General features: G+C 39.6%; 28 protein-coding genes across 52 annotated transcripts; 10 read left to right on the top strand and 18 right to left on the bottom strand.

Moving 5' to 3' along the window:
* Positions 1 to 3,029: 3,029 nt before the first annotated feature.
* Positions 3,030 to 6,602, bottom strand: tmem276a (transmembrane protein 276a). The gene is made up of 4 exons (XM_042411617.1): positions 4,883 to 6,602; positions 4,295 to 4,408; positions 4,054 to 4,191; positions 3,030 to 3,893 (listed from the first exon to the last, which is right to left on the bottom strand). Exons 1-4 carry the CDS (start codon positions 5,283 to 5,285, stop codon positions 3,646 to 3,648), a joined length of 903 nt encoding a protein of 300 aa, XP_042267551.1. The 5' UTR covers positions 5,286 to 6,602; the 3' UTR covers positions 3,030 to 3,645.
* A 190-nt stretch (positions 6,603 to 6,792) lies between these two features.
* spi1a (Spi-1 proto-oncogene a) lies at positions 6,793 to 10,073 on the top strand. Of its 2 annotated transcripts, none has more exons than XM_042411619.1 (5): positions 6,793 to 7,014; positions 7,564 to 7,657; positions 7,738 to 7,922; positions 8,962 to 9,094; positions 9,195 to 10,073. In XM_042411619.1, exons 1-5 carry the CDS (start codon positions 6,988 to 6,990, stop codon positions 9,500 to 9,502), a joined length of 747 nt encoding a protein of 248 aa, XP_042267553.1. In that variant the 5' UTR covers positions 6,793 to 6,987; the 3' UTR covers positions 9,503 to 10,073. The 2 variants fall into 2 exon arrangements, with proteins under 2 accessions (XP_042267553.1, XP_042267552.1); XM_042411618.1 differs by having other exon boundaries at positions 8,929 to 9,094.
* Positions 10,074 to 11,829: 1,756 nt separating this feature from the next.
* On the top strand, positions 11,830 to 17,581 carry LOC121897209 (protein regulator of cytokinesis 1-like). 3 transcript variants are annotated; one of them, XM_042411588.1, is made up of 14 exons: positions 11,830 to 11,995; positions 12,962 to 13,094; positions 13,192 to 13,314; positions 13,397 to 13,630; positions 13,720 to 13,890; positions 14,013 to 14,162; positions 14,253 to 14,400; positions 14,506 to 14,642; positions 14,730 to 14,825; positions 15,236 to 15,382; positions 15,475 to 15,585; positions 15,695 to 15,802; positions 16,215 to 16,388; positions 17,051 to 17,581. In XM_042411588.1, the coding sequence occupies exons 1-14, from the start codon at positions 11,985 to 11,987 to the stop codon at positions 17,120 to 17,122; spliced, it is 1,815 nt and encodes a 604-aa protein (XP_042267522.1). In that variant the 5' UTR covers positions 11,830 to 11,984; the 3' UTR covers positions 17,123 to 17,581. The 3 variants fall into 3 exon arrangements, with proteins under 3 accessions (XP_042267522.1, XP_042267523.1, XP_042267521.1); XM_042411589.1 differs by lacking the exon at positions 11,830 to 11,995 and adding an exon at positions 12,068 to 12,171 and having other exon boundaries at positions 16,215 to 16,321; XM_042411587.1 differs by lacking the exon at positions 11,830 to 11,995 and adding an exon at positions 12,068 to 12,171.
* LOC121897221 (ubiquitin-associated protein 1-like) lies at positions 17,332 to 20,218 on the bottom strand. The gene is made up of 5 exons (XM_042411609.1): positions 20,096 to 20,218; positions 18,884 to 19,543; positions 18,600 to 18,770; positions 18,010 to 18,111; positions 17,332 to 17,922 (listed from the first exon to the last, which is right to left on the bottom strand). The coding sequence occupies exons 1-5, from the start codon at positions 20,216 to 20,218 to the stop codon at positions 17,788 to 17,790; spliced, it is 1,191 nt and encodes a 396-aa protein (XP_042267543.1). The 3' UTR covers positions 17,332 to 17,787.
* A 744-nt stretch (positions 20,219 to 20,962) lies between these two features.
* clpxb (caseinolytic mitochondrial matrix peptidase chaperone subunit Xb) lies at positions 20,963 to 31,215 on the bottom strand. Of its 2 annotated transcripts, XM_042411584.1 has the most exons (15): positions 30,859 to 31,215; positions 30,248 to 30,327; positions 28,839 to 28,999; positions 28,597 to 28,711; positions 27,100 to 27,254; positions 26,822 to 26,981; positions 26,479 to 26,520; positions 25,600 to 25,776; positions 25,300 to 25,464; positions 23,827 to 23,915; positions 23,429 to 23,593; positions 23,035 to 23,334; positions 22,738 to 22,830; positions 22,535 to 22,641; positions 20,963 to 22,415 (listed from the first exon to the last, which is right to left on the bottom strand). In XM_042411584.1, exons 2-15 carry the CDS (start codon positions 30,300 to 30,302, stop codon positions 22,325 to 22,327), a joined length of 1,875 nt encoding a protein of 624 aa, XP_042267518.1. In that variant the 5' UTR covers positions 30,303 to 30,327; positions 30,859 to 31,215; the 3' UTR covers positions 20,963 to 22,324. The 2 variants fall into 2 exon arrangements, with proteins under 2 accessions (XP_042267518.1, XP_042267519.1); XM_042411585.1 differs by lacking the exon at positions 26,479 to 26,520.
* Positions 31,216 to 34,227: 3,012 nt separating this feature from the next.
* On the bottom strand, positions 34,228 to 41,323 carry LOC121897207 (olfactomedin-like protein 2A). Of its 4 annotated transcripts, XM_042411580.1 has the most exons (19): positions 41,253 to 41,323; positions 41,071 to 41,139; positions 40,828 to 40,923; positions 40,670 to 40,750; positions 40,333 to 40,425; positions 40,141 to 40,230; positions 39,432 to 39,509; positions 38,883 to 38,972; positions 38,027 to 38,104; positions 37,460 to 37,549; positions 37,184 to 37,276; positions 36,423 to 36,479; positions 36,167 to 36,247; positions 35,989 to 36,078; positions 35,785 to 35,865; positions 35,374 to 35,442; positions 35,152 to 35,277; positions 34,913 to 35,063; positions 34,228 to 34,831 (listed from the first exon to the last, which is right to left on the bottom strand). In XM_042411580.1, exons 1-19 carry the CDS (start codon positions 41,260 to 41,262, stop codon positions 34,363 to 34,365), a joined length of 1,992 nt encoding a protein of 663 aa, XP_042267514.1. In that variant the 5' UTR covers positions 41,263 to 41,323; the 3' UTR covers positions 34,228 to 34,362. The 4 variants fall into 4 exon arrangements, with proteins under 4 accessions (XP_042267514.1, XP_042267515.1, XP_042267516.1 ...); XM_042411581.1 differs by lacking the exon at positions 40,828 to 40,923; XM_042411582.1 differs by lacking the exons at positions 37,460 to 37,549; positions 38,027 to 38,104.
* A 93-nt stretch (positions 41,324 to 41,416) lies between these two features.
* Positions 41,417 to 46,160, bottom strand: LOC121897330 (gliomedin-like). The gene is made up of 8 exons (XM_042411735.1): positions 45,065 to 46,160; positions 43,986 to 44,037; positions 43,863 to 43,880; positions 43,715 to 43,768; positions 43,163 to 43,255; positions 42,351 to 42,470; positions 41,701 to 41,775; positions 41,417 to 41,553 (listed from the first exon to the last, which is right to left on the bottom strand). Exons 1-8 carry the CDS (start codon positions 45,389 to 45,391, stop codon positions 41,417 to 41,419), a joined length of 876 nt encoding a protein of 291 aa, XP_042267669.1. The 5' UTR covers positions 45,392 to 46,160.
* LOC121897215 (aromatase) lies at positions 46,155 to 51,375 on the top strand. 2 transcript variants are annotated; one of them, XM_042411597.1, is made up of 10 exons: positions 46,155 to 46,730; positions 47,698 to 47,720; positions 47,976 to 48,126; positions 48,209 to 48,363; positions 48,481 to 48,657; positions 48,784 to 48,898; positions 48,989 to 49,103; positions 49,200 to 49,362; positions 49,462 to 49,703; positions 49,788 to 51,375. In XM_042411597.1, exons 3-10 carry the CDS (start codon positions 48,032 to 48,034, stop codon positions 50,037 to 50,039), a joined length of 1,314 nt encoding a protein of 437 aa, XP_042267531.1. In that variant the 5' UTR covers positions 46,155 to 46,730; positions 47,698 to 47,720; positions 47,976 to 48,031; the 3' UTR covers positions 50,040 to 51,375. The 2 variants fall into 2 exon arrangements, with proteins under 2 accessions (XP_042267531.1, XP_042267530.1); XM_042411596.1 differs by having other exon boundaries at positions 47,510 to 47,720.
* A 123-nt stretch (positions 51,376 to 51,498) lies between these two features.
* On the bottom strand, positions 51,499 to 63,647 carry ap4e1 (adaptor related protein complex 4 subunit epsilon 1). Its single transcript, XM_042411560.1, has 21 exons — positions 63,335 to 63,647; positions 60,904 to 60,975; positions 60,651 to 60,774; positions 60,341 to 60,414; positions 60,131 to 60,252; positions 59,882 to 60,041; positions 59,582 to 59,748; positions 59,394 to 59,467; positions 59,177 to 59,299; positions 58,973 to 59,082; positions 58,746 to 58,885; positions 58,368 to 58,480; positions 58,140 to 58,258; positions 57,125 to 57,427; positions 56,335 to 56,446; positions 56,113 to 56,251; positions 55,763 to 56,018; positions 54,705 to 55,262; positions 54,422 to 54,612; positions 54,171 to 54,331; positions 51,499 to 52,992 (listed from the first exon to the last, which is right to left on the bottom strand). Exons 1-21 carry the CDS (start codon positions 63,473 to 63,475, stop codon positions 52,832 to 52,834), a joined length of 3,420 nt encoding a protein of 1,139 aa, XP_042267494.1. The 5' UTR covers positions 63,476 to 63,647; the 3' UTR covers positions 51,499 to 52,831.
* Positions 63,648 to 64,363: 716 nt separating this feature from the next.
* Positions 64,364 to 69,637, bottom strand: gnb5a (guanine nucleotide binding protein (G protein), beta 5a). The gene is made up of 11 exons (XM_042411610.1): positions 69,209 to 69,637; positions 68,295 to 68,431; positions 68,115 to 68,156; positions 67,163 to 67,239; positions 66,947 to 67,079; positions 66,513 to 66,656; positions 66,317 to 66,408; positions 65,941 to 65,989; positions 65,729 to 65,825; positions 65,438 to 65,604; positions 64,364 to 65,335 (listed from the first exon to the last, which is right to left on the bottom strand). The coding sequence occupies exons 1-11, from the start codon at positions 69,342 to 69,344 to the stop codon at positions 65,324 to 65,326; spliced, it is 1,086 nt and encodes a 361-aa protein (XP_042267544.1). The 5' UTR covers positions 69,345 to 69,637; the 3' UTR covers positions 64,364 to 65,323.
* Positions 69,638 to 70,767: 1,130 nt separating this feature from the next.
* myo5c (myosin VC) lies at positions 70,768 to 81,691 on the bottom strand. The gene is made up of 40 exons (XM_042411557.1): positions 81,529 to 81,691; positions 81,039 to 81,149; positions 80,749 to 80,920; positions 80,508 to 80,652; positions 79,983 to 80,139; positions 79,622 to 79,765; positions 79,458 to 79,539; positions 79,239 to 79,346; positions 79,049 to 79,155; positions 78,686 to 78,951; positions 78,509 to 78,590; positions 78,271 to 78,411; positions 78,048 to 78,170; positions 77,784 to 77,867; positions 77,468 to 77,599; positions 77,238 to 77,335; positions 77,033 to 77,119; positions 76,828 to 76,939; positions 76,517 to 76,728; positions 76,255 to 76,420; positions 75,998 to 76,144; positions 75,753 to 75,917; positions 75,552 to 75,645; positions 75,403 to 75,466; positions 75,019 to 75,293; positions 74,846 to 74,909; positions 74,672 to 74,755; positions 74,379 to 74,559; positions 74,182 to 74,275; positions 74,008 to 74,071; positions 73,724 to 73,892; positions 73,540 to 73,624; positions 73,359 to 73,457; positions 73,023 to 73,177; positions 72,632 to 72,721; positions 72,361 to 72,511; positions 71,967 to 72,252; positions 71,709 to 71,883; positions 71,536 to 71,616; positions 70,768 to 71,404 (listed from the first exon to the last, which is right to left on the bottom strand). Exons 1-40 carry the CDS (start codon positions 81,553 to 81,555, stop codon positions 71,252 to 71,254), a joined length of 5,232 nt encoding a protein of 1,743 aa, XP_042267491.1. The 5' UTR covers positions 81,556 to 81,691; the 3' UTR covers positions 70,768 to 71,251.
* Positions 81,692 to 82,947: 1,256 nt separating this feature from the next.
* On the bottom strand, positions 82,948 to 99,932 carry LOC121897193 (unconventional myosin-Va-like). Of its 2 annotated transcripts, none has more exons than XM_042411556.1 (40): positions 99,558 to 99,932; positions 99,064 to 99,174; positions 98,313 to 98,484; positions 97,964 to 98,108; positions 97,676 to 97,832; positions 97,449 to 97,592; positions 96,961 to 97,042; positions 96,660 to 96,767; positions 96,430 to 96,536; positions 96,013 to 96,278; positions 95,842 to 95,923; positions 95,611 to 95,751; positions 95,353 to 95,478; positions 94,327 to 94,410; positions 93,897 to 94,019; positions 93,512 to 93,609; positions 93,318 to 93,404; positions 93,092 to 93,200; positions 92,775 to 92,986; positions 92,534 to 92,690; positions 91,443 to 91,682; positions 91,030 to 91,278; positions 90,281 to 90,374; positions 90,063 to 90,196; positions 89,643 to 89,753; positions 88,797 to 88,931; positions 88,642 to 88,698; positions 88,201 to 88,428; positions 88,010 to 88,077; positions 87,849 to 87,923; positions 87,564 to 87,762; positions 87,044 to 87,137; positions 86,806 to 86,949; positions 86,507 to 86,661; positions 86,329 to 86,418; positions 86,087 to 86,237; positions 85,701 to 85,980; positions 84,466 to 84,640; positions 84,295 to 84,375; positions 82,948 to 84,193 (listed from the first exon to the last, which is right to left on the bottom strand). In XM_042411556.1, the coding sequence occupies exons 1-40, from the start codon at positions 99,582 to 99,584 to the stop codon at positions 84,041 to 84,043; spliced, it is 5,451 nt and encodes a 1,816-aa protein (XP_042267490.1). In that variant the 5' UTR covers positions 99,585 to 99,932; the 3' UTR covers positions 82,948 to 84,040. The 2 variants fall into 2 exon arrangements, with proteins under 2 accessions (XP_042267490.1, XP_042267489.1); XM_042411555.1 differs by having other exon boundaries at positions 90,054 to 90,196; positions 99,558 to 99,931.
* Positions 99,933 to 103,144: 3,212 nt separating this feature from the next.
* Positions 103,145 to 105,250, bottom strand: LOC121897231 (cAMP-regulated phosphoprotein 19-like). Its single transcript, XM_042411623.1, has 3 exons — positions 105,054 to 105,250; positions 104,453 to 104,575; positions 103,145 to 104,363 (listed from the first exon to the last, which is right to left on the bottom strand). The coding sequence occupies exons 1-3, from the start codon at positions 105,096 to 105,098 to the stop codon at positions 104,193 to 104,195; spliced, it is 339 nt and encodes a 112-aa protein (XP_042267557.1). The 5' UTR covers positions 105,099 to 105,250; the 3' UTR covers positions 103,145 to 104,192.
* A 1,412-nt stretch (positions 105,251 to 106,662) lies between these two features.
* rsl24d1 (ribosomal L24 domain containing 1) lies at positions 106,663 to 110,808 on the bottom strand. The gene is made up of 6 exons (XM_042411622.1): positions 110,670 to 110,808; positions 107,780 to 107,893; positions 107,621 to 107,693; positions 107,469 to 107,532; positions 107,247 to 107,332; positions 106,663 to 107,045 (listed from the first exon to the last, which is right to left on the bottom strand). The coding sequence occupies exons 1-6, from the start codon at positions 110,748 to 110,750 to the stop codon at positions 106,969 to 106,971; spliced, it is 495 nt and encodes a 164-aa protein (XP_042267556.1). The 5' UTR covers positions 110,751 to 110,808; the 3' UTR covers positions 106,663 to 106,968.
* A 1,035-nt stretch (positions 110,809 to 111,843) lies between these two features.
* LOC121897195 (protogenin B-like) lies at positions 111,844 to 127,318 on the bottom strand. The gene is made up of 19 exons (XM_042411558.1): positions 127,140 to 127,318; positions 126,176 to 126,475; positions 122,980 to 123,124; positions 122,699 to 122,832; positions 122,295 to 122,591; positions 121,872 to 122,031; positions 121,498 to 121,745; positions 120,691 to 120,855; positions 120,118 to 120,423; positions 119,028 to 119,213; positions 117,000 to 117,095; positions 116,690 to 116,876; positions 116,430 to 116,557; positions 116,095 to 116,265; positions 115,714 to 115,896; positions 114,753 to 114,876; positions 114,500 to 114,638; positions 114,243 to 114,350; positions 111,844 to 114,157 (listed from the first exon to the last, which is right to left on the bottom strand). The coding sequence occupies exons 1-19, from the start codon at positions 127,204 to 127,206 to the stop codon at positions 113,750 to 113,752; spliced, it is 3,552 nt and encodes a 1,183-aa protein (XP_042267492.1). The 5' UTR covers positions 127,207 to 127,318; the 3' UTR covers positions 111,844 to 113,749.
* Positions 127,319 to 134,051: 6,733 nt separating this feature from the next.
* On the top strand, positions 134,052 to 143,156 carry ighmbp2 (immunoglobulin mu DNA binding protein 2). Its single transcript, XM_042412405.1, has 16 exons — positions 134,052 to 134,270; positions 134,731 to 134,813; positions 135,328 to 135,497; positions 135,590 to 135,785; positions 135,896 to 135,993; positions 136,183 to 136,346; positions 136,508 to 136,708; positions 136,796 to 136,943; positions 137,033 to 137,207; positions 137,335 to 137,517; positions 137,626 to 137,744; positions 137,878 to 137,972; positions 138,183 to 138,306; positions 138,410 to 139,252; positions 139,334 to 139,533; positions 139,745 to 143,156. The coding sequence occupies exons 2-16, from the start codon at positions 134,737 to 134,739 to the stop codon at positions 139,940 to 139,942; spliced, it is 2,991 nt and encodes a 996-aa protein (XP_042268339.1). The 5' UTR covers positions 134,052 to 134,270; positions 134,731 to 134,736; the 3' UTR covers positions 139,943 to 143,156.
* A 94-nt stretch (positions 143,157 to 143,250) lies between these two features.
* rapsn (receptor-associated protein of the synapse, 43kD) lies at positions 143,251 to 149,325 on the bottom strand. Of its 2 annotated transcripts, XM_042412407.1 has the most exons (9): positions 148,820 to 149,325; positions 148,309 to 148,706; positions 147,157 to 147,495; positions 146,290 to 146,448; positions 145,401 to 145,499; positions 145,107 to 145,229; positions 144,832 to 144,885; positions 144,511 to 144,710; positions 143,251 to 144,287 (listed from the first exon to the last, which is right to left on the bottom strand). In XM_042412407.1, the coding sequence occupies exons 2-9, from the start codon at positions 148,531 to 148,533 to the stop codon at positions 144,215 to 144,217; spliced, it is 1,272 nt and encodes a 423-aa protein (XP_042268341.1). In that variant the 5' UTR covers positions 148,534 to 148,706; positions 148,820 to 149,325; the 3' UTR covers positions 143,251 to 144,214. The 2 variants fall into 2 exon arrangements, with proteins under 2 accessions (XP_042268341.1, XP_042268340.1); XM_042412406.1 differs by having other exon boundaries at positions 148,309 to 149,325.
* A 463-nt stretch (positions 149,326 to 149,788) lies between these two features.
* kbtbd4 (kelch repeat and BTB (POZ) domain containing 4) lies at positions 149,789 to 153,948 on the bottom strand. Of its 2 annotated transcripts, none has more exons than XM_042412954.1 (5): positions 153,855 to 153,948; positions 152,288 to 152,766; positions 152,063 to 152,204; positions 151,362 to 151,468; positions 149,789 to 151,256 (listed from the first exon to the last, which is right to left on the bottom strand). In XM_042412954.1, exons 2-5 carry the CDS (start codon positions 152,747 to 152,749, stop codon positions 150,396 to 150,398), a joined length of 1,572 nt encoding a protein of 523 aa, XP_042268888.1. In that variant the 5' UTR covers positions 152,750 to 152,766; positions 153,855 to 153,948; the 3' UTR covers positions 149,789 to 150,395. The 2 variants fall into 2 exon arrangements, with proteins under 2 accessions (XP_042268888.1, XP_042268889.1); XM_042412955.1 differs by lacking the exon at positions 153,855 to 153,948 and adding an exon at positions 153,011 to 153,076.
* On the top strand, positions 153,260 to 156,547 carry LOC121898066 (protein FAM180A). Of its 5 annotated transcripts, none has more exons than XM_042412957.1 (4): positions 153,260 to 153,477; positions 155,515 to 155,721; positions 155,933 to 156,006; positions 156,127 to 156,547. In XM_042412957.1, exons 2-4 carry the CDS (start codon positions 155,541 to 155,543, stop codon positions 156,472 to 156,474), a joined length of 603 nt encoding a protein of 200 aa, XP_042268891.1. In that variant the 5' UTR covers positions 153,260 to 153,477; positions 155,515 to 155,540; the 3' UTR covers positions 156,475 to 156,547. The 5 variants fall into 5 exon arrangements, with proteins under 5 accessions (XP_042268891.1, XP_042268890.1, XP_042268894.1 ...); XM_042412956.1 differs by having other exon boundaries at positions 153,260 to 153,519; XM_042412960.1 differs by having other exon boundaries at positions 153,270 to 153,519; positions 155,685 to 155,721; positions 156,127 to 156,545.
* Positions 156,548 to 159,175: 2,628 nt separating this feature from the next.
* On the bottom strand, positions 159,176 to 177,485 carry LOC121897002 (DNA-binding protein RFX7). Of its 2 annotated transcripts, XM_042411226.1 has the most exons (10): positions 176,952 to 177,485; positions 173,203 to 173,236; positions 170,834 to 170,919; positions 170,323 to 170,361; positions 170,102 to 170,224; positions 169,855 to 169,971; positions 167,384 to 167,468; positions 167,054 to 167,261; positions 165,588 to 165,883; positions 159,176 to 165,465 (listed from the first exon to the last, which is right to left on the bottom strand). In XM_042411226.1, exons 1-10 carry the CDS (start codon positions 177,077 to 177,079, stop codon positions 162,040 to 162,042), a joined length of 4,542 nt encoding a protein of 1,513 aa, XP_042267160.1. In that variant the 5' UTR covers positions 177,080 to 177,485; the 3' UTR covers positions 159,176 to 162,039. The 2 variants fall into 2 exon arrangements, with proteins under 2 accessions (XP_042267160.1, XP_042267161.1); XM_042411227.1 differs by lacking the exon at positions 170,323 to 170,361.
* Positions 177,486 to 185,980: 8,495 nt separating this feature from the next.
* Positions 185,981 to 198,194, top strand: LOC121897003 (transcription factor 12-like). Its single transcript, XM_042411228.1, has 13 exons — positions 185,981 to 186,187; positions 188,582 to 188,681; positions 190,255 to 190,397; positions 190,496 to 190,619; positions 190,720 to 190,790; positions 191,173 to 191,269; positions 191,380 to 191,453; positions 192,273 to 192,449; positions 193,250 to 193,367; positions 193,503 to 193,659; positions 195,744 to 195,973; positions 197,001 to 197,169; positions 197,463 to 198,194. The coding sequence occupies exons 1-12, from the start codon at positions 186,119 to 186,121 to the stop codon at positions 197,141 to 197,143; spliced, it is 1,503 nt and encodes a 500-aa protein (XP_042267162.1). The 5' UTR covers positions 185,981 to 186,118; the 3' UTR covers positions 197,144 to 197,169; positions 197,463 to 198,194.
* Positions 198,195 to 199,744: 1,550 nt separating this feature from the next.
* On the top strand, positions 199,745 to 210,851 carry LOC121897751 (cingulin-like protein 1). 3 transcript variants are annotated; one of them, XM_042412464.1, is made up of 19 exons: positions 199,745 to 200,037; positions 201,938 to 202,954; positions 203,055 to 203,122; positions 204,293 to 204,395; positions 204,514 to 204,609; positions 204,705 to 204,853; positions 205,287 to 205,428; positions 205,523 to 205,735; positions 205,839 to 206,045; positions 206,175 to 206,279; positions 206,376 to 206,528; positions 206,621 to 206,791; positions 207,106 to 207,258; positions 208,290 to 208,379; positions 209,201 to 209,284; positions 209,575 to 209,699; positions 209,989 to 210,097; positions 210,197 to 210,360; positions 210,462 to 210,851. In XM_042412464.1, the coding sequence occupies exons 2-19, from the start codon at positions 201,968 to 201,970 to the stop codon at positions 210,538 to 210,540; spliced, it is 3,198 nt and encodes a 1,065-aa protein (XP_042268398.1). In that variant the 5' UTR covers positions 199,745 to 200,037; positions 201,938 to 201,967; the 3' UTR covers positions 210,541 to 210,851. The 3 variants fall into 3 exon arrangements, with proteins under 3 accessions (XP_042268398.1, XP_042268396.1, XP_042268397.1); XM_042412462.1 differs by having other exon boundaries at positions 199,746 to 200,037; positions 203,028 to 203,122; positions 210,462 to 210,850; XM_042412463.1 differs by lacking the exon at positions 199,745 to 200,037 and adding an exon at positions 200,054 to 200,147 and having other exon boundaries at positions 203,028 to 203,122.
* Positions 210,852 to 210,996: 145 nt separating this feature from the next.
* Positions 210,997 to 215,366, top strand: LOC121897752 (aquaporin-9-like). Its single transcript, XM_042412465.1, has 6 exons — positions 210,997 to 211,305; positions 211,588 to 211,714; positions 212,737 to 212,874; positions 213,081 to 213,199; positions 213,805 to 214,022; positions 214,430 to 215,366. The coding sequence occupies exons 1-6, from the start codon at positions 211,204 to 211,206 to the stop codon at positions 214,632 to 214,634; spliced, it is 909 nt and encodes a 302-aa protein (XP_042268399.1). The 5' UTR covers positions 210,997 to 211,203; the 3' UTR covers positions 214,635 to 215,366.
* A 4,564-nt stretch (positions 215,367 to 219,930) lies between these two features.
* LOC121898115 (disintegrin and metalloproteinase domain-containing protein 10-like) lies at positions 219,931 to 236,277 on the bottom strand. 2 transcript variants are annotated; one of them, XM_042413048.1, is made up of 16 exons: positions 235,757 to 236,277; positions 232,894 to 233,044; positions 230,499 to 230,617; positions 230,177 to 230,335; positions 229,521 to 229,621; positions 228,148 to 228,297; positions 227,386 to 227,478; positions 227,112 to 227,295; positions 226,251 to 226,414; positions 225,938 to 226,121; positions 225,067 to 225,217; positions 224,771 to 224,954; positions 224,554 to 224,662; positions 224,202 to 224,422; positions 223,979 to 224,105; positions 219,931 to 223,110 (listed from the first exon to the last, which is right to left on the bottom strand). In XM_042413048.1, the coding sequence occupies exons 1-16, from the start codon at positions 235,821 to 235,823 to the stop codon at positions 222,881 to 222,883; spliced, it is 2,394 nt and encodes a 797-aa protein (XP_042268982.1). In that variant the 5' UTR covers positions 235,824 to 236,277; the 3' UTR covers positions 219,931 to 222,880. The 2 variants fall into 2 exon arrangements, with proteins under 2 accessions (XP_042268982.1, XP_042268983.1); XM_042413049.1 differs by lacking the exon at positions 235,757 to 236,277 and adding an exon at positions 235,600 to 235,688.
* A 246-nt stretch (positions 236,278 to 236,523) lies between these two features.
* fan1 (FANCD2 and FANCI associated nuclease 1) lies at positions 236,524 to 241,860 on the bottom strand. Its single transcript, XM_042413046.1, has 13 exons — positions 240,406 to 241,860; positions 240,183 to 240,323; positions 239,742 to 239,943; positions 239,425 to 239,658; positions 239,206 to 239,337; positions 238,998 to 239,106; positions 238,769 to 238,888; positions 238,468 to 238,632; positions 238,222 to 238,384; positions 238,036 to 238,139; positions 237,757 to 237,951; positions 237,441 to 237,569; positions 236,524 to 237,325 (listed from the first exon to the last, which is right to left on the bottom strand). Exons 1-13 carry the CDS (start codon positions 241,568 to 241,570, stop codon positions 237,188 to 237,190), a joined length of 2,997 nt encoding a protein of 998 aa, XP_042268980.1. The 5' UTR covers positions 241,571 to 241,860; the 3' UTR covers positions 236,524 to 237,187.
* A 125-nt stretch (positions 241,861 to 241,985) lies between these two features.
* Positions 241,986 to 252,513, top strand: apba2a (amyloid beta (A4) precursor protein-binding, family A, member 2a). Its single transcript, XM_042413047.1, has 12 exons — positions 241,986 to 242,377; positions 244,731 to 245,979; positions 246,216 to 246,323; positions 246,560 to 246,599; positions 246,705 to 246,850; positions 247,471 to 247,557; positions 247,675 to 247,860; positions 248,040 to 248,219; positions 248,372 to 248,584; positions 249,074 to 249,193; positions 249,363 to 249,503; positions 251,758 to 252,513. The coding sequence occupies exons 2-12, from the start codon at positions 244,762 to 244,764 to the stop codon at positions 251,827 to 251,829; spliced, it is 2,511 nt and encodes an 836-aa protein (XP_042268981.1). The 5' UTR covers positions 241,986 to 242,377; positions 244,731 to 244,761; the 3' UTR covers positions 251,830 to 252,513.
* A 15-nt stretch (positions 252,514 to 252,528) lies between these two features.
* Positions 252,529 to 256,202, bottom strand: duox2 (dual oxidase 2). 4 transcript variants are annotated; one of them, XM_042413045.1, is made up of 9 exons: positions 256,118 to 256,202; positions 255,567 to 255,695; positions 255,089 to 255,268; positions 254,853 to 254,910; positions 254,625 to 254,759; positions 254,157 to 254,364; positions 253,839 to 254,053; positions 253,547 to 253,737; positions 252,529 to 253,149 (listed from the first exon to the last, which is right to left on the bottom strand). In XM_042413045.1, the coding sequence occupies exons 3-9, from the start codon at positions 255,233 to 255,235 to the stop codon at positions 253,138 to 253,140; spliced, it is 966 nt and encodes a 321-aa protein (XP_042268979.1). In that variant the 5' UTR covers positions 255,236 to 255,268; positions 255,567 to 255,695; positions 256,118 to 256,202; the 3' UTR covers positions 252,529 to 253,137. The 4 variants fall into 4 exon arrangements, with proteins under 4 accessions (XP_042268979.1, XP_042268978.1, XP_042268976.1 ...); XM_042413044.1 differs by having other exon boundaries at positions 255,633 to 255,695; XM_042413042.1 differs by having other exon boundaries at positions 256,112 to 256,198.
* duox (dual oxidase) lies at positions 256,186 to 269,399 on the top strand. Of its 3 annotated transcripts, XM_042413040.1 has the most exons (33): positions 256,186 to 256,252; positions 256,362 to 256,445; positions 256,540 to 256,704; positions 257,085 to 257,272; positions 257,442 to 257,643; positions 258,683 to 258,849; positions 259,285 to 259,348; positions 259,760 to 259,856; positions 260,042 to 260,132; positions 260,870 to 260,972; positions 261,080 to 261,252; positions 261,372 to 261,547; positions 261,702 to 261,820; positions 261,945 to 262,082; positions 262,173 to 262,286; positions 262,627 to 262,829; positions 263,149 to 263,334; positions 263,586 to 263,811; positions 264,278 to 264,371; positions 264,467 to 264,642; positions 264,735 to 264,804; positions 264,947 to 264,988; positions 265,511 to 265,689; positions 265,800 to 266,030; positions 266,108 to 266,207; positions 266,299 to 266,348; positions 266,461 to 266,588; positions 266,703 to 266,856; positions 266,983 to 267,215; positions 267,307 to 267,465; positions 267,584 to 267,739; positions 268,554 to 268,682; positions 268,794 to 269,399. In XM_042413040.1, the coding sequence occupies exons 1-33, from the start codon at positions 256,186 to 256,188 to the stop codon at positions 268,914 to 268,916; spliced, it is 4,587 nt and encodes a 1,528-aa protein (XP_042268974.1). In that variant the 3' UTR covers positions 268,917 to 269,399. The 3 variants fall into 3 exon arrangements, with proteins under 3 accessions (XP_042268974.1, XP_042268972.1, XP_042268973.1); XM_042413038.1 differs by lacking the exon at positions 256,186 to 256,252 and having other exon boundaries at positions 256,342 to 256,445; XM_042413039.1 differs by lacking the exons at positions 256,186 to 256,252; positions 256,362 to 256,445; positions 256,540 to 256,704; positions 257,085 to 257,272; positions 257,442 to 257,643 and having other exon boundaries at positions 258,689 to 258,849; positions 259,804 to 259,856.
* Positions 269,400 to 276,495: the final 7,096 nt, after the last annotated feature.

The raw sequence follows: 276,495 nt of genomic DNA, 5'->3' as shown, positions 1-276,495 counted from the left end.
TATGTCTATAAGGCTCTTAATTTTCAGGGGCACCGCACAGGGTTCCAAAGATTTGATTAAAAGATTTGGTTAGAATTTCCACTGTAAGGTAGCAAGGCTCACGAAACCTCCCAGTAAGACCCACCCATCTTACCTAATTTGTCTTTTTTGGCTCAAATCATTAATTCCTCCTATAGACAAATATTTTTTCTGTGAATGGGATTCAAGGTCTGTTGCTTTGAAAGCAGGAAGTCCTGCTGTTAGAAGAATGTATTCTCCTCACAGACATATTTTAAGGACAAACAAAGAAAGGTCAGGAATGCGGACCAGAGTTGACCTGAGAACACACTGATCCCTCTCTGTGCACATGCCTGCCTGGTGTTATTATTAGACAGATGAGTGCTATTTAAATACTACAACTGCTACTAGTCCTATTATTATCACTGCAGTTAATAATAATAATACTACTTCCAGTAACTACTGTACATCTGCCACTGCAACTTTTTTACTTAAGAGTTGCTTTAAGTTAAGACAGAAACTGGTGATTGTTCACACTTTAATAATAATAGAATGACTTTAATCATTGAGAAAACTCCATCTACTGATGAAGATGCAGCAGTTCACATGCATATGTGAGGATAATATGAAGCTTCAGCAGTCTGAGTTTGTCAGATAAAGTGGATATCTTCCACAGTTTCAGTCTTTTTAGTAAAAATGTCCATATTTGTGTCTCGACAGACAGTTTTCCTATTCAGCTGCAGTGGAAGGATTATAACAAAAAGAGGGAATTTGAGACAAACAAGGCAGTAACTTTGAAAGATAATGACTTGACTGACTAATTTAGAAGGCTGAAGCCACTTAGTATCTTCAAATAAACTTTTAAATACATTTTTGCACAGAAGGAGGCTTGTGGATTTTGGCCCCCATCACTTACATTTAAAGTGCATTATGAAGGGATCTTCTAATGCTCAGTATGAACAGGAGGAAGATTACAGCAAGTAAAATATGTGTCAGTGTTCATTTGGACAACTGACTGTTGTTTTAGGACAGAAAAAAGAGTGAACCTGTCCTTTAAATGCTCAAGTACAGAGTGTAGTGACTTTACATGTTTAAAACCTGCTGATGTTGCAAAACAACATAATAGATCATTTTGTCAGAGGTGTAAAGTAAGTACTTTTAATCTGACACTAATCATGTTCAGTTTTGAGGCACTGGCCATCGCTACATCCCTACATTTCAGAGGGAAATATGTACTTTATACTCCACTACATTTATCTGACAGCTGTAAGCTGTTGTCACTTTAAAGAGTGGGCTTTTACGTGAAGTTTTATGTGATGTAACACATGCAGTGAGCTCATAAAATTTGATTTGCTGTTTATAAAGTATTTTATATACAGCCTATAGTTCCAACTAGCGAGGAGTAATTGATGTAATTAAAACATTATAATAAACACACAGACTTGGACACATGGACTTTTCAGTGAAGAAGGAGACATCTTGTGTCCAGCAGTTAAACATCTGAGATGAAATACAGTGCTAGTCAAAAGTTTGGACACTTTCTCATTCAAGGGAATGGGAGAGTGTGTCCAAACTTTTGACTGGTACTGTATTTCATCTCAGATGTTTAACTGCTGGACACAAGATGTCTCCTACTTCACTGAAAAGTCCATTCTCAGTGTTTATGCACTGGAGGTTTCAAGTTCCCATATCACATTTGTGAAAGTTGAATGTTGGACCAGAATTAACTCCAAAGTTTTTCATCCAAAGTTGTGATGTCACAAATCATATTCGTAGGCCCACCCCTTAAAATCAGATTTTCAGTGTGCACAGAGAAACTCTGCACACATCATCAGTGAAGCTCAAACATCCAACGGCAGGAACGAGAAGAAAAACATATTTTGAGTGAAGGAGGACTTTAAGGGGAAAAAATTATGGACTATTGCATGGTGGTATTGATACTTTTCAAGAGTCGGATTACGCTGCCAGGGGGCCCAAAGGAAAAATTGCTATTGAGGGAAAATTACTAACTTTGTTGAGAAATGTGTCCCATGTGAACACAACAAAGATTAAAATAATAAAGAGGCCAAGACAGGATTTTAACAAAGAGCCTCTACATAAGATAATAATACAGCCCTGAGTCAGTCGCCCATTTTGCCCAGTGTGTGATTCAGCTTTGCTCCCACCACTGCAGTATGTACAAGTCATTCATGGGCAGTATTTAATAGCGATTTACTGCTCAGAGTATCATTGTTTCATCATCTTACAGCTTGTCAGAAAGTGCAGATAATTTTACTATAGAATTTATATTCTGAACTATTAATATTTGCAAAACCACAGTCTCCAGTGGCCAATATTGTTTTAACCAACAATCAGGATTTCTTTCTTTGCTGCAGCTGCAAATAATAAGTCTATGAAGACAATAAATATACTTTGAGCCACACAATAGTAAAGAGGAACTGCTTAGAAGTAGGGAAACTTCAGGAAATGAGTGAAGCCAGCATTTGGATTAGATGTCAGACAGATTTAATTTCTCACAGAAGTTGTGGGAAAGTAATTACAGCCCACAGTGGCTGGTATGCATGTTGTCAAAGGAAAAAATATCATCCTTTTAAAATAATCGATCATACTACAAGTGCAAGTCTGTGCTGTTGTCAGAACGTCTGAAGTATGTGATCAGTTTTTGATATATATATATATTTCATTTCTTTTTTTTAATCAATTGTTGTAGTTTAAAGAAAGAGGTTTTATACCACTGCTTCACTTTTTCCCTGTTGTATTTTATCTGGATTGTTTTATTTTTGCCAATTTTGGTCACTGACTCAAGTTTTGGTCTCTGACTTTTGGACATTTAAATGTTCAGAAGTGGTTGTATGAAACAGATGCCTGCAAACAGCTGCTGTTTAGAAACATGCTGTAAAAGTTTTGCCTCCGTTAGCAGACCTCTCTCTCTGCTGAAATACCAGTGAACTCATGTCATCATATAAGAGGAAAGAAGACAGCAAAAAGGTTTAGATTATGTCTGTTAGGCGTGTTACACAGGGGAAATAAAATAGTTTTGCATGGCTGTTTTATTTTTCAAAAATATTTCGATGGGGGTACGACCTCAAGAACAACAAAACATTTCCCTCAAACACAGTTTGGTCTTAATGCTCATATTTTTCCCTTGAATAAACACAAATGCATCTGCATACATACAATTCAAAAAGTACATGTACATATCTTGTTTTGAATGGGTACATAATGATACACAGTTGCCCTTTGAAATGTGACGGTACACATCCAGAGTTTCATCTTCAACACAGATTTCATAGTTGTGCTATTGATCTTCTGCCAGTGTTTCTTTTTCTCGTTTTTTTTTCAAACTAGCATATTTTACAGGAAGAAAATTTAACTATTCTCCTCTTGAAGAGCAAGCAATAACACTGAACAGTTCATTCATAAAGAGGGACAGAAAAAAGCACCAGAGGAACTGAAATCATCTTCAGTCAAACGTCTCCCTCTTTTTCTTTTTCATGTGAGCGAGAGCCAGTGTCCTGTGCTCTCTCCGTGCCAAGCTGTCCGTGTGAAGGCTCTCTCTGCTGAGTCCCTGGGTAAAAACTGTCCTCTGAACAGGGCTCGTCACTGTTTCAGGATGAGACAGGTGTCTGTTAGATGTGCGGCGGCCTGTCACACACAGCCGTTCTCCTGCCTGGGCTTGTGCACCACAGGGGTGTGTGGAGGGTAGAGGGAAGGAGCAAGTGTGCACAGGAAGCCAGCCAGCAACGTAAGGCCCAGTCCACCCCAAGCACAAAACATGGACCAGCCATAACCGTGACTGATGTCATCTGGTATTCCAAACATGTAGCGAGGATAGCGGGACAGTTCAAAGTTGATCCCGGCCACGCATGTGCAAAGGGAGATTATGCAGCATGTCCCTGTCAGAGAGGAAGATAAAAAAAAAAACCAAGTCAGACACGACAGCAACCCAATTTCATCTCCTCTGATGCATCATTACACCACTCTCTCATTAACAAAGACCTTACTGCCCCTGTGTGGTGACTTAGGGTAGTGGTCTTTACGTAAAGTAGCTCTCACCTCCCATGAGGAAGAGCAGTCCAGCGACATACTGCATCAGATCATGCTCCTTACAGCATCCCAGCACCCCAATGATCCAGCCGAAAAGGATGATGGATATGGCCATGCCTATGAAGCTGACCGTCATCCTCTGGAGGTCTGCAAAGCGCATAAGGAGAGGTGGCAGTGTTTTTGTTGGGGTCATGCCAAGTTTCACCACATGAATTCATAAGATTATGAAAATGCGTTTTGGGGAACTCACGGAGCGCGTGCCACTCGTCCTGCCTTATTGTCTTCGTCAGATTGATTGGCAGATTTCTTGGGAGCACCGCTGATGAGTAGTAGTATTTTATTGGTGTGCAGCGCGGAACCAATCCTGTGGATGTAAACAACACAAAAGGAGGATGTCACATAAAGCATTGCAATCAGATAAAGTGGATATCACAAGGCTCTCTGCTGCCACCCCTCCCCAAAAAAAGAAGCACCCAACCCCCCTCCAACACCACCCACCCATCCATCCACCCACACCATTGTAGAGTATTGTACGCATATGGAGGCTTCTGTTACTACAGCTTGCCCTTTTGTGCTGGAAAATACATCACGTCGATTGCATCGTAACAGTACTCCTTGTTATACTGCGTAGGCCTTGAAGGTCTGTGCGCAGCATCAGCACCTTAGCGCATTCGTGCACAAAGTGTTTACGGATGGCGCCTCACACACACACACACACACACATACACACACACACACACACACACAACAAAACACACACACACACACACATCACAAATGTCCAAAACAAACACATTGAGAAATAGTAGATATGTAAATATGTTTCCCAAAAACCAACCTTTAAAGATCAAATCCTCTGTCTCCAAGTCAAACCCCCCTCGGTGGCACTTTCTCCACAGTCCCGTGATGGTGGAGTTGAAATGCCGACTGCAGAGGGACTCCATGGCCGGGGCAGGAGGCAAGAAGTGCCGCTTAGCCCGCAGCAGCATCTCGCCGCTGACACTGGAGCCTCTTCTCTCCACATTTTTCTCCTTTGGCAACATGCGAAGTGGAAGGTTGTTGTTGGAGATGTAAATGTAGCCGGGGTCGTTTCTTTTGTTTGAATAATTCTTGCAGCGTTCCCGGTGCCTCCTCGCATCAGTCTCGTACCAGTTGTCAGTGCTGATGGCCACTGCAATCAGTCCCAAAGCGCAAAATGCCAAAAAGAGACCCGCCACGGTTAAAGTCCTCATAGCAGCCATGTTCCATGCGTTTCTCGCCTCGCTGCCGTGATAATTCCACGGGACAGCAGGAATCCGCTCCTGGCTGCTGCTGCTGCTGCTGTCAGTGTCTGAGGCGGGGAGGAAATTCAGCAATACATGGAAATCTGAGATGCAGAGGTATCCCCAAAGCCCTCATTTCTTTGATTTGTCAAGCATCGCCGAAAAGAGACAAATTCCGGGGCAGAGGATAAATAAATTTGGGCCCTGGATGAGCTATATTTTGGTTGTCTTCTCTCGCCTCTGAACTCACTCTAGCCTAGATACTGGTCAATCCAATATTTCTTTCCAGTAGATGGAGACAGAGCAAATATTTGAAAGCCCCCATGCCTGCACTCATAGCAGATCATGATCTGCAGGGATAGATTGTTACCAAAGTTTGACAAACTCATACTATAGAGGAAGTATCCACTCTCAGGTGTGTTGTTTTTAACCATCCACTGTATCACATGAGCTGCTGTTGACTAAAGTGTTCAGTTATGAAACACCGTTAGACAGATCATATCAAACTGAACAAAAGGCCTCATTTTCTCTGTCTGGCATACAGGAAACAGTTTCATCACATCCAACAGATTGTCGGTGGTAACTTTCCATCCCAGTGAGGCCACACAGATCAAGAAATACGTGAGCAGTCGGTAAAAATGACAAAAAAAAAGTGAGTCAAGTGTCAAGCAAGGATTCAGGATGAAAGTATGTCAGTGGATATAGGTAGATCTGGGTCTTTTTGGGGGGAAAATATAACAAAACCAAACAAGTTACAGAGACATAGACTGTCCATTTCAGTCATGTTTTCACTGGTTTCATTCTCATGGTCAGTGCTTCCTCAATTTAAACCATAATGCCACACTAAAAGAGGAACAAGCCAGATTCCAAACTTCACTTTTGGTTTCGGCATCTTTGTTCAATCACTCTTGAAAATTCCTATGAACAAAACTAACTGGGGATTTATTTTGACTGAAACGTGATAGGAAGAAATGAGTGAATCACATTTTTTTGCTGCACTGCTAGGGCAGTTTGATTTTTCGATTTAATCACTGAGAGTTAAATTAAAGAACAGTATCATTTGAGTTTAGTTTCATCTTGTGTTAGGAACATGTGCAGGATTACGGTTAGTGTTACTGTGAGGTCACATCACAGCAGCACTAAAACAGGAGGAGGGGGGAGAATAGAAGGGCACAGCATTGAATATGTGTGATAATAGGTGATGTCTATGTTAAATGTGTGACTTTTCCACAAATATGCAAATATGGATACTAATAAAACAGATTTTTTCGTATGGTTTGGCACAGATACACCTGCTGTTATTACTTTTTTTTCTGGGCCATAATAAGAATATTATGAATAATTATGAATGTTATGTAATTACATATAACCTACTGTCAAAACAGAAGCCTCATATCGTGAATTTCTTAACAATCATACCTCTTTTGACATACAGGAAATGCATATGTCAATATGATTGGTTCAAATATGACACTCGGCCTTCAGGAACTAGCTGATGGTATGAATTTGACAAGATTAATGTAGACTGTAGGGTCCGGCTTATTTCTCACTTTCAGTTCCTAATTTTTGGTGAAGTCAGAGCTCAGCGACATTGCGTGTGTGTCTCAGTGAAGAAACAAGAAGAGGTTTATCATTCATCACCAGCTTCAAGAACCAGAGATTCTCATGCTGCCTTGTTTACATGATGGACGGATATGTCATATCATCTGTAAGTGCAACTGCTTTACTGTATCATATTTGAGTTTCAGTCTTTAGTCGTCATAGTTTTATGACAGTAAATGGATTATTACTGTTTATGATGTGTGATTCTATAGCTGTTTCTATTTTTGAATTTGATATATTACAGTTATGTTTAAATGTCATTGTAGAGAGCAAGGTGAGCCTTTTATATTTACTGAAGACTTACTTTCAGAGTTCTGTGTGTTTAATAAGGACGTGTGTATTTGACTTCTCTGTGGAAACTGGAAAATTGAACCTTAACATAAAGTACATCCATCTTTATGTATTGACCTAGTCTGTTTGGTAACTTTATTAATTTACTTTGCTATTATGTTCTATTAAAAGCAATACAAATAAAGTTTTAAAAGTATTTCTAGCATAACAGTTGAATTCACTTATGTGTCACTCTACGTGAAAAGTACCCTAACTTCTGTTGTGATTTAGCTCTATATAAATAAAAGTGACTTAATTTTGGACACATAAAGTGACACAAAATGTATTTTCTCAATGACAAAAATCTAATATTTCCCCTCCAAAGGCTTCAGAGGAAATGATTCCAAATGAGTCAGAGAATTATCGGCCACCGGCAGAGCTGTACCCCTACCTCACTAATGTGGGGGAGATTTATGAAGGTGAGATGACTTGATTTAACCGTTAATAAACTCATGGCCACAGTACATGGCTGGGTGCCTTAACCTCCGTCGCTTCTCAGACCATAGATGGGCCTTCCACTCGGAGCGCGTCCAGCCGGCTGACTTTGAGAATTCTCCAGTAAATCACCTCACAGAGCTGCAGTCTGTGTCTCCTCAACAACTGATACAACCCTACCGCTTCAGCAGTGAGTCCCTGCCCCTCCACCTGGATCCACCACTCGCACCTCTCTCAGTGTCGCCACAAGTGAGTTCATGTTTGAAAATGTATGATGGTGCTACAACAAAAAGACAAAATCTTTACTTATGTGATCTGAAAAACTGATATGTACCCATATTGACAGAAATGTTGAGTATGATTATGTACATTACAAACCCAAAACCATCATCGTACAGCAAGAAACAAGGTCAGTTTTGAATGTGATCTTATTGAGCATGCAACAGTGTTGTTTTGCACTGATGAAAGACCATTGTGTATTACTACATTACTGTGATTCACATATTTGCTCATTGTATTTCCCCTGAGTCAAAAGACATTTACACACTGCAGTCAAGTGTTTATAAGCATGAAAGGACTAATACAAGAAAAACTAAGGTTTTGTTATTTTTTAAATTTATTTTTAGGTAAAATTGGTACTGATTTGACACTGGCAAATATGCATTATCAATTCATTTGTTGATTATTTTCTTGATTTCAATGCACATTACAATTTTAACAACACTGAAATTAACACTCATAGATATTCAGTTTACTAACAGAAGATTGAGATGACAAAGAAAATCAGCAAACTAAGCTTGAACTAGAGAATTTTGGGCATTTTTGCTTAAAAAAATTACAAATTATTAATTTTTTTTTTTTTTACAAACTATATTATATTTATTGACTAATCAGTGAATCAGCTAATGTTAATATATATACAAACTCCAGAGCTGAATACTGTATAAAATAGAAGGAGGAATGTTAAATGATATGATAAAGTCATGGCTAAAAAAGTCTAAAAACAAAATGCAATTTCAGCTACACAAATACACTCCGTGATGTGGAGAGTTGGGGATATTTTCACTGAAATGTCATCTACACCACGTGGTCTTGCTGAGCATTGAATTCTATTTTAGCAGAGTTAACTTCCTCTTTTAAGACAATGAGAGTGTTTAAACAAAAATGTCAAGCGATGAATAATAACAAACAGGAAAGTTGTATCTTTATCGCTTCTTTGTCTTAACTTGACCTACAACAAGCTTTTCTCTTAAAGATTCCATATTACACCTCATCCCTGTGCTACCAGTACCCACCCTCTGCCTCGCCGCCCCATTACTACTCAGAAGGGGAACAAAGAGGAATCAGTCCCCCGCTCGAGGTATCAGAAGGGGAGGATGAATTTGAAGACCAAAGCCACCCCTCCTTAAGGAAAGACACTAGTATGTATTTCCAACTCCAAGTTTCTGCTGACATTAAATTCTAATGTACTGAAAGTCAAAGACAAAATTGCATGACTCAGTCTCATATTTTCCAATCTAGACAACAAGAAGAAAATCCGCTTGTACCAGTTCCTCTTGGACTTGCTACGAAATGGTGACATGAGCGACAGCATCTGGTGGGTCGACCAGGAAAAGGGCATCTTCCAGTTTTCAACAAAACACAAAGAAGCTCTGGCAAACCGCTGGGGTCTTCAGAAAGGAAACCGGAAAAAAATGACCTACCAAAAAATGGCTCGGGCTTTGAGGAACTATGGTAAAACCGGAGAGATTAAAAAAGTAAAGAAGAAGCTAACCTACCAGTTCAGTGAGGAAGTTCTGAGGAACCTCTATTCACGTCAGTATCACTGATGAGTAAACAAAGGCTGTCTCTTTTTACACTGAAAATCACTAAACTCGTCAAGATTGTGTTTTGCTTGTAGATTTGCAATTTCATTTAGTTTTTTTCCACCAAGTTTTCTTACTTATTTATTTGCTCTGCCAGTGTGCCTCCTCTGTGGCATTTATTAACTTCCATATAAACGGCTTCATTTCAGACTTAAGTTTGTGTCTCTATACAAGGATGATTTAAGATCAGTGACACAAAAATTCAAATGTTATTATGTAACATTTTTGCATTGAATATGTGTAAATTAAATAAATATTATGTTTTAGTCATTTTGTCAAATTACTTCAATGAACTGAATCTATTTTGAAACCAGCACATTATGGCTGGACAATATATCGATAATATATTGATACTGTGATATGAGACTAAATATCGTCTTAGATTTTGGATTCATAATATCGTGATATGGCGTAAGTGTTTTCTTTTCCTGGTTTTGAAGGCTGCATTATATTAAAGTGATGTGAACTGACCAGACTGTTTTAGCTTTTCTATTATTTTCATTTACCCACTTAGTCATTATATCTACATTTCTGATCATCATTTATCAAAAATCTCATTGTGTAAATATTTTGTGAAAGCACCAGCAGTCATCCCTACAACATTGTCGCAATATCAGTATCAAGGTATTAGGTCAAAAATATTGTGATATTTGATTTTGTCCATATCACCCAGGCCTACAGCACATAGAGCATATTTAAGAACATGACTTCTTTCTAGCTCTGCACAGTACAAAAAAATAAGTTTTAAACCTTGTTTAAATAGCTTTACAAAAGGATATTCTTTGTCAGTCCGTACAACAAAATGCCCGGGAGGCCTGCAGGATCCACCACACAAAGCCTACACACAGGCCAAATTCAAGCATACTGTTCACACAAATGGGAGAAAAACAGGTGCAGAGAGTGGGTGATGCGATTTGTCATATATGCAAAAAACATCATGTGAACAACAGTTTAGTAGGAAGCTGAAAAATCAGGTCATAGTAGGCAAAAGATAGATAGACTACTTACAGTTCATAAATACCTGCAAAAAGTGGTGGAAGAAGTATTCAAATCCTTTACATAAGTAAAAGTACCAATACAGCAATGTAAAAATCCTCAATTACAAGTAAAAATCCTCAAGTAAAAGTACAAGTATTGGCAGAAAACTGTAGTCAAAGTATTGCAGTAAAAGTAGTGTTTCATCCCTCTGACTGATATATTATTATATATGACATCATTAGATTATTAATACTGAAGCATCAGTGTGTAACGGCATGTTACTGTTGTAGCTGCTGGAGGTGGAGCTAGTTTAAACTACTTTAGATACAGTTGGCCAGTTTAGTCCAGTGGTTCCCAACCTAAAAGTCGAGCCACTCCAAAGGGTCATCAGATAAATCTGAGGGGTTGTGAGATGATTAATGGGACAGAAAAGAAGAAAAAACAAATCTGTTTTCAGTTTTTCTGTAGCCTTTTTCATTTTTGGTGAAATATTGGATCATTTGAACATTTATTGAAATGAAAGCATGTGAGAAGTTTAGAGGGAAAAATCACTATTTGGTGGATCTGTTAACAACTCATAGACATCTGAAATGTGAGCCCGACTACACACTACTTTATGTAAGACGTCAAAAGCCAAAAAGTTTGGAAACCACTGGTTTCATCTTTAAGAATGTTTTGTATTTTAAAAGCTTGTTATATTATCCATTGTGTCAAATCTTCATCTGAAAAGTAACTAAAGCTGTTAAATAAATGTAGTTGAGTAAAAGTACAATATTTCCCTCTGAAATGTAGTAAAGTGGAAGTATAAAGTAGCATCAAATGGAAATACTCATGAAGTACATGTACATCAAAATTGTACTTAAATACAGTACTTGAATAAATGTACTTAGTTACTTTCCAGCCTACATATATACATCATTATGTGATAAATGTCTATAGTATTTGTATAACAATATAGTATACCCTCATATTATAGTTGATCCTGTAAATGGTTTTGGTATTGACATGCGCATGCGTTACACCCTTATGATAAAGTTAAACGAGCTGAGCAATGTATTCAATTAAATTACCTCACAGAAAGGCAGAAGGCCGCTACACATCATACTAACGCCTGTGGTGGTTTATCTAAATTGTGAAGAATAATTCTGCGGTATTAATTTTCACGTTATTTTCCATTAGGGTTTGCGGCCTGGGTGTTTCTTACAGGATGGGTGTTGCGGGGCTTTTAGTTGCCTAGACAGAGCACCGCCCTCCCATAACCGTTTCCTTTGACGTCACTGCATTCAGCCAATCACAGCCCAAATATTGTTTAGGTGCAAATTTCAAACCTGGTGAAGTCGACAACGAACGGGCAGCTGATAACTGTAGACTCTCCAGTATTAATAGTGCTTTTTTTATGTCTAAAGTCAGCTTTCACGTTAAGAAATATTGTTTTTAAATACACATTTTAGTGATCTACGGTGGCAACATGAGAGCGAGGTTAGTACCTTTTAATTTTGAATTAATTGCATTGTTAATTATTAAACCGTAACACTTCTGTTGGCAAACTGGTTATAAAGCTAACGTAAGTTAGCTCTACCGTGACGCACACAGCTTGTGCCACGCTTTGGGACGGAGTGACCGCTTACTTATGTTGCGATGAGTGATTCTGAATGGTATTGTTGCTTTCTTTTAATATCATGCTACTCGTGTGTTGTTATTGTTTAAGCTAACATTACAACTAATCCCACAGTAAATTACAGCGTCGAAAGCTAGCTAATGTTAGCTTGCTTACCATATCAATGGGTTGAGGCATTTGACGATAGCTCTGAGCTACCAGCAGCACTGGTTTCTGAATTTAAAATCCTCACGAATGGTGAAACTTGTTTGACTGGTATCGGGTGTTAATATATAGGTTCACAAATTTTCAAGTCTGTTTTAAAACAACAGTCATATGAACACCGAAAGAGGTTTTCCTCGCTGTATTCATTACTCCTGTTCAAACTGGTCATTAAAAATCCGCTCCATTGATCTGAAGCTTAAATGAGGCGTCAGCAGTCTGAATTAGTCATATCAAGTGGATATCTGCCAAATTCCCTCTTTGTGTCTCCCTGTTGAGCTGCAGAGGGAGTACAGTAACAAAAAGAGGGACTTTCGACTGTAATGTTGAAAGATATCTACTTGATTTGACTCATTTGGACGGCTGAGTTTCCAATAAACTTTTAAATACATTTTTGTACAGAAGGAGGCTTGTGGATTTTGGCCCCCATCACTTACACTGAAAGTTCATTATGAAGGGATCGTCTAATGGCCAATATGAACAAGAGGAATGACTTTGGCAAGAGAAACCTATTTCAATGTTAATTTGGGCACCTAACTGTTGTTTTAAGACAGGCTTGAAAAATTGTGAATCCATCCTTTGAGTCTCCAGACCACTGACAGACTCAAATGCTTTTTGTCTTTCAGTGAAGTCCATGCAGCAGAGTCTGTTGCCTACCTCAACAGAGCACTGGTCAGGTTGCAGGATATTTGGGAGGAAATAGGGATACCAGAGGAGCAGCGTGTGCAGAGAACCAATGACGTTCACAAACACATCAAAGTGAGTCCCACATCAACCGCTGAAGAAAGTCTCATGCTGATTGTTGACTTTACAGAGCTAACTAACTTATACATTTTTGATTTCCCTTGCACTGCAGGGTTTGCTGGATCTAATGATTGCTGAGGAGGAGGAGCTCAAAAAGAGATTAATGAAAAACATAGAATCCTGTCGGGAGGAACTTAATAAATTGTGCAGTGAACTTCAGCTGCCCCCCTTTGAGGTACAGTCACATTCAGGAAATATATACTTGCTTTCTCATCCCCATCTAGACAATCTGCCTAATTTTCTGGATTTTTCTGAAGGAGGAAGAAGGCTGTACCATGTTGCAGTTGGAGAAGAACAGCCGCACCCGTCTTCAGGTGATGAGGGAGCACAAGAAGCAAAGAATGGAAGAGCTTAAGGGCCTCACTGCCAAAGACAATGAGCTGTGTGATATTTTGTGCACCACCCCTTTTTGCATTGACCATGAGTCCATCCCATCACTGAAGGAACTAGAGACATATCGTGCCTACCTGGATGATCTGACCAAAGAGAAGGTGTTACTGACTTTCTTTCTATTTTTTAACAACCTACTGAGTTTTCTTAACCTGGATTGTAACGTGTATGGTTGTAACTGTCTTTTCAGGAGCGCCGTCATGATGAATTTGTGAGCATGAAGAAGGAAATCATCTCATGCATGGATGAGCTGGAGCGGCACGCAGAGACCAGTTTTGAAACAGATGTGATGTGTGAGGATGAGGAGGAGTTTTGTCTGTCAAATGACAACATTGCTGCACTTAAACTACTCCTCAGTCAGGTGATTTTTGTGTGATAGTTGCATCTAGTTTTTTGTTTAACCAAGGCTATGATGTAACAGCCCATAACATTGCGTATGATATCCTATTGTTATACATGTATGTCTTTTATGCCTTATTCCAGTTGCAAGAACGCAAGGCTGAGAATGAGCTCCTTTGCTCAGCACTCCGCACTAAGATCCAGGAGCTGTGGGAAAGACTTCAAATTCCCCAAGAGGAGAGGGAAGCACTCTCTGAGCATATGGAAAAGTCAAAGAAGAAAAACATTGCAGCAGTAAGAAATCTATAAGTTAATCTTTGACATTGCAAATAGTCATTTCAGTCATAAAAAATTGTAATAATATTGTGTTTTCTGTCCTTCCAGCTCCAGGCTGAAGTCGAGCGTTTAGAGGTGCTGAAAATGCAGAGCATGAAGAGTTTCATTGAGGCCATCAGAGCTGAGATTGCCCTTTTATGGGAGAGATGCTTCTACAGCCAGGAACAAAAGCAAGCTTTTGTGCCATACAATGATGGTGAAAAGCTTTTTTTTTTTCCTTACAAAACCTTGTTTACGCTGAATATATGCGGTAGATTATCACAGAGTTAGTGTTTGTCTCAATGCATGTTTCTTTCCACAGACGATTTCACCGAAGAGCTTCTCGACCGGCACGAGGCCGAGGTCAAGACTCTGAAGAAGTATTTCGAGGACCACAAAGAGCTGTTTCAGGGAGTCACAAAATGGCAGGAGAACTGGACCTTGTACTTGGAGCTTGACGTGAGTACTTAACTTCTGAATTTAGTGGGAAAGCATTGAAAACAAACCTTTTTTTGGTGTGGTAACTGTATGTACTTTGCATCTCAGAGAAAAGCTAATGACCCTATGAGGTTCAACAACAGAGGTGGGAACCTTCTGAAAGAAGAGAAGCAGAGATGTGACCTACAGAAAAGTTTGCCTAAGGTAAGGAAATGTTTTAAAGTACATTTTATTGACATGTTCTGTCTGCTCAGTAAACGTATAAACAGGATTGGTATCGTCGACAGTCATTAGCTTCTAAGAGAAGTTGTTAGTGGGGATTAAAAAAAACCTGTCAAATTAAATCAGTTGGCAAGAAAGCAAATGAGGTCAAGCTAACCATATGTGACGAGAGTGGAAACAGTTGAGGTTGTTGGCGCATTACCAATTTGGGCCAACAGATGGGGATATTCAAACATTCAGTTAATGAGCCATGTTTATTTGATTGTTGTGCACCAAATTTTGACAAAGGAAATTTAAAAATGGGACTTCTATGTAATGACTGACAGTTTATCTCAGTGCTAAATCTTTCCACACAAAACAAGGTCAAATTATTTTTCCTGTTTTGTTTTCAGCTGGAAAAGAGTCTGAAGGCTGAAATTGATGAATGGGAGCAGGAGCACGGCAAGGAGTTCCTGGTGAATGGGCAGAAATTTCTGGAGTATGTGAAGGAGCAGTGGGATCACCACCACACTGAAAAGGAGAAGGAGAAACTGGAGAGGGTATGCAAATACTTTCTTTAAAAACTAATTCCTCAAATTTCCCTTTTCTCAACAGTTTCAAAATGATTATATTCTTTTGTTGTTTGAAATAGCAACTGAAGAAAAGCAAACAGACTCAGGAGGACATGTTGTATGGAACCGCAGTGAGGACACCGTCCAAAAGGCGGATAGCCGGGACTCCCACAACTGGCAAAGTCAGAAGGGTGAGGTCCTGTAGCAGCTGAGTCAGATTTATCACATTTGCGTGTGTAGTGGTCTGTGGGCAAGTGTAATGAAAAGTTGACTCACCATTTTTTTCCTCTCAACACGCAGCTCAATGGCACCTCGACCTTCTCCACTCCTACCAGCTTCCTTAGCTCAGGCATCGGTGGAACCATGTGCCAGACCTCGATGGCGAAACCTCCTCTGTCTGCCAGCAAGGTATGATCACTGTGATCCTTGTGACTCATGTCATCAACAGAATCCATATTGTGGATTAGCACTCTATTTTAGGTAGGTAGGGTGCAACATTTTAGTTATATATGGATACACTCATGAATTCATTTTTTTTTTTTTCAGTAGATCATTTGGTTATATTTCCTTCCCCACCCTAATACTGGTCAACAGCTGCAGTTGAACACTTTGACTGTAATATAATAAACAACTATTTCCTGTATTCTACTTTTAGATGCGCTTAAATTAGCAGTTATGTCAAATATCATGGTCACCATTTTTACAGATGTTTTTACTGGAGATATAAGTATTCTATATATAGTCCTATAGTCTGAAATAAAGTAAAAAATGAAAGACAAACAAAAAAACACATTAACATTGTAGTTGGTCTTGTTTTTAGAGTCTTGGCCTGCGAACCCCTGGACATGGAAAAACTCCCCGTGCACTTGATCGGAACAAGGAAAACATCTCCCATCTTAATAGAAATACTCCGAGTGGCACACTAAGGTCTCAGGATACTCAAGATCACACCTTCACCTTTAACTCTATTGCTGGTTCCTATTCGGAATTTGCGGTAAATGCTGTTTTACATCTGTTTAGTCCTTAACTGCAAAAAGTCCAAACTAATAAAGGAAAGTAATCAGTTTTCCTGGATTACACCAGTAGAAGGTACCATCAAGAGCAACAATCCTCCCCTTCAGTATGTAGTATTATATAGTTCACACTGTAAATTTGAAGCTCACCATTTGGCATCACTGTTTTGGTGAATACCTGTTTGACCTGAACTTATTAGCCCTTTTTTTTAGTCTTTTTCCTTTTTTTTTTTTTTTTTTTTTTTTCTAAATCCAAAGAATGATTTTCCTTTTTTTTTGAAAATGTTTGCATCAAGACAGAGACACAGACACAATTGCATGATTATATAACTTAAGAGTTTTGATACAAGGATAAACCAATTGAAAGACAAAAAGGATTGCCAGCATGATGACAAAATTTATTAAAAATCTCATGTTTGATGTTTTGATGGTCATACAGTAACAATTTAGATAAAATTAGACAAGCCAAAAACACAATAACTCTGAGCCAGTTTCCACCAAATTAATTAAAGAAATATCTTTCCAAAATGAATATATAACATTTCATATTGCTATGACACATGTTAACATGTTTGTATATTTGACATTTTAACACTGTTATTATGAATACATATTGACAGTTAAGTTTGCTGTTTTCTCACAGAGAGAGCTCTCGAAGGCGTCTAAATCCAATGGGAAGTCGGGACTGCTGAACTCCACCGTCACTCAACACTGATGGATCAAAAGGAGCAGCTTCAGTGCCAGGAGTCGCCCAGCTCGGTGGTAGTTTGGTGTTAGTTAAAGTGGACAAGAGGGAACTTGAACTTCTTTATAAAAAATGTAAATATTTTACACCATGTGAACATTTTGAGACTCAAGTGATCCTGTTTTCATTAGAGTTTATTTCAATGTCAACTGCTGGGGCAATTTTCTCTTCTGTATATATTTTTGTGGTAAGTTAATGATGTTTGTGGCTTTAGGCGGTTGTGGCTTTTTATTTGACATTTTTCTTATGGGGATACAGCCTTTTTAAGTGAAACTTATCTATAATTCACTACTTGAGAGTTAGTACTGTAGCAGTTAGCCCATGAATCGATTGATCCAGCTGGAATGACAGCTAAATTTGCTCTTCAAAAACTTCTGCTGCTCCTGCTTTTTTAAAAGTCAACCTGTAAATAAACTTTTTAAAAGAACATTCATCCTCACTAAGTGTAATTCTTACTCTGTGTCATTTTAACTATACTGAAACGTTTTCATTACAGCCTCTGTGGTTGAGTTGCACAGATGTTAACAGCACAGTTGGAAGGCAGTATCTGTTTAGTATCTTTAGTACATTTTCCACACATACCATAGAAAATAATCCTTTCTCCATGTGAACTAGAAATGAGAACATGTTCGGCTTTAAGCCATGCGTGTCATGAGTTCTTCAAGAGCCCTCTCACGATGATTTTCATGAACGAGCAGCACTTCTTTGATGGCATTTTGTTGGAAGCCCATCTCATTAAACTGAGCGAGGAGACGCAGGAACTCGGCAGCCTGAAACAAAATTTCAATGTTAAACATCCAGTTAAGATAGGGCACGGCTTTCTGTATCCACTGACAAGTAAAAGGAGCTGGGATCACCTTGCTCTCACAGTTCTGAAACATCTCCAAGGCCTCCTCTACTTGTGCTTCATCATAACCCAGCTCACACAGACGGTCACTGGCAACTAGGTATTTTAGGATCTGTTGATAAAAGAACAAGTAGTTTTGGTAATGATACATTTGGCCTTGATGAAGCAGATTAACATGAGTCGAATGCATTTCTATGTACACCATGTAGTCTTGACACCTTTCAAGTAAACTGATACAGAGTTTAAATTAGTTTATTTGGGGTTAAATGTCGGTGCTTTTCAGATCACTATTAAGCTGTCCCAAAGGATATGTAAGACTTTGGGTTTACAGGTTGTGAGCTCACAAACATACAAGTGAAGGATTTGTGGTTTTTGCTCTGCAATTTGAGCAACTACTTACCTTGTGGAAAGCAAATATAACAAAATGTGAGTCTAAACATTTTTGAAGGCAGGTTTGATGAAGTGTAGGCTTTCATTTTACAGTTAGCTGTCAAGCCTGCTCTTAAGGCAAATCATAAGCATTTGATTTACACATTATCAGGGTTTGTTGACCATTAAAAGGTGATTAACACACAGCTTATGAAGCAAAATAGGACATACCTTCTCTGGGCTGTGATAGCCTGTCTTCTGCAGTGCCAGAATAGCTGTGCGTAAAGGGTAACCCTTCTCAGTGATGGTTTCAAGTAGCTCCCTCTCTTCTTGGCTGAGCGCTGACAACAGCTCTGCTGCTGAGTCAAAGAAAACCCCACGAGAGCCACCTGTCCTCAGGGCCTGATGACAACACAGGAGCAGACAAGCGTGGTGAGTTATGAGAAGGAAGGAAGTAGAGAAGAAATAAAGGTATGATAAATATTCTTCTCAGATACACTGACAGAAAAACAAACCTTCTGCCTGCGGTTTTTGACAACAGGCCCTGCAGAGGAGGGTCGTTGCTGCTGCAGCCTGGATGGAGACGGACCAGCAGGAGGTGCGTTTAGGGAGAACTTTCTGCCCACAGAGCCCAGTGGACGCTGCCTCTTCTTGCAGTTCTTCTGCCCAGGAGGGAGCGGGCTGCCCTGCTGTGACCTATGCTGCTCCAGTGCACGCAGCGGCTGTCTGAAGTCTTGGAGAGATGTTAAGCTGCCTCTGTGGCCTCTGAGGGTCTGAGGTGAGTCCGGCTTACAGTGGTGAATGGAGGGGCCCCAGTGCATGTCTTTGACTCTGGAGACTCTGTCTCTGGGTGCAGCGCTCCGGGGCCGCTCTCTTATCTTGATGAGGTGACGTGTATCTTCAGTGGAGGAGCCTTCATTATCCTCATTGTACCCATCTTCATCCTCTGAGTCAGATATGAGGAACTTGACGGTGCGATGGTGCAGCCAGCGGGTGTCTGCAGAGTTCAGACTGTGACTGCGGGGCCGAGGGCTGACCCACGGGTCACTGCCCCTGCGACTGACCCTGTGGGTCACCTGAGGGCTGCTGAACATCATCCAGTAGGGGGGACAGGATGGGGCCTGGCAGACAGGCTGCTGCCTAGTTACAATCCACTTCTCCAGGTTGAATCCGTACTGCAGGAGAAAGAAAGACTTTAAGCCTCCATAACAGTTTGATTTGTCATAGTTGAAAAAGCACAGGACACTAAAACAGCTCAATTTAAGTCAGCCATCAGTCATTTTATCATTTCCACTTGTGTTTCCCATAAAAAAGGCATATGAAGATAATATCAATAAATAAATGTTTATCACAAATATAAAGACAATAGCAGTGACCTGTAGTCAGATTCATATAACCTGCTCAGATGCAGCTCCAAAACACTTTTCAGCAGGAAGACAATACAGTTTTACAGAAACATTGAAATGCATCTTGATAATCAATCAAATCTGATGTAGCTGCCTTCCAGGAATTGTATTGGGAAGAATGAAATTGGGCCCATTGGACCCCAGTACTCTAAACAATTGATTTTTCTAACAATTTAACTGGAGCATGAATATGAGAGGAAAAATAATTAGGTGTTACTGAACAGGAATTGCATAAGAGAGAGCATGTGAGCTCTCTCAAATCACTGCTACTGAAAGACATTTCAAAACAGGAATATGTGTCTGTTAACTCGGAAATGTGACCTCAGTTTCTTGCAGTATCCGATGGCAGTCTGGTATAGTGAGGTCTGGACCGGTCACCAGCTGGACTTCCTCCCTCAGTGGACCCAGTGGGGTCTGAAATGGGACATCTTCCAGAGCGTTCATCGCACCAAATATGCACTGAAAACGCACCTGCATCAGAAGAACCACAAAGAGTTCCTGAGGTTATAGATACAGAACCAGAACGTCATCACAATTTTATCAGCACTCACCTCTGTCAGGTTGTTTTTCTCTCAGGTCCTCAGCGCTCTGAAGCAGGTATGAGGAGTAAATGACGAACACATAGACATCATCGTGTGTGATAAACCTCTTCATCACTAAGCCTCTGACATCATCTGAGGAGTTGTTTACAATAACACCTCAGACACCTGCTATAATCCCAAAGCTACAGTACAGACAATGGAGTATTTAAATACGTATATAAATACCTACTAGAATCATACATAAGAAGTTAAAAAAAAAAACCTTTATACATGTACATATAACAACATAAATGTCTAATTATTTTATGTTTTACTATGAATACATTAACAATGTAAAATGTATAATTATTTTTCCTCAGTATCTTACAATTTTTTAGTTGACTGGAGCTGTATCGTCTATGTTCAAAGCCACATTTCAGGCTGTGTGACTTAGTAATTTCAACGTGGATCAGAAGGAGGATTAGAGAAATGCTGAGGTATTGGGAAACAAAGAACGGCATGATACTTTCCAGAGATTAGCTGATTACATAAAGGTACAGTGTACTACAACACTGTGATGTCTGTTGCATTCACGTGTTGTTATTCGACATTGTTTTAGTCAACATCTTAAAAAGGTCTGCAGACAAGTAAAAAAAAAACCTTAAAGTTCTGTACAGAGATATACATTTTATTTATATATTTTTAACAATCACAGTAAATTTAAAGATTCACAAACATAGGGGGGTTTACAGGTTCTGTAACAGACCTCTGAAAATAGAGAAAAGCAGTTTTGAAAGTGTACTGAAAGAAAAGGAAACTTAAAGCAAAGGGAGAACAGATCTAGTTTTAATCTCATTTTATAGCACAAACAGCTTTTTTTTTTTTTCTTAAGAGTACAGCAGCGTGGTTCAGTCAGAGAGCATTTAGGTAGAGGCTTGATTACAGATGTGTGTATTGAGGTACCATTTAGTAAAAGGATATTACATCACTAAAGGTGTGTTTCCGATGCTGGAGAGCACACACACACACACACACACAGAAAATAAAAATGTGCTATTCTGAGGGATGTTTAACGAAGCAGGCTTTGAGTGGCAGCCAGCTAACTGTGAAGAAGATTATCTGTCTGATAATTATTTGAGTCTGGACACTGGAGCTTTAATATCAGGTTTTAGGAATACGATTCAGCATTTCAAGGGCTAGCTAATAAAACATAAAACCTCATTAAACACTTTGAAGTTCCCTGGGTAACCTGCTTATCCTCCTTTGTGAGACAGACCCCTGATCCAGTCCTGTGACAGAGAGGTCTGCAGGTAAACACATATACATTCCCTATAGAGTGGGCTAGAGGAGGAAGCAAAACACTGAAAAATAACCATTCTGGCTGTTAAAAAAGACCATTATTTTTCTCTGTTTTAGTGTGCTGGTGCGTTACACTTCACAATGTGTTCTCCTAATTAAAGGTCATGTCATACAAACTGCTTACAAGTGCTACCTAAGCAGTGTAGCTTAACATTTACAGTGCTTATGGAATATCATGCCCTTATGATATAAGGCAATACTTGACATGGTAACATCACATCTACACTTTCTCAGCGCCCCATGTTTTCAAGTGTACAGTATGATCCCATAATTTCCATTTGCTTCCCTTGCCGTTACATCCCATCACCACAAAAAGAGAAAACAAATAAACTAGCTACAAATCTGTTCATGAATAAAATTGCATTATCTTTATATAGATAAAATGTTAACAATCCCCAGAGATTGAAATATTTCATAAAGGTCCACCCTGCGAGTGCACCGCTAGAGAATTAACATCTGATGCACGGGACCCAACATTGTTACACTCTCTTAACTTGTTCATTATGAAAACACTCCTCGGTGAGAACCAGCAGCCTTCATTATATCTGTTACATGTCCACAGCTTGTTTGTCAGGGGCTATAAGAAAACCCAGAATTGGTATCAAAAGGTTCATAGTAATCAAATGATTTCAGACAGCACTGTCTTCAGGTGAAATGAGTGTCATGTGGTTCAGTTGTTTGCAGCATCCGCCTGTCGAGGCCAGTTCTCCTCTTCAATGCCGGAGTCGTATTCCTCCTCTGCCGACTCCTTGGCCGGAGCTCTGAAATTCAAATGGAAACTGCTGTTCAGGTTTCAAACCAAACAACTTTGGAGACTCAGTGTGCTGGGCAAAACAAGAATCTGATCTCTGAAATGTTTAGTGAGAGGAGAGAGACTGACCTGATGTATCTGGGTTGTGATTTTCCTTGGACAACCTCTTTGTTCAACTCGACAGCCATGATGTCGGAGTGCGGCACCTCAAACATTGGCTCTAACAGGAGCTTTTCCTGTGGAGTGAAGAAAAAAAGACCGGTGTTAGATCAACAAAATGGAAAGTTTTTATCACAAATAAAAAGTTTTATACCACTGGCAAATTCACATACCATGATGGATCTGAGCCCACGAGCTCCAGTTTTCCTCTCCAGAGCCATCCTGGCTATGGCCCTCAAGGCATCTTGAGTCACATTGAGTTCACACTGAAACAAAAAACATTTTAAGTTCAGTTCAATTTTTAGAATCCAGTCATTCAGACCTGAAGAGATCTGTAGATATCATTCTAGCAGAGACATCCAGTGCCTGCAGATCTGATTCAAAAACCTACTTAAAAATCAATAAAAAGCACTTTTATTCATTTCCAACATTGTAAAGAAGCCCCCACTGTACAGTATAAGAACCCTTACTTTGTCCATGCTGAACAGAGCCTGGTACTGGGGCACTACAGCGTTGCGTGGTTCAGTCAAGATTCGGACTAGCGTTTCTTCATCCAGGCTGTGCAGAGGAACGACCACAGGAAGACGGCCGACAAACTCCGGGATCATTCCGAACTCGATCAGGTCCCTGGCCTCGACGTGCTTCAGCAGCCTGTCCTTCTCCTCGATCTCTGCCACGGTGTCTGTCTCACCGCTGGTGTTGGCCAGGTCTGCTGCAGCCGCTGCGCGCCGCCCTTTCCCCAGGTTGGAGGGAGTTCCAAAACCCAAATACTGAAGAGGAATGAACCGTGATGATCAAGTTAGAGCTAGGAATGATAAACAGAAATCTTGGCTGATGAGTATGTGTGAGCTGTGTTAAAATTACCTTCTCATTCTTTCTTCTGCTAATGATTCTGTCAAGTCCGTTGAAGGCACCGGATGCAACAAACAGGATGTTTGTTGTGTCTACCTGCACCGTCTCTCCTCTCAGCTTCCTGGAGTTTTTCTCAGGAACATTGACAATTGTGCCCTCCAAGAGTTTAAGCAACCCCTGACAGAGAAAAAGGGAAGAGGTCAACAACAAGGCAAGTGTCAGTCAACCAATACAAGACAAAAGCGAAATAAACAGGAAACTAGTTTACAGTCATAAATGAAATCTGCTGACATGTTTTTAATTCAAGTTCCAGTATAATTCTGACTCATTTTGTGGTTTGGGTTTCACAATGAGTCTTTTGATTGCATAAAAGATTTTTTTATTTAATGTAATAAGGGTTGAATACTGACCTGCTGGACTCCTTCTCCTCCCACATCTCTCAGCTGATGGATGCCAGGCACACTGCCAATCTTATCGACCTCGTCCAGAAACACGATACCTGCACATGGAATACAAGGACAGGGCCACTGAAGTCTTAAGTTTGACTTCTCAACATCACCTGAGACAGTCCCTTTCTCTCATAAACATATACAGTACATGTACACAGTCTTTACTTTGAGTTGACCCTGAATCACGCTGATGTTTACTTTTGTTAATCCGAGTTTGATCCCAATCTAGCTTGTCCAATAAGATCGAGACAGGAACACATTCCACCCACGTAAGTAACGGAAAGTGGAAATGTGATTTAATGTGCAAAATTCAAACAGGGTGTAGCAGGGTAATACAGTAATTTATATATAAGTAAACATTATTTAACCTTTACAAGGGTTAAGTCTTACTGAGTGGTTTTCCACACTTTTTTTCAACAAGATTGTTATGGCAACTGTTTTATTATGTTTGTTATAAATCAGTATTGATTTCAGTAAATCGGTATTGCGTGGCTCTATGGATGACAGAGGCAATCTTGACCTCTTTGGTCCAGACTGAAATATCAGATTGGACGGACTTTGTTCTGACATTCATGGTTTCCAGATGTATCCTCATGCCTTTGGTGATCCCTGAACTTTTCATCTGGCACCATCAAGTCAAACTTTCAATTATAATACTTTTAGTTTATGACCAAATGCCAGTCAAACCGATGACATTCCCATCAGCCTCAGCTGTAATTTGTGTTTGGAGCTACTTAGTAAATGTTAGGCTATGGTAAACATCAGTATGTAAACATTGTCGTCGTGAGCATGTTACAGCGGCATGGTGACGTTAACATTTAGCTCTTAGCACCACTGTGGCCACTAAGTGCAGCCTCACAGAGCTGTTAGCATAGCTGTAGACAACCCTTTAGTAACCTCAGCTACACATAACAGGGTTGGTGATAAAGAGTTGAATTATATTTGACTGTAACCTTCATTTCTCTTCAGTATTTAAATTATAAACATCTCCAGTCAGCTGCTTCCATACAGAGGACAGAGGCCACGTTTGTCACTGTGCCATAATGTTCATACTGACTTCATAAATTAGATTAATGCTTTGCATTTACAGCTCTCCTGTGTCTTCTCTTTCAGCTTTATCTTTTTAATACTTATTACAAAACCAACTTTACATCAGTCTTAATTTTAATCATTATTAATGTGTGTTTGCCGATTTCAGAATTTCCATATAAAATAGAAAAAATATATCTAAAAACCTGCAAGTGCTCCATTCTCCAAAGGCCTATCAGTTGTAATTTGTCCATCTTTGATTGAATATTAATGGTATGGTGAAGGAGAGAACAGAGTGGGTGTTTTGCTTCTTCTGCTTGTTAAGAAAAATGGTTCAAAAAGAACATATGATATGATTTTAACATGGGCATCTACACTGCTTTTAAATGTAGTCCCTCTGCCCACCTTGTTGTGCTTTCTCCACTGAGTAGTTGGCATCTTGCAGCAGTTTGGCAATGACTGACTCAATGTCTTCCCCCACGTATCCAGCTTGAGTTAGTGTGGTGCAATCGCAAATTGCAAAGGGAACATCCAGACATCGTGCCAGTGTCTGCGCCAACAATGTTTTTCCTGTGAAATATTAGAGAAACCATGATCAAATTTCTTTTGGCAATACAGACCCATATTTACAAATAAATAGCGCCTGTTTTAATGAGGGTCTCTGTGCAATATTACAAGTTAGAACAATGCTGATACATCACTTACCTGAGCCAGTTGGACCTAGAAGTATGATGTTGCTCTTCTCCAGTTTGATGTCAGTGTGTGTGGAGTCCAGGACCTCCCCGCCCCTCCTCTCTTGAGGTGCCTGCTGGCTCGTCTGCTGCTGCATGGACGCTCCCAGAGCATTTCCATGAGGGCTGATCCCTGCGATCTGCAGCAGCTCTGCAACAACAAACAAACCTAAGGGTTAGCTTTGGGACTGACTACTTGTATGAATGAAAAATAAGAACTTATCTGAAAGCGACTGAACCCTTTCTATTGCACCACTTGATGTGCTGTGATGTTGTTGACAATTTAAAAACAGGCCATTCATTGATGGTAACAGTTTACATATACAGGCTAAAAATATGTGCCCTAGTCTGTGCCAGTCTGGAGTTACTAAGTGGGGACGGCTGGACTGAAAATAGCAAAAGTACACATGTGAATGTAGGCCACTAGGCAACCTTATCTTATTGTGTTGTCAGTCAAAGATTAACACATGTAATTTTTTGACCTCAGTCTATGTAGCTCATCTGCAGACATGTTCAATGGGAAACTAAACACACGATAACCAGTCACTGCTGTAGCTGAGCTGTAACTCCTCAAAAAACACATACCGTATCACCTGGTGTCAAATTCCCAGAGAGTAAGTGATTAATAAGTAATTGTCATTTAATAAATTAATTATTTAGGTTGAGAAACATAACTCCATTGCTGGAAATTTGTAAAAAAGGCTTAACAAAGCTCTAACTGAAGAGCCACAGAGTCTGTACATTTTGGCATTTGTGCAACTGATGAAAAATAAAAACAAAAAAACGCTGATTTGTTATGACTTTTAAAGTCGCCGCTGATAAAGATCATATGTATGTAGGACTGATCACTTACTTGTGAATCTGTATTCATCCTCTCGTCTTCTCATCTCTAGCTCTACAGGGAGAGGACGAAAGTACTCAAATCAATATTATCATTATCATTACCGTTATCACACTAACAATACAGCCTTGAAAGGAAGTTTACACAAAACTGCGTGAGACAATTATTGAACAAATGCCAAATAATACAGATTAGGATTCAAGACAAGTTAGGATTTAAGACCACAGCTGCAGCCTCTGTTATCACTTATTTGTGTGGGTTTTTTAAGAATATATGGCTCTTGACTCTGCAACCTCTTAAGTTATCTAATGCAAAGTCGAATATTTATAGACACCGATACTGCAGTAATACTGACCACGAGGTGTCAGAGAGGGCTGTTTCTCCACCTCCACCTGCTGTCGACTCCCAGCAGGGATGTTGTTGTAGATGCGCTTGTAGTGATTGTACACTGCAACCGCTAACACCTTTTTTGCATAGGACTGGCCAACAACATACTTGTCGAGGTAAGCATATATCTGAAATACAAAAAAATATATATACTTTATAGTAAGTGTAACAGTATAAAAGTGTAATACAATAATTACTGTTGAATGTGTAATGAAAGTTATTTCAGTTCCTGCTTTAATTTCTCACCTTCTTGGGGGGAGGGGGAGGTTTCTGTGCAAATGCCAGTTTCACAGCCTCCGCAGCAGATTCTGGCTCTTTGTTTAGCCCCTTCTTAGAATCCGTTTCAGACAAAACCACGAAAAAGTGATGGCATTTCTCACATTTGACAAATCGTGTTGATGCTACAAAAGAACAACACACAGCACATTCAGTACTGAAACATTTCACAACCTTGTTTGAAGAGATTCATGACATATTTTATAGCTCAACAACTGATTGAATTTGCAGATTACGTTGACTAAGAAATCAAAAATGAAAGGGGTTGCTCATAAAGCTAAAACCACATAGAGAACTGGCAAAAAATCAACTGATGCAAGTTTCTGTTGTAGTCATTTCTTTTTTTTTTTTTAAGATTATTTTTTTGGCATTTTGCCTTTATTTGAGAGTCAGTGTAGAAAGACTGGAAACAATGGAGGAGAGAGGGGTGTGACATGCAGTGGCCAGGAATCAAACCATGGATGTTGCGGTTATATGGTTTGTGCCTCAACCATTAAGCCACAAGGGCACCTGTTGTAACAATATCTCAGCACATTGTCATGATGAAAAGAGTTTAATTAAAAAGGTGGATAGCGATGTCATGCCACTTAGGGTGTATATTTGTGACTTTTCCTTGAATGGTGAGTGGTTGAGCAGTCACATGAACGGTGACAAGACGAACACCTGGTCAATCACTGGCGCTAACTTTATGTGTCAGTGTAACGAACATTACAAAAACCCAACAGATATCCCTAATCTGATTGTTTGAGAGGAGGTTTCTGACACCATCTATCATCCAAAACAGTGCTCAGTTTGAAGCACACAGCTTAGTAACTCACAGCTGATTGTTGCTAAACACAAGAGAAAATGCAAAGTGTTTCCTTACATATCTTTATTTTGACATTTTATATTTTTTGCCATGAAATTATGTATGACTATTAGATTGAGGTTGTTTGTGATGTACAACTATGACTGCCACGTTTTTACCACAGAATCACAGATTGAACTAAACATTCACCCTTCCCCTGGATCAGTATGCTGTACTTTCCCTCTCTTTCCTTTTTTATTCAGCCAATGCACAAACCATCTCTTTCACTTTCTTCTCCTCCTCCTCAATCCTGTTGCGTGGCATCCAGCTATGACACAACCACATTTCTTCTGCTGGTTATTCGCTGTCTGACATTAAGTTTTCATATTCTGGAGACAGAACCTCCCTCGTAACCTTCTCCTTCTCCCATTTTCTTTTATATTTTATTAGTGTTTGGCAAATAAATTTCCACCTCTATCTGAGCTCACATACTTCTGCCTGCATCAGCCCCATAAGGTGTTGTGCACCAATTCAACTAAAACATCTGTGACAGGTGTGTTTATCTTCCTGTACACTTCCACCTCCTGATTTTAAAATTTCTACAATCACTCTTCACCCAAAATTCATATCAGGTCAGTTGTCTTGGTGACTGTTTGTCCAATATTTTTAAGTTTACTCACATACAAATGTCTCTACATGTGTGCAGGGGTCTCCACATTTAGGGCATCGGAGTTGACTTCCTCCCTTGCCTGATCCGCCAGAGCCGGACAGTCTCTTCCCCTCACTGATGCTTTTCTGTGTAAACATGATTGCGTCAGCACATATCAAATTATATTATTATCATCTCTTCTGTGGACACAAAGGTGTGGGGTATTACAGTAAAAGAGAACTACAAATGAGATTTATCCTCCCAAGAGATTACCTTTCCACCATCACTTCCGCTGTCCTTTGTTGTCCCATCTTTAGAGGCGTAGCAGATAGCAGTCTCTGAAAACGACCTCACCCGTACCCGGGGAGGCAAATGAGTTTCCCGAGACCCCTGACGACTCAGAGAAAACAGCTGAATCCGGGAGCAGGACAATCCTGTAACAACAGCAACATCACTTTTGACTCCTACAAACACTGTAGCTTGTGACCAGATGTTTTAAGTGAATGTTATGTTAGTTAGTTAAGTAATGTTTTTGTTTACCTATACAACAAATATTGTGCTGAATAATAATTACACCAATAACCAAATAGCATTATAGAAAATACTACATACGATCTATGATTGTTCCTATGAAAATTAATCTACAAGTATTCTAATAATCGATTAATGGTTCAACCAAAAATAACAAACGTTATCTGGATCCAGCTTTTGCTGTGTGAGGATTTACTGTTTTACTTTATTATATATAATAAAATATATATGGTGCACAAAGTCTGAATTGGCTGTTCACATGAGAAACATATAAATTAATAAAGCCAGTTACTTGGCGAAAGGCTGGAAGAGGACAAAAAAAAAGCCCTTTATCGAGGTAAACAGTTGCAATGTAATAGTTCTTTTCTGTGAACAGTTCATCAGAGTTTTTGTTTTGTTTTTCTTTTGTTTTTCTTTCCCCACATGGTTCTGTGTATGATTTCTGTATATTCTTTGTATGTATTTGTATATATAACCAGAAGATGCATGTTTTGTTAAATAGCACTGTCTTGTCACATTTCATAAAAAAAATGATTGATCAAGAAGATAATCCACTGTTTAACTGGTAGAGAAATTAATCATTAGTTGTAGCCCTGCACGTAGTCTTCAGGGAATTGTCCTTAATTAGTTTACAACAGATCAGAAGTCTCAAAATAGCACCATAAAGGACTATGGTATTTACAGCTGACCACACCGCATATTATCAACAGGAACAAGCTCATAGACAAAGCCACTATTGTAACACTGTATGTAAATATTAGGCACAGTTTATATTTATCATACTGTGTTTGTCTTTTTATTATTAGCTTTCTGTCCTTTATAACTTTGAGCAGCTCTGAAAGGCTGTTAGATGCAACAACATTAGCTTAGCAGTAGAAACTTAACATTGTGTTTTATATGTGTTATGTCACTATGTGTCATGTACTTTAAAAACTATGTAACAGGTGTGAAACTCTGACATGCAAGCCGATGTAAAAACGTTAGCTTAGTTATAACACTGTTGACTTTTCCACCTGCTGTTGACATTACATGACATGTCACAACAGACAGCGATCTGGGTTAGCTGGAGACCTACTTTAAGGCTGTAGCAAATAGCACAATGTCATGCAGCTTTAGCCAGCTGGCAAGATGTCAACTTTTCCTTTTCTTACCTCTGTGGGCAGTGTTTAGGAACAACCTGGCAGCCGAAGTGCATGGACAGGACATAACTCTTCTTTTTTGGCTCAAAATCCTGTGAACAAAACAAAACAGAAAGTTAATCAGAGAGGGGCGGAGGCGGCTAAATTAGCTAGGGGCTCACAAACAGGAGAGGCCGGTTAAACATTTCATAACTTCCAACGTCACTGTTAGCATTAGCAGAGCAGGTCATTAACTGGTGAAGGTGGTTATCAGTGATGTTTACAACTTTTTTTTAAAAAACAAGTACCATCTTTAAACCGCCTGAAGTGTTTTGATTCTGAGCTAAATACCTCCAGCTATCTAAGCGTGTTAATAACACAATAACGCAAAATAAACAACGTAGCTAGCTAGGTTAGGTAAAGTGTTAGCTACGTAAGCTAGGCCCGAGCCACAGCCACCGAGCGTTTCTGCCAGTGGAAAAGACACAAACAACAGCCCTGACAGGACAGGAGGCTAATGCTAAAGAAGTATTGATTATCATAACAACAAGTAGCAAGCTCACATCGTACCTGCCTACATTAAATCTAATTAACAAAGCTGCAGCAAACGGTTGGACAACATGTACCCTGCTGGTTTTACTCACGGAGGGGGGGAACGATGAAACCAGTCGCGTCTTGACAAACAAAAATCACTTGAAGTCACTGTAGCTATCGTTCTTCTGTTTAAGTTTGACAGGTCAGTGTGTCATATTAACATTACAGTGCCTATCGCAGGAATTTGGCAGCGCTGACTCCTTTAGGCCGATATTTCCCAGGTGGGACACGACCCAAAGTGATGTAACGCCTGCTGTTGTGAAGTAGGTCGGCTAGTACCCGGCTAGCCTTGGCCTTCCCCCTGGGTATAGTAGCTAGTAGAAGTGATTTAACCATGTAAACACTGTTAAGCAATATGGGGGCTGCGCTTGTCCCTATGCAGTTTACATCTATCCAGATATTTTGAGATCTACTAGTTCAGAGGAGGAGCTAGCGGGGATGTTTCTGATGCGTTCAAGTGCTCCTCGTAATGTGCATTTTATGTTGCGTTTGGGTACTCCTCGTAAACGTGTTATGCCACCTTGAATCAGAAAAACGCAGGACTTGAATTTTGAGTTCGCAGAACTAACTATACAGTGTCACAACTCGCGATTCATGAACCATATTCATTGCTCGAGTGTCTCCTGGATTCACATCTGTAATTTACTTAAAGATCTGTTGTAGACATCAGAATCAGGTTTATTGACAAGTAGGAGTTTGCCTCAGTGTTGTGGTGCATAACAGTCAAAAATATACACAAAATTAAGTAAAGAAATGTACAATAAAAATATATGTAAAATATATTCTAAGTGAGAAGAGCTGCTACGGGTTTAAATTTTAAATTGATGAGAATAAGATGAAATGTACAATATATTGACCATGAGTAAACAGTATATGCAGTGTGCAATTAATAATAATAATAATAATAATAATAATAATAATAATAATAAGACAAGTTGTGCTAATGTAACGTGCCATGTTAGATCAAAGATCACAGATGTGCAAATATAAGATTATGGGATTCTACATTAATATAATGTGTAATGTCCATGGGGGGGGTTACAGTCCTTGTCAGTGGGGGTTCTGGGCCTTGTTGATGAGGACAACTGCAAATGGAAAGAAACTGTGGAAACCAGGTTCTCCACACATCTTCCAGCAAAATGCAGCTGAATCAGGTGCTCCTAATTTTGAGGACAGCAGACTTCCAGAGATCAAAAGGGACTGGAGCACACTGATTAATTCACAACCGTTAAAGTAAAGGCTGTGAGTTAATCGGTGTGCTCCAGTTCCCTTTGTTCTCGGGAAGACACTGTTTTTATGGGGTGAGGTTTTGGTCTTGACACGCCTCAGTCTCTTGTTGAAGGGGAACGTTTCAAAAAGTTAATGTGCGGCGTGGGAGGGGTTGGGCATGATCTTACCTGCTCGCCTCAGTGTCCTGGAGGTGTGCAGGTCCTGGAGGGATGGCAGGTTGCAGCCGATCCCCTACTCAGCACATATTTTAGGACATATAAATATCCTCTGCTTGGAATACTAAATTGTGTCTGACATGTTTTTCCCCAAAAGTTTCCACATCACATTTTTTTAAGTTGCATACTGGACCACAATTGCCTTCCAAACTAGTTGCAATCTCACAAATCATGCTCGTAAGCCCACCCATTAAACTTTTCAATAACAAAGAAATTTTCCACTTTCAGTGGAAGAATGTGAAAACAGCCTTATAGTGTCAAACTCTTCTCATGTATCATCCTGAAAGGTGAAGCTCAAACAACCAACCGTAGGAACAAGAAGCAAAACATCTTTTTGAATGGAGGGGGGCTTTAAAATAAAATACCCAGATTCACAGTAGACACCAGTAAGCTATCGAATATCAAACCAACATACAGTAGATACGTCTGCTAAGAATACTAGGCTGTATTCATCATAAACCAATCACTGAGATATTATGATGAAAGACTGAGAGGTCCCAGAACCCCTTTGTAATTAACAATAATAACATACACATAATGCTTTAATGTTAATGAACTCTTGTCCTCTATGTAGTTTAAAAAACAAAAGCAGTGAAGAGTGAGCAGTCAGTTTCTTCTTTCCAGATAACTGCAAATAAGAGTGGAAAAAACAGTACGACTACTACTCGGTATAAATCTAAACTATCTAGAACACGACCTTTGAGTTTATTAGTAGCATTCATAATTCAAAATTGCAATAAAGAGAAACAGAAGCATAATTTTCTTTAGAGCCTAACACACAAACTGTACACTATGTGCTCTTGTTTCTTCTGTAAGCTGTCTGGTTTTCTCTTTAAACCGACCACCTTTCACCTTTGAACGACAGACATCTGACACCTCTGGTTAAAATTCAGCATGCTTCATTTTTCTGATCACTGAAGCTCATTTCTTGTGGGTAGAACTGGATCCACTGAAGATAAGCAAGCTGACTAGTGTGTAAGCAAAAAGAAAGAAACTGTTTAATTTATTTATGAAGGGAAGATGTGACATCCTTCTGGCTGTGTGATCAGAATAACGCTGTGCAGGTAATCCTTGTCCTCTGGATATTAAACCAACTCAAGTGGTTTTTTCCTGTGTCTAGTGATAACTTGTCTGCTGCTTAATCCATTGCAATAATGAACAATAAACTAATCTTGTCAAATCTTAATTATATGTTATTTGCAGCAGAGAAACCAAACTTTCAATGAAGGATGACTGAGGCTGGAACCCCTTTTCATGTCTGCTTTTAAGTGTTAAGAACAACAGAGGCCTCCAAACAAATTGAATGCATTATCTGTCCCCAAAGACCAGACTTCAGCCCTAATGCATGGCCTCTTACCTCATGAGAATACAGTTCTCAGATGTGTGAAAAAGAGGTCTATTGCACCACTTTTGTAATCTCAGGCTTAACCTAGAAGAGGGCCCCTGCTGACCACCACCAGCAACTGCTTTCTGTGTATTTATGTAACGTGTCACCTTCAAGTTTCCATTACAACAGGCCCTCAAGCCAAGATAAGAATGCAGAACCTTCTTTAGTTGTTATCACACTTCACATTCTCTAACAAATAACCAATAATCTACTGGCAGATAGTGAAACTTGGGGCTTTTGTGGCCCTGACACAGTCACCTGCTTAGCCCAGTCAGTAATCCAGCCTTAGGTTTTATGCAGGCAACAGAAACTCCATGAGCTCTCAGTTTGTAGCCTTCAGCTGAGCCCTTTGCCCTTTCTTCTGTGTGTTTCCCTGCATTAAATATCTACAATATCACACAAATGGGATAAATATGAACTATATACATAATAATTATTTTTGTCAACATGACAAATCAATTCAACCAATTAATGTGGCAAATTTAGGCTAATAAATATTATCAAAGCAAATATTTTGTCATATCACACTTCCTGCATTATCGTCTCTGAAAATCAGCAAAAATAAAGTACTTAGTCATCGTGATTTGTCTGATGAGTGACACATTTATTACCAAACATCTGCAAGAAACTTCCTCCTGTGTAGAAATACAGTGACGAAATTCAACTAAACCAACTGACACATAAAACACTCTTTTATTACTAATTTGTTACAAAGTTTGTGATTATGTTTGGGTCTGCTTGAGTTTAACTTTGCAGGTTTTCACACTGCTGTTGTCCCACATGTACAAAAGCTTTTTGTTGGGATAATATGACAACATAGCCAAGATGCCATTAGCTGGCCTTAGATCAAAACTTATATCAAGAGGACTCTCTTTCTTTAAATCGAAGGCATATGTCACTCTTCTGTCTTTGCCATCGGTGATATAAAGCACCCCACATGCTATGAAAGCATTTCCCGCTTTACTTGTGGGGTAGGCAGTGTTAATGACAGACTCCACGGAGAATGTCTCGGGGTTTAGCTTCGCAACCATCGTATTGTCACCTGTGTTTGATGCAAAGATGACCCACAGTCCATTTTCATCCACAGCAAACTTGAAATAAGTCTTTGAGTTGCGGAAAAGATAAGTCAGGTTATTGTATCTGCTGCGTGCCATGATCAGAGTGTTTGTTCTCCTGGTGTTCAGGTTAAATCTGTAAAATAAATTAAAATATCAGGTAAGTTAAAAAGCTGAGTACAGAAGTTTTGGTTAGTCTTATGTTACAGTCACTTACTTTACAAGTCTGTGTGTTCCTGCGTTATGGAAGTAAAAGGACCCCTTGTAAACGACATGGCCGCACCCTTGGTAGAACTTCTTGACATCTATAGTTTTAATGCTTGTGTTTTGAAATGCCGAAATGTTCTTGTGCTCCGTCAAAAGTCGACCTGGGAAAGAAATGTTCATATGTTAAATCCACAACAACTCACAAACCTCTGTGATGGATGGTATACTTGCGGTCGGTGTGTATGTCACCTGAAAAATGCTCGGCCTGCCAGTATCGACCTTCATTCAGCTGGGATGTGTCTGACATCCAGGATCCATAAGTGCTTTGCATTTTGGTGACTTCCTCCGAACATTTTATGCTTTTAATAAAACATTCTAGATAGAATACGTGTTTTAATTAAATATTCAATAGATAAACTGATAGATAGTACATACACATATAATTTCAAGTTTAATTCAAAGTTTTCTCACCGGTTTTTGTCCAGCTGTCATTAGTTGTCACATTCATCTGATTGTCAGTCCAAGGTGGATATGAAGAGTCTAAAATAATAAGATTAAAGCTAATTCACATTTTCTAGTATTAAAAAAATATGATAGTAGTCTACCACTTTTATAAAACCTTTAATTTTCATAATGTGACCGTAATAACAGTCAACATTAGCCTATTACTTGATTTGGACATACAGTAGCCAGTGAATGAGGGTGGATGTTTATTCTGTTTACTGATAAGTGCTGAGCAGTACGCTTTGTTTTTTGTGCAAGGTTGTTATAAATCCGCTGTTAATATATTTTATCGAACCTTGGAATAAAAGAAATCTTAAAATCAGTATATTAAAGATGATGTTACTCAAACCAAATATGGTAGATTTGAAAGTTTCTTACCACTTTTCATGGGTGCGCCAATAACGTTTCTAGTGCTATTAAAGACGTCACTCTTTTGAGTCGATTCTGTAGAAAATGAGTCTGTAGAATCACATAAAACATATAATTTTTACAGATTCTGATGGTGTTTGGTGGAGCATCAGGTACAAGAGACAAATGGATACATTTATATGGTGACATATAATTGAAAACAGTAGTTCCTACCTGTAACTAATGGTATTGGTGCCCCTGTAACAGTCTCTATGATGTTATTATTCAAGGTGTGGCTGTAGTCTGGATGAAATGATGCTGACTCTAAAAAATAAAAAGTAAGGGTTTGATATGTTTTTTATATAAAGTCTGTCAATAAAAAGTGTTTCTGACTCACAGAATGGTTGTTTACCAGACTCTATATTTGTTTTTTCAGTGTCAGCAACATTCAAAGCATCTCTGTCATCATCCGCTGGACGAGGTTTTGGAGACTCTGCAGAAAAGAAAATGAATTCAGCGACAAGAAAAAATTGACACACATTAAATATTGTGAAATCACATTGAAGAGGAACTTGAAGCCTTAAGTTACAAACAGCATTCAATCAAAATAATCAACTACTTTAATATATTGTTGTACACTTCTCTAATTTTAAACTGAAATTTCTCACCAGTTTTGGTCCATCTCTTGTTGTTAGTCACATTTAGATGGGGTGAATGTGAAGAGTCTGAAATAATAACAAGAATAAGAATAATTCACATTTTTCATATGTTAAAGAATCTAATTTTTCGGAGAGTATCCTACCACAATAAAAACCTTTAAAGGAATAGTTGAACATCTCTGGCCGAGAGTTAGATGAGAGGATTGATACAACTCTCATGTCTGCACAGTAAATATGAAGCTGCAGCCTACAGCCAGTTAGCTTAGCTTAACACAAAGACCGGAAATGTGGAGTCAATTATCTCATCTAACTCTCAGCAAGAAAACCAATAAACATTATTCCCAAAAGGTCAAACTATTCCTTTAATATTAACATTAGCCTGTCACCTGATCTGGATTGTGTTTGCAGCCGAGATAACTGGCAAAATAACACCACTAGTAATGTATTTCACTGAATCTTGCAAGAAAAGAAATCTTTAACTCAGCACATTGAGGGTGATGATTCATGATCATGATGGCTGGGTTTTGAGGGAAAAGAAAAACTGCTGAAACTAAATGTGTGGTTTAGACGATACTGACACCAAATACTCTACACATGACAATTTTTTTTACCACTTTTCATGAGTGTACCAATAATGGTTTCGCTGCTAATGAAAGCATCACTGATTTCATCTGCAGAAATTGGGCCTGTAGAGTGAAATGAAACATTATGTATGTTTTAAACTTGTGGTGAGTCGCTTCACAAATAATTCAAAACGCTGTATTTCTTACCTGATAATAATTTTATTGCAGCCTCTGTAACATTCTCTGTGTTGGTTTCATTCAAGGTGTTGTGGCTGTAGTCTTCATGAATTGATGCTGACTCTAGAAAATAAAAATAAAAAAATATATAATCACCTGGCTAGATGCCACTAAATCCTACACACTGCACCTTTAAGAGATGTTATTGTTTTAAAGAAGGTACTAAAATTCTTGCAGAGTACCAAAAATAAGTAACATCAGTAAAAATGTCCATTAAGTTTTTCTGCCGCTCAAATGTTTACTTACCAGTTTCCAAATTTGTGTCGGGAAGTTTCTCAGTGTCAGTAACATTTAAAACATCTCTGGTGTCATGAGCTGGATGTGGTGTTGGTAAAACTATGGAGACAAAGGTGAGATTCAAGTTATTCTAGATATTGAAAAGTGAATTGTTGCAGATGACCAAATGATTAACTGTTGTTTTTATGTTTTCATCTTTCTTCCATATATATCTTCTTTTTCTAGATTCTTGTTTTTATTTTTTATTTCATTATCTTCATGAATGGGTAAACTGTAAATTTAAGTCCTCAAAGTCAGCATGAATTTAAACCTTTTCCCATGTTTTTCTTTTAGTTTATCATTATTGTTAACAATTTCTTTTCTTATTTTAATGTATTATCCTCTGTATTTGTGTTTTGTTGTAATAATTTTCTTGCAAGGACCCCGGGAAGACTAGCAGTCATTAAATTGGCAGCTAATGGGGATCCTAATAAACAATATGACAATAACAATAATTCAAGTAGATAAGTACAGTATGAGGTTAAATTCAAATCTGTGTGTCCAAATATTTCATAAATGAGTCCCAGTGTCTCCTACCTGTTAATATGTTAATTGCCGGATCTGTAACGTTCTCTGTGTTGGTATCATTTGAGGTGTCGTCTTCATGAAATGACTCTGGAAAATAAAACAGAGCTGCTGGGTTTAACATTTTCTTTCATATAATCAAAGTACAGTTTATGTTCTCTACATCCTGCATTCAGCTGAACATTACAGCAGCTGATTTCATCAAGTTTCAACCAGAGAAACGAATCAGTGAAGCCACCGACTGTAATGACTGACGGAGTGAAAACCTGCAAAATCCTCAACAACCACATTGCACATTATTAACAACCACTGACCACTTAAAGATCAGATTTAGGATTTTGTACGAATGCTGAGCTTGGATCATAGCACAAGAAGACTGTACTTCTTTTCACCAGTAATGAAAAGTCTATGCATTTTTATATTAGAGTTACAGTTTATATGGGTCAAATGTTACATGACACATATGTAAAATGGCCTCAGTACAAGAAGAGAAAACTTTTTGGATTTATGTGTTTGTGAAAACCTATCATGACTAAATTCTAATAATAAAATCAAACATTTATACCAACATAATAAGAATGTGTCCTCTTTTATGCATTTTTAATTTCATATCAAAAACGTTTTGCCCTTTGCAAACATAATTGTTATTTCATTTTTATGTCTTAACCCTAATTCTGTGTATTGAAGCACGTCAAGAGTTAATCCCAGTCATGTTTTAACATTCGTTGCTAATATTAACGGTGGAGTGTGAAGAATTTAGTGGCATCTAGTGGAACAGACTTGGCAGGAATGGAATATAATATTCATAAGTAAAATCAGTAAAGATGTCTGTCAATTAGGTTTTTCTGCCGCTCAAATGTTTACTTACCAGTTTCCAAATTTGTGTCTGGAAGTTTCTCAGTGTCAGTAACATTTAAAACATCTCTGGTGTCATGAGCTGGATGTGTTGTTGGTAAAACTATGGAGACAAAGGTGAGATTCAAGTTATTCTAGATATTGAAAAGTGAATTGTTGCAGATGACCAAATGATTAACTGTTGTTTTTATCTTTTCATTTTTCTTCCATATTTATCTTCTTTTTTTAGATTCTTGTTTTTATTTTTTATTTCATTATCTTCATGAATGGGTAAACTGTAAATTTAAGTCCTCAAAGTCAGCATGAATTTAAAACTTTTCCCATGTTTTTCTTTTAGTTTATCATTATTGTTAACAATTTATTTTCTTATTTTAATGTATTATCAATAACACTCTGTATTTGTGTTTTTCGGGAAGACTAGCGGTCATTAAATTGGCAGCTAATGGGGATCCTAATAAAACAATATGACAATAACAATAATTCAAGTAGATAAGTACAGTATGAGGTTAAATTCAAATCTGTGTGTCCAAATATTTCATAAATGAGTCCCAGTGTCTCCTACCTGTTAATATGTTAATCGCCGGATCTGTAACGTTCTCTGTGTTGGTATCATTTGAGGTGTCGTCTTCATGAAATGACTCTGGAAAATAAAACAGAGCTGGGTTTAACATTTTCTTTCATATAATCAAAGTACAGTTTATGTTCTCTACATCCTGCATTCAGCTGAACATTACAGCAGCTGATTTCATCAAGTTTCAACCAGAGAAATGGATCAGTGAAGCCACCGACTGTAATGACTGACGGAGTGAAAACCTGCAAAATCCTTGACAACCACATTGCACATTATTAACAACCACTGACCACTTAAAGATCAGACTTAGGATTTTGTACGAATGCTGAGCTTGGATCAAAGCACAAGGAGATTGTACTTCTTTTCACCAGTTATGAAAAGTCTATGCATTTTTATATTAGTTACAGTTTATATGGGTCAAATGGCCTCAGTACAAGAAGTGTGTTTGTGAAAACCTATCATGACTAAATTCTAATAATAAAATCTAATAATATAATCTCTTTTATGCATTTTTAATTTCATATCAAGAGTTAATCCCAGTCATGTTTTAACATTCGTTGCTAATATTAACGGTGGAGTGTGAAGAATTTAGTGGCATCTAGTGGAACAGACTTGGCAGAAATGGAATATAATATTCATAAGTAACATCAGTAAAGATGTCTGTCAATTAAGTTTTTCTGCCACTCAAATGTTTACTTACCAGTTTCCAAATTTGTGTCTGGAAGTTTCTCAGTGTCAGTAACATTTAAAACATCTCTGGTGTCATGAGCTGGATGTGGTGTCGGTAAAACTATGGAAACAAAGGTGAGATTCAAGTAGATAAGTACAGTATAAAGTTAAACTCAAATCTGTGTGTCCAAACATTTCATAAATGAGTTCCAGTGTCTCCTACCTGTTAATATGTTAATTGATGCCTCTGTAACATTCTCTGTGTTGGTTTCAGTCAAAGTGTCATTGCTGTAGTCTGGAGGAGGTGATACCAACTCTGTCGGAAATAACACAGAATAGGAAATACCATAAATATATACTTAGTCAGGTTGTAGCCAAACAGTCACATTCACATGTATTACACAAGTTTATGAGATTAAATGAAATAAAATCATTAATGAGGTCTGTCAGTGAATTCTGCCACTCAAAATAATTGCTAACCAGATTTCGTATTTGTGTCTAAAAGCTAAAGTAATGATACATGAATTCATGACAGTATATACAATATGACAGTTTCTTACCTCTTTTCATGGGTGTATCAGTAATGTTTCTGCTGCCATTGAAGACATCACTGTTTTGAGTCAGATCTGGAGAAAGTGGAGCTGTAGAATAAAACAAGACATTTATGTAACACTTACAGCTTACTTTTACTTATAATTCAAAACACAAAATGTCCTACCTGTTAATGATTTTATTGGTTTGTCTGTAACATTGTCCATGTTGGTATCATTCAAGATGTTGTGGCTGTAGTCTGGATGAAAGGATACTGAGTCCACTAAATAAAAAGTACATTTTGTGGTTTTAATAATACACTCTAGATCAAATCAGTATTTGAATGAATTATTCGATAGATAGAATATATACTGTATATATAGAAAGAGATCGATATATAGATATAGATATGGATAGATTATTTTCTCACCAGTTGTTGTCCAGCGCTCATTGGTCGTCACATTCATCAGATTGTTGGTCTGAGGTGGATATGAAGAGTCTAAAGTAGTAGATATAAAGCCGATTCACAATTTCTCATAGTTGTGTTTATGTTCATATTTATATTTAACAAAAACTAAATATGGTACACATATATATAAATATGTTTCTTACCACTTTTCATGGACGTATCATTAATATTTCCACTGCTATTAAAAGCGTCACTCTTTTGAGTCAGATCTGTAGAGAATGGGGATCTGGTGAACTCAAAAGCTAAACTAAAGATACATGTGAATATGTCAAAACTGAATCATGTTTTTTTTTTCGTATTATCAAAGTTAGATCTGAAAATAAAGTCTTCCTGTCACTCTAAATGGCGGCTTACCCGATTCTATATTTGTGTCTAAAAGTTTCTTGGAGTACGTAACATTCAAGACGCTTCTGGCATCATCAGCTGGACGAGGTGTTGAAGATTCTGCAGAGAAGAAGATTAATTCAACAACCAGATATATAATACTGAAGATAAACTTGAGGCCATAACATAAACAACATATACAGTAATAAAAATCATGAACTCATGTCATTACTGTAATGAATATCTTAATTCTGAATGATTTCCTACCAGTCTCGTTACTTGACCAGCTGCTGATGTTTCTGGTTTCATTGACGGCCTCTCTGGTCAGGAAAGGAGATGAATCTAAATATGTAAAATCAGAGTAGAAACATATCATGTCATCATGTTCATATTAATCATAATAATTAGAGATTTGATTTAGATTTGATGAACAAACTAAGATCCTTTTATGTTGAAAAAGAGACAATAGTTAACTATTAAAATGATGCTATCGATCAGATATAGTGTCTGTGGTCAAAGTTGATCAGTGTTGGCTGCAGTGAATTGACCACAGTGACCAGTGTATGAGAGAAGGAAACAGTTTATTTTGCCATTTTTTGGCAAAACAATGAATGTTTGGCCCAAACTGAGCACACTGATGGACATCAGAGAAGTAGATTATAGTAAAAGAGTAGTTTAAAAAGGTTATGTGGATGTTTTAACACTTTTTGATACTATAGGACACTATTGGATAATATTAACAGACATTTTTAGCTGACCACAACTGCCGCTCTCTGAGAGGGATTAATTAAACTATGAACTTTTTTAACCATATTACAACATCTAGAATGTTTGATACTAATTTCATGGGAATTTCATGTTATTTTAGTCTTTTTTCTGTCCTTCACCAGTTTTTTCATTCTGGTGAATGTTCGTACCCGTCAACATGTTGGTTTGATGGGTGTGTTCTCTGCTGGTGTTGGTTCTTGTTTTCTCAGGGCACCGAGCAGGACCAGGTGGACCGGGTGGGCCAGGTGGACCCCTTGGACCAGGAGGACCTTGAAATATACATATACAACAACTACAAGTCAAAACTGACCTACTGAACAATACTGCTGATCAATCACATTGGCTTTTTCATCTAATAAAAAAATAAAAAGAGCTGTTTCATTTATGAAATCATACTATTCAATATCATCTCAGAGCTGGAGGCTATCAAGTCTTTAAAATCAAGACAGCTTAGTATGAGTGTGTTTAGCACATTTCATGGAAGTGGAAATTGTGGCCTGATGATGGTGAAACGGTCATGAGATCACCACAAGTTTATCCTCTTGAGAACATGAATACTCACAGCTGATTTCATGGTCACCATTCGTTTTTGAGATAGTACCTACCTTGACCTGATGGTGGCACAAGACAAAAGGTCGGGGGGGGGGGGGGGGGGGGTCACTATATCATGGGTATCCTTGAATATCTACACCAAATTTAGTGGCAATCGGAGCATTATTTGTCAACATTTCTTGCTCTGAAATCTTGGATGGACTGATCAATCGACCAACCATAAACAACCAGATGTGGTGACAAAACCAGCAGACATCACTTCAAACACAGCACGTACAGTGGTGAATTTTAATGATAATGAAACACACAAAAATGGAACACACATTTTGTAACATTAGTTTGTCAGATTGAATCTTGAAGTGAATATTGAATCATCCATATCAGGGTCAAGTACGCTGTCATCACTCACCCTCAATGAAAATGTCATTGCAGGTCTCGCCTTTCAGTCGTAGAGCCCCTGGGTCTCCTTTAGGTCCTGGTTCTCCTTTTTCACCAGGGTGTCCTACACATTGACAGGTGTCATATTAATTTAAACCACTGAGATTAAAATAGAAATAATGAGATAATCATGAGATCATTTTACAACTGTAAACCTGTCAACAGATGATCTTAGATTTTTTTTTAAACATGAACTATTTCCTCTAAATACAGCCAAGTCAATCCATCAAGAGGCACTGAAATGTTCCAGTTACTGAGTTAAAGATAAAAAACATCAAAAAGGTTCAAACTACAGCAACATACAGCAAGATTCAAGCATAATCATTTCAGTAAACAATTTCCAACAATACCACATATTGCTAGTGTGGTGGCTATAGACAAAGTGTCTCTTAGACAACGAGTGGGATGCTCATGTTATGTAACGACTGTTGAACAATGAAAGACTGTTTGAAACTTGTCACTGAAACTTGTCTGAGTGTTTCCTCTGGAGCACATTTCTACACAGGGTATACAGATCTCTCACCTCTTTTTCCTCGTCTGCCCGGTGGTCCTGGTGAACCAGCTCTACCAGGCAAACCTAACATGCAAAAACATTGTGACTGTAAGTAACAAACTGAGCTCTGTTTAAGTAACTGATGTAGTCAATTAAAATGTCTGTTGTTGTTTTTTACCTGGAGGTCCAGGTGGGCCTGGGAAATAAATAAATAAATAATTTCACATAAAGCAAATACAGTATAAGCACCAGTTACCGTCACACGCACAGTGTTGGAACAAGTAATATTAATAAAACTTACCTGTTAAACAAATTCCTCTGGAGCTATTACACAGATCTACAAAGGCTTTAACCTGAAATAAAGAAAAACAGAGAGAAACAGTAGGTGAAGTCAGTGTTGATTGTGAGTACACCTGGACAAACTGTCTGCACAAGTCACGTTTTGGTCTTTCAATCACTTGAAAACAAATATGTTTGCTGTTATTGTGACAAGGAGCACTTGTCTTAGCCAGCAGAGCACATCTAAAGAGAGGAGATGATATATTACTTACATTTTACATATCATTTCTATTATTAGTAATAAATATTAATAATTACAAAGTGACATTAATGAGGGAAATCCATATTTAGAGTTATTGAAATGATCTGAGGCAGTCAAGAGGGTAAAAAAATTTAAAAAGCTTTTAAATATTTCATGGCTACTTAGTCATAGTTAAAAACATTCCTACTTGTTTCAGCCATTTAGGCCTTCATCATTGGCAATCAATACATTACATTAAAGGCTTTTTAAAATTTTTACCCACTTGAGTGCCTCAGATCTTTTCAATAACTCTAAACTAGTAGGATCCCTGAACCGAAGAGCACCAGAGGGATATCTTTCTACACCCAAGCAGCCCTCCATGCATCTCTTTTTTGACTGGAAATCAATATTTGTCAAGCTAACAATGAAAGTATATTTTATGTTAAGTCTACTGGTGAGATACTTCAGTATCACAATATATGCTGTCCTCCCTGTGGCAGCGCCCTCTGAAGGAAGGTCAGTTCCCAGAGGATGGGCGTACAGTCGAGGGAGGAGCAGGTAAACATTCACGCTCCACTGCCAAAAGCATTTATCCAGGAAACACTCAAAAGGAAAGACAGACTGCTTTGCTCTTAATCACTGCAACAGACTCTTTGGATTCTTTGGATCACATCCACATGCTTCTTATCCCAAAGGGGAAAAGAGAGGAACTGTTTCTATTTAAGATGACGGCAGAAATACTGTTCATTCTTCCCCTGTTCTCTCTCATAGGAATCTGTCATTCATAAATCTCATGCTTTATATTCTCACAGTACAGTAAACAGCCTGCAACATTCACACTTTTATTTAAAGAATCTTACAGGGACCATGGAGTATGTCATCAGCATCAGCATATCCTTCTCGTCTTTGTCAAGGCTTTGTTTTGGAGCTCCACTGTGGCTCCTTCTGCTGCGGTCGAGCGCCTTCAGCTGTCCGGCCTCTCCAGGCTCCGTGCGCAGGAATCCTGTCTGCAGCCTGCAGCTCTGTGCCAGCGCCTGCATCTGGGCGTCCAGCCTGACCACTTCCTCCGTCAGCTCCTTGTGTCGAAACAGCAGAAACACCACACCTGCCGAGCTCAGGAGCAGCAGCACACACACCCCTGCCAGCAGCGCTTTCAACGCAAGACAAACTCCGCTCCTCTCCTTCATGTTTCAACACTGTCGCCTGCTCCACCGCTGCAGAGTTGATCTGCGCTCTGAAATTCACAAGCACATACAGCACATATCTGAATACCTGCCAACAGACGACACGTCAGTGGGAAATTACGCTCAAGCTGTCGGAGAGAAATAAACATGTCAACATGCATCTGGGAAACAGCTCAATTCTGTAGGGTTGCTTGATTTAGAAGCAGCAAGTGGACATATTTCCATAATGACACATTCTGCAGACAGTGTGGTGCTTCACATCATTCTGGTGCCTTTTTTCTCTCAATACTGTCACCAGTCCGTCCCACACAAAATTACATGGAAGTGGAACAAATAAGTTGTGAACAAGGGGAACATTCTTTGGATTTATAAAGGAGCTTTCAGAAGCAGTGAGAGCGTGGGGATACGTATGTCAGTGTCAAAATCTCCCTTTTATAAACGGGTTTTCTTTTATCTCAATACACAGCTCCAAACATAGATTCTTTTGCTCCACTTTGCAAGTGACAAGTAACAAGTTTCTTCAATTACAAAAAGTTCTAATTATCCAGTTTAGTTTCTTCTACAATAAGGAAATAAGATTCTTCAGCCAACATGGCATGAAAGCCTCCACACAAACTCCTAAAAAGGCCAATATCTTGATCAAGAGCATACCAGCTATTCATTGAGCTTGAAGGACATTTCATTATAAGCACACAACCTCTGCACGAACTCTATTCTCCCTTTTTAATTTTTCTTCCATGCTTTTCTTACTTTCAGTGATGCACAGTCTAATTGTGTGGGCAGAATTTTTTTTTAATTAAAATGATGAACGATTACAGATTATATTTTCTCACTCCCTTGTTCCTCCTTTTGAGTTGCTGGGTAAATCCCTGCTCTCTTTGACATGGGTCAGTCTGACCCAGCTAATTAATTTCCCCTTGAAAAGCCTCCTCGGTTGAAGAATGGGACAGTGGGGTTTCTTTTTTTTTTTGAACAAAGCTAAATGTGAGGTCAGCCACTCTGGAGAAAAAAATGATACAGACAAAAAGTGATGAAAGACCTTCAGTTTTTGCATTCCTATGAATAAAAACAGTTGTTTTTTTTTTGCTTCTTTTTGAAGCAGCTTTGTGCTTTAGACGTGCACTGTTGTCCAGCCTGTTCAGGGTGTTCTGCTATGTAATGGTACTTGTAAGTGTTCCTAAGCAACTAGTAAAGTAAAGGCTCAACCAAGGATTTAGAAACACTTGAATCACTGTGATTAATTTGGCAGAAGAATGCTGATCATCTTTAAAACCAGAAGAGGAAGCACTGCGGGTCGTCAAACTGCTCTCTAGCTTAACCAGAGGAGTCAAGGACCAGAGAAGTAAGTATCGTTCTTTAATCGTTTCTATATGAAGAATTTAAAATGGCTGCTTTCATGTTTTAAACGCGTTAAACAAATCTAAATAAACATTTTCTACAAATATATTCTACAAATATATTTCTACAAATTATACTATATATATATTATTGGTTAAGATGTTCAGCTTTTATGAGGGGAAAGTATCATATTATAATTTCTTCTGATTGATGAAATAAGTTCATGAAGTCCATCATCTCAGATTTTAGGGTTAGAAGTGATGATATCACAAGATAAACCTCAAGCAAAGCGCACAACTTTGAGGGGTTTTTTTTCAGTTTTGCACCGTTATTTCTAAACTTGAATTCATATTTACCTTAATTACCCTTTTTACTTTTGTTTCAAAACTCTGATTCCATCAATATGCTCATCTTTTCTGATTTTGAACTGATCACACTCATTTCAATCCACTGTGATCCACTTTTTAAAAGATGTTTTTAAAAGATGCTGTAACTCAAAAGTATACAAAGTCAAGGGGGGCAGAATACAGAAATGGTTTGGGTATCTGTCTATAACTGACTATAGATTTGAAATATAATACCTAGCTCATCATAAAGCTTTGCGTGGGTGTGGTTTTATTGTGTTACATCCCAACACTCAAGGACAAGAGCATTACAAGGGATGAAAACGAAGGCTGTCCAGAGATTAAGCTTCTTCTTGTTGTGTTTTGACTAATAGATAAGCTTGTTTTGTCTGTTGGTTAGAGACAGACGTTTTATGAGCATGCATCAAACTCTCTGCAGGCAGAAGACACAGTGAGCCTGCTCAGGCGTGCATGTGTGCGTGTGTACGTATACCTGGCTGGAGTTGTGAAAAAGATGCTGCCGCTGGAGACACTCACCATCTGCCCCATGAAACTTGATACAATGTTTGAAGCTATCATTCTTCTTCTTCTGCTGCTGCTGGCTCTGCTCCTCACCGCCTGGAGCAGAACAAAGCGCTCACACATACCAGGTAAGAGAATTCAGCTGCTGTTCCTTCAAATAACTTGTATAGATTGAGCCTCATGTGCAGGTGACTGTGGGTACAAGTAGATAACAGAGACATATATGTTTTATATGTTTGTGCATCACATTACTGATTAAATGACACAATATTTTACTGATTGAATGTTTTTCCTTAAAGCATCATAGTCAGCTTCAGAGTATTGTCCCTGAAGATGAACTCATGTGTTGCTTTAAGTAGTTTATCATCTTTCCTGTCTGCCAGGTCCTTCCTTCTTGGCAGGACTCGGTCCGATTCTCTCCTACGGCAGGTTCATCTGGATGGGGATAGGAACGGCGAGCAACTACTACAACAACAAATACGGCAGCATGGTTCGCGTCTGGGTTAATGGCGAGGAGACCCTCATTCTCAGCAAGCAAGTCCTTGTGAGATAAAACAGTTCATACAGTCCCACAAATCTGTAATCCGACAAAGTCAGAGCCCGGCTTCTCTTTCAGGTCCTCTTCAGTGTACCATGTTCTGAGGAGCGTCAACTACACAGCCAGATTTGGGAGCAAAAAGGGGCTGGAGTGTATTGGGATGGAAGGGAGGGGTATTATTTTCAACAGTGATGTGCCACTCTGGAAAAAAGTGAGGACATATTTTTCTAAAGGTGAGAAATTCTCCTCCTTTTCTACACATGTTCACATATTAAAGAAAATCAGATTAAAGTCTGGCGATAACTGAAACGCCGCTTCGTGGTAATTGAATTACTGTGGATGTTTCACAGCTCTGACAGGCCCTGGCCTCCAGAGGACAGCGGCAGTCTGCGTGAGCTCCACAACCAAACACCTGGACAGCCTGCAGGAGATGACCGACCCCTCCGGACATGTGGACGTTCTCAATCTGCTGAGAGCCATAGTGGTGGACATCTCCAACAGGTTATTCCTCAGGGTGCCTCTCAATGGTCAGCTGCATGTTCACTATCTGTATATCCTGTACTTAAACTGTGTATTTTCTCCCAGTAAAAAAAAAATATCCCAGTTCTTGTCCTGAAGCCTGTAGCTCCTGACTTTATTTCTTCATAACTCAGAGAAGGACTTGCTGGTGAAAATCCAAAACTACTATGAGACCTGGCAAACAGTTATAATTAAGCCTGATATATTTTTCAAAGTCGGATGGCTGTACAACAAGCATAAAAGAGCAGCGTAAGGTCCTCACACACACAACAGTAACATCTCAACATCTGGCTTGTGATTTCTTCAATCTAATCTTTGTGTTGTTGTTTGCGCCATCAGCCAAGAGCTACAAGATGTAATGGAACACCTTCTTGAAATTAAAAGAAAGAAAATTAATGAATCAGAGAAGCTGGATGACGAACGTGACTTTGCAACGGAGCTGATCTTTTCCCAGGTCCATCTCTTTTAAACGCCTGTGACACAGCATTAATGCACTAATGATATTATATGTTCGCTGCACTCTGATTACCTCCGTTCGCCCGTCTAACAGAACCATGGAGAGCTCTCAGCAGATAACGTCAGGCAGTGCGTGCTGGAGATGGTAATCGCAGGACCTGACACGCTTTCCGTCAGCCTCTTCTTCATGCTGATGCTGCTGAGACAGAGGCCAGATGTAGAGCTGAGAATAGTGGAGGAGATGAACTCTGTCGTGAGTAAGTGCTTCCGTGCTTTGTTAATTTCAGTTTCTCTCCATGGCAACTAAAAATCAAACTATTTGATTGATCTAAGGATGCTCCATTTTTAATTTCCAGGTGAAAAAGGAGCAGAAAATGTTAATTATCAAAGCTTGAAAGTGCTGGAGAGTTTCATCAACGAGTGTCTGAGGTTTCATCCTGTGGTTGATTTCACAATGCGTAAAGCTCTAGAAGATGACAACATCGGAGGCACAAACATTAAAAAAGGCACCAACATCATTCTCAACATCGGTCGTATGCATAAGACTGAATTCTTCCCAAATCCTAAAGAATTTTGCCTGAAGAACTTTGATAAAACAGTAAGTTAACTTAAGGCTGTGCAACAATATGTGGCTCTGACAAAAGAAAAAAAAAAAAACTCCTTTATCTCCTCTGTCTGGCAGGTGCCCAACCGTTTCTTCCAGCCCTTTGGCTGCGGGCCTCGTTCCTGCGTGGGCAGACATATCGCAATGGTGATGATGAAGGCCATCTTGGTCACTCTGCTGTCTCGTTACACCGTGTGCCCTTGCCGAGGCAGCACCCTCAGCAGCATCAAGCAGACCAACAACCTGTCACGGCAGCCAATGAAGGACGATCACAGCCTGGCCATGCGCTTCATCCCTCGAACGACACCACCTCAACACACTCAAATGTGAGACATAACAGCACCGTTACACTGAGGATGAAAACTACAACTGTTTCGCTGAAGACCTGCTACTCCCTGGACAAGATGAAAGTGTGCAAAAAATATAAATCCTAGCACTTAGGGTTATTATATATCAAAAATATTTAGAGCAATTAAATGGTAAATTTGTGGTCAGAAAAGAAATTATGCTTACGTTGACATAACTGACCTTTAACTAATACAGTTGGAGGTTTCAGAGCAGTGCAAGAGTGGATTTCTGACCCATGTGGCGCAGTATGGAAAGCCAGGGAGGACATGGTTAAAGGTTTTGTTTTGCTGTCTTGAGGTCACAAAATATACAAAACAAAAAGACCAGAAATATGTGCATGTCTCAGTGTAGTGACAAACTGTTCGAAACAAACTCTTACATGATTTAGTGGTTCATGTTAAAGATGCCTTGCGGAGTTTCCTTGTAAACAAACAAAAGTTATGTTTATATTGGGTGTTACTCACCAAAACATTATGTGTATCCTTGAGGCCAAACAAACACTTTGAATGCACTTTTCTCCTCATAAAACATTTGTAGCAACAATTTTTTAAGTATTCTAAGTCCTGCCTTGTTTACAATGGTTTGTTAGCTTGCAGTAAACTGTTTATTGGCTGCAGGCATTTGCATGTGTGTCCTCTTGACGGCGTGTACGATGAAAACAGACAAAACAGGGACACACACAGCGCTACTAGAGGTCAGAAACTCCACAGGGTAGTTTTAATTAACCCTGCTAATGAAGACACTACTATCATGTTATATCTCTTACTAAATATTAAGTAACACTATGGTACAGTGAGTAGTGTTAGTAAACATCACGCTGTAATTTCAGCACACACTGGAAGGTATGAAATATTAGCTACATGCACATCTTTTCTTCTTATTTCTAATTGGGCTCTGATAGATGTGAATGGAAATGTGGATTATGCAGAAGGGGGCATCAAATCGGTAAAATGTTACTAATATTTTTGATATTTGCTGTCTTCTTAATGCTTATTCAATACATATTTAAAATATTTTCATGTAGCAAATATTAAATGTAGACCTGTATGAGAGGAAAAGGTAGTATGATGCAAAAGCACATAGTTTAGCCAATCCTTTACAACTCAGCTGCTCTAAACATTTGGCTGCTATTCAGCTTTTTAATCCTTTTTTTGCCCTCCTATTTCTTCATTTTCTTCACCTCCCATGTCCCTTATATATTCTATTTTTCACTCTACATATCTACACTGACATATTGTGTATAGTGTCCGTTCTTTGCAACATCTTTCTGTGATATATATTGTTATATGTTCTGTTTCTGTTGACTAAATAAAAAAAACATGAGAAGAGAAAAACATCAAAAAATTATTCTCTTTATCATCATTATGTTTTCTTTGCTTCTAGTCCAGCACATCTGCTTCATAGCCTCTATTGAATGAATGATCCGTGAGTCAAAATCAAGTTAATTTACATGTGTTGAATTTATTCATAAGTTAGGAGAATGTAGTGACAGGCACTCTATGAAACAATGATTTTTTTTCTCTGTACCACAGGCACAAATCAAACACGCCACCCTGGCATTAGCACATAAGGCGTTGGGTTAAAGTTTAGACACATTGTTAGCGTCACGCTGCACTTCAAATCAGGACACAGGCAAAAAAAAAAAAAAAAAAAAAAAAACCAAACTTTCCCTTCAGGTTCAATTAAATAACAGGCTGAGACAAGTCGGACAAACTGAAGACCAAATCTGGCAACACAGTCAAACAGTACATGAAGCACAATGATTTTTTTTTTTTTGCCTTTAAATGAAACTAATATAAAATATTTTCAGTAAGAATATAAATCCAATAAATATGTTTTTCTTCAATACTGCATTTATACAAAAATATAATAATCAAAAAACACTAAAATCCACCTTTCATCTGACTGACAAACCAGAAACATGAGTGCATAGATAATCATATTACACAGAATGCAGCATCTGCAAAACACGGAGAACTGAATTTAGCACATGAGAAATGGACAATATGGACATTACCTTCACTGTTAGATTCAAGTCAAACTATTCTCATGTAAGATGTTGAGTTAAAGTTGAGCTAATACTAAAACCAAGTCCATAACAGACAGAAGTGTTGTACTCCTGAAAGATACCAGTATTTTCTTCTCTGTGCTTCTCCCAAAACGTCTGATAATGAATCAATCCAATGTCAGAGTTGGTGCTATGTTTTCCATTTCAATCAGTTTTAATGAACTTGAAGATAGAAACAGTTTTAACTGGTGACAGCAATAAAGTGTTTTTAAGATGATAAATGAAAACCTGAGACCAACCTTTATGTCTTTGTCTAAATTAAGCAGGACATAATCTCTCTGTGAAAAAATAACTAGAAATTCATGGTTTTCACCTTATACAGAGAATATCATATGTAATATCCATTCCATTCACAAAAAAATGCTTTAAATTGAAATTTTCAAGTCATTATGGAGCCCTGTCATCATTTTAAGACATTAGTGTTTCTCTGAAACATCAAACACCCACAAGAGTTTAAATACATCATCTTTTGGCCTTGAGGTTTTTACCAGCCATTAAGTATTCTGTCAACTGTTAAAAATCAATCATTTATGGACAAAAAAAAACCCAAATCATGCTGAATAACGTATTGTGGAAGTGAACAACAAATGGTTAACACTGTAATGTAAAGATGAGAACGCACACCATCAGACGCTCTGTGTACCTTCCTCTTCAGTCCGGTGGTTGTGTCGCTTGATGGTGTCAGTGCAGGTGTTGCAGTCGGGGCTCAGTGCTCCTGTAAAGCTCTCTGACAGTGGTAGAGCAGGCAGTCGGGCAGGTCGGGGACTGGAGAGCGCAGCCACACGGCCAGCGTGTCCGCATGCACGCGGCAGTGCATCAGACATGGCTGATCCCGGAGGAGCCGGCAAGCTACAATACCTTCCATCCCTGCAGGGAAAAATTATAAAAGGTTTACTCACCAACACTGTAAGATACAAAGTGAGGATGAAATTAACACATATCAACCTTTTGGTCAAATACTGTATGTTAAATTTAAAATATGCATAAATCATGCTATCAGGTGACCCAAAATACAAGTTGACCAAACAAAAAAAGCTTGAAAGCTCCAGAACAAGCAAACAAAACATACTTTATAAAGAGTTTATGTTCTAAAAGCTTTATTGTTATTTAATAAATTACTTATTTATTAATGCTTACAGACCTGAAATAAGGCATTAATAAGAACAACTTTGGGTTGTTGTGTGGTGGCATAACTTGCTTTTTAGGTTCAATGGATTATTACTGATCTGCAGAGCATTAATAACTGATTTATTAGCATGAATTAAGTAAATTTAGAACTTATTTTCTGGTCTGCATATACAAATTCATTTTTTATACATACATAAACACAAAAAAGACAAAAATGCTTAAATAGAGCAGCTCAAAAACAGCACAATAACAAATGACATTGAGCTTCACTGGATGTCAGCAAACAACTATTTGCTATGTAAAGATATAGCAGAGTAATGGCGACCTGAGCAGTGAATGAAGTCACACTCCCTCTGCGTGTGTTGTTATCCGAGCTTCTCTGTTTTTTGTTTTGGTAGCCACACCGGCCGCACGTGTTAGTGCATGTGCACTAAAATATGTTTGTGAAAATGTTTCTGTTTTGGTCTGAGATGTTGGTGCTATAGTGCGTCATCTAGTGGCTGAATGTCGTGTACAGCAACAGTTTTAAAATATGATTTGTTAGAAAGTGGTGCCAAACAATAAATATAGTTATTGTACACATGTGAAAACCTAATGCATACACTTGTTAAAAACAATAACTTTAAACACAAGGTCCACTTACTAGCCTTTCCTTAAGTTTCAGCTACATCTCACAGTCTTCATCGGTTGATATTAACATTCAGCTGATGAAGACCATGAAAAAGTGGTCCTTGCCTTAAAGTTATATTTCAACTTTTTAACTACTGATTCCAAGGTTGAGACTCAACTTTCAGTCCTAATGTACAAACTAATAAGAGTACTCTTAACACATTACAAAGTAACGTGTTAATGCCAGTACTGGTTATAACATCTCTTTACCATCAAACTAAACACTCAGTGATGGATAACTTATTCACCTATGATCTCCACAACATGAAGCTGAAGTTTCTTCTTCAGCACATTCAGCGTGGCTGTGAGAGGTTCTTGGACATCATTTATGAGTCTCAGGTTCTGCTTCGTATCATGAGAGAAGGCCAGCCACATTGTCCCGTACTCCTCTGTGGACACCGCCAAAGGTCTGCTCCGACACACAAACAGGAAAGATGTGAAACTAACGTAAGCAACAAACAGTATCATGACTCTGTAAAGAAACCAGAAAATATTTCACCTGACAAAGTTGGTTAAAGGCAGTTTGTATGAGAACTGCACTGCCTGAGGTGTCCCGACAGGAACGTGGAAAGACACCGACCCGGCTACTTCAACATGAACGGAAGGCCTCTTCACAGTCAGGGAATACTGACACACCGCTACACTGTGGCTTCTCACCTCCTCCACTGGGCTGTCAGACACACAGGATACCTGAAAAACATTACAAGAAACGGTTCTTTAATATAAAAATCTAATAAGGATTGTATAAGACTTCATTAATGCTTTTCTGCTCAATAATTTACCTCAAGTTCTTCTGAATCAAACTGTAGTAGTATCTGTTGAATGTCAGAGTCAGAGGAGTTGGTCATAAAAACAACTAGCACTAAAGAGTCCTCTTTCTGCACATGACAGGCTGAAAGATCCAGACTTTGGTTGCAGCACAGAGGAGTGATTTCTGAGCAAGACAGCCCAGAGAGCTCTGCAGGAAGATGGGAACTGAGATATGAGTCTTTAGGTCCGTCTGGGTCTTTTAGTGGAGCAGGATCAGCAGCTACCATACCGTTATCCCTGATGAGAGAGGGCTTAGTTCCCTTTATGTTACTGTCTGTTAGTTCCCCTTCTACATCACAGGTGCCATTAGCAGTGGTGAGGCCCTGAGCGAGTTGGGATGTCTGTTTGGGTGAGGAAACGTCCGTTTCAGAGGCGATGTTGGAGTCCAGTAGGTTGTTACACAGCAAGTTATCCACCGTGCTGGGAGACGTGACGAGGGAGTTGGGTATTTGCTCGCTGACACCAGCGGATGAACCCTGACCTTTGGCTTTTCTTCTGAACCTCTGGGGCGTTGGCTCAGACTTTCCCATCTGTGAGAAGGAAAACTTTTAGACATAACTGTCATGTTTACGGTAATACACATTTGTTGTTATTACTGAGTGAATTTCACAATAAAAATTATAAAATGCAACAATATAAACATCAAAATGGCAGAAGATTGATACTGTAGAGCCAGTAGATCCTGCTCTCCCTATATCAGATTCCATCCCTCCCTTGCAATGTTTGAAAAAGATTTGCCAATATAGCCTCAAGACTTGCACAATTTAAATTAGCATCTTTTTTTTCTTTTCTTTTTTTTTTCAATCATGCACTGGGTGAGCCTTCAGGATTTACTCAACAGATTCATGTTTGTCAAACGGCTGCAGCTGCTCCACTGTAAGTGACTTCCACATGCCATAAGAGGGCACTAAAATCTTATGGTTATCTATTTTATTTAATCTCATATTGTCATTATGATATCCCACACTTTTATCACGGGTGGCATCTTCCTCAATATTGTTCAGGCCTTTAGAAGATTTTCTAAGCTCACCAAACACGCAGAGCTTTGGGAACTCAGGCCGACAAACAGCGAAGAAGCCAGCTGCTTTTTCTCTTGCTCTGGCTCAGGGGTTGGTATTGGAGTTTGAGTCTGACTATCTGAGCTGTCAGCCTCCTTCTGCTGGCTGGGTGACTGGACTGGACTGGGAACCTCAACCTGGGCAGTTTCCTCCACAGGTTCCTTATGGGCCAGATAGCCCTCCCTCCCCCACACCCTCTTCACTCCATCCAGATTCAGAGTCGTGGAGCTGAAACACAGATGGCAAATCACCAGAGTGAGCTCAAAACAATACAATGCAACATAATTCTGCAAGCCGAGGCATGCATGTTGCGTCCACATACCCTCCTTTGTGCGAGATGTCGGTGCTATCGCCTGACAGACCGGAGCTTATGGACAGCAGCGTAGGAGACTGTCTGTCGGCTATGCTGCAGGAGGACATGCTAATAGGCAGGGACAGGCTGTAGGGCTCCAGGCTCAACGCTGAGGCAAACAAAACAAATCAAAACAAGGCAGTGCACATGTTGCCAAATTTGCAACGGTCTAAATGTTTTAATGGGCTTTACCTTTTGCCTGGGCTAGTTCCTCTTGCCGTTGATGGGGAGGCTTGTATGGAGCAGCACCGGCCGCCAACGCCTCGGACACAAATCCATCCAGAAATGATAAAGAGGAGTCCACCTGGAAAACAACATAATTACAACTGCAAGTTTACATTTATTATTAAATGGGGTGGGAAAAAGCATTTGGAAAAGCAGTGTTGAGTGTTTAAATTAGATAGAGGTGTAAATAAATACACCTCTATCTCATTTTACACTTTAACTATGATTTGAAACTTTACACCAGTGGAAGCATCTGTGTATCTGTACATTATTCTGGTTGTCAACCCGACACTGCATCTGATACCGAACTGTCCTCTTATCAGACTGTTCCAGACATGCTCAAACAGCTGCTAACGACTGCACCTAAAACGGTACAATTACAGCTGAGTTGATGATCTCTAATATTTTGTTAAGTACTGTCATCAATCTAATCGACTCTGTGCCAGGGAGAGCAAGCGTATGCAGGTTTTTTCCCAACCATTAGATAATGAGCTCTTACTCTGCCCGAGAGGAGGAACTACAAAGTGACATCATCTGCTGTGGTTTCAAGAGCTGAATCATTTTACAGTAATTATGGTATTTTATGCCAAATGCCGAGATGTTTCAACAGAAGTAATATTTCAAATCTAATTAAATGACTCCATGTTGTCAATATATCAGGTTTCTATGACTATGGATAGTAAACAACATTACCGTGATAGCATCCTGTACAATTTAACATCATTATCCTAATTGTGCGGCCCTGATTGTGCGTTACCTCCAGGGGCTCCATGTGAGCATCTCGAGGCAGCACCTTGGCTCGTAGTTCAGAGTTGTGGCTGAGGTATTGCAGCTCCTGAGCTCTCTGTCTCAGCACAGTGTCCATGGAGCTGCTGTATGTTTCACAAACCTCCTGAGCCACAGAAACACCTGCCCCGCCCTCACAGAGCTTGGTCATTGCTATGAGGACCCAGCTCTTTGTTTCACTGCTGGTGTGCTTCATGTCCAACAGTTTGGCCAGAAGTCTCAGCACCGCGGCTGGTTCCAGTTCCTCCATCAAATGAGAGTATTCGCCGAGGACCTGTGCATGGTAGAGACGGGGTTAAACTTTGGCGTTCGAAATGCTATGTAGTGAAGTGACACTTTGAGGAACAGGGGAAGGGGTGTACTGTCTTGCTTCTTAACAAACTGACTTAATGCTGCTGGTCATGTATCTTATCTTATCTCTCAAGGCTTAATCTGGCCTCTGGCTGCACTCTTCAATCCCTGTGAGCCGCCTGAGATCTCCTCAACAAGCACTTCTGATCCCCCATCAGAATACACTCAGCTTTTATCGTCTGGATCCTGAGGCTATTATTTAAAGCAGTGGTTTCCGACCTAGACCACTGGCCGCGAAAGGTTGGGAACTATTGATTTAAAGGGCCTGCCCGAGAAAACTCATGCCAACTAATTCTTTATGATTTTTTTTAAACGTTTCTAATGGGGGTTTGCTCTTATTTTCCACATTTAACTTGCATTTAAAAGCATTTTGTATTTTCATCCCCTCACATATTTTACTGTTCTTATTTCCTGCAGTTTGTAAAGTGATTGGGAAAGCCTGCTCTGCTCCAAACTTTGCATTCTTTCCCTTCTTCAGCTTCTTGTCTTTATTTTAATTATGAGTTTTGACCTTTGACTTTTTCCCTTCTCCATGCACCTTGAAAATAGATGAAGTTGTGCCTACACTGCTTTTATTTTAATCATGAAAGAATATACCAACTGCTCATCAAGTTTATCGTGCAAACATCTCTTACCCAGCTGATGACTTGTAGGAAGCGCTGCGGCAGTTTGCCAGGCTCTCCTTGCAGCAAAGAAACATATGAATCCACAGCAAATAGCCTCAACTTCCTGTCCTCCTCCACACTGTCAAATCCTGGGGCCATTAAAGAGAAATTGAACATTATTAGATTGCGAATGCAAACTGAAATAATCTAATATGACAACACTTGAGTGCTACAGAATAAGCATTTGGGTTATCTCACCCTCAGAAAGCAGTTTAAGGAAATTGTTTGGGATGTCAGGCTGCATCGTGTCTCCACCCAATGAAAACACTGTGTTCATGGTCTCAATGAACCATTCATTGTCTGGTGCATATGTAAAAAGGCTTATAGGAAAAAAACACAATAAATAGGAACAAACAAGGTATTAGAAAATATAACAGAATATTAAGTCAATTCAACATTATAGAGAGCAAAGTGTGTGACCATTTTATTGTCTGCAACCAATAAAACTGTTTGTCTAGATAGAAAAAAAGGTTTTTCTATTATTATTTCAATGTGTGGGTCATCAGATGTAAATGACAGTCATATAACACTAAACGCTGTCTCTTGCCTCCACTATCTACACACACAAAAGGATATTTTTCTGCCAGTTCTGCCACCTTCCCCACCAGGTCAATAGTAGTGTAGTCGTCTTTACTGATGCTCAGAAACTCCAGCATCTTCTCAACAATGACCGTGACGTTCTGGGCGTTAGTAATCCGAAACAGCAACTCCAGCACCTACACGGAAATAAGAGACCCACAATGCTGAAAAAAAACCCAAACCCGATGACACTAAAATCCAAACTACACCAATATCTGTCTCACCTCACGCTTGATGATGAGGTCAGGGTGATCTAGACACTCTATGATGGTCATCTGATGCTGCAGGGCCAGTTTAGGATCCTGCTGGACCACATAGGTGAGGGCCTTCAAGCCTACAGTTACATCAAATTAACAGAATTACTACAGTGAATATCTGAGATCTTGATTTGGAAAAAAAATACTTCTTACTTAGGATTTCTTTCTTACCAAGATATTTGAGATTAATCTTAGGTGACAGCACAAAGTTGCCGATGCACTTTGCAGCTTTTTCCAAAAGTTCAGATTTGGGATGAATTGTGTAAATACATTTTACACACTCGTATAATATTGCTGGAAATAAAGAGAGATTTGTATAAGTGGCTGATAATGAAATGATTTAAAACGACTAAATTAATCAGAAAACACTATTTTAAATCTAACATACCATAGGTGATGTTATGGTTCATCTCTGCTCTTCGTAAAGACTCGTCAAGGACTTCATACATGATCTCACTTGCGCTGTCAAAAAACAAAGAACAGACTCAGAAAATCTACTCGCAAGAAGTTGGGCACAGAGCACAACCACAAGATACTACATCCAATTTATCCGGGGACATAATAAGTGATAATTACCTCTGGTCATTTTTTCCAAGTAAGGACAATATTCTGAGGAGTTGGATTTGAAGCCAGGGAGCAGGAACACTATGATAATTAAAATCCATGGGCAGTTTTCCTCCCACCACCTGCTTCAGTATGGTCACAAAACATGCTGCCAGATCCTTATAACCTTCAGGATTCTCCTAAAATGTAAGAAAAGTACATGACAGGACTAGATTACACTACAGTAGATCAAACAGAGATGTCTGTATAATGTTTTCTCAGCCTTAACCTTAGAAATAATTACAGAATCCAGAAAAATACCATACTAATTACCGTGATCATCTGTAAGTAGATGTGTAGTGAGGCTGTCATAACACCAGGATCCTTGTCGCACAAAGCTTTGCGAAACTTGTTGTGGATGTGTTGAACTTGATTCGGTGCTATTAGGTAGAATTTGTACAGTGCCAGAACAGCTTTTCGCCGTATGATTTCTCTATAAATACATCATAAGAAACCTCTGTAAGGCATAATATTCAGACAGGTTTATTAGTTACCGATGGAGAGGCAAAGAGTATGTCTTACTTTGGGTGAGTGAGTTTCTCTTCCACCAGAGGAAGGATCGCAGGTATCATATCTTTGGGGAACATTTGGCTGACAACAGTTAGAGCCATGCACACTTCAATAAGGTTTGTGCTCTGAAGATCCTGAAAACATGTAAAACACATTGATGTCCTTTATTGTCATTCAGACTCAAGATGACAAATGCTGTAAAAACTCAAACTGAACACCCACCTTTAATACAGTGTTCACAAGGAGAAGGAGCAGCTCATGACTTTCGTTCAGAAACAAGGAGACAGCGAGGTAACCTGCAGATCACACAAACGTATTGTTGGTACAGGGATGTGTGGGAGGATAGTATCACAGCATCATAGTTAAGCCAGTATAGTTGTTATGGTGACAAATGAGGACAAGTTCTGCAGAACGGCAACTCTAATTTCGCCAGTGTTAAAAACATTTGTGCTTATTGCAACATGAGCTTTTTGATTGATGAGCTTTGTAATACCTGCAGGCGAGGACTGAGTATAATTAGAAAAGAACATACCGACTCTCTTCTCCAGAGCAGTGCCTTGTTGAGCCAGTTTGATGGCGTGAATATAGCTGAATGAAGCCTCATAACCCAACATTTCACAGTAGATGGCTCTCACCATGAGCTCCTTCATCTGCCTCTGAGGATAATGACACAAGAAAGACACTTCAATACACACATCAATACTTCCAGGTATCACTCAGCCTGTTTTACTAATCTGGTTTCTTGCGCAAAACCAAAATGGGAATAAAAATCCAAAGGTCCATACCATGGAGGTGTTGGGGGATGACACCTGTTCTTTGATAGATGCCAGTTCACGTTGAATGAGTTTCTCTTCCTCCTGAATGGGAGAAACACAGTTGAGGATAACGAGCAAAACAAACACTGTGTTGTGAGGAAGATTGGCACTGAATTGCTCTAATTGATGTCATTAACCATATTAGTTTAATGACCATACTTAAACACTAATGACATCAGATCCTCTTTACATAACCACTGAACATTTTCAAAGGCGTACTGTGCCAATACACTTTGTGTCAAAATTGGTTTAGCTAAGCAATCTATCACAGTGAAAATGTTGTCACAGCTGTATTATCTTTGTGTTGTTATGCAGATATAAACAGTGACAGTTTATAAAGCTGTTCCTGATTCATAAATTCATACGTTTGGGGGAAACTAACACATTCTAGACTTGATATTTGGCTGCTGAGCAGCAGCAAGAATCTCCCAGATTTGCATGATTCTTTTCACAGCGTCCACGTACAGTACTGCACAAATGTTTTAGGCACTTTGGATGTTAGCTTCTTATCCATTATGCATACCAATTATTCTGCAGCATGACAACGACCTCAAACATACAGCCAGAGTCATTAAGAACTATTTTCAGTGACAAGACGAACAAGGAGTCCTGCAGCAGATGGTTTGGCCCCCACAGAGCCCTGATCTAAACATCACAGAGTCAGTCTGGGATTACATGACGAGACAGAAGCAACTGAGACGCATGAATTCACAGAAGAACTGTGGTAACTTCTCCAAGATGCAGGAACAACCATCCTGCCAAGTAATTTTAAAAACTGTGTGCAGGAGAGGAGAACTGGTGCTGCTTTAAAGGCAAAGCATTGTCACACCAAATACTGATTTCATTTCGGTTTCTTCTGTTTACTACTCTTAGTATGAAGTTAATTAATAAATAAAAAGTATTTATGGCACTATTTTTGAATATCCTCACTTTACTTTTAATGCCTAAAACCTTTGCTCAGTATTGTATGTCTTTCAGGTTTAATACAGAGCAACTTGACAACAACTGACACCTTGTTGACCACCTCACTGTTGGGTCTGGTTACAGGTGCAACAGAGCAAATTTCAGACCAAACCAAACCACACTTTTCACATTTTCAGCCTGGCGTGACATTATTCTTTACTAGTCTACAACATAGTTTCTGTCTGTACCACATTTTGGCAGCTGACTTCAGCGGTTTATCACAGCGCATTACGCTTTATCATGAATTATACATTTTGTACTCATCATTGGTCTCTGTATCATAAGGTTGGATGGTCTTCTTTACAGACAAGAAGAAAAAAACACCTCATGTTATTCATCTATAAAGCTCTACCTCACATCTCTCCTCTCATTTAAATCTAGGGCTGGGCAATATATCGATATTATATTGATATCATGATATGAGACTGGATATTGTCTTGGATTTTAGATAGTGTTATATCATGATCTGGCACAAGTGCTGTCCTTTCCTGGTTTGAAAGGCTGCATTACAGTGATGTGGTTTTCTGAACTTATCAGACTGTTGTAGCTGTTCTATTATTTGCCTTTACCCACTTAGTCATTACAGCCACATTACTGACGATTATTTATCAAAAATCTCATTGTGTTAATATTTTGTGAAAGCACCAATAGTCATCCCAACAATGTTATCACAATATAGATATCGAGGTATTTGTTAAAAAATTTGTGATATTTGATTTTGTCCATATCGCCCAGCTCTATTTAAATCTAGTAACTACAGCACGCGATCCAGTAACTACTTAATCTCAGATATCCCTCATGTTCGCACTAATGTTGACAGAAGTAGTTTCAGGTATTATGCACCTTTTAAATTGAATGAACTGTATACTGCCCTAAAACTTAAATCTTTCATTCTTCTTGGACTTTTTAAAACTGTATTATCTCATTTTTCTTATCTTATTTTTTCTTGTAGCTGTTTTTTTTATCAATTCCTTGTTGATTATGTAGTTATGCTGTTTCTGTTTGCTGATTGTGTTCTTGTCTTATGAATGTTTCTTGTTCTCATGTCCCTCTGGGAAAAGAGATTTTAATCTCAATGAGACTTCTTGATTAAATAAAGATTACATTAAAAAAAATAAAAAATGAAAATGGAAATAGCATGAAATTCTGACTTTCCACAAGCACCTGAACGCACCAACAAGGACGATTTTTCAATAACAATTGCTGTTCTGCTCTAAAATACATGACAATAACAACAGTAACAAACAAAAATCAGTCTAAAAACTTACTAAAGTACAATAAAGACTACTAAGCGTGTAGTAGAGCTTATATATAAACATATAAACACGTTTTCAGTTAGCATAGTCAGCTTAGCTAGCTGACGTTAAAGCATACCAGCAACAACTGAATAAGGTTGATGTTATTTCTCCTAAGCTCCAGTTTAAAAAGACAAACTCACATGTTTGGAAGTGAGCTCAGTGATTCCTCTGATGAGGGTTCCCAGTTTTGAGGTGGAGGACAGTTTTGCAGATCCAGGTTGGGAGTCTAAAGACAGGAGGCTCGGCAGAGCTGTCAGGGTCTTCTCCACAACATCGCTCATTTTGGCAGCTGGCTGACTTCCTACAAAATACACTCATTAAATCATCTATCCATCCCAGTCAGACCCCCGTAAACAGAGACTGTGAAGGTAATCTGTTAAACACTTAAAAAGAGCACACAAGGCAAAACGCTAGTTAGCCAGTCGGCCATTGTTTTGATTCAGCAGACTGAGGGGTTTGTTGATGATGTCACTTCCGGTGGTGTTTGGGAAACTTTATTGAAAATCTTCAGCAAAAACAGTCGCTGCTATTTCTGAACAGCTCAGTAAGTTGAAGGATAGGGTCACAATTTTTCAAGTCTGTTATAAAACACCAGTCACCTGACTATATATGACTGTACATGTGAACAGTGAAAGAGGTTTTCCTCGCTGTAATCATTCCTCCTGTTCACATTGGCTATTAATAGATCCCCCTCAAATGTGCTTTCAATGTAAGTGATGGGGGCCAAAATCCATAATGTGTCCACTCAGTCATTTTGTGTAAAAATATATTTAATATTATTTATTTTTAAGAGGTTTCAGCAGTCTGAGTTAGTCATATCAAGTGGATATCTGCCACATTTACAGTCTTTTTAACGTAACTGTAACGTTGAAAGTAATCTACTTGATTTGACTCATTTGGAAGCTTAATATTAGCTTCAGATAAACGTTTAAATACATTTTTGCCCAGAAGGAGGCTTGCAGATTGTGGCCTCCATCACTGACATTCTAAGTGCATTATGACGGGATCTTCTAATGGTCAGTATAAACAAGAGGAATGATTAAATCTATTTCAATGTTCACTGACTATTGTTTTAAGACAGACTTGAAAAATGATTAACTTAGCCTTTCACAGGAAATAATTATAAACCAGTAAGATAAGCAGTGGAACAATAATTAGAAACACAGTGATGATATTCAAAACTCAGTTTATTATGTTGATAATATTTTGATAAACAGTCCCTTGTATAACTGTACACTAAACTACAATAAAATAATTACAGTAAATATGAAATTACAGCCACTGGACAACCGCATGAGAAGGAGTACATTCTACGAATTTAAACATGTCATATATTAGCATTTGGATATCTAGTGGGGGACCACAGGTTCAGGGTGTCTGCAGTGACTGAATGTGCACATCGAGCAGTAAGTGGCTTCCATAGCTGGAGACAAACAGAGATGACAGGTAAACCTTATCTTAAGACCATCAGGATAATGATTTATCTTTAAATGTGCTTTCTTTACATTGGAATAATATCGGCAGGTCAGTTGCTTTCAAAACTGGAGAAGGCTTGTTGGGGGGACAAGGTGTAGAATTAAAAGTACATCAAATTGCTATCTATCTCCAGCTTAAATAAACCATCAGTTTGTACTTTAATCCATATTATCTAATGCCGATATCCATTTTCCAAGATTGTTTGTAAATATTTTGCTGTGTTGTATCCCATTTTCTTCCACAGCCTGCATACCTTCATCATTTTTGTGCAAAAAAAAAAAAAAAAAAAGTTAATGTCCTTTATGTGGGCACATACAACACATCACTTTATTGTGTCACTTCTATCCTAGACTGATGCTATTCACTACCAGTGTTATTTTCTGCAATATACATTTTACATCTTAAGTTGTAACTATAAGTACTTCTGTGCAATTTTCTTTCAATCATACTGTAATACACGCGTGCCATTTGGTTTAATTACTCTCTGAAATATGTCAGTCTACCCAGGTCATGAGACTGGAGTATATACAATGCTATTGATATGCCCTATGTACAACCAGAGTCTCTATTTCTGTGATTGTACTCTAGCAAACAGAAATGTCTGTGTGTCTTCAGTAGGTCTGTCTACCATTTATTCCTCTGCGTCTTCATCCTTAAGCCCAGATCTGAAATTTTAAAAAAATAATTATCATTACAAGATATTTAAAGAGAGGTCAATGCAGATTGCAAAGTTGTCAGATCGGACAATAATAGCGGACATCTCGTACCCGGAGAGTGTGGTCCCAGGAGCCTGTGCAGAAGGCCGTCCCATCTGGGGAAACACGCAGTGTGCTGACACGGTTCTCATGTCCAAACAGAATAGACACCCGCGTTCCTTTGAGAACATCCCAAACATTTATGGTGTAGTCGTTGTAGCCGCCAAACAGTAGCCGGCCTAAGAAAAAAAAAAAACCCAGACACACACAAAGCTTTTAACAGCGTGGCTTTTTTTACAGCATGGTTATTGATTGAACAACCAGAATAATATTGGATGGGACGTGTGTGTGTGTATATCTTACCACTGAGAGAGAAATCAACACTGGAGACTCCAAATATGATGCTCTCTTTGGAATAAATAGCCACTTCTCTGTCTGCCCTCAAGTCGTACAGGCGGCACTGTAAAAAAATAAAGGTCAATGTTTGAATTTTCAACAGAGCTGAATATGTTTCCAATAGCACTTTGTATATAGCTGTGGCAGTTAAAATCATGAAATAATATCTGATTACTTACTGTAGCATCATCTGAGCCAGAAGCAAACGCATCTCCACTGGGATAGTATCTAAAAAAAGAGAGAAGAAACAGCTACAGTTAGGAACAATAACAAATGAGTTTTTTAAACCCTCTATGTGATCGTAATATTTCTGACAGTAAGTGACTTTTAGTGGTAGCATAAAAAACAAAACACGGCTGACGGTTGATGTTCTAAATGCAAAACTGCACCAATTGTCACTGGAATATTTACAAACAAAAACTTATATCATCAGAATAATTTGAAAATTCTTATAATTACATATAAAATGTACACATATAAAATCTAGGTTTTTAACATATAAGCACAGTTCCTCATTAAATCCTTATCTATACACTCGTATTTTGAGTCACTTACCGAACACTATTTATGTCTGATTCATGAGTTTCAAAAGACTGAATACACTGTCCTGAGCGCATGTCCCACACGTTGGCCTTCTTGTCACAGCCCTGCAATAAAAACAGAACCATGTAGGAAAAAATCATAAGATGATGTAAATAATTCTGTGAAGCTGAAATAGTGATAAGCAGTAAGTAGTAAGAGCTGCTCTCACCCCCGAAACAAATGTGTTTCCAGTCTCAGAGGGGGCCAGGTCCAGACAGAGCACGTCTGCTGCGTGTCCATGGAAACTCTGCAACAGCTGCCCACTCTCGACATCCCATAATGCACATGTTCCATCCCCACTGGACGTCAGGATCTTTAACACGGACAGATGATGAGGAGGAAGAAGAATAACGGTTACTCTGATGTTTGGGCAGAGTCGATATGGGCTAACACACTGCTATAAATGGATTGCCTTTGCTGGGTGAAACATCATGTGACCAGGACATTAAACCAAGAGCAACTGGCTGCTGTGAATTATTAACAAAGCTCTTTTCACTGGAACATAGACGGCAGTGATTTCTGATTAATAATGAGACAGAAATAGAAGATGAAAAGAGAAGAAGAAGAAGAAGCTAAAAGGATGAGTGTGGTGGATATTTTCACCTGCATATCTGAGTTGGTGAAGCTACAGGCAGACAAGTAGTTTGTGTGCATGGCCACTGATTTCTTCTTCGCAGCCAAATTCTCATTCTTGTCCAGGGAAAGAGGATAAACAGAGCATTTGTTGTCCAAGCCCCTGGGACAGAACACAAAGCCAGTTTAGTAAAAGAAAAATAGATCACCAGACAGATGATACACTACGCACAGATCGTCACTCACCCGCAAGCTACAGCGCAGCCGGAGGGGGCGTAGGCACAGGCCATCACCCAGGTGCACGGCATTGTCACAGCGTGCTCCTAATAAACATCAAAAGACAAAGCTGCATGAAACGCTGCAGGACAGTGAGATGAATCAAATTCATTAGGCATAATTAGAGCAGAACAGTGAGCTGTAGACTGTTAGACATTAGACACTGAGGATGATACAGTTTGTTCAAAACTCAAAAAATGCTGGAATTAGTTTTTAAAGGTCAACTTTCAGCCCTTTATATGAGCAATGATGATGTGGATATCCTCCATGCCTCCTCCTATCCGTTATGGCTCATAGATTTGATTTTCGTCATGATATCAGAGAAAATGAAATTCTCAATTTGAGGCTCCACAGATACATTTTCAAAAAAACTGCAACCCTCTATAACTTACACAACAATTTATAAAAGGTTCATTTCAGTTTATATGAACAATGATGTAAATAACCCACATTTTATAAGCTTTAGGTATGTATTCTTGTCTTATATATATCAATATATCAATAGGCCTAATATGATCTAATTTTGCTGTGTCTTTTCATGTTTTTGATTAATTTATTACACTAACATTATTGTTATTTGCATCTTTGTTAATATGAATTTGATTTAGGCCAATGATTCCCCCAAAAAACCCATTTCTGTTACAAAAATGTTTATTTTCTCAATTTTTGCTTTTGTCTTGGGAAATACCAAACACTAAACACTCATTATTATCCTCACAACTCAAAGCGTCACAAGCCCAAAAAGGTTGAGAACTGCTTTAAATCATTAAGGATGTTCACAATGTCAACTAGGGAAGCACAGATGAAAAACTAGTTTGTAACAAGCTTTTCATGGCTTCAAATATCTGAACATTTTACTAAAGTAGTCCTGGTGGTTTTCATTCTGTAATAAAATACCTGCACATTGAAAAAGAGGAGTTACCTTGTTGGTAGTGAAAGCATCCCACACAATCACTTTTCCATCCTGCATGAAGAGACGAGAACAAGTATAATATGAAAAAACAGGTACTATTTTGAGTAAGTCTGATTACAAACTGACCAAAGTAGAAAACCAGAGTTAAAAGGAAATAAAGAAAAAACAGAATCAGGAGCATAAAGTTACCTGAGAGGAGCTGACGATCCTCCTCTTGTCCTTACACCAGTCCATACACAGAACTTTGTTTCCATGTCCCTTCAGAGTTCTTCGAGTCTTCATGACAAACTGGCCGAGCCCCTCCACCTTCTCTGCCACCTGATGTACTGCACATACACACACAGATTTACGTCATTTCTGGCGTATTTACATAGACTTACATTAATTTCCTGGAGACTTACTCTAACCCTAACCATAACAAATGTCCCAAAAATCAGCATTTTAGCAACTGGGGACACAGCTTCTGTCCCTAATTGTACAAGCTGTCCAAAATTAACTGGTCTTAAGTCTTGTTTGTGTCCCTGAAAGTGATTAAAGTCATACCCACACACACACACACACACACACACACACACACACACAATGTACATTACATTAAACCTCCTACTGTATACACCCTCGATTAATATTCCTAGCAGCAATAAGGATTAAACTACAGTAGGCCTGCTCTAAATGGGGGAATATATTGAGTAATCTTAATCTGTCATGTCCTCAAGTAGCTCGTATAAATATGATGCGTTACAAATATCTAATTTCTAGTTGTTTTTTTCTCACATTTCTATCTATATTATTGCCACATTGCTGAAACATGATTGGACATTACTAGGACATATAGTAGAAATTGGGATGGGAGCACTGAGCTGTAAAATGGGGAAGCAAACAAACATCCTGCTCAAATCGCCTGTCAAATCTGAGGTAACGTTAGGACAATCAGGTCAATAATCTGTTCCGGCTAATTCGCATCTCTATAAAAAAAAAAAAAAGTGGCAATCTACGACCTCTCACGGAAACACATAAAGCTGTAATAACACATTTGATGCCATTTGTCCCGTCCCACTGTGGACGCAGGGGTGAATCGAGGCCTCTCCATTTTCAACACTCACGCTCGACATCGTGCAGCTTCGCTCTTTCCTCCTCCAGCTTCGTCTTCAGCGTCTCCGATTCCGTTTTGAGATGTGCCAGGGTCTCATTCAGCTGTACCTCCTGTGTCGCCATTTCAGGGATTAGAGGGGATCTCATATATTTGCTTTGTGCAGGCAGCGATCGGCAGCGAAAAGGCTTAAAGCGGAGCTAACAGCTGATGCTGCTGTCATGACGTCAGAGGGAGAAGATGCTCCTCCAGTTTCCAGAGGAGGAGGAGGAGGAGGAGGAGGAGGATCCTGCATCCTGGTGATGCTGCTGCTGCTGCTGCTACACAGGCTGCATCCTCAGCGGCACTACAGCCTCACTACACTACAGCTTCATGATGCGTTTTCATACTGTCGACATGGAAAACACAACACTGAAAAAAACAGAGCAGATTAAATGTAGCGCACTGCGGCATTTTCACATATAAAACCATTTATTTTAATGGGATCAACTATTAAGTAAATGTATCCGCACATGAAAATATATGTTAAACATATTAAAGTAATTATACATTTCATCTAATCCTCTCTTATGAGTAAATTATTCAAAATACTGTTAAATTTAAAATACATTTCAAGCTACTTTCACATTTTATCGACTGTAATTTTTCTAGACATTCTGAAATTTGGTGGTGGATATAATCTACAGTTTTTGAGTATTAAATTGTGGGATATTCCAGATCCTCTATACTATTTATATTTAATTGGACTACTTTGAAGACAACAAAATGAAAAAATATTATAATATGAATTCACTGTTTGCCTGCCAGACGTTTATTCAGCAATATAAACAAGACTTTGAGTAATCAGCATTCACACCTTGATATTGGAAAATAAAATTTAGGGCTGCAACTAACTACTATTATCATTATCAATTAATATACTGATTATTTTCTTGAATAATCATTTCATTGAATGATTACTAATGATTGCATGCTGTTTACCATCTATTGTTTACATTGCTTACATACACTAAGTCACTTTAATTCATATCAGTACTACACTGCATACCTGTTTTTCCCAAAACTATTTAAGATACTAAAGGTTATTATTCTTGTTATTATATTTATTATCATTATTGGAATCATATTGTTATTGTTATTATTGTTATTATTATTCTTCCTTGCACTCCAGACCTTATAATTACTATGTAAACACTGTTTTATTTTAATCACTAAATAGGCTTTTTACTTATTGCCCTTTTGCCTTTGTTGGCTACTTATAATACTATTTGACTTATTTTATTTATTATGTAAAGTTGAGTTGACTCTGAGTCTAAGATTTTCATTACAGGTAATGATGTTGCATTGTTACAAGTACATGACAATAAACTTGAAACTTCATTATTTGGTCCATGAAATGTCAGAAAATAATGAAAATGAAAAAAAAAAAGTCCATCCCACTTTCCCAGAGTCAGAGCTGAAGTCCTCAGACGTCTTGTTATGGTCCAAAAGTCAGATGTTCAGCTTATCATGACATAAAACAAAGTAATACAGCCAATCCTCACATTGGAGAAGCTGAAACCAGAAAATGGCTGAAGTTTTTATTTAACCTTTATTTAACCAGGAGAGTCCCGTTGAGACTAAGAGACAAGTGAGACAGGCAGCAGCACAAATAAAAACACACAGTTACAGACAGAAAACACAAAAGGAGACAAATTTTTAAAAACAGGTATTTTTGATTTAAAAATAACTATTATTAAAATGGCTGCAGGCTGTTTTGTCATTTAACTATTCAGTGATGTTCCTGCTCTAATAAGATTTACAAAAATACTTGAATAAATAAAATATGAAAATTCAAGCAATTAAAGAAGACTTTCCTTCTGGAGCCTGGTTGTAATTTCCTCACAGAGCAGAGAGGAAACATGACTTCAGTATCTTTCCTGGCTCCGTCCCTGCATTTATTTTAAAAACATCATTTATTAAAAGTGTTTACATATTTATACATACACAACATATAGCCGTAGGCCACAGTGCTATGAGTCAGGAATAAAGAGAGAAAGGTCAAAGGCCGGCTGAGTCAGATCCTGGTGAGGAAGCCCAGATTAAGGCTGCTCGGGACTTGCAGCAGCTCCAGAGCCTGCGAGGATGAGCAGAAAGGAAACGTGACCTGGAAACGATAATCTGTGTCCAGCATCAGCTGTGTCGACCCTTCACGATCTTGTAGAAGTGACTACAACAAAGAGCAGATTCAGGCTTATTTAGTGAAGTGCAAGAATGGCACATATTTCATAACATTACACAGTATTTTAAATTGAGAAAGTCCTGTTACATTAAAATTAGAAAACAATCAATAGAGCTTACCTGAACTTTGCGGACGAATGATGATGCCACCCGTTTCTCAAAGTCATCGATGGGTGTGTACGAATTCAAAATCTTGACAATCTATAAAATTAAATGAGAGTTTTGTTTTACTTTAATGTGAAGCTGGAGTTTCTGATATCAAAAAGTGCAACATATGGCACTTAATAAAGTACCTGAACAGGGTTGAGCTCAGTGCATTTTTCAGTGATCTCCTTGGCGTCGTCATCGGTGGACTTGTTGACTTGCAGGAGCCAGGCAGCCTGAGACAACGGCTTCATAGTATCTATGGCGTTAGAGCTCTGAAGGTCCTTCTCCTTCAGCCACTCCTCCAGATAACTGATGTTACATCTAAACAAACAGAAAAGCTGTGAGACTGACCCTTTTTTTATTGTCATTCATTAAAAAATCACAAAACAACCACACACACACACCTGATTTGCATTCCTTTCCTGCAGGAGCACATATCTTTGCGGAGCATGATGTTGTTGAGGGTGGTCGCACCAACAAGGAAGAACAGTTGCTTGATAGCCTGTTTGATGAGACCTTGCTCCATGCCGTGCTGGCTCATGGTGGAGTGAAAGTGACTGAGCTGCTGAATGATGAAGGAGATGGTGTAGTTCTCTGAGTCCTCATAGAGGCTGTTGGAACGTTTCCTGAAGCCTGTTGGCTTCATGCTGGAAATTCCCTGTAAACTCTCGTGCTCCAGCATGCCGGGTACTGTTGATCAAGACAGATAAGAAGCACATTTTATGGCACCTATTAAAGTAAACCACAATCAAAATCATGTGCATTTATCATGCCGCAATAATGAGCTGTGTCTAATACCGATGGCTGGAGCGAGGGTTTTTTCCATGACCGTGATGAACTGGTGGTAGATGTGGATGGCCAGGTCGCTGAGAATCTGCCTGTGTTCTGACAAATCGAAATTCTGCAAGCAGTTCTTATTCTGACGGGGAGTATTTTGTTTCATGAACTCCTTTTGTGAACAACAGCAAAACAAGAGAATGTCAAAATATGCCTGCTATTGTATATGCGACATTATCGACGGACAAAAACCACAAAAGTGACCCGATGAGTAAATAAGGTAAATCCACACCTCTTCTCCGCTGTACTGCCTCAGACAGTTGAGCAGCTGGTACATGTTGGACAGCCAGAATGACAGCAACTCAAAGTCTTTGTGGTGAGTCTGAAACAGGAACATGTAGTTGTGTAATGAAATTTTGTTTAAATTGTTTTGAGAGGTGATATTTTATTGGCTCCGTTATTTGTGCAATTTGTAAGTTTACTTTAATGCAGGCCTTTAATCTTCCTCAGATCATCAATATCTCAATGTAAAATAACTGAAGTAAACTAAACTCCTGCCAACATACTGGCTGCAGTCCACGATCTTAGATATTGTCATTAATAATTGCTTTTTTACTATATTTATTCTTCATTTAGCAGCTCTGCGTAGCGATAAGGGCCAATAAACTTAGAATTAATCTCACCATGATGACCTTTTTGACAGCAGTGATAATTCCATTCATAAGAGACTTGAGTTTGGCATCGTCGTTCAGGTAGTCGGCATGGCGGACGCACATGAAGAGGATGTACGCCGGCAGACCGGGGATCATGTTGACCACCACACCTTTAGGCTTCAGATCTAGCAGGCAGATTGTGACACATTTGTAGGAGAATATCACCTCATTTATTCAGTTATCACTACATCTGTCTGTTTATTCCGGCTGAAAGTCACAGAGGACCTCAGCTATAACAGCACCGGGAGAAAGGCAGAAATGAATGAATGTGACTATATTAGACTCATAAAAATAAAGGAAAAATACCCAGAATGATGTTTTGGACAAGCTTGGATTCATCGTCTCTCTTGTACTCCAACATGCCGAGGTAATCTTTAGGAAGAGCAGGCGCCGGCGTTTGCTTGGCTGTGTGAGAAACAATAAAGTTATGAACATGGAGAAGTTATATATTTTTTTGACAATTATCATGTAAAAGCCACAACTCTACCTTTGTGAGATGTTTCAAGGCTCTTTATTTGATTCTGGAGTTTCTTTATTAATCTGTCCTTCTGATCAAGCTGCTCCTCAAAGTCCTGAAAGAAAAGAAGAATTTGTTATCATCTTTGTTACAGACAAGATACACATTCACACGTTGGTACTGTAACCATTCTCGCCTCTTTATCCACACATACCATATTCTCAGCAGTTAACTGTGAAGCCTCTTGTCTCAGTCTCATCTTGGCCTCGCTCTCCATCATGTGCTGTCTTTTCAAGTGATCATTCTCCTCTTGTAGGTCCTCTACTTTGCCTTGAAGATCCGTCTTCACCTCCTCCAACACTTCAGCTTTCTCCTCAAAGTGCCTAAATAGCAACACAAATCACGCCGACTGACACTGAAATCTGAACAAATCAGGACAACTGAGGAATCACCATTGCATCCATAATCAAGAAAGAGACTTCAATTTGAGTGTTTTACCTGCGTTGTGAACTCTCTTCTTGAATCTTCTTCTGAAGGATGTTGGTGATCTCCTCTGTTTTTTCTTTCAAATGACATAGATGAAAAAACGTGCAAAAAAAGAAGTTAAATACCTACAAAAGTGATTTTTATTGCAAATAACTGATAGACAAATCTGCGCAGAGGTAAACCTACCTGTTAACTCTATGTTCTGCTCCTCTACATGGACCTCTAGCTCTTGCTTTTGTCTTTGCAGCTCTGAAACCTGCAGTTTCAGCTCAGGTAGAACCTGTGGATTACATCAAACAAGGGAAAGCACAAACTTGCACATTCAGAACTGCATCCATCCCAGCAAGGAATTAAAATACAGAGACAAAAATTCAACAATGTACCGAGTTCTCACTCCTGAGCCTGGACACCTCTTGGAGAATTTTCTCATTGACATTACTTTTCTCCTGGAACAGGTTTTGCAGCTTGTTGTTCTCATTTTGAAGGTGGTCCAGTTTCAATTTCAAGCCCTCAACTTGGGTCTCATAGCTTTCCTTTTGCTCCCTCTGGTGGTTTTCCAGTATTCTGCACACAAAAATGAAACTGTGTCAAACAGGATTAAGCAGGTTTGTTACACAGGTACAAAACTGATATTAAGTGAAAGGATTGTTATGATTCTCAGGAAAAAAAAATAGACCTGGTAGCTTTCTGCATGCCATCGAAGGCTGTCAGCATGTCTTCAACTTCATACATCTTCTCAGAGTCGGAGTTTTGAGTTAGCCTTTAGAAAAACAATATGAAATAATGAATCCTTTAATGAGATAAGAACAACTAAGTGAGAAAAAGTGAAAACCTAAAATATTTGGATTACCCCAAAAGAACCTCCTCTTCAACAACACCACCGAGAAGTTGTTTTGTAATCTCCTTCATTTTAACTACAGAAACAATAAAAAATGTGTTGGGGTTATTCGTTCATCAGCTAAATACTATCCTCATTTATCTTCTAACATAAGAAACTGAAGTTACATCAGGAAACATCTGTACCTCTTGCTTGTTCTGACTGTTCTTTCATCTTTCGGTCAATGTTATTCCTCTGATTTTGCATGTTATTGAGATCTCTGCGTAGCTCTGGAATAGCCTTGACATGCTTGGAGAGCTGGATGACCTGTTCCTGCAGGTCAGAGTTCACCTGGCCCCCCTCCTCCAGCTTTCTCTGCAGACTGACTCTCTCTTCTTTCAATCTCTTTATCTCCTCTTTCAGAGTTTCCACCTCCTTCTCGTGGTCCTGTCTCTGGATCTCAATGTTGTTCTCTGCAATTCTGCCAAGAATGATCTTATCAGAAACCTGAATTCAATTGAACAAGTGGAGCAACAATAACGAAAATATTTGCTTCACACTGGAGACGAAGTTGCATTTTTGTTACTTACTTCCTAAGCCTTGCTTCGTTTTCTTTCTCCTCTAGCAGATTCATCTTTATTTGATCAAAGCTCTCTGAAAGAGTGTATGGCCGGTCACAATTTTGGTACAAATTACATTATTGGTTGCATACATAAGAACGTAGACTCTAGACTATTACCATTTGCCTCTTTGGTGGAAGATTCAAACTTTTTCTCCAAGTTCTGCTTTTCAAGGGTTAGTGCATCCATCTCATTTTGAAGCTGAGCAATTGTCTAGAGTGAGAATAAAAATACGTTTTACGCTCATAAAGTCTAATTTTTCAGCAAACAAAATCTGAAAAGAAACGCACAACTGTATCAGCATTAACTTCAAGACTGACCAGACTAGCATCTTCTTTCACTTTCTTCTCTCTTGCCTCCAAAGATGCCTTCTGGTTGGATGATTTTTCCAGCTTTGTCTCCAGACCATGAAGTCTGTCCACAGTTTGAGAATGAGTGTTGGCCAAGCTTGTCAGTCTTTCCATCAACCCACGGTTCTCTTTATTCTGTAAGGAAACATCGATTCATTAACAGATAGTATGTCTTCTTCAAGAAACAGCTGAAGTAACTTTGGAAGCATCTTTACCTGCTCATCAATCTTCTTTCTAAGCTGCTGGACCCTGTAGGAGAGCTGAACGTTAAGCACCAGCCGACGCATGGTTTGAAATCGCCGCCGTGCCAGCCATGCTCTGGCATACTTCTGTAGAACCAAAGCTTTCTGTTCTTCCATCATCTGAGAGGTAAAAAAGAGATAGCAGGGTGTTAATTGTGTGAAATTATATGTTGTATTTTCAACAAACTAAATTACACAAGCGATTAAATAATGATCCCTCAGTTACAGACCTTCTTGTAGCGTTTACGGGCCATCCAACCTCGTGTGAAAGCCTGGATGGTGATGGAGGCCAGGCGGACTATATGGTAGATCTGTCTCATACGGTAGCCTCTCCAATGCCTCTGGATCACCAGTGAAGCCCAGCCCCTCTTCAGTGTTGCAGCACTCACTGTTTTACTTCAGTTTTAAGAACAAAGCAGGTATTAATGTCAAAATTCTAACAGATACAACTAAGGATGCAGGACAACAAAACCTTCAGTGAATGCCTCTAACCGTATTGTCCTCTTTCCTCGGATGTACTGTTGGATGATGATGGCTGCCTGTCTCATGCACATGTACTTCCTCCTCTGGCTCCACCCACGGACGTGTTTCTGGATGGTAATGCAGGCTCCTCTGAGTCGGTCCAGACGCAGCTTCTCTAGATAAGCTACTTGACCAGCTCGGAAGAAGATCTTTGTCCGACCAAACTTGTATTGGTTAGAGTCCTGGAGATTGAGACAAGGGGCAAAAGTAACACAAAGAGATACAGTGCATGATAATTAATCACGAGGCTGTAGCAAGAGGCAGATAAAGATGCTGCTTACCTGAATCAGCCTCTGCAGTACGTCCTTGCAGGTCTGTTTCTTGTCACTGAGGCCTGCTTCCTGATGAGTCATTAGGATACTGTATCGACTGTAAAACTCAACATATGTCCACCTGCAAACAAAACATGTGAGCCAGAGCAACATGAGCATAGGCAGATTAAAACAATGTAATTTGGATGACTGAAACCTAGTAATAGAGAATCACCTGGACGGATAGCTCTGAGCACTGATACGAATAGTTTCAAGGACTCCACAGGCTCGCAGCTGCTGAACCACCCTTCTGGAGTCATACCTCAAAACACGCATACACACACTCTCTTAGACCAAAAACACGAACATGTGAATGTGATTCAGACAAATACAGAGTGGATCATGTTAATCTGTCAATAACAAGTTTCATTAGTACTCACTCAAACGGGAACTTTTCGTCGTTAGGCTTAATGCAGCGCACATAGTGAGGGGTGGTAGCATTCAGTGTTTCCATCAGTAAGGAGAGGGAGCTGCAGAACTGCATTCAAGCACAAGATTTATGAGAATGGGTGAAAATACAGCATACTAACTCAGTTATGTCTCATGCAAGCTGGTAAATATATTATGGAAACTTCAATCTCCAGCGAGCAGAGAGAGTAAATATTTTCACCTTATCTCCAACAGAGGTTCTCAGCTGTTTATTGGCTGGTTTCACTCCAGGCCTGGCGGGCCTTACTTTGACACTTTTAGTGCCCCGACTGTTTTGCTCCTCCTCTTGGAAAAAGTTGGCCACAAAAGGACACTGATAACAGTTGCAAGTAGGAGAAATATGTTAAAATGAGAAAAAAATAATGCTGCACGGAGTAGCTTTTATAATACAGAAACATTTTATTTGTTTTTGTGACCACTGTGATTATCTCTTCTTCAGGTATTGAATCTTATTATTCTACTGTATTTCTTATGTCTTTCTGAGGGCCTTTGATTACCTTACTAGCTCTCATAATGTCAATCAGTTCTTCATAGAGAGCATCTCGGTTCTTCTCAAGAAAACCTTTGCACTGATACTCCACCTGTTGAGCAAACAGACTGACAAAGTTAGAAAAAGAAGGCATCTGCCAGAAATACAAGAGCATTAATAGTCAATAACAGTAGGAGTAATTCTAACGCAAATGATTAAAATGTTAAGGTTTTTGTGCTACTTTTAGTTTGAACTGAGATTAGCAAGAAATGTGTCTCTTATCTGACTCCACCTTGTCAGCAAAGTGTTGTATCACAAACGCCTCATTTGATAACCTGGGCTTCTCAAACAGTGGATTGGCGTCTAGGTAGTTGTGCAGCTTTTGCAGCCAGCTTTGATCGGTGCCTTTAGGAAACTATAAAGTAGAAGGACACATGTACAGTATAAGAGTGACAGCAATCATAAAAACAGAAACAGAATTGTAAAAGTCCAAATCATGTCCGGTTCTATCTTACCAAACATTCTTCATCAAGCAAGTCCAGGATCCCCATCTTAGCTTCGATCAGGTCAATGACCGGTTGATTGTCATAGAAATCTATCAGCGTCCATGGGATGTCTTCTTTCATGTACTCCTCTTGCTCCAGCTTGAACACATGCTGAGTGAAAATAAGAGAGACAACAGAATAACCCTCTCAGTCGATGAAGAGGTGTATGCAATGTTTTGCAAGGATTTGGGACGCTGGCAATGCATACCAGATTAAACTGCTGTTGAAGCTTTTCATTTGCATAGTTGATACAAAACTGCTCAAAGCTGTTGATGTCAAACGTTTCAAAGCTGAGGACAAAAAAACCCCCAATAAGTTCAGGTCAAAAATGGCAGCAAAAGAGACCAAAATATATCAAACAGCAGAAGAAAACAATCTGCATTACCCATAAATGTCCAGAACACCTATGAAAGCATGTTGTTTTCCTGGGACCTGCAGCGCTGTGTTTATCCTGTTAATAATACGGTCGAACAGGAGGGCGTAGATCTGTTTGGCGAGGGCATCTCTGGCATTTACTGCCTGGTGTTTGGGTACTGGCTTCACCACCGTCTCAGTCACCATAACAATCCTCCGATGGCACAACCAACGCACCAACCCTGCTGCACTCACATCCAACAACTCACAGAAGACTGCCAGATGTGGATCACTGGGCTAAAAGATATTCAAATCAAGTTTTGCAGTTAACCAGGTTAGTGTTTTAAGATCTAAACTTGCACACAAAAAACTAATTTAAGGCTTCGAGACTCACAGAAACTGATGATTTGTCATCTCCAGAGTTCTTGATCTCCACATTGCCCAAATGCAGAATGGCTGCCAAAACTTTAAAGACATCTGACTGGAAGTCTTCCTTCAGCCCTGGAGAATCAAAGAGAAGAGGGCAAAATGAACATGTAAGTCACACTAAAAGGTAATAGTCTAACAGCTGAAGCACCCTTTACCCAGCAGCGAGAAGGTCCGTCGAGTCTCTTCCATCTCTTTCTTGTCATCTACACCTTCGATAGTGATCTCACCACCCAAGCATGTGTACCGGAACTCATCTGCACTCACTGCAGTTAAAAGGAAGAACAATAAAACAATCACACAATAAATTAGATTAAACACAGCAGCAGTGGACCAGAGTCAAACCTTCAGAATAAACCCTCAGCATGAACACTCACACAGTCTTAGGTTCTTGAACTCTGGCAGCTGTGCACAGGAGCACATCTGGTAGAAAATGTGATAATTCCTCTCATTGTCTGTCTGAAAACAACAGAATACCATCAGAAAAGATCCAAAATTAGTAAAAAATAACACTCAACATCATCCTCATTTTATACAATACCTGAAAAACGACTCTGGATTTCTCTAACAGGTAGGTCCTCATATTCGCGCCGATAATCCGGTGCCTCCTGTCAAAGCTGATCTCGGTGTATTTCCCAAAACGGCTGCTGTTGTCATTCCTGGTTGTCTTTGCGTTTCCTATTGCCTGAGAAAAAAAAGTTATTAGGTCTATTTTTAAGTTAATTTATTAATCATGTCAGTATATGTTTATGTTTTTGTCAAAGTGTTGAAACATTAACAGTCTTTAATAGAAATAATAGCTCCTGTATGTGTTTTTCATTTTAACACAGCCTTGTGAGCAGGGCTGTGTTAAAATGAGTGAGGCTGCCCTCTTTTTGCCCCTAGACCAGTAAAAATCATACCTCTGTTATTGGATTGGATGCCAGGACTTTGTCTTCAACTCGAGTCTTACTGCCAGATTTGCTGACAACAGCAAAGTACCTCATAGCATATCGAGCAGACACTGTTTTACCGGCTCCAGATTCACCACTGACGATGATAGACTGGTTCTTGTGGTTTCTGAGAAAGAAAAGGGAGCATAACACAACTACACTAGAGCTGCAACGATAAGTTGATTAATCATAATTAACTGCTAACTATTTTGATAATCAATTAATCGTTTGAGTCATATTTTAAGAAAAAAATTCTCTGATTCATGCTTCTTAAATGTGAATATTTTCTGGATTCTTTAGTCCTCTATGATAGAAAACAGAACATCTTTGGGTTGTGGACTGTTGGTTGGTACATAGCAAGACATATTAGGTTGCATGATGAGCTTTGGGAAACAGTGATTGACATTTTTCACCATTTTCTGACATTTTGAAGACCAAACAACTAACTGATTAATCAAGAAAATAATCTATGTGATTATCTGAGTTTTTCTTTACCTGGCCATCTGTTTGTAAGCCTCCTCTGCCACTGCAAATATGTGAGGGTCCATGTCTCCCACGTTCTGGCCTGAGTAAGCATTAATGATTGCGTCTCCGTAGAGGGGAAGCTGTTTGTAAGGATTTACAGCCACCAGTATAATACCTGAAAAAGAGGAAACATTACAGGCTGAGCAAAGAACACGCACCACCTCAACGCTTACATGCTGCTAGACAGTCAAAGGCTTCTCTCAATACCTACCACAGTAGGTATAGATGATTCTGGACTCCACGAATCGCACTTTGAGATTGTGCAGGACCGCAGGTTCATGGAGGTAGCTGAGAGCAGTGAGGTCATTCTCTCCCACCAAGATGTCCGGGTTGCGGAGAGGAGGGAGTTGTGGTTGTGACGAGTCAACAGGGTAGTAGTGCTCCTTCACAGCGACAGGTTATGTAAAAGAGTCAGATCAGCAGCTGCTGCTCCTCACCATCATAAAACTATTAAAGCTACATGTGAAAGTTTTATTATATATAAGTAACATTTTTACTCACAGTTCCATCTTCCAGGAGCAATTCAAGAACATTATCCCCAAAGTGGTAGTCTCTCCTAATCTCTGCTGATTGCCACACATGTTCCACATCTGGAATCCACACTCTGTTGTACTGAGGGAGCAGATCACAAAGGTGGCAGGTTAATTTACCAATGCTTATTGTATTGTAGAAATCATTGAAACATGATTTTCTCTATAAATATGAGACCATTTCCTATGCGAACAATAACTTATAGTAAATTTTGTGCCCCCAAGTTTAGTTCCTATTGCACTATATGTTATAAAATAAAGAAGATTTACATTTTAAATGTTGTGTGAGAGTAAACAATTCAACACTTAGACATTAAATTCCTGTGGATCCAGCTTCCACTACATCTATGCACTTGACATGAGCCTTGACCAAGTTTCCATATGTCTCTGTAAACCAACAGTATGGGAATTATCTCTACTGTGATAATAAATAAATAAATGTCAGGGAGTTTTTCTCTTACCTCGGTGTACAGTTCCGACAAAGCCATGTTTATGCATTATTGTTATAACTTCTCCGGTCAGTATGTTTGTTTATCACCTCCTGTTTCACTCTACTTTCCAGGTTAGACACGAAGTTCCTGTCTGTTCCTCACAACTCTGCCAGAGGATCCAGCAGAGTCAAGATCGCAGGAATACAACCACCTTTCCTGTCATGGTTTTCAAAGTAGAACTTAAAATGTAACTTCCTTTAGAAAACACTTAGACACAAGGTTCAGTAAATACATAACACTTTAAAACGGTATCAGGTTTTGAGTTTGTCTGTTTTATTGATTTAGTTCTTCCCATTTATCCAAAATCACAAGTTACTTTCTGCTTACTGTTATGTAATATTATATTTTATTTATTGTTGCTGTTTGTGTTGTAATTTTATGTGATTTTCTCTTATTTATGTCCATGTTGTTATTTTGATCCTGTGTTTCTGTTTGATTGTAACCATCAATCAAATAATCCCATAATTTTAATCTCAGTGTAAAACACTTTGGTCAAAGTCTGTTGTTTTTAAATGTTCTCTATAAATGAATTGACTTGACCATGACTATGCAGTAAATATTTTGTCTTTATTCTTGACTCTGAAGCTCTTCTTATATTTAGATAAAGGTTATTGTCGTTATCACTGATCTGTAATGCTTTCAGTGCCAAAATGAATCTGAGAGGGTCACAAGAAGATTAAATGACCGAGAAAATACAACTACATACAGTTCTGTTGCACAAAATTGTTTAATTTCTACGGCGAATATTTGCAATTTTCTCGAATATTTGCAATGTTTCCTGTGAAATACTGGATGCCTTAACATCTTTACGCCTTCTAAAAATAATAAAGTTAAACAGTTTAAGAGGGGAAATCACTCTTTGGTTGAATGTCTCATGATTCACATCCTCATTACAGTAATAAACAGTCATTTCAAATGATCACAAGGCTAAAAGGATGTGAGCCAGCAGTGTCCCGTGTTTATTTTGAAAACCCTAACACTCATACTGCAGGTTACTCTTGTCTTTTCCTGGTTGGCTTGTCGTGTGCGCGAGAGCCGCTCACCTGTCGCGGACTTTGACTGCTGACTCCGCCCCCCCGTCTTGTGATAGAGTGGGTGTGCTCGTTTGATCAAGGATTCAGGCAACAAAAGAAACCGGATACAAACTCAGAACATATGTGAACGCATTTCAGCCACAGCTTCACCGCAAGTGTTGATGAAAATGATAAAAAAAAAGGAGTAAATATTTCACCACCTTATACTAACTTGACCCACTTGCGAAATTGAAAAAATACTGGCAAAATTGGGAATACTGACATGATAAATTACATTCCGAGTTGCTATGAAGATATGAGGAAACACACTCCCACATTCCTTGTGCACATAGCTGAAAAACTTTAAACCAAGAGGTTAATCATTTGTGAGTTTTAAGGCATTTTCATATATAAAGCATTTGCAAATACACAGTCATAATGAACAAGAACGATAAAAGATAAGTTCTGGCAGCATAGCAGCATGAAGGAGGAGAAAGGCTGGTATATAATTTCATAGTAAGAACAGAAGGGAAAGAGTTACATCAAACCATGAGATGGATTCATAAATTCAACACCTTTCAATGTCAAGGACTCCTAAACAGATGAGAATCCGAGTGCTTGTTTGATTACATTTGATTGAGGATTCCTGCTGTTAAATCTAATCGTACACCTCATTACATAACTGCCTCCGAGGATATAGCAGAGTCTCAAAAGACAAATACAAAGTGTAACTGAAATATTCTACATTTTCTTTAGGAACCTCATGAGGTCGTGAAACCCTTTGTGCAGAATTGATAAGCACTTGACACCATCTTTACTGAAACGCCAGCCTTTAATATGACCGACAGTATTAAGACTGGTTAAATACATACTTGGATTATTTTCTTTTCCTTCACCTCATCCTGGCATAAATAACCATCACCTGATAGTTACAGAAATAAAACAGTGCTCCCAAATTTCATCACAACACATCTTCAGCAGTTAAATCAGTGTTTAGATGCACATTAATACTTTAACATCACTCATAGTTATCCATTTTTAAAACTGTGCCCACTGAAACAAGTTATCAGAATACGTTTATATATCCTACATATCAGAAACGTCACTTGTAGATTTAGTGTTGCTAAAGGTCCAATTTTGTTATTTAGATAGCAGGAAAAGAATCATACTCATGAATACATGAATGAACTATCTGCACATGTATAAGTGATACATTTAGTGTAGAAAGATGTGACCTTTAAAAGACTGTTTGTGCATATTCACTGCTCATACAATTATTACTCTTTGGCTATGCAGTGCTGAAAATCTAATACATAGATGCATGTAAACAACATTTCCTTATCCTGTTGCAGCATTACAATATTCGCTTATCATGAAACTACTACATTAGGTACAAAGTTTGAAAAACAGTCCTAGGTGTTTTTGCTCTGGTTAAGTCAGAGAACAAGGTGCGAGTATCAAAGGTTGGTCTAGATGCGGGTGAGGAAGCCCAGATTAAAGCTAGCGGGGATCTGGATGGTCTCCAGAGCCACAGAGGAGGGTGAGAAGGGAAGAGTGACAGAGAAGATCTTCTTGGTGTCCATCATCAACGTGGATGACTCATCTCTGTCTTTCAAAAGGTTCTGAAATGTAAAAAAAAAAAAAAGATATAGTAAAAAGGTTGATAGCTTAACTGGGTATACTGTTAAAGAGCACCGCACTTCTTGCCCACACAACAACTCACTTTAATGGTTTCAATGAAGCTGGTTGTCACTCGCTCCTCAAATTCAATCACTGGGGTGTACAAGGTCAACACTTTTACAATCTGAGAGAAAGAAAAACAAACAATGATCAAAGCGGAGCAAAAATATTATGTAGACAGATTAAGGAGGCTGAACGTTCACTGATGATGGACCTGTGCTGTGGTGAGGGCAGTGCACATGTTGCAGATAGCTTGGGCATCCGCCTCGTTCTTCTTCTTGATCTGCAGAAGCTGTGCGGCCTGCACGAGAGGCTCCAGAGTCTCCTTGGCACCGCAGTCTGCCAGCTCTCTCTCTGTCAGCCACTCCTCCAACTGCCAAACATTGTACCTGAAAACAGACGCATTGAGGAAACAATTCAGATTAAACTCAGGTACTGTCTAAGCAGGTCAACTGTATCATCAGTCCTGTGCAATCACAATATTATTAATGTTAAATGAAAATGTTGCTACCTTTAAGAATAAAAAATTCACCAATGCTAATATCTGTCTAATGTCTGTGAAGCAATGAGTGTTTTAAGTATATCTGTGCAAATTCCTAAAGCTTTGAATCTGGAGATAAAAGTGGTTGAGATTCAAAACTAAAAACAAACTAGCACTGAACCAACACATGACGTAATCTTATTTGGCTCAATCATTTAGATTAAGGTTTTCTTAGCATGGAATATTGTCTTTCTGTATCAATTAATATCACAGAAAATAACTGTATTTTTGTAACTCAGATCAAAAAGTTGCCTCAAATGGTGTGTGTGTTCTGTTTTATTATAGACCCCTCGTTAGGCCAAAACGTGTCATCTTAAGACCTCAGTATGCTTCAGACAACATGCTTGTCAGAATGTCAAAGAGTCTAAAACACCTTTCCCATGTTGGAATTGAGGCGGGCAGTTTTTGTAACCTGCTGAAACCGACACTCCGACAAGCACGTTCACTTTCAAAAGTTTGAAAGTGTGCGCCTTTATCTCCATTTTAACAACTGTAGCATCTCAGCCCTATCTATTCTGGCAGGGTTTTTGTTCAGAACAGCTATAAACACTGGTTCATCTTGAACATACCTCAGCCTTTACAGCTCTTCAATTCCACTGATCTACAGTATCGGTGGGTCAGTAATTAAAAATGTGGATTATTCAGTTGAGCATGGTGCAGGGTTTTTAAAAGTTTGAAATTCAGACCTCTAATTATAGCACACACTCCTTTTAAATGCTATAATACTGTAAACACACATTATCCCTATATGTTTTGTAACAAATCGAACCAATGAGAGTCTGAGACATCACCTGAGGAAGCTTGCTTGACATAAACAAAGACCAACAAATTCCAATCCACATGTTTTCCCTCTATTCTTATTGCATAAACTATAATATCAACAGGTGGATGGGTGTTCCCTGCTGTACCTGATCTGCAGGCCTTTACTCCAGGAGCACATGTCCTTCCTCAGCAGCAGGTTGTTCAGTGTGACAGCGCAGATGATGTAAAACTGCTGCTTGACCACCTGTTTAATGAGGTCTGAGTCCATCCCATGTTGACTCATGGTGGCGTGGAAGAGGCCAAGGCGCTGCAGGAGGACTTCCACTGTAACAGCCTCCTCTGGGGAACTGGAGCTTCTTTTCCTCAGACCAGTTGGTTTAGAGCCCAAAACGCCCTGGATTGCTTCATGCTCCAGCATGCTTGCCACTACACATGTAAAACACACAGGGGAAAAACATTTCATGTTCTGGTTATGGTCAGACAGAAGAACATGGTGTTTGTAATCATGTATAGTTAGATTATGTCTCTTCACCTATCATGGACTGCAGGATGTCCTCCATACACTTGATGAGCTGGCGGTAAATTTGGATGGACAGATCACCAAGAACTTGCTGATACTCTGACAGTTCAAAGTTGGTCAGGCAGTGCTCATTCTGCTTAGCAGTGTTGTGTGTGATGAACACCTATGTAGAGGTTGTGCAAACATCCAAAGTTAATTAAGGGACATGGACAGCTGTGAAGTTGACTCTGGCATCAAAACTGTCTCATGCCTACCTCGTCTCCACTGTACTGCTTCAGACAGTTCAGTAACCGGCATGTGTTGGACAGCCAGAAAGAAACCACTTCAAAATCATCTCCTCTCCTCTGTAGAAACATCACAAAAATCAATTCAAAACACATCAATCACTTTATTTACACAGATCTAAGCTACTGCATATATAATGTACTTCACCTTAATGACCCCTTTGATGCTGCTGATGGTGGAATTGAGCAAACTGCTGACTCTCTGATCATCGTTTACATGGTCAGCGTATCGCAGGCACATGAAAATGATGTAGGCTGGAAGCCCAGGAATGAGGCTGACTGCTACACCACGAGCCTTCAGATCTGAGAAGATTACAACATGTCAGAGAAAAACACTCAAATACTGTGTCCTCCATCTATGAAGAAAAACCTTTGCATACATTCTGAAAACACTTCAGAAAATATTAAATTACAATTATTTGCTTGAGTGAAACAGGTTCGACATACCTATGACCAGATTCTTCAGCAGGCGGCTCTCATCTCCCTCTCTGTACTCCAACATACCCTGGTACTCCTTCTCCTTGCGGGTGATATTTACTGCTCTCACAGGAGTGTTCATCATGGAGGAGTTATTCTTTTGCTGAGCGCTCGCTAAAAACAGCAAGGAAGGAATTACAGGATTAATGTTGTGATATTTCATTCTGGGAGAAACACTGTATGAACACTGTCAAGGCCATGTGATTACCTTCAAAATCTTCCACTTTTTTCATGTACACCTTCAGTTGTTTTTTCAACTTGCGTATGGTTTTGTCTTGTTTTTCCTGCTGCTCCAAGAGTTCCTAAAATTATGCAGACATATTAGTGTGAGGGCAAACAAAACTTTCATATACGGCAAAGTGTTCATTTTTTAAATCATCACACTATGTAATGAGCCTAGATGATGAGAAATATTTTGTCCAGTAGAAACTCTTAGTAAGTCTTCAATCCTAAAAGCACTTTCCTTACTCTTTTGTGTTTTTTAATATTAATGTAAACATGCTTGTATTATATTATTTGTGGATGCAATACCACAATGTCTCCTCAAGGAAAAACACATTTATTCTTATTTGAAATAGAAAATTATAAGATGCCCTTTCAAAAGTTCAGATCCAATACTGGACAGTCATTTAACTGTTTATTTTAAGGGACTGTGAAACTAATCACACAGTCAAAGTAACTGATAAGACGCAGAGTGACAGATGTGGAAAGCCAGTGAGCAGACCCACCAGGTTCTCATTGGTGAGCCGAGTGATCTCATGCTTCAGGATCGCCTCAATGCGAGCACCTTCAGGCAGGTTGAGGCTCTGAGCCAACAGCTTCTGCTGCTGCTCCTTTTCCTCTTTCAGCTTGTTCACCTCCTGCAGCAGCTTCTTATTCTTCTCGTTGTGAAGACATTCCTGCTCCTGCATCTGGCACTCCAGAAGCCTGGAGGACGGAGGGACAGCATTCAATTCCATATGGCATGAACTTGCTTGAATTCACTAACCAGCGACATAATATTACTTTATTACCTGTTGGTCTCCTTCAAGCCTTCATAAGCCAGCCACAGCTCTCCATCTTCATTCAGTGTGTGGATGGCAGTGGACCTAAGCGACAGCATCAGACAATGTAAATAACACTTAACTGTACCTCCTGATGGATTTAAGCCAGAGTGGGAGCCAAGTGGTTTTACCTGTTGACATCTTGAAATGAGGGGATTTCACTCAGATCTATTTTTACACCTTCTCCAAGTGCAGAGTCCTAGAGGCGTCAGTTCAAAAGGGACACATTATTTTTAGTTACGATGTCCGTAGCATCAAATAAAAAATAGAGAATATTTAAATAATCCTAAAATAAAATAACAAATGTAATTAACTGTGTCACCTTATGTTTAAGAGCCTCTTGACGGACCATATGCGATCTAAGAAGCAGCACTTCCTCTTTCCGCATGTCCAGCTCCTCATTGGAAGAGCTGAGTTGATCCACCAGTATGTTGTAGGGCAGCGAGCCAGGGGCAGGGGGCATCGAAGCACTATTCTCATTGGTCAGAGACTTCCGCAGCTCATTTAGATCCTGCTTCAACTTTTTGTTCTCTGACTCCAGCTCTTGCCGCTAAATTAAATAATTTAATAAAAAAACACAACGTCTACAAATTAAATTTTGTTTCTATTCTTAATTCAGAATTTAAACACAACAAGAAGTTATTGATTATAAGTTATAATAATGGGTCTCTTTCTTTTGGGGATTTTGGAACAGATCTTGCTGTTAAGCAAAAAATATTTTTTTACTTAAAAATCCCATTTTATGTACCTGACTAAGTCATACCTTAAGTGTTTCCAAGTCCAGTTCTGCTCTGCCTACAGTTCTCTGCTTCTCCGCCTCCTTTTTTGACAAATATACACATAATGTAAATTTCAACCACAAATAACAACCAAATTATAACTTATAAGATTGCAATTGTTCAGTGTTTCAGTGCATACTTTTGCTTTTTCTTGTTGGGCTTCTTCTCTGTTATCCAGCTGCTGCCATAGTGACTGTTTTTCCTGCTCCAGTTCCTTCACTCTTCTCTGAAACTTCAGAAGGACTGGCAGGTCCACTGTGGGCTGGGTCTCATCCTAACAAAACACAGCAATCATTGGCTGATGATTTTCCTCACAACCTAACTAGAATGCTGCACTAATAGGATTATAACATAGACAAGCCCAGTTAAATCTTCCCACAGCTGCTCAAAAACATTCCCTACAAGCGCTACAAGACAAATATCAACACACACCAAGACGTATCTCTACTTTCTTTCCCTTTTTTGTGGCACTAATAAAAAGTTTACTGTAGTAAACCATAAACCCCTCTCAACTGCAGCACAAATGTCAAATAATGTGAATTCAGGGGAAATCCAATGTCTCTATCCGCAGTAATCACAGGGAGCATGTCAACATCGTAACTGTCCCCTCAGTCAAGCAGCTAATTTTTGTGGACAATATTAACCTGATCTGATCAGAGACAAGCTTCAGTGCTCTGAACATGAAGGCAGTGTCTTTGGTCATATTTTAACAAAACTATGAGTGATAGAAACAAAATCATCATACAGATGGATAGTGGAGAACTGGATTATGGTGTTATTTTTCCACCGTGAAAATGTGTCACCTTTGCAATTTCTTCTAACTCACTGTGTTGACGCCATACAGCTGCAGTTCTTCCCCAATAATGAAAATACAGATGTTTTACAGCCACCTTCAAGCCCACACATAGATTTTGGATGGAGTATCACGTCAAGACAATTCTGATTATGCAGTAGCACCATGATATTGTCTTATTTAGTACATTACCTCTGTTTGAGAGTTGTCCTCTCCATCGGTAGAGCCTAAGCTCTGACTAAACTCAGATGAGTTACTGCTGTAGCTGGAGTCTGTCCTCTTGTGACTAGGTTTGCTTGGGCTCTGTGGGGGGAAAAAAACATGTTACAGATGGATAAGTAGCCAGGCCTAAATGTGTTCCATCAAAGACATAAATATTGTCATGTTACACATAATTTGTACACAGGATGTGAGACGTCATACTCTTTAAGATGTATACATGTAAAAAGTCCTGTACAACTACTGAACTACTCTGTTGAAGTGATTCTTGTTTGTGACAGTATCTTGAAACTCCCATGCCGTTTAAATCCATCATCAAGAGCTATCACATGACAAGTAATGCTGCAATTTCAACACTGTGACGCCAAATGATGTGTTCCTCACAATGCTGACATTCATCTCCTCCTTCAGGTCTCTGTGTCGCTCCTCCAGATGCAGGTGTTCACTCAGCAGACTTTGGTAGCGTGAGCGTTCTTCAGTTAAGTCTTTCTCCATCTGTTTGGTGTTTTCCATGTTGGTTTTAGTCTCTGAAAACAACAATTATGTTTCATTTAATTCAAATGTATCCATTACTAAAGGACTGTGGAGGTTTGAGGTGAACTACTCAGTACCTTTTAACTGTTGGGCTTGTTCCACGATTAGCTTGTTAAGTTCATCTTTCTCGTTGTTCAATGAGCTGTTTTTCATATTTAGCTCCGCTACCACCTGATTGTGAGACAAGGAAAAATCTAAGCGTTATTGCTATTCATGATAGCAAGTCAGGCTTTAGAAACTAACAAAAACACTACTACCACACTACTGAGTTCATACAATTCCCACATGGTAAAAACGTTCCACAAATGTTGGTATTTTTTTCCAACATAGACCACCATTGTTGATTTGTGAGGACATAAAACCTAAATGTAGGACTGCTCCACTTTTTCCTGAACGCTTTGGGCAAGCAAACTTATTTTTCTCCATCATAAAACAAATGAACATGTAGTCTAAAGAAGCAGAACATGGTGGCATCACACAGCAAGTAGTAGAAGTAAATGTAGACCTCACACAAATGTCTGGCATTACAAAAAAACAATAAAACAACAAATGTATGAAAGTTTGAGCACATAATGATGGGCTGACTAAGACTTGAGAAAACAAATGATGCTCTGCTGTACAGCCTACTGTGGGAAATAACAGTTTGTTGGTGTGAGTGCAACATAAATTTAACTAAATGTCATTGAAGGTACTCATATAGCGCTACATCATTCTCCCACCCACTACTATACCTCGTAATTAAGGAAAAAAGCACTGTGTGGAAAATACTGGTGATCTTGTCAGCCAGTAAAGTTGGTTAAATTTAGATGAAGTGGAGTAGGCCAACCTGTTGTGTCTCCTCTACGTAGACCTTTGCCTGGTCTTCAACGGTTTCTTTCTCTCTGCGGGTGTTTTCCAGCTCCTTTTGAAGGAAGGAGAGCTGCTCCAGCAACGAGGGGACCGTCTCTGCCTTGACTTTGGCCTCCTGCTCTGATCTACGTAGGTTTTCAATATCTCTGCTGTGTCTCTCCCTCTCCACAGCCTGGGTCTTCCCCACAACATTTAGCTTCTCACTGAGCTCTCTGTTTTCTTTATGCTGCAGGGGGAAACACACACACATGCTGTCTGTGCATGTGATACAAAAACTCCCAATGACCCAAATTATTGTCAGCATCATTTTTTGTTATCGTAGATTACAGATTAAACAAGTATCTCATACAGATAGCACCGGATATGCATACTGACTCACACAATACTCACCTGCTCGTTTATCTTGTGTTGCAACTGCAAAATCTTGTTCTCCATGCCAATGTTGAGTTTCTTAAAGTGCTCCACAGAGCGTGCCTCCATTTTCAGCTTCTTTAATTCCTTCTTAGCCATCATGCGACGTACACAGCTCTGCAGCAGGACTATGTCTGCCAGGGCTCGTTTATAATGCTGCCTCGCTAGCCAGCCTTTTACCCACTTCTGGATGATCACAGCCTTTTGCTCATACATGAACTATGAAAACAAAAACAGATATATATTGTGTTAAGTGTTACACATAGTGTTAAGAAGAGGTGAGCTGAAAATCCTGGGGCATCATGTATAAAATACTGGATTCTTTCTTCAATAAGATTATTTATACATAAGAAGTGTTAATGCATTTTTATACAATAAATTGCATTAACACTGTGTGCCTCTGTCTTACAAACCTGTTTCACAGGTTCATGTTAAAATATTAAAATATGTTCCAGTTGATTTCTTGTTGGAGTGTATGTGAATGACATCATCTTACAGGAAGTAAACAGGACCCAAGCTGTTGCCTAGCAATGCAATTTCAATTGAAATTGTCTGTACTGTATAAATTACAAACATTTAATTCATTTAATTCAAGTGTAAAATCAACTAATTCTGTACAAATGTTGTCAGTCTCTACTTATATGACTCAATGATTAATACACTGATCAAGGTCTAGAAAACAATCTGGTGTACAAGGCTTCACTAACTCAACAATGTTATTGCAGGAAACTGGCACATCTGGACTTCCTTAGAGCTGGAAACTTTTACACATTATGTTCAACAGGCACTAATTCTTGTTTTCTTTGTGCCAGCTATTATATCCAGGTTTGCCTAATGTTATATTCAACTGTCAGGTTCCACCATGTTTTGAAAAAAAATCTTTTTAAATCCCCTCAAGACTCAAGCAGACAAACTCAAAAATACTCGGCAGGGAAGCTAAAATCATCTGGAATTATGTTAGTAAAAAATAATTTGGCTACAGAACCTTCCAGTTGAGGAGACCTTGAAGTGTGCAGTGTTTAATTATGACTCTCTAGGGGCCTTCACATTTTCAGCAAGCATAACATTACCTTATAGTACTGCTTTCGAGCCATGTAGGCCCTCAAGAAGCACTGAACTGTGATTGCTGCAGAGCGCTGCTTCTGGTAGCGTCTCCTGGTCACCCACATACGCACGTTCCGCTGGATGACAACAGCTGCTCTGGTGCTTCGCAGAAACTTAACATAACTGACAGGGAAAAAAATTGTGAGAAATATGCTGGAAATAGCTCTAGTTCTTATAAAATTCTTATTCTGCTGTTGTTCTACTCACCAGCGTGCCTGGTGACCTCGCACGTGTCTCTGTATAGTAATGGCAGACTCCTTCATCCTCAGGTACTTTTTGCGTGCCAGCCAGCAGCGGATTGTTTTCTGGATGCGGACACAAGCCATCCGCAGCATGTCAGAACGCAGCTTCTCCAGGTAAGCCACCTGACCAGCTCTGAAGAAGATCTTGTTTTTGCCAAACTGATACTTATCCTGATCCTACGAACAATAAACACAATAAAGCGTATATAATATATCACATATTTTAGTGGGTCTGTGAAAGTTGCACGTACTGCGCAGGAGCTCTTCTACAATTAAACACACCTTGATGAGCTTTTCCAGTAGATTTCTGCAGGTTTGTTTTCTATCAGGAAGCACATCCTTTTGCTTCATGAGGACCCGGTAACGGCTAAAGAATTCCTGATAGGTCCATCTGCGATATTTATATAAAATAACATAAATTTTTATATTTCTATGTATTATAAACAACATACAGTTGTGTGTACAAATGGTCCTATATCTGTACCAGATGCTGCTGTTGATATGCTACCTAGATGGGAAGCCTGCTGCTGAGATCCGGATTGTTTCGAGGATGCCACATGCTCGAAGCTGCTGCACTGCTCTCACAGGGTCCAAGCTTTATAAAAAAGAAGACACGCATTACTAAAATTAGTATGCTTCTCTTTCGTCTGTGCATGTTGTGGATAATCATATGAAACAGACAAGTGAAATAATCCTCCTCACGTGAACGATGCTTTATGGTCATTTGGCTTGATGCAGCGTACGTAGTGAGGAGTCGTCGCATTAAGTGTGTCCATCAGCAAATGTAGAGACTGTCGAAACTGAGTGAAGAGACAACAAAGAGTGAATCCTTAGTGAGTACTTTTGGAAATATAGGAATTATAATAAATGTGTTTACACAGTTTAAATGTCTAATGTCATATTTTGACTTCAATCACTCAGAAATGATCTAATTATACATTTTTGGTGGCAACTAGATCTACCAGCCAAATCTCATACTTGCAAGATTAAAAAAAATCATGGTTTTAAGATAACTAGAACTGAAACAGTAACTATCAAACTATCACATACCACCAAATGTCATGTGACCTCCTCTATATGCCCTCACCTGCAGTCCAACAGTCTTCTTATTTTCCCTCTGTGTCTGACCAGACCTTCCAGTGTTAGTCTGCTTGTTGGTGGAACTTGCTGCCTTCTCATCATCCTCAAACAGCTTCAGCAGGAAATCAAACTGAAAAGAGAAATTTTCAGACATCAGAGCAACAGAAAACAAACTTGTCATTGAACAGCAGATGGCAGTGTTTTCAATCTAAAATTCATAAATGGGTGTATTTCCTTCAATAGTTATGGTTGAACAATTCCAGGGTGTGTGCCCAAGGACTTGCAACACAAAATGTACTGAACAGTCATTTGGGTTTAGTTGGAGAGATGTTGACATCGAATTCTAGTGAACACATTTCTTACATCCATTAGGACCGACTAATTAGGAGGGATAATAAATTAGGATATCATATACAACTGGAAACAAATTATTTCACCTTGCTCTTTTTCAGCACATTTATCTGCTCCTCATTGACTGTGTCCTTGTTTTTCTCCAGGAAGCCCACACACTGGTACTCCACCTAGGCACAAAGAACCAGGTCATACAGTATTCTTGGACTAAAAGAGCAAAGGTCATGTACATCATCCAAAGTCTGAAGTAAACTGATTAGTACTGCTCTAGTAAATATAATCATCAAACATTTGTGATGAAGGAACAGGATTCTGGCTCTGCAGACAAAGTAATTACAATTTCACACTTGACTCTCTTGGTAGTCCGGATTAGAAAACATGAATCATCCATCCGTCCGTCTATTTTCCACACTGTTTGTTCTGTAAAGAGTGGGAGGGTGGGGTGGGGGCTGACGCCTATCCCAGCACACATTGGCAAGAGGCTGGTTATACCCTGTAAAGGTTGCTAGTCTGTCACAGGGTAAACACATTCACACATACTGGCAACTTAAAAGTACCGTATGGCTTTTCTGACCTCTAGTAGCGATATGGAGCAGATTTTATAATGTGTGTGTCCCGGTTTTGTCTCTCTAATGAATTTGCATGAGGTTGCACATGCGCACAAAGAGTATATTCACACATTCGTGCAAGCAGGTGGTGAGAAACACAGTCCAATGGTTTCACTTTATTCCAATGATCTACAGGTGGCTGTAATTCGCCAAGAAACACAGCAATGCACCAACAAAGGCAGGGAAGAAGAAGACTGGAAGCTTGTAAACATGGATGTAAACAAAGGATTTAAAATACTTTTAAAAACGTGTTGTTTTATGAGGAAGGAAATGCATTCAAGACGTTTGTTAGACCTAAAGGATACACACAGTGCATTTTGGTGAGCAACACTCAATATAAACATGACTTTTGTTTGCTTGCAAGAAAACTCCACAGGGAACCTTTCAGAGTGTCCAATTCTCCTAACCTAACCTATCCCCTTTCTGTGGTGAACCCTTCTCACTGTGAGGCAATGCTAACCACTGACACCACCTCAGCATGAGACATACAACTGTATGTCTTACCTTGTCTGCAAAGTGGTGGATGATGAAGGCTTTGTTTGATAACCTGGGTTTATCAAAGTGAGCATTCTGCTTCAAGAGGGTGTTGTACATTTTCTGAGCCCATGTGTCATCAGAGCCTTTAGGCATCTACGGAAAGAAAAAGAGCTGACACATCAGTTAGTAATGGCTTTACTCATAACTTCCAAACATAGCACAGTGGAGATTCCTCCAATGGAGAGTAGCTGAACCGACTTCTAGTAAAAAATAACAGTATTTTACTTTGCACTCCTCATCCAAAAGGTCCAAGACACCCAACTTGGCCTCAATCAGATTGATGCACGGCTGGTTATCATAGAAGTCGATCAGTGTCCACGGTATCTGCTCTTTCATGTACTCCTCTTGCTCCAGTTTGAAGACATGCTGGAGGAATGGAGGGAGTAATGGCTGAAAATGATTTATGTGTATCTTTTGACAAGAAAATGAAGATGTTGAGCAAGGAAATCCACATACCAGGTTGAACTGTTGTTGAAGCTTCTCGTTGGCATAATTGATGCAAAACTGTTCAAAGCTGTTGACGTCAAATGTTTCAAACCTGGAAAAAAACATGTTTAAATTAAAATGACTTATCTCACAATCTGAATCATAAATTGAAAATCCACAAACCCGGAGATAAAAACATACCCATAAATGTCAAGCACACCAATGAATGAGTGTTGTTTCACAGCAGATTTTAACGCATTGTTAATACTGCCAACAATCCAGCTGAAGAGTCTGGCATAGATGTGTTTGGCTAAGGCATCTCGACCATTGACTGCATTCATTTTGGAGATGGACTTGACATAGGTTTCTGTGGTTGTCTTGAGCTTCAGGTGACATAACCAGTGAGCCATTTCTTCACCAGGGACCCCCATCAACTCACAAAACACCATCAAGTGGACATTGTCTGGCTGAAAATACATCAACAATAATGATCCAGGTAGGCTACATGATAAGAGCCACACATCCTCGATACAAAATTCAGAAATTAACACATACACAAGACAAAATACTTAAAAATATAAAGCTCCATTGTTTTGTCCAAGGTTAATCAGTGTTTACCGAAACGCTGCTTTTGTCTGCTGACTGATCTTTCACCTCCACGTTGCTAAGATGGAGAATAGCCGCCAGAATTTGGTAAATTGCCATTTGATCACTTTCACTGATTCCTACAATGAAAACAAAACAATGATATAATAAAAGTACAATAACTCACTCAGAAACATGAATTTATATGTACAGTACTGCCTACTCAACATGAAAACCCAGTCAATGCAATTACTAACACTCACCTAACAGTGAGAAAGCCTTCCTGGTATTGTGCATCTCTTTGGCATCATCCACTCTATCTATGACAGGGCTGTGACCCTGGTTAGTACAGTGGAAGTCATCCGCGCAACCTTCAATCATTAAAATCATATAAAACATTAATAAGTACTAATATAGACCACTTGTTAAATCTGGTACTACTACTTCAAACTTTTCAAAACAAACATAACCGAACATCAGTATAATTATAAAAGCTCTTTAAACAAATAAAAATGTATCCACATCACATTAATACTTAAAGGGATTTTTTTGAAACTCACATACCCAATTTGAAGGCTTTGAACTCTGGTAAATGTGAAGAGGCACACAGCTGGTAGAATATATGATAGTTCCTTTCTCCGTGAGCCTAAAAGTAGTTTAGACAGATGTAAAATTGAAACAAGGTAAATGTCACAAGTACTGCAAAGTTCTTTCGACTGTATATACATGCTTAAAGTGCAAAAACATTGCCAAACACAGGCTTAAACTGAAATTATCAATTTTTGTCTTGAAAACTGTTGATCGTTGTTTAATAAAACCCAATATGTTGCCAACTTTCTGAGTCAAAGGCCAGGCAGGCTAAACTGTGTGAATTTTATGTTGTTTGTTGTTAGGTTGCTAAGATATACACATGTTGCATGTCCATGAGAGTTTCAAATCAATTAACTGCCAGGAGACATACAAGAAGATAGAAAGATAAGAAGGGCCACATTCGGACACTGAAGATAATCAGCCAAAGAAGTGCAAGTTCAGTTCATACAGATGAAATTTACCTGAAACACAACTCTAGACTTTTCTAGTAGATAAGTCCTCATATTAGCCCCAATTATGCAATGCTTCTTATCAAACCCAATCTCGATGTACTTCCCAAAGCGACTGCTGTTGTCATTCCTCGTTGTCTTGGCATTTCCAAGGGCCTAGATGAAACACACAAAAGGCTCTCAGTAACCTTTGTCATTTTTATCACTTAGTTTTATCTTCCTGCAGTGTTATACGTTACCTCCATGATGGGACTGGAGGCCAGGACTCTCTCTTCAACATTGGCCTCACCAGAGGAGCAGCTGACCGTGGCAAAGTAGCGCATAGCATACTTAGCAGAGACGGTTTTACCAGCTCCAGACTCCCCACTCACTATTATGGACTGGTTTCTTTCATCTCTGCGTGAAAAGATGTGATGATATAGAGATCAAACGACAGCTAAAACAGATTTAGAGTACTAGCATAAAAGTAAGTGAACCCTTCACTTGCTTTAAAAAGTAAAATGGAGTGTATTTAGAGGTGTAAAAACCTGGCCATCTGTTTGTATGCCTCCTCTGCTACTGCGAATATATGGGGGTCCATGTCTCCCATGTTCTGCCCACTGTAAGCATTGATGATGTCAGCTTCATAGATAGGCAGACTCTCATATGGATTGATGGCGACCAGGACGATGCCTGAATACCACAAGGAGAAACAATCTCAATGAGTTTGTATGAAAACATGTGTATGTAATACATTTTAGTGCGTGTTCCTTTAAGAGCAGCCCGTGCCACAATAATCAGCATAATGTAGATTATGTCAGAGCGTACAGTGAACGGGGCTCCAAAGTCTACAGTGACGAGTGATAGTGTGAGTCAAAAGGAGATGAAGCTCATTACCACAGTACGTGTAAATCGTCTTGGAGTCAATGAAGCGCACTTTGATGTTGTGGAGGACAGCTGGCTCATGGAGGTAGCTGAGAGCTGTGAGGTCATTTTCCCCCACCAAGATGTTTGGGTTTCTTAGTGGTGGAAGATTGTTTGTTTTGGGGTCGATTTTGTATTTCACCTCCTACAAAAACACAATAAGTTAGCTTTGAGTACATACAGTAGTTGATTTCATTTTCAGAAAAACTGTAAAGAAGGACAACTAGTTTGTAGTTCATTTCAAAGCTACCTAGAAACCATTGTGCTTGGTTTGTTCGTGTTCACTCATGATAATACCTGGGCCTTAGTTCCATACCTGAAGTGCATGCCCAAACTCGACATCACAGCTGCAGGTAGCAACAACACTGACTGAAAAATGTTTTGACCACGCTGTTCATCCGTCAATCCATGTATTTTGAAACATTTAACATCACTCAAGACTTCTTGTGTTTACTTTTTCAGAGTTGTCAATCAAGCAAAAAGGTATTTTGTCTCTTTTGGGAATATTTGTGCGTTTACCCAACATCACAGCTGCCTTGAATAATCCCACAGAGATTTATGAGCACTCCATTGCCAGTGTTCTCGCACAGAAATGTGTGTATGGCCCTCTGACAGAGCATCACACACACACACACACACACACACACACACATCCATTTCCACTCCGGTGCCTCTTATCTCACTAACACTGTGTGTGGCTATGTGGGTATTTTGCCTGTCTCACCGTGCCATCCTCCAGCTGCAGAGCAAGCGTCTGGTCGCCAGGAGTGTAATCTTTGATAAGCTCTGCTGACTTCCACACTTCTGCTGCATCTGGGAGCCATACACGGGCATGCTGATGGACATAAAGGAAACCGGGTCAGAGTCACCCAACCGCACTTTACAGTGACACAGACTTTTAAGAAAACTACAGCAGAACAGCAGTGACATGTTTCCACCTTGGGAAAATGGCAGGGTAGCTAACTTGAAGTCAGCAGACAGCAGTCATGCGTGTAATGTGGATGGATACAGAGTATTTTAAATGGCAGAGAGATCAAAAATAATCGAAATAAGAATTTATATACCTATAAAAGCTCTTAAGAAAACACCTGTAAGTGAGTGGTACTAGTAAATCACACATTAATGACAGATACAATTACCGCGACGTAAACTAACGTCAAGAGAAAAACCGTTGAATGAGCTTCTACCAGTTAATTTAACCCAGTATGTCCAACTTACCTTGGCGTAAAGTTCACAGGCTGCCATGTCTTTCAACTCGCTCAGTGAGTTCCCACAAACTTTCTCTGCCCGTAGAGAGGAGGCTGAAACATTTTATTGACTCGCAGAGAGGAGAACATGAACTTTTTCCGAGCTCCTCTCCCAGGTCTCGGTGCGCTCAGCTGGGAGGAGGACTCAACTCAAACTGCTGCTTCAACAGTTGTCAGTCAGTTAACAGTGACACGTTTTGCTCTCGTGCGTCTTGTGTGCCTCCCAGCGGCCAACGAGCTCAAGTCAACTCAACCGCAAGAGGAGGAAGAGGAGGAGGAGGATGTGGTGGTGTCAACATTGCCGCCACATGCCGGTGTGTCGTGTCTGGAGGTAACCCTATATTTGCGAAACTCTCGCGAGACGTTTCAAAATATTCTTTTCTCGCTGTTTGTTGGTGTGACAACGCTGTGGTTAAGGTCTGGTTTGGTTTAGACACAAAAACAACTTGTTTAGGGATAAGCGAATATCATGGTTTGGATTAAAATGATCACTTGAAAGGTAGTGTGTGTTAAAGTTACTGCTTCTCTGCAAATCTCGCGAGAGTGTAGCATTTAGGGTTACCATTTAGACGACCCAACCATATGCGCGTCACTTATACCGGATGATGGAAAATAACACGCATACGCTGCCTATAATAACTCATGCGTATGTTGTGCTTCTCGCTTTTTATTATTCTGACCACTTCTTCTCAGTCCACATGTTTTTTTTTTAAACTTTTCATCTGCTGCATACTTTGTGGTAGAAAAACCATTCAAATGTCAAACTGCAGCTCATTCAGCAGATGTGAGTTTTTCTGTTGTCTAACATATTCAATTAATTTTTATATGAATTGTTGGAAATCATACATTTACAGTGGCAGTCTATGGGATGAATGATGCACCTCAGTTGGAATACCATTCAGCTTCCAGCAACGCAGTGCAATCAATTTTAACTCATTATTATTATTATTATGTTAGTTGTGTGTTGTCGGTGTTAAATGCTTCATAAAGACTGAGTACCCTTTCTAACTATTTATCATATTAATACTTGGCTGGTTGACATTTTGAAAACCTTCAAATGTTGGTATGTACAAGTATTGTGAGTCACTGGGCCATTTCCTGTGTGTTCTTTTCCAAAAGTAGCATGACTGAGAGAACATAAGACTGCTAAACTTAGAAAATAAGAGTCCCAATGAGGTAGGAGGAGCAAACCAGGCTGCTTTGGAAAAGGCTAGATTTTCAAAAGAACACACACACACACACACACATTTATATACTAACACACACTCACCCACACATACACAAACAAACAAAATACTTTTTTTGCCTTTAACTCCCAGTATACAGCAGAGGGAGTCAGGGGTTGATAAAGGAGGAGTGACATCTGGCTCAGGTCCGTCTACTAAGGTTAAGGTTAGGTTTAACCCGAACCTGAACTTATCATATAAAATAACTACTAAAATAAATAACTTTATCATATAAATCTAGCCTAATTCTTGATATTATGATTGCGATTACAATTTTTGATTTAAAAAGAACTGCTGTTAGGCTAAATACATATTTTGTGTAGGCCTATTCTTTTACTGGATGTGGACATTAAGCATTTTAATGATGATTATTTTTCAAAACACACTAGTTTTGACAGTATAAACTTCACCTCGAATTATATAACTGTGATAGCTGAGTGCAGAGAGTTCATTGCATGTTCGTATTCTCAGTCACATTACCCACATCCTTCCCAGGTTACACCAAACATCTATAGTAAAAACTGTATCTGTAGTCATGTCTTTATATTTTGTTACAGAGGTGGCTTGGTCTGGGGGTGTATTTTCAGCCACACAGACGCTACTGAATGATCAAAGAAATATTATAGTATACTACAGGCAGCAGTGTGTCTCTATGATCCTCTCGCTCTTCTGCGACTACTCTTTGCTGCTTGCCACTTTGATCATGAAGGTTACACTACTCTATAGATATTGTATAGAATTTAGTATTTATACTATATAGTTTAGAGAATATCATAGATCCAAGACAAAACTGAGGGTGGGACTGAGAGAAAAAGGTGCAATTACAAATCCATCTGCTACTTCAGGACCACGGATTTATCAATACACAGCACAGTTAGGCTACTGATATTTCAGAGCCATTGTTGGGGCCAACTTGCACAAACCTCAGTCAGATAAAGGATCAATGAGTCAGGCAAACTAATTTAACATATTCAACTAAACAACCCCTCTGCCCCTGCACTCTCTCTGCTACTAGGGGACTGAGAGGGGGGATGGCAGGTTAACAGGGGGATGCATTTTGGTCATTTTGCTAACAAGGGGAGAGCATCCCCCCTCAAATTGCCTACTGGATATACACAATAAAATTGTAGTCAATGCATCATAGCATTGTAAATGAGTGAATATGCTGCATGTGTATATTTTACTGCTCTAACTTCTTAATTTTCATAAAAGCTTTGACTTATTTTCCTTGCCATTAATCAAGTATCTATTGTGGCCACTTCAATAGTAATAGATTTCAGTATTTTTTCACTAGTGCTTAATATTTGAGAGGAAAAAGAACAGCAACAGCAGCACCTTTGGTGTCTCCTATACCTGGTGCTCTTGAAGGGGGAAAGGTAATTTCAAGGAGGACAATACCAATATGAGAAATAACAAATATAAATATTTAAATAAATATGGGCTAATACATTATAAAAATATGTCAACGTGTATAGGTACACTACAGATTTTTTACACCACAACTGACCAATGGGTGAAGATTACTTTGTTTTCTCCCTTAGCAATATTTAAGTTTCTACATGAGCACAACATAAACTGGGCTCTTTTTAGTGCAGGTGGTTTTATTATTTAAGTGCAGGTTCACAATTTTTCCAAGTCTGTCTTTAAACAAGTCAGCTGCCCAAATGAACATCGGGTTCATTTTTTATTCAATTTTTTTTTTTGTTTCTTGCTGCAATCATCCCTCCTGTTCATACTGACCATTAGAAGATCCCTTCATGATGCACTTACAATGTAAGTGATGGGAATCAAAATCCACAAGCTTCCTTCTGTGCAAAAATGTATTTAAAAGTTTATCTGAAGCTAATATGAAGCTTCAGCTATCCAAATCTAACCAAGCAGATATATTTCAATGTTAGTCTTTTTTGTACCAAAGTCCCTCTTTTTGTTACTATACTTCCACTGCAGGAAACACAAAGAGGAAAGTTGATACTAAAAAAAGACTGTAAATGTAGCAGATACCCACTCGATGTGACTAACTCAGACTGCTGAAGCCTCATAAAAGCTTCAGACAGACTTTTAAATAAATTTTTGCACAAAATGACTGCGTGGACATACTGTGGATTTTGGCCTTCATCACTTACATTGAAAGTGCATTTGAGGGGATCTTTTAATAGCCAGTATGAACAGGATGAATGAATACAGCGAGGAAAACCTCTTTCAGTGTCCATTTGGGCACCTGGCTGTTTTTTTAAGACAGACTTGAAAAATTGTGAACCTATCCTTTAAATAACCTTCAAGTGTGAAAATAAATGCAAGGACACATTCAAATTGAATAAGTGTACTAATAAGATATTATGCAAAACTATTTTATTTACAAAACAAATGGCACAGTGTGACTGCACAGTATATGCACATGCACACTCCAGACATGTCAAGGGAGGTTCTTTCCATAAAATCCTAAATGATTCCAGTCAAACAGTGACAGACATTTCAGGCAAGATTCACAACTAAGATTCTCACTGAGAGAGCAAATATTGCTCAAGAGGAACAACGGTTCATTACTTTTAAGGCCATTTTAGTGGTCAGGATGAGATGGAGACCAGCAGCAAGTCTTTGCAAACTAATGTCACTAAAATGAATTAAAATACAACTGGCTACAAAGTGTATGTGATCCAATCTTGGGTACTTTGAAAGCACAGAATCAAACAGCTTTACAGAGAGAGGAAGGGACAGAAAAAATAAAGGATTAGAGAAAAAAAAAAAAACAAACAAACAAAAAGGATTACTTCACTTTTCACTATTTAAACAGACATGCTTCCATGTGAGCAGGCATCCTTAAATTTAACATTCGAAACTGTTTCAAACTCAAAGGCATATCTGTAAATCACACTTCTACATCACACATACAACATCAATGCAAACTTTGCTTATATTTTCTGTCTGTAGTCGTAATTCAAAAGTATTTTGCCTCTTTGAAAATATTAGTAACACTGAGGACTGAAAACAGATCCTCTGCACAGGCTCTTCAGCTACTGTTAGACAGGCCATTAGTATTGAGGCATATATCCTTGAAAGTGAAAATCATGTTTACTATGCCAATATGCCAGAATAAGATAGCACTTACATCCATTCATATTTCAAAGTATGATATTAAATACAGCAATCAATCACTATTCAGTCTTTTTTTAAGATCTTGAGAAACATTTTCAGCTACTTACTTATTGGATTTAACTTACTGATAATTCAGTGCCTGCAGGTGATAATTTTTTGGCTTGGTACATAACTTGCTCGTAGAGAATACATACAAATGCGAGAAAACAAAACAAAACAAAAACATAAAAGGCAGGTAGATATGAATTAGGAGCTGGAATGGTGACAAAACAGTAAACATAAAACCATCAACCAGCCAGTTTGCTGGCCACAATTGAAGTCTTTCTTTGAGGGAGGTCCTGAGGTGTTGGGATGTGCCCCCCTGTGATCTCGGTCTTCTCCGTTGGGGCTGATGGCAACTGTTTATTCTTCATTTTTGCCTTTGCCATGTTGTAGTCACCAGAATCAAAATACTTTGGCTGGATAAACAAGAAGGCACACAGTGAGAATACTATAAGATTAGTTTTGTTTAAATGAATAGCTGGCCCTGTGTAAGTCTGAGACGTACCCCCTTCTGAAGTCTCTTCCTGAGCAGGTCTGAGCCCCCGGGCTTGGCTCCGAGGTTAGGATACCTAGCCTTTAGTTTGGCCTCCTCAGCTTTCTCTGGACTGATTACTTTGTCCTCCATTTCCTGTTAAAAGAGCACAGAGTGTATGGATGCCAAATGCTCAACTCAACTGACTCGATGGACTAGAAGTTCCCTTCAGAGTCTATCTGACATTAGTGATGTATACTTGTGCGATATATACTGAGAGCAGGAGGAGGAACAGCTAGCTATGGCTGCTTAGATATTTCATAATATGCAGGCGCCGCCATGAGGGAAACTCTGATTGCTCTAGCAATAGTCTTGCTATTTAACTTAGCAGGATTAGCTAAAGATTAACAACGTTAATTATATTAAAAGTCAGTTTACAAACAATTATGGTAACCTGCTTCTTATAGGTTTTGCTTCACCAACAAATGGCGGTAGCTAATTAGCTAATTACTTGGCGGTAGCATCCTTGACGACATTAGCCTAGAGTAGCTAGTGGCTAACTAGCTTCGGCGCTAACCGCCTGCTAATTAACCTGTAACTAGTTAAATTTGCAGTTCGGGTCATTGTAATTTACCTGCTGTTCTTCCGATGTCCTCGTTCCTTCAACCTCCTCGGACATAGCTGTATTGAATCCCTGATCTACTGCTCACAAAACGGTGGGTGTCGCCGTCTAAACAGCTCTTGAGGGAGATGAAAGGCAGCAGTGAGAGCAGCAGCAGCAGCCTGTCCAGCAACAGGCCGAGGAGTCGATCACAGAGACACTGATGGGAGAGACTGAGGTCATGCATATATAATTTATTATGGGCCTCACACAGGAAGCACTGGTACAAACTGATTCGTTCTTAAAATGCACATATCAGTGATTTAAGATTTGTGGCATTCATCAATTTTCTCGTACTGATACATTTCTTTTAGGTATGAATGAAATGTAAAGGCCTTAAGAGTGGTCCAGACCTGTTTTAAGTGTCATGAATAGATCATCTCTGCATTTCTTCACTTGGTAGAAACACTTGTTTGACTCACAATTATAATGTGTTTAAAATGATACATAAAGTAACAAAAAAAGAGCATTTAAGTAAAACAAACATAATGCAAAATTAATATTCTGTTTACTATATTTTCATCATCATGGCTGCCAATTTAGTGAAAGGGTTTTTTTTTTTTTTAGATTTTATGATTTTTAAGGGCAGCTTCTACATTTCTGTAGCTGTTATTGGAAACTTCTCTCAGTCTGACAGCTGTCAGCTGGGTGTGTCTAGTGTCATTTTGTGTTGCAACTGAAAGTGTAAAAACATCACATGTAGACTATAATATTCTCCTCTAATATCTCTGTGACTGTCACATCCATTGACCCCCTCCCATCATGGAGCTTTTTGCTTTAGAAAGATTTTTTTTTACCATCTAATTTCACGTCAAAGCATCCCCTTTTTATTTCTGTCACAGTGTTGCTCTGATGACATGTTAGATTCATATTGTCATTCCTGAGTGTGTTATGTATTTGTCGTCTGATTTCTGAAAGCAGGACTTGAAGCTGCGATGTGTTTTTATTATTTGGGAACTTTTTAGTGAATGAAAGTCGCCCACAAACGGAGCGGAACACGGAGCCTTATATGGCATTTTTTAGGGGCGTGGGTTATGCAAATGAGCCCATCACGAGCGCGCACCTATAATGAACAGGTGACATTCATCAGGCTGAGAAGAACGATTTACGAAAAGTTCAGGCAGTTAAGAGAGTTTGTTGAATCTGACTTGAACACTTGTACCAGCAAACCTAACAGAGTAAAGTTTTGGGCCCGATGTGCGCAGGAACAACACACTGAAACTGTACCTCATTTATTTTGGTATTGTTACTAGACTAAAAGATTGGGTGGAAAATAGGCCTATTAATCTTGGCTGATGAAGATATGAAAGGAGAACACATGATGGAGGTAAATAAATCCCAATTCTTTGATGTTCTTACATCAAACAACATATCTGAGAGCTGCAGCACAGAACCCGTTTCCTCCATAAAGCTCCACACACAAAGACCACTGGAACTGGGTTTGTATCAGCAAAAATCACCCGTGAGATATGAAAGTGCTTATTACTCCTAACAAATATAGTATTCAAGCCAATATTTGTTTTCCCACCAATTTACACTATAGTGGGATCAACTTAACAGAAAATAAACACAAGAAGAGCAATTTCGAAAAAGATGCTATTTAATTTTTTGTCGGTAATTGAACATTTTCTGCATGACTGTAATACATTATGTTATGCATCAGGAGCCTCAACTACCACACACACACACACACAAAAAACCGGCTTTGGAGGCATATTTTAATCAGGTCAATGCTTCCAGCTCTTGTACGGCAATTAAAACTGGATGCATTTCTGTGTCCATCATCAACCATTTGGGAATTTATAATTCCAAAACAAAAGTACAATATAATACAAGGTCAAATTGCTCTCGAGTTTCATCGCACAAACAAAACCTCTTGAGCACAAGATTAATTATCCTCATCTCCCATGTCCACGTCCTCTTGTAACTTCTGCACCATTTTGTCTTCCATTTGTTTGGCTTTTCCTGTAAAAAAAAAAAAAAAAAAAAGACAAAATGAGTTTGTTTGTCCAGTGTATCAAGGTGCGTTGTCTCCTTTGCATTAAATGGATCCTTTTCTGTTCCCTCTAAATGTCTTGTTATGTCTGCAACAGTCACACTTGATTGTACCTCAGTGAATCAAAGTGCATGTACATGATTATGTGATTTTTGTATAAAATTTCTTACCTGCATGTGGTGCTTTGATGAGGTGGATATTTTTCTTGACTTCGTTGATGGCCTCTTCTTTCTCCAACTGTTTGCCCTTCTTTAATCTATGAAGTGAAGACAAAAATAAACAATAAAGGGAAGGCAAACACTGCTTTCAAAATCCTGTCAACACTATTTGATATATAAAAACTATTAAACATAAGATAGTAGTTGTGATATGCAAAAAAATTAATTGCTCACCTGTTCATGATAAATCTCGCCTGTCGTTTCTGTTTTATTTCTTGCACCCTCTTCATTGCTTCCACTGTAGACATTAAAAGTGACACGTGACTCTCAGGTTCAAATATCAAACCACAAAACATTTTCACAGCAGAAATAAATGTACAGCATACCTGTCTTGTCCCACAGCTCCCGGTTATATTTGACAGGTATATTTCTGCGTTTCTCGAACTCCAAAGAGTTATCCTGAAAGACAATATGCATGTTGTATAAGTCAAAGGAAAACACTAATTGATGATGCTGTCAATCAACAGATTAAATCCATATCTCACCACTGTCAACTCCTTTCCAGATGCCTTCCTGAATGCCTTGGTCCATCTTGTTTTTCTTGGGTTACGCTTCTTTTTGAAGTTCTTGTGGCATTTTGATCTGCAGAATCTGAATGTCTATATTTATATTAAAAAAAAAAAAGACAGAAAAACATATTTTAAGGTTTAACTCAATAAAAAAAAACCCCATAAGACTCTTTAATGGATATGAAATTGTGATGACCTGTGAGTGGGTTTCTAGTAAGGAAAAGTGAGACTAGAAGTGAAAATTTGAAATATTCAGCGTCAAAGAGTTTGACATTAAATCCATCAAACTTAAATGTTTTGTTTTGATACAATATACATATATTGTATCTTGATATTATCCAATATATCAGCTGATATTGCCATATTACAGATACATGTGTCAGCACACATCAGACAATAAAAAACAACAGTATCGACTGACAACTTTGTTTTTCCAACACTAAAATGTATTAGTCCGTACATATTTGTCAGAATAATAAGTAAGTTTAATGGATTGTTATCTATTAATAATATGTGACATGGGCTAATGTAAAAATCAAAGAAAATCTGTCTATTTATCTTTATCAGAGTTTTCAAAAACTCAGATATAAATATCAATACTGAACTCAAAAATCGGGTATCAGTAATAACTTATAAGCAATATATTAATACAGTAGTGCAAACGCTTACACCAGATTTACACTGCAAGTATAATTATGAATGAAAGACAAATGGCTTAAATTCTAACAAACTAATTTATATCATCTATTCTACTGCCAAACCCCTCAGATCTGCTGACCAATCACTGCTCTTCATTCCACGCTCCCTGTTAAAATCCAGGTGATCGGGCATTTTCCATTGTTGGCCCTAAACTGTGGAACAGTTTACCTCTCGTTATTAATCCTCCCCCTCTATTCATATTTTTACCACTTGTCTCTTTTCTTCAGTCTTTTAATAATCATCATGAAGACATGAATGGTCACATTATTTGTTTTTTCTTTTCTCTATTATTTATTTGTTCTCTGTGCAATGCTATTATACTTTTAGGATTGCTTTTATTAATTTCCCCATTGATCCTCATAACAATGTCTGTTTTTTTCAATTTAATTGTAGTTCTCAGTGTCTGTAAAGCACTTTGATCAACTTTGTTTGTTATTTTTAAATGTGCTCTATAAATAAATTGACTTGAATAATAATAAAGAAGCCAATAAAAAATTAAAATTAAGTCTAAAAGCAGTAATATATAAAACATACTTAAAATAAATATTATAAAGTCAAATTAAGGTAAGAAAATAAAATACAATACACACAAATGAGGCCGTGCAATAAATACTAGCCTGGTGAAACTTTAGTTTTGTCTTTGTAGTGACCAATAGCTTCTAATACATAATATGCTATTGAAAGGTATGTCACACATTTTGGGCTCAAGAATCACAATTAAGTTTAACCATATCAGTACAAACATAAGCTCCAAATAAACAGTGTATAGTCTAGAGCTGCAAAGTTTATCGATTAGTTATCAACTATTAAATCAATCGCAAACTATTTTGATAATCGTTTAATCGCTTGGAGTCATTTTTCAAGAGGGTCCAAAATCTGATTCCAGCTTCATCAGACCTCTATAATAAACTAAATATCTTTGGGTTGTGGACTGTTGGTCAGGACAAAAAAAGATATTTGGGAAACAGTGGTTGACATGTTTCACCATTTCCTGACATTCTATGGACCAAATGACTAATCAATTAAAGATAGATAGATAGATAGATAGATAGATAGTTTGTGTTGGTGGTAAATGTTTGGTACAGTATAGTAGCTCAGTTCCACTGCAAAAGAAAGAACAAAACAAGCAAACAGGCACCATAAACCATTACAACAACACACACAAAGGAAATACATGAACGTGAGAGTATGTACAGTGAATATATGATATGTACAGTTCAGTTTGCCGGCATATCAATAGCCCAACAGGCAGAAAGTACAATGATTGATGTACAACTGCACCAAGTCCAGTGAGTTCAGTCCAGAGTGTACAGGTCAGTATATGGGATCTCATGGCAAAGGGGGGGCAAGCAAGGTGTGTTAAGTATTCTGACTGCTGTAGGAAAGAAGCTGTTTTTGAATCAAGTGGTTAATATGGACCCATAGCGCCTTTCAGAGGGTAGAAGCTGGAGGAGGTGGTGGGAGGGGTAGCTGGTGATTTTAGCTGCCTGGTTGAAGGTTTATATACAGCTTTATATACAGTGACTTAACTGGAGGAAGGTCACAACCAGTCATGTTGGAGGCTCCCATACCAGACAGTGACATGATGTGAGGATGCTCTCTATGATGGTTTTATAGAAGCGGACTAACAGGTATTTTTTGACATGATACTTCTTCAGCTGTCTGAGAAGAACAGTCTTCTAATCGAGAAAATAATCAACAGATTAATCTATAATGAAAAATATTTGTTAGTTGCAGCCCTTGCATAGTCCATAGCTATGACTGTGGAGGTGTTCATGATAATAATATGTCCACAGTCAGCTTGTTATTTTACAGCACACCTTCAGATGGCGCCATAAGCCCAAACTAAACCTACAAGCGGCCTTGCTACTGGTTAAATGTCCGAACTCTTCATCACTTTGATTCTCATCATGTGTGTCAGTCCAAGAGACAACATTCATGTAACAGTTTCAAATTATTACGTAGAAGTTATGTGTTTCAACTCCTCGCTGTAATTAAACCTTATTTACTGTTATTAGTTATTAAGGACAGAAGCCTCGTTCTGATCCCACGTGAGCGACTCCCAGCACGTTACATTAGCCAGATAGCTAACGGACCAACACTGACAGTAAAACACGAGCTAAAGCTACAATTACTTCATTATTCAGACAGAGAGACATTTTCATACCTTACAGTCGTTCCGTACAAACATCACCCCATGCCCGGGATACACAGGTCCCGAGCAGAAATAGCATTTTTCGATACGCATTTTCGCAGCACAAGTGCTGCGTGCGAGCACCGACAAAAACAAGACCGCCCCGTTCCTCGGTCCTGTCTACATGGTAGCGCCAGACCCGCGAAAGATCTCGCGAGAGTGATCGTTTTAACCCAAATCATTATCTTTACCTATCCCTAACCAAGTGATTTGTTGTGCCTAAACCTAATCAGATCTTAACCACAGCATTGTCACATTATAAAAAATAATTATTTTGTACAACGAGCACGATGGAGAAACAATGCGTCTACATCTCGCGAGAATTTCGCAAACCTAGGGTAACGCTCTAGACACGACGCTCCTCTTCTTCGAACCTGGAGGCCGAAGTGTCTGGTGCAGATGTGCTGCCCCCTGCTGCACCATCTGTCACAGGCTTTATTACCTGACCTTAACGGCTGTGTTGAAGAGGGTTCCTGTGTTTTTGTCATATAGCAGGTGACCCTTTACATCTACTGATCAATATAGTATATCGAAAGTTTTGTAGCTCTGCATATTCAAACACAGTGAATGAGCCAACTAAGTAGAAAAAAATTTCTCTTCATTGTGAAAAAGCTTGAAAAATGAGCAGAAAACCCTCAGATGAAATCTATACAGTACTGTAAATGTTAATAACAATATTTTTTATCAAACAGAAATTGCTGTTTGTGCTTTATATGTGACAGAACTGTTTGATTGATTGATTGATTGAGTCCTTACATTTGAAGTCCTGGTCCACAGCTGCAGACATTCAATCCCCGCAATAAAGACTGTGTCACTAAATGACTGCAGTTCTGAACTTATATCTGTAAGTAAGAGGAGTTCTTTTATAAACTAAAAAAAGACACAATTATGATTTTAATGATGGAATGAAGAGTTTTGAGAATCTGGGACAAAATGTCCTCACTATTGTTGCTAACAGTGTATATGTATATGTATGGGTGTAGTGTATATTGTTATTCCAGTTTAACTTTTAAAGTTTTTTAATTAACGTTTAAAGGAATTTTAATTTACTCTCAAACACACCCACATACACACACATACACTGATAAACTCAAGGAGACACAGTACGACAACAACAGTTTTTTTCCAAGAAAATTTTATTATCTAGTATTTGTGATCATCTTGAGAATATCAAAAAAGTCTGTTGCAACATTTCAACACTTAAAATACTTTGTTTTGTTGCTCACTTTGGATTAAAAGGTGTATTTTGGTATTCAAAAGCAGAAATATCAGAAAACCATAACTTAAATAATAACAGTTAAGTCTACACTCTAAATCTACATTGGCTCCAGAGTTAGGTCACAAAATTACCTGTTGCATTCAAATTATCCATTTTTCATTAATGCATTACACAGGCATGAAACCAGTCATATTCATTTAGGAAAATGTCACATTAAAATTGGGAAATGCTTTTCTTTACATCATCATGCTAAAAAAAACCCATCTCAATTAAAATTTCCAATGTAACCTAATTATCATTCAGGTGAAATCTCATGGTGATAAAAAGACAGCAGAACAGTTTTTGACATCTCATCATCTCACATCTATGTAAAAAAAAAAAAAAAAAAAGCCTTTCTAGCAATCAAAACCATTGGAAATCATATCACATTTAAATGCAATTATTGTAAATGAACCCAAAGAAAATCACTAAATAACAGAGACTTCAAGTTTCTTTGGTTAGGATTATTTGTATTACAAAGATATAAAAATTGATTATGTTGCTCTTCACACATAGGGTTTCCATTTTGATAGTCAGAATCCTTCATTGTCACACCTGGACAGGAAATATTACGGAGAGATAGAGAACTCTTCCCCGTACAGCAATATTGGTGATCGGTGACAGATGATTCTCTAAACAAAGAATAAATATCATCATCTATCACTGGCAGGACACACCGGATCTTTGGTCTTGTGTCAATAATAATTTCCACCACATCGTACCAAGGATCAACTGAATGAAAAGCCGTACCCATCTGAGGAAGCAGACAACTCTTTGGATAATAGCATCGGCGTCACCGCTGCGTTTAGCAATGGTCTTGAAGGCAAATGCGACACAAGCCGGGGGAGACTTGTGCTAAAGCTTTCACCAGAATAAAGCATCGAGAAAAAAGCATTCAAACCACCATTCTAAGAGAAATTTACATCATTGGCAAGAACAATATTTTGGCAAAACGCACCCTTAATGTACATCCACTATATTTTTTTTGGTTGCCTTAGAATATCTATTGTATTATCAAAAACTCTTTGGGTACAATTTTTTGTGTCTTTGGATCTCATCTTCTTTAGTATGCAAAGCCCTTTCCATATTAAGGCCATATTAAAGCTTTGAGTTCAGTGCACTGAAAATGCCAAACAATATGGTATGATATAGCTCCAATAGTCTGACAATATCTAATGCACTTGTTTTTTTTTCACAACATACATCATTCAAAGACAAACAATGTGAAACAAAAGCTCTTTCAACCGTGAAATTAAAAGTTGAGAGAATTTAAAAAATAAAAATGATGACCTCTAGATAATATCGCCCTCAATTGAGGTAACAAGACATGGCAATGAAGTGGTTTCACCTTGTCCCCTGAGTCTGAGATAATACTGCACATATGTGGTGAAAAGGAGGTAGTAATGTAGATACAAGAACAGAACACTGAGGTAGATAATCAGTCCAAAGGGCTCAACCCTCTGCTCCAGTGGAAAGAAATTAAATACAATGAAAATGTATCTCAATACATTTTTGACATTCTTTTAAACATTCATCATGGGTGAGCTCTGGTTTAGGACAGACAACGCCAAACACAGACAAACAGGTAGAAAGTTTAAAAAATGGAAATAAAATGTTGTAACAAACATTCATACAAAATCCTGAGGTAGATCCGAAGTAAATGCTCATGTCCTCCATCGCAGCGGCTGACTTCCTGATCCCTTCGGAAATAACTGAGGGGCTCAACTCAGGAAGCAAAACGAGGTAGAGGTGGAGAATCTTCGGCTGCTGGAGAGCAGGTCCGGGCCAGGTGATGTCAGGAGCCGACTGCTTGGGACGAGTGCTGAGGAGGATGAGAGTCATCCGAGGTGCAGCAGAGGCGGGTAGCATCAGGGGCGGAGTGATGGAGGCAAAGGTGCTCCTCATTTTCCATTTCGAAAGACTGCTTCAGCTCAGCGACGGCGGTGCTGTCGTCCGGCCCAAAAGATTCAGGTCTGGAGCTCTGGCTGGTCGACGGATTGCTCATCTCTTCGTTGCTTTCTTCGTTGGAGTAGTGCCCAGAGTCTCCTGTCTCTTGGCTGCCCTCACTGGTGTGAGAGCTCTCCGAGTGAAGTGGTCCGTAGATGATCTCCCGGGACGAAGGTGGCAGGGGTGCTGAGCCTAAATGCTCCTCATACCTCAGAACAGTTTTGCCGGCCTCATACAAGCTAGCCCTCCTCTCAACCTAAAGACATAGAAAAGATCAATTAGAAATTAAAATAAAAAAAAATGTGATTGAAAAGACAGCTGATTGATGTCACATCACTTACATCACTCTCAGTTTGATTCCTGATGTCCCTCTTGAAGAGCAGCCACCTCTTGCTTTGACTCTTGCTGTTGAGTGGACCGGCGCTATTTATGACCATATTAGATCCACCCTGGAATGAATGAAAAAATGTTGTTTTGTTATATTGTTTTTTTTACATTAATAATGTAACTGTGGCATTTAAATTTGCAATTATAGTCATTTGAGTTATTTTTCTGAAACCAACAGTCATCAGGCTCATTTACTCTTTGTTTGTCTCACCTTGGCATCTATAAAGTGAGCACTTATCATGGGTATTAGGGCCTCAGCGTTCTCTACATGCAGTTCATTAGGGAGGGACAAACCAGCATGTGGGCCTTCACCGGTTGCCACAGCAATGACTTTGTGACCAGAGGATTTTCTGAAAGTCATACAATAATAATAATGTCAATCAATGATAGAAAAAGTAATCTTTCAAGTTTTATAACATGCTTGTGAATTGTTTTTCATTATTCCAAAGAGTTATAATCAGTACCTTGGTCTGCCCTTACTGATGAGGATCAAGGCACACATAACGATACAGGCCAAGGCAATGCTCACACCAACAATGATCCCTGTCATGGACCTCTGGTCTATGTGGTAGAGACCATCAGAGAACACTGGAAGATAAACAACATTGTGATTTAGACAAATAATCACACATACATGACAATTAAAGATACAGAGTCGATATAATACTGAAGGAAAGCAGAAATTAATACTTTCATCCAAGAAACTCTGTTTAACTGCTACATGCATTGATTTAGACATGCACACACAGTAAGACTTAACATTCATGATTGTTGTTTGCAGTTCATGATCAATATTCTTTTAAAAAGAAAACTAAAATTAAAAAATTAAAAAGTATACAAAGCTTTTCTCAAAAATATGACTAAAATTGGGGCTAAATAAATAAATATACTAAAACAAGTCATTTCCACAAGATAAATGAATGTACCTAAAAAACAAACTAAAACAAACTTACTTAATAATAATGATAGAAATAATAATATACATTTAGATCCAAAATAAATCAAATATAAAACATATAACCCTTTTTGGAACAGATTGTAGCACAATTTATACAGGATATGCTTTGTGATGCCTTCTCATTGGGCCATAAGTAGTGGTGACCTACGCCCTCTAGTGGTTCATTTACCCTTTTCAGACCCATTCTCAAAAATAATTATGAATCCATAGTGGTGTCAGAGTCAATTTTTAAAAATATATTCACAGCAATTAAGAATAAACAACAAAGTTTGACATCTCACTGTTAAAACATAGTTTTGTCTATTTCTGCATGATGATACATAGATTCAGAAAAGGTGGACTCCAATCAAATAAAGCTCAGCATCACACTGTAGCCTGAGGAACACTGTTTTAAAAGTTCCATATAGCAAATGCAAACCATGCCACATAACTACCAACTTAATGCTCCAATATTTTTTGGTACTGACCTGTTGTGTCATGATAGCTGTCAGAGTGTCTGGGATTCTTGCTGCGGTGAGCGTTTCCACGCTTCAGTGCCAGCTCTACAACGTTAGAGAAAGGTCCGTCCCCGACCTGGTTGGAGGCAGAGATCTTCACCAGGTAGACGTTCCCTGCCTCCAGCTTCTCCAGCAGGGCCATTGTATGGCTTCCTGTAAACAGTAGAAGAAATACTATGTTGAAATGTTTCTCAGAAACAAAAAGTTCCTGTGGTACATGTTTTAGCGCAGTAATACTCATACTATGGTGGCATTAAGTGGTTTTGTTGTACTCAATGTTAACTTTATTTTACCTAGTGACATTTTGTAATTTCTGCCTTTACAGATAACTTAATCCCGTGAACTACTCACCTTCTCTCTGTATTATTTGCCAGTGTCCAGCCATCCAGGATTTTTGGGAAGCGTACAAGATGGTATAGTGTGTGACCACCATATTAGGCTCTGTGGGCTCCCTCCAGGACACCAACGCAGTGTCATCCTCAATCAGAGTTACTCGTACTCCTGCAGGTGGTTGGCTGGGCGCTGCAGACAGAGCAATCATGTTCGTAGTAAACAACAACATTTAAGGAAGTTAATTTATTTAGAAAAATTGTGATTTGAGTCTGTACAGTGGACACAACAGCTGCAAACACAGAAAGTGACATTGTCACAACAAACTGAAGTTACAGTAATGTCCAATTTATTACCTGCTGGTAGAGTCCGATGGTAAACAACAGAACTCCAGGGACTCGACATCTGGTCCACATGAAGACGCACCACAAACTCATAGCGAGTGTTTGGATGCAAATTCTGAACTGTCACACCTTGTTTGGTACTGTGGACAAACAACAGAGCATGTTCACATCATTATCAAACTGTAACATAATAATAGAAAAACCTATATAACCAAACCAAAAGGATTTTTTGCCAGTGGGTCAAGTGTTGAAAATTTGAAATTTCAGCTTACGTTTGTAGGTAGCGTATAGCAGAGGCATTGTGTGTGCCCACAGGTGTACAGCGGACAGTATAGCTGACAGCCTTCCCAGAGGTGAAGGCAGGACTGCTCCAGCGCAGGGACACTTCAGATGAATTGGTGGCCAAGACAGTCACGTGATCTGGAGGTGGAGGGGTTGCTGCTGGTTGGTCTCTGGCCGCTGAATGATGCAAGCAAAATTAATATTTTCTTCATATAATGTTGTACACAGTTCAAGCTCAGGGGTTGTATTCAATTTTAAGTTGTAAGGCTTCTGAAGTAAACAATAAAGCAATGTACTTACACACACATCCAGGAGTACTAATTGTTTGGTCTGTCTGATAGCCGTCTCCTGCTTGACTGACAGCCAGGATCTTGACATGATACTTTCTCCTTGGATCTGGAATGCAAATAATCAATTTTCAGATATTTCTGCCCGTTTTGCTAAAACCAGACTGAAGGTTGGTCAAACCAACATTTTAATAACTGCATAGAACAGCTATTTGTCAAGTTAATGGTCAGGTTTTGTTAATAATGTCAAAGCCTGAAAGATCATCATTAAAATACAACTGATGGCAAAGGCAAAGAAATGCATTGACAATAGCTGCAGGAGGTGAAGTTTGTGGGTCATAACTGGCCATCCCCCATGCACGGACAATGCATGGTCTCCCGAGTCACCCCAACCTCTAATTTATTATGTGTTGTCATGTGTAAGGGGCATGAGAAAGATCATCCAGCCCCAAGGCCCAGTAAATATGGTGACATGATCAATAAGCCCTATGACAAGGAAATTTCAGAATTTTCAGATTTTCAGAAAAAGTCTTTTACCTAATGAAAACCTATCACAATTTTACAACTATACAACTCATTTAGCACAAAGTTGTGCCATAAAACATGATAAAAAAACAAATCACAAACTTTGAAGAGAACAACTGAGGTGGAGGAGGTGAAATGTGGTCTTGTTTGTACTGTACATTCAAAAAATACATGAAATATAGGACATACTATGGAGTACAAACTACTAGCTAAAAGACATGAGAAATATCAGTGAAGTCTGTGGATGGGAACCTAAAAATATACGTACAATCGAATTTTGTTTTAACTTAAAAATGTACCATTGCCTCAGCTCCTAAATCAGGACATTTTTAGGGAGTATTAAGATTTGTTTTATGCCTCAAATGTGAAAGGTCAGCCTATGGGTATTGACCAGTGAAGGCGGTGTGTCCGGGCCTGTTGTGGGGGCTGGGCCAGGGGCAGCGTTCAGCTGCTGGGAGCCTAGGCCCATGGGACTGGGGGGGTTTGACTAGGGTCACCAGGTCAGGCCAAGATAGAACAGAAGGAATCTGGGCACAGGACTGTGGGATAGGAGCGGGGCCCCTTTTGTTTCCCCTTTGACGTTCTTCCCGCTGCCCTTGTGTTATAGCCTTCAACTTGGAGCAAACATGGCTCCAAAACAGAAGTTATATTGAGATCAGTGATATTATTGAGTCAGATGTTATGGAGCCAATGACAGTGGCTTGTGTGATTTTCAAAATAGAACTAAACTGAAAACTTTTACATTTCTGTTCTTCTTTCGAGTTATTACTGATACATTTAAAGTAGAAACAGTTACTAACAATCTACCCATTTCTATTTTAACATATTGAGTATGAAGTGAGTAGGAACCAAACAACTGTGCTGGACTCACATCAGGCAAAACAATATTGGTGACAATTTTGATCAGTATGACCCTGGTTCATTCTGCATATAGATTTTTGTGGGTTATTTACATGGACAACACAGACAACCAGTGGGGGCAGGGTCCTAATCCAAGACTGCTGTCTCACGGCTAGAGGTCAGTGGCCCAGTCCAGCTCTGGCCAATCCCAAGGGTTTTTGTTTGTGTGCTCCAGTGTCCAGCTAAAGAGGGGACTGGCCAGGGTCTTGCAGGGCAGGTCTGGCCGTGGACATAACACAATGGCCAGGGGTAATTATGCAAGACACGGGATGGGAAACGGTGGTGGGAGGGACATCTGGACCCTGACCTCTAACCCTGGGAGCCTGATCTCACACAATGCCGCAGCCAGACTGGAGAGGGCTGCTGGTTAGGCAAGAGGGGTCAGCCCATATTGATCAGGACAGAGGGTGAAAATGCAAATGCAGCATCCAACTGCCCACTGAATTAAATTGGGCGATAATATAAGAGACCTATTAGAGTGAGAACCTATTGGTCACACTCTTTTGTTGCTACACATCTTCTAGATGATACAAACACATTAAAATGCTTTCTATCCACTCCACTATCCTGTGATCTCACAACTAGACAGCTACAAGAACAGGAGTAAATAACTCACCAAGGCCACTGATGGTGTAGGTATAGGTTTGAGCCTGCAGCTGGATGATGGGCTGCTCTGGTTGGCTTTCCTCATGGTAACACAGCCGGTAACCCTGGACAGGCACAGATTCTGAGGAGATTTGCCAGCGTGCTACAATGGAGGTGCAGTTAAGCGGCTCAAGTTGAAGAATAGGGGCTGAAGGCACTGAAAGGGCAGACACAGCAGGAGTTAGATCAATACACACTCATATTTAGAATATTACTGAGCACAAAAGAACACTGCACCTTTGACCAACACATAACAACAGCAGGATACTGGGTATAGAAAAAGGATGGATGGATGAAAGACTGTCTCATTGAAGCAATGGCTTCTCAGAAATGTCAATTCAAATTGGTTGTAACAGTTATAATTTGGATTGAAATTGGAAGAAAATGGCTTCCAATGTGCTGCTGGATGTAAATAAATAAAACAGAAGACTGATCACTCACTAGCAGTCCAGTTCAACACCTTGTTCTTGAGTCAAAAATGTGTAATTCTGTTTGTTGTGCAGCTCTATATCACACAAATATTTAACTAAACTTTTGAAAACTAGGAATTCAGCCTTGGTGGACAAACAGCCTCCCCCAACACACCAGGCCATGAAAAGAAGCTATTCTTTCCCCCACATAGACGCCTGAGGCCCTCTCTTTATGACCCGTGACTGAGGCCGCTCTAACATCACTGACAGCGAAGGGCAAAGGTTCCTGGGTAACCAACACAAAGACTGTGGGACAATGCTACAAGAGAAAACTCTAGTCATAAGCTGGCCACTCTGCATGAGCTCTAGAGATCCTCCTGGTATTCTAAGAGCAGCAAAACACTGATGTGACAAAAGCAAAAGCTTAGCCACTTACAAGTTTGCCACCACATGATACTGCTGTTCCATAGCATGCACTTTGCTTATCAAACTGATGATGCCTGCTTTTGACCTCAACAATTAGTTTGATCACGCAAGAAAACCTCTGACAATGTAAAAATTAAGTGAACAAATTGCTCTTACAACTACAAGATTGTGTAGAAAACTCTCAAAACCATGTTTCATTTCCTATCCTGCCTTCTGCAGGTTTACCTTTGCTGCTGGTGGTCTTAGGTGTACGATGGGATGTCCACGCTGAAGGCTCACACCAGCCCACGCGGGTGGCTGCAGCCATGCGGAGCAGGTAGATGGTGTCAGGCTGCAGACCTTCCAGGAGATATTCAGTGCTGTTCTGAGGTATCTCCACAGAGATAACTGTGTTGTCTGCAGCTGTACGATAGGATAGTCTGTATGCAGACAATCGACCGCGGCTCACCTTGGTAGGCAGCGGCTTCCAGCTCACCTGGATATCTGTTGAGCTGTGGCTGGTCAGACTTAGCTCTGGAGTACGCAGAGGCACTGCAAAACATATGGATAACACAAATATACTTGATACTCATGTGGTGATGGATCAGAATTGTATACATGCTGGTAAAAAGCGAAACTGTCATATTCACACTAACCTATTGCTACATAAAAGAAGACTGTGCTAAAAACAGCAATGCCCTTCCCCCTTATTTCCACTCAAAATGTGCTCTGTACACACATCACTTGCATGCATGTTAGCTTAACTACCAGAGTGATTTATTGCAAGGAATGCTGGGAGTCTCAATGCTCTATGCTTACCATCCTCCAGGGTATGTTGACTGACTTGGTCTGACATACGACTGGCTCCCATTGGCATATAAGCAACAATGTAAAAGCTGTAGTTTCGGGCCGGCTCAAGATCATCGATGATATAACTGGTCGTGTCGTTGCCAATAACAACTTGGTATTCCTCATTGTTTAGACCTGACATGGATCAGATCAGAAAGCAAGTTAGGAAATAGGTTAGAATTATCCGAAGAGGAGGAAACTTCTTTGAAAGGTTGTCAAACACAGACCATGTAAACAGTCAGGGTTTTGAAAGGTTTGATGCTTCTAGTTTTTGAATGTCACTCATCTTTTATATAAACATGTGTAATGCAAGGCACAGCCAAATACCTGCCTCCAGGCCTCATAAAGCAAACCTAATTATACATGTAAAATGTGTTTACTACAAACACAGATGTGACTTAACAGAGTTACCTAACTGTCAATTTAAAGGTTATACTTCAATATCTCCTACTGGTCTGCAAGACTGTGAGGATTTTAAATAGCTACCCTGTCCCTTTAAGTGTAAGCAGAATGAGATTCAGACTGGACAATGGGCTGGCTAAGCCTGTTGTTATTTCAGTGAAGTTGCCATTCTGAGTCCTCCTTGACCTCTGCTCTGTGCAGCAACAACAGATGGCCTTTGCCAGCAGAGTTGATCACAAGTGAAACAGTGAGATAGCTTGTTGTGGTTGACTGTCATCTTTTTACACCTTCATCCCTTCCAGTTCAAGACTGTTGTAGCCTAAATGTTAGGAAAAACCTGAAACATAATTTACTGTGTTGTTCTCTTGGTCTCACCTTCAGCTTTCATATAATGGATGGAGTAGGCAATGACTTTGTCTGCATTATAGAGGGGTCTTTCCCAGGCCAGTAAGATGGCAGAGCTTGAGATGGTCTCAGCGTGGACATTTCTTGGTGCACTGGGCCTGTCCTCTGACATGACAACAATGAGGCGAGCCAGGGACAGCACAGAACCCTGCTCACTCTCTGCAATGCACTGATAGATGGCATCATCCTCAGGGATGATCTGGGTAATCACCAATTTACTGTGAAATATTGATAAACAATAACAATCAACACAAACCATAAAAAGATACTTCAAGACATTGGTTTAAGCATGTTTTTTCACTGGTAAATACTGTTTGATTATGATCGAAGTAAGTAATACGTACCTGTTGTACATCTTAATTCGGCCATTTAAGTGAACCTCTTCTCCATTCTTTAGCCAGCTGATGCGGGGTGGGGGTACTCCCTCTGCTTGGCACATAAATCGGGCAGTGCCGGCCCTTGGACGGGTCTGGCTCTCGGGCCTCTCGACAATGGATGGTGGCACTGAAACAGAGATGTATATGAGAAGTGTTGAAATAAACAAACATTTTCTCTGTACATTATATTGCATATTCAATCATCATGCTGCAGAGCAAGTCCAATTATAATTTAGACTTTATTTCAGAATATGATTAGGTCCCACATGAAGTGATGCATCTTTGGCCTTGTCACACTAATCCTAAAAAGTGACCGGTAGACGCTTATTTTCTGGGGTACAAGAACCATGCAGGTCATGTGGTCTGCGGTGTAACTAATTAAGAGTTTACCTAGAACCGTGAGGTTGGCAGCAGCAATCGTGTAGTTGCGGGTTCCAGGGGTGGTGGCCCTGCAGAGGTAGACTCCACTGTGCTTGGAATTGACATCAGTAATAACTAGGTTCCCATTGCCCAACACTTTGGCATTGTACACATCGATGGGTTTACTGTCAGCGCGGCTCCAGGAGATGATGGGCCAGGGGCTTCCTGTGGCCACACACTCCAGCACCACAGTTTGGTGGAGGGAAACTGTGATATTCTGAGGTCCAGCTATGATTCTGGGCCTCTGACGTGGTTTAGGGCCAGCACCTTCACAAGAAAAGGAAAATGTTAAAGATAAATTCAGCATTACTTACAGTATATAACATGGTGGTTTAATGCTCATTCATGAAATCCAGTTAATGCAGTCTCTGCACCTTGGTTGACTGTCAGCGTGGCCTCTCTACTCTTCAAACTGCTACCAATGTTAGTTGCCACACATCGATACTGTCCGGCATCTTCCAGTTGTACATTGTGGATCTGAAGAACTCCGTTGGGCAAAATGGTAATTCTGAGAACATACAAAAGTAACATTAGGGTCAAACTACAGGAGATATTATGGAAAGCAACAGAATTACAAATACATGACACAAATGAATTATATATGGGGACTACAGTATGATGGTGTCTAAAATGACTGAAGGCCCGCAGCAGGTACCTGTCTGTCTGTAGTGGTAATGTGCTTTGGTTGAGCTCCCAGGTGATGGTGGCAGGAGGGCTGGAGGTGACTGCACAGGAGAATCGTGCCACTGAGCCCTCAGTCACCACCATAGGCACGGGATGCACCACAAACTCTGAGATACCTGGAGGAAAACATTAAGTATCAGTATCAGAAAATTTCAACAAAAGCTAACTTACCACTTCTTTATGAAATGAATCAGTATTTGTTTTAGTTGTGGGCTGATTAATGAGATATCTTACACGATTATGAACATTATCAATGTGGATTCAATTAGCAATGTTTTGTACAGTATTTTATAAATAGCATTTGAATTCACTTGTGGTAAAATATGATGCATTATGCATGTAAAGTCATGACTTTGATGGATGTTAACTGATTCTATGAAAGGAATTGATCTTTGTAAGACACTGTGATCTTGCTTTTGTGCAGATGAGCTATCAGGTCCCATACTGACCAGCTGGTCCAATCAATGGATCAATTGAAGAATGACACTGAATGATGCATTGTTATAGATAAAAACTAATCAATTCACTTTGCATTAAGAGGAGACGTAAGCAATCAGTAGTAAGAAAAAAAAATATATAAAAAAAACATTGAAAAATGAAAGTAAACTTGTTTCTTGCAGAGACCGTAGATGACACACTAGATATAGACAAAATATGCCATTTTATCATATCAAAATCACACATTTTACAGTTATGTCTATGTAAATATTCTACTGAGACACTGATATGCACAGACCAATTAGGTATATGTATTTTAAAGTGACTAAAACTGTAACTTTTGCTGAGTCACATTCTGTTTATGTGGATTCAAAAGATCTTTCAATAATCACCACAAATAAGCAACCCCTGATCTGCATTAATCTGAAGCACACTCTTTAAATATGAGCAATGACCTTCATTCATTAAGGCGATGACTCTCTCCCTTCCCCCTCACTCACAGGAAGGAAGTCAATATCACGTTAAAGAAAATCAATACTATGTTCTCCCACTGGAACTCCACATTTAAATCCTGAGCTTTAGGAGATCCAAATTAAAGAGCAATTCTTTTATTTAAGACCTAATTTCATCAATATTACACAAATAAACTGGTGGCAACCCTGTTTCTGTGAAGCGCATTAGGAGGTTAGGCTAAAGCAGGCCCAGAAATGATGATCTTTTATGGTATATTTGTGAAATATTCTTTTGAACTGGCAGTAGGTTTGACAAAATACATTTGAATTATTTCCTAAAAGTCAACAGTTTCATCAGGTCTGGATTCAGCCACCTCATCTGTCTCCATAAAACATGGCTGACTGGAGAGCATCATAAAAAGTGTGCAGCACCTGGTTAAAAACAAGATGTTGTTTACTCTCTACTTAGAGATAACAGATCGTCTTCACTGAAATCAGTGATGTGCTGCGCAGACTGATCTGCTAATATGGTCACCTCTGTTGTGAAGAACAAATCAATGTCTAGGTCAAACAGCACAAAGGTTTCTCTAAAGAGGTCAAAGTTCGCCTCAACCCCCTGTCCATTCAATTTTATCCCAAAATGCTAGTCAGATCGAAGTCAGTTTGCCATTAGTCTACAAAAGAGAACCCTGTGATTCTTATGTTGTCTTTATCTTATATCAAATGATACAGCAGCATCACGTTATAATCGCAAAGCACATACCTATTTATTTTCTGAGTTTTGTGACACATAATGCATATCTGACACCTTCTGTATATCAGCAGGGTTCTGAAAGTGGTGATGTAGTCTGAGGACTACGAGGAAAATACCCCTGGATATAAACGTGTTTCGAAAAGGCCGACTCTATTTACTGTGGAGTATCAGGCCCGTTCATATACATGACAAACTGGCCAATCTTTAACAAAAGGGCTCTGCTTGACAGGGCAACAGCGGGGCCGGTCCAGTGAAAGGGATTGTGTGCTGGGAGAAAGAACAGCAGGCCAGCCCAGTCAGAGCAGGCCTGTGACATCACAAAGCCTTTCCCTGCTGACCCCTGACCCCCAGGACCTCAGGACAGAAGGGGAGCACAGCAGAGGAGGCCCATCCTCCACTCCCCGCCTACAGCTGACCAAAACCTTTAACCCTTTCCACTGACAAAGACTGGACGCCGGACCAAGCTTGACTTTTTGGGGTTTTTTTATGCGGCCTTCTTTTGGAAAGCTGTGATGGCAATTTTAGTTGCTCTGTAATAGTTTGACAACAATCACAAATAGATCATCAGAGCAAAGTCAGTGTGTCCTGCTTGTAACTTTCCAGTTTATATTGCCATATAAAAATCTCCTGTGTGATGGTGATATCTGGTTCATCCTAGTTTTGTATTGTTTAGTGTTACAACACATTAGCCAAAACTTTCTATCCTCAGTGTCAATGTCAAAATCAGTGTATTTCAGAAGGCCACGTTGGTTTCCATGACACCAGTCATCACAGGATATGCCTTCTAAGACCTGTGAAAAGTGTCCATGGTAGACCAGGCCCATTGAATAGACACAGCTGCCCTGTCCACTGATATGTGGACAAACAAATGCCCTGAAAACCTAGCCTTTTCTTCTGGGGCGGTCAGGGGAACTCCAAACAAAGGCTAAAAGGCAAATAGCCTTTCAGAGATTCCTCTGTGTAGCAGACCATTCAGCAATTACACAGAGCCACAGTCTGCAGTAACAATGCAATCACACTAAAGTGAAGAGAGACAAGGCTAATTTCCAACTTTTTTGCTAATGTTTCCTGTGAACTTATAAATATATAAATATGCAGGTGGTACACTTCCTCAAAACAGGGAAAAGATAGTGCACTCTGACTCAGGGCTGCCTATTTATAGAGTATTTATGAGCTTTTAGATGGACTCCATCTATCCTTAACTGTCTCTTAAAATGATCCTATAACTGGACTGACAGCTTTAAACTCAAGCATGGCCCAGTCTGAACAACTTCCAGTGACATGGAAACCCAGACTTTAGAGGTTTTTCCTTAATAAAGCAAAAAGAGAGGGGCGGGGTACATCTGCTTCCCATCTCCAGGTTAATAACCCATGAACTTGCCATTCTGATGCCTGCGTGTTGACACCACAAAGTGGATACCACCAAGATGTTTGAACCACTCTCACCTTGATCTTGGTGGAAAACAGCAATATAGTCCATGTTAGCCCCAGAGAATTTCTATTACTTTGAGCTCCATACTTACTTGCGATAGTCAGACGTGATCTTTGGCTTAGGATAGCTCCATATTTGTTCTGTGAGAGGCACTGGTAGAATCCTTCATCTGAATCCTCCTTGGTATGCTTTATCTTTGGTATGTACAAGGAGCCGTTGGGCAGAAACTGTATGTGCTCACTTTCTGCCAAGCGAACTCCATTCTTTAGCCACTTGATGGTGACTGGAGGCTGACCATGAGCCTGACAGTCCAAGACAGCAGGGTCCTTTGGTAGAACAGTTACATCACTGGGCTCTGTGATGAAGGACAACTCGCTGAAACATAAAACACCTGGAGGAAGAGAAAGGGGACATTAGTAGGGGGTAGATCATGATTTTCAGCGAGGGTGGACTACAAAACTACAGCCTGAGAGACCATACACATAATGTAATACAGGAATATTATACCATAATAATATTATAGGAAAAGATTAAAAAAGGGGCCACATAGAATGATGTTGATGGCAAAAACAAATGTTTAGCACAGCAGGCCCACTTTATGACAGATATATAGTAACTGCTGCGTTATTAGAATTATTCATCATACTTTATAAAGGCTTAAATATGTGATGTGCTGTCCTGATAAAACAAAAACCATTTATCTGTAACAAACAATAATGTACGATGGTGTTTTAATATCTGCTGTAACAGATATTAGACGTAAGGTGAGCATCCTAACCGTTATAATCGTTAACTGACGTTAATAACGAAGAGACGCTGGACAGCGATGTTAGTGATGTATATAGTTAGTAAAGTTAAGCAATATGTCATATTATCTCCTCTAAATCAATGACTTTAAAAAAAACAACGTTGCCTTTTAACTACATTTATATTTTGGTGTCAGAAGGTAACGGTAGCTATCATTACAAACGGTTACGAGCAATCAACCGTCTCTCCGCGAACCGCAAATCAGGTCAGCACAACGATAACATCAATAACAAAAACAAGACACTTACTTGACAAAGGAAGAAACAAAACAAAAAGCAGCCAAAGCTGGTAGACTTTCATCTTAAACTTCGCCATTTATCCAGAGGATTGTGTCATTTTCCCCCACCGCGAACCCCCGCTCTCCTGCGTGCTGCTCGTCGGTCCCCAAAATCACTTCTGCCAGCTGCGGAGGACCACCGGCTCTACAGGGGTGCCGGGGCCCCCACACCCCGCCCTCGCACGCATGCGCAGACAGCATCCGACAGGAGCAAGTGTGTGTGTGTGTGTGTGTGTGTGTGTGTGTTTATGTCCTCTGGACTAAATGAGCTATCAGTAATATACAGGAATTAAAGGAAACACCTAAAATATTTCAGACATATGTAACAATTTTGAATAATAATTTGTGTCTGCTATGTTTTTTCACTAAAAAAGTTGAATTACCAAGTTCTTTCTACTTCTCCCTAATTGAAAAATCCTGAATCTATGAATATGCAAATATTTTTCATTTCAAAACTACTGGACATAAGATGTCACCTACATCACTGAATTTTCCATTTGGTTTCACATTTCCACATCACACCTGTGTAAGTTGAATATTGAAACAGAATCAGAATCAGGTTTAATATACACAAAATTAAATAATCCTAAATGATATAAAAAAGGAAGAAAGAAATTTACAATATAAAATATGTAAAAATATATTCTAGGCGAGAAGAGCTGCTACAATTTTACATTTTAAATTGAAGAGAATGAAATTAAATGTACAATATATTGACCAGGAATATGCAAATGTTCATAGTGCAAACAGTATACGCAATGTGCAATTAATAATAATCAAAATTAGCTATCAAAACTAGCTGTGAATGTGATGTCACTAAACTGTGTTCTTACATACACACCTTAAACTAAGATTTAAAGTGAGCACACACACAGACAGAACTTCCCCCCTTCAGAAGATGATTGACAGCCTATAGTGTCAAACTCTACACATACATCATTCTGCACAGTTAAAGCTCAAACATCCAGGTGAAGCAACAATAAGCAAAACCTATTTTTGAGTGGGGACTTTAAAAACATACTGAATGCAGCGGGTATTTCCCTGCCATGATTCGGATCTTTTAAGTGCAAACAATGCAAAGCTATTCTGAATGATCACCTTCATCCTATATGTTCAAAGATCTTTATCCTGATGGGAGCAGTCTCTTTCGAGATGACAGCGCCCTCATCCACAGGGCACGAGAGGTCACTGAATGGTTTGATAAGTATGAAGTTGATATGAATCATATGCAATGGACTTTATTGTCACCAGATCTCAACACAGTTGAACACCTATAGGAGATTTTTAATGAGTGTATGTTTTGGGACCCACTTGAAAACAAGATTTTACGTCTCAAGGGCTTTATCCTGATATAATAACTGACTAAAGTTTGGAGTGACAATACTTGTAATCTATGACAAATTGAAGCTGTTCATCACCATGTGGCTTCAGAACCTCTTTCATTGCTCTGTACTGAGCTCAGATGTGAGGCTAAGTTAAGGGGAAGCATCAACTTTGTTGGGGTTGATGACACTTCAACGTGAAACCCTATGCGGCACAACTTGAATCTATAGATGGTAAGAATATTAACGTCATGGTCATGTGACTGTTTTCATGTCTGCTGCTTCTGTTGTAGCTGCTGTTGGTTGGACTCTGCTCAGTTATGTCATGATGACCCTTTTCCAGGTGCTCGATACCAGGCATTACTCATCCTGGACTGCCCTGGAGCGCTGAACGTCCTGGCACACAGTGGCTCTCTGCACCGCATTCTCACACACTTCATCTCGCCAACCTGCTGTTGATCATGGAAGACTTTATGAAGGATAGTAGTGGATCATACACAGGGAAGTGTACCTGCAGAGCACAGATGCTAAATTGGTAAATACTTACTAAGCATTTCTAAAACTAAAATAAAAGATTCATATATTGACAGGACTGAATATGCAGTCGACCTCACTTGCTGTAAATAATCTAATCCTGCTCTGTAGTGCCAAGTAAAAGAAAATTTACAGCAGGAGCACTGAAACTCAACACCTTAGGTGTCCCACATTTATATTCATGTAATTCAACAAATATCCATTTCAGACAAATATCTGTGGGTCTTGTAACTGGATCATAGTCATGGAGTCCTGTAACATCAAAGGTGTCAGGTCTTTGTCAGCAAAACTGACGCCACGACAGAAAAGTTCGTTTGGAACCAAGAAGGGAAAAATAAGACATAATACATATATTGTTTTGTCATAACAACCTACATCTGAAACATTAAAGGATACTGTAAGTTCACATACGCATGTTAAGAGTGCTGTTTTGCCAGACAACCATGCTTCAAACCACAGATTTTCAAATTACCATCATAAGACAAAGAAAAGCATGAAACAGTGGCAGTGGACGAGCTGGAATCAGCAAATATTTGACATTTCAGCTTGAAAAATGAATTAAATGATTAATCTGTTATTAAGTTGCAGATTAATTTTCTGTTGATCAACTAATCGATTAATCAACTCATAGTTTTAGCTCTATGCCAAAGTTACAACCTTTTTATAAATTATGTTGCCTTGCAAGGACATCTGATTAAAGACTTTCACACTATAAAAGACTGTAAGTGTGTGGCTAATTCAGGTTGCTGAAGCCTCATATTAGCTTCAGTTAAACTTATGGATGGATTTTATACACAGAGAGAGGACAATGAATTTTGAAATCACTTCACACCAATATGAACCGGAGCAATGATTTCAGCAACCAATAACTTTTCCAATGTACATATGATTCGGACATGAGGAACTCCAAATGTTCCCTTTCATTCTGTGATAACATTGTTGTGAACTGGTTAAAGTACATTCATTGTTAAACAGCAGCAAGTGAGAAAGAAGATGTTGTTAGTGACTGTGTTTCAGACTTACAGGTGTGACATATCCAAGCACTGGTCCTTGAAAGGTTTTCTTTATATGAGCACAACAGTGTGATCAAAGAGAAAAGAGCACATTTCATTGACTTACAAGCATAAATAATATAAAATGCCATTAGCATGACTGGACAAATGACAGATGATGAAACAGTAACTGTCAGTTCCTGATTCTGGACAGTTCAGTCCATTGAGCATGCCAGGTAGACAGAGGAAGCCATGTATGACCTGCAGGGAACACAGCACCCATCTCAAGGTAAAGAGCAGAAGTGACTTTTCTCAGCCTCACCTCTATGCGATTTTGCATCTGGTTTTTTTTTCTTTCTTTTTTTTTTTAAGTATGGCACTGAGCAACTGACTAATGACCTGAATTCATAAGAAACATCTGGCTTTGGCTGTTGAACAGTTTATACTAGTTTGATTGACAACTTGGCTCGACATGGCTTTTTTTTTCTTACTGAACAATTGCAATTTACAAACTCAAGAAGGTAACAGTAGCTTGCATATGAAACAATAAATACAAGCCAGAAGATATACATATATACACATACAGATACCTCCAGTCATATATGTAGTTAGTGTGTATATATATATATATATATATATATATATATATATATATATATATATATATATATATATATATATACATACACACATATGCATTGTAACAAAAGCACAGTAGAAAAGAAAAAGAACATATAAACACTTAGGAGGTTGAAAATATAACAAAATGTAAACGTACGACTAATTTAAAATGAAAGAGACTTAGACATGACTTCATATGATGCATTAAGTGACTGATTATTCTTAGGTAACATCTTTATTGGTGATTTACATCCATACTTAAAACAAATTAATGAGGGTTTACTCTTTTTTCATTTGCATTTATATATATTTGTTCATAATAATAATTATGTCTACCATGCATTCAACTGCATGTACTGTCCATTCACTGAATTTCATTGACAATTTCAACTTTTTCTGGGACTGCAGACATCTTTTTAAGGCAGATGGACTTTTCCTTAACGAGTCAGGAGTAAAATTGTTCATCTCTAACTTATTTTACTTCCTGCATCACCAGTCTGCTCCCTCTGCCAAGGTCAAGAGACAAGAGGTATCAAAACAAGAAAAAGACACAACAAAACATGTCAGAAACCTTAAAAGAGAGCCGCCTCAGCCTCAACCTGAGAAGAGCTTTAAACATGACAGTCAACAGAGTCGAGAGGAGGAGTCTCTGCCCCCCTCACCAACTTCCACCTTTGAGGATTCACCCCCTTCACCCACCCAAATCCCATCCAGGTCACTCTCTTCTCCAGTCACCCTTTCTCCCTCCTCCCCCCTCTTGGAGTTCACTGACCAGATGAAAGAGCTGGTCACTGCAGGGACAAAACTTACATCCCGCCCTACTCCCATATTTTCTCCCCTAAATCCCCCTCAGTGTCCACCTCCACCAATGGCTTAAAGTCCTCGACCAGTCTCAACTGCACAGTAACACAGTTATGCCCCCCCCCCCCCTCCACAACGGCTGCAGAATCATCCTCTCTCTCCCCAGTCTGATAAAAGCATAGCACATCCAGTTATTTGTGTACAAAATACAGCAAGTGCTAACTGATATGTTCTGGGTCCAGGCTGCAAGGCTAATGGCACTCATGTCTCTTCCCAGGAAAATCCGGGGCCCAGTGTGCCGGTAGCTAGCCCAATTCCTGTCTAGATAGGTGACAGGAAAAGAATACTGAATCTATTAAGAAACAGGAAGCACTCAACTGATTCTGCAAATTTATCAAATTTAGCATCCATTCCTTGTCAGCTACAGCTTGTTCCAAAAAATTGGGTAGATAATATTTTTAACACAACTTCAGTTTTATGAGTGAAGCTAGAGTGCATAAGAAAGGAGGTGGAGTTGCCATTTTGTTTAATGATTCCCTCCAATGCAAACAGATGTCTTTCTGTGGCTCTTCAGTTGAATTCCTCCTCTCGAGCTATATTCCTAAATATCTACAGGCCACCTAAATACTGTCCTACCTTTTTTGATGACTTTGCTGAACTGCTGTCTATTGTCTGTATTGACTTTGACTGTGTAGTTATTGTTGGTGATCTTAACATCCATGTTAACAACCCCCAGGACAGAGGGACTAAAGAACTGTGTTATGTTCTTGATAACTATGGACTGACCCAGCATGTGATGGAGCCCACACACAACAAGGGGCACACTCTGGACTTAATCATCTCTAAGCTGAACAGCTGAACAACTTTGTGGCACTAAACAACTGTTTTGATGTCTTCCTGTCAGGATTTCCACCACACCACAGCACTGAGAGTGCTCTTGTTAAAGTCTTCAATGACATCCACTTAAACACTGACAGTGGCAGAATTACAGTATTAGTATTAATGGATCTCAGTGCTGAATTTGACACGGTCGACCACAACATATTACTAGACAGACTGGAAAACTGGGTGGGACTTTTTTACACAGTACTACACTGGTTTGAATCCTACTTAAAGGACAGGGACTACTTTGTGTCTATAGATAATTACACATCTGAGCGTACAAAAATGACATGCGGAGTTCCCCGAGGCTCGATTCTGGGGCCTCCTCTGTTCAACATCTACATGCTCCCACTAGCTCAGATTATGGAAAACAACAAAATATGCTACCACAGTTATGCGGATGACACACAAATTTACATAACCATATCACCAGGCAACTATGGTCCAATACAAGTGCTGAGTAAGTGCATTGAACAAATCAACAATTGGATGTGCCAGAATTTTCTTCAATTAAACAAAGACAAAACTGAAGTAATTGTTTTTGGAGCCAAGGAAGAACGTTTAAAAGTCAGCACTCAGCTTCAATTGATAATGTTAAAAACTACAAACCAAGCCAGAAATCTTGGTGTAGTCATGGACAGACCTGAATTTCAACAGCCACATTAAGACAATTACAAAGTGAGCCTGCTATCACCTGAAGAATATATAAAGAATTAAAGGACTTATGTCTCAGCAGGAGTTAGAAAAACTTGTCCATACATTTATCTTCAGTAGACTTGACTACTGTAACGCTGTCTTAACAGGTCTCCCTAAAAAATTGAACAGACAGCTGCAGCTGATTCAGAATGCTGCTGCTTGAGTACTCACTAAGACCAAGAAAGTGGATCATATAACTCCAGTTCTCAGATCTTTACACTGGCTTCCTGTCCGTCAAAGAATTGATTTTAAAATACTGCTGTTGGTTTATAAAGCACTGAATGGTTTAGGGCCAAAATACATTTCTGATCTGCTGCTCATTATGAACCATCTAGACTTCTCAGGTCGTCTGGGACAGGTCTGCTTTCTGTCCCCAGAGTAAAAACTAAGCATGGAGAAGCAGCGTTCAGTTTTTATGCTCCACATATCTGGAACAAACTCCCAGAAAACTGCAGGTCTGCTGCAACTCTCAGTTCTTTTAAATCACAGCTGAAGACTTTTCTGTTTGCTGCTGCTTTTTATTAAACCAAATTTGAGGGTTAATATTTTACACTGCAATTTTATTCTCGTTTTATCTGTCTTATTCCCTTTTAGCTTCTTTTTATTTCCAAATGTAACACTTTTTAATTGTTTTTATGTCTTTTTAATTGTGTTGCTTTTATATTGTTTTGATGCCTTTTATTCTCTTTGTAAAGCACTTTGAATTGCCTTGTTGTTGAAACGTGCTATACAAAAAAACTTGCCTTCCTTGCCTTACCATATCTAACAACTTCCTTGAGAGACCTTCCATATAAATCAAAACCTGAAATAAATCAAAGCAAGGATTGCCAGTCCCGATATTTCACCAACTGTAAAAATCCTTGGCTCAGCATATTTCAGGTCAACGAGGTGTTGATATGGGTCCCACTTCTTGTCTTGACAAGACACGCCCCGCATAGCATTCAAGCGCTATGATTGGCCAGGCGTTGACACCTGACCAATCATAGCGCTTAAAGGCTACGCGGGGCGTGTCTTGTCAAGAAAAGCAACACTTCCGGTTTGTGTGTTCGTCTGCGAGAAGAGAAGTCATCTGAGCAGATAGGTGGCGGTGTAGCTAGCATGTTGACAAGCAAGCACAATTACAAACCCCCGGCGTCATTCAGTACCCGATATTATGTGATATATTACCAGCAAACTTCAAGGTAGTTTCCGCATGGTTAACAACCGCTAATCTGTCCTCTGCTCCGTGTTTACTCAGACTGTTAACGTTAATGGGTGAGTGTCACCATCGCCTGCTAAATGTAGCTAAAATAAATTGTTATGTTGCAGTGTGATTAGCAAGCTAACATGACAACGTGTGGAAATCACAGGACTTGCAACTATAACAGACCGATAAACTACTAACCTATAACGTTACTTAGCTCTATTTTGTGCCTCTCATTTATGACTGTTAAGCTAACTGTTACGTGACTATGATATTAACAGTAAGAGTTGCAAACTGCGACTAAGGAGTAAGTTACCATACATTTGATTTCTGTGACACACACACATTAAGAGAGAAATATTAATTAATTACAATATCAAGCAAGTCAAGTGTGACGGTGTGTAAACGTTAAACCTTACTTGGTCAATGAGACCTTTGTTTGTTGTCTTCAGCTGAAGCTAATTGACAGTAATAAACAGTAACTAATATGTTTTGGATCTGTGCCGCAACACTGTTTTTTTTTTTTTTTAGTGAGTGATGGCAGTTGAACAGTTTGTGTCAAAGACACTTGAGCTTCTACAAGAGGAGAGGGAGGCTGAAATAGATGAAACCAGGTATGTGAAATACCACTGCATTGATTAGTGTATAAGTTACCACTTACATAAAGTTGAAGGACTTGCAGGAGACACATTAAACTAAGAGTGGTCAAAACAAGCTGAGATATCCTGACTTTTAGTCCCAAGTATGCGTCAAACTCCAAAAATACTGGATCCTACACTTTCCCATAATGCCTGTAAAGATTCAAACACAAAACAAGCTGTTACAAATATGTTTTTAAATTATAAATGTAAGCCCAAAACAAGATAACACTGATGACATCCATGAGGGTTTTTCTTCTCAGACCTGACAAACATCCCCCAGAGCCACATTATTAGTTGGAGTACTACTTCCCATAGTGAGCAAACTGACCTTAATGTGTCAAATTGGTGATGTTCCCCTTTTGCAGAAAGAGATTAGGCAATGTTAGAATCTTTAGCTGCAACCTACAATGTTTTGCCCACAAAGTCATTAAAAAATCTTCTTATTGATAGTTGTTTGTATAAAACAAAAGTGTTTTTGTGCTTTAAGGGTATGGCAGGAGAACGTCTCTCTTAAGGATCTTCAAAACAAAGGAGTATGTCTGCTGAAACTGCAGATAGGAAGTCAGTCCACAGGCCTGTATGGTCGAACTGTCGTCGTCCTAGAGCCAAGAAAGCATCTTGGTTTCTTATCTCTTCCAAGCAACAGCTTTGGACCTGGTAAGATGTTATAATAAAACATCTGATCTGTGTTCTTTTGTGACTTTGGTTTCATATTTTGCTTAATGTGAAGTTTGTATCTTTTGCTACAGGGGACATAGTTGGCCTGTATGACACTGGTGGATGCAGTGCAGTGTCTCAGATCAGCACAGGGATAGTGACGAGGGTCACCCAGGCAGCTATAAGTGTGGCCTTTGACGATTCAAAGGATGGGCTCAGTTTTGATACAGATGCTCTTTACAATCTTCTAAAGTTGGCAAATGATGTGACTTACAAACGAATGAAACAGTGAGTGATATATTTAATGTCAACTTTTAATCTTTTAATGTCAAATTCTTACTGTACAACTGAACGTGTGAGTTATGAACCACTGATACAAATTATTTTTATGCTTGCAGTGCCTTGAATGCATTAAATGGATACTGCAATGGACCAGCTGCAAATCTGATAAATGTTCTCTTCGGAGACTCAAAACCTTCATCTCAATCGCAGCCAAGTAAGTGAGGCTTTATGAAATATATTTTATCGAAAATGATCCTTCTAGTTTTTCTATGAAACTGTACTATGAATTGCTAGCTTTTATATAAGTATGAAGTGCACTCTTTACATTGATTTCAAAATCTCCAAAAATAGTGTGAATCCCACAGTGCACAAAATTATTTATCTCTCTGTTATTTTCCATCAGATGAAGTAGAATTCTTAAACTCAAACCTGGATGATTCCCAGAGAGAAGCTGTGTCCTTTGCTCTGTCTCAGAGAGAACTGGCTGTGATTCATGGACCACCAGGCACTGGGAAAACCACCACAGTGGTGGAGATCATTCTGCAAGCTGTCAAACAAGGCCAAAAGGTGCAGAAAGTTGAAGTTTATTATTGTATATGTGGATAATTAGTTTTTTTCTGATTAGTTGAATTATATTAACATCCATGTTATTGGTTTTCTGGAGTTGTCACTACAGCATCTCAGTCTAGACAGAATCATTTTGATATATGGGTTCTGTGTTTGTGCAGATCCTGTGCTGTGCCCCCTCTAACGTGGGTGTGGATAATTTAGTGGAGCGGTTAGCCCGAAGCAAGGCCAAGGTTCTGAGGCTGGGACATCCTGCCAGACTGCTGGAGTCCATACAGAAACATTCACTGGATGCCATCCTTGCTAAGAGTGACAATGCAAACATCATCGCTGACATCCGTAAAGACATCGATAAAGTGTTTGTAAGTATATTAGTGTGTTCTACTACTAGCATGTGTGCTATGCCATCCAGAATTATTTGTAATGTTTTATATTTATAATTTTCCGAGACGGGAATGAAGAAGATGCATGACAAAGGAGATCGGGGGAACTTCAGAAGGGAAATAGGAGAGCTAAGAAAGGAGCTGAAAACCAGGGAAGCAACAGCCATCACTCAGATCCTGAAAAGTGCTGATGTCGTCTTATGCACCAACACAGGTCAGCAATGGCCTTAAGTGTAGAGGAAGTCATTCATTTCTAGCAGTGATGATAAAAGGCAACCAGAAACCACTTGTCTGCGTCCGCAGGTGCTTGTCATGACGGCCCTCTGAAGTTCCTGCCAGCAGAGCATTTTGATTGGGTGGTGATAGACGAGTGCGCTCAGGCCCTGGAGAGCAGCTGCTGGATCGCCCTGCTCAGAGCACGCAAGTGTATTCTGGCTGGAGACTACAAGCAGCTACCACCTACTATCAAATCACAAACGTAAAGCACAGGTTTTTCTCTTTTTATGCATTCATATTAACATTCAAATGTTCATATTTGCTTAAACATTTTCCTTAAACTGATCATGTATATTTTGATGAATATTGTTCTCATATGTCTCCCACAGAGCTGCATCAAAAGGCTTGTCTCTCAGTCTTATGGAGAGACTTATCCAGATGTACGGGGACTCAGTGGTCCGAATGCTAACAGTACAGTACCGCATGAACAGTGCCATCATGGAATGGGCCTCCAAAGAGATGTACCAGGGAAAACTAACTGCTCACAACTCAGTGGAGAGACACTTGTTAAAGTGAGAATCAACTTGGTTGTGAATTTTTTTTCTTCAGTGAAGCAGTAACTCTCTAAAATAACATATGTTTAAAGTAACTGTTAAAATTAATGTCTTCGATGCAAATAGAGATCTACCAGGAGTCACCTGTGTAGAAGAGACCAGCACGCCCCTTCTTCTGATTGACACAGCAGGCTGTGGTCTGAGTGAAATGGAGGTCACAGATGAGCAGTCCAAAGGCAATCAAGGTTAGACATTTTTTCATTTTTATATATATCCATATCTATATCTATATCTATATCTATATCTATATATAAACATAAATAAAAAGATTTGGTTTATGTGGTGTGGGACCTAACAGTGTGTTTGCTGTTTCCTCAGGTGAAGTAGACATTGTTGAACTGCACATAAAGGCCTTGACTGAAGCTGGGGTTAAAGCTAAAGACATAGCTGTTATTGCACCGTACAATCTACAAGTAAGTAACTGATTTGAGGAACTGTACCTTTTAATATTTACTCAGTAATTTACATTTACTTTAAAAGATTCCCACTGTCACATTAAGAAAAAATAAAACCCCAAACACAAAAAATGTTTTGTCAAGCTGGAAATCTAAAATTGAATTAAAAAAAAAATAGTGGTTTATGAAAATACCTGAATAATGGTTTTAATGTGTGTGTCTGTGAAGGTTGATCTTCTGCGCCAGAAACTTTCTGCGAGGCATCCAGAGCTGGAGATAAAATCAGTGGATGGATTTCAGGGCAGAGAGAAAGAAGCTGTGGTATTGTCATTAGTCCGGTCCAACAGGAAAGGTAACTTCTTAATTTTCGAATTTTCCTGATACTGCCACACCACGAATGTTATCTGCATTGATCAATTTACATACAAAAATGTTTGTTAATTCCCTTATTTTAGGTGAGGTTGGATTTCTGGCAGAGGACAGAAGGATAAACGTGGCTGTTACACGTGCGAGACGTCAAATTGCTGTAGTATGCGACACCCAAACGGTTCAGAATCATGCTTTCCTGAAGTCCCTAGTCAATCATATGACTGAGTTTGGCGAGGTCAGAACAGCATTTGAGTACATCCAGGACATCGTACCACAGAACTACACCCGCGACCACAAAGACACAAAGCCAAGTACATCTGCCAGCAGCTCCATGTCAGCTAAACAGAAGGTCAAAGATCAGCGTCCCAGTAAGGCAAAGCCAGGCCAGAAGAAATCCACTGGTAGCAGCATTAAGGAGGATGATAAGAAACAAGATAAGCACACAAACTCCTGCACATCCGCACTGACAGAGGAGGAACAGAAAAAGAACAGATACACTGAGATCAGACAACAGGTGGAGAGCTTTCTGAAGGATTTAAATCAGAGTGAGCTAAAGTTTCCATCATCGTTTAACTCTCATGACCGACTGCTGGTCCACCAGATCGCTGAGGAGATGAGCCTTGTGCATGAGAGCAAAGGCGAGGGGAATGACAGGTGTATCACTGTCTCAAGACCAGCTGAGGAGCTGACACAAGCAAAGGAAGAAGAAAAAGAAGAAGAAGAAGAAGAAGAAGCAGCTCAGGAAGAGGAAACTACCCCAAATCCCCCAAAAGATCCATTGTGTCAGCTTCCATTAGATTTGAAAAGTTTACATTTGGAGCGAATGAAGAGGGAGCAACAGAAAAGGGAGGAAAATGCTCAACAAAAAAAGCAACAGAACAACATCCCACCAGCTCAAGCACAATCTTCAAAGAAGGCCAAGTCTAAAGGTTTGCAGTAAAAACATCGAAATGCTTTATGAAACTTTTTTTCTGATATCACTTTAACAAGTCACCATTGTCATTTCCCAGGGAAGAACCGAACCAAGGCAGGCGCCTGTGACATCGCTGCTGCTGCCGCTCCAGACGATGACTTCGACACACTTATCAATGCTGTCGTGAAGGCTGAAAGTGTGTGCAGCTTTGTCAAGTGTAAAGCCTCTGTGCTAACCCTCGGTCAGCTTTGCCTCTTTTGCAACAGGCAATATTGTCTCAGTCATCACATACCAGAGGTAAGACAAGAACAGATGTCAGCCAAGTAGTCTTTGCAAGTCGCTTTTGTTATGTTTATTAGGATTCATACTCTGGGTGCCTTCTGGGTGGTATTTTAGGAGTCTGTATGCTGTATTTTCACTATGAGTGACAGCTTAAATGTAAGAAAATGCAACACAGGTCTGAGAAGTTATGTGTTTAAAAAAAAAAAAATATTGTCATGTTTTTTAGGTTCACGGTTGTGGAGATAAAGCCAAATCTCATGCTCGGATGAGAATAAGCAAGGAGGGTGTTCTTTATGCTGGCAGTGGGAAGAAAGACAAATCCATGGACCCCAATAAGAAAGCCTATCTGCAAAGGAAGCTGGACTCTAAACTGAAAGACATGGCATCACAGAGGAAAGTAAAAAACAAAGAGAAGGATAGTTAACAATAACAAATAAAATCTGCAATTTAACAGATTTGAAGCCTGTTCTGAAAAAAATAAACAGTTCGAATATTTAAAAAATGTTTCTAGTCTTCTTTGATCAATTACACATGCATCTTTTTAACCCTTCATTGGATACAGTCGGGCATCATACAGTTTCTTGCTTAATTTCATGCAACTTTTATCTTGTCACTTGCAACAATCATACAAAAACACACTCTCCTATTAAGTCTTCAAGTTTAGAGCTGTGCGTCTATGGTCAGAGGACAGACTGTCAGTGGGGAGGAGCTTTTCCCCTCTGAGATCGAACAGGGATGTGCTCTTTTTAATTTTTTTCCTTTTATTATGTAAACAAGATCCAATAACAATACATTGGACGAAAACAGAAAACGAATTCAGTCACATTACAACACAATAATAGTACATGACAAATAAAGGAGACACTAGAGGGGTAGATGAGAACTGTTATATAATGTATACAAGCACATTGTGTTGTAAAGAGAGATTGACAAGTGTTATACATAGCAAAGCCAGTGATTGGCTCCCAAGGACGTGTCCTGGAAATGTGTGATTTTGTCCTGTGAGCAGTGTGTGCTGCTCACAAAGTGAGCCAGTGCATGATGGATATTTTTTCCAGTTGAGCAATATGATCTTTTTATCCACTGTTAATGCTATTAAAATGTAAATGGTTTAGAGTATTGTGTGATGTGAGGTCACCCAGGATTCAGACGGCTGGATAGAGGGGGGATGCTGAGGCCAAGTATGTGGGATAGCCTGCTCATGATCTCCGACCAGAGGGATTGAACAGGTGAACAGAGCCAGAAGGCATGAAAATAATCATCTATTGCACGTGGACAGTCATGGGATTTATTATCATCAGAAAATCCCATATGATATAGATGTGATCTGTTATATGAGTTCTTGTATTAGTTGAGTTCCATTTAACTGTGAGTATTGACGCAATGTTTTCCTGATGTAAAAAAAGATTTGTATATCTTCAATGGCCTCAGTGACTTCAAGTTATGATAAACTGTTAAGAGGCTGTGTCATTATCAAAATTACTGATCATTTTCACCTTGATGGCTTCTTCCAGCTGTACATATTTAAAGTGGCAACAGTGAGGTATATTGTAGTTAAGGTCAAAGATCATGAACAGGCCACCACTGAAATGGTTCCCCAGGCTGGCTACTCCCCTCTCCTTCCACGCTGGAAAGACAAAAGGCCTCAAAAAGATGACTGATAATACTGTATTTTCCACCACGCTGTGAGGGTGGTGTTGATGGCTTAACATTTGAAACAGATGTTTAATGGTCTTGTCAGTAAAAGGAAGGTTTTTGGTGGGGTTTTCATGTGTTATTGTCTATTCTACATCCAGTTAGGATGGATTTGTGTTGTTTGTCCAGTGCCAAATATATAGGATTGCATGCGGTGTGGCAGGAAATAATGGTAATGGGTTTTTGTACGAGGACAGATATTTTAATTCGAGGCCTTCTGTCTTTCCAACAGAAACGATTAACTGTTAAGAGAGGACAGCCAGCTGTGGGGCATGTTAACAGGAGTAATGGCAGAGAGGTAGTTTATTCTTGCAAGTATGTTAATTTTGACTGCAGATATGACCACATAGTGATAGTGACAGTTTATTCCAACGTTCCGAGTCCCCTTTAATGGTCTTTAACAGCAGAGAGAAGTTTGGTTTTGTTTAGATTTTATGATAAATGAATACCTAGGTATTTTATGGAATGAGGGTAAATCCCCGTCCTCGGCATCCCAGTCTTGGACTTGACCTAGTTGATGGAAGACACCTTACTTGCACTGTTAATGAGACTATGGACTGACTGAAGAGAGGTTAAAGAAGAAGTCAAGTATAACTGGATGTCATCGGCATATAAACTGATTTTATGATGAAGTGATTTAGATTGAATGCCTGATATACTGTGATTTTGCTTTATGAATGTAATTAGAGATACTATGAAAAAGAACGTAGTTATGGTGATAGTGGACATCCCTTTGTCATGCCTCTTTTTAACACAAGGGTTTTTAATGTAATTTCACTGGTTATTACTGACCATTACTGGCAGTGGGGGATGAGTACAGTATTTAATCCAATTAGTGAAACACAGACCAAATGGATGATGATTTCATGTTATGTAAGTTGTTAAGTTTATATTTAGTTTTTAATAGGTCTCTGAAGGTAGGGCCTGTGGACATTTGTGAGGCTAGGTGGTCCAGGCTAAGTGATGTTCTTTTTTTTGTTTTTGGTTTGTGCAAAATGCTATAATTCTTCCTCTCATTACTGCTTTTGCTGTTTCCCATAATGTATGTGTGTTGTAGGTGTCTAGAAAGAAAGTCCAGTCTTGATCAAAATATTTGATGAAATCCTTATGTCAGAGTAGTGAGGTATTGAAGTGGGAGTCTGCTAGGAATGTCATGGTGACGGGGGCATGATCTGAAAGGGCGATGCAATGAATGGTGGAGTCAGATAGCGTTGTTAATCAATAATCAATGTGTGGGTATAATTTGTGGTATGGGGAGTAATATGAATACTCTCTTTTAATTGGGTTTTGCAATCTCCATGTGTCAGTCAGTCCATAGTCCTCTACATAGACCGGCCTATTTTTGGGATTTAATGATGTGTTCTTAAACGAGAAACATACAGTAAGTGCTTGTGCAGTAAATGTAAAGTAAAGTAAAGTAAATGTGTTGCTTTGCTGCAAGTTTTTTTTTTTTTAAATGATATTTTACAGCAGGGTTTGTAATGACATAAGTAGCTCACCTCGTTGCTTTGACTATGAAAGTTTCAAAACGTATGGTGATGTTTGTTGAAACTATTTCGTCCCTGCTGTACCAAAAGTTTACACCATAAGATTAAATTAATCAGTGTCTCACATCCGTGAGAGAGCACTTTCCCAAACTACAACTACAGTTTCACTAAAAGAAGTCTTAGTCTAAGGGGCTTACATTTTTTAAGGAAAATGTACTATATATTACAAACTTCATGTAAGCCATGATCATTTTTGATTCAAATGGCTTTTTTCCAAATCAAAATATGTAAAATAAATTGAACAAATATATAAGGAATTTGGTAAAAGCCACTGAATATTATTAAATACTGTGATAAATAATTCTGATACAAGTAAATATGCAATTAAATGGAAACATCCATTGATGTAATCCAATTTAGTTGCTCTGTATCGTAAATAAAACATGCAACATCTGACGTGCTGAGCTCTCTTTTCTGTCAAAACTCAGTATTTCATCTTTCTCCATCAAAATCACCTTGAAAGTAAATTATCTCAATCTCACTTTTGAGATTGTACCAATAAATTCCTATTTACATATAACTACAAACATGTAAAAAAAAACACGTTAAACCATTTGTATATTTTCTAAACAAGTATTTGACAAGTATGCAATTGGTCAGAAAAGTTTCTTACCCAATAGATTTCCTTATCAACAATCTGTGTCCTTAATGCTGATGTCAGACTAAAAACAATTTCCAGAAATGGACAGAAAAGGAATTTCTATGAATAACACAATGTGTGTTGATCCTGCTCCTTAATCGCAGTGGATAAGGAAAAACAGCTGCATATACCTGCTTTGTAAAGACATAATAGTTTTTAAACGGTTAAGAGATTCTAGTTAGTTTTAGGTTTCACAAAACACCTAAATTAAATCAAACTTTTTAAAACAAATGACCATAATAGTATGTACATGAAAACAATAATAAATATATGAAATCTGTTGAGTTCAGAAATGGCTCTTGTGTTCTCCTGATCAGAAATCAGAAAACTTCAATAAAGAAAATGTGGATGAAGTGTAAAAGGTAATATTGGAATTTGAACAACAAACCCTGAAGTCATCTCATCTCATCCTTACTATACAATTCTACTGCATATAATAGCATATGTTAAGTTATAAATGCTCTTTAGACGGCCATATTGCTCTCTAGTTGAATTTTGCAACAAATGGCCAGTCTTCAGATCAATGAAGGACTTATATTGAAATGTAACATTGTCAGATATACCTCCTCTGTCTGCTTCAGTCACTTACAGACTGATGTCTGTAAATAATAGTAGATGCCTTGATCGAGTCCCCAGAACCGCACCCTGGGACACTTGGTTCAGTTCAGGATCCTCTGCACAGAGCAGTGAATTATTACTCCTCAGACATCTTCAGCACATCCTGAGGCTGCCTGCTTCTCTCAGATCAGTCAGGAGCCTGTGAGGAATCAGCACGCTGTGTTCGCAAAACCATCGCAGAAACACAGTCTCATAATCACACAAATCCTGGTTTCATGGAGGACTTGAAACATTTAGGGCAACCTTTTGTCCCGTTTGTCTGCAGACACCTGAAACGATAAAACAGCAGAGTGTCAACAACTTATTTTAAAAACAACCATAGTGTATTGATCATTATAAATATAGCCTGTACCAGTCTGGGTAAGTTCTTCTGGTGGCAAAATCATGTATGAAGAGCATAAAAATGAAACTCACAGTCAACAATTTGTTAAATCTGAAATGTATACCTCAAAAATAATAAAAGGCAAGAGTAGACTGAGAATAAACACCCACTTGAGATGGAAAACGTGGGAACAGGGTAATGCCTGCAGCTTTTGGTCCCTGTCCCCGATGGACTCGCCGCACATGCCGCAGTAGAGCTCCAGCTCCTCAACACACTGCAGGAACTTCACCACCTGCTCTCTGACCTCCTCCTGTTTCCCCTGGTTTCGGTAAATCCCCTCACTCAGGCAATGCACCTTCAATGTACACAGCTGAAGACACATATAGGAAAAAGACCGTCAGTGTGACACGTAGACACGCATGTACTACCATACCAGCTTGTACGGTTTATACAACGTTGTCCTGTATCCTGTGTAAGGAAACATCAAATACCTTGTTTCCCATTCCATCTGCCAACTCCTGTGCTCGCTGCAAAGAATCCAGAGCCTGGAAAATGAGGCAAAGTGTGTCTTAATAAGCACCAAATAATAATAAAATAATTATTATTATCATATTTTTATGATAGCCTGATAATCAGACTGAATTGCCATTTTGGTTTCATTTCATTCATTTGACTCTTTATATTATATATGAATCCTCAAACAAATCTGAGATGCAGGCAGCTATTCAGAGCTCTGAAACTACTATTTATATATTAGTGTGGGTACCTTGTCATATTCTTTCTGCAGAAGCCAACACTTTGCAACTCCCAGGTACACTTGTGATTGTCCAAGACGATTTCCAATCTCAGTCATGATAGCCATTGAAGACTCATAGCGGGGGAATGCTTTCTGAATGGAAAAGACAAATACCCAAATAAAAGTTTACCACATAGTTCAAATATTTGAGTCAAAACTTACATTTCAGAGAGCACAAAAGCATACAAAGCAATGACAAAGTCTCATCCTCAACGACCACTTTTGCAAATCCTAAACAAATCTGCACAAATGGTAGCATCTTACATCAACGTCATGCCTGCAGCGGTGTATGTCTGCAAAGTTTAGTAAGCACAGGGCCTGCAGAGGACGGTCACCATGCTGCAGAGCAATCTTCATAGATTCCTGTCAAAGCACAAGAGAAACCTTTTAGAGGTCTGACCCCTCTTCAATCAAACGGAAGTATTAAACAGTCATATACAGTACTATAATGTATAATACAAATATGCTTCCTAAAATTCAGTCATATTATAAATACAAACATGTCGTAGGGTGCACATAATTATATTTGTTTATAATCAAAATACTTACTTGAATTCTAAAAATTAAGGTTGTATTTTATCAAACTACTTTTACAAATGTCATGCAGTTATTTCTTTTTGTTTTATTATCAGTACATTTTCATATAAACCTCAGTGAGAAATGATGGGGGAATGTGAGACATTGTTGATTTTCACCTTTAGTCCTCCTCTTGTACACTGGTATTCTAAATATGAGAAGATGTATAAATTGTTTGGCTAAATGTGTTTGGCAAATGTAATGAATCTGAAATGCATCCTGCTATCTTGTTACTATACTTGCACTCCAAGGCAATGACATCAAGTTATTTTTCACCCTCAGTACATAATTAGAACAGAGTGAAGACTAAAGCCACCCTCTTCATTAACACTTTAAACCAGCGCCTCTGTGAGCATATTTTTGTCGAGGTCTAAGGCCTCGTACAACAGAACAACTGGCACTCGCACCTGTCGGCAGCACAGCATCTACTGTAGCTACAGCTCCGACATCAGAACAGCCAAAGGCGTGAGGGGAAGACAAGTCGGTGAGGAAACCAAAACTGTGACATTCTCCGTTAGGTTATGTAATTTTGTCTCTGAGGACAGTTATCATGTGCTGGACAGTTATAAAACAATACCTCACAGCATTCCATGGCGTCTGGCAGGCGCTCCAGTTTCCTGTAGGCTACAGACATGTGGTACTGGCTCATGGCGCGATACTTGAGGCTCCAACCCTTGCCGTAGTCATTGACAAGCTCAGCTGCTTTGCAGGGGAAAAACAGGGCTTTCTCATAGTCCTGTTGGCAGACATTATTGATGAGTAAAACCTCTGATGTCCGAGTACTGCCCAAAAAGGTAGAACATCCTAATAAGATACTACTGACACAGGGTTTTTTGGTTTGTGATTCCCTTCAGTATCCAAATCAAGAATCTGACCAGAGAGCTGTGAATGATTTTTGTTTCATAAAATAACGTGACATATGACTGCATTCCTCGAACGGCACTTCATCACATTCCCATTGAAACCAATCCTCCCTGGGAAGCTGGGGGATTACTCTTACAAATCTCAGATGTCAAGGGTACTACATAAGCCCCCGCCAGGCAGCCTGCTCACTCCGCCCTTGTTTTACAATGCCCAGTATTGCATGAGCTAACCAATGATGATGTTTGTTTGGATGCTCTGCGGTGTTATCATGCTCTGCAAATACACTGGCAACATCGGTATTGATTGCACAATCAAGTCACACGTGCAGTCCACTGACCGTTTCACCCAGATAAAATAAGACGGAACTATTAAGTATTCAGATTTCTTGATGGGCTCCCATTCAGTCTCTTTGTCTATAATGTCTCATAGAAGAACAAATGTAAAACCAATTTAGCTTAAGTTAATGCTGAGCAAAGGCTGTTTAAAGTGCAGCACACTCTGAAATCATCAAAATCAGCTTTCAGCTAAAAATCAAATATCATTTAAAATAAATGCAGTGCATTTACTTAAGCGAAAGTACCTTAAGCTGAACATAGATGTTTCCCAGACTGCAGCAGACTCTGCACTCCAGCATCTTGTCATCGTTGTTGTGTGCGTAGCGCAAGGCCTTCTCGTAGCTCTCCAAAGCTTTCTGGAAGACGCTGAGGCCCAGGAAGGCGTTGCCCATGCTAAGACATACCTGGCCGTTGAGCTGCAGGCTGACAGTGGTACCCTGCATGTTTAAGCAGGTCTTACAGTACGAGACGGTTTTCTGGAAGTCGCACAGCTTCTCGTTGCTACGCGCCAAATTCAGGTACCCCTCTGTAAGGTAGTCTGGGTCCTCCATTTCTCTGGCTGTGTCGATTTGATCGAGGGCGTACTGTAGAGAGAGGGTGAGTATAAGGTGATGGAAAATGTGCAGGCAAATTGTGAAGAGTCAGATGAATGACTGTGTATTCAAATAGATACTGAATAAAAGAGAAATTATCTGATAATTGTACTCAAAGAGATAAGGCCTCTACTTTAGGGCCACAACTTTATAAGGTCCTCATTAAACTACGTGATAGAGAGAGTGCGTGCTGCTTGAGTAAGGCTGATTATATAAACAAGACACCCCACACTGATACTCACGTTGCAGGGCACTTATTTACTCTGCATTGTGTGGAAGCCACAAATTAACCCATGCTTCTCAAGATCACAGTAAATGGCACTTAGAAGGTAACCTTTGACCTCCTCCTGTTTAATAATCACTTGGGCATTCTGGAAATGTTAAAATGCTACTACGAACATGAAATGTACCAGTCCCGAACAGACATGATGACGCATAAAATTGATGAGATATTCAGTGGCATTCTCTCATTAGGTTGCAACCTAACACACACACTGGTGGTTGCATAACAAAATATAATCACACAGTATTAAAAAACTGAGGATGAATTACCTAGATACCAAGTGATCACAAAGCTATTTGGAGTTTAAATATTAATAAAGGAAAACTTCTCATACAGGCAAAAAGTCATATTACTTTAATACTAATGTTCTCAAACTGAATCTGGCCAGGAAGGCTATAGCAAACTCAGTATACACCAATTATATATATATATACGATATATATATATAGAGAGAGAAATATATGTTACTGGTTTCCTGAATTGTAAGTTGCATGAAGCAAACTGTTCTTTAGGAGTCTTACCTTGAGCATATCTTTGTATTTTCCCATTTCTGAGTGAGCTGTGATCAAACATCCCAAAACCCGAAACTTCCCTCCAGGGTCTGAGGTCTTCTCCAGCACTTTTGTCCAGACATGCAGGGCTTTCTCTGTCTGATTGGACTGATACAACCTCAGGCCCTTCTCTATCTGGTGCTTGGTTTGGTCCTGGCCCATCTCTGGTACAAGGCGCCTCATAAAAATATTCATTCGTTTAGGCCATGCAATTTCAGTGAGGCAGCAAGAAAGTAGATCCTTGCCATGCAAAGTACAACTCCAAAGAAGATCCCTTGAAGATGATCCTCTGAGCGGTCGGTGCCAGAAGGCCTAACAGATCCAGCTCTCTCAGCTCCGGCTCTGCTGAGAGGGAAAGGAAACTGGATCTGCCAAAGTAAAACGGCAATACACCAAGACCATTATTACCAATTGCTTCGTGGAGAGCTGGAGGGCCAAGAAAATATCTTCCCCATTTAACCCTGCAAAGATCCCCTCTCACCATCAAGTGTTCAAAAATTCTCCCTCAGATTTCCGTTTGAAAAACGCCAAAGAAACACGTTTCCCAGCAGAGTGCAAGCAGCGATATCCCAGAATATCTACTCCCTCCACACCCCAGCGAAAGGAATTCTCAACACCCCTCTGTCCGACCCCCTCCACCTTCCTCCTAGTGCTGGCGCTACAGCAGATGGCCTTGTCACTCTAGACCATGTGTCCCTTCAGGAATTCTGTTCTGTCCTCAGCAAGCAATCCCAAGGTCACTATAACTCCTAGTGATATACCTTCACACTAAACTCCACTCTGACCAAACGCTGGAGTAGAAATTTTGACATCACAACCCACCGGAGCATTAAAAACACACAGCAACAAATGGATCTAACCGGTCTTTACACGAGGGACTGTGAACTGTCATGAGGGGGCTATAAACAGCTTTATTTCCCAACGTTGAGGGACTGCATGTCAGATGGTGCTCGTACCGGCCGTCAGTTTCATTTGGGAGTTCTTATGGAGGGGCATATGTGCCCCCCAGAAACCCCTCCACCCCACCCTCCCCCCACCCCTCATCTCAGCGTCAGCAACTGATGCTTAGAATAGTTCACAAAGTCTGACATGTTACTGGGCTTGGGTTTCAGCTGCACAGACTCCTGCAACACATCAATGGGATCAAAGTTTTGGCCTCTCTGTAGTAGCTTTCTCTCCTTCAACTCCCCTTTTATCCCCCAAGGACACAAACAGGCACCTTTACCACCTTGTCATTCACAAGATGCATAACCAATCCAAAGATAAACGCGGTTAGAAGAGACGTCTTTGTTGAGGCAAAGCTTTCATAGCTACACAGCACCAAAACGGACCATTTCTAAATGCATCATTGTATAACTGCAACAATGAATTAGTAACATATATATAGCATTAATAGTATTTAGTTAATTCATTAAGGTTAAAGGGCCATAAATATCAAAACAAACAGTGACAGCTTTTAGCTACAGCCATATATTTGACATATTTGTCAACAGTTAAACTTGAAGAACATGTACATCAAAAAAATACAATCTTCAGACAAGAAACTGTGAAAAATTGAAAAGTTAGAAAACATCCTCTATTATCATCTTTATGCACACTGACTTAAAATTTGACATCTGAGGACACAGCCTACAACATCATGATACACTCAATCACTTACGACATACTGAGAGATGTTTCGTGTTCAGTAAAGTTTTTACACTGAAGTTGTTCATGCGTGTCAATAAACAAGCGGTGCACAAGAAAACAATGTTGATTAGTACATCACTGGTTACAGCATCATCACAAATTATTTGACTTGTCAGCTAATGGATCCACAATGAGACACACTGTAATACAAGCAACTGACACACACACACACCACTGAACTGTTTTTACTGGTCTGGTGGTGAAGTCAGAATGGAATGAGTGACGCGGAAACCAGCTGAGTAAATACATTTAGAGCAAGTCTCCGTGCAAGATGTCTGAGCAGTAAAGTCATAGCAAGTTACCCAACAGTCTTCCCTGATTGTCCGTGGTGTGTGTGCCGACCACAGCGTGAACATCAAGAAGAAAGTTTAGGCCAAAACAAACTGCCAGTTTGTGAGGAGGATTTTTATGCCTCTGATAACGGAGACGACAGACGTGGCTGGGTTGAACTTTAACGTGTTCGCATCGCCTTTCTTACATTTGTCTCTGAAAACATATATGCAGCCATTGCAGCTGGCCACCTTCCAGAGTGAAGGAACGCAGCTCCACACTTCAGGGAAACGCAGGCGGGTGAAACTCTCCAGCAAAGGGTTGTAGCACACCAGCGAGTCTCCTTCTGCTACGATAAAGATCACGTCCATGTGGACCGCGGCGTGCATGCACCCGGCAAACGGCAGCATGTAAGGTTTGATCTGGCACTTCTGGGAGGCGGTGTCGAAGCACTGAATAAGACGGGATGGCTTCGTAAAAAAGTCCATGTCATTCTCCTCCCCCCCTAGCAGGTAGATGGTACCTCCCAGGTTAACACCAGCGGCCCCAGACACCGCGGTGTCCAGCTGACTGGTCTCTGTCCACATGTTGTCCTTCACTGTGTAGTAGATGACGGCATTAGAGAGCGTGTCCTGCAACGTCTTACCTCCTAACGAGTATATAGCATCCTCAGTGGACACAGAGACCATGGTGTGGTGGAGGCGGTCTCTGGGCAGTGGGGCGCAGCGCTCCCAGTCCATGGTGTGCATGTTGCACTTCCACATGCGGCGGGGGATAGATCCCCCCACTACGTACAGGTCCGCTCCATGCTTACAGGCTGCAGTGATCTGGTGGCATAAACTGTTCTGTCCGCTCACACTGATCGCATCGTCTTCGTCACAGTGTAGTGACACGGCGAGGGAGTGAGTCCTCGTCTCCTCTTTACCAATCAGGTAAATGTGGACATTCTCGCCAATTTCCTGTGGATACAAAAAGATAAAAGAGATTAAGAGATCATCAGAGAATATCAAATGACGTGAGATGAGAGTCCCTTCAAGAATGGTTTTTACATGAGAGAATGTTACCTTGAGATTTTCTTGCAGAATACAAGAAAACTCCTCTCTCTCCACCTTGTTATGGTTTATCCACGACTCGATGGCCACCGTTGGATTCTGAGAGCTCGGAACTCCATCTGAACACAAAAAAAACACAATTGTGAGCTGAATTCATTAAATGTGTTCATGGACATTAACAGTGTTTTATTGTTTTCGTGAATTTCTTCAAAATGATGTAAAGCATACTTTTTTTTTCTTTTTTTTTTAATTTTTAAAAGAAATTTGAGTGTATATCTATATTTTTTTTTACTTCTCACCTTTTTCAACCTTCAGTTTCCAGTTAATTGAGTGAAAATTAACTTGGAAGTTGACCTGAGAGAGTTAACAACCCAGCACAGTGAAAATCTTTAATTCTGGTGAAATTTATGTTAGTACTGCATGATAAAGCAATTCAAACTTTTCAAATTAATCTATAGTTTCATCTGCATTACCATGCAAATATAGTCACCATGGACACCTATCTGATTACCTTTCTGAAGCAAACGTCAAGAATCTTACAAAGTGAATGGGAACCAAAGGTTTCAGGGAAGGCAGGAAGAGATCAATTCAAACACATAGAAAGAAGTGTATGTTTTGGAAAAGAAAAACAGTAATGTTATGTATAACTAATTTGTAGTAAGTGAGCTTGATGAACATGCAAAAAATGGTGACAGAGCAGAAACTATAAATACCTTTGATGATGTCCAAGAGCAGACAGAGAGGCAGATTGAGGAATTCTTCAGTCTGATGAAGTTGAGCCAAGTGGATTTTAGCGCAGTGCTTTGCTGCAGTATACAGCTCCTGGTCACTGTGTCTGTCTGCAAGCCACATCACCTGGACGAAAATGGATAATCATAACACTGATATTATATAATGATGCCTAAGGACTGCTAAGCCTGTGGAAAACTGTAAATTACCTGCAGGCAGTTCTTGACTTCCACTGTCCGTGAGAGGAAACGAGAGCATTCCTCAAACAGAGCGGTTAACTGGTACATGTCTGCCATCTCGTAGGTGTCCTGCAGCTCCTCCACCCGCAGTTTAATCGTGCCGTGATAGATGTAGTCAATCAACAGCTGAAAGACAGTGGCGCTGACGTCCTTCAGCTCTATAGCGCGGTTGTGGGATTCTTTGAGGTTGGAGGTGAACATGGAGCGGAAGAAGCTGCTCTGCGCTGAGAGCACCAGTCGGTGCAGGTGGAACTCTTTGCCGTCCACCGTGATGGTGACGTCAGCGAACAGGCCGTCCTCCAGGCACAAGTCCATGATGCTCTTCACCACCCGGCTGGAGTGGGAGCGGTCGGTGAAGGTGTATCCCAGGAAGTAGTTCTCCTCTCCCACAGAGCCCCCGACACTGAGGCCCCCCTCCTCGCTGGACTCCATCTCTGCTGCTCGCCTGACTGAAAGACACCAGGAAGCAGGGCACTGGTTTACATGCAGCTAAAACTAATGCGATTTAATACAACACACAATGCAATAAATAATACTTCCTTGACGGTTATAATGTTTAGTTTTCTGTTAAACTGTTTTAGAGAGTTGAGATTGAAAAGTTTAATTCTTGAACTTGGAAACAACAGACACCAAATTACAAAGTCTACTTAGTAGCTGTGAAATCATATGATCTTCCTCAGCAGGTGAAGTTATCTAGTTGTCCTGGAACTTGTAAGCCAATATGGATGAAAGTGCTCAGAAAAGAAAAAGTTTATTTTAATCATTTATCGTTAGATTTCCATCACAACTGTGAAACTCCATCTGCTGAAGAAGCTCGAAAGCTACACAACAGCCACTGTAGATTGTTTTTATGCTGTTGAATTGTGCTGTTATAGTGAGAGTTATATTATTAATTCGTCCGCCCTATTTTTACCAACAAGGAAAGGACAATAATTAGCAATATAACTCTCAGTATTACATTTACATTCAACAACACCACAAACTACACAAATTAACCGTTAGCTCCTAACAACCGCTGAATCATCTCCATGACAACTGAGCGAACTACAAACTCCAAGTGGAGCTTGTGATGAAATGTTTTTGTGTCAAACTCTGTAAAACAGTTTCAGAACGGCAGGATTTATCGCTGATGTTTTAAACAGCAATACTTTCAGCTACGTGTAAATAGTAAACTGGCAGGACATGCAAAAACACAGCAGCAAGTAAGTTAACGTTAACGTGGCTCTCGAACGAATAACGGCGGTGAGGTGACTGTGATGTTTTTAAGATTTCTGAACATTTTGTGATGTGACATTGAGCTAAAATTTAACTTGACATAGATTACAGAGCAGGCGATACTCCGCACCGACGGATGCTAGCACATACAAGTGTTCACCACTGACTGGCTAGCGTTAGCACTCACAGCAGCTGCCTGGCTAACTCCCCTCGAGTATTAATTCAACCGTGATTTCGTGGAGGTAGAGTTATTATTACGACTGTTAGTGAGACTGCAGAGTCCCGACGCTTTATAAAATGACTAGTAAATAAGTACGGTTACCTTTAACTCCACTACTTTATCATTCAGAAGCAACGGAACTGTTCACCGGAAGTAAATAAACTTTTCACCGGTCAGCTGAGACACGGCTCACTGGTATAAACTGGTGCTGCTGTCTCCATGTGGTGGACTTGTGTTACTAACGTTGTCATTAGAGAAATAATGCTTACCCTGAGGTAAATAAATAACGCTGCATGACGCTTAAACAGTGGTGCAAGAGGTATTCAGATCCTTTACTTAAGTGCCAATAGGCTAATTTACAGTAATGTTAAAATACTCCATTACAGGTAAAAGTCCTGCATGAAAAATCCTACTTAAGTAAAAGTACAGCAAGTATTAGAAGTAAAATGTACTTAAAGTATTAAGTCGTGTTTTGTTCCTCTGACTGATATATTATTAGATATGACTGATTAGATTATTAATACTGGAGCATCAGTGTGTAAGCAGCATGTTATTGTTGTAGCTGTTGGAGGTGGAGCTAGTGTGAACTACTTCATATATAGTTAGTTAAGTCCAGTGTTTCCCAATTTAGGGGTCAGGCCCCTCCAAAGGGTCACCAGATAAATCTGAGAGGTTGTGAGATGATTAATGGGAGAGGAAAGAAAAAAAAAAACAAAGTTCTGGTACACACATCTGTTTTCAGTTTTTGGACTTTTTCCTCTAAGCTTTGCTTTTTGGTGAAATATTGGACCATTTGAACATTTATTGAAATGAAACCATGTGAGAAGTTGAGAGGGAAACTGTGACACCGACTACATGCTACCTTTTGTAAGACATCAAAAGCCAAAAAGGTTGGAAAGCACTGGTTTCATCTTTAACAATGTTTTGTATTTTAAAAGCTTGTTGTGTTATCCATTGTGTCAAATCTTCATCTGAAAAGTAACTAAAGCTGAACTGAACTGAAAGTAGTCAGTTATAGGTTAGATAGTCAGTTATAATGACTTCAGAGCCTTTTGTGACAAAAATTATAATAGTACATCATGCCTTTGATATAGAATATATGGTAAACTTTACCATCTGGATGAGGTTTTAAATTGTTTTTATTTTATTTCTGTGTCATGCCAAAAATCTAGCCCATCCCACATGGGATTATAAGACACCACTATTTCACAAAACTCTTTTTTTTACAAAACATCTTCCAGTAATACATATACAAGGCATCATATATAGAAGCATGTGGAAAAAGAAAAGAAACACAAACAAAAAAACAAATGAACTGCTCACAGAAAATAAATTTAAGAAAATGCAACCTAAAGCCAAAGAGATTAGCTTTAAAATAATAAATGTCATTCATCCATCGAATGAATTATTCTGTAAATGATTTAATTGGGATGATAACATTTATGTATTCTGTGAGAAAAAATATTAAGACTATAGAATATATTTTCTTCAGATTTGAATTAGAGCAGTAATTCTGGTTATTATGTCAGAGCTGGATTCACCTTCTTGTTTTGTACTAGTCAAGATGAATATACTAAAAATATTATTGAAGTAATGCCTTAAACCTTTGCAGTTGAACAGTTTTTACAGTTAAGGGGGGGAAAGATTAGTTCTACCTCTAGTAACTCTGCAAACTCTATTAAGTTGTTCTTCCTCAAAGGGCTGAATGCTGCTTAAAAAGAACCAGGATTTAAAATTATTGCCGTCTTCCCCTGCTTCACAGCCAACTGGCTTTTGGTCCTTTTTTCCATGATGAAAAAATGCACGGTATTCAGTCTGAGCTGCATTTGCCCGGATTCACAAAAGTGGGAGAAGGATGTGGTGATAGGCTATCTGTCGGCAGTAGTCGAGAGAAGAAACAACATGGAATTACAACTTAAAATCTGCCTGCAGGTCATTTTCTGGCTTTGTTTTGAAGGACTTCTGCAGGGTAAGTTGAAACTAAAGATCTGCTAACAGGGCTGTGATGAAGACAGAAATTGCGAATGTTGTTGCATAATGATACTGCATGCATTGTGTAGTACGCATTTAAAATAGCAAAACAGGTGTTCAGCTTTAGTGTGTGGAGGAAGTGACTGTTTAATTTGCAGTTACTTATTTCAGCAACAAAAACAACTAAACATCAGTATTTTCTACTTCAGATGTGGCTGCAGGCTTTAATCCGACTTCTCAAAGAACTGCCTCCTCAGTGTCTGATGCAAACCTGATGTTTGAGGTATTTTCTTTATTTTAGAGGGTACAGAAGTCTAAGTGCAGTTTTTAAAAAAACATTTGTTGTTGTACTATACTTGCAGAGTAAGCAACAGATATTTCTTTCTCCCCTTTCTGTATGCAGTTCTTGCTGGGCGGGGTAGAAATCGACCAGGACAACAACATTGTTCTGCTTGACAAGGAGATGGCATCAATGAGGCCGGGGCGGGCCTTCCTGGCTCAGATCAATGACAACATTCCCAGAAGTTTGAGCCCCATGGTGCAGATGGTGGACACGCTAAAGAGTCAGAGAAAGAGGCCGATGACTCAGGCTCAGTTTGAGACTCTTGTCCTGAGCCTGGTGTACTCTGCCCACCAGGCCTGGCACCAGGAGACGAAAGAGGAACAGGAGCGCTGGGGAGGAGTGCTCCTCCAGCTGGTAAACGTCACTGTCCATGAGCTACGTGGAAATGATCTCTACAGTTATGCGTAATACAGATGCTGTTCTGTATGATATGAAGGTGTGTGCAATAAATCATTTGACTTAAAATGTGTGTTCATTACTTATTAAGTTCAGTGGTGAAAGATTTGTAAAATAAGGGCTTAATAATTTAGGAATCATGAAAAAACATTTGTAAGAGCACACAAATGCCAGTTTTATACTGGTTTTATAAAAGAGTATCTGGAACATTTTTTGACATTCAAACACTCCTAGAGGTTAGGAACACAGTTAGTAAACTATCTATAAGCAATTTCTCAACTGAACACCCCCCCCCCCCCCCAATTGTATTACACCCCAATATACATATATCTGTATCACAATATATTACATTAAAGGGATAAAATATTTTATCCAAATTACACAATAGCTTTTGGATTTATATTTTGTTGGTGATTATCATCTTGTAATAAAGAGGGATTTATCACCTTTCCTCTACAGTGAGTCACTTGCAGTCATCACAGTTTAATGTACACATCCTGAGAGCCTCTTATCATGGGTAATCTTGATTATGATGGGCTTTATAACAACGCTGATAAACTTAAGTAACTAAATAGATTCATTTGGCAGGAATCTCTCACAGCTGATCACTAGACCAACCAGAATATGTTCCAAAACTCTATCAATGCAACAACTGCATTGATAGACTTAATATTAGAGCTTAATACACAGTTGATGGAGTCATGGCCAAAGAAATCAGTGATCACTGTGCAGTGATTGAGATTTCTCCTTTTTTTCCACTGTTAAAGGAGTTTTTTGGTGTAGTTTTTCTTTATTCAAATCAAGGGTTGATCAAGACAGAATGTCACATATATTGAAACCCCTTCAAACTTGTGATTTGGGGCTTTAAAATGTAAAGTTTTAAGTTTGTTTAGTTAAAATAACATAATATATAAAGCTAAAATGCAAGTCAAACTGTAATCAGGCTCATAGACTACATCCATATACAGTAATTTTTAAACAACAAACTGATAAGTAATCAGCTACTGATTTCCCATGTTCCAGTGAGCTCTTCTTCTCTGTTTATCAGATATTTGAGACAATAAAAATAAGATGAACAAAGTGAATTATCTGCTACCAAGGGCCACTGGTAATAAGGTCACACTGAACAACATCTGCTGCTACCACAGAACCTGGTGATTATGAGAAGATATTGATGGCTGCAAGTCAGCTGCCTAATGAATTCAGATATTGATCCAGTGACCGTGCCTTATGACAATGACCCTGCCGTCTCCCAGCTCTCATTCAGTAGCAATACAATGGGCTCCAGCTGTGCTCACACAGACACACACGCAAACGCACACAGGTACCTGCAGTCATCACATGCAAACTGGGAAATGTTGTGTTTTCAAAACATATTATATAAATCTTACTCTCAACAATATCTATGGATGTTTGTGTAATGATTTTAAGGGATTTCTGCCACAAATAGGAACGTCCACACTTCAATATCCCATCAAATGAGGAGAGTGGAGTGTAATTATATATTGATTAGAGCTAACTATTGATTTAATCATCTGAAGCCTTATAGTCATAATTTATGACTAAAAACCAATTATCAGGTTAATAGCATCCTATAATTTGTTTACTCAATAGTTTAGATTTTCAGGTTATTTTATATATGATTCTGTTTTCAGGAGAAACACTAGCAAAACGACGTAAACAATATTTTCTTAATTAGGACACACACTTACAGTATGTTATAGTTTATCAGTCACGAATGGTTATTAACTGTGAGTGTGTTACCGTGTTCACACGACAGTTATCGACATGCATCAGTTGACCAAAAAAAAAAAAGGCAAACAATTTATTTTTTTGGACACCAAAGGATGTTTTCTCCACTCTCACAAACCCTCCGCTGATGATTTTAGCTGTGAAAAGGATGGCAAGATGTTTATGTCAGTGCGTAAAATAAACAAAAGAGGAGTTATCTGTATTGTTTCCTCATTTTAACTATAGTTTTACATTTTTGTCAACTGGTTTGTTGTATACAAACAGGGCACGTGATCTTACGTTCATTGTGAAATCTGTCGACTCATCTTGCCAAATGTTTTGGTGTCGAGGTTACCGCTGGGCTCCACATGGCTAAAGGTTAGGCTGTTTGGCCGTGATCAATAGGCTTAAGGTCATTAACATGTTATGAATATCACGAGGCCCTGGGAAAGCAGAGCAGAAGACCGCCGGACCGGGCTCCGATTGGTCGGAGCTCGTCTCTAGGAGAGGCATCCCCCACAGTGACCTTAGAGGTCATTTGTCATGACCTTTAACCTCGTGCCATGAGGGTGATAGAAAGGTCTTGCTTTTGCATAGACTTGACTGTTAAAATATTAAAAGTGTGCGGTGATGAACCAAAAGAAAAAAACATCAGTATTAGCATGTCTACAAAAATCAATACCAATATGTCATAAACTGGAGATAGCTTGTCTTGTAACTTGTTTATCAGAGACAAATCCTACATTTTCTTTTCTAAAAACACTTTGTTAGCCTGTAACATTATAATAGTGCTGACAATAACACCTCATGTAAAAATGTGCAAAGCTTAATAATCAACCAATTAAACTAACAATGTCTCCTAGGACTTAATTCAGCTACAATGACCGTGCCCTGCAGGTTTACTTTCTCGTTATTTGACACATTTTTTTTTTTTTAATTTACTGCAATAAAATACAAAATCATCACTACTGAAACACACAAGAACATTCTTTAAAAAAGTTTATTGGCTTTTAAAACCACTTTAAAAATCTCACCAGTGAGTACTTTCCATTGAAAAAAGAAACAACGCGTTTGCAATATTAACAAGCTACTGTACATTAAGCAGTACACCAGACAACATCACAGAGGAGGGTTTTTTTCTTCTACTGGTAGAAATGGACAAGATAGTCAAACAGAGTTGGTTCTGGGTCAGTCAAAGGTAAAGAATCAGAGTCACTGCTTGATGGAGCTCCTGTACTCATAAGAGGTGCATTTCCTTCATTCAAATTCAAATATCAGTGCCTTATTGTTAAAGAAAAAATTAAGAGAAAATGTAAAATTTCTTCACAAATGCATTTTTTGCAAAATAAGTCATATGTAAAATCGACAGAAAACAGTCATCAACATAACATATAGAACAACATTAACTTAGTAAACAGCACACAATAAAAGTAATGTAACTCATGAAACTAGCACTGCCAGTCTGGTTAACAGAACCTGCCCAAATCACAGAAGACAGTGGTTTACCAAGAATACAAAGTACAACAGAAGTCATCACACATGCGTGCGTACAATCATTTATCAACATAATGAGCATGTAGGTTTTAAAAGGTTATCTTAACTTTTTTTCCCTCAATGCTTTATATTCTCATGTATGAGAATGAGTAAGAAATGTGTATCTCACTGAGATTAATGCACATTTTGCTACAAGACAATTAGTCATTTTCTGACAATTCAGTTAATTTCTTTACTCATCTTGTCATAAAAAATATTTTTTTTCTTTTTTTTTGCGGGCATCCATCATTACATTTGTCCATAAAGATGTGGCAAAGCCATGTGTCATAAAAATTTAGTGCAATAATGTGAACCTCCAAAGTTTGTTGAAACATGAGTAATTGATTTTTTCCAGTGTCTGCTGAAAGGCTTTGAGCACAATGTCTGTCACAGAGATGTTTGCAACCAGCTAACAGTATCACAACTTTTTTTTCTCAATATACCATGCTATTGATCCTGCTCAAAGCACACATCACTTCTGCAACTGCAGAGACCTATTATCTTTGAATAGAAAAAAGTAAAATAAAAATCAGCAAGCGAGACCAGACAGCATTACTTTTACGACACATTGAGCCAGAAATGTAACACACAACATACAGTATCTTGCCGACTATAGATCTGTTAAGCTTTTTTTTTCTTTTAAATGGCACATACTTAGCTAGAATAATGGCCATAATATAGTGTCTTGATACATCAAATCTCTATGTATCTATCCTATTTACAGATGGAGCTTAAACATGACTTATACAACATTGACAATAGCCAAAAACTCAAGCAAGCATCCTACTGTATCACATAGCCTACCTGGCTAGCAGTGATGGTTTCAACATGCTTTCAGGTCCATGGTTACCTATAAAACATAGGACAGTGACCATTTCACAAATTTACATACTGTACATAAGATTTATGCAACTTAATCCTTTTCCTCAAATGCAATAAAACTCTTTTATATCTCCGAGGCTGCCCGATTCCCGTTGTTGTTAATGTTTACTAGGAGTGTCTCTATGTGTAATAATCTCTTATGTTATTCAAACAGATCATCTTTGGTATGGAAATAAGGCTGGATCCCCACAAACATAATAATTTCATTTCCTCTTGATCTCAAGGTGACATCGAAACATACATTTCAGCCTCTGGCCTTCTATGTAACTAAGCCTTCTCCATACCATTGATATTCTTATCCAAACTGGGAGTATAGCATGCCAAAAAAAACCAAATCTCATGACTGAAAGTGTGCCTGCCATGGTTTTCATGAAATGACAGCATATCAAATTCCTCTAAATCCATCACTGATAAGGGCACACACAGTGTAGTCGTTAGCCTATACAATACGCATCTATACTGTAACACTGCAAAACAAAAACAGAATAAGAAATAGTACTGAAAATATCAGAGTAACAGCTGCCTTGATATGATGAAGCTCTGGATGGTTCTGAAGATATCTTAACATTATACTATATACAGTCTCTCTAAAGATGGCATAAGGCCTTGGACTTAAGGAATAAGGCAGCCAGTTGTTGATTCCTTTCAATGTATAGTCCACAAAGTGGCCTGAATTCCCATCTTCTCACTACTGATTCATCTACTCCCTTTATAAGATATTAAACAGTACAAGAAGTATAGGCTTTAAGAAAATTTCACTCTTGAACAATGCTCAGATGTGAATCAGTTTTCCACTGATTTGGTATATGATAAAGTATAAAGATTATGTCATAAATTCAGCACCTGATAGCATAAGATGCTACCCTTTTTAATATTCAGATATGGCAGGCAAATGTCCTACAACTATTATGTGCATATACTGCAATCCCAATATTGTCTCCATTTGGTTGAACTTGAACTGCACACACTGAAAATAGTATACAACAGCATATGTTTTTTTTTGGTGAAGTCTTTTGTGCCAAATTTCCTACCCATCTCACTTTCATTAAGTTCATTAAATACAAATATTGCATTATTGATTGGTTATAACATGGAAGATTATGTTTCTCTTAATGTTCATACCATACAAATCTGCTCTTTGTAAGTGCATGCTGCCACCAAGTACTCACACTTTTTACTTGAAATGCTTACATCTCTGATTTCAGATGAGGGAGAAAAGTGGTTAAGTACTGAAACTCTGGGTGACAAATGAAAAAGGAGAGAAGTAACTAAACGTCAGTAGGAGAGATTTTCTGGTAAGCCTGGCACTTTTAACAGAACAAATGGCAAAGTCCAGACAAATCCCAACAAACTAGAGATTAAAAACAGATATACTACATACGCACCAAACAAACAACACAGAACAGAAATCATACAGAATAAAAGATAACATTAGCCCAGCATCTCCACTGTAGTAGGCTGGTCTTTGCTTTCTAGCCAGTCAAAACCAGAGTTCACAGTATCACTGCATATCTGCTGAAAAAGTGGGTCGTTTTTCAGTTCTTCCAGTGTTGAGTCTTCATATTGTTCCTGCTGTTGATTAGGGTCAAACAGCAGATTGGTGTCCAATGTGTTAAGGTCAGTGATGCTACTGGACAGATCTGAGGTCAGTCTGATGTCGTTCGAGAAGTCGGACGCCACAGCGTTGAGCTCCGAAGCTACCTGACCGACCAACTGGGAGCTGGGGTTTAGGCCATCGTCCCCCAACAAGTCCTTGACAGTGTTGTTGAAATCCAGCTGTTGCTGCTCGTCCTCAACCTCCTGCTGCTGTGTGCTCTGAAGGAGGAGCTGTGGTTGCGTCTGCACAGGATTCTCCTGGAGCTGTTGCTGCTGCTGCTGCTGGTCTTGCTCACCAGTACCCGCTTGTGCTTGGCTGTCCCCAGTGGAGAAAGTCACTTGTTCTCCACTGCCAGTGGTGAGGTAGCCATGCTGCTGGAGCTCGAAGGCAGCAGGGCTGGAGCTGACAGGCAGCTGAGTCTGGTGGGGAGTTCCTCCAGCGAAGCCAGGAGTTGTCTCCAGGATCTGTGTGAGGTTCATACGGGCCGTGTAGTTAGAGGGGAGGTTGTTTATCCCCAGGCCACGGACAGAGTCATCCCCGTCAGCCTCCATCTTGCTGAGAAGAACATTGGTGATTTTGGCGGTGTTACTCTGACCCTGCACAGGCAACATTTCACTCTGCATCATGATGTTCAGAGGTACAGACTGGCTACGCTGGACCATGCTGTGGACAGAGCTGACCGTCTGGCTGTTAGACAGGATGCTAAGAACCTCAGAGGTGATGGGGGAGTTAAAGGGCGAGACGACGGCTCGGGTGGTGGTGGTGGTGTTAGTGGTGGTTGTTGGAGGGCCGGTGTTACCACTGAAGTTCCTCTGGCGCACTGCAGGGCTAACACTGCGGCAACGGAAAGTACTGGACGCGGATGACGTTGAAGCCTTGTTGTCTAACGGTGCGGGCACAGCAAAGCTCTCCTGCTTAGTGGGAGTAGTCACACCTGTTACCAGCTGCTGTTGCTGCTGTTGCTGTTGTTGTTGTTGTTGTTGTTGCTGTTGCTGCTGCTGCTGCTGTTGTTGTTGCTGCTGCTGCTGCTGCTGCTGCACCGGGGAAATGGGCGTCAAACGACCAAAGTGAGCAGCATCCTGCCTCGGCTGGGCCTGAAATGACTGGCCTGGAATTGCAAATGCATGTGGTTTACGAAACTGGTCATCTACCAGGTCTTGGTAGCTGGGCAGAATACCTATGCTATGGTTGGACAAAGGACCTCCAGAGTTGCTGTTATAGCGGTTGTTGATCCACTCCAGTTTGGCCTTGTCAGGATGCGTTGCCATGGGCCTTTGCATGGGCTTGACAGGGCTGCTGGAGACAATACTGGCATCATGATAACCTGTCATACTCGAGTTAATGGGAGTGAATGCGAAAGGGTTCCTGCACTCCACCGGGCTCGGGGGGACGCTGCTGCTGCAGTTGGACAGTGGTGTACTGATGGGGGTGTGGCGACCCATGGCTCCATCCACAGGAGTGATGGGAGCCATGCGCGAGCAGGGGCTCTCTCTTGTCAGGCTGTGCCCAAGTGTCATTTCAGAGGTTGGGGTGGGTGTCGGGGTTGGTGTCGGTGTCGGAGTGGGAGTTTGGACGGGAGTGGTGCTGCTGTGGGCAGAGTGGTAGAAGGTAGTGCCAGCCTGGTGAGCATTGAGGATAGAGCCTTGATTGCTGGCCGACTGGCCTTGTAGAGACACGTCAACACAACTACTAAACAGACCCTTCAGCTTCATCTGCTCCTCCATTTGCACAAGCTCCTCCACGATGCTGTCCTGGGTCATGTCGTCATCATTGAACGGGAAGTAGTCCATGTTGGGCTGAGAACCTGCAAAGTCAACCATCTCCTGTGTGAGGGTGAGTTGGCCTGAGGCCTCGGGGGGTTGAGCTATAATTGAAAGTTGGTCTGTAGGGGTTTGTTTGTGTTCAGCTGGTATCTGCTGAGCAAACGCCTGCTTCCGAAGCTCATCAAGCTGTCCCTCCTCCCATATTGTGCTCTTTAAGTCACTCATCACAGAGGCTTCGTGTGCTCCTGAGTTGGCTGGTATGGCACGAGGGTCCCCGGTGATCTGCTGTAGCAACACCTGATCGGATGTGTTGTTTCCAGCTGCTGCAGTGCTGGTGTCAGTGCTGAGGGAGTGGCCTTCGTGCTTCACCACCAAGGCCTGGGGTTTGACAACAGTTTGGGAGCCCTCAGTGTGTGTGATGGGTGAGTCGGAGAGTGCAAGGATCTGTGTGGGCCCTATGGAGGTGTGTTTCACAGTCACTTTGCAGGGGGCGCTCTCTGGTCTGGCGGGGGTTCCCGGTCGGGGAATCCTCTTCACTGCAGCACTGACTCCAGGTTTGGGATTGTCAACTACAGCCAGTGGCTGCTGGGAGATAAACACCCTCTTCACAGGAATCACATGGGACTCCCCGGCAGGGACTGTGCGCTTCCTGGGGCTCTTGGCATCTGTGCAGGGATCTTTCGATGTTGGGGTAACAGCGGAGGGGCCACTGGATGACGTGTTGCCATTGGAGTTCTGATTATCAACAGTCAAGTACAAAGTACTGTCATGGCAGTTACTGTTATTGCTGTCCTGAGTCCCAGCTACAGCTACCGAAGTGGGAGGGGATGTGGGGTCACTTTTTATCCTTGCCACTTTGTCTGGTCCCGGAGAACACTTGACCAGGAAGCTTGGTTCACTGGCAGCCCTGAACTTTGCCACTCTCTCCTCTTTGGCCCCAACAGCAGTTTTCTCTGCCCCAGCAGTGGGGTTATTGTCATTTCCAGCTTCAGACACCACTTTGGTGTCAGTGGAGAGGGTCAGGGTGGAGGCTGGAGCACTGGGTCTGATTGCAGGAGACTGAAGGGCAGCTGAGCTCAAACTGTTTAAATGTTGGGAATCGTCTGAAGCAGCAGTTGTACTCACACCTGCCGAGGCAGGTCGCACAGTCGTGGTGCTGCTGCTGGGAGCCAGAGCGATGGCCGTCATCTTCACCACATTGACTGAGCTGACGTGGGGAGTAGGCATCACAGTTTTTATGGGGCTGTTGGTGATGAGTAGGGTGGGGGGTGAGCGCAGTGTGATGGCACTGGTGGCAGAGGGCTTGGGCAGGATCTGAGCGTACCGGGTACCGTGTCGTGCCAGCCGGTCACCCACAGGACTAGCTGAGATATTCTGGGGAGCTTTGGGGGACTGTTTAAGAGACTGAGTCACCACTTGAAAGTTCACAGGCAACACTTTCCCCTCTGCTGTCCCCACAGGGCTGGGCGAGGTCATTAACTGCCTGCTTCTCTGTACCTGGGAGAAAAACAGTCATAACATAACATCACAATTAGTCACATTCATCAATAACGAGACTGAATACAACTCTGTGGGTTGACTGGAGAAAGTTCTGTCTCTTTGCTTTGAAAGCCACATACCGTGACAGGGCTGGGAACAGCTGCTACTACAATGCCTATGGTGGGCTGAGGGGAGAGCAGAGCAGGGCTGCCACAGGGGATGGTGGGACCTGGTGTACTGGCCTCCGCTCTCTTGACCTGGGTCTCGATGGGTAAGGGCGAGTGGAGCTTCTGCTCCTGCTGCTTCTTCTGGATCTTGCGCTGCAGTTGCTGCTTTGCATCGACAGAGGGAGAGGGCAGGGTCTTCACCTGGGGCTGGAAAGAGTTTGCCTCAGCTGTGGGCACAAACGCTGAGGCTGGAGTTGGTGTCTTTGTTCCTGGCGAAAGAGGAAAAATTCAAAGTGTTGAGTTTTACAAGGACACACAGTGTAAACTGATGAGAATCATGTAAACTAAGCATATAGCAGCAGTTTGAGTAGGTCTATGCCACCTAGAGGCAAGAAAATTATTATGAACAGTATCAATAATAGTACCAGTTTAACAGTTTTAAACCTGGAAAAGGTTTAAAATGTAAAAACCTAACCCATGTTGTGATATACATAAATATTGGAAATATTTATGATTATATTTATTTATTTAAACTATATCATATAGCCCTAAATTTCATCTTGGTTTACGAGTACATTGTTGAATTTGGTATATAAAATGGATGTTGTTCCTCTGCTTCCTCCAATATTATCTCATCTGGCCAAACTGATGATTTTTTAAAAAAATCTTTTGTTTTTTGTTTGTATTTTTTGTTTATAGGTGTTGTTTAAGTAACCATTATTCACTGATAAAGAATTTCAAGACCTCAAACAAGAAGGTGATTGTGATGACAACATGATGACATCTGCATAAATTGTTGATGATACTCCTATTTTAGGAAGTGTAGAGGAGCTGTACCTGCTTGACTTGAGGCTAGTTTAAATTTGTGGTTAATGGCAGCTGCCTCAGATCAACATCTGGCTGTTGATGTACAGTACACAGTGTAATTACAAATATCCTGGAATATATGATGTATTTTTAAACATCTTTCAAATTCACAGTGCTCAGGGTCCACTAAAAACATGAAAATAAGGAACTTCTCTCACACACACTACTATGGTTATTCTCTCAACATTTTAGGCAACAATTGCTTAATGAGGGTGGTTCAAACATGACTCAGTTTACAGGCTGAATTCCCCTGTTTAAGTTTTCATCAACTCCATACTAATTTAAGACAGTTTTGTGAAAAAAACATGTAAAAATGTAAGAATATTTGCAGGATAGCACCAAGAAAACTAATTAAATGTCTTGAAATGATCATCATGAGGCAAATAAACACTAAAATAACCAACAAATTATATTTTTTAGAACACACTGTTCTTCCCAACTTAAAATATCCATCAAAAAACAACGACGTACGTTGTTGCCGACTATCACGTACAGCACAATACCTCACAAAACACATTGATAAACACAAAACAGTAAAACTACCACACCAGCAGATCAGAGGACATCGTTACCTGTGGATGTTCCGGTCATAACAGTGAGTGCAGCCATGGACTTAGTACCAATGTAGTGGCTATTGAGCAGAAAGCGCGCCAGATCCTCCACGTTGTCAAACTGACGACTCAGGACCTTTTGGGCCCACTCGCACACCAGACCGCAGGCTGCAGATCGCATTTCATCTTCAGCGCTCGGAGACTGGCCTGACGCCTCCATCAGCTCGCACTACAGTCAGACAGATTCAGAGCGGAGCAGCAGGAACATGAGCACTGGAAAACTTGAAAAGAAGTCTATATCTGACTACATATAGTATATACTTTATATAAGTCTTCTAAAACGTAACTTACCCCATCACCAGATTTCTGCAGATCCAGGTTGGGTAAGGACGGCATGTGAACAAAAGCTTTCTTCCTTAACCCGCTATAACAGTATGTAAGCAGGAGTTAAGGTTTTTAAAACATGATCAGTCTCAGTACAGAAATGGTTATAATACGCTGGTGCTGGTCTTATGTTGAGTCCTGGCAAATCCTTTTGTGAAATTGTGTCTCTAATCTATCCTCTGCTAGTCTTTGCTTCAAGCGAGCAGTTCCCTGCTCAGAAGGTCTGCCAGAAATAGTAAATAAAAAGAAAAACTCACTCCAAAGCCAAACAGTTTTTCAGCTCCGTGGCATGGATTTCCAACTGTTGGCTTTGATAACCTGCCAGCAACAGTCTTTAGGCAAAAGTGGTTTATAGCTTTTCAAAGATGAACTTACCACAATACAACATGGTTTTAAACTGCCTCTAAAACCTCATCTTTTGCGAACATTTTCATTAATAACTATAAAAAATACAATGTTATGTAGTATTTAAACCTGACCTTTGCAAGAGGAATCACTTCATCACCTGACATGATTAACGTTGCTTCACCAATACTGGATTTTTAAGGCCGAAACAGATCTTTGGGGATATAAAAAAAAAAAAAAAAAAAAAACAGACAGCAAAATATTGGCCAAAAGCTTGATACAGATCCCTTTGATTTTTTTTTTTTTTTTTTTTTTTTTAAATCGTGACCAAGACACATGCTGAGCAGGACATTTTCAAAATCAACTCCTGAGTGCTCTCTGGTGGACAAACTATGTAACAGAGTCACTGTTTCTAAAAGACCTCAAACCTACTTTGGGCATTTCTGTGTCGCAATTTCTTGTTACTTATCAGCTGACACATACATAAAGATATATCTGCAATAAGCTAATATCAGCTGATACTGGCCTGGTCGATTTCTGAAGTCTAGCTCTAATGCTTTGTCATAAAAATGTACATTATTTTACGGGGTTAGATTTCTCACTGGGACATTCTTGATATATGTGCCTCTTCATCTGCATTATTCATATTAATTTTAGGCCCTGTTTACACCTGGCATTAACATCCGTCTCGGGTGATCCGATCTCAAGTGGACAGCTCTAAATACAGGTGTAAACGCATCCGAGACGCGTTGAGGACGGATTGAGATCCGATCACTCAGACCACATTCGGAGACCACATTCCCAGCTGGGCTGCATGTGGCCACATTCTTGATGAGATGAAGACAAAACACATCATCCACTGTTACGAGAGCAAAACCCAGAATTTACACTGTGAACAACACAGGTAATAAATCACCAGAGGTCTAGTAATTTGCTGTAAGCTTTGTGACCATGGAAACGGACAGTTAACTATCTTTTTGGCCAAGAAAAGTTGGCAACGGCTGAACTTTTATGATCACTGACCATCAATACGCAAACTGATTTACATGCATCCTGAACTTTGAAAACTTTGAAAAATAAGTGAAGTTATTGAATCCCATGTAAAGACTCCATTGTCTGTAGAGTTTTCTATTTGAAAGTAATAAACAAAAAATACATGAACAGAATTACTATGTTAACAGTTGCCAATTCTGGTAATGGTCAACTGGAATATTACAGGAAAGGTCCACAATTTTTCAAGTATGTCTTACAACAACAGTCAGGTGCCCAGAACATTGAAACAGGTTTTCCTCGCTGTAATCATTCCTCCTGTTCATAATGGCTATTAAAAGATTCCTTCATAATGCACTTGTAGTGTAAGAGATGGGAGATAAAATCCACAGTCCAAATTTTGTGGTTTTGTGCAAAAATGCATTTAAAAGATTATCTTAAGCTTATATGAGGCATCAGCAGTCTGACATCGTCAAATTAAGAGAATAATTTCCAAAATTATGGTCACATAATTCAACGTAATTCACTCTCTGCTCTTCCCCGGACAGCATTTCTCTGTTGAGCTGTGGTGGAACAATAGTAAACCACTAATTTGGACGGCTCAAGCTTCATTTAACCTTCAGATCAACATTTAAATACATTTTTGCATGAAAGGAGGACTGTGGATTTTGTCCCTGTCATTTACATAGAAAGTGCATTAGGAGGCATCGTTTAATGGTAAGTATGAAAAGGAGGAATGATTATGGCAAGAAAAACATGTTTTATTGTTCAGTCGGGCACCTGACTGTTGTTTTAAGACACAATTGAAAAAGTTTATAACATGTGCCACCAGTTTAGCTGATGACTAGAAACTTATTAAAACCTAACAGGGGAGTTTATTCCTTCGACTGACGTCTCTATTCCATGAAATTCATATGTAAAGTTATATAAGAGAATGTGGAGATGTTTATTATGGTTAACGGTACACAATGTCAAAGCAGCACAGATCCATGATCTGCCACATCGATGTAATCAAGAAACAGCATCAACCAAACTGCACGCAGACATCGAAGCAAAGACAAAATGAGACTTTGTTGAGAGGTTTGTCAGAATTAAAAGGATATTTGGATTTGCCCCTCATGCCCAGTCGACGTGCCTTCATGTTAGGAAAGACATTCTTCATGATCTTTCCGAAGTCTGCTGCACTCAGTGGATTGTAGCCTAGATTGTCACAATAGCTCCTGCAAAAGAAGAGAATCCTTCATAAGACTCTACGTTTAAGCACATATCAGTAGGTCACACTGGAATAAACAATGATGTCCCCTCTTTTGCTACCCTTCACCTGCCCTGGTGGCCCCCCCACACACTCACTTGTATTCATCATACACCTCTTGCTTTGGGAGGGAAGTCTCTGGGTGCTCTTCTAGGTGATTCCGTATCCAGTTGAATGCATACATCTGTTGAGTACGGCTTGACGACATGGAACTCTGATCACTGAGATGGAGCATGAGAGAAAAAAAAAGAAATCTGGTCACTGGGAATTGTCCTTGACTGGTACGCATCATTTCTTGTTAATACAGAAACTTTAATACCATAATCCAGGAGTGGAGGACCCCCTCTCATTCTCAGTCCAAATGGGCAGAATTGGGGGGTTGGGGTGATGAATAGATATGGGGAAACAAATGAAACACAGACAGCTAGGTATAGCAAAAATCTACATAGATCAGTGTTTTGCTTCATAATGATAATCAATCATACAGCTGAAATGAAAGAGTGATACTTTCACACGAGGCCAAAAAAACCACAACCCCCCGAAAAATATCACAAAGCAAAATAAAACAAAAGGCTTGAGAGTTGTAATTTAATTTTTTTTTTTTTTTTTTTTAGAAGCTATTAGCCGAAATTGTGTCTGTGAAGTAGCCAGTGGATCGTTTTTGACAAGCAATGAGACAACGGTGCCAAAAATGTAATGAGAGCCACAACAAAGCAGCCGTGTGTGCGAGACAAAAAAAACAAAAACGCCAAGGAGCAAAGTGGAAAACTTAAGTGTGTGTGTGTGTGTGTGTATGTGTGTGTGTGTGAGAAATAGACGAGGATCAATACCTTTTATCATTGCCACTGCTGGGACCAGAAGGCAACTTAAGGTAGAGGTAGAGTTTTTCGATGTCTGTAAACTTCTCAACATCTTGCTGTAAAAACAAAATATCAAAGACGACAAGGTCAAAAAAAAAAAAACCCCAATCATTCAAAACATAGTTAGTAAAAAATGCAGTCTGATAGCTTCAGGTTTTCATATTTTTCCCCAAACAGAAACAGAAGTCTCTTATCTCAGGTATAATTTTTTCATACGTTGAAAATTAAGGGAAACAAGTTCCGAATTTAGCGTCGATTTGAAAACACTACACAGGTATGACAGTCGCACATCTTACTATCAATTCCACTCCGACTGCTTTTCAATTGGTTTCTAAGAATGGATTCATCTCACCTCTTCCTTTTCTATTTGCCTCTTTGTTGCTAGGGGAACCGATACTTGAATGAATGAGGTGAGATCTGTCAGCCAATGAGCAGTGAATGAAAACGCTATTTACTACACTCCATTGCTACAAACAAGTACAGAGTGAATTACCTGTCTGAGTCCTTCTCTGCTCACACAGAGCCTTAATTAATTTACTTCTTTTGCACAATCCATTTGAATCCTATTTTAGCCTTTACATTTGACATTAGCATGTATCCTGGTTGATTTTTTATTTTTACATTGTTAGATTTATATTTATAAGCTAATCAAGCACCACCATACAGATGTTTATTGCAGCTTCCGTTTCATAAACAACGGCATTACAAAACAGACGTAACATTTAAATTCTAGTATCTAAGGCCATAATATTGTACCATTAAATGCAGTTTGAGTTGCTCCTGTGCCTACTGACTGTGCAAGATTTACATTTGAGATCAACATTTTTTTAATTTATTTTTTTAATGTATTTTTTTAACACAATTTGTCAATTGTGATATTTTTTCCACACTGGTTATACTGTGGTAATATGTCTGCTTGTATAAGTACACCATTGGTTTATAGTAATATTGAATTTACAGGATTTGTGTAACAATGTGAACATATCTTGATTTGTTAGATATTTAATTCAGTGATTGACCCAAAAACAAACATTTTAATCTGGTTATTTTAGCTATAAATGGTTTCTCATTTGAATTTCTAGAAAATGTTCATTGTTGTTGTATAAAATGACATATATGGGCATAGACTGTATCCATATCACTCACCCCTGTATATTACTATTGCTGGTATAATATTTTGTCTTCTTACCTATACATGATAAGTACATTATTGTAGAGCCGAGTTTTAATCATATTTAAGCCACCATCCATATTTAGACACAATCCAGATGTGACAGATGTAAAGGAGGTCTTTTAGACAATTTTAAGTTTATACTTGAATATACTCTTTTAACAAAGCATGTAAGCATCCAGTTTGTGTGCGACTATGTCCACATGTAAGCATCAGAGCTGCCTTACAGTGGATATTTTTCCAGGACTCATCATCAAAGGGACTAAACCTGCCTCCCTAAATCTGCCAACAAAATACTGACATTAATAGACTGTATTTTTTTTTTTATAGGCGACAAAAAAAAAAAAAAAAAAAATAGACAAAGCGTTCTCATGTAGCTTTGATGTCACTGATGTGACTTTGTTGCTGCAAACAAGCTCAGCTCAGATAAAATAAAACCAAGTGTGTATTCACTCCGAAAAGAGACCTGATGTGAGGGAGCTTCACTCACTCACAGTAATTACAAATTAATTTACTCAATGGACTACATTAATTAATAAACACAGGGGCAAAGATATGTTACATTTAACACATGCCAGGTTGATATGTATAATGAATATAATGAAACCCTTCCACATAGTACATATTTCATTGTTATAATAGTAAAAACATATTTTTAATCTATTGTTGTAATGTAAATAACATGTAAGCATCAAATTTAAGTATTTTATAGGATCTCTGAGCCACTTCATCAGGCTCTAAGAATGAAATACACGACATTAAGATGCTGTTTACACTTGGTTTTAAAATGCATTTCAGTGATCTGAACACAAGTGGACAGTCGAGACACACTGCTGTTCACACCTGTGTCTATCATGCGTCTCCAAGGTGTCCAACTGACCAGTTGGCATTAGCGTATACACTACAAAAGCTATGTGGTCAAATGCGTACCGGGCCACTGTGGGAAATGGTTTGAGTGATCGGATCACAACGCGTCTTGGTGGTCGTTTACACTTGTATTTAGCGTTGTCCAACTGTGATCCGATCACCTGTGACGCATTTTAAAACCCAGTGTAAACAGGGTCAAAGATATTCGTTCTTCAAAAGCTACAGTAAGCTGCACACCTGTAGTCATGATCCAACAGACAACATTAATAACTGATTTGGCGTTGACATCGTGGATACTCACCAATATGCTGTCCACTTTTGATTGTACAGATTTGCTACAATAAGAAAGAGAGAAAAAGACAGAATGTAAATAAATATGACTTGAATTAAATAACATGCAGGATTTTCTTAACAAGGTTTGGTTTGATTTAGTTTGGGTCAAATTGATTTGCTTTGTCTGTTGCCATGTTTGTTTGTAATGAACAAAAAAATGACAAAAAGGACGTGACTACCAGAAAGAGTCAGGTCACATGAGGGCATCGATATTAATTATTATCTTCCATTGGCTTTTTAAAACATGGATTTCTTAATATCTTGAACCATAACCCACAAGTGTAGCAATGAAACAATTAATCAGATACTCGACCAACAGAAAATGAGTTGCACTATTTGTATAACGAGTGAATCATTGAAGTAATTTTCCAAGAAAAAAAAAAGCCAAACATTCACAGGTTCCAGCTTCTCAGATATGACGCAATTTGAGGATCAACATTCACTTTTTTCTTTTTAGAGATTAAATGATTCATTAAAAAAAAGAAAAAGAAAATAATCATTAATTTCAGCCCTGAACAACTGTAATGAAAACTAATAAGCATTATTCCAACAATGTCTATAACACTCGAATGAATTTAAAATGTCAGAAGTTTAATTTTTTTTATCACTGTGCTGTAAAACGTGATTGAAATCAAGAAAACATTTAGACATCATGATATACAGTGACTGTGGAAAGTATTCCTTCACTTTTTGCACACTTAAATGTGTTACAGATATAATTCAAGATGGATATAATGTTCTTTTATGGCGATCAATAACCCATAATGACAAAGCGAAAAAAATAAAATCTCCAACACAAGTATTCAGTATTTTGGCAGCATTTACATCATCAAGTCCTAACATGTACGTCTGAACTGCCGTCTTCAAGTTTCTCCACAGATGTTTTTTGGGGGTTCAGGTCCAGGTTTCTGCCGGGTCATTCAAGGACATTTATCCCAAAGCCACTCCAGTGTTGTGGTGGCTGTATGTCGTGCTAGGAAGTGAACCTTCACCCTGGTCTGAGGTCGTGTGCTCTCTGGAGCAGGTTTTCTCCCCTCAATTCTGAGACGTACCCCCATATATGATGCTGCCACCAACGCCAAAGATTCACTGAAGGGATGGTACTGTGTTATCAGACATACAGCTTGGAGTTCAGGCCAAACAGTAACATTTTGTCTTATCAGATCATCTTTTTCCTCTTAAACTCCAGGTGTGCAGTCATATACCTTCAAAATCCGGCTATACACAGATGTGCGATCAATTGAATTTGTCACAGGTAAACTCCAATCAAGTTCTAGGCTGTGCCCGAATTCACTCCCTGGAGGGTACGTTGAGCAGTACATTGAGATTCTGGATACCAGTGACAGATATAGTGTCTAATATATACATATAGTGTCTAATATATGTATAGTGCTCTAATTTTTGTGAAATCAGTAAATTAGGATTGTTAACAGGAAGTGAAGAACATGCCACAGACACTATTATTTTCCTTCAATAGGCCTTTTTTCCACAGCAGATATTTTAACTTGTCATGGTAGGAAACGCACAGGTGTTACAAATAACATTAACGATTGTTCTGCTCCGTTCGAGTATCCCAGTAAGCTTTGACAGTGTGACGGTGTACCAGGACCCTTAAACTGAAGCAGCTAAATGGAATTTGTCCACCATTCATGTCACTATTTACACTTGTGCTTTTCTTGCTGTCAAACTGTGAAAAATGTCTATTGTGGGTTTTTTTTAGGGCACTATAGAATAGCCAGATTTTTCATTAAGAATACAGTAATAATAATAATATTAATGCATTTAATTTGTACTGCACTTTCCATTCGGATTGAATCTCAAAGTGCTACAGTGTTAAAAACATATACAACATAAAGAAAATAACAAGTGTTAAGATGACAAAGTAGTATACAGAGCACTGTGTAGAATATAGGAAATAATTTTGGACACAGCCCTGGAGATATCTCAAGGATAATCACAGCAGGTGCATCCTTTGATGCAGCTGAGACTAGCAAAGAGACTGAATACTTATGTAAATGAGATATTTCGTTTTTTGATTCTTAAAACATTTGCAAAAACCTCTAAAAGGTGTTTTCACTTTGCCATAACGTGTTATTCTGTGTAGGTTCATTGCAAAAAAAAAAAGAAAAGAAGGTAAATGTAACCCATTTTAAAAAGGCATCTTTAACACAGTTAAGTGTGCAAAAAGTGAAGGTATCTGAATATTTCCACATCAACAGTGTGTCATGATATGTAGGTAGATTACAGATAACAAAATGTCAGGTAGTTTAGTATATCTTAATCTCCTTTAACCACACTGATGAGAGATCACACTGAAATTGTCTGAATACTTTCTGAAGCCGCAGTAAGTAAAACATTTTCATTTTCATATCACCCACATCTTTCATTATAACCAGCAGTAAATCTGTGTGTGTGTGTGTGTGGAGCGAAGTTATTACAGTTACTCAAACTAAAGTCTAAAACAAGGTGTGAAAAAAATTTAAATAAAAAATGAAAACTAGACTTTTTAAAAAAAAACAAAAAAACAAAAACTTACTGAAACGACGTGTACTTAAAAAACTCATTAAAATACAATAAAAATTTACAGAAAATGATTTAGTTTTAATCTTTGTCAATTTGGTCAAATTTGTCAACGCAACTAGCGTGAGGAAGCCTTGTCGCAAGTTTATTGAGGCTGGGACGTCGACATGACTGTGAATCTACTGCCTTCACACGGCGTTGTGTTTGTAACACCTATACTGAACTTCCTCAATCCTGCCCCTGACAAATACCCCCCTTACTATAATAATACAAAAAACAACCTAAAACTAGGGCTGGGCGAAAAAATGGACAAAATCAAGTATCTATTTGATAATATTTTTGATCAAATACCTCAACATCAATACTGCAATATTGTAGGGATGACTATTGGTGCTTTCACATAATATTTACACAATGAGATTTTTGATAAATAATCATCGATAATGTGGATATAATAACTAAGTGGGTAAATGAAAATGATAGAAGAACTAGAACAGTCTGGTGAGTTCAGAAAATTACATCATTTTACTGTAATGAAGGCTTTTGAAACCAGGAAAAGAAAACACTTCTGTCATATTATGATATTACAATATCCAAAACCTATGATATCTAGTCACATATCACGATATCAATATAATATCGATATAATATTGATATATCGCCCAGCCCCACCTAAAACTAGTACTGAATCTAATAAAACTAAACTAAAATTAAACATTTTTTAACAATAAAGGCTAAACTGAAACGAGCAAACCCACTCTGGGGTCTTAACTGAATTGAAAACAAAAATTAAAACCGAAATAAAGATAAAAACTAACGAGAAACACATGACTATAATAATAACAATAATAATAACAATAATAAGGGTGTTGAGGAGCTGCCTGGTTTGACACCTGTCATCATGAGCATCAGCACCACCGGTGGATTGGGTGTCATCTATATAACATGGCCTCCTGTGGCTCGATGCTAATGATTGTAGCTGCTTGTGCTGCAAGTAGCGCGACGTTATCGTGTTATTAAGGCACAAACAGGACACCGGACAATGTGGTTTTCCTCTCTGCTGTCGCATTTCAGGTAAATATCCGCGTGTTGCTCTGCACTCTTTGTGCAGCACACTGCCTCCCTGCTAAGAGACGCTAATTATGAGGCTAGCGAAAAGGGACAGTGTGGCTGCTGGAGGACCGTTTCCATCCTTACCAAATTGAATTCTTGATTTTGAACTGTAACGCGTTGGCCTCGGGGCCCTGGAGTCCCGGCACCAGCGCTGGAAGAGAGCCTAATCCCGAGGCAGGCTTCTGACCAGGTTGTTGTTGATCATCAGCCATCACGATGGAGGGGTGGTGGGGGAGCTTTAACAAGTAGGCCTCATCCCCGGCTGTGCACTGCACCGGACCTACCGCTGCTGGAGCGGCTCAGTCAGCTAGGACAGCCCGCTGAATCCTCCACAGAGCATGGCTACGAACACTGTGAGCTGACCCGAAACACAAAAACACAAGGGGGAGAAAAAAAAAAAAAAAACACCCGGGCATACAAAAGGCATTTCGCAGAGGTCTCTCCGCTGCCGCAAATAGCACGCCTGCAGCAGCCAGCAGCAGCTACAGACGAGCTGCGTGCGTCAGGTTACACACAGGTAGCACGCACGGCCGGAAGTTCAGCAGAGGCTGCCTTCACAATAAAAAAGCATAAGCTTGTGTTTTTCTTCTTGTTCCTTCAGGTGGATGTTTGAGCGTCACTGTGCAGAATGGTGTATCTGCAGAATTTGACATTGTCTTAATACACTGAAAGATATACATGTATAAATGAAATACCTGGCTTGGAATAATAATATGTGTCTAACATGTTTTTTCCTCAAAAAACAAAAAAAGTACAGTAACCTCATTTAAAAAAATCCAGAATTGGCATGCCCTGGTAGCCTACTGGTTAAAACACATGACATATAACCGCAATTTCCCTGGTTTGAATCCGGCTGTGTGTCACTTTTTGCGTGTCACTCTCCACTACCCCCAAAATAAAAGGCATATTTCATCACAAGATGTCTCCTACTTCACCTTAAAGTCCATAATCAGTGTTTGTGCACTGGAGGCTTCAAGTTTCTGTATCATGTGTGTGTAAGTCGCATAATTCATGCCTCTTTAACTTAGATTTTCTTTAACATTGTGGATACTCACCAGTATGCTGTCAACTTGTACAGATTTGCTCCAACAAGAAGAAGAGCAAATGTCAAATGTGAATAAATATGACTTGGATTTAAAAAAACCTTTTTACATGCAGGAAGTCTGGTTTGATTTAGTTTGGTGAGCACAGAGAAACTTTCCACTCTTAGCAGATGAATGTGAAAACAGACGTTTAGTGTCAAACTCTGCACATATATCATTCTGCACAGTGAAGCTCAAACATCCAACTGTAAGAATAAGAAGAAAAACACATTTTTGAGTGGAGGGGGGCTTTAAAGGGTTGGTTCACAGTTTTCAAGTCTGTCTTAAAACAACAGTCAGGAGCCCAAATGAACACTGAAACATATTTTTCTTGCTGTAATAATTCCTCCCGTTCATACTGGAGCACTTAAAATGTAGGTATTTAAGGTATTTAAAAGTTGATTTGAAGATAATATGAGGCTTCAGCCGTCCAAATGACTCAAATCAATTCAATATCTTTCAAAGTAGAAGTCTTTTTAGTGCCAAATTCCCTCTTTTTGTTACGATCCTTCCACTGCAGCTGAACAGGAGTACACTGTCAGTCGAGACACTTTCCATTCAGAAATCCACTAACTCGGACTGCTGACACCTCATATTATCTTCAGATGAACTTACATTTTTGCTCAAAACCAGGACATAAGATTTAGTCTGCCATCACTTACAATGTAAACACAGTTGGAGGGGATCTTTTAATGGTCAGTATGAACAAGAGGAATGATTACAGCAAGAAAAACATGTTTCTATGTTCATTTGGGCACCTGACTGTTGTTTTAAGGCAGACTTGGATGAAATAGAGTATAATACTATGGTAGAAAATATACATACTGATGTGGTGGCCTTGTGAACAGTATATATAGAGATATAAAGTCTATCAGTGCAGAAGTAAAGTGTTCAGTGAGCTTGAGAGCTCGACAGTCTTGTGGGATGAAGCTGTCTCTGAGCCTGGTGGTCCATCAGTCGCCTCTCTGATGGTGTTGCTTCGTGGATCAGAATCTAACCATCTAAAGTGCCTTAAAAACCTTTACACAATGCTGCACATTCATCTTTGTCCTGTTATTTTCTATCATTGGTTGTAGCTTTTTAGTGTGAAAACGTTGACCGGACATGAGTCTTTGATTGAGGCTCACTTGACGCTGATTGGTTCGCTGTAGTTCCGCTGTCAGCCGGCGGCGGCGCTGCTGCAGGAAGCTGTTTGATCAGATAGTGACAATGACGGGTAAACAGCCAGGATGATATCACCTCACCATATAAACCGGTCATTTACCAGCGCGCGTATTGATCCCCATAAATACCAATATGCTTTTTTTATTTATTTTTTTGTTAATCGAATGATTATGTGATCAGACTTTCGGTGAGAAAATGCTGAAACACCAGCAGAGGCCACACAGACAGATTGTCTCAAGATTTTCTTTGCTCATCACACAGTTTACTATTTTTTCCTTCGGCTGTAATCTGAGACATAGTTGGCGGAGAGAAAAATAACCAGAGAGAGAGAGATGAATTGAATTGAGACTGTCTGCACCAGATATAAATATAACCTCCCATTATGTCACATCACATGCTATAAATCACATTTATTGCACACATGTCGGGATATATTTGATTATCATGGATATTATGAGCTACAAATAATTTTAAAAAATGACCCAAAGATCCTTCTGCGTGAAAATATTCGTGTAAAAAATGAAGTCACCAGGTCAAGAAAAACAAGACCTAAATAAATAATTTGATCTTGACTTATTTTATACTGCCATCTGTTGATGGAAACAGGTAAAGTTACTCCACTGCTCCACTGACACCATGGTCATGAAACATAATGCAAGACAGCAATAGACTCGCAGACATGGAAATAGCATGCATGCAGCAGTATACAGTAACTTGTCTGTCTTTAAACCACTTGTCTTTGGTTGCTCAGCTTAAACCTTTAAGTGTGTAGAGTGTGTTTGTGTGTAGTGTGAGACCCTGCAGGTCAGACATCAGGGTCTACTTAGACCTACTTAAAACTGCAGACTACCGGTTGGTTTCCTTATCTATGTTAAGAACTGAGTGCGTAAGTGCTGACATGTCTCTGCAGGAGGCTAAGGAGAACAGGTTCAGTTGTGACACCCTCCAATCAGAAACAGGTTTAAGTCACTCAGCTACCTTATACTCACCAGCATGACCTGCTCGCACCTCAAGAAGAAACCACACATTGTTCTTTATGAATGTTTCTCAATGTTTAAAACCCAGTTTGTTTTGCATTGGTGTGTCAAGCAACTGTGATCTGATCATGGTAAAGCTTTAAAATGTGTTTTCAATAATTTGACCTTATAATCTTATACAGTGCAATAAGATAAATATGAGGACTTTAATGGACTGTAGCAGAAAGATGACAAGAAACAAGGGAGAGAAACATGTGACAAAAGTCCCTGGACAGGTTTGAACCAGTTCATAATCAGCATCTCCAGGTGTCCCATGAAGCCACATGATTGATAAAGTTGGTAAAGTTTCTGAAAAGTATTAACAATTGAGCACTTTCTGACTAACATCGTCCCTAATGTTCAGAAATTAGATCAATAAATTCTATTCTCAAAACGATGACTTAGTCCATTGAAAAGTGGGTTAGAAAAAGGTCCAATTTTATTTGGCGCTAATCGTGCTGTGGAAACCTGACTTTATTTTCAGGTGATAATTGTTCGATTGGTTGTGAGTGTTTTCATACTTACTGGATATAAATAATACACATATTATTGTACCACAGTAAATATATTATTCCCGGAGTCAGTATTTAAATGCCAGTATCACCATTAAGAAGCAAACTGAGGGGGTTTGATAAAGAAAGGCAGCAGCATATTAATGACAAAGACGCTGGAGTTTAGGTTTTGGTGTTGTGGTCACACACTTTCCCTGACAGTTATGCATTTTAGGAGAAAGGGTTTGACTAGGAGAACTTTTCACTTTTTTTTTTTTTTTTTTTTTACATACCCCGAATTCTGTATTGAACCAACTTCAGATGATTAGCTTTTGAAAATGAAATGAACAAGCTGAAATTTCACTGGTTGCTTATTTTATAAAAGGTATATGAGGTATTAATCACAGCAGTACATACAGTAAATGTAGCTGTGTTGATGTTTGTCTGATCTTTGACAACAGTAAAGTGCTTTGGGAGCATCATAAACAAATAATGAGTCATGTAGTGCAGCTATGAGCTGATTGTGCACGAAAAAGGCCCAAACCTCACAGTTAGTGAACACATGACGAGGGAGCCATGCGAGGTGAGACACGAGGTCAGCATGGAGCAACAATGGAGCAAAAGATTCATATTATATATGTCATGTTTTATATATTTTATATTCTACTCTTCCTGTTTAGCTTGTGTGCAGAACATGCAGCATTTTGTAGGTGAGTTTAGCGACATTCAAATAAAACATTAATCCATAATTCATTCAATACATACCAAAAGCTAATAAACTGATAAATATGATTTGCTCAGGCCTGTTTAGCTTTTGTGTTTCGTTTTCACACCTTAAAGCCATAAATTGGAGTAAAATAGAAGTCCTGTGATGTAAAGTTATACAGTTAGATTATTCATTCATTAAGGTGTGTGGAGATGTTAGTGGGTATTTTGGGAATGATCTCTCAAATTGTAAAATATTTGCTCATATGTATAGACTGATACATGCATATAGTTGAATTATGATGATGATTTCCATAACGCATCACACACATCCATCAAACCTTGTCATTTGCTGACTTGTTAACAACACCGGAGGTGTGGAGCAGTGACACTTCGTCTAAATCTCAAGAAAATGTTGTTTCCTTGTTAGTCATTGTTTTCTCACTCTATTTCTGACCTTCGGTTGCTGGCTATTCTGGACTGATTTATTTTACTGTCAATCTCCTGTCACTTCTGATTTGGGTTGGAAGGTTTCATCTCAGCAGTCTTTGCCCTTGCTCATTCCTCCAAATGTTAAGATTTACACAACACTCCTCCTCCACCAAAGTTGCTGCCATTTTTGTGGTCATATCATATGATGGTAACAATATCTGCTCAGTGTAGATGACTTCTGATACAGTTGTCTGCCTGCATGATTTGATTTAGGATTTTATAAATAATCTTGCTTTTTAGAGAAAAACTATAATACAGCGTACATTGAACACTTAAATAAATAAATAATAATAAATGATAGTGAGATATATAAAGACAAAGACCATCTGGTGCACTGTAGCTTTTGTTGTATGTTGTAGCTTAAAGTGTAGCAGATACACTGAATTTTATTGCCTTAAAGACTCATTTTGTTTGTTTGAGTTTTGATTTCATGGGACGTTTTTTCTGGAAATCAAGCAGGTCAAACGTTATGCTGGCATTGACCTAAAGCCACCTGTCCTCTTCTTGTATTGTAGGTGCTGGCGAATGTGGGACAGCGAGGTCACCGGTGGTGCAGAGGTCGGTGAGTCTGGCTCTCACGTGCACTCCATGGCTGCTCCAATCCTCTTACAACCCCCACTTCTTAAAGCACTCATGCCAGACTATAAGATCAGCTTGCTGTGTCCAGGTCTTATCCCGAAGATACAGTAGATCCTCAGCACAGAGTCACGCCAGCAGGTATCAAACACCACATCCAACCCATTTACCTCCGTACACATTTAGTAGGCCTGTTTGCCCTGAAGATGCCTTCACTGACATGTACTCTAGTGGGATTATTTACAGGTATTTCCTGTATGAATAGCTTTTAATTGCTTTATCATAAACAAAATCTACTGGTCTTGAAATTTAAAACATGCCAATGTAAATTTTTTACAGGGGTCAGGATTGGTAAATCCAGACATAATCCCATCACAGTGACATCATACGGTTAATACACAGTATAAACCAAGCTATTTTTATCTGTACTACTGTTGATGGTAACCTACTTCTAATTTAAGTACACGAGTGCTCATCCAAGAAATTTGTTGTTCAAATGGACAGAAAAGTAACTCGTGCAACAATATGTGGATTAATAAAATAAGTAATAAGTAATAAGTGGATTAATCAATTGACAGAAAATTAATTGCCAACTATTTTGATAATGTTTTCATTGTTTCAGTAATTTTTAAGCAAAAAAATGTCAAACATTTCACAGTTCCAGCTGTTATGTTGATTTTTCTCCATTGTGTATGATAGAAAACAGAATATCTTTGTGTTTTTTGACAATTTTTTGGACAAAACAATCAACATAATTGGCATTTTTGCACAATTTTCGGACATTTTATAATCAAGAAAATTATCAGCAGATGAATCAATAATAGAAAGTAATTGCAACCGTTAGAGGAACCAAGTTTTGTAAAAGCTAAAACCTTAACATTTAGATGATGTCAAACATTGTGAGAGGAAAAAGTCATTTTATCCCTCAAATGCTTCTATTAAATACAAGAAATAATACACTCTTCAGGCCAAAATGTATTGGTACGCTTGTCTACTTTTTCTCCTGGTTTATCAGTTCAGTACCAGGGTGAAATATGGGAGTCCCTGGCTTTTACGTCACTTACACAACCTATCTCAGGCCAGGCCGTTATTGCAGATTTTATACAGCGTTTTTTTTTTTTTTTTCCCTTCTTTTTCTTGGCGTCCTGAGGAAGAGCGGATGGGAAATTCTGATGTCATCAACCTTGGCACAGCGGGACAGAGGAGCATGCAGACCCTCAGGGTGCCACGATTGGTGCCCATGTGTTTGTGCCCCGTAGATGGTGAAATAGATGGTGTGGTGCTGCCCGCCTGCGCTGCACCTGCGTCTCAGCATGCTGATTGATCAGTTTGGTCATGTGGAATGTCACCATCTGCTCCCCAGTCCCACTCACCCCTTCTTGTGTGAATGCCAATCACTGGCAGGAAGATAGTTATTTAAGCCATGTCAAATCAGGCGCATGACGAAGAGCAATATGCCAACAACGCTTGAAATGTGTGTTGCAGGCGTAGTATGCACAACAGCATGTCGTACAGTAAAAGGACAACCATGACTTTAATCTCCAAAGAGGTATATTTTTCTTTTTTTCTTTCAGGTCACATCAATATTGTATTTTTCCTTTACATATTTTCAACCCCTTGCTAATATATTCATCAAAAATTGAATTTGATTACTGGGGACTGCAATGATGGCGTGATTGCGTGAATTAGTTTTGATCTATTTGCATGTAAAAGTCTTAATTTTCTCTTCTTTTCTTTCGAGCACGGCTCCTTATTTATTTCCCTTCCATCCCCTTCAGTTGCTCTTTTTTTGGCCTCTTAATGGCCAACGACGTATCAGGGGGCCATCAGGACTGACATTCTTCATTGTAGAGCGTCATAAACAATGACATTTCAACCATGGGAAAATAAAGATATGCAAATTTGAACTCATTAACATTTGCATTACCTGTTTGAATAATCGCACTCCTGACAAGACTGCAATTAACTAAGATTGATGCAAAGTTCAGGGTTAAGGGACAGTATATATTTGCTCTTGGATCATTTACCCAAGATGCATGTGTGTATGCGTGCTTAGTGTGTCAGATAGGAGAACTGAACTCTGTCAGTGGAAAAGGTCACTCAGTAGCTGCTGGTGTTCCTGGAATTATTTGTAAAAAGAAAAAAAAAATCCTTAATTTAGTTTTTTGCATTTTTGGTTTTTGAGAGCATTTTCTCATTATAACCTTTTTTAACTCAATGAAAAAAAACAATCTTAGGATGCTTTTTTCCCTGAAAAAGAGAGAGAGAAATAAAAATCTACAAATGATTGTTCTGATGAAGATGAAGAGACTGACCTCCTAACCCAGTTAACACTAGCGTGGATAGTCAGGATTAAACCCTGACTTTAAGGAAACTGTGCAGACGGCACAGTTCACCTTCAGAGCAGTTGATGTCTGCATTTTCAGTTTGTAGCTTCTTCCCACAATGAAAACTATAGTTAATAAACTATAGTTAATAAATAAATAGCAACAGTTCTCTTATTTTTGTAATGGATGGTCCTTTAAAAACCAAAAAAATGTGATTCCAAAAAAGATATAAACAAATACATAATGACAATATATAATAAGAGTAATACAGTTGGCAGCCACAGCAAACACTGAAATAAGAATAGATGTTATGGAAAGATTCCAGCGCATGCTCTGCCCCCTGTGGCTCGAGTACAAACACAGGCGGGTCAGTGAGACAATGTGTTCAACATAAAGACTTAGTGGGAATTATTTGATTGGATTCTTGTAATTTAAATGCCTTGCCAGGACAGTGCGCCACACTGCGGGTCTGTGCATCACGCCAACTGAGTGACTCTCCAATACTAGAGTCATGAGTCTGAGTGGTTCATTACATGCAGTAGGTCAGTGTAAGTTTCAACCAATCAGCCAAAGAGAAGAAGACAGGGGATTTTTACTTCACGCAGCAGGTCTGACTGTTAAACTGTTATTCATTAGCAGGTCAGACAGACTACTGTATAAATAACCTTTAACCCAGCCGCTGGAGTAGCTTTCCATGCCACACGTGCCTACAAAGTAAGACTTGGTTCTATTTGTAAATGTGGGTCAGACAGGGGTGTGGTATGCTCTGTTTACTGGAAACCTCTACCTGTCTAACAAGAGATAATCTTTATGCCGTCACTACTCCTCTCTGGTCCTCAGGAGGGCTTTCTGGGCTTGCTTGTCTATGATTTTACACTGATGATACAGGAATAGATACCTGATACCTGAGCAATAAAAATATACAGCCCACACTGATAGTGGCTCTCTTTGCTCTGGTGTGGTCAAGGTGAGAGCGTTTGGAGATGTGCGAGAGGGGAATTCCCTGATTAGTACGAGTGTCAGTTATTTTCATGATGACATTTTTGCAAAAGCAGGCTCCTTAACAGTCAACACACAGGAAACACTAAACACTACAACCAAACTGTGTTCATTTTCTTAATAGAATTCTCTCTAATAAAAAAAAAAGGATGCTCATAATATCCTGGACCAGGCATGAACTACAGTAATAGCATCAACCCTTGGCCACCCCTCCCTGCCGTCTGGAATGGTCCAGCCCTTATTTGCATAAGTTGTCTGCGGGTAGCTGCATGACCAGCAGGGGTAGGTTAGGGGAAGGAGTGCATGTGGACTATATACACATGAGTAGAGAGACGGACTGACGAGCTGTGTGTGGGCTGTATTGTGAGCCTGGAGTCTTGCACTGAACCAGACAGAGTTATGTACTGCGCTCATCCTGTCTCTGGAACAGGCAACAACTCATTGATGTATTGCTACAACATGAAACCAGTGAGTATATGTCTTATGTTTGTCTTATTTCATTTTCCAGAGGAGATATGACACTGTCACAGCGTGTTTGCTGCTGCTGCTGCTCAGATGTTCTGTTTGCTTGTTGACTTATGTAATTCATCAAGAGTTTCCAGCTTTATGTGTTCACAGTGGTTGAACAATGTGTTCTCTGACAGATATGTGATCCAAACATTTTCACTAGTAGGTAAATGCATTTACATGTGCAACCTGTGTTAAAGTTAGGAGTATTATCATTTAACATTGTCTTATTTGGATTTCCCTTTAGTGGGACACTTTTAGAGGTGGTGGGAAATATTTTTTACTCTGAAAAAGAACATTTATTTTTATGTGTGTTATGTTATGTGTGTGTGTGTGTGTGTGTGTGTGTGTGTGTGTGTGTGTGTGTGTGTGTGTGTGAATGAGAGGCAGAGGATAAGAGAGTTTTGAAGGTGTCATGTCTTTAGTTTGTACTGAATGTGTCACTGTCAACGCTTTAATGAGCTGTGTACATGTTTCCATCTCTTAACTTTTGGTTTATACAAGAACTGATGCTGATATGTGAAAAATGCTTCTGTAATCTGACCATTCGTCACTTGTTTGTTTGTTAAAGGGATCCCCATCAACTGCTGCATCTCAACTGCAATTTTTCATGGGATTTCACACATGAAGTCAACATTGTGTCAACCCAAATTACAACTCACCATGCATGACACCCGCAATAATGTTAGCATCCAGTTAGTTAACACTATAACGCCTCACTTGTGGTTTTTATGTTGTTTAAAATGCACCGGGGAGACTTGTGCTTCCTGTTGGCTGAGCACCATGTAGTCAAGCCTAGCAGCAGAAAACATCTTGACATGAAGCAGATTGCTGCTATTTCTATTTGATTTAACCCCGCTATGTTGGAGCAGTCCCTCCACCACTGCAGCCATTATCAAAGGCAGCTTTGATCTCTGTGAGACTAACCATATCCAGACATCGTGGATCACAGAGGCAGAAAATTGGTTGCATGTGGCTGGAGTTGGCCATGGTGGAGCACAGCATAGGCCCTGAATAGCAAGTTGATATTTCACTGATCTAGCATGATAAAGCTGTATGTTTTTACAGTGGAGGAAAATAGCTTACCTGTTTGTCCTTTGTGTGCAAGTTTATATGTTTTTGAGATTAAAATAACTTTGGAAATGTGTCTGATAGATTCACAAAAAAAGGATACTCACCCATAAATGATTCTTTCAAGTATATGGTAGTTTTTATTTTTAAATAGCATTCAAATTCTCTCTTATTTGTAGTCTTTTATTTGCTGAAAAAAAGTTTCTTATCATTTGTGATGCCATGATTGATGGTTCCTAAATCAATGCTATGCTAAAAGAGGATGCCATGGTGACGGCCCCTCTCCAGCGGGGGCCAGAGAGGGCGTGCTGGGGCGGGGGTGTGACCATTATTAACGGGTCGCCTGCTATGCTGATGGTAAGGAGGACAATTGGCTTTATCCTCCGCCATATGCTGCCCATGGCGGCTCAGACGGGCCCAGTGTCGGCAGGGGCTCCTCTGTTTGGCCTAGCCCACAATCACCATGGGACTCATGCCAGCCAGGGTCACGGCTGTGTGTGTGTGTGTGTGTGTGTGTGTGCTTAAGTGTGTATGTCTTTGTGTGTATGTGTGCTTATGTGAGTGTGCTTGCATGAGCATACTCAAGAGAGTCTTTAATAGCCTGCTTTACAGAACTTGTCGTCCGGGTAACTGACACCCCATTGATGCTGCGCAGGGAGGTTTATTTTCATTTCCTGGGGCACATCAAAGCAATCGAGGGAGGTGCAGGTGCAGCCCAGACCTCTTGGTGTGTTTGAGTGAGTGAGCATGTGTTGGTGTGTTTTGTGTGCATATGTGCACTTTGTAGGACTGCGCTTTACAATTATAAGAAAAAGAGCACATTAGGGGAAGGTACCTTTAGTTTAATTCTTAGATTTGTTTACTATTTACAATAAATCATCTCTCATACCAAATCTGACCTATTAGGTTGAGACGCAGTTCTGTGGTTTCTTTCTGAGGACAAAGCACGAGGAGGCCTGTTATTCAATTTTATTTAAGAGGGAATTGTATCCCAGTCTTCTGAAGCCAGCAGAACCTGATCATGATTAGGGCAGGGATTTCTCATGGTGAATGGTTCCTAAATCCGGATGAGGAGGTGCATGGATCTGCAGCTTATGGATTATCGCAATAGCTCTAAGTGTGCATCAGCGCTCTGCTTTGTTTTCATAATGCTGTTGCTTCAGCAGCTCGCGCTCACAGTATTCACGCGTTTGTGTCAGTAAGATCGGTTTGAGTGATACGTAGGGGAAGGAAAGTCATTGTTTGATGTACATTATTTTATAGTTGAACCTTATTTTCCAACAGGTTTATGGGCAGTCTCCCAGTAATGACGACATCAACCAGAACACATCCTCACACCCATCCAACAAGCCCCCCAGCAATGTGTTTGCAAGCACATTCTTTGGTAAGCTCAAACCATCCAAAATGAACATGATTATCTATGACCATGCAGACAGTCACTTTGATAAGAACAGTTTGTCTGCAAACCCCTTACTAGGGTGTTGCCCCAAGGACATTTACTACTATGAGTTTTATGGTATATCACAACAGTTATCAAGTTCAAGTTTAATCAAACAACCTCACCCTGTGAGCACACCAATAACCTTTGAAGCTTTGCCAGCTTAGATTTCTAAATGAACAATAATGAAATGTTCTGAACTCATGTCTCTCTCTGTTGGCCTTTTCTTAGTGTATGCTCAAGGTCCAGGGTTCAATTTATTCATCCATAAAATCATGTAAATTACAATTCTCCCAACTTAATCAAACAATTCTGATTACAGGACATAAGAAATAAACACCACACCATTTGAACACCAATAAAAATAGTAATAATTAAAAGAACAACAAAAAGAACTTTATTCCCCATTAAAAACTGTCACACTTGTGGGTGCTTTGAGCCAAATACTAATGTTAGCATGCTAACACATTCATAGTAACAATGCTAACATGCTAATGTTAAAGGACCAGTGTGTAAGATTTAGTGGCATTTAGTGGAACAGACTTGGCAGAAATGGAATATAATATTCGCAAATATGTTTTCATTAGTGTATAATCACCTGAAAATAAGAATCGTTGTGTTTTTGTTACCTTAGAGTGAGCCCTTTATATTTACATACGGAGCCCACCATGTTGTACCGCCATGTATCTACAGTAGCCCAGAACGGACAAACCAAACACTGGCTCTAGAGAGGGCCTTTCACGTTTTTCGTGAGTTTTTCGGCCACTGTAGATTCTCCTACATGCTTGGAGAGGGGAGGTGAAGTGTATTCATTTAGTTGCAATCTGCAACCTCACTGCTAGATGCCACTAAATCCTACACACTGGTCCTTTAAGCAGGCATAATGCTTACCTTGTAAACGAGGTTATCATGTTAGTATTTGCTAATTAGCACTTAGCACAAAGTACACATGAGGCTGATGGGAATGTGATTAGTAGTAGATTAGTATTTAGCCATAAACTGAAGTATTGGACAAGTTAAAAATGCGACCTGAAGATGGCGCTAGATGAAAAGTCACCAAAGTCATAGTTTTGGAAACGTACTTCTGTAATAAATTTTGTACTAATCTATTAAATAGTTGTTGAGATATTTCAGTCATGGGGGTAAAATAACCAATCAAACAACAGCATAAAAAAGTAGAAGTAATCTTAAATTAAAATTAGAGTTCATGTCTCATATTTAAAAACTGGGCACGTCCAATGATTCTCTGAGCTCAGATAAACATTTCCACATCATTTATATTAAGAAACAATACCACAGTGTTTCAGCAACATTGTCCAGCTTGTTCAGGTGATTATGAAGCTAATGTAGCTCTCAAAATGAAGATGAGGAAAAAACAGTGTTTGTAAACTGGTAAATATGAGCTTTAGTTCAACCAGAGAAATTGTTTCCATAGAGGCTGCTATAGAGCTTAATGGCTGGACTGGCTGCTTGAGATGCTGTTCCAGTGCAGACTATAACATACTGTTATCCATTTTAGAGGGAACGAGCAATTCACCCGACATCTGGAATGCTGTAAATGGGCTGAACCAGCAGGGCTATGAAGGTGCACTGGGAGCAGCCACAACCCACCAAACACAGCCGGGGAGCTACAGCAGCCTGCAGCCACCACACAGTCACCTGGTGAGATTTACCACCAGGACCTTAGAAGTTGACAACGTAGCACTTTTTTTTTTTTTCAAACCCCTGTGGATTTAACTGTATGTTTGTTTACTGCTCAGGACTACTCCCCACATTCAGTGATGGCTGCAGATATGAACCGAGGTCTCCCACCCATGTCCACTTTTCACCGCAACAACACAGCATCACACACTCCGTCGATCAACACGTCAGAGAACTCCACAGGTGAGGAAATGGATAAATATTCCTCACTGTTTATTTGAGCTGAATTTTATTTTTCTGCTCTTTACTGTTATATTTTATTGAAATGTTTTTTTTTTCTCAGTCTCAGGGAGCCAGAGAAATGTGTCAGGAGGTTCACAGACAGGTGATACCCTGGGAAAGGCTCTAGCCTCTGTAAGTATGCACAACCTCACTCCCATTAGACCAGCACATCTATGCTCTGTTATGTTCGAAAAGTCAAACCAGGGCATAAAACCAAGCCCTGAGAGCCCCAGAGGTATATTGCAAAAGGGAAATAGTTGTTCTTCCCTGCCAGTAACAGGCTAGTGCATATTAACAAAGGGCTACTCTCACGCTTCTGGACTTTTTATTGGCTGCTGACTAGTAAAATGACCAGAATTGATGTGTTTAGTTCAGATTACAAGCCCGTTCCAAAGGCTGTGGCAGCAGCTGTAAAACCCTACACAGAAATGACAAGTTGTGCCTTTAAAATGATCCATGCCTTAGTCCCACTCCTCCCCCTTCTCTCTCTCTCTCTCTCCATGTCTGCTGCTAGATTTATTCCCCCGATCACACCAGCAGCAGCTTCCCCTCCAGCTCGTCCACACCGGTCAGGTCTCCGTCCCCACTGCCGAATGCCGCTGAACCCACAGGTAAACTGGAGTAACAAGAGGACCTATAGGTGCTGCTCTGAGTGAAAAGATTTTTTTTTTGTGTATGTCAATCCCTTCATGGTCTATTTCTGTTGCTGTCTTATTCCTAGGTACTAACATGTGGCCCCGGAGTTCAGTACAGGCACCAGTCTCACCACATTATGAGTCTTCCCTCATATCACTGGTAAAGACCTCCCTGAAGTTTATTTTATTTATTATGTTATTTAGAGATAATGGATGGGTGGATGGATGGACATACAAAGAGATGATAGATTAAACTCATGATAGACAATGTAAAGGTTATAAAGACATGTAGAATATATTTAAATATTTACACCTCTCTCATATCTGTACTGTCAATATGACGCTACCACTAGCACACCACAAATCACCATTTAGCTCAGCATAAAGACGAGAAACACAAGAAAACAGCTAGCCTGTCAAAAGGAAATCAAAATCTGCCAACAAGCACCTCTAAATCTCACTAATTAACACGTTATACCCTGATTGTTTAATCTGTACAAAAAAAACATTACTAGTTGTGATTTTACAGGGTTTTATGTGCAGCACAATTTCTGGACGGGTGCAGGGACTTCCTGGAGTTTCCACTGGAAGTTCCTGTGCCAGACCAAAAAATAGAACCAGGCTAGCTACTTCCAGTTTTTATGCTAAGCTAAGCTAACCAGCTGGCTGTAATGTTATAGTTAATGTACATGTGTGGTATCGAGATTCTCATCTAACTCTCAGCAGCAAAACAAATTAGTGCATTTCCCAAAATGTCTATTATTTTATGAGTTTGAGAAAAAATGTGACCATAGATTGAACTTAGACTGTTTTTACAAAACTAAGCTCAAACAACTACAGTTTTGTTTTGTTTTTAAAAGAATGAAGTCTACGATTTGTAAAACATAAGATATTCATCTTGCTGAAAACTGTCTCAGGATTATCCTGAAGTCCAATAGAAACCTAACAATTCTAACTTTTTGTCTCTTGGTGTTTTCAGTCTCAGGTGGAGGACCGTCTGGACAGATTGGACGATGTGATCCACGTCTTAAGGAACCACGCTGTCGGCCCCACAGCCTGTCTGCCCTCTGACATCCACGGCCTGCTGAACCAGACCCACCACGGCCACCCAGGCTCCGCCAGCACTCTACCACTCACCTGTCACACTCCAGCCATGGTTAACAACCATTACTTTGAAGTATTTAAGGATAGGAAGGACAGGGCAGTGTGTGTGGAAATACCATGTTGTATGTGTGTGTGTGTGTGTCTGCTGGTATTCAGTTTCAGGAATTTTCCACTCGCTATGTCTGCATGTTTTCCTCATGTAAAGGTTGTTGTCCTTGAAATAGGAAACTGAGCACAATGGGAGAGAGTGGTGACGTGTCGGCCTTGTATGGAAAGCGTACAGTATGTGCAGACTCTAATTCCACCGTGGGGTGATGGGGGACGCCTGCATCGTGCACTCCCATTCCTGCATGTTTCCCTTTCAGCAGACCAGGGGATTTTAGCCCAGCTGGAGTGGAAGTATATGCAGGGGAAACGGGTTTTTAGTCTAATCCTTTGGGGGGAGGAGGGGTGGGGGGTATTAAATTCTATCACTTTTATTTTTCCAAATGATGTGTCGGTTAGAAGTGAATCATTCCTGAAGAGAATTAGGGGTATGTTTAGGGAGTATATAGTAGTTTTAAGGGAAGGATTAAGATGGTCTGAGATTAAATTAATTCTGTAGAGCGAGCGATCTACCCAGGGTGACGTCGGAAACCAGAGGGCAGATGTTGGTTATGTGATTTATTTGTTATTCGTTGATCTAAGAGTTGTATACTGTATGTGAGTAAGCTGGGCTCGCCGTCTTAGAAGATTTACGAAGCCACAGCATCATTTAACTTAAAGACTTCTTATATGCTGAAGGCTGAACTGTAGAGGTATGAACGCATGGATATTGCCCTTATCTCATCCTCTTCTTTGTGTGTCATAAAGGTTGAAGCTGTCACTATGAACAACAACCACCCAGCCTTCCAGAGCCGCACACAAAATGGCCACCCGTACCCGGTCAGACAGAGGGCCACGCTTCAGCCAATCCAGGCAGGAGGCAGAGGCAAGTCCATCACTGATTTTGTATATTTTGCCGACTTAATCTGAATTTACTTTATAGCTATGAACGATCAAGAGGTGTCACAATTCATAACTGTTGCAGCTTTAAAATGTTGTGTTATTTGTGCCCCCCCAACAGGAGGTTTGGGAGTTCAGGGTAATCTGGAGCTGAAGATGGAAAGCGTGGGGGAGAGAGACGAGATGATGCACACCAATCACAGCCACAGCTCTGACAGCCAGAGATCAGATGAGGAGAGCGAACACAAAACACAAGGAGAAAACAGCTCCAGGAACAGGTAAACACACTCACTGCTTTCATATTTTCATCTGACGAGAAAAAAAAAAAAAAAAATTCACCTTTTCAGGAAAAAAATATTTTGGTGTGTAAAACCAGCTGCTGAGTGTGACTGTCAAAGAAAAACTATATGAGACGCATTGTGCTGAATAAGCAGAATCAGGCCTTTGTGCTGAAACTTTCGTGGTGTGCATGATGATAAATAATCTACAAAAAACATTACTGAAGTAACATTTATAGGTAGTTTTTACAGAATCATGCACTTAAATATCAAATGCGATTATCAGTAGATTTCGAAATATAAGCCCCTCACTCAAAAGCAAGTAGTAGAGCCGTCTTGTGATTCAGTTTTACTCATTTAAAATACTGTCAAACCTCCTGCTGTGAAGGACAGCTGTGTCCAGGCAAGCCTATTTAGCTGTCTCATTTTTCTTCTTCATGTTGCATTAAGTTGCAGTGAATTAAATGAGGAAAGAAAGAGGAATAAGAACAGCTGCTCAGACATACAGTACATGGTAAACACATAAATGGTGGAAAGGTGCACTTACTGGTAGTGGGTTTATCAAAAAAAAAATCCTAAAACACAAGGAGACAGAAGCTCATTTGTATCCTACCAAAGTTAATTTTGTATTACTAAACATTTACCACTGTCCTCAAGTCCTCAGAAGCAAAATTTCCTGCACTTCTATTATTTGTGACAAAAAATGATAATTAATCAACAAAGATATAGATGGTTTTTCAGGTTTATAAACCTGGTTTATGAATATACAGTGTATATAGTGCGTCTTGATATACATCTCCAATGAACCTCACAGATGAGCCTGCATGTCCTGGTGTCTTTAGTCTCAGAGGTCACTTCAGGCCAAACCTCTTCATGACATCAGCTCTGATATCCGAGTGCATGTTTTCATAATGTCTAGTTGAGTGATACTGTTGCTGACATATATGGATGACCTGCAGCAATGATTTTTCTCGTGAACGTTTTTTTAACATATTTTTTTAACTAAAACTCGATGACACAATGATAGAAAGGAAAACAATTGTTAAAATGTAACACAAACTGCATTTCTTGACTATGAAGAGTTGTCTGTGTTAGAATAATAGTCGGGGGCTCGTACAGTATGAACTTTGAAGCAAGTTTTGGTTGCTGTAATCATTCCTCTGGTCAAGACTGAACATTAAAGATCCCCATGAAAAATATGCTTCTAATGTAAGTGATGGGGTACAAAATCCATGGTCCTTGTTCTGTGCAAAAATATAACATTATGCACAATTACAATATGAAAAAAACTCCATTACAAGTAAAAGTCCTGCATTCAAAATCTTACCTCTTACTAAGTAGACGTATAGAAGTAGAAAAATGTACTTAAACTATCAAAAGTAAAAGTGGGTTATGCAGAGAAATGGCCTCTGAGAATATTATAGTATTTTATATCATTATTATTCATTATTATTATGGATGCATTAAACTGTAAGTAGTGTTTTAGTGTTGTAGTTGGTTGGGTGGAGCTAATTTTATTTACTTTTTATGGTGTCGGAGACATTACAATATTTCATCCTGAAATGTAGTGAAGTGAAAATATGAAGTAGCACAAAACGTAAATACTCAAGTAAGTACAGTATTCAAGTACATCAAAATTCTACTTAAGTACAGTACTTAACCAAATGTACTTAGTTTCTTTTCACCACTCACTATTACAAATGGATATATATTTTGAAAGTTAGCTCTTACAGTAAAAACATAAGCTCTAAGGGGTTACTGATCAATTTATAAATGCGTGACTGAGTACATGAGCCTGCTGTAAATGTACCGTTTAAACCCTTTTCACAGAACTAATGAGAGTGTATCAGATGACCTCAGGAGACACAGTAACATGATATCAGCTCAGTGGCCAGCAGAGGGCATAGAAATCCACAGTATAACTCAACACAGTCCTCTTATATGTGTGTGTGATCCACTGAAGCTTTGACATGGATGAGCTTTAAAATCAATTTTTAAAAACAAATCTGGAATTTTAATAAATTCAGACAAAACATTTATGAGCATCCTCACCAATGTTTTCTCATACTTTGTTGATATTGAAGTATCCACGAGGATGAGGACCTGAGCCCGGAGCAGAAGGCCGAACGTGAGCGTGACAGGAGGATGGCCAACAACGCCCGGGAACGTCTGCGCGTGCGGGACATCAACGAGGCCTTTAAGGAGCTGGGTCACATGTGTCAGCTGCACCTGAAGAGCGAGAAGCCGCAGACCAAGCTGTTGGTGCTGCACCAGGCCGTGGCGGTGATCCTCAGCCTGGAGCAACAAGTCAGAGGTCAGTGCTGCAGGCTGAGCTGTGCAGGAGATGCTGCAGGTCAAATAAGAAAAAGAAGGAATGAAAAGGAATTATAGACTGTGACAATAAGATAGAGACCTTCAACTAGTGATTAAGAGCTAGAATATTTAGTTACAGAAACTTAAGTTTGGCCGACCTGGTCCAGAGAGAAATATTAACATCATATTTATTTATCTATGTTTTTATTTTTTCCTTTTATTTATTTATTTATTTATTTTGCAGAAGTTAAACCTACATTAATTGCTTTTTTTGCACTTGGGTGCAGCACAACAAGCCGTAACATACTATCACCAATATTATCACCAAGATTTTAGCTCACAGATGTCTATTTAACACAATAAGTAGACACTGAGCAATATTATCATTCATTTGGAGTCATGCTTGTGTCCATCTGATGAATGTAGGTCCAACATGTAGGCTCCTTCTAGCCCAGTCTTAGTTTCCTGTACTGTGTTCACCAGCTAGTCTCTTACTTTGACTCTGTGCTGTGTTGTGCAGGGCTGGTATGTCCAGTACAGTGGAGTTATTTTGTATAAAACGTTGACCTGCTGCAGCTGGAAACTGACGAGAGCAGTGAAAGTGAATCCAAACCAAACCAAAGCAATGAGCTGAAAGACTGAAAGAGGAACTTTTGAGCAAGATGATAATTCTCTGTGTTTTCTATCACTTTGTGTCACATTATTTACATGCAGTCATTTAATACGTTGCTATTATAAAAATGCATTTAGAGTTCTGAGTTTTACGACTTGTTGATGCATCAAAAAAAGACACTGTTGTGCACTTAATTCACCATGACAATAATTTGTAATATAGTTTAATAAGAGGATCTAAACTGTGATGTAAAAGTCAACAGCCAAAGCAGAATTCATGTGGTATTTTCCAACAATTATTGTAGAAATACAATAAGTGAGGCTCCAGTACAAAGCAGGGATGGAAATGACTTATATCCACGTTTCAGTTTCTTTATTTAGTCAGACGCTAACCCATTGTTTGTTAAATCCCACAGAGAGGAACCTGAACCCGAAGGCAGCGTGTCTGCGGCGGAGAGAGGAAGAGAAGGCGTCTGCTGTCATGACGGATCCACAGTCCATGCATCTAGCTTTCCATCCCGGTCTGACAGACCCAGCGAACCCCATGGGCCATCTCTGAGCATCTGATAATAACTACAAGTCCAAGTATTTAACAACTCCCATTTAACTCTATAGTTTGATATCAGTGAGGACTTTTATGTGTCCAAAATGAGATAGTAAATGACTTTCAGCAAACAGGAGAGTTTAAAAGTATTGTTAAAAATCTGTTGACAAAATATTGATGCTTCCAAATCATATATATTGACTGGTACACTTTTATTATGCTTCTTCATATTTGGAATGAACTCTCCAGAAATGAATTAATAATAACACATCTTCTTATTCAAAAAGTGTTATTTTGTCATGATCTCTGACATTTCTGTGTCTCTGATGTCCAGATGTTGAGCGAAGAGCATCCTATAGGAGCATCCAGCTGTTCAGGAAGTCCAGCGTTTCTTCTGAATTCGGACCAGAGCGGAGAGAGTCTGACCTCTCTGTTTGTAAAGTGTGATGCAGTTGAACAATCATCTCTTCTCTTCCCACACGGACTTCTAACTTTGTGCCTAAACTTACTCATAACAGACAAATGCATTGTAAGCTGCAGATGTTTTTTTTTTTTTATGTACATATTTTGTATATTTATTGATTATCTTTCTGTACTGAATGGATGAAAACCAGTCGTGGCAAAGTTGTCATCTGCAGTTTCATTTTTGGCAGAGCCAGATATATTTCTGACAGACTTTTACAGTGTATCACTATTTACCATGTACACTCGTGATTTCCACAGAGCTCAGAGGACTGACATTCCCGCATTTGTGTGTTCAGACTACGGATTTCATTTGTCGTGTGTGTGTGTGTGTGTGTGTGTGTGTGTGAGAGTGTGTTGTAGGAGTTTGACCATTCTATGAATGAACAGATCTCCAAGAATGTTCTTTAACGTGTGGGCATCATATACAATATATTGAAGCTGTCCTGTTATTTGTATATTTGTTACAGATTTGTGTTATAGCACTGTTAACAAGAAAACACTTCCTGAAACACTGGTGGACAGAACCAAACACTTCTCAGTCTTATTCCTTCTTCTTCTCAGTGTAATTATCGCTCTCCAGATGTAGTCGCAGCTCTCTAATGGTTCTTTGCATGTTTGAGTTTTTAATAGAACATTTCCTTTTTTTTCTAAGTTATGTAAGTTATCTTTTATACAAATATTGTGAATTTAATAATGTCCGTATTTGCTTTTGTTCACTCTGATTTTACAAAACCCTTTTTGTGCAGTTTTACTAGATGTAGCCACATTTCATGCTCCGAGCAATACGGTATTAACAGAATAATTGATGTCTTGTTTGCTTATCACTCTGCAGAACAAATACTGTAATAAATAATAATCACAAATAATCTGAAATACTCCTATCATAACGTGTACAGTATGTGTACAGTTTCAAGTAGCCTGCAGGCATGTGTCAAAATAATAACGTAGCAATAAATGTCTTTTTTTTTTTTTTTTTACAAATAATTTGAGTCTGTCTGTTATATGATTTATTATAGAAGATACAACACACACAAGCAGACACCTGCTGTTTATACAGTGTAGTGTAGAGCCAGTATGTGTCAATGATTTCATAGATAGATAGATGGATATATAGATAGAGTACAGTATACACACACTCAACAGTCTTATCAGAGAAGGCTTCATAAAGTTTGTGGTCTATTTACGGCCAGACTTCAGAAACCAGGCACCACACAAAGTTGCAGTCTGATGCAGAATTCACAAAACCTTGACCCCTGAAGGATGAAAAAAAGTATTGGATTAGTCACTTTTCATCATTTATCCCATATAAACATGGTTTTACATTGAGAGACCCACCAGAATCCTTAGTCATTGTTAATAATAACCCATTAATGTTTCATTAATAAAGACAAACCTTTCCTTCTTGGTTTTCCAATATTTCAAGATGAGAGTGTCTCGTTTAGGCTGAACTTTTAAACACCTGGATGAGGTCAAACATCTGCAATAGACTCTTTAAGTAAACATTTATTTGCAGCGTTTAACCCCCTTTATCCCTTTAAAGAACGGGTTCACAATTTGTCAAGTCTGTCAGGTGCCAAAAAGAACATTGAAACATGTTTTTCTTACCATAATCATTCCTCCTGTTTATACTGGCCATTAGAAGATCCCATTATGCACTTCTAATGTAAGTGATGGAGGCCAAAATCCACAAGCCTCCTTCTGTGCAAAAATGTATTTAAAAGTTTATCTGAAGCTCAGATGAAGCTTCAGTCGTCCAAATGAGTCAAATCAAATAGATATCTTTCAACATTACAGTCTTTTTAATGCCAAAGTCCCTCTTTTTGTTACTATACTTCCACTGCAGCTCAACGGGGAAACACAAAGAGGGAATCTGATGCTAAACAGACTGTAAATGTGGCAGATATTCACTTGATATGACTAACTCAGACTGATGAAGCCTCATGTAAGCTTCAGATAAACTATTTTGTAGACACATTGTGGATTTTATTTGTGTACATACATTGAAAGCACATTTGAAGAGGATCTTTTAATATCCAGTATGAACAAAAGGAAAGATTACAGCGAGGAGAAACTTCTTTCAGTGTTTATATGGACACCTGAGTGTTGTTTTAAGACACACTTGAAAAAATTGTGAACCTGTCCTTTAACAGGCTCCACATCCTGGTCACATGTCCCACTACAAACAGTTCAGGACTTAATGTGGAAAACTATCCGGATATCACAATTTAACAGATGGTCAAATCCAGTTACTACACAGGTTATCATGTTGAGTGTTGAGCAGTCGTCATGTGGTTTGAATATGTGACACAGAGCCGGCGGTGAACGCCTCTCTTAGCGGGACAGTGAGCTCCAGTTCGGGCGGAGGCAGGACAGTCTGGTCCGGAGGAGAAGGAGGAGAAGGAGGAGGAGGACTCTATTCAACTCTCACACTGGACACACAGCGGGTAAGTTTCACAGTTTAGACAGTGTTTCGATTTCTTTCTTAACTTATGTTGACTAAAAACAAAAATCACCATATTGCTGCTAGTAAGGCGTCTGTGAGGCGCAGCTCAGAGTGAGTTTAAAGCTCTTAATGCGTCTTTTTTCATCTTTTATTCTTCATCTGTCAGTATGACGCTCCAATTTACTACCGCGATATGCTACGTGATTGATGTTAGTTAATTTAATGTACCTGTACGTATTTTTTCAACTGTATGTAGTCTTTGTTCGATGTTTAAAGTATGAGACGAAGTGAAGTTTAGCAGGAAAACCGGATAAGCGCAGATCCGCAGCAAATAGTATATAAGTAAAGTAAAAAAATATATAATTACCTGTATGTGATGGACTGATAAACTCGTCTTTTACAAGTTTAAACAGGCGACTAAGTTCAAAAGAAAAATAATAAAAATCCCCCATAATATATGACCAAATGAGCTTTGACAAATATGTCACTTTCTAGCTGTAATTATAGGCTTTATTAAAGGTTAATAAATGATTTAGTAATGTTTAATAGAACAGTTATAAGCTATTACTAAGAAAAACATTCGAGTTGTCTGTAGAAAATCCTCCTCCAGCCAGTATGACACTTTCTTTGTAGTTTTAGCTAACTTAGCTCTTTCATTCCTCTGGAAATCCCCTTAAATGGACTTTATACAATTAGCCTACCTAACAATTTAATGTTTATAGTTATATGAAATAGTGTAGTTACAGCAAAATAAATGGATTTTGCTGGTCAAACAGTCCATTTTAGGGGACTTTCTGATTAATTTAAGAGTTAGCTAAAGGGACAAAGCAAGTTTAATGCTGGAGGAGGGTTTTTCCACAACCTGGCAACCCAAAAGTTGTTCTAATTAATAGTTTGCAGCTGATCTAGAGCTGCAACTACTAATCAAATAATCAATTAGTTGCCTGGTATTAAATTAATTGCCAACTATTTAGATAATCATTAATTGTTTTTAGTAATTTTTAAGAAAAAATGTACAAATTCTCTGCTTCCAGCTTCTCAAATGTGAATATTTTCTGGTTTCTTTAGTCCTCTATGACAGTATACTGAATATCTTCAACTTGTGGGTTGTTGTGGACAAAACAAGACATTTGAAGACGTCACCTTGGGCTCTGGGAAACAGTGATAGAGAATTTTCACCATTTTCTAATCAATTAATCAAGAAAATAATCGACAAGTTCATCAATAATGAAAATAATTAGCCTTAAACTCATCTACAAAACATTTGGGAATATATTTAGCCATTAGTTACAGCTTATAAACCCTTTTTAAAGGGCACTTTACTAGAAAGTGGTGCCAATATTTTTCTTAAACTTACTTGACTGAGTTGCATCAGTAGTGTTATTCATTAAAGTGAGCGTGCTCAGGATGATGCTCTTAAGAAGATGCCGTTTTCTCTGCAGCACAGCACCTCTTGTGTTCTTGTGCTTCAGCTTCACAGTAACATATCTGTTGACAAACATTTTCCTCGAGTGTTATACCATGAGGTGGGTGACGACACCTCGGGGACCTCGGCCAGTTGCAGTCGTCATGCAGTTGGCTCAGCTTTGGCTGTACAATAGTACCCTGTCATTAGCACACAGAAGGAGCTGTTTCCATTGCACAGCAATATCAGGCTCTTGTCAGCGTCCATTTATTCTGTCTTTATGTTCTCTGGCTGACTGAGTGCAGCTGTGTGAGGAGCTCCCTGGATGTGTGTCATTGTGTCCCATTGTGGCTCCAACCCTGCTCCAATGTTGTGTAAACAGCTTCCTCTGCTTGGCCAACCTGATGCATCAGTTTTGAGTTCACCTTCCCATGCAGGATGAGTCTCTGTCAGTGTCACGATTTTAACATAACTGTCTGTTTTTTCACTGGCTCAGGAGATCATCTGTTAATCCAGCACAGTCACGATGGAGTCTCACGGACTGAGTGGCTCTCCGGATGTCAGGATACAGAGGAGCTACATGCAGCAGCACAGCCCCAGAGGCAGCCAGGACAGCTTGTTTGGAGTCAGGGTGCAGGTTCAGGGGATAAAAGGTCAACCCTATGTGATTCTGAACAGTTCTGGCCAAGAGAGCCACAAAGACATATCTGTCATCACTCACCAGGCAGGGTATAAACCGGGCATGGTGAGGAGGTCTGCGGATGAAAGACACTCTCCTTCTGAGGCGCAGAGGACTGCAGCCTCCTCTGGGTTTCATTATCAGAAACACCCAGAGATTCTTAGACCTTATGACCCTGAAAATAATAACCTCAACCTTCTCTGTCCTTCACAAACAGCCTTAGTTGCTCGACATGGACAGCAACACACCGGCCCGCCTTCTGAAACAACTCAGACTGCCAACCCGACCAAAGCCAGGATCCCTCTGCCTGCTGAGGGCCCAGAGGGAGATCAGAGTGAGGCGCCCCAGGACAAAGCACCTCCCTCAGGTGGACAAATCCCTGCAAGGTCCCCAAACGCAGTGGACACAGAGTCCTTCTTATCTGTAGGGAAACTAATACATCAGTTCAACAGCAGCCAGCGGAGGGGAAGAGGCCCAAGGAACAGATTGGACCCAGAGCAGTGTCGAAGGTCACGTAGCGTGGACAGCGGCCGAATCTCAGACTCCTCATCCTCCTCCTCTTCTTCCAGCAGAGCCTCGTCTCTGAAGGGCACCAGAGTCGAGACCCCAGGTGGGATGTATCCACCCGGGTCAGCCAGGGCTCGGCTGCTCAGCGGTGAGGCCACTTTGACAGACAAGAGAGAGGAGAGCAAGCCCAGCGCTCTGCTCAAAGCACATAATGGAAGAGAGACGATGTCCCCAAAGACCCCAAAACTACTTCACAGAATGGAGAGATCGTCTGTCTCTGTATCATGTAGCGACCAAACTGATGGATCTGATCAGAGAGACACACAGGTAAAGAGGTTTGCTGTAGGATACGCTTGTAATTTTAAAGATTGTATTTATTTGCTGTATATTCTCTAACCAGGTCACTCCTGATCTTCTGAAAGGACAGCAAGAACTTTCAGCAGATCCAACCGAAGACACGACAAAACAAATACTGTTCACTTACCTCAAGGATGGGTAAGTCACCCTCAGTATTGACCACTTTTCGTCAAGATAACTTAAAGGATAAGGCTGGTGATATTCTGTGTTTTCCTTATTGTCACCAAATCACAGGAAAAGATCAAAGCCAACAGTAAATTGATCTTATTCATAAACAACAGTCTAACACAATTAAATCCTCTGTCCAAAAACTAAATTAACAAACTAAAAACACATCAGTAAGACACACTGTTACGTTCGGTGTGTTTCTATCTACCTGATGAACCAACTCAATTTTTGCAAAATGGTAGAGGATGAAAATGCACATTCATTCAAAATTTCTTTTCTGATATTCTGGAAATTTGGTTAAATTTTGCACTAAATTTGGATAGAAACCTTGCTACATGTCTCTTCATTATAATGAAAATGGACTCTGTAATTTATTTTGACTCAATCATACTCCACATACACCATCCTGGTGCCATTAATACACACTAGCATACCAAAAGTGTATTAATCCGCAGCTGAAAATAGTCCCTAATAAATGCACTATTTACTCCTGTTTGAATAACATTTCCTAGAAACTACAGTGCCCAGCTGTTTTAGGAGATTACTGAACCTTTTTTACACAACAAACTATATATTTGTGATTCATTTCTAAAGCTTCAGGTCTTCTGGATGAACCGATGGGCTAAATGCAGCAGTCATGGTAGGGAAGTTGGACAGTATTGAGATGTTTTGGTCTTTTCATGGTATTTGCTGACAGTAAGAAAAATATAGAATATCACCACCTTATCCTCTAATATATGAGCTTATATTTGCCCTTTCAGCTCAAGTTCCAACACTTGAAAAGTGCTCTTTTTTGAAAAAAATGAATATTCCATAACACCGTCTCTTATATATTTTACCTTATAGCCACCTTGTGATGATTAGCTTGTGGGTGTGATCATGTGGTGTAGTCAGATAAGGGGGTGCTGCTCCAGCTGTGTGTGCTCACACACGCAGCGGTCAGGAATGCAGAGCATGAACTTGTTTCCACTGATAAAATAACTTCTTCACATGGAATGTGTTTAAGATTCATCAGTGCCTATTTTGAAATGTGTGCTGAAGAAAAGACAATATTTTTTCAAAAACCTCTGGGTACTTGAGGCAGGTACAAGTTTACACCATTGTTAGTGTGTTTGTGAAATATTTTTCTTGCTGCTTCAGGACGACTGATGATGACTCCACCACTCAGAGGAAAGTCAACCTGCTGCTTGAAAGGATCAACAAGCTTAAATGGAAAACTGCTGTGAATCTGGAGGAGGAGAAAGTGAGTGGTGGGATGAGATGGTCGTCAGTGTTGATCGCTGTTCAACATAATCCACTGTTTTTGTCTGTAACTGCTAATGATACTGTGCTATTGGACGTCTCTTTTTCCAAACATGTAGGATAATGCAGCTGATGTGAGGCAGCTGCAGGAGAAACAGGCATCGCTGGAGAAAGAAGTGTCCCAGTTAAAGCAAAAACTGGAAACTGAGATGAAGGTGTAGTGCAGTCCTATCCTGCTGATTCCCTTTTAAACCACTCACATCTTATTCCTGTGATTGAGTATGTTTCTTTCTGTTGTTGTGTTGTGCAGAATGAAAAGACTCTGGCTAAGGCCTGCGAGAAGGCCAGGACAGAGAAGAAGAAACTGGAGGAAGAGTTGGTCAAAAGTCAGACGGAGCTCTGCAAACTCAGGGATAAACTGACTGAAGTTGAGGCAGAACTTCAGTCTACCAAAAAGGAGTAAGGGCGCGACTTCTTAGACAGTTTATAAAGAAAGAATGTAAAAATACACAAATTGTATGTGAGAGTTATGTGCTAATCAAATAAAGTTGGATGTTTTTCTTGGGTAACAAATGAAGCTGTTTTGAAATGCAGAGCTAAATACCAGGACGCACTTAAAGCCTAACCTACTTTCTTTAAATAAGCTTTCGCTCATAGTCTTAGGTCATTCAAGTGTACTCTGATGTATGATTGGATCTGATAAAGGTCATTTGACTGAAAACAGAGTCAAATACCATTTGGATCAAGTGAGCAGATATCATTTTATCTTATCTAGTCTCATCCTTTTAAAACTTTCAGGCAGGGTAAGCGGACATCTTCCCATGATATGAAATATAGAACTAAATTATGTCTGTCTTAACTGCATATTTTGTGTTTTTTTGTCTGATGTCAGTCTGACTCAGATGAAGGCAGAGAGAGAAAGATCTAAGACGGAGATGAAAGACCTTCAGCAGCAGCTCTCTGAGATGCACGATGAGCTGGACCAAGCCACGAAGGCAGAGGTGATAAATATGGAGAAAGAAGATCTTCTGAAGGTAAATGAAACCATTTGAACAAGATACACTTCACAAATCGACAGCAGATGGAAAGCTCCTGGTAGTGATGTATTTTGATGGATGTCTGTCTCAGGATGTGGCGCAGCTGCGTGCAGACTTTCAGGAGATGCTTCAGGTAAAGGAGGAGCAGGAGGATGTGCTGCACCGCCGGGAGAGGGAGCTCAGCGCCCTGAAGGGGGCGTTCAAAGAGGAGGTGGAGACCCATGATAAATACATTGCCGCTCTAAAGGACGAATATGAGCAGGAGCTTGAGAATCTTATCAGGGATTTAGAGAGGGCTAAAGAGGTAAAAACACAGATTCTACTGATTTCTGCTTATTTCCAAAAGCTAAAACATGCTTTATTTTGCCTCCTATGTGCATAATTTATTATTCCACCCTGTCTCTTAGAGCAACACTCTGCTGGGCCAAGAGAAGGTTGAGGCAGAAGAGGAGAGTGGTGCAGCTAAGGTGCAGCTGAAGGAGCTGGGTCAGGAGAAAGATCAGCTGAGAGGAAGGGTGCAGGAGCTCAACAACAAGGTGGATCAGCTGAACAAGGCCATCCAGGATTACAGAGCCACGGAGAGACAGCTGGAGCAGAAAGCCAAGCAGCTGGAGGTCGGGAAACATGAGCAAAATATCTGATTTACTTTTATTTTAGTCGTTTCTAGGTGTTTTGAATCAGATTTTGTTTAACTGATGTGATTTATTCTGACCTTTTCCTGTATATTCTTGTTTTTCCCTCAGAGGGAAAAGCAGCAGGTTGAGGAAATGTTGAAGGATGTGAGAAGGAATGAGGAGGAAATGTGTCAGTCCAACCAGTCGCTGCTCTCTCGCTTGGAGGATGTGCAGGTAAGAAAAAAAAAAAAGCTTGAAAGACATAAAGCGTATGATTGATATCTTTACATGAGATCATTGTTTGATCTTCTTTTTGTTTTCTTCTGTTAGGGCAAGTTGACCAAACTCAATCATGAGCACAGGGACCTGAAAGAGAAGCTCAAAGAGGAGCGGAAACAAATCGAAGAGCTGTGGAAGACAAAAACTGAACTAGAGGATGAGAGGACGCTGCAGGACAGGACTGTGGAGCAACTTCAGAGGAAGGTAAGGAACCAAAGGACTTAACCGACCCCATTATCTTATCAACAGCTGTCAGAAGAGGTTCTCTTCTCTCATTGTAAATACTTTGTGGTCAGATGAACAGCATCATGGAGGACTGCGAGGCGTCTACAGACATACTTCAGAACCAGGTCGACGAGGCCAGAGAAAAGAGTCAGAGGGAGTTGGCCGAACTGCGGAGACAGCTGCAGGAAAAGGGAGCAGAGCTGGAGAAATCCCGACAGGCAGCCAAAAATCTGCAGGAAGAGGTGTGGCACTCATTGTCTTACTGATTCATCAGTGTGGGGGTTCAACTCTATTAGTCACCAATGAAATAAAAGGAGTCATGCCCTTTGTTTCAGCATTTTTCTTCTAATTAGATTCTAAAAACAAACAAACAAAACAATTTTCCAAAACTCTTTTGTGTGACATTGAACAGAAACATAAAAGTCTCAAATGTGTAACCAGACTTGATTAATTCCGTGTTTGTGTGATAACGTCTGGCTGCCCGACAGCAGACTGCATTGCATGTTACCTTATCTCAGCGTGTGTGTGTTTATTCTGCGCTCCGCTCTCTGTTCAGCTGCTTCCTCTGGAGGAGGAGCTGCGTTGGTGTCGCAGGGAGCAGCAGGAGGCCCAGCTGAGGGGCCAGCAGCTAGAGCAGAGGCTGGAGGAGCTGGAGGAGAAGAACGCCACCACGGTGGAGGATCGAGAGCGGCAGGTCAAACTCATGGAGGTAAACGTCTCAGTGCAGAATGTAGAAAACAAATTATATATTGTGTCAACATAAACATTGATGAATCATGGGTTTAAGGTGAAAACAGATACAAAAATATTAAAAAAATACCCACATTTGACTTTCTTGTTCACAATTCTCCTTTTATCCTACATGGTCATGACAACATTTCGACCACAAGTTGTCTCTTTCAGGTCTGACTATCTTTTCTTTTTGCAGATTATTGTCAGTCAGCAGCAAAGATTTTATGATGTGCCTCCTGAAAACAGAAATAAGCCCTTTTTGTTTAACATAACAGCTATGACTGTCTCAACAAATGATATAAAATATCTCTGTGCACACAGTAGATCTAATCCTCTAGCTGCAGTTACAACATAAAAATCTTCCCAAAGTGGAGTTTCTATTTGTATATATATGTTTACTAAAAAGCTACCGTTAAAACCTGATGATCACAGGCAGCTCTCAATCAGAAACAGCATTCACTCGTTATACTTTAGTTTATCGCATATTTTTGGATTGTTTATTTGTTGGGATGCCAGTATTTGCACTCACTTGTTCCTGTGAACTATGAGGGTGTTGAAAAGAACCATGGCAACAACATCTCACAGCTCAGCACTGTTTGTCTTGCTGATGACAAAACATTACACAGTGACACCAGCGTGCACACTGTTGACACTGCGTATCGACTGAGGAAGCTCGTGTTTACTGTAAAAGTTATCAGACCTGTCTGGGCGTTCTCAGGAAACTTCTTTCTCCCCCTTTCCAGTGACTAAAACAGGAACATCCATTCAACAATAAACAACCAAAAGTGTTTAATTATCACATGTTTTGCAAATGCAGTTATCTGTATCTTAGTCATTATTTTCCCACACAATTCCCACAGTATTCCCACTTTGAATATTACTAACATTACCCTGTTTGTTTTGTTCTAACCACACCCTCAAAGGATAGATCCACCATGTGCGCCGATGCAATATAAATTAACTTGATGATGTTTTTATACAATTCTTAATGCTATCCTCTTCCCCCAGGGGCGTATCAGTCAACTAGAAGAAGATCTTCATGAGGAGCGCGGCAGTGCTGACCGCCTGATGGAACGATTAGACAAAACCAAAGAGCAGGCAGGTTTACTCCCTCATCCTGCATTTGACCTTTTTTTTCCTGCACAGATTATTTTCTATTTGCTAACAGTCATGAATTTCCCCCATCAGCGATAGAATTATGCCTCGTCTCAAGTTTGAACTGTCATCCCCTAGATCTGTTTTTATCACAAACAGATGTAGGGCCGAGTACTCAGATTTCCCATCAGAGGCTGAAAGCTGCTGATTGGTATGTCCAGAGAGGCTCGAGAAACAAGTTTTGTTTCTCAACGTTTCACTTTGTAACAGCCCTGAAATATGACTGAACCCTGCTGACTTCATATATGTTTCTTAATATCAGACGTCATCATGAGAACCTCAGCTCCTCAGTGTGCCTGTAAAGTAGGCCACTATTCATGAGAGCAAAGTGGTGCAGACTAATTGACACAAAACACTGATTTGAGTGCAGTGCAAAGACAAAAAAAACAGCTAACTATTGTGAGCAGCTATTCACACTCCCTTCACTGGGCCTCTGGATGTTATTAGAGAGGAGAGCCGTTAGATCTGATGCGGCGGCTCAGACCAGACAGCATTTCCTCTGGTTTTAGGAGTTAAGCGGTGCTTGTCAACACGTCCTGCCCTTTTTAATAAAGTACAGCCATGTTTTTAGTAAATATGGGAGGCTGTACGTATAAAGTGCAAGCCCATATTTAGCTTCATGTGAGAATTGGCATAAAGAATTTGTTTTAGTGGTTCGGTGCCCACATGTCATAGCCTTGTTAACTTATTAAAAATGTATGTTCTGAAGTGTATTATGACTGAACGGTATAACGGTTTCTGTGTCTGTTGGTCGTGTGTGACAGATGGATCAGATGAGGAACGAGCTGATGCAGGAGAGAGGAGTCAGACAGGACCTGGAGTGTGACAAGATGAGTCTGGAGAGACAGGTACTGATCCAGAGCAAAATGATTTTTTATATTTAAGGAGTCAACACATCAGGTAAATACAGATAAAAATAGTTTCACCGATGGAAAAGAAAATTAAATGGACTCTAAATATCTTTTAAGACACCATCTGCCACTTTGAGCTGATGTGTAATTTGGCAAACCAAATCTGCTGTTTCTGGCATCAAATTTACAGCACAAATAATCCATCATCAAAAAAAACCCCAAACTCAACAGGGTATCTTTAAGTTTTCCTCATAAATGACATTCTTCTGTTTCATTTCCTCTGTCAGAACAAAGACCTCAAGAGCAGAGTGACTCATCTGGAAGGATCACAAAGGACCAACCAGGATTCTCTCGTCTCCAAACTTAACATCCGCATCCAGGAACTCGAAGAAAGGTTGCAAGGAGAGGAAAGGTAAGCACCTCGCACATTAAAATGTGACCTTTTAACTCATCAACTTTATGATTTATAGTAAGTATAGAGGGTCTGTATTTGACAGTGTAGGATAACACTGAGAAGACACTTTGTGGATAATGGTTCCATCAGATACTTGATGGTTGCTGTCGGGCGGTGAACCCACTCATATCACTTTCCCTGTGGTTGTAAGAGTGAGAGTATCTCTGGTCCAAACATACCAGGAAGGTGTTGAGTTACAGGAAGCTGCCGCAGCAGCGATGTGATCTCTTGGTGCTTTTGCTCTCAGGGACAACAACAGCCTGCAACAAGCCAACCGCAAGCTGGAGCGCAAGGTGAAGGAGATGAAGATGCAGGCAGACGAGGAACACACCAACCTGCAGACCCAGAGAGATCAGGTAGACGTCTTTATTCATAAAGAAAAACAAACAAAAAAAGTACTCAAGAGCAGCAGACCTGACTCATAATTCAATATCTCACTTTTGTGAACTCTGCAGCTGACTCAGAGACTGAAGACGGCGAAGAGGCAGATGGATGAGGCGGAGGAGGAGATTGAGCGTCTGGAACACGCTAAAAAGAAGCTACAGAGAGAGCTGGACGAGCAGCTCGAGGCCAATGAGCAGATCCACAGCCAACTCAGCGCACTGCGGAACGAGATGAGGTGACCACACGCCTTCTGCCGCCGAGCCTCTGTGTTACATTAATTCATGAAAATCACATGTCGTTCTTCAGCTGTGGTCATTTTTATTTTTTCATTCACAGGCGTAAGAAGAAATCGACTCCTCTCATTAAGGTTGTGGAGGATGATGTGAAAGACTTGGATGATTTTGGCTCTGATTAACTGGACTGATGTGTGATAAAATAATTCAACAGGACTTTCGGAGGAGACGCTGAACTTATTTTCAAGAGTGGTTGTTTTAATATTTCAACATAATTTCATTAACAACTCAGGTGTGTTTGTATCTTTTTCTCAGTTGTGCTTAGCATGGCACCGTGCCAAGGCTGACCTCTAGTGGCAATATTTATAACTACATTATCTGACAGACTTGTTTGACAGAGCAATTCTGACTTATTTCTCAAATTAATGTCTTTGTTAAGTTATTCTTTTGTGGTGTGTGTTAATATTGTGCAAACTGCAAATCTCATGACTAATAAATAAATGTACTCAAATGCTTTTCCAACATTCACTGATGTTCATGGAGCTCCAGAAACCCTTAAAACTGAAATAAATCTGGCTAGATGTTGTTTCTGTAAGTCTAAAGGCATTAGACTTACATTTAATGATGATACAAAACAAAACTCACCTGTCGATCGTTCTGCTGTGACACTTTGTGTTTTGACGAGGCTGAGGAGGAGTGTGATGGTTGTACAAATGGATCAATGGTCTGCGCTGAATGGCTGTGGTTGGGTAGAGGTGGGTATTTGACACGAGCGCTTTGACCAACTCCAGAGGTTTACACTGCTGGACATCTGGCAGTTTTAACAGCAGTTGGCACAGTGATACATGGAAATAAAACAGAAGAGAAGCATGAGGCAACACTGTGCTCTTAAACATGGAATACTTAAGGAATTCCTGGCAGAATTCCTTGGGACCTTCGTCTTGGTTGTGAGTAACATTTTGGATTTTATAATTGTGTTTTTTTTTTTAAAAACTGAGTTTGGACTTGGTAACAGTGCAAAAATATTTCTATATAGTGCACTCTACTTTTTTTTTTTGCTTTCTGATTGACCTCAGAATTTTTTTCTTTAAGTCTGTGATCTTGTTTATACGCTTATTTATTTGTATGTTGCTCTTCATCTGTATCCTCCTTCAGTCTGTCCCCTTTAAAAACAGATTTACTCGAATAGATGTGGTTGAAAACATGTTCTCTTCCTCTCTGTTTGTTAGTTGTTCGGCTGTGGCTCGGTCGCTCAAACTGTCCTCAGTCGAAACTCTCTGGGTGAGCCGCTCACCATCCACATTGGCTTCTCTGTAGGACTGATGATGGCTGCGTATGTGGCTGGTGGAGTGTCAGGTAAATGTGATTTCATGTCGTTATAAGCACTCACAAGGGCCAAACCATCCAACAAGTGCTCTGAAGTTAATGCATGTGCGACACAATTGCATGAATAATTGTTAATGTGTGTTGCTGAGATCGATTTCCCACTCTGTTGGATATTGGCATCTTGTCAAATCAACTGAAAAATATCACTTTTAATAGTATAGTTGTTAACAGTTTGTTGTTTGCATATTCAGCCTCACTGCTGCCAAATAATCTATTGTTTATCACTACAGACTCTAAAACGTAAAATAATCCATAGTTAATACATAAAAACCTTTGCCAGAATATATAAAACAGTGAGACACAGCTCTTTTGTTACGTATTATAATCTAAACATTAACAGTGTTACTCATGAGGTTTGCAGCCTGTAGTATTATAACTTTATGGCCTCCTGTTCAGCCATGTGCCACCTCCATGGCTCCGGTGTTAGCTGGATCGTGCCAGCTCTCTGTCCAGATTCAATGAGTGTGTACTGACCATTGATTTCTCAGTGCTAGAGCACAGCCAGCCTCTCTGGGGTCGTACATAACCCTGGGCACTAAATGTCCTGCAAACTCCATCGATCACAGGCTACGTTCATCTGTCTATGACAGTGACCAGACTCAGTCCAAACGACACTGCTCGCCTCATCTGAGCAGCAGCTACTCTCAATTCTACATCAAAAGGACCAAAATTGATTTCAGGAAGACAGATCACAGACACACAGCTTTCTAATGCTGTTTTATGAGTTAAAAAAAACTGGCAGGATGTGAGCACAGTTTGACTTAAAAAAGGAACAGAATAATGTTGATGGTTGAATTTCTAATATGCGACCATTATTCTGTCTCCTCGCTCTTAAACGTACATAACAAAACCCTGCACCGCCCCAGGGGCTGCTCCCCTTCTGCTGCCTCTCGTAAATGTGACGGCCTCGCTAATGATGGAGAGGATATCATGCCAGCCACCCCCACCCACTGCACCCCCTCCTTCACTCACTGCTTTGTCCTCTGTCCCAGGGGGCCATGTGAACCCTGCTGTGTCTCTGGCCATGGTGATTCTGGGCAAACTGAAGATTTGGAAGTTTCCTTTCTATGTGATCGCTCAGTTTCTTGGTGCTTTTGCCGGAGCTGCTGCAGTCTTTGGATTATATTATGGTGAATACACATACATATTAAACCATGACAGTTAGTATAAAATGACTCTTCTGTCCATCCATCTTCTGTGAAATCAACAGCACTGAATATGTCATCACTGAGCTGTCACAGTAAAAACATTTCAGCTACAGGTTCATCAATATGAGATACGAATAGATAAAAGCAATCTCTATGTGCACTTATCTATTTATTTGTCGTCCCCACAGATGCTTTCATGGACTTCACCAGTGGGATTCTGTCGGTGACGGGAATCAATGCAACAGGTCACATTTTTGCTTCCTACCCTGCGAGACACCTGTCAATTATCGGTGGCTTCGTCGATCAGGTGAGCTCCGGTCACCGTGACCCAAGTGACCTCTCCTCCATTATGCTCTGCCGCTCCCATTCAGGCTCTAAATACTGTGAAGTTTAGGAAATGTGCCTAATGAAAAATTGATTTCCCCACTTAGTCTGAGAAACATCCCCCTCTTTGCTTAGTTTTGGGTCTAATGACCCATTTCCTGGCATTCACTGGAAGGTCAAATCTATACTTAACACCATTTTCAGTCTGTGTAATCGGTGCAGCGATCCAAAAATAACACGACTAGCTGCTAAAACTGTTGAAAACCACATCAGGTGAACCACTGAGATAAGTCTAAATGTGCTAGTGGTAATGTTTCCTTTGTCGGTTCTGTGTAACTGGTGCTTGGAGGGAAATCTTAGCTGCGGTTGCACGCTGGTAGGTTGTAGTGCCAAAATAATTTTAGTTCAGAGGGATCATAGCAGTAAAAACACAGATTAGAATCCTTAGTACAACACTTCTGATAGTTTTAGCCAAATTACACAGTTGGAAGGAGTCATAAACTGAATGAATGAACTGGATATGGAACAAATATATTTTTAATGAACCGAACAGCCATTTATGAAAGGAGTGATGTTCTGCTCCTGCAGGTGGTGGGGACAGGTATGCTGGTCCTGTGTATCCTGGCTATCATCGATGGTGGAAACATTGGCGCTCCTAAAGGCGTGGAGCCGCTGGCCATTGGCCTGATCATCATGGCCATCGGTGTGTCCATGGGTCTGAACTGTGGCTATCCCCTGAACCCTGCCAGAGACCTGGGACCCCGACTGTTCACAGCTGTGGCAGGATGGGGGATGGAGGTCTTCAGGTAACTGTGCAGCAAACACAGATTAGGGATTTTTTTTTATGTCTGAGCATGATTAAGAAATTAACTGACTGCAGTAATATGCCAATAGATATGTTTATTTCAGTGTAGACAGATGAGGATTAATACATGTTTACATTACGTGGTTAATGGAAAAGCATATTTAGTGAGTTAATTGATGCATGCCTGACTAGAAATAAGATCCTTTTATTGGATCCGTTTATAGAAATTCAGAAAGTAAACTGGTTGCTGACATGAACAATAGTGTTATATAATGTCACATGCACTCGACAGATGCAGTCGATGCTTGTGAATGATCCAGTGATGGCACCTTTGACCTGCAGTAGCCTCTGATGCCAGCTGCTCAGAGGACTGCCAGCTCTGCATCTGACTTTTGCTTCTTCTCACAGTACTGCAGAATACTGGTGGTGGATCCCCGTGGCGGGTCCCATGGTGGGGGGCATGATCGCGGCCGTCATCTACTACCTGCTCATCGAGCTGCACCACCACCGCGATGAGCCCGAGAAGCCCCCTGAGGAGGAGGAGGAGGAGGAAGACGAGGAGGATGAGGACAGCAGTCTGAAGGACAAATATGAGATGATCACCATGAGCTAAAAAGAAAAAAAAAAGACATTAACCTCCAGGACTGACTTGTACATGGTCAGATTCAGCTGTTTTACTGTCAGTCAGATGAAGATGAACATCTGTAAAGGCAGTCTTCCTCTGTCAGTGTGCTCTCTTTGGCAAACCCGTCAATACAGTAGCAGGATAGGCAGTAGTTACTGATTGACTTCATGCTCTGCAGAGACAAGCTTTCTCAGCTCGCTGCTGACACCATTAGAACCTTCAAGGGTCAAAACACAAAGTCAAATTAATTAGTCTAACGCTTTAGATTTTAGATGGAAAAACTGCAGCTAGTTGCACAAAATAAGCAGTATGGACAGTATGTTTTTGTCTGCGCTGTGGGTAGAAATAAGGAAACTGGCAAAACATGGCAACATCCTTGAAAACACTGAACCCATCATCAGATTTCATACCGAACTGTCTCTTCTACACTTTTGTTTCATAAATACATGAAAATCTCAGTCCTGTGTGTGTTTCACATTATTATGACTGTTCACATATGTGTTGTAAATACTGTATTATAGATATTAGAGAAAAAAATACCCTTCATTTTGGTATACTCACTTGAAATTGACACCGGAGTAATAGTTTTACATGCATGTCAGTCTCCTTTAAGGTTTGCTCCTATTTTTCTTCAATGCTTGCATGTTATTGTTTGTATATTCATACAACACTGTATGTTTGTTTTTTAATTATTATTATTTTTCTTTAGCTAACCATAAGGAATTCTTCCTGATGTTCATTATTTGTACGTTTACTCAGTGTTGTTTTGTCTACATTAAATTTCTACAAATATCAATTTCCTAAGAGATATATTTTTACATCCAGGACTCATTTCACTCCGCCATCTATTGCATTTATCACTGCAACCTGCAGTTTGACATTTATAGAACTTAAAACACAGTAAGCTGAGTTTGTTGATGTAATTTTCCTCACAGCATGGACACGATTATTCTCATACATCCAGTCAGATACTGTGTTTGCTTTATTAGTCTATGTGGCAAAGCGAGAGAAGACAGTAACAGCAGACATGAATCTCTTCAGTTAACCTCACCGACAGACGAGTACATTTATTGTCTCAGATTTAACACATTCAACAATAGTTGGACTGCGACTGACAGAAGAGATGGATTATTTGTGTTTAGCTGTTGGGATTGCAAAGTATGATTATGCCTTAAAGTGTCATATACGAGCTTATCACTCTAGTTAATGTTCCTCTACATATCAACAATGATCTGAGATACACAGGACTTTAAACTCTACCAGAAACCTCAGGAGGTTACTCCACTCAGTCGAGGATGTCAAAGGAATCTGCTTACACATGGTTAATTAATAAGTTAACCTATTGTTAGTATAAGAGAGCCTTCCTGTCGTCCTGTGGAAGAAGTGTTCAGATCCTTAACGTATTAATACCATAGTGCACAAATAAGTCCCGCATTCAAAATGTACTTAAGTAAAAGTACCTACTTGTTGTCAGCCAAATGTATCTCAGTAAAAGTTCTTACTTAGCAAAATAATTCCATTCAGTGTGTTATATTATTATAGGTATTACATTATCAGATAATTATTACAAATGTATTAATATGTAACTAGTATTTTACTGTTGTAGTTGATCATTGGTGGAGGAAATTTGAACTACTTTACATACTGTTGGGCAGTTTAGTCTTTGACAAATCTTTATATTTTAGAGGGTGATTATATGTTTAGTGTATAAAATCTTTTTTGGAGGCATTTTATGTCTTTAATAACTAGCTGAGATGACAGGAAATGAGGGAGGAGAGAGATGGTGAATGACATGCAACAAAGGGCCCCAGCTGGACGTGAACTGGGGATGCTGCAGTTCATGGTTTTTACCTCAGCCCCTGAGCCACCAAGACACTTCTTGTGCATAAAATCTTAAAAGAGTACGACACCAGTTCAGCTTTGGTCTCCTTTAACACAGTCAGACTCATGATGGACAGTTTGAAAAAGAAAAGGATCAAAATCGATGCAGCAGAATCAGAGATATCGTCTTTTTTGTTCCACACATTCTTCTTCCTTGTTAAAACCCGGCACCTACATTACCAACAATGCAACATGACTCACTTGACTGTACAGATTTATGTGTGTCATGCTAGTGATACATCCATGGCAGCTACTGTCGCTTTGAGGAGCGAGCCACAGTAACCTCACTTCTTTCAAACTCCACACCTCCAGACTTTCTGCATTTTTAAAACTTGTAGTCTTCAACCCCAAATGATTTATCAGACTTTGTGCAGCTCCTTCTGGAGCCAGAAAGGCTTTATACAACTTTTTTACATATACAGTAGTACTCTCAAATACCTGTAATCAGACTTTGATGTGTAAAACCAGTGGAGTTCCCCTTTAATCTGCAAAGTAACTACTAACTATAGCTGTCAGATACAGGAAGTGGAGTAAAAAGGACAATATTTCCCACTGAAATGTAGTAAAGTGGAAGTAAAGTGATACATAAAATGTAAATAGTCAAGCAGAGTACAAGTACCCCCCTAAAAAATGTACTTAGTAACTTCCCCCCACAGGCTTTGGGTCAGCATGTGCCTGTGGCTGCAGGTAAACTCAACAAAGGCTCTGAGATGCCTTCAGAGACACATGAAACTCCATGAGAAGAAGTTCCAGGCAGACAACATGAATCCTCGCTTAAACATTCATGCCAACCAAGTTTCAGAAACAGAGCGAGGGTCAGTGACACCAGCAGACCAGACGATCTCCATCTGCTGAGCCAGCATGAAGTAGGAAACAGCAACAGTGTCGGATGAACTGTGGTGCGGTTCATCTGACACCAGCCTGAGGGTCAAAGTAGAGATCACATTATAGTTTGTGTCAGTTTGTCATGTATACAGTGCAGGACAGCATACAGAGGAAAATCACTTTGTACAGACTGAGCGGCTGCTCAATAACAACACATGTGCAGGTACATGTGATTCTCCCTTTACTGTCTCTCACCTACAGCAGCCGCTGAACGACGCATGACAACGTTACTGTGCTGATTCAGCCAGCTTTGAAGAAGAAGCACTGACAGACTGCTTAACATTCATCTGGAACAGTCCTCTGAGAACTGGGCGTATAAAAATGCATTTCTCCTTCTTTCTGTGAAATCACATGGACACATCAAATAAGTTCAATATGTGCCGTTTCTCCAAGTCAGCTGTTCTACATATCCAATCATTTAGATTCGGATCTGTGAACTCAAACTGTGTTTGAATAAAATAAGAGTTTTGATAGCAGTAGATGAGATTTTCCTCCAAATAGCAGCACACAACAGCAACGTCTTTCTTCCATGAGGAAAATATGGAGCTAAAGTTTTCATAACACAAACTGAATCTACAAAACTACATCTACTCAGACTGAAAGGAGGAGTGTTGAAAATCCACTAGTCATCATTTGATACTGGACACTGGAACTGGGAGGTATTTCTTTGCTGCCGGAGTATTTCCATTCTTTCTTGAGTCTGGGTGACACTCAACAGGCCCGTGCCACTTTTACAATCATGCTTTGTCACTGCGAGGAGAGACAAAAGGTGCTGCTTGCTTATCAGCTGTGACGTCGGCTCCTTGCACAGAGCTGACAGTGTGAATGTGTGATATTGAGCAGCACATTGTTTCCAGGCACAGGGTGGCATCAGTATGGAGAGAAGTGTGAGAAAAATGGGCGACAGTATCATTGATAACAAATGTAAACTGAAAAACAACTCGCCGCCTGCGCTATCCAGAAAATATTGAACCTAAACTCTTGTTGTGGGTGACTGCTCGTTCATGTCACAACCAGCGACTGCAGCTGAGGATCCGCATTGAAAATCGATAGAGGGCCACATTCCACTGCATGTGCAAATGCCTGCGCTCCAGGATCTGACATAGACTTCCCCCTGTGGTTGTTACATCATCAAACACACTCATGAGGAAAAAGTCATCGATAACACAGGGGAAGCTGTCATGTGATTGAGGAAAATAAAGGTGCTTTTCTTCTGTAAATTTTACTCAAATTAATATTACTGAGACTACACAACATTTGAAGTTAAAGTCATGATTGCTGAAATACTTTTCCGATGGAAACAGAGATGAGAGGCCTGCTGTGGCTCTGTGGTGCTGATGTTGGTGACTCACTGGCATCTGGTCCCAACACTTAACCCACAGCAGCTGCTCCCTCTGCTGCGGACGACCCCCTACTGCATTTAACAGAGTCAACAAAGTTCATAGGATCTTAGCACCACTGAGTTGAGTTGATTTCACCACAGTACGTGATAAATCTGAGAAAGTTTCAGAAAGGAAGCAAACATCAGATTTTTCTCATTCCTTTTTCTTATTGCTCAATCAGTCCATCTGCGTGTTATAGTGTTTATCCTCAGATCCCCTTTCTTAACCTTACAGGATGAAAAAAACAAGATGATATAAACCATGAACTGTGCAATCCTTAATATTAACATGTGGTGTCATGATTAATCATCTTGTAAAAAAGATCTTAAGACCCCAAACATACTGTATAATGCAACCAAAACAAGTTGTTAGACTCATTAGTGTGAGTTCAGTCGAATGAATCAGAGTTACACTTTCATGAAGTTGGTGAAAATAAAAAATAATAATAATAATAAAGAAAAAAAGAGTACAGAAAGACATCGACACATGCTGATCCATGGAAAATTAATTCACGAGGCAAGTTATTAGTCAAAAAAAACGCTTTAAAATTTATAGATATTGGCTATGTTGATGGTTGAAGAAGGTCTCACTTGCCTCAGTAAATCAATATTGTACAGATTTGAGTGTGTGGGTGCTTTTCCTATTTATTTTTTTTTTACACTGAATTTCAGTTCTTGCAGCTCCAATAAGCCTTTGTTTGTTGAAGCAGTGATATATTACAGAAACAGATTATATAAAAAAAGAACAGTCACAATCGATGCAGCAGACGTTCAGGTTACTTTACTCTCAGGTCGTAGCAGAGGTCAAGCTCCAAACAAATTAAACAGGATCCTACACTTCCCACAATTAAACTAAAAGCACTTAAATCGCCCATGTCTGTCAAACTCAACAGCCCATGTTTCTAATGCAGGATCTCTGTTAGACGTTTTAAATCTCAAACCCAATCCGAGATAACCTTAACGACATCTTCGGGGGTATTTTCTCAGATTTGACAAAGCTCCTTCAGAGCCACAGACGACTTTTCGCAGGCTGAACAGTTCTCTGATCTTCAGGTGTTAAATCGGCGGCTTCACCATTTGTACGACACCTCGGTGACTAAAAACGAGCAGAAAAAGCAGAAGCGAGCACACATGACAGACAGTAAACAGGGGTCTATTTTATTTTGAACGAGTCTTTTAATTAATGCATTTCAAGTACTCCAAAAATTACATCTCTTTGCACAATACAATTTGAAATTTTTTTTTTTTTTAGTAAAAATGTTCAAAGTGAACAAAAATTTCCGATACTGTATAAAACACAGTGAACATTAAAATCAGACAGTAGTATTACTTTTTAATCTTGTGTTCTTTCGGCCTACATCACCTACAACATTTCAACTCAATTGGGACATTTCAGTGCACGTTTATCTAAAAACTTTTACCAAGACTATGAAATTAAAAAGAAAGTAAAATTTACAGGCATTATTCTTCTGCTCTTCTACCCAAACCATGCCACAGGATAACGAAGACAAAAATGAGAATGTAACATTAACTCCATCACACTGAATTGTTTTTACCATTGATGATGGTGGAGAAAAAAGTATCATAAGCAAACTCCAGTTCAACTAGCACATATAAGAACATAAATAACTTAGAAGAGAGGAAAGTTTGTCACATATGAACATCTTTGAACAACTTACTCTGGAATTAGAATACAAAAAAATGAACAGATGTATCAAAATGTAATTTTCATTTTTCAAATGAAATGCAAATTTTTCGAAGTACTGTACAAGTTTACATGTAAAGTCTCCAGGCTTCGCAGGCGAGATCCAGCCTAGAAGATGAAATTTAAAAAGAGTTCCGCTTTGTACAGACATGAGAAGTTATAGCAACCGTCGACCTGCCTAATTCATCTGCCGCGTGAATTAATTGTTAGCTGTGAGACACATTTTTTTTTTTCATGGTCCCCTCCAGAGCACATGTGTGATTGTTTTTAACCATCAGGACAGTTTTGTAAGATATTAGTCGTGATTAGTATTGCATGCATTTAAAAAAAAAAACAACAAAAAAAAAACAAAAACAAAGCCAGGATAAAATAAAGTCAGAGCACAAAAAAAAAAAAAACAACTTTCAATACAACTACACAATATATAACGCAAAATCCTGTGCTTTATTGTTAATGTCACACTTTTCACCCACTTGCCAACACATTTTTTTTTCCTTTTTTTTTTTGTTTTTTTAGGTGAAATCATGGGATTTTGCATAATACACATCTTCTCTCAGTGTTATCACGTTATCATTTTCCAAAAAAGTCCCTCACTCTCTGCTGTAGTGAGGGAAGGAAGAAAAACACCTGAGGTCAAACAAAACAAAACAAAAAAACAATCACATCTCCTTCATTTCGTCCATCTGGAAACCTTACAGGTGCTTCCTGTATTCTATAAAACCTGTGAACAAATATCAGCTTTATAAAGTTTTAATGGCACGCTGATGTAAACTCACACTGAGGTCTGAACTCATGAGCTCTTAAGGGGATTCAGTCCATGATGAAATGTGACCAGGAGCAAAAACTGTAGGTGAGATTTTAGGAAGAAAAAAAAAAAAAATCAAAAAAAAAAAATCAAACAGCTGTTTGTCTCCTGTGAAACTAGTGAACACAGTACGGAGAGTGTTAGTGAACAGTGTGAAAATACTGCTGATCCTTCCATTTGTTTTAAGACTAAACATTAATAGCTGTCAAAGTAAATAGTGTTGAGCGACATACAAATATTACAGACCTTGGTCAATTAATAGTCACATTTAATAAATGTGTCTGCATGCCCACAAAAGTTCTTAGATTCGCTATCTGAAGAGTAATAGAATTATTTAATCTTTTTTTTTTTTTTGTACATCCACACTGGAGTCATTTTTAAAATTTATTTCCACACTTAAACTAACTTTGTAACATGATACACTCTCACTTCTAAACTACGCCACAGCAGCCTTCACTTTCCCTTGTCTTCATACTTGAACAGGTAGAATCATCATCAGCTTCGGTTAGTGGTTATTCATTCTTCATTATCAAAAAAAAAACAAAAAAAAAACAAATCGGTGAAGACAATAAAAAGGTCGTATCAAGCCAGGAGATCTTCCCTTTCTGTTCCGACGACGCTATACTTTATCTAGCTTGTTACACAACACAACCAAAACATGTTAGCAAGACAATAAAATTAAAAAAAAAAAAAAAAAGATGAAAAAAGGGACCTTGAACAGAGAAGGCCTAAAAAGTGGGATATGGTGACCTTGTTCAAATTCTAGCAATCTAACGAAAGTGAAAGAGATCCACCTGATTGGACGACTGCGCAGAGGACTTAATGGCATCAAATCCTCAGAACGGCAACGTCCAAGGAACTCATCACAACCATCATTCCTTCATTTATGTGTTAAGAGTCCTGAGAGCACTAACCAAAAAAATCAAAGAAAAAAAGTGAAGAATTACACATTTACAGTAGAAGAAATAGTTTGTTTTCACTTATGATACACTAAATATGTACAGTCACATGCAGAAGACTGTCTGCACGAGAGACCGGAGCCTGTGTCTTTTGCCGTTTTTGACATGTGTAAATCACAAAAGTGCCGCAAATTCCCCGCTGAGTGTCTCTCATTCCCCGGCTAGAATGGCGAAAGAAAAGCACAGAACAATTCACCAGCAGCCACGGGTGTGTCACTCATGAAGACGTTGCAATAGAAACAAAAACAAAAACAAACAAAAAAAAAAACACATCACAGAATGTACTAAAGCTACACATGATTCCTTAACTCCTTGGCACTCCTTAGAAATGACAAAAAAAAAAAAAAAAAAATGGTGGAAAAAGATGCTAGATCGCACTGCATTGGAAATGGCTGATGTTTGAGTCCACTCCACAAAGAGCCAATCGAGTTGCTAGATAGTGTTTTCTCTTTTTCACGTGTCTGTTTTTGTCTGTAGATGGAGGATATGATGATGACTAACAACCATGTCAGGCTTTTCTTTGGATGGAGTGATGCTTTTGTTTTCCCACTGTAGGCACAAGGAGGAGCCAAGGCATTGGGGGAGGGGGGGAAGAGGGAGGCGGGGTGTTGCAGGGTCTCAGCGTCTCATCTGGCCCATCTGATAGTTCTCTCTGGGCTGACGGTGGTGCCTCTGGGGCTGCGCCTGCCGCTGAGGTTGCCTCTGGGGTTGCCGTTGGCCGCCGTGCCCGCCGTGCCCACCGTGCCCGCCGTGGCCTCCGTGGCCGTGCTGGTGGGAGTGCGGGTGCTGAGACTGGTGCTGCACCTGGGAGCTAGCGTGCTGCTGTGCTCGCCGCCTCTTCAAAGTGCCTGTCGGGAGGAAGGACATGAGTTTGAGCTTGTTAAAAGACAGATCGTAAGATAGGTGGTGCACAAAATTACATTTAGACTGGAAGAAATGTTACTGAATTCGCAAAGTGCAAGACTCAAGGTCTTTTCATTTAGTGGCAATAACAACAAATGGAAGAGTTCGAGAGTCGGAGGTGATCTTGTGGGAGGAAAATACTATTGAAGAAAATCAATCATGATGTTGTTAACAATCGCACACAATGGATAAAAGGTTAAAACACACTGTGTTGATAAAATCCACTTCATTTTGGTTGCAAAACAGCCTTTTAACCTGTGCAAACACATCAAATTCAGTTTCTTTAGGAGCATTGTTTGGGGTAAATTAAGATCTTAAATTTCAAAGCTGGATGTTGAAGCCTCTTACTGCTCTCAGGAAACATTATGACTGTAATAATCCTCACTAAAGGTTGCTTGTAATTATAAATGTAAGAACTGGAGCTTATAACATTACATTAACAATCTGAGCGATTAAGGCTGATGTCATGTCAGAACCTGGTTCATATACCTTGATTTCTACTAAATATTTTCTATTTATTGCGGCATTTAAACATCTTTGAAAAATGTCTTTTCTCTTGAATGTGGCTTAATAGATGAAATAACCAGAATATTAGATTTTTGGGGGATGGTCACGATATCAGAAACCTTCAATACAATAAAGCTGCAAACAACAAAATAAAAAATGGTACAGAAAGTGGTACCCAAACTATAAAGGGATCCACGTAAACAAAACCACATGTACATGGTTTGTCAGCTAAATTTCCAAACAATATACATAAATACATGTATAAAAAGGGTTTGATTAACTGTCTTTGTAAATCTCTGGACTCACCTGGAAGTGGTTTTGGAGGGGGGAGTTTGGGGTTACTGCTCGGTGTATGTACGCTGCAGATCTTAATGAAACCAGCCATGAGCATGATGAGAGCGATACCCATCAATAACACCGCCCACCAATGGGCCTGAAAAAAAAAAAAAAGAAGCACAAATCAAGCACAATCAATACAAAAAAACACCTCCATAACAAAAACCCGTCCAAACAGGATCAAGATACGTACCACAATCCACTCGGCAATGTTCTCATACAGCTCTGGGTTGAAGATGGCCTTCTTCAGTCTGGCAAGAGGTCCGTCTGCATCCACCAGACGGCACTTCATGAACACGTCGCAGTAGCCCTTGAAGTCATTGCAAGGTGAGCCGGCTGGCAGCGTAGTCACTTTCTTATTGAAGAAACGAGCCAGACGCTCCGACCCTGTACTGCTGCACGTGTTGGGATTCACTGTAGAGATGAGTCACGATCAGTCAACACAATTCAAATGACTAAAACAAAATGTCAGGTGTTTTTTTCTTTTTTTCCTCTAAAAACAGAGATAACAAGTTGGGAAGAAAAAAAAAAGGTAGATGACTCACTCTTCTCCATGCAGCATACGTGGCAGAGCTCAGTCTCATCCTTGCCTTCTTGGCTGGCACAGGTGCACGCCTCAAGCCCATACTTCTCACAGATGGAGCCAGAGCAGCCCTGCGGGGGAGGATCGTGAGGACAGGACGAGATCAGAAACTGACTGGTATGAATATAAAGTTGCTATAACAACCAGTTCTTCCAGGTGTGAAGTCTTCAGTCGCTCACCCCGTTGAGGCAGACTTGAGTCTCTCCGTGGCAGGCGGTGAAATTGGCCTTTGGCTCCGATGTGGGACACTGGGCGCTGACTCCGTTACACATGCCCTGATGAGCGCACTCTGACTCCTCTCTGCACTTCTCATTACGACCCTTGTGAGTGCACTCAGCGGTGCAGCAAGGACCCTGACTGGGACTTGGGAGGGAAAGAGATGTGTATGAGTCAAGAATTACCACAAAAAAAATTTACCAGATGGAAAAAAAAACAAACGGACAAGCGAACACAGACTGAAAAATATCAAATCTACCTGCAGACTTTGTTGGGCTTTAATTTGCACTTCTTGCTATCATGCTGGTTGGCGTCATAGCAGCACTGGTCCCTGCACTGATCGCTGTAGCCACAGTCACACTCCTCTCCTGGCTCCACCAGGCCGTTACCACAGATGGGCTGACCAGACTCTGTTTGGGGAAGCAAATGTACTCGTAACATAAACATTGCGCTCGTTCCTCTAAAACTAGAACTTTTTTTTTTCATATGATGATTTTATGTACATCGGGATAAAGAGGATTAAACCAGACATTAAATAAGAAAACTGTCTCAATACAAAACCAAACTGAACAGATATGGCTCATAAGAATGAGTCATTACAATGACCGAGGAAACAAAACAAGTAGAAACATTAAATAAACACTCATCAGTTTGTTGGTGGAAAAATTACAAAATCAAATATCAGGCAGTGAAGCCGACACAACTAGCTGATATTTTCCTACTCGTATCAGCAAAGACTGATATGCATAAGACTTCAAACAACTGCTTTTTAGACATACCAACAATTTGGTTAATTAAGAGACTTCTAAAAAAGGTGTTTTATTATTCTGCTGCTTTGCCAGCTGCATTAAGTGGCACACTTGGAGATCACAACCCACAATTCCACTTTCTGCCAAATACAGTCAGTAAAAATAGTACTGGACTCAAGCCAATACCGCTTTTCAAAGATAGCCCCGGCCAAAAAGTTGGTGCATTTCTAGCTAGCCAAATAAACTCTCTAATTAGGGCGCTGAGGTTAAAATCACCCACACTCATCAGTATGAAGACAGCAGAATCAGTAGAACATTGTGGTTTGAATTGTCTGACATGAAGCTCAGCGAGGACAGTAATACACTAACAGTAACACGTACCGACAAAACAGTTGCTTCTCTTTTTCTCCAACACCTGGCTGATGTTTCGCACGCTGCAGATGGAGAACTTATTATTGTTGAGCTTGTCTCCTGATGTGGCTCTTGCATACATGATATAATTGCCCTTCTCCTTCTTGTCTTGACTCTTGGATTCACCTGGGGTGCACTCAGATCCAGAGTCATGCTGAGAACAAGACAGAAACAAAGAAAAAAAAAAAAAAACACAGATTAAAAGAAGAGGAAGGGACAAAGTGTACGAGCCTAATAAATTCCTTCTCACCGCGCATAAATGTGGCACATCTAAGTTACTCACTGGGGAGCCGAAGTTGTGGCCTACTTCATGTGCAAAAGTGATATGGGAGACTTTTGGAGGTACGTGGGAGGCGTAGTTCTGTACAGTGATTATACCAGTGTTGAGAGACTTCTTTTTTCCGTCTGAGTACAGCTTGCTTTTTTCACAGATTCCCCCGGAGCTCCCTGCGAATGACAAGCACAAGTTGGAACAAACCGCAGCTTCAAAACATGGAAGGTTTATACTCATGAAGGAAGGGAAATATGATTAATATCATGACAAGTTTTCAATTAATGTCTAATGTCTTACTGCAAAACATATTTAAAATTCTATCACGAGGAGGAGACACACACCTGCACACTATAAATTAGGTATTTCAACAAAGCAAAATATTCACTTCAAATACCAAAGTCAGAATGAAACGCAGGAAACATCTTAGATATATTTTCACTTCACCACATCAGTAACAGGACCATAATGAAAACCTTTGGGAATCATTTAAAGCAAAAACACATCTTCATATTTTGCTGAGTTGATGTTTGAAGCTGCAGTTGGTTCTCATGACATTCTGAATCAGACGCAAGTTGCGATCACAAGTACCGCTGACACTTTCTTGTTGTCGCTCTGTTGAGTCACAATAACTCATAAATGATGGATGCTTTTCTAGGATGTAAACACTGACCGACTGGTTTAATATATTTTAAAAGCTCAAACTGATATCAAGTATTGTGATATTAAAAATAACAACATAAAAACATATAACCTCATATTCAACCAGGACTGATATGTATAATTATAATGTACTTGCAACGTGGCACACAGAATTTGCTGTGCTGCATCTACTCATATCTTGTTTTAGGCCAACTGTTTAGCTTTTAGTACCTGAGGGGGCTCCAACCCAGGCCAAACCCAACACCCCGTCATCAAAGTCTCTGTCGGTGAAAACGTAGGCCAAGCAGTAGTCATCGTGGTTCTGTTCTGAGTTCAGCTCCAGGAACTTCTCCACGCCGATGTTGGCAAAGCGGAACGGGTTGGACCTGTCCCTCTCATCACTGGTGGTGTTTATCTGCACAGGAGGACGGTGATGAGTTCAGAGGGAGGATGATGACTAAATGTAACATTTGTACAACCTAAAAAAAATCAACACAAGACTCACCCTGATCCTTTTCACCATGAAGCTGATGTTGCGGATGCCCATGAAGTCTGTGCCCTGATAGATAGCATCGATCGCTTTGACATGGCTGGAGATCTGAAAGAGTACGATACACACGACGTTACATGAAAAAGTTTCAAGGTACAGTTTTAATGACAAAATGACAAAACTTTCCCATAACCAGATTCGGTCTATATGCAACAATCCTGTCTGACAATACTGAATGTAACATATACATGTAGAATAGGGACGTAAATAGTGAGGTTTTTTTTTTTTTTTGCTTATGACACCATCAGACATTTGTGACAACTGTGATTCAGCTGGTTTCTCTGTACTGTGTTCATAATCAGTCAGTTATCTAATAACCAGTTAATATTACTAACAAGTCAGCAATAAAGTATTCAGGCTTTATTATGCTGATTTACTTCATTAATACTTTATGATGAGGTGTGGAACTGTCACTTTTTTTGTATATTTACAATATTTCCTCAAGAACAATACTTGCATGGGAAAAAAGAAAACAAGGCATTACTGTGAACAACTACATTTAAAGTGATTTTGTAAAGTCGTGTCTATTTTAAGGGTTATGACTCACTGTTTGCACTGAATAACAAGCGTTATTATGTCACTAATTAGCCTTTACAGTCTTAGTATTTGTTAAAAATGAGCCTCTGCATCTACATCACCAAACAAGTTCTTACATCTGATTCCAACAGCACTACTGTTGCTTATATGTCAAGTGAAATCATGATAAATGTATATTACCTGAGCTATGACAGCCTCTCTGGTCTTGTAGTACTTGTAGAAGAGGTGGTCAGTCTGAATGAACAGCTGGCAGGTGTTTTTCTCTACCTGGGCCATCCTCTTCCTCCTCAGCAGCACGGGCTCATTAAAGTCAGCCTCAGTATGGAGCTCCTGGTGTGAGCGGTGCAGGAGATGGAGAGGACGAAATAGGCAGTTAAATAAAACATATACATAGCATTTTAAACCAAACAGTGGCTAAATAAATAATGTCTGGTATTTTTAGGGCTGTGGTTTTTCAGCTGCAGTATGTTCATGAACTGCACTTCAGCTGGGGAATATGCGCTGTATATGTCACAAAGATACAGCCACACTAAACATCACATTAAAAGGGGCGGTTTCATTTTCTCATGTTTAACCAGACGACTCGTCCTTATTCTATAGTTGCATATGAATGGGTTGACAATAATGTTCTCTTCAGTCTCTTGTGTCAAAGTCTTTTGAAATCTATGGGACCAGTAAAAAATGAAAATTTATGACGTTAAACTTCCCACGTGTAATTTTGCAATCTATTAAGAAATAACATTATGTCATATCTTCCAACAATCTACTTCCTTTTTATGTGAATTCACACCCACAGCAGGTTGGATGAACGCAGCTTTTAGAAAAAGTAGTTCAAAATATAATGTCACTGCTAGTCTACTTATATTGTATTAACCTTAACATGATTATTCAGAAAAAAAGGCTTACAAGTATGAAATATAAAATTAATTACACATAAATCAATTTAATGAGCTATGGTGAATTATTCTCACCAGTCAATGTGACGTCAAACTGCACACAACCAGGAACATATTGTGCTACATATCACAACCTCTTGACTTTGTATTGGAGTTTTTTGAGAATTTTACAATGTAGAAAAAGTCAAGTGGTTGTTACACGTAGCACAACAAGCTAGCCAAGGTCTGTTCCTGTGCATGTGTGGTGGCGTCAGCCGCACAAGAAACTTCTCTATGGAGACTGAAAACATGATCGTTGTTATTAGTCTCTGAAGCCGTTTCTAAACAAACTAATGCGACTGTAATCTTTGGGGCAAAGGAACATGTCATCCAGTGCGACGATGTGACTCATTGATGTGTTTTTAATAGCTTTTGGACAGTGGAGGTCTACAGCCCAGAGGAATAAGATATATCAGGCTTTGGATACACACACACACAATATTTGTAAGTTCATTGTTCGTTTGGCTCTGCACATGAGATTAATTGACAATAAAAACATATATATAAAAAAAATTATTGGCCTTTCTTTGACCCTGGTGGTAGAAAGTGTCCACAAAAACCGTGTCATCCCTTTACTTGACACTGAGAGGGTTTACTGTGGTGTGTGGTGATGTTCACCTTGGGTGGCTCCTCTACGGCACTGGCTTGGTACTTCTTCATCCTTTCAAACACCGAGCTATCAGCACAGCCTCCCTCTGGGCCGTACTTGTGCGGGTAGTCTGTGTGAGAGAGGCAGACACAACACTGTTAGGATTATGGGAGACAATGTTAGCTACTTAACCCCCTGAGTCACTCTATTTCTGGCGCTATTCATGATCAGCTAATGGATGTACTTACACGCCACTTGAGCCTAGCTTTGCTGTGTGAGCGGTTACTTTCCTGCCGCTCTCATTAGCGATTCCTCTCGCATTTCTGTTTAATTTACCCCTTAGCCACATACTACTGTATATGTACACAGATGATTTGAAATTAGGAGGTGCCGGTGTAGTTAAGTGTGCTCAGTGCTCACTATCAGTACCGATGTTGTAAAGGCTGCTTAAATGAGCCAGTAGCCTGGGAGAAAGATTGTGTTACTCAGCTAATGAGCACCCCGGGTATCTCTGCTCCTTGGGGGGGCGATCACACTAGTCTGCCTCCATCAGCTCAGCTGGCCTAACCTTGCACTTTCCCCGATCACACATTTACATATGTACGCATCCAATTACACATACTCGGTGATTACAAGAAAATGGCCTGTCAAAGTATTTGTGTAGCTGACGTTTCTAGGGACTCACGTATGTCGTCTTCATGGTAGATGACAGAGTGGAAGGGCACGTCTTTGCCCTCCAGGTATCTCTCAGCGGGCTCCACATAGTAGGTGCCTTGGTAGCTCTGAATGAAGCCCTCAAACTTACCATCCACAATGGAGCCATGAGTCAGGGTGCCTTTCTCACCTGGGAATCCCAAATTAGAGTTATTGGTATCACAGGATTCACACAAACCCAGGTATTCGTGTTTCAGAAAAAACACGATCAACAACACTTTGACAAATGTCTTGAACCTCATCACTGCTTTCTAATAAAAACAAGTACATTCATGTAAGAAGGACCATCTCACCGTAGATTTCTCCAGTGTAGATATGAGAGGTATCAAATGGAATTTCTTCTCCTGAGACGTCCACCTTCAAATCTTGGGAGAACAAGGTGGTATCTCTCTTCATTCGTAAATTAAAATGCCTGAAATCAAAGAAATGAAACTATAGTTGATACAAAGACAAAAGACATTTGAATGTGATGACACAGGTTTACAACTAGGACCGCAACTAATGATTATTTTCATTATCGATTCATCTGCTGATTATTTTCTCGATTAATTCCAACTGCTTCAAGGAGATGTTTTAAAATGTCCTGTTTTGTCCAACAAACAGTCATAAACCCATTTCAGTTTCTTGTTATATATATTTCCTGTCATATATGCAAAGTGCTTTGAGTGGTCGGAAGACTAGAAAAGTGCTATATAAATGCAGTCAATTTACCATAACACATGAAAGCAGCAAATCTTCATATTTGAGAGGCTGGAACCAGAGAATCTTTGGCATTTTCATTTGAAAAATGACTAAAATGATTAATCAGTTATCAAAATGGTTACAGATTAATTTTCTGTCAATTAATTGTTGCAATTCTAGTTACAGCATGGGACAACATTTTCTATATTGCAAGAAATATCTTTTCATGATGCCCCAAAACTGTCTTCTGATATTATTCATGTCACAGAGTGTGTGCCTGTGGATTTGGGCGTGGATCTGAATTTGGCCTCACTTTGGGAGGTAAGCAATATTCACCCGGCCTTTGAGGAAAAGGGAAAATGCAAATGAAAGGAGAAAAAAGGGTGAAAGCAAGGGTACGGTTTGGCAGGGGGAAAACATCTGAGCTGTTTTCTGTTGCAGAAGCGAAACTGCAGTCTTTATGTTGTAAGAGAGGGGAATACAAAATTAGGACATCTTGCTGTTTTTTGGTGATCAAACATATGGCAGGGAAACAATGATGTTACAGTAAACCTCGGGTCTCACGTAACACCTACACAGTGCTCCTATTGTACGCTTGTTCTGTGTGCACTTTACTGTTCTGTAGGTCAGTGCACGGCGGCTGAATTAACTGCAGGGACACAGAGGTCTTGGGAAATTTTGATCTGAAAATATGTTCAAACTTGACGTGTTGGTACACAAATCTGCTTCTGTACATGCTCAATACCTATTGTGTTGTTTTCTGTTATTACTTCACCTCAGGGGGCGGGGGTGTAAGGTACATTAAAATTCTTTCTGAGAGCACAAAACCAGCAAGCGGTAAGATATTGAATATTTCAGACATATTTAGACATTTTGTTCAAATCAGTCAAAGGGAGGGTGGGTGGTGTGCTGCAAATTGAGTGTCAAGAAGGAGAGTTGTGTGCCTGAGCTTTGTCATGAATTCAAAGGGAAAAGAAGCTGATACATCTCTTGCTTTTCAAAGAAACAGACATCTTCCTTCCATGTGTTTGTTTGTACAGCTCTTATCGTTCTCCTGCCTATTAAGCAGCATCGGAGTTTGGGGAACAGCAGGCCCCGCTACAGGCAGGACGTTAAACAGCCTTTGCCAAGATCCCAGCCAGATGGTCTTGACTTTGTCATGGAGAGTGCAGACACTTTCAATCAAACCACACCACCTCTTCAAATACTGGTTTAAGAACCATAACTAGGTCTATTTACATCCATCTGTCTTATATACCTTGAGGGGGCTCCAGCCCAGGTATCATGTGTACAGACACACATTGCACCCAACCCATTGAAAGGAGAACTAACACACAGACAAACACATTCACAGCTTCTTCTTCTTCTGACCTGCGTGCGTTCAGATTGCGGCAGGAAATCAGAACAAACCCACGCAACCAAAAGGAGAGCATGGAAAATACACAGAAAGCAGAAGGAACAGAATCGTCTCACCGGCTCCATGATTTCATAAAATAGGATTAAATGCAAACAACTTTCAATCACACCGCACATCTCTGCTATAGCTGACATCCACCTTTAATCTAGAGCTGCAACGATTAGCTGATCGACAGAATATTAACCGGCAACTAAAAATCCAGATGCTTAAATGTGAATATTTTCTGGTTTCTTTAGTCTTCTAGGATAGAAAACTCTCTTTCTTGTCTTCTTCTTCTCATTTTTTGGGTTGCAGATGGTTCGTCAGGACAAAACAACATTTGAGGACATCACCTTGGGCTTTGAGAAACAGTGATTGACATTTTTCACCAATTTATGACATTTTATAGACCAAACGACTACTCAAGAAAATAATTAACAGATTACTCAATCATGAAAATAACTGTTAGTTGCAGACCTAGTTTAATCATAAGCAATGTAGGCATATGGGATGAGATTTGCAAATAAACAAATAAATAAAAAGAGAGAGATAGATGGAGAGACATTATACAGACAGAAAGACTTCATCTATATCTGTAGAAGTTGACTAACCTTCCATGGGCGTGAAAATCTAAATGAAGAAACTTGTCTTCATGAGAGAGTGCCCTCTTGGCCCTCTGATGGTTGCTGTGAATAAGCTCTGTGTCGTAAGACAGACCCTCATAGTGACGAATGTACTTATTCAGGGGGTTTCTATAGTGTCCTGTGACAAAAGAACAGAGGGAGCGAGATTATTATGAAACACATGAAAAATACAAGTCATATAAAACCTTATGAAATGCATATCCGTATGATTCAAAGCAAATGACAACATAGTCATCCCAGGTGTGTGGATACAATCTTCTTGTAATAAGATCTAGGTTGTATATGTATGCATTGTGTGTGTGTGTGTGTGTGTGTGTGTGTGTGTGCAACATATACATATAAAAGACAAAATGTACATTTCCCAAACATCCAGATTCTTAGGTTTGTATCAGCCTTCACAGTTTGTCTGCCGCACCAACTATTCAGAGCAGCAGGCAGATAAACTGAAACATTTGTTTTATATTTAAAGCGATATATTTTGAGCAACTGATACTCTGATGTGAGCCTTTAGGTTGGCAGTATTGCATCTGTGCTTTAGAGTGAAAAACTGACGCTTGTTACATGTTGGGAGAATTTAGGTGCCAAATAGTCGGATTATCAGGCATATACGGTAGATGTCAGGAAGGATTATAATGTTGGAAAATGACAGCAGCCCAGTATGTTCAGTGTTTTAAAATTCAGATAAATCTATTTAAGTCAAATGATGCCGGTTTTGGAGCTGTGCTAAACAACAGCCGCCAGCGTCACAGCATAATTATTTTGCTACCAGAAGAGTGGGTGGTGGGCACGAAGGAAAAAGATTCTCGAGCACTTCCACCCTTTTCACCGAGAGCTTCACACTCAAAAGCAGTCGCACGAACTCAAGGAAACACAGAAAACAAACTCTGTGAAGGGCTTAAACGGCCTTAACAAAATTACTGTGTTGAGACATTTCACGGAGCATCTGAAAGATCATATTATTGCCCCACGACGTATAAACCAAAAGAAAGTATTTTCAGTAAATGCAGTATGTAATTAGCTCTCTCTGACAGGTAATTATGCCTGTCTAGTGAGCCATAAATTACAGTTTTCAGTGTAACTATGAAACAAAGATGGGTAAGTAGACCAGGCTCCAGCTAGTTCTGCGCTCATGTGCATTATGAAATATTTAAGTGTTAACATTGAATTTTTCATTGAGGTGACTATGAGAAGTGAAAGCCATGACTACTCTGAAATACCTTCATTTACCAAATGGTATGCCCACAACAAGTAAGACACTCAACATTCAGCAAACACATGGTAACTACATTTCTGTGACCAACCAAGATCATTACAATTTAAAAAGAAAATACATAGAACTTTTTATTTACTTGGTAAAGCACTGCCACGTTTCTTTATATGTTAGTTTTGGCACCAGGAATTCCCCGTTAGATTGCCTGAAAAAGTTTGTGAGTGATTTTTACAGTTTGATGAGGTGATTAAAATCAATCCGTTTTTTTATCTTTAGAATTAGGCTTGCTTTAACTCATATTTAACATTAGCTGATAATTTCATTTTTCTGATACAAGGTTTAAAACCTCAGTAACGACATTTATAGCAAGCGTATGACACCACAGTCGGCGCAACACAAGTACAATACAGCATTTTGCAGAGAGGTAACTTTGCTTCCAAAAATTATACACTTAAAAGCATTAACACCATTTTTTAAGCCCTCCTCCACTCAAAAATGTGTTTTGCTTCTTCTTCCTTCAGTTGGATGTTTGAGCTTCACTGTGCAAAATGATGTATGTGTAGAGTTTGAAACCAGAAGGCTGTTTTTCACATTCATCTACTGAAAGTGTGAAGTTTCTCTGTGCTCAGTGAAAATCCAATTTCAGAGGGGCAGACCTAGGAGCATGATCTGAGACATCACAAATAGTTTAGAAGCCAATTCTGGTCCAATAGTCAACTTAAACAAGTGTGATGTGGAAACTTGAAGCCTGCAGAGCACATAAACTGAAAAATGGACTCAACAGTAAAGTAGGAGACATTTTGTGTCCAGCAGTTAAACTTCTGAGATTAAATATATTTACATATTTTATGATTCTGGATTTTTATTTAGTGAAAAAGAGTAAATGTCATTTCAAGATTTTAACAAGATAATTTAACTTTTTTGTGGAAAAACCATATCAGACAAATTACTATTCAAAGTTGAGTATTTTACATGCATCTTAAAACATGTCTGGAGGGGATCTTTAAGCTATTTTAAAAATATATCTCATTCAAAGTTACTGCGGCTAGCGGTATATCATATTAGAGAATAGCATATAACACCAGCATTGACCACAGACTGCACTGATTTTTTTTTAAATGCCAGCAAACCTGACAACTTCTGTCGCATTAATTGTTAACGCTGTCGCAGCTAACACTATGTCAGTGACTAAACTTATTATTTTAACAAAATTGTTAACATTAGCGGCTAAACGGTTAGTTAGCACAAAGCTAACGGTCCGTTAAAACGGTCGGCATCTCCATCTTCTCATAACAATGGCTGTCGGCGCTATTCGCACGATAACAACAAAACCGACCCAAACCTGACAATAAAAACGGTGACAACACGCAGAGATAACTCAGCAACATCGGCTTATTTCAATCCACTACATAAATCACAGTCAGCCTTTTCGCTATGTGCAATTTATAAGCGAGAAGTAATACGGCAAAAAGGGTGCAGTCCTCTTCATAACAAGCAGGCCCTGCTGATCCCTGATGTTAGCTAGCAGGCTACCAGCCTTTCTGCTCCTCACAGCCGCTGCTCCATGGATTCAACACAACGTGTAAGTTAAAGGTTTTACTCTGAAAATGCCTCACTCACCTTGGGTGTAGTTAAGTAAGTACACAAAGAGGAAAACTTTAAGAAGAAGCATATCTGACAAATCCATTATTAGAGCATTGATGCCGTTTTCACTTTATTGTCCTACTTAGATAGGCGCAGACGCCCTGTGTGTTTATTGCAGCTTCCTCTCATCGCCTCCTCTCTCTCCAGCGTCGTGACGTCAGACGCAGGGAAGCTCGGCATCCCTTCCCCCAAATGCGTCCATGATCCAGGTCTGCATACATTATTAGACTCAGGAGTCACCATGCCTGAGTGCATGGATACATCCATGCCTAGGTGTCATGTAATACACGTTTCCCACCATTACAGTCACATGCAAAAACAGGAAAATAATAATACCAAAGCTGTCTTTTAATATTTCAGTGTCCACACCATTCCACATACAATCGATAATGTTCAGTGGCAAATCTTCACTCTCATAGAGCTGGTATTATTTATTTATTGATTAGTCAATTTATTGCAAACCTTTTTTTATATAATCAATTAATCATTGGAATTCCAGTTTCTAAATTGTGAGGATTTGCTGCTTTTCTTTGTTGTATGTGATTTTTTTTGTAGTAATCTGAAAACTTTGGGTTTTGAACTGTTTGTCGGACCAAACAAGCAATGTGATAATGTCATTTTGGGCTGTGGGAAATTATGAGCATTTTGCATTTTGCTCTATTTTCTGAGATTTTATGAGACCAAATGATGAATCAGTTGGTGGAGAAAATGAAGATCAGGTTACTCAATAACGAAAACAATCATTAAGTGCAGCCCTATTGTTTTATTTCTATTTTTTTCCAGTTGAGTTGCCTCTAGTAAAGTAATAGCAAAACTGCATATTTATAGACATAACAGTAATTACTTGCATAACAAACCCATAGAGCTGTCATACAATTCATAAGCAGCCAACTAAATGTGAGTTTTCGTTGCTTGGCAACCAAAGACCCTGGGAATATATTGTTGCAAAAGAAAAGGAAACACAATCAGTTTTGTGTGGTTGTTGGATTCATTTCCTGTCATGCATCAGCTCGTATTATCTGTAAGAAAGCTATTTCTGATCCTGGCAGCTCTCAGTGATGATCTTCATCTCATAATTCACCTCTTCTTGTTGGAAGCAGTGGTTTCCCTGATAATAAATAATGCTAAATATCACAAGGCACAGCGTTTTCCACAACATTCCCTGTAACAAAATAGGATTCAATTTGTGACTCATGGAAGACAAATGCAGTTTTTAAGATGAAGATTTACACCACTATGTAGAAGCTGGATGGCCACAAGAACATCTAGTCTCCAGATGTCCAGAATCAGAAAAAGCACACAAATAATTTCTTCTGAGAATCTTTCAGCTGATGTTTCCATTATGTTTTACCACACTCTGATTCATTAGTGTTACAGTCTTATCAGTCAGTTCTTCTATGTCTCTGTTTATTCCAGACGAGCTCCTCTGGCTCCAGTAGCCACCACGTGACACACCTCCACATCAGCCCCCAGTTTCTGCAGCTCATCCAGCCAGATCTGTTGCTTCTGGGACAGCCGGTCATTGGGCCCCTTCACCTCCACCAGCTAAAACAACAAGACGTCCCAGGTCATCAGACTTGAAGGAATCAGACACCACAGAGTGTCTGAATGCAGGATAAATAAAATAAAAATTAATAACCATGATGTGATTTGATCTCACCTTGTAGCTGTTGTTGGAGGTGTTCCACACCACTAGGTCAGGCAAACCTCCACGGCAGTGCCTGTAGTCTTTTGCCATCCGTGCTATTATTCCTCCTAAGAAGGCTCCACCCAGGCATGAAACAAGAGACTGCAAATATCAATGCAAAACATGTTCAAGATAGTACCAACAATAACACATGTACAATGACAAAACATCTAATCCTAGTTATTTATCATAGCACATCTAGGCTTAATTTGCATTACCTGTCACAGTGTATCTAGACGTAATATGAGAAAAAACATTACATTACATTTTTAAGAATGACAGTAAATACCTGAGCCTGTTGAAGAGAGGAGAAACGCTCCCAGTTGGCCAATGAACACACTTTACCCTCCTGGGAGATCCAGACATCCTCCAACATGCTATGCAGCGTCTCCACAGAAGCTTCACTCAGTAACTGTACACGGCTATCGATTGCCTCCTCTCTGTTCTCATAGAAACTGTCAGTGTAAAGGTCCAGTGGACATGTCTGTGAGGGGAAAGGAAGATAAGTTAAACTTGCCTAGATGCACTGATATCCCTCAATACTTACAGTGTACTGAGCTTATCATACCTGGTATGGATTTCGGAAAACATCTGGAATACCCTCCATAAAAATGATGTCCCATAACAGAAGTGCAAACAACGTAGAAAATGTTGAGCCCTCTCCATGGATCCCTGTTACGTTAAAATAATGACAGTTTATTGTTCTGGTGATCAGGAGATACCAAAATATTTTTAAAAGGAGAAGAAAAGTTACCTTGATCAAAACCTTGTTGGTGGTAATGTGCTAAAGAGAGCTCTTCCACAGAGCATATTACAGTAGCATTAGCACTATCTTCCCCTTCTCCGTTTGCTGGAATAAGAAACCGAGATTTCCCCATGCCGCCTTCATGAGGAAACAGCTGTCCTCGGATGGTCACCTGCAGATAAAAGCCCAAACATGAAAATAATACATCTTTTACTTTAAATACATCCACATACTGACACATTGCGCACAACTCACATGTCTGACATCTTGGACTTGGATAGTGGGCAGGTCTTTGAGTTGTAGACGGTACTTCTTGCAGCTAGCAGACTCTCTCATCCTTACAGCTCTCTGATGGAGGGATAGCTTATGTCCTGTTCGCACCAGAGGGTCTAACAGCCCGTCTTTGATAGCACAAATAGCCTAGGAGCGACAGGAAAAGACCACAGTCAAACAAATTAAAAACACAATGGCTATTATTGAGCAAAGTGTTACAGAGAGAAATGAATGATGAAAATGTATCAAAGAGGTGAATGGAACCACAGATACAGGTACTCACTTGCTCAGGTTTTTTGAGGTGCTGGTGAAGGTTTAACGCCAGTCTGTCCCACCACCGCCCTCGGCTGTCAGGACAATAAACAGACTGCAATAATAAGGACCGCAGCTCCTCGACTGCTTCCTGCAACAACAACAAAAAAAGAACAATTTAAAAATATGACATAAGATTACAACTCACTTCAAACGTACTTAAATATGTGCAAGTGTGTAAGTGGATAACGCCAGCAAACCTCATATTGACGTAGCCTCTGTAAGATCTCCACTCCTCTGGATAAGATACGAGTGTAGGCCCATCCTGTTGTGAAACTGCGCAGGAACACTGGCAGCTCTTCCTGGTGACTACCCAACACAGTGATAATGTTAACATTAAACTACCACCAGGGACTCTGTGTCTGTGTTTTAGGCAGAAACAAATAAATAGATTGATGAGGTCCTCACCTGAGGTCATGATTTTGCCTCAACTCCTGCCAGGCATTTTTGGCAGCCGTGTAAAGCTCCAGGGCCTCGTCCCAATGGCCTGCCTGCATAGCTGAGGCCACTTCTTGCAGGGCTCGCATGGATGCTTCATATCTGGCATGAATTATGGAGCCATGAGTATTTAATCTTGCCTATCCTGCTGAAATAAAATACAATAAACTCAATTTGCAAACATCTCACCTGATGAGGTCCTCTCTGTCCTGAAACACCTTTGCTGCACGCTGCACTGTGTAGTCTGGGAAAGCCAGACGTCCTGAGTTGACCAGCAGGATGGTGTACAGCTGGCTCTGTCCACCAGCTGCCATCTCCTCCTCATCCATAGTGTCCGTCAAAGAGAAGAGTAGAAGGATGCGAGAGAAGACAGCACGCGGACCACGACGCAGACGCACACAGGAACCTGCAAGCTGCTTCGCTCTTTAAGGTCAGAGAGGAGAGGGGTGAGATCAGTCACAGCAATATAAACGCTGTCAATGAGAAAATGTAGAAGCTCGTTGCACCTTTTCAGGATGACAGCCCCAATGTTGCTTTGAGCAGAGGTCAGAGAGAAGAGGGACTTCTGCTTGCTCAGACGGAGAAGCCCGTCCACTAGCTGCTGTTTCTGTGTCCCAGAACTGCCCAGATGGAAGGTCTTAGCCAGAGCTTTGAGTTCAGGGGCCGGCAGGAGATCCAGAGCCTCTCCAAGGTCCTGAAGGTCACTCTCTTTGAAATGAAGAGAACATTTCCATGGGTGGGCATTAACAAGATAGAACGAGAAAATCTAAATGTTTGGGGTGATCTGGTGTTTAGACACCCTCCCTACCATCCGCACTACCTCAACAGAACAACAGTTACATTTCAGGAGGTGTAAAGTGTAAGAGTGGTAACCAACTTAATCATAATTAACTGTATTTACACCAATTATGGCAAAGAAATAATAAAAAATATGTACAATCAATCACCTGACTGTAGAAAACCACCCTGAACCAGCTCTTGAGCAACAGGTCCCAAATCACTGCATATCTCTCCATAATCCAGTTTATTAACTTGGAGCCACTTCAGTTTCCTCTGAAACAGTCTCACATACAGCTTCTGCCCCATGACTATGAGAAGGAAAACACATGAAAGTAACAAGGCTTTTAAAGATTTTTAAAATTACAATGACTGGGTGATATTTCGGCATACCTGAGAGCTTCTCAAATGCATGTATGAGTGACATATCTTCCTGGTTGAACAGTTCTCTGTCGTCCTCATTCTCCAGCACGGCCTGTAGGACGGTCTGGAAATTACGGAGGTAGTAGGGTAGTCGTTGTGGAGGAGAGCTCTCAACTGCCTGGTCGCTGTTGGTTTTCTCAGCACCAGACTCTGCCGGCAAATCACTATTGATCGATGCAGAATTTTTCTTATTTGTTTCTTCTGAACTAAAAAGGGGGTCACAAGTAGTGGTGGAGGGCGTCTCAGCTTTAAACTGGTCTATATCAGTCGTCTCTGCTGTACCTTCACTTGATGAGATTGTTTCTGTCTTTCTGCTGCTTCCCTCGTATTTAGCTTTTTTATTGAAATTGGACAACCTACCAGTGGAAGTTGTTTCTTTTTTTCTCTTTGTTAGTTTGTTGGAAGAAGAGAGCAACTTTGGAGTAAATAGTTTTCGGACGGTCTCTGGTTGAGATGCTTTTTCTAAACATGATAGATTTGCTGCTGGGGTCTCAGGACTGGTTGTTGTCAGGTCAATGGTTGCTATACAGTCTCTTTTGTCTTCTAAAGCCTCAACAAGAAAATTTTCTTTCTGTGAGCTGCTAAGGGCCTCTGAAGGATCTTCCTCTTTGTCAGGATAAGTCGGTGCATTTTTATCTTCAGTCTGTGTCTTCTCAGGTATCTTATGACATTTCCTAGATAACTTAGAGGACAGACTTCCCAGGTCAATTGTTCTAACTACAGTCTTACTTCTTATCTCCCGTGGCACCTGCTGAAAGTTACTCTTTTTGAAATAAGGACTGGTCTGGCTTTCTTTGACCTCTTCTTCTTTCTTTGGAGCCAGCTCCGGGGTCTTTGGGGGATTCCTTCTTGGTGACAACTGGATGCTTGGCACAACACTATTACTTGCTGAGGCGGCACTGCTGTCTCCTCTTTCAAAGTTCTGACATTGCAAATCAATGTGCTCATTAATCCTGAATCTGGGTATCAACTGGCCACACAGAGGACAGGCCAGTTTAGACGGCTGCGGGCTACTGAAGAACGAGGTGATGGGAGCTGTGCTGGAAGAAACCCCAGTTTTAACATCGCCTTTCTTCTTGCTCTTGGACAATGATAAACTTCGCTTGAGTTTGTCTTTGTTGGGTCTTTCGGTCATGGTGGAAAACAATGCTTTTAGGAGCTTTTCTTTGTTGCATCCTCCGAGTGGTAATATCAATACAAGTGTCGTGAGGTTGCTAATGCTACGGCACTGTTCGGCTAACCAAAAAATCGCTAATTTAGCTCAGAAAGAGACACTTTGAAACGGTGACACATTTGTTGCTCGCGGTGCTTAACATGCTCATTTAAAAAAAACACCAAAACAATCAAAAGAAAAGTTGTCAGTAGATCCACATATCAGTGAGCAGCAGCAGCAGTAACCTCAGCCGGTAACATAAGAGCAGCATAACAGTCCCGCTTTTCAGGCAGAAGCAACAGAGCGACGAGCGCAGTTTAGTTTGTAATAATCGATCACAGTTATATCGATGTGTTCTTTCAACTGCCCAAATGCAAAACTTAAAATATATATATTTTTAAAATTGTTGGTCTGAATGGGAAGTATTTATATGTTAAATAGTTAAGTTAGTTAAATAGTTAAATTATAGATAATTGTAATAACCCTGCTTAATGACACCTTAGTGCATTGTTAAATATGAATTAGTCTATTGTTTTCATTGCTTTAAAGTAAAATTATAATCAGTAGGTCAGTTATTTTGGTGTACGTACATGCACTCATTATATTATGCTTCTCACAGTGTTTTTTGGGGGAGCGGAGCAGTGAGCACATGATGGAGGGTGTATTTTCTACACAGGTTCCTGGGCTGCTGTGCGGCTTTTATTCAAAAATCACCATTCCGGAGAAGCAATCTGATCTGATCAGCACACGGGCATTTTAAAAGGAAGGCCGTCGACAGGACTGATGGTGGTAAGTGCCACACAGAATTATCTATTTACACATGTTTAAGATAAATGCAGTATATAGATGAATATGGGCCTATTCTGCTTGCGATAACAGAGATGGAGACAATGCTGAATGTGCTCTTCTGGTACAACATCAGCCCATAAACTGGATGTCAGCATGGTGCAGTCTATGCTTTAAATCAAGGTCGATGTGAATTGCAGCAGCGGGATAATATGATGATTCCAGATGGTAAAACCAGCAGAGTGTGTGCAGTGGTTTCAGCTCCATTACTGCGAGCAATATGCGCAGGAAAACCATATATCCGATTATCTTATTGATATTTAGGCAGATGGGAATGCGGCGTCCACTTGTGGGGAAACCGGAGCAACCACAACAACCACCCCTGCAGCTGCGGCAAAAGTTGAGCGTAATGGGCTTTTAAAATACCACCACAAATACGCCAAGGGCAGGGCAAAAATGCTTATTTTAAGTACTGAACATCAATCCAAGACTATAATGAGCCTTTTTTGTTTTTAATTAGCGGTTCAGCACCATGGAGAGGTCATGATTTGCTCCGCGTGTTGTATGTGTGTTGGCAGTGATCTGGGAGGATTAGGTTTTTGTGCTCATAATACCATAATCTCAGTTACATTATCATCTGATCGACACCGTGAACGACTGGGATTTGTTGTGTTTAATGTGTTAAACCTACATTATATCCAGGAGCTTGAGACCAAATCAAACTGTTTTTTTTCCATTTCATCACCAATGTGCATGCTTCATGTTTTGATGAGGGTGTTGATTTAGACATGTTTGGACTGGAATCAGACCACTGTGCCCAATGTGATTGCTTCGTATCTGTATAATTTAGTGTCTATCAAGTGATGAAGCCTTTTTTTTTTAAACCAAACTGTATGTAAAAAATGGATATTTATTTTATTTTGCTGAGTTGATGAAATCTCCCCTTCTTTTATAGGTGTTATATGTTGTTGTATGTTTGTGGTGCTGTAGGGCAGCAAATAACGATTATTTTCATTATCAGTTCATTTCTAGATTATTTTCTCAATCAATCCATTCATAGTTTGGTCTGTAGAATGGCAGAAAATAGTGAAAAATGCTCATCACATTTCTCAGAGCCCCACAAGGTAATGAATTGAAATGGCTTGTTTTGCCTAACCAACAGTCCAAAACTGGAAGATTTACCATAGAATACTAGAAAGATGGCATATATTGACATTTGAGAGGCTGGAATAAGTCATTTTTTGTAAAATTACAAATTATGACTTAACCAATTATCAAAATATTTGCTGATTGATTGTCAGTTGACTTATCAATACATAATTTCAGCTCTATTGTACTGTATGACAATATGTTTGATTTAGTGTAACAGTCTTGTGATTGCCATTGGTCTTTTTAGTTGTTGTTGGCCCCTTAAACTCCCTAAAAAAACATAACAGAGACACAGAATAGTGCAAATAAATATGATCCACAAGCTGTGTTTGCTTTTTTTATTGTGGTGTTACTGGTTTATTTGCCAATACATACAACGATGTGTTGCCATAGTCATCCATTTGGGGATGCTATTCAGATGTCATAAGAATGATGTACTATCGCACAAACAGTTTCGTCAGTGGACATAAGTCATGGGTCATAAATCGCACTAAACACATAATATAATATTTCAGGGATGAAATTGTGAGTGAGGGTGTATTTCATATAGAAAAAGTAACAATGATTTTACAGAAAACAGACATGACATAACACGCTACTGCTGTGACTCGCTTAAAACCGTTTTACTGCAGCTTTCCTGTTCTGCAGAACATCAAGACCAAATTAGAGCCGACACAACAAAGCAAGATGACAGATAACAAAACATCAGCAGCCACCAGACAAAAGGACTGAGATGATTCATGTGGGTGTTAGATGGAGTAAAAGTAATGGATGGATGTACTATATTATGACTTTAATAAGTGGCTACTGTTTGTGCTTGAAGAAGGGATTGTTTCTGTGTGTTTTAAGTATGAAAGAGAGACTTTTGCTCTGATATAATTGGAGATTTAATTCAAAATTTTAAGTGTGGTATGAGAATCTTTGACAATATGTTATTCAAATCTGGTGCACTTTGATAAATTTGCTGGTAATGTTTTATTGTGTTGTATCTAGAAGTGGTTATTTTGGAGCTAAAACCGATGAATAACATAAGATCTATTGTAAAACATACTACTAATATTCCTTTGTAGTATGAGAAAAAAGGCAGTAGGAGATTGCTGAGAGTATAAATGAAGATGTGCTGTTGAAGATATCAAGTGAAAATGTACAGAGAGCATAATGCAGGCATCTCAAAAATCTAATTTTGGTTATCTATTAATGTTCACAGGGTTGAGAGTAGTGGGCTTACAGGGCCAGTAATGGCTCATGGAAAGAGGCCAGGAACCATTTCCAAAATATTGGCTCCCAGCTCTCCGCCGTGCCCTGGTCCAGGACTCACAAAACAGAGCCAAGAAGAGCACAGTGGTTTGGTGAAGGAGGTATCAGCGCAACCACTGTGTACCTTGAAGGATGATAACAATGACCAGCTGACTCCTCCTGCCCCTGCAAACCACTATTACACGAGTTGTGACCCTCGTCCTGAGGACATGGAGGACACCTGCTCTGAGTACGACAATGTGGGCTCTGATGTCGAGCAGGATTATGATGAGGTACTACATTTAAACAGGGAGGGCATCATGGACATGAGGTATTACAAGCAGTACTGTCCTGAGGATGGTGGCTATATAAAGCATGCAGTGGGTGATAATATTAATGAGAGCAGCAGTGCCATTGACCAATTCACTCCCAGGCCTTGTCATAGCACAGAAATATGCGAGGGACCACAATCAGACACTAAGCCTCACAAGACAGGCCATCGGTTTAGGTCGCATTGCGCCCCCATTGCTGCAGATGAAGCAGAGGGGGAAGTGGAAAAGGGCCAGGAGAACAGGTTCTTCTTTAGTGACGGAGATGAGATAGAGGAGGTGCTGGATGGTGCCAAATTTATAGAGGATTTAGAGGAGACAGAGAACAGTGTTCAGAAGCAGGCTAGCCTTTATCAGGACAATGAGAATGAAAGAATTAGAAAGGGAGGTGATGAAAGGGAAAGAGAAGATGACACTCGAATCACAAGAAACTATAATATCCCAGGAGCCAATAAGAAGTGTGAGTCCTCTCACATGGGTCCAAAAGAGAAGGAGAGGCAGGGTAAAGGACGAGGGAGGAGGGGAGCAGGACAGGACATTGAGCATATTGTCTCTGGGATCAAAGAATGCACGACCAACAGCGCTGAACAGCGTCCAAAGACACTGTCAAAGGACTACAAAAAGGCCGCTGTGCGGACCAAAGCTAGATCTAGTTCCAGTAAGCAACATCCTCCTCCACCGCCTCGTCATTCCCATGCTCAGTCACCTGCCGACACACAGAAGGCTCAACCTCGTAGAGAGGCTCCTCCTGTTCCCAGACCCAGTCCCTCTGTTAACAGCCGGGAGAGTGATCCCAGGGTTATCGAACCATCCCTGGCTCCTCATCAGACACCAGAGCAACAGAGGGAGCCTCTTGAGGAGAGGCAGAGACCGCCAGAGAAACCCCAGCAGGTAACCATCGCCAATGGGGCAGGTCTTAGTCGGATCTCATCCCCTGTAGCTTGTGTTTGTTTGTGTTTCTACACAATCTGCCATATGCTCTAGAGTGAATTAAGTAAGATTTCAATTATGTGCTTTGCTACAAATAGTCTCTGTAGCCTTGTTCTCTTTGGCTTATCATCTACTCAGGACAACAAGAAATATTTCAAACAAGACTTGCCCAAGTTGAAGCAGTTGTTTGTGTACAGCAGGGTGAGAAGCCAAGCAAAGCCGTGATGCCTGAGAACGTGCCAGAACAGCCGAGGAGGCCTCAATGCCCAGAGCTCGTCCCTGCAGAGGAGAGCAATACTCCCAAGGTGAAGACTTATAACATAGCAAGAGGTTTCAGCTAAGATAACTATTGTTAATGCACCACAATATGGTTTTAGCTAATTTTTGAAACATATGCTTTTGTAACTGTTGTACATGGGCCACCATACTGACAAATAATTGCTGTGATGATTGATATGGTTAATAAAGTATATCCTCTTGAGTATTAATGCTATAAAATGATTGCCCTTGAAGTTTAACTAACATATTAATTTGTCTAAAGAAAACACAGGAAGCTGCTTCTTTTCCCAGCTTTGAGGACGGTAATTATTGCAGAATATTCTTACATTTATCAGTTTTCATCATTCTTTACACATTATAGTGTCTTATAATGTCTTACAATGAGAGCTGTTTGTTGTGCTGCAAAGTCCCAGGTCCCTGTGAGCCTGAAGATCTTATTGATGGAATCATCTTTGCTGCTAACTACCTTGGCTGCACTCAGGTGTTATCTGATAAGAATCCCTCCAAATCTGTCCGCATGTCCCAGGCCCATGAAGCTGTCAGTCGTATCAAGGTAATCTGCCTCTTTAGTGAGATGGTTGTTAACATCAATTGATTTGTTTTATAAATATTTAAATCTGCCAAGGAGGTTATTGTATACTTTCTTCCTGTCTGTGTATTGCAAAAACATAAGAACAGATTTAAAAAGAATTTCACAAACAGATTGGCCTTGGGACAAGGAGAAATTGATTAAATTTTGTTGGTGATCTGAATCTGGGACTTTTTCCAATAGATAAGTTGCCTTTTAAGCTTTAGCTATCAAACTAACAGAGATAAAGACTTGATACCAAATCCTAAGGGCATGTTTACAGGTTCAAGAAATCGAAATTGAAGACTTTAGGTATAACAGCAAGCTATTTGTTCAGCACTGTCAGAAGCTTGTTCTCTCAAAGTGCCTTTTACTGTGGTTTTAATGATTTAATGGGATGTATAACAGTATACATGTACCCGTTTGCCAGCTGGCCTATTTGTGAAAGGTTAGTTGTGCTGCAGTTATGTGTTTTTACCACAAGGTAGAGCTGTTGCATGACTTTTTTTTTTACTCTCCTTGAAAGTTTTCATTGTAAGAATAAAGTAGCAGCAAAAGCATAGAAATATGAAATGTCTGTTTCAAACACTTTATTTATTTCAAAGAGCCAAGATGAAGACTCTCAAATGATGACTGAAGTGGACCTGTTTATCTCCACTAAAGCTGTCAAAGTGCTCAATGCTGACACACAGGTTAGTAACTCTTAGATGTCTGTGTGTTGGATCAGCTCCCCTTCTGTGTTTAATCATCTTTTGATGCTATTTGCAGACATAATGAGCAATGATTGTCATTCTTTTTGCTCCACACAGGAGACAATGATGGACAGTGCCTTGCGTACTATCTCCTACATCGCCGACATTGGCAGTATTGTGGTTCTGATGGCACGGAGGCGCATGTCTCAGGCATCGTCAGAGGATTTTGCAGAATCTCCTGTTTCTACCAGTGAAGGGAAGAGTCAGTACAGGATGATCTGCTATGTCTTTGAGTCAGAGGATGTAAGTGTTTGCTGCTTAACTGCGCATACAGTTTTAGTTTTGAGTTTATACCTAAGTTTTGTTTTAGATATTTGCTCTGTGTTACTGAAATCATTGTGATCTTTCTCACCTCCTTGCTGTTGTCAACTGGGATAGTCTTTCTGCTGAGTAGTTTTCCCCAAACGCTCCCCTTCCCACAGGCGCAGCTCATTGCACAGTCCATCGGTCAGGCTTTTAGTGTGGCTTACAGAGAATTCCTGCGAGCCAATGGCATCAACCCGACGGACTTGAGCCAGAAACAATACAGTGACATCATCAACTCCCAGGAAATGTACCACGATGACCTCGTCCATTTCTCAAACTCAGACAACTGTAAAGAGGTGTGCCATTTTTTTATTCGTTGCAGGTAAATGATGACAGATTCATTTCCTAGAACATAAAGGCTGTAGGAGAATCTCACAAATCTTTTAAACTTAAAATGTGCTGAAGATGATTCAGTGGAAGAGTTTAAATACTTTTTTCTGTGTTCCAGCTGTATGTGGAGAAGCAGAAAGGGGAGAGCCTCGGTGTGGTGATTGTTGAGTCTGGCTGGGGCTCCATTCTGCCCACCGTCATCCTGGCCAGCATGCTGAACAGCGGCCCTGCAGCTCGCTCTGGTAAACTCAGTGTTGGGGACCAGATTATGTCCATCAATGACACCAGCCTAGTGGGGCTGCCGCTGGCCACCTGCCAGGGCATCATCAAGGTACGGAGCGTATCAAGCACCTCCAGATAGTTTTTGGACTCATTCAGCCTTTGTTCAGTCTCATAGCACAGTGGTTGGCACTGTCGCCTCACAACAAAAAAGTTTATCTCCATTTATGTGCGATTTTCTGGCCACACTGCAAAGACAAGGAGACTCTAAATTGCCCTTAGGTATGGATTTAAGTGTCTGTGTATTTATGTGAGATGTGTGATGGATCGGTGACCTGTTCAAGGTGTCTCCTTGATTTCTGCTCATTGCATACTGAGAGTCTCCAGCCTTCAATGACCCTCAAAAGGATTAAGCCGGTAGACAAGAGAGATAAATCAAAGCATGTTCCATTTAATTATTAAACAACACCCTAAGAGAGTTATTTCATCCACACAATTATGCACTTACACATAGAAACACCACACAAGTTCTTAACTAAACATTAAAATCACAATTTTCTCTCAATCTCTTATGCTTTCTTTTTTTTGGGATATATTTCAGGGTCTAAAGAATCAGTTGAAGGTAAAGCTGAGTATTGTGAGCTGCCCTCCTGTCACCACTGTCCTCATCAAGAGACCTGATCTCAAGTTTCAGCTTGGCTTCAGTGTTCAGAACGGCATTGTGAGTAAGCCCTTGTCAGTATGACACTTAAGACTCAAAATTAATGGTGGGCAACACCTGAAAAGCATCACTATGTCTTAATGAGTGAAAGCTGTGCACATATACTATACTACTGTACAAATGATGTTATGTTAATCTTTACTGAGCAAAGTTGTTTTCACATTCTCAGATCTGCAGCCTGATGCGGGGTGGCATTGCTGAGCGAGGTGGTGTGCGTGTTGGACACAGAATCATTGAAATAAATGGTCAGAGTGTGGTTGCCATGGCTCATGAGAAGATTGTTCAAACCTTGTCTGTGTCAGTGGGTGAGGTAAGAACTCCTTGTGCCGCAAGATGGCAATTTTCACTGATTACTGCACCTCATGGATCACTTAACTTTTTTTAAAGATATACAGTGCTGCTTTGACAGTCTGTGAACCCTTCAGAATTTTCTCTATTTCTGCATAAATATGACCTAAAACGTGATCAGATTTTTACACAAGTCATAAAACTAGATAAAGGGAACCAAATTAAACAAATGAGACAAAAACATTAAACTTTTTCATTTATTTATTGTGGAAAATGATCCAATCTTACATATTTGTGTAAGGCAAAAGTATGTGAACCCTTGGTTTCAGTAATTGTTGTGACCCTCTTTTGCAGCAATAACATCAACCAAATGTTTCTAGTAACTGTGTATTAGCCCTGCACATCGGCTTGGAAGAATTTTAGCCCACTCCTCCTCACAGAACAGTCTTAACTCAGGGACCCCAGGGTAACATCTGATGGGCTTCTTTGTATGAACTGTCTGCTTCAGGTCCTTCCACTGCATTTCCATAGGATTCAGGTCAGGACTTTGATTCAGCCATTCCAAAACATTATCTTTCTTCTTCTCTAGCCAGAAACACTTTCTGTTGAGCTTCAGTTCACAGACAGATACCTTGACATTTTCCTGTAGAATTTACTGATACAACTCAGATCTCATAGTTCCATCAATTGATGATTGCAAGTTGTCCTGGTCCAGAGGCAGCAAAACAGGTCCAAACCATGATAATGCCACCACCATGTTTCACAGATGGGTTAAGGTTCTTAGGCTGGAACGCAATGTTTGCTCATCAGCAAACATAATGCTTCTCATTCAAGCCAAAAAGTTTGATTTTGGTGTCATCCATCCACAGAACATTTTTTCAATTGCTTTCTGGCTTATCCATGTGGTCTTGAGCAAATTGTAGACAGCAGCAATGTTCTTTCTGGAGAGAAGTGCCTTTTGTCCTTGCAACTCTGCCATGCACACCATTGATGTTTAATGTTCTCCTGATGGTGGACTCATGAACATTGACTGTTGACTCATGAACTTGCCACTGCAAGACAGGCCTTCAGTTTCCTCGATGTTATCCTGGTGTCCCTTGTGACCTCCCGGAGTATTACACGCCTTGCTCTTGGTGTGATTTTTGTTGTTGACCACCCCTGGGGAGGGTAACAATGGTGTTTGATGTCCTCTGTTTGTACATGATTTGCCTGACAGTCAACTGGTGGAGTCCAAACTCTTTAGAAATGGTTTTGTATCCCTGAGAGAGTGAGTATCATCTTCTAAGGTCCTCAGAAATCTCCTTTGTTCGAGCCATGACACACTTCCACAAACCTGTGTTGTAAAGCTCAGACTTTGATAGTGAAGACACAGATTTCTCTTCTTTAAATAAGGCAGGGCCTCCCAGACTCACACTTGATTGTCATCCCATTGATTGAAATACCCGACTCTAATTTCCCCTTCAAATGAATTGATCTTAGAGGTTCACATACTTTTGCCACGCACAAATATGTAAAATTGGATAATTTCCCTCAATAAATAAATGAACAAGGTATGGCTTTTGTCTCATTTGTTTAATTGATGGAAATGTGATCACATTTTTATGCAGACATAGGGAAAATTCTAAAGGGCTCACAAACTTTCAAGCAGCACTGTACATACAGATTAGAGCAGTTTGAGATTGGTTCCAGGTCCAGATTATTGCATACATACAGCACTACAGGATGCAATTAATCAATAATAAACTCAGTAAGAGACAGTTAGATAAGAAAATTGTGATAAATATGAAGCTACAGCATAAAGACATAAAGAGTGGGAAGGGATACCTTTGGACAGACCCAGGCTAGCTGTTTACCCCTGTTTTCAGTCTTTATGCTAAGCTAACTAGCTACTGGCAATAGTACTTGAAGCTTGAGATTTGAGCACAAGGAAATAAATTTGTGCCCTAAAGTGGACAGTTTACTTTAAATAGAATTACAAATTGCTTAAATTTTGCCCAGACAAGTTTTCTCACTCGATTTTATCAGCTGTTAACATGCTGTGGTTTTGTTTTTTGTGTGTTTCTTTCTGCCCATTTTCTCCCAGTATATATCTCCATTAAAGCTTATTATTTGTCAGTAATGGATCCAAGGTCTCTTCTGCATCTTTGGTAGCACAGATGGGAATAAATTAGGCCTGGATTCAAGTGATGTGATTACGACTGTTCCTCTATAAATGGCCTCTTAAGCTGCCAGTGTAATTGCCCCCCACTCCTCTCATCTGTGCCTGTCTTTGCCAGATCAACATGAAGACGATGCCTGCTGTGATGTTCAGACTGCTGACCGGACAGGAGACACCTACCTACATATAAAGACCCTGCATGGATCAGCCCACTGTAGTTCTGCATGTCTGGCTGGGTGTAGACGGTGATGGACAGATGATGGACAGGTGGCTCAGTGGGACGAGGAGAATTTATTTTTCTATCATTTTATTTTTTGGCCTCTTGTTGCAATGCTGTAAAGAACATCCAGTTCTCATTTTCAGGTTTTATCTTGAATTACATTGTCATAATGGCCTTACAATGTGAATACTCTGTCTGTAGTACTGTACGTGAGTTTCTGGTGTTGAAAAGAAGTAGCTTTAAGGTCATGATTATTTTCTTATGAAGAGATAAATTAGTACATTTATATTTTATTTAGTCATTTTTATAATGTGTATGGAGTTTAAAAATGTACTTCTACTGTAAATACTTTGGATTACTCAAGGAAAGGCCATATTACTCCTACAGTATATGCATGTTATAATGAAGAATAACTGACCAGGGATGAATTCTCAATCTGACATGATAATCTATTACAGTAAGTATTAAAAGAAGCTAATATGCTGTACAAAGGCACTAAACTATGTGTATTATGGTGACGCTGAAGGCCAAAGACACACCTACTTTTCAAAGACAAACAGTATGGGTGATCATTACCTTTACCAGAGCGTACAAGAATGTATCGAAGCAAACATTACTGAATGAATGTAATGTTAAAACACACTAAGAATACAGTCTCACTGCTGAATGCTTGTTGTTTGTTTTCATTTTATTAAGGCAAAAAAAACAACTTACAAACAGACAAGTTATAAAACACATTTGCCTGGATTTGAGATTAGTCGGTTGAACTTTTCCAAGCAGTTTGGTATTCGTTCTTCCTCTTGTGTTTTCTCACTGAATTGGATCTCAGAAGTTGTGAAAACAGGAATCGCTGATAGTTTAACCAATGACACCGCTCAGAAACTATGCACTAATTAAACAACATGTTGCCATGGCAATCTGCATGCACTGTAAGAAGGCTATCGAACACTAAACCTATTAATATCAAACTAACAATTAGTTATTTTGTCTCATCTTCCATTTCTAATGAAAAAAGAGCTGAACAATGACTAAATTCATATTGATTAGCATATATATACATTGTATGGATCCCATACAATATTGTATTTACAACTACTGCAACATGACAACGAACTTTACAAATCCTACTATTTACAGTTAAATCATTTATAACACTTAACAGGCTCATATAGATAATTAGAACTAGGTGTGAGATGAGACACTCTCCCTGTAATACATTCAGCAAAAATATCTTCAAGTATTGGCTGGAAAAGCTCCCTGAGGGAAACTTGGAGAGCTTCATATATGTTCCTGAAACATAGAAACCAAATGATCCAAGTTAACAAGCAGCAAAGGCAGAAATAATTTCCTGAAATGTAACATGTGACATAAAAGTCGAGCACAGGATTGAGGATGTATTGTGTATGCTGTGGTGGCCATAATAGCAATGATTCATTAGATTTTAATATTTCAGGCCCTGTTAATACCACATTGGTCACATTTTTAAAATGTCCTTAAGTAGAACTGCATAGGTATTTTGCAGCAATAAACGTACATCTATGTCAAATTTTCCATTAAAGTCATAATGATTATGAATAACACGCTATTGCTGCTTATAAAAGAACGACCAATCCATTTACAAGCAGCAAAAAAATGTTACTTAGATGATTGCTTGATGTGTCAAAAGGAAGTACTACCCTCTACTTACCGATGTGACTTTAGATGTCAGGGGTGAAATTGTCACTCCATCAAGGAATACTGAATTCAGGTAGCCTTCGCCATAAGAAATGTCTTCATCTTCATAACTGTCGACACCACCGCTGAAAGCCTCTTTTATCTTCTCCGGTATCATAAAGTTAAACATCACCACCAGAATCCCAATGATGGCGCACAACACACCTAGAAATCATTTCAGTTAGTAGAAATCACAGACAGCTTTGTATGCCATGTTGAAGTACAAAAAACATATAAAATGAAAGAAAAAGCCTTCTCATCATTACCTGTGGCCAGAGCCAGCCAGAATGAATGACTGTACTCAGTTTCAAAGGAGTTGGTTCCTATAGAGAAAACACACTGAGGCACGTTCATGATGGTGGAGAAGGAGGCCATGGAGAAAAAGATGAAGGCAGCCGTTACCAACATCATGTACCCGGCGTATAAAATGACTGGCATGGAGAAGAGGATATTGGCGAGCATCCAGCAGCAAAATGCTGTCCTGTGGAGGAAGTGATGTGCAGCCATTTTCATTTCTGCTATATTTTAACCATCATCTGACAGCATAATGACAGAACGTCAGACTGTGAGTTATCTATAGTTACCAAAGAGTTGCAGAGGCGTATCGTCCAGAGTATCTGTATTGAAAGATGAGGCCACATGGGCTTCTGAGGGTAAATTTCTCTGCGATGTACAGGATGGGGTTGGGTAAACCTTTCTCCAAAGCATCCTCATACTCCTCTTCAATAGTGTCATGCCAGTTGAACATCTCATTGTAGTCAATGGTCTCATTGAATTGAACAACGGGATTACCTGAGAGAGAGAAAAGAAGGGCACATTTATGTATATACATTAAGTAAGATATATAAATTCATATAAGACAGATAAAAATCACTTATATAACTGCAGCACAACGATGCTGACATTTGTTTTTGTTTTTTAAAACAAAAAGAGCAGGAATATTTCATCAGACGCTTGAGCAAACATGTCAAACAAAGATTTAAGTTGCTCAAAACATAAAGCTGCCAACATATGGTTGTATTGCGCAACTGTGACATGCAACAATGACTCACCTTTAAGTGTAACATTAATGCCGTACAGTCCCACGTGCAAGCCGATCTCTGCATTAACCACTGCATTGCTGAAAGACTTGTAAGTGGCATTTGCGGTCATTCTGGCCTCAGCCCAGTCGTTGGTGAAGTTGAGTGCTGCAGAAGAAAGAACATGAAGGTGAATAATGATGGCAGGAAAAACAAAATCTATAATTTATTCAACAGCAATGAAAAGGAATTCAAACTCACCCACAATCACCACGCCTATGAACAAGCTGATAATTATTCTCAACATCCAGAACAGCCTCTGTTGAAAAGGAAAGAACATAATCAAGATTATCCTGGTGTATCACAATATTGACATAAAAAGCATCATAATGTCATAATTTTTCCTCAAAACCATCTTTACAAGCCCAGAGGGAGACAGTAATTCTGACTCTGTGTTTGCGGTGAGTGTATAAGTTTATCTGATGGGTTGCACTCACCGACTTCCCTCGTATCCCTGGCAGAATGATAAGAAGACTGACTGCTAGCACAAGGAAAACCAGGATAATGGTGAGCAAGCGGCCACTGAAGATGAAGGAGGTCCTTTGTAGAGGGTAGAATGGGTAAATGTCATCGTAGAAAGTCATCTTAGCTCCAGATCTTTACGGTTCCAGCTGAGACTAGACAGTGTAACAGAGAAGACAGTGTTAGCGGCGGGGCTCTCAGTTACCTCCAGATGCAGAGATAGCAGCCCTTGTTCCTTACAGTAGATAAGAGAAGGTACATTATTACCACGGTGTAACAATGGCACATGATTAAGTGTCTAAATTATTTAATATCATCTAACTTTGATTGCACTGGGTATGTTTTCAGCAAAGAAAGAAACGCATCTGTATGATGCACAAAATTTCATTTGAATCTAAATTGAAATAAAAGTGTCAAATAAAACCAATTAATGAAACAGAGAAAGTCCCTTACCTGAAAGTTGGCAGACGAGGACTGTGGAAGAAGTGAGTCAAGTGTGAATGTTGAGGGGGAACTTACACTTCTTTTATAATGGCAGTCCCTCTTTGTGTCACTGAGGAGGAGGATGCATTGACTGGAATGCTGCAAAAAAGAGGTGTGATCCAGATATGATGACCATTCCCATTCAGGCCACACTGGTCACATGCAGTTTTGTGACAAGCTGTGCAACACATGTTGGCTTTAGTATTGCACCATCCCTCACCAGCACTTGTGCTCCTGCACTACTTCTGCACTACATTTCAACCCCTGCAGTGGGTAAGCCTCAACTATTTCATCTTCTCCTATCAAATATAGTGATAATGGAAACAGGGCATTGTCTTTTGGTGTCTGTACTTTACATACATGACTGAAATGAGCAGTACTAAAGTTGTTGTTCATTCAACCAGACGCCTTTAGACTTAGACTCTCTCGTTTTTCTTGCTAATAGCTGCTAAAGCAACAAAGTATAGGCTATCACATGGAAATATAACAGAAATATGTCAGTAAATGTCAGTTACCTTCACCTTGACTTTTTCAGAAGTCCTCCGCTGCTCTTGGTTGCGGTCTGAGCTGAGAAGCATCTCTCGCATCAATGGATTTGCGTAAACGGGTTTGGAGTATCTGTGCAGTGGTTGGCTTGGTGCTCATTGTCAGTGAACGTGAGTAGACAGCAGTTGCACTTCATATTCAGACTTTACTCAACCAAGTTAACGCAGAAAACGGCAGCAAAGTAAGAAAAGCTGTTTAAACTCGACATGTCTCGAACAGATTCACAGTGTGAAACAACCTGGGAGGTTCCTCGCTTTGACGGCTGGTACAACAGTTTAGGATATCCAAGACGCGGAGCTGTCGGTAAGTTACAGGGCTGCCAAAATGCGCAGCAGCAGCAGCAGTAAGCTACACTCTGCCGACACACCTGCTCACCGATGTTCCTGTGCTCGCGCAGGTTCTCACCTTATGCGCCTCGTGCCCGCGCACTACTGGGACGGAGTCTACCAACCCGTTCAGGAGCCTCTGCTGCCAAACCCTCGAAGACTGAGCCGCCTGCTGACCTCTGGACCCTCCGGTCTGCCCTCAACACGCAACCAGACCGTACTCTCACTGTTTTTTGGTAAATATGTTGGCGAATGCATTTAAGTGCACTTTCATAAATTACCGAATAAGTGGAAACATTGAGATACAGTAAGGTGCAAAACAGGTGTAAGCACTTAAGATAATTAGGCCATCATACCCTTATTGATGTTGCATCAATAACACCTAGAAAAAAATGATAAAATGCAATATTATACATACAGATAAAATATAATAATTAAAATATGACATTGATTCAGATATTTCTTATATTGACTGATACCAATAATATGTCAAGATATCAGTTTATCTCTGATTTAATAGTCTAAATGCCAGTGTTCACTCCTCTTTCATCATTATTATTCAGGTAATTTTTTTTTTTTGCAGTGATGACTTTTTATTATTATTTTAACTTTTCAGGTTATCACGTTGCTTTTGAGATTTTGAACTCAAGAGCTCCTGGTTGCCCACCTGAATTCATGAACATCCCAGTCCCAAAAGGTGACCCCATTTTTGACCCGACTGCTACTGGCAAAGTCATGCTGCCTTTCCAGAGAGGACCATGGGACAAAGAATCCGGCCAGAGTCCCAGTAACCCTCGTACTCAGGTGCCGATTCTTATCAATATCAAGATCATTTGTTTTTATTAATGTTAACATATTACAGCCTTTAGAAACAAGCAATAATTGTTAGAAAAGAGTTGTTCAGGCAGGTCTGGAGGACATTTTAAATACTGTTTTCCTTTCCTGAAGTGCAAAGTTTTCGTGTGATTTGAAGGTCAACTTGGTGACAGCGTGGATAGATGGTAGCTCCATCTATGGCCCCTCCACTTCCTGGTCTGACTCCCTGAGAGGCTTCTCTGGGGGGCTCCTGACTTCAGGCTCTGAGTGGAACATGCCGAAAGAAGGAACAGGACACAGCCACATGTGGAGAACTGCTGACCCCTCTACAGGTGATCATGGACCCCATGGCCTCTATGGTGAGATATAGTTCATACTTTAACCTTCAGTTCTGCACATGGTGGGGTTTACGACATCAGGGGCCTTTCTGAAAAGTGTCTTCACCTGGAGGGCAGTACATCCAACCAGATAGTGTGATTTATTGACCTTAAGAATAACTGACGATAGCTTAACCTAAAACAGTGGAGCTCAGTGCCATTTAATTAATGTTCTTTAAATCCCTGAAACTAAACAGCAATGTCGCTTTAGAGTGACAGAATTGTTCACAATAATCCACATTTTCTTCTCTATAATTGTAATTTTCAGTGAATGGAGGTCATTATATGTGTGAACAGAAGTTACTTTTGAGTTTTTCAAGTGTAACTTTGGTTATGATTTTATATGATAATACTCCAAATCTCAGTGACTCACACTAAAACTATGTGGATTCACATGTTTGGATGAACTGTGCCTTTTAACAATATGTCATCTGTACTATGTTTTCATACTGTATGTGGCAATATCCACCCGATCGATACTGCAAGCGACTGAAAACAAAGTCCAAGAATTTATTGCAAATATTATTTCACAGAAGTCTGCTTTAATCAGGGTTGCAGCTTGCGAGGCTGAGTCAAGAGAGGCCCATGCCTGACGCGTGTTATGACTCTTTAATTATTGTCTAAATGGCTTGTCACACTCACCGCAGTAAATCCCTCACGCTATAGCGAAGAAGGTGCCGTACAGGTGCCCTGACACCAGTGTTTTGTTGCTTGTGTTTTCAAAGGTGTGTAGTTATTATCTGGGGTGGAGGCGGAGGATCTTCTACTGTTGTCACTGCTCTGTTTTCACGTCCTTGAAAACAAACAGCCAAATTATCATTCCATTAGTGGTTAGAGATCCTCATCAATCAATGCCACGGGAGTGTGACTGAATATTTGTGAACTTTGGAGTGGTTTTCTGTATAAAAACACCTTACATATACAGCTTATTCTCTGCTTATTGTGATGTAGCCATAGTGGTGTTAATTTACCTGATGGAACAGGAGAATTCCCTATAATTTCTGCTGTCTTCTGTGTACAGAGTTGGGAAATGCCTGGGCCAATGAGAACATGTTCACGGGAGCAGAGGGGATTATCTGGTTTCGCTACCACAATTATGTAGCCTCCAAACTGCATGAGGAACACCCAGAGTGGTCAGACGAAAAGCTGTTTCAAAACGCCAGGAAGACCGTTGTGGCCACATTTCAGGTAGAGGGAAAAGTCTCCACGTAATCCTCCCGCTGCTCAGGTGCTGATTTAATTTGCACTCTGGAAACAGAAAGAGGTTGCATCAACGCCAGGTGGTCGTGATTTTATGGATGAAATTGATGGTTTTAGTTTAGGGGTGAATGCATCATCACTCACTTGTTTGATTAGAGGAGGTTTATCCTCTGCAGGAACTGTGCAGAACAACATTACACACATGTTAATTCATTTTCCTGCTTCTATAGTATAGTTAACAAGCCGCAATAATAAAATCAGTATTTATATATAAAGAAACTTCACCAAAAATGTTTTGTATGTGAGAAAAGGAAAAGAGAAGAAAAAATCAGGTTGCAGGATATATTATCAGCTCATCATTTGGTGAAATAGTTAAAGTTTAAGTCCAAGAGTAACTTTTATCCCTACTATTTTTCTTAACAGAATATTGCACTCTATGAATGGCTGCCTGGATACCTCAGAGACAAAAAGCTCCCTCCTTACCCAGGTAAGAATCAGCCAGAGTGCGTGTGCGTACAAGTGCAGGGCAACAGGTCATGCTCTGGTGACCACAAGCCATGGTGAGGTGAGCTATCGTTGGTGGTGTTTGACAAATATGTGCTCTGTCAGCAAAGAGCATCACCACGAGTCTCTTTCTTCTGCTGAATAAGCACCCGCAGCTGAAGAAAGTTAAAGGGACAATAGTCAGATGATCCCATCATCTTAATCACTCTTCATTTTTCGTAGCTATAATGTTTTTGTTGCCCCAGTTTAACCATTTAAATGATGATAAAGGTTGTTTTCATACTTGAGGATTGTTTCTACTGTTTCTTTCTTCATTGTATAACTCATAAGTTATATTTGTTGTCACTCTGCTTTTCCTGCTTCTTGTATTTTATGTTGATTTATCTCCATACAGGTTATCAGAAGTTTGTTGATCCAGGCATTTCTCCTGAGTTTCAGGCTGCTGCTGTACGACTTGGCATCACTATGGCTCCACCTGGTGTTTACATGAGGTATTGTTCTTCTTTTCTCCTTTGCATATTGTGGAGAAAATCAAAACTCATACAAAACCCACTTTGTTTTGTGTGTTTTAGTTGAGTGTGACATTGTCAATGCACTGCTGTGATCACAGTCAGACAGTGTGTGTATGTTCTATGAGGAATATAATGATCTGTATTGGCTGTCCTCCATCCTACAGAAACAGAACCTGCCATTTTCGGAAGATTATCAACAAAGATGGGAGCTCATCACCAGCCATGCGTCTTTGTAACAGCTTTTGGAAACGTCAGGTATATAATATTTGTGTTGCTGCATTTTCATAAGCACACAAAGCAGGAGTTGACAGTAAAATGACCACTGTGCTCCATCTTCCACCACAAACCTTTGCTTTCACACCACAAACTCGACCACACTCTGCTTTCATTTTAACTTCATTGTAAGCAGAAGTATAATGATTTTTCAAAACTTGAACAGGCAATTAAGTCACATTTTGAACAGTTATTTATTTATGGAGACAATGGTAAAGTACAGAGGGACACTGGGATATAAACTCTTGAAATTTAGAAGCAGAAAAATAAACCACTGTATGTCTCTGAGCTCAAATGGGGACATTGTAAAATATTTTGCTATTGATTTAATAACAAATCAGTTTCTATCTATTCACAGTATTTCTGTAGAGGAAAGTTAGATTCTTAGGGGGGTAGAATTTATATTGTTTATACACAGTCTATTGAATCTACAACTAAATTCATTGCTTTTTTGATAAATACCATGCTGCAAGTACATCTTTTTTTATAGAGTAGTGCTTGCTTACCAAATGAAGGTATATCTACAGTATGTTCTGTTGAATCCTTTCAACGTTCTTCAAGGACAGAGTGAGAAAATACTTGCTGTGATGGATGATGTTGGTTTTTCTACAATGTGTCCTTCCTGTATACTAAAATATGTGTGTTTTAAAAAGCCTCCATCTGTTAAAGAGGAGAGTTCAGGATATTCCGTATTAATGCTTCTGTCATTTTGTTACCAGAGAATCAATGTGAAGACAAGCCGGGATGTAGACGACCTCCTCATGGGCATGGCCTCCCAGATTGCAGAGAAAGTAGACAATGTTGTTGTGGAGGACCTGACAGGTGTTTAATCCTTCTTACTCACTGTCTGTATTACTCTGTATATCTTTAACACATATTTAAGTTAGAAATGAATATTCACCCTTCTGATCTGATTTCCACCCTGACAGACTTCATGTACGGACCCCTAAGGTTCACCCGCACAGATTTGGTGGCACTGACTATCCAGAGAGGAAGAGACTTTGGCCTCCGTAGTTACACTGATGTCAGAAAAGCTCTGGATTTGCCTCCTGTGAAGACGTTTGATGACATAAATCCTGAGCTCAATAGCACCAACCCACAGGTAAACTAGAATCTCTCAAGCAAAAAAAACTTCTTTAAACAAATAACAATCGAAGATAGACAAAAGTAAGTTGAAAGTTTTACAATAACTTTGAATTAAAGTGTGTTCTTCTCCAACAGTTACTCCACAATATTGCAGAACTGTATGACAGAGACGTTGTGAAACTGGAGCTCTTCCCTGGAGGACTGCTGGAGTCTCTCGATGGTCCAGGTCCAGTTTTCTCCGCCATCATCTTGGACCAGTTTGAACGCATCAGAAATGGAGACCGCTTCTGGTTTGAGAACAAACAGAATGGGTGAGCTGCTCTCTAAAGGACTTTCAGTACAGAAATAGCTGAGATACAGTTTGTGACTGATCTCATTGTACTGTTTGAAACAATAACATCCATTCATATCATGTGGGTCAGTCATCTTATGACAGTTTTATACTCACTTTGAGGTGTTTTCCAGTTTGTTCACAGATGAGGAGATCCAAATGATCCGCAACGTGACGTTTCATGATGTCCTTATTGCAGTCACTAGTGCAGAGGCCACTGATATACAGAATAATGTCTTCTTCTGGAAGGATGGTAAAAATATGACATAAACTGTATATTTGATTCATGAACCAGAAAAAAAATCCAGAGTTTCTCTTGAATCTGTGAATATATTTAATGAATGAATAAATTAAAATGATCTCTCTGTTGCCCTAAGGTGACCCTTGTCCTCAGCCCACACAGCTGAATGCATCAATGCTCCATCCCTGCACTAATGCCACCAAACTTAATTACTTTGATGGGAGCAAAGCTGGCTTTGGGATATTTATCATTGTTCTATTCCTCTTCCCTGTTGGTCTGTATCATATTCACAAATCTCTCAGTTTTTGCACTGTAATAATACTTATATCACTCATCAGCAGTTTTGATCATTTCACCTCCACAGTGAGTTTTCTAGTGGCCTGTATGGTGGCATATCTCCGCAAGTACAGGTATAAGAAGTTCCAGAGAAGAAGAAAAGCTGTAGGCAGAGCAGAGGAGCTGGCTGTGGGAATGACTGGTATGAAAACTAAAAGGGTCCAATACTGTTTTTGCAGTGTCCAGTGTTACTAAAAAACAGCATTTATCAGTTGGGTTTTACAATGAACTCAATGTAACTTCTTAATGAACGTCAGCTGACTGTCAGCAGCTGTGATTTACTGCTTTGCTGGTGTTCATAATGTATGTCACATAAGAATCAGCAGAACTGTAAAACTGAGCTGATTATATGAATTTCAGTATAACAACAAGGGACAGGTGGATTCTAAGTGCTGCCAGTATTTCTTGTTATTTGACACCTGTCCTCAGCATTATTGAGAATCTCGTCTCAAACCTCTTTTTATTCTGCTTTTTCTCCAAAGCCTATGAGTGGCAGGGTCATAAAAATCCTCTGCAACCTGTCAGCGTGGAGGTAGATGAGAAGAGGAGACTGCAGATCTTCGACAGATCAGGGCCCGCTCTCCGCTGCCTCAATCTGGGCAACCAGCACTACCTAGACGTCCTCCTGTCAAACGACCGTCACCATAAAGCTCTGCTGCTCAAAGTACCGAAAGAGTACGACCTGGTGAGTAGCTGGAAACAGAAGGGAATCGTTTGCACCTTCAGAGTTTGTATCTGAAAAAGCAGCTGCCATCTAATTAAAGTCAAAAGAAAATAGGTTTAAAATGTTTCTGCTTCTTGTGTAAGCATGTATAGCCAAATATGTGTGGGTAGTTTGCAGTTTAAGCACATTCAGCTTTCTGACTTATGTACTAAAGTTGCTTACACACTTCATCCAATTGTCGATGCAAGCATGATTCTGCAGATGTACTTGATCTACATCACTTCTGATCTCACTCCAATCATGTTTATCTTCCCCCGATGGTCTCCGCTTGCACACCCAGGTGCTGTTTTTTGATGACGAGAGCAAACGTACAGCATTTGTCAAGCATCTGCGCCCGGAGGTGACAGACATCAGGCAGGAGATTAGAGTGAAGGAGATGAGAGAGAAGGAACTACTGAAGGAGGCTTTAACCAGAGAGCGGAGGGCTCAGATTGTGGAAACTTTCATTCGACACGCTTTCTCTAAGGTACCGTCAGCCTCTGGATGTTTACCTCATCCACTGCTCTGTTACAGCGGCAGCAGCTTTAAGCTCGGCTACAAAATGTCGTCAAACTTTGCTTGAGGTCAGATCAGGTCGGACCTCAAGCCAAAAGAACTAATTGTTGGTTTTGATGGTGACTTCATCCATGGACATAACCTCAGCTGACGTTGATAATATTACTAATAACACTACGGTGACATAATGACACTGTCACTCTCTGTCCCTCGCTTGCACAGGTCTTGGAAATAGAGAAGTGTGATGCTGGGGACATGAGTGGCGTCTCCCACAAGAAAGCCAGGGAGGTCCTCCAGTGCGAACTGACAGCATCAGAGTTTGCTGATGCACTGGGCCTCAAGTCTGACTCTTTATTTATGGACTCTATGTTCACACTAGCTGATAAAGATGGCAACGGCTACCTCTCCTTCCAAGAGTTTCTTGATGTGATGGTTATTTTTATGAAAGGTAAAACACTTGACTCCAAAATAGTCTACTTCTTTTAAAAAATACTATATACGAAAAGCCACAATACCAACTAGGCTCAGATGATGTGGATTGCATATAGATGGAGAGGAATATGTTAGGATTGATGACAATATAGATGAAATTATAATTTTTGTTATCTGTGCAGATATTAAACATCTTAACTTCTTTTTCATGTAAAAGAACACATCAGCAACTAAATCAATAATAATGAACTACTTTTGGGGGATTGAAAGCTTTAATTAAGGATATATGACTGCAACTTATTCAATGTCAAGTAGAAGAAATTGTTATTGCAGCTTTTATAGACTGACTTAATGCAGATTTCCTATTTGATGATGAGACAAGTAGGACATGGAATGAGAACATGGATGACATATTTATTTATATTTATTTAATTATTAATAAATCAGTCTAGATTATGTTACTAATGTTAGTATTTTTGCAGGGTCCCCTGAGGAAAAATCAAAACTGATGTTCTCCATGAACGACATTGGTGGAACTGGTTTCTTATCAAAAGAAGAATTTGCCAGGATGCTCAGGTTTGATTTATATTTTTATTTTTTTCATGACTGCACCGAGTCTTTTTTTTTGTGTGTGTCTGATGGTTTGTTGTCACCTTTTTGATGTGCTGCAGGTCTTTCATTGAAATCTCCAACGGCGCTCTGTCAAAGAGCCAGGCAGAGGACGGCATCAAGGCCATGATGCAGGCTGCAGGCTTTGATGACAAGGAGAAAATCACATGGGAGGACTTTCATTTCCTGCTGCGGGACCATGAGAAGGAGCTGCAGTTTGCCCAACTCAATGTTAAAGGTTAGAGAAAATTTTATCAAAGTCCTTTTAAAAAAAAAATCCTCATTTCTCTGACCTCTTCTGATGCTTTAGTGTGTCTGCTGTGTATGCAGGGATGGAGAAACAAGGGAAGAAGCGGCTGAGTCGAGACCAAAGAGTTTCCTTCATCCTTCCAGCAAACAAGTATGGCTGTAATGTCTCATCTGTATCACACAAGTGATAGCTGTTGCTTATCACTATAGACAAAAATAATTAATCATTGTAACTTTTCATTAAGTTTAATGTGATTCTAATTGTTTCCATTTGTTCATTTTTTTGTTTGCAGCAACAACAAGACAGATGGACAGAAGATACGCAGACGGAAAAAGTATGTTCTACTATTTTTATGCAACTATAAATTAATTCCTGAATATAGAACACGAATTACCAAGAAAGATAAGATGTCTGAAAATTTAAAATAAACCAATTCTGATGACTGTTATCATCTTAGAATTTCAAGAGTGTGTTTTTGTTTTTAATATGGTGTATTTTCCCCATAGACACATAACTTAGAATAGGAGTTCTGGTCATTGTAATATAGTATTTACTATTACCTTGTTAAAAAAATGTTCCTTTCCAAGTTCTTTTTGCATGAGTTTTTATGTATTGAGGAAGCAGTGGTTGTGTAGGGAACTATGTTGGCATGTGGTTTACTAAAATGTTGAAATTGAATGAAAAACTCTAGTTTCCCTTTCACAAAAAAGGCTTTACATGTGAAAGTTAGAGTTTCACACCCTACTTCGTCTGTTGTTGGGGTGACCTGAATATGGTAAAATACTATACAAAGAATATAGAACAAAGAATATTCACTGAATGGATGTTTAATGGATTTGCATAATTTCAATTTCAGGTTAGATGTCAACACTCCAGATGTCTATGTGAAGCCCAAGCGTGAGCAGTACATACGGAACCCAGTCCAGCAGAAGATCCAGCAGTTCAAACGTTTCATTGAGAATTATCGCCGTCATATTGTCTGCTTTATTGTCGTATATGGCATCACAGCTGGTGTGGCGCTCGAAAGATGTTACTGTGAGTATAAATCATTCCCGGCTATGTCCTGTTGATGTATGATAATTCTTCACCACCCTTTAGCATCATACTTTTTCTGGTCTGAGCTGATTGAAAAATCCTGTGTTCAGACTACGGTTTGCAGGCAGAATCTACAGGTTTCCCTGAGACGTCAGTGGTGGGGATCATCGTCTCCCGGGGCTCGGCGGCCGCCATCTCCTTTCTGTTTCCCTACATGCTCCTCACCGTGTGCCGCAACCTCATCACGCTGTGCAGAGAGACCTTCCTCAACCGATACATCCCCTTTGACGCCGCCATTGACTTCCATCGCTTCATGGCCATGACTGCCATCATCCTTTCAGGTTGGTAGGGAAGTTCAGTTTTAAGTATTTATATTTTTCTTTTTGTGAACTAACTCCCATTTTTGTTCTATCTGTAGTTGTTCATAGTTTGGGCCATGTCGTCAACATCTACATCTTCTCCATCAGTGACCTCAGCATCCTTTCTTGCCTGTTTCCCAGAGTCTTATCCAATAATGGGTAATGTTTGAAATATCTGCCTGATTTTAGCAGATACACATTACAGCAGAGTTATGGCATGTAGCTAATTTACAGTGTGTTTTCATTTTAGGTCTGAACTTCCTCTCAAGTGGTCTTGGTGGTTCTTTCAAACTGTTCCAGGTATCAGAGGAGACCTATTTTAGACCCTCAAAGGTCATATAGAATATGGACTTTTTGTTATACTATGCTCTGATTCTGTGGGGTTTTTTTCTCTGCTTTGTCCCTTTCCCAGGAATGACTGGTGTCTTGCTTCTCTTTGCTTTTTCATTCATGTATGTTTTTGCATCACACTATTTCCGCCGCATCAGTTTTCGTGGATTTTGGATCACACATTACCTCTACGTTGTCGTCTACATTTTAGTAAGTACTTTTCTGACTTTAGAATACTCCAAATGCACTCTGTTGTCAGCTAACTTTCATGATGGGAAGCAGTTTTGCTAGAGGTGTGATGCTGGCTTTGTTTTCATCCAACAGACAGTTATTCACGGCAGTTTTGCCCTACTTCAAGAGCCCCGTTTCCACATCTACCTAATCCCACCCGCACTACTCTTTCTGCTGGACAAACTGATCAGTTTGAGCAGGAAGAAGGTAGAGATACCTGTGGTCAGAGCTGAGCTGCTGCCTTCAGGTGACACTTAGCATTTTGTGGAAAATCACTATGGAATCACTTTTCCATCGTCTTCACTGAAATCATGTAACGTTTGTGTGTATTTTGCATTCAAGTTCACACTTCCCTTGGCTGTGCTACCTGTAGGTGTGACACATCTGGAGTTCAAGCGACCTCAGGGCTTTGTGTATCGTTCAGGCCAGTGGGTTCGCATAGCGTGCCTGATGTTGGGTACAGATGAGTACCATCCATTCACACTGACGTCAGCACCTCACGAAGAAACCCTCAGCCTGCACATCCGAGCTGTGGGGCCCTGGACCAGCCAGCTCCGAGAGCTCTACACTGAAGAAAGCCTGATTGAGCTGGGAGCCTATCCAAAGGCAGGAGAAAGCATTATTATGAACGTGTATGTGGAGATTCCTCTGCTTCTCCACTCTTTCTATTTTCACTGATATCTCATTTCATCCCCAGCTGTACCTGGACGGCCCATTTGGTGAGGGCCATCAAGAGTGGATTGACTTTGAGGTGTCTGTTCTGGTGGGAGGAGGAATTGGTGTCACTCCATTTGCTTCCATCCTCAAAGACCTGGTGTTCAAGTCCTCCATCAGGTCCAAGACTCAGTGTAAAAAGGTGCTCCGTAAAATCACACAACCTACAGTACATTTTGTCTTGAATTCCTTCCTGCAGCAATATTTATTTGTGCATGTTGGTCAAATGCTAATAATGCTAAGTCATTGATTGTTTGCAGGTGTACTTCATCTGGGTGACACGAACTCAGCGTCAGTTTGAGTGGGTGTCAGACATCATCAGGGAAGTGGAGGAGATGGACACCCAGGAGCTGGTCTCAGTTCACACTTACATCACTCAGGTGGCCGAGAAGTTCGACCTCCGCACCACCATGCTGGTAAGATCTGCAGTCACCATTTCCAAGTGTCACAAAAAATAGAGTGGACTGAAATGCTATCAAATATTTAGCAAACATGCATTTTAAAGTTGACTTCTAAATACATGCCTTGTTAAAGGGATAGTAAGACATTTTATCATCTCTTTGATGCCAAGAGTTAGGTAAGAAGAACAATACCACTCTTATGTTTGTATCATAAACACAAAGCTACAGCCAACAGTCAGTTAGCTTAGCTTAGCACAAAGACTTGAAATAGGGAAAAACAACTATCCCAGCTCTGTCAAAAGGTAAAAAAAAATCACCTCTAAAGCTCATTAATTAACACAATTTATCTTGTACAAGTGTAAAAATGACAAGTTGCGAATTACAAGGGGTTATATGTGTGGGACTAATTCTTGGTGCAGTGACTTCCTAGAGTCTTGTCAATGCTGTGGTCACTGCTCCTGGCCAAGAAATATTTTCAACAATAGCTCCCTGTAAACACACAATTCTACAGTTTTTCTACAGATTAAACAAAAATGTATAGCATGTTAATGAGTGAGCTTTAGAGGTGCTGGTAGGTACCTTTGGGCAGAACCAGGCTAGCTGTTTCCCACTGCATCCAGTGTTTATGCTAAGCTAAGCTAACTGGCTTCCGCTATAGCTTCATGTTTACTGTACAGACATGAGAGTGGTATCAATCTTCTTATCTAACTCTTGGCAAGAAAGCCGTATTAAGACCGTAAGACCGTATTTCCCAAAATGTTGAACTATTCCTTTAATATTATATAACAGTGAAAACCACTAATGAGTTGCCTTTGTAATGTGTGGACAGTATGTGTGTGAGCGCCACTTTCAGAAGGTGTGGAACCGCAGTCTTTTCACCGGCCTGCGGTCTGTCACCCACTTCGGCCGTCCGCCCTTTGTGTCCTTTTTCAGCTCACTGCAGGAAGTTCACCCTGAGGTGAGTCCTTCATCCAGCTTCATCTACCTCATGTTTCTATGAGGCTTTGCCAGTTACAACTGAATGAATTATTTGGACCTATTCCGTTTAAATTTGTATTATTATCCGTAGGTGGGTAAAATTGGTGTATTCAGCTGTGGACCACCTGGACTGACCAAGAATGTGGAGAAAGCTTGTCAGCAGATGAACAAGAGGGATCAGGCCCATTTCATACATCACTATGAGAACTTCTAACTTGTCCTAAGCACTGGACTACATGTTACAGAACGAACAACAAGCCACTTTGCACTGGAGAATACAAGTCACTGCAGCAGTTAATTAATATTATTTTTCCACTTACAATCACAGAGCCAATTTAGGAAGTTTTGATTTTATGTAATATTATGAAGTGAAAGATACTGGATGCCTACTAATAAAATGTGTATTCCTCTTTACATCTTTATTCTTTGATCATTAATATTATTGCTACATTAATTTCAATCAGTCAAGGATGTGATTTTTAATTTAATACAATTGTCACAAGGATTTTATTCATAATTTCTGTCAAATCATTGTTGTAATCATCATGCATCATTTTTTATTAATAGTTTTTATTGGCTGTTTGACTCAGAGATGGAACTGGAGTTAGCTGTCATACATTGTTTGCAAATATGTTTTTGAGATGATAATGTATAATTGATTCCATGTTATTGATTTCTTGTGCTTTTGCGTGAAATATTGGGAATAAATTAATATTTTACAAAAGAATTTGTACCAGTGTTGTGTCAGACGGAAATATCCTAAATCTTAGAAACATTGTAAGTGGCAGCTCATAGATACAACAGAAAGTTCAAACGTGATTTCTTGGTTGTAGGACATGAGATTATGTAATTGGGGGATTTTGGAAGTTCCCTAAATTATGCTGTTGGCCCTTTCTGGTGCCAACTGAGAACTAGCTTATTCAAATTCGCCTGAGTTAACCCAAACTTCAAAATTTGACTTGTTGGTTGAGTCATAAGCCAGAAAACCTCCTCAGCCAAGCAGATGAATAACAAGTAAAAATTTTGATTCTCCACAAGGAGCTGAATTGTGTCTTATACATTATTTATCAGTTAAGGCTGTGGGACATCATTCTACAGCAAATTGCATTTTTCACATTTATGTGTTTGATATTTGCACAACACAGTTATTGCACCCTGCACAAATGTCATGCTACATGCACAGTCTCACAAGAACAGGCTGCACAAATAGAGTTAAATACAAAGATTTAATGGGACTGAGTCAATATCACGGAGGTTTAGTGACATAAAACCAAAAGTTACATAAAAACACATTAATTTACAGCAAACACATCCAACGCAACAAAACACAATAAAACTTGACTATTAAAACAATTACATTCCTCAAACAAGTGATGCAGTAGGTTTAACTTTCCCTGCCCAGATTTATATTTCCAGTTTGGTGATTGAACTGGTGACCTTCTGCTTACAATGCCGGTTAATTAGATAATGGACGTTCCCATTCTATAAAAGTACAGTTTACATGAGACTTTCTGTGTAATCACATTCACACAATATATAATAATCACATATGCACACAACACACTGACTTAAAAGGAGAAAAAATGTAAAATATTGTGTTGTGTGTCTACATGGCATTGCAGGGTCTGACAACTTTGTGTGCATCCACAATCAAGTTGCTTACCTTTAAGTAGTTTCTTTTGTTAATTAAAACATAATTGGCAGGTTTTCCTAGACATTAAATGTAATTACAGAGAAAACTTGTGTCTGTCTGTAGAAATCTCCATCTACATTCCTGCTTGTTAAACATGTGATTCCACTCCGCTCTTGTGCCCTGAATAAAATATACATCTGTCAGTCTTTTCCTAATAAAACTGGCTTGGGTTGAATGCAGGTAGGATATGATTGCTCAGTCAGTGATTAAGATCTGTGATAGAAGGAATCTTCAAATCTGGTGCAGGAGTCGTGTAAATTGGTGGTGCAAGAGAGAAGAGGGTTCATTGTGCATGGAAAACTGTGTTTCTTTGATGAGAATTTTGTCACACAATGTTTCATAATAATCTTCCCCGCAAATTTTTTTCTTATGGAAAATGAATACAGTAATATGGAAAGCCAGAAGTGGACATTTACTCCCTTTTACCAGCATTCCTACCATAAATGGTGTGCAAATATGATACATTGCAAATTTGTCTCACTCAAGCATCATGAGGAATCTGTCAAGCAATCGAAATCCTACTGGAGAACAAACAAAATACACTTTATCTTATGTGTCATCATTATTTCTTGTACTTTCTTCACCATGTTCTGTTTTTTCTACTCTATTCTATTCTATATTTATTATTTTTTGAGAGTATAGCAGGAATATGAAAAAAACACACAAATGAACACAGCACATCCTTGGTAATAATGATAACCACAGTCATAATCAAATTAAATACAGAGCGGTTTTTCTTTAAAAAGTACAAAGTGTACTTGCAAAGTAAAAAAATAAAATTAAAAAAGGAATATACACAACAAAATGCTTTACCATTTAATTTAATTTTATCCAATCTAATCTAATCTAGTATTTCTTTTTGTTCTGTGGAAAGACATGTTGCAGTACCAAATAAATATGGTTAAGATTCAGTCAAGTTGTTGGTACAAATGGGTCATGGAAGTACCTGCAGCATCCTTAATTGTTCAAATCTGGACCACAACCTCTCCCACATATGGTTTGATAGCTTTCTTTTTCTCTCCCTGTCTTCACTGCAAAACTATTGTAAAGACACAAGGATATTTCAGAAAAAAGAAAAGGGTTTTAGACAGATAAGAAAGTAAAAAGTTAAATTACATGTTACGTGACATGGCTCATGCATTTCCCAGTTTCTTTTCTATCTTTGTCACTTTCCGTTATTTGCCAACACTTGTACAGTTGCCATACAATATTTTTGGCAAAGTGCTTACAAGAAGTGAAACAGAAGTCGGGTCATGAAAGCAGTTAGTTACTGGCATTATGACTCAACATCAAAGAAATAAAAAAAAAATTAAAACTATGGTGTATGTTTGCATGCCAGGAATGAGAAAACTGATCGAGAGAACAAGTGTGTAGTAGAAATAGATTGTGAGTTTCACTCCCACTGCTTGTCCGGTTGTATTATCGAGGAAAGAGGAAATGATGGTGGCAGCCATTTCCTTTTTTATCCTCTTCACAAGAAATATTAAAGTTAGATGATGAGCTGTCTGCCTATCCATTTTTTCCAAGTCAGCTCTCAGATCCAGACCCAGTTTAGTGTGTTAGAGTTTATCCTGTGGGAGTAACAGGCCACTGAAAGTCAAGCGCTAACACCTAGTAACCATCTCTATTTGTTTATTCCATAAACAATAGATGGGAGAGGACCACTGATTAATGTTTTTATTTCCAAGGAACTTCATAAAATTAGCTTCCAGCTGCTCCTTGTAAATATCATCTAGTCACAGTTACACAACAACATTCCTCCCAGATGAGTGGGAGATTTGCAACATCTTCTTAGTCCGGCAGTGAGACACCAAGTCAAGTTTCAGGTTCAGGAATATGATGTCGCTGAGATCTACTCTGTTTTTCCTTTGATATCGATGATTGTTGGATCAGCCTTTGGGTTCTTGCTGAGGAGCGGTGATCTCCTTTTTATCTTAATGTGGATGGTTGTTGAACCTGGGTCTATTCTGGTGGCTTGAATCTGTTTCCCAGTTTTATAGTTGTGGTGTTGGGGGACTCTTCTACTATCTCCCTTTTAAGAGAAAGTAGTTACCACTCTGCAGCCTTCTGTCTCTATTATCCCTTTGTGTTTTTGGCAAGCAAAAGCTGGATCTTTTCATTTTCACTCGTGCTTCTACCCAAAGAACATCAGACCAAAGCTCTGGGTTTGAAAGGCCAGTAGTAGAACATGAAATAGTCTTTGGATTTGCTCTTTGAGCAAGCCAGCAGCTCATGTCTCTGTCAGTTGTGGTGTTCAAGTCCAGTGGGTGTCCGTTAGTGTGTGGCCAAGACCAGTGAACAGTACAGTCAAAATCATTATGATGTCCAGTTTTTCCACTTTTCAATTCCAAAGCACCCAGCCAAATATCCCCAGGAATACTGAAGTGAATGTTGTCCAATGTCAACATTTTGGCCCCATTTACACCTGGTATCGACATGTGATTTATATGTGGATACATTATCTAAACACATCTGATCCATGGGTCTTTGCATTCAAACCTGGTATTAAAATGTGTTCTTGTTTTCTCTGATCTCAATACGCAAATTAATTAGGTAGAGCTGGCAGACTTGTCAACAAACACGGCATGTCCCAGGTCAATGAAACTGCTGCCACGATGGACGTCATTCATTTCTAAATCACTTTTTGCAATTGAAGACCTGCTTATAGACTGCTTGTATCTTTTGCGGGGTTTGCTTTAACTGGCAGGAAGGCAGAGCTAGGTGACCTTTCAACTGACTGATCAACTGACTGTTTTTAAAAAAAATTTTTTATGAATGTGGTCATGCTGCACAGATTGCATTTACACCTGGCTGAGATCCGATCACAATGCGAGCCTGGTCTCCAAATATGGTCTGGCTGATATGATCGTATTCCAATCACAATGCATTCTGAATGCATTTACGCCAGCATTAATATATTTTCCTTATCCAGATAATATGTCCAGAAAGAGATTGCATTTTAACACCAGGTTTAAATAGGGTATCAGTGCCAAGTAGGAAGCAGTGTGCCCTTTGTGTAGTAAAATGGGAAGTTTTTCTCAACTGCAACCACAATTTTTCTGTGAATTTAACCAAGTGTTTCAGTTGCCTAAACCCAGAACCATAGTTTATTTGCCAAAACCACAATCGTTCCTTAACCTTAGTCATATCTCAGATGCCATGCACAGATTTCCTTGAAAGCATGGATTTTAAAGGGGCACTACTCCAATTTTACACATGAAGATTAGTTTACTTATGAAGGGGAGTACTTGACAGCCTGTGAAAGCAGTTCTGAGACCCAGAAGAAAAAAGGTTTTAATATTTTTAATTGTTTTTGATAGCTTAAATATTGTGGCTGAAAGAAACATGTTACAGCAAAAAAAAAAGAAAAAAAAAAAAAGATGTTTTTTATCATCATAGTGGACATTGGGTCTTGTTTGATCACAGAATGTAATGATGTAATGTAATGATATTTTATTCATTTTCGTGTGGATATCTGTTAAAATTTCTTTTCACTTCGTCATTGGGCTGTGGTTCAACAGGCCTCTTCTTTGTTGGAATGTGCTCTTCATCATCAGTGCTCATCTCATCATCATCACTGGCCACCTTGTCAACTTATTGACCTTGACCACCCCATGCCTGAGCAATCATTTCTTCAGCCAGCAGCAGCTTGAAGTCAAAATACTGCAGCCTTTCCTTCTCTGCCTCCTGCTGGTTTGTGCACTCTGGCATTTTTTCAAAAACCTGATTGTCTATGTACTGTTTGAAGTGATCAAAGAGCCTCTAGATAAATACCATGAAGAGACTGAAACTGAAAAGCTCATCCTACTAACAACTAGGCGATTGTGTATGTTGTGAAAGAAAATTGAATAGTAGGTTATCATTTTATAAATCTTTTGTATATATGTTACAAATGTTTTCAAACTAAAGAGTCAATGTTTGTTATCAACTGAATGTGATGTAATGTCATTGTCAGTTTGGGGATACATGTTGGTGAAGAAATCCTACTCCTAGACTAGTTGAACTCTTGAACCTGTTTCTATCTGAGGATTGCTTGCTGACCTCTGGGGTTAGCTAGAGATATCTTTGTCTTAAGCCTACTGTTTTAGAGACCATACTTGTTTGTAAGAAGGTGTAACGGTTTGTGGTCCATTTAGGGACCAGACTGTTTTTAGCTTTGCTTCTGAAGAGGTATAAAGCTGTCTAGTTTGAGTTCACAATCTTTAGAGAAAGGGCCAGCTGAACAATATGCTTTCTCTCCAAAAATACAAGATGATTGTATTTTTGTTTGTGTGTGGACATTTGTATAATTGTTACTGATGATGTGATAGACTACACAGTGTCTACAACTGCTTCAACAAGTAACAATGTTTAATGCTTTCTTTATGTCTCCATGTGCCTCTTTCTCAAGAGAAAATTTCCACAACATTGTATCCTAAGCCTGTATATCCTTTGTGCCATAGACCTCCACTGTTGTCCAAAAACTATTAAAATCACATCAATAAAACTAAATTGTAGTTTATTTTGAGTCAGTCTCACATGCACCATCCTGCTGCTGTAAATACTCACTGGCAAAATATGGGTTAATCTTGCAGCTGAAAATAGCAGCTGATATGCATTTTCTCATGGTTGAGTAACATTTGTGAAAAACTTAAGCCTTATCTTTTAAATGTTTGCCTGGGAAAACGCTACATTTAATAACAGTATAGTCCATGTTGTAAAAACCAAAGACAAATAAATAAAGTATACTTTGAGAATAGCTTTTTTATTGTTCCATTTAGTTTTCATTCATTTTTGCATCATATGAATATCAAATAGTAGACTTGAAAATTGCTTATTGTGTAATTATTATTATTGTACTATTTTTGTCAAAGTTACATTATTGTTATGATATAGTGAAATGCAGACTTCGATTCAGTCTGTTTTAAAACTGCATTGCCACACAAGTATAAAGATTAACATTGGGTGGACGTTTTTTTGATTATTATCCATCACTTTGATCCTGACTGGAATATCTCATTAAATTTCAATTTGTCCAAAACTTCAGTTTTTGCCCAAAACTCATGATTTTGTGTTCAGTGCTTATTAGCAAATGTCAGAATGCTAACACGCTAAACTAACATGGCAAAAATGGTAAACCTTGCCTGCTAAACATCAGCATGTTCATGTTGTAATTGTGAGCATGATAGCATACCGATATTAGCATGTAGCACAAAGGATGGCTACGCTAATGTAGTGTAGTGCCTGTACATTCATTCTTTTTATTTTTCTAATTTAATTCTTTACATTTTGCACTACAGAATGTAATGGGTATTGCATGTGAACTGAGGAGTTGCTGGAATTGTGTTGGTGGAGCAAGCTCATGAACAAACATCATATCCTGTTGTTGAATGTTTGCTCTCCCTCTGTCCTCTGTGTTTTCCACCATCCCTCCATCTACCTGGTTTCTATTTGTATGTCAGAGTCAGAAAGTGAGAGACAGAGAGGCAGTAGATTAGCTGGCAAGTATCTTAATCAAAGCTGTCACACAACATGTATACCAATCACATCGTGGCATCATCCTCAGGGCTTCTGCAGCTCATTCACTTTATCTTGCTTATTCCTCTCATCTTCCAGCTCCATCGTTTTCACACCTCTAATGAGTCCCCTTCTGAATGCTTGTTTTTCTACAACAACACCTGAATATCCACAGCACTACAATGATGGATGTGTGGACATGGGAAGCTAGATTCAAGGCTGCGAGTAAGGGAGGAAGGGGTGGATGTTTATGTCCACAAATTCAACATTGTGGGACTTGTGGGAGTGTTGCTTGGCTAGGGTATTTGGAGATATCTGATATGACAGGAGGAATGCAGTTTATTGGAGGTCAAGCCTTGCTGTGCAGCAACCTTAACTTAATATTTTGTAGCACAGCCTTAGGAGGCAATAACTTCAGTCAAGCGCTTTCTGTTAACCTGAATAAAGTCTCTACACTTCTCCACTGGTAGTTCAGCCCACTCTTCTTGAGCAAACTGCTCCAGTTCTCTCAGGTTTGATGGGTGCTGTCTCCCTACTGCAAGTTTCAGCTCTTTCCACAGATGTTCAATGGGATTCAGATCAGGACTCATAGTAGGCCTCTTAA

The sequence above is a fragment of the Thunnus maccoyii genome, chromosome 5 (genome assembly GCF_910596095.1).
Source record: "Thunnus maccoyii chromosome 5, fThuMac1.1, whole genome shotgun sequence".
In the NCBI taxonomy this organism is placed as follows: Eukaryota; Metazoa; Chordata; class Actinopteri; order Scombriformes; family Scombridae; genus Thunnus; species Thunnus maccoyii.
This window is presented reverse-complemented; position numbering and strand designations above follow the sequence as displayed.

Coding starts and splice junctions, on each gene's coding strand:
- tmem276a (XM_042411617.1), bottom strand. CDS start 5,285: ATGGCTGCTATGAGGACTTTAACCGTGGCGGGTCTCTTTTTGGCATTT. Junction 4,409..4,882: donor AGAGGATTTGATCTTTAAAG/GTTGGTTTTTGG, acceptor TTACATCCACAG/GATTGGTTCCGCGCTGCACA. Junction 3,894..4,053: donor ACTGCTCTTCCTCATGGGAG/GTGAGAGCTACT, acceptor CCTCTCTGACAG/GGACATGCTGCATAATCTCC.
- spi1a (XM_042411618.1), top strand. CDS start 6,988: ATGATGGACGGATATGTCATATCATCT. Junction 7,658..7,737: donor TGTGGGGGAGATTTATGAAG/GTGAGATGACTT, acceptor GTCGCTTCTCAG/ACCATAGATGGGCCTTCCAC. Junction 9,095..9,194: donor CTCCTTAAGGAAAGACACTA/GTATGTATTTCC, acceptor TTTCCAATCTAG/ACAACAAGAAGAAAATCCGC.
- LOC121897209 (XM_042411587.1), top strand. Junction 13,315..13,396: donor TTCAGCTGCCCCCCTTTGAG/GTACAGTCACAT, acceptor ATTTTTCTGAAG/GAGGAAGAAGGCTGTACCAT. Junction 13,631..13,719: donor ATGATCTGACCAAAGAGAAG/GTGTTACTGACT, acceptor CTGTCTTTTCAG/GAGCGCCGTCATGATGAATT.
- LOC121897221 (XM_042411609.1), bottom strand. CDS start 20,218: ATGAACGCTCTGGAAGATGTCCCATTTCAGACCCCACTGGGTCCACTG. Junction 18,771..18,883: donor TCAAAAACCGCAGGCAGAAG/GTTTGTTTTTCT, acceptor TGTTGTCATCAG/GCCCTGAGGACAGGTGGCTC. Junction 17,923..18,009: donor TTCAGAACTGTGAGAGCAAG/GTGATCCCAGCT, acceptor ATTTTGTTTCAG/GCTGCCGAGTTCCTGCGTCT.
- clpxb (XM_042411584.1), bottom strand. CDS start 30,302: ATGTCCTGTCCATGCACTTCGGCTGCCAGGTTGTTCCTAAACACTGCC. Junction 22,642..22,737: donor GTGGGCTCAGATCCATCATG/GTATGTGAATTT, acceptor TTCACTCCACAG/GAAAAGCTCCTGTTAGAGCC. Junction 22,416..22,534: donor TCACAACCCAGATACATCAG/GTCAGTCTCTCT, acceptor TTTGAATTTCAG/AGCTCCGGCCAAGGAGTCGG.
- LOC121897207 (XM_042411580.1), bottom strand. Junction 36,480..37,183: donor TGCAATAAAATTATTATCAG/GTAAGAAATACA, acceptor TTATTATTTCAG/ACTCTTCACATTCACCCCAT. Junction 36,079..36,166: donor AAAAACAAATATAGAGTCTG/GTAAACAACCAT, acceptor TTTATTTTTTAG/AGTCAGCATCATTTCATCCA.
- LOC121897330 (XM_042411735.1), bottom strand. CDS start 45,391: ATGAAGGAGAGGAGCGGAGTTTGTCTTGCGTTGAAAGCGCTGCTGGCA. Junction 44,038..45,064: donor TGACATACTCCATGGTCCCT/GTAAGATTCTTT, acceptor TCTTTATTTCAG/GTTAAAGCCTTTGTAGATCT. Junction 43,256..43,714: donor GGGCAGACGAGGAAAAAGAG/GTGAGAGATCTG, acceptor GTCAATGTGTAG/GACACCCTGGTGAAAAAGGA.
- LOC121897215 (XM_042411596.1), top strand. CDS start 47,585: ATGCTGCCGCTGGAGACACTCACCATCTGCCCCATGAAACTTGATACA. Junction 48,658..48,783: donor CCTCAGGGTGCCTCTCAATG/GTCAGCTGCATG, acceptor TTCATAACTCAG/AGAAGGACTTGCTGGTGAAA. Junction 49,104..49,199: donor CGGAGCTGATCTTTTCCCAG/GTCCATCTCTTT, acceptor CCCGTCTAACAG/AACCATGGAGAGCTCTCAGC.
- ap4e1 (XM_042411560.1), bottom strand. CDS start 63,475: ATGAGCGATGTTGTGGAGAAGACCCTGACAGCTCTGCCGAGCCTCCTG. Junction 59,300..59,393: donor GAACCATAACATCACCTATG/GTATGTTAGATT, acceptor CTTTATTTCCAG/CAATATTATACGAGTGTGTA. Junction 59,083..59,176: donor GATTAATCTCAAATATCTTG/GTAAGAAAGAAA, acceptor ATGTAACTGTAG/GCTTGAAGGCCCTCACCTAT.
- gnb5a (XM_042411610.1), bottom strand. CDS start 69,344: ATGAGATCCCCTCTAATCCCTGAAATGGCGACACAGGAGGTACAGCTG. Junction 68,432..69,208: donor GAAGCTGCACGATGTCGAGC/GTGAGTGTTGAA, acceptor GTGTATGTGCAG/TACATCAGGTGGCAGAGAAG. Junction 67,240..68,114: donor ATGCTTTCACTACCAACAAG/GTAACTCCTCTT, acceptor GATGTTTATTAG/GAGCACGCTGTGACAATGCC.
- myo5c (XM_042411557.1), bottom strand. CDS start 81,555: ATGGCTTTGTCGGAACTGTACACCGAG. Junction 76,145..76,254: donor CCCGTAAACGCTACAAGAAG/GTCTGTAACTGA, acceptor TTTACCTCTCAG/ATGATGGAAGAACAGAAAGC. Junction 74,072..74,181: donor GCAGAACATAGAGTTAACAG/GTAGGTTTACCT, acceptor GTCATTTGAAAG/AAAAAACAGAGGAGATCACC.
- LOC121897193 (XM_042411555.1), bottom strand. CDS start 99,584: ATGGCAGCCTGTGAACTTTACGCCAAG. Junction 94,411..95,352: donor TCCACCACTTTGCAGACAAG/GTAAGACATACA, acceptor CTTTGTGCCTAG/GTGGAGTACCAGTGTGTGGG. Junction 86,238..86,328: donor AGCAGTACAGTGGAGACGAG/GTAGGCATGAGA, acceptor ACCTCTACATAG/GTGTTCATCACACACAACAC.
- LOC121897231 (XM_042411623.1), bottom strand. CDS start 105,098: ATGTCCGAGGAGGTTGAAGGAACGAGGACATCGGAAGAACAGCAG. Junction 104,576..105,053: donor GGACATCGGAAGAACAGCAG/GTAAATTACAAT, acceptor CTCTTTTAACAG/GAAATGGAGGACAAAGTAAT. Junction 104,364..104,452: donor GGAAGAGACTTCAGAAGGGG/GTACGTCTCAGA, acceptor TTGTTTATCCAG/CCAAAGTATTTTGATTCTGG.
- rsl24d1 (XM_042411622.1), bottom strand. CDS start 110,750: ATGCGTATCGAAAAATGCTATTTCTGCTCGGGACCTGTGTATCCCGGG. Junction 107,694..107,779: donor CTGGAAAGGAGTTGACAGTG/GTGAGATATGGA, acceptor ATTGTCTTTCAG/GATAACTCTTTGGAGTTCGA. Junction 107,046..107,246: donor CATCAAAGCACCACATGCAG/GTAAGAAATTTT, acceptor TTTTTTTTACAG/GAAAAGCCAAACAAATGGAA.
- LOC121897195 (XM_042411558.1), bottom strand. CDS start 127,206: ATGGCGAAGTTTAAGATGAAAGTCTACCAGCTTTGGCTGCTTTTTGTT. Junction 126,476..127,139: donor TTTGTTTCTTCCTTTGTCAA/GTAAGTGTCTTG, acceptor CTCTTCCTCCAG/GTGTTTTATGTTTCAGCGAG. Junction 123,125..126,175: donor ATCACGTCTGACTATCGCAA/GTAAGTATGGAG, acceptor GTTTTCCTCCAG/GTATCTCAGAGTTTGTGGTG.
- ighmbp2 (XM_042412405.1), top strand. CDS start 134,737: ATGGCAGTTGAACAGTTTGTGTCAAAGACACTTGAGCTTCTACAAGAG. Junction 135,498..135,589: donor AAGCAACAGCTTTGGACCTG/GTAAGATGTTAT, acceptor CTTTTGCTACAG/GGGACATAGTTGGCCTGTAT. Junction 139,253..139,333: donor AAAGAAGGCCAAGTCTAAAG/GTTTGCAGTAAA, acceptor GTCATTTCCCAG/GGAAGAACCGAACCAAGGCA.
- rapsn (XM_042412406.1), bottom strand. CDS start 148,533: ATGAATATTTTTATGAGGCGCCTTGTACCAGAGATGGGCCAGGACCAA. Junction 145,500..146,289: donor ACGCCATGGAATGCTGTGAG/GTATTGTTTTAT, acceptor GTGCTTTGACAG/GAATCTATGAAGATTGCTCT. Junction 144,288..144,510: donor TCCCACGTTTTCCATCTCAA/GTGGGTGTTTAT, acceptor TTATCGTTTCAG/GTGTCTGCAGACAAACGGGA.
- kbtbd4 (XM_042412954.1), bottom strand. CDS start 152,749: ATGGAGTCCAGCGAGGAGGGGGGCCTCAGTGTCGGGGGCTCTGTGGGA. Junction 151,469..152,062: donor GCTCTTGGACATCATCAAAG/GTATTTATAGTT, acceptor TTTTGTGTTCAG/ATGGAGTTCCGAGCTCTCAG. Junction 151,257..151,361: donor TTCTGCAAGAAAATCTCAAG/GTAACATTCTCT, acceptor TTGTATCCACAG/GAAATTGGCGAGAATGTCCA.
- LOC121898066 (XM_042412957.1), top strand. CDS start 155,541: ATGATGAAAAAATGCACGGTATTCAGTCTGAGCTGCATTTGCCCGGAT. Junction 155,722..155,932: donor TTTTGAAGGACTTCTGCAGG/GTAAGTTGAAAC, acceptor TTTCTACTTCAG/ATGTGGCTGCAGGCTTTAAT. Junction 156,007..156,126: donor ATGCAAACCTGATGTTTGAG/GTATTTTCTTTA, acceptor TTCTGTATGCAG/TTCTTGCTGGGCGGGGTAGA.
- LOC121897002 (XM_042411226.1), bottom strand. CDS start 177,079: ATGGCTGATGATCAACAACAACCTGGTCAGAAGCCTGCCTCGGGATTA. Junction 170,225..170,322: donor TCCTCCACTCCTGGATTATG/GTATTAAAGTTT, acceptor GCTCCATCTCAG/TGATCAGAGTTCCATGTCGT. Junction 165,884..167,053: donor TATGACCGGAACATCCACAG/GTAACGATGTCC, acceptor CTCTTTCGCCAG/GAACAAAGACACCAACTCCA.
- LOC121897003 (XM_042411228.1), top strand. CDS start 186,119: ATGTACTGCGCTCATCCTGTCTCTGGAACAGGCAACAACTCATTGATG. Junction 186,188..188,581: donor ATTGCTACAACATGAAACCA/GTGAGTATATGT, acceptor ATTTTCCAACAG/GTTTATGGGCAGTCTCCCAG. Junction 188,682..190,254: donor GTTTGCAAGCACATTCTTTG/GTAAGCTCAAAC, acceptor TATCCATTTTAG/AGGGAACGAGCAATTCACCC.
- LOC121897751 (XM_042412463.1), top strand. CDS start 201,968: ATGGAGTCTCACGGACTGAGTGGCTCTCCGGATGTCAGGATACAGAGG. Junction 203,123..204,292: donor TTCACTTACCTCAAGGATGG/GTAAGTCACCCT, acceptor TTGCTGCTTCAG/GACGACTGATGATGACTCCA. Junction 204,854..205,286: donor CTTCAGTCTACCAAAAAGGA/GTAAGGGCGCGA, acceptor GTCTGATGTCAG/TCTGACTCAGATGAAGGCAG.
- LOC121897752 (XM_042412465.1), top strand. CDS start 211,204: ATGGAAATAAAACAGAAGAGAAGCATGAGGCAACACTGTGCTCTTAAA. Junction 211,715..212,736: donor TGTGGCTGGTGGAGTGTCAG/GTAAATGTGATT, acceptor CCTCTGTCCCAG/GGGGCCATGTGAACCCTGCT. Junction 213,200..213,804: donor TCGGTGGCTTCGTCGATCAG/GTGAGCTCCGGT, acceptor CTGCTCCTGCAG/GTGGTGGGGACAGGTATGCT.
- LOC121898115 (XM_042413048.1), bottom strand. CDS start 235,823: ATGGATTTGTCAGATATGCTTCTTCTTAAAGTTTTCCTCTTTGTGTAC. Junction 230,336..230,498: donor CTACACTGGAGAAATCTACG/GTGAGATGGTCC, acceptor TGGGATTCCCAG/GTGAGAAAGGCACCCTGACT. Junction 228,298..229,520: donor CCGTAGAGGAGCCACCCAAG/GTGAACATCACC, acceptor CGCTCACACCAG/GAGCTCCATACTGAGGCTGA.
- fan1 (XM_042413046.1), bottom strand. CDS start 241,570: ATGACCGAAAGACCCAACAAAGACAAACTCAAGCGAAGTTTATCATTG. Junction 239,338..239,424: donor GACAGAGAGGACCTCATCAG/GTGAGATGTTTG, acceptor AATTCATGCCAG/ATATGAAGCATCCATGCGAG. Junction 238,385..238,467: donor AAGTCCAAGATGTCAGACAT/GTGAGTTGTGCG, acceptor TTTTATCTGCAG/GTGACCATCCGAGGACAGCT.
- apba2a (XM_042413047.1), top strand. CDS start 244,762: ATGGCTCATGGAAAGAGGCCAGGAACCATTTCCAAAATATTGGCTCCC. Junction 246,324..246,559: donor AGGAGAGCAATACTCCCAAG/GTGAAGACTTAT, acceptor ATTTGTCTAAAG/AAAACACAGGAAGCTGCTTC. Junction 246,600..246,704: donor TTTTCCCAGCTTTGAGGACG/GTAATTATTGCA, acceptor TGTGCTGCAAAG/TCCCAGGTCCCTGTGAGCCT.
- duox2 (XM_042413045.1), bottom strand. CDS start 255,235: ATGACTTTCTACGATGACATTTACCCATTCTACCCTCTACAAAGGACC. Junction 254,365..254,624: donor CATTAATGTTACACTTAAAG/GTGAGTCATTGT, acceptor TCTCTCTCTCAG/GTAATCCCGTTGTTCAATTC. Junction 253,738..253,838: donor CTGGCTGGCTCTGGCCACAG/GTAATGATGAGA, acceptor AATGATTTCTAG/GTGTGTTGTGCGCCATCATT.
- duox (XM_042413040.1), top strand. CDS start 256,186: ATGGATTTGCGTAAACGGGTTTGGAGTATCTGTGCAGTGGTTGGCTTG. Junction 256,705..257,084: donor CGTACTCTCACTGTTTTTTG/GTAAATATGTTG, acceptor TTAACTTTTCAG/GTTATCACGTTGCTTTTGAG. Junction 266,208..266,298: donor AGAGTCTTATCCAATAATGG/GTAATGTTTGAA, acceptor TTTTCATTTTAG/GTCTGAACTTCCTCTCAAGT.